The sequence below is a fragment of the Bos taurus genome, chromosome 20, assembly GCF_002263795.3.
Source record: "Bos taurus isolate L1 Dominette 01449 registration number 42190680 breed Hereford chromosome 20, ARS-UCD2.0, whole genome shotgun sequence".
Classification (NCBI taxonomy): domain Eukaryota; kingdom Metazoa; phylum Chordata; class Mammalia; order Artiodactyla; family Bovidae; genus Bos; species Bos taurus.
In genome coordinates, this window is record NC_037347.1 from 48,798,868 (window position 1) to 49,087,225 (window position 288,358).

Here is a 288,358-nt window from a genome sequence, read left to right on the forward strand (position 1 = left end):
CTATGAGCATAGAAGCTCACTGTCTTCTCACTGAAAAGTGTTAACACTTATTAAAATAATTACCATCTGAACTTTTCCCCTTTGGCTGTAATTATAAATCTATTTCAGATTTTATCATTTAACTCTTGATTATATTTTATTTTTTGAGAAATTGCATATAAGCAGCATTATATTTCTGAGATATTGAATGTAAACAAAAATCTACATATTTATTTCTACTGGCTTAAAAAATGGGCATTTATAATCTTACTTGTGCTGAACATTGTAAGCTAAGAAGAACACAGGATAAAAGGTAATAATATTATGGGAAAGATATTCAAAGCTCTAGTATTAATATTTGGAATGCATTTTCCTTTATGACAGCAAATAGCCATTTATATGTGACTGTACATTGTGCTAAATTTAAATACATTCATATATTATATATGGTTCACCTAGCTGTGTCAATACTACTAAAATAATAAAGATTTAAATTTTCTAATCTGTATGTGGTTACCAATTGCATAATTGTTTTAGTGGCTTCTATTCGTGTATAATTTTCTCCCTTCACAGAAAAAGAGAATTAACTAAATGACAGAGTATATTGATCACAGAGACAGAGATATTTAAGAATGTATGTAGAATGTTAAGATTAAATGCTAGGATTAAATCCTTATTTTAACTTGATCCTATGGATATTTAACGTGGTACTTGGATATTTTAACTTTTAACCTATATCTTGGTTTAATGAGGAGAAACAGCCCACTCTTGTGGTGACAACCACCTGTCCCAAGCCAGGACCTTCTGTGATGACGTCAAGTTTGGAAGCCTCTTTATCCTAGGACTTTGATTAAAGCAGTTATCTCTCATTTCTAGGCCCCTGCTTATGCTCCTCAATTCACACCTTCTCACATCACTACTGTCCTCTCTTAACCCCAGTGCAAGGAGCTGAAAATGTCTAGATTAATTAATATGACAGCAATCGGGAACTTATTCAAAAATATATCAAATACATCTGGAAGACATGAAGGGAGGTGTTTGGGAGAGAGAGAAAGGCAGGATTAAAAGACAGGAAATAATTCTTTTTGATAAATAAAAATTAAAGAGTATAAAGTTTAAACATACTTTGATGATTTAGTTCAGTTCAGTCTCTCAGTAGTGTCCAACTCTTTGCGACCCCATGAATCGCAGCACGCCAGGCCTCCCTGTCCATCACCAACTCCCTAAGTTCACTCAAACTCATGTCCATCAAGTCGGTGATGCCATCCAGCCATCTCATCCTCTGTCGTCCGCTTCTCCTCCTGCTCCCAATCCTTCCCAGCATCAGAGTCTCTTCCAATGAGTCAACTCTTAGCATGAGGTGGCCAAAGTATTGGAGTTTCAGCTTTAGCATCAGTCCTTCCAAAGAATACCCATGACTGATCTCCTTTAGAATGGACTGGTTGGATCTCCTCGCAGTCCAAGGGACTCTCAAGAGTCTTCTCCAACACCACAGTTCAAAAGCATCAATTCTTTGGTGCTCAGCTTTCTTCACAGTCCAAGTCTCACATCCATACATGACCACTGGAAAAACCATAGCCTTGAATAGATGGACCTTTGTTGGTAAGGTAATGTCTCTGCTTTTGAATATGCTATCTAGGTTGGTCATAACTTTCCTTCCAAGGAGTAAGCGTCTTTTAATTTCATGGCTGCAATCACCATCTGCAGTTATTTTGGAGCCCCCGAAAATAAAGTCTGACACTGTTTACACTGTTTCCCCATCTGTTTCCCATGAAGTGATGGAACCAGATGCCATGATCTTCATTTTCTGAATGTTGAGCTTTAAGCCAACTTTTTCACTCTCCTCTTTCACTTTCATCAAGAGGCTTTTTAGTTCCTCTTCACTTTCTGCCATAAGGGTGGTGTCATCTGCATATCTGAGGTTATTGAGATTTCTCCAGGCAGTCTTGATTCCAGCTTTTGCTTCTTCCAGCTCCGCATTTCTCTTGATGTACTCTGCATAGAAGTTAAATAAGCAAGGTGACAGTATACAGCCTTGACGTACTCCTTTTCCTATTTGGAACCAGTCTGTTGTTCCATGTCCAGTTCTAACTGTTGCTTCCTGACCTGCATATAGGTTTCTCAAGAGGCAGGTCAGGAGGTCTGGTATTCCCATCTCTTTCAGAATGTTTCACAGTTTATTGTGATCCACACAGTCAAAGGCTTTGGCATAGTCAATAAAGCAGAAATAGATGTTTTTCTGGAACTCTTGCTTTTTCCATGATCCAGCAGATGTTGGCAATTTGATCTCTGGTTCCTCTGCATTTTCTAAAACCAGCTTGAACATCTGGAAGTTCGTGGTTCACGTATTGCTGAAGCCTGGCTTGGAGAACTTTGAGCATTACTTTACTAGCGTGTGAGATGAGTGCAATTGTGCAGTAGTTATGATACTGTAATTCTCACTCATGTACAAACACTTTAAAAGCATTAGGGCTATTATGATGCCATTTGATATGAGTTCATGCTGAAAGTCATGAATAATTCGGCATTTTAAATCATTCCTATTGTTTTGGAATTCTATGTATAACACTACTTATTTTATTAAATGATGTCATTCTCTTATTTTTCTTAAATATTGATTATTTTGTTTGTACTTCACAGAGACCAGTTTACTTTATGAAAATGATGACAAATAACAAAAATAAAGTGGATATACAATACACATAAAAAATTTCCACTCCTGTAGCAGTATTTACAGAAACAATTAGGAATTTCACAAGTAATCATTCTTATGCTTTGATTTATTTTGTTTCTTAAATTTGAATTTAATACTTAAAGTAGGCAGTAATTGAGTTGCTAATAATTTTAACAAATCACCTAGAAATTGCTTTTGATTTTGTATTTTTTTGCAATGACGTAGAATCATTTGCATTAATTGAGCTAGGATAAGAAATGCACAATGTTAAGCAAATGTACTTAGCTTGAAATCTTGTATCTAGTTGGATAGTTGCTGTATCAATTAAATGAAGAGATTTATGAAATATAAATCTTTATCTAAAAATAAAACTCTTCTAATCAGGGTGCATTTATTTCATTCCTTGGTCTAACCATAGGCTGAATGAGATTGTGTTTTTAAAGATCTAAATACTTGATAAGTCTTGGTGACTTTTCAGCCAAAGGATATTTTGATTCACGGATCATGGTATCAAAAGTAAAAAAATCTTAACATAAAATCAAACAATGGTATAGTCACTGCTACTGCTGCTGCTAAGTCGCTTCAGTCATGTCTGACTCTGTGAGACCCCTGAGACGGCAACCTACCAGGCTCCCCTGTCCCTGGGATTCTCCAGGCAAGAACACTGGAGTGGGTTCCCATTTCCTTCTCCAAAGCATCAAAGTGAAAAGTGAAAGTGAAGTTGCTCAGTTGTGTCCGACTCTTAGTGACCCCATGGACTGCAGCCTACCAGGCTCCTCCGTCCATGGGATTTTCCAGGCAAGAGTACTGGAGTGGGGTGCCATTGCCTTCTAGATGAATGAATTGCCCCAGCATGGATATTTTTTTTTTCTCCATGATTTTCATAATATATGATCTGATACCCAAGAATTAACATATGGTTCAATAGATGTTTTGCTTTTGTTTTTGTGTGTTGTTTTGCTTGTGCTGAAAAGTGGCTGAAAAACTGGCAAAGATTAAAGTACTCCTTTGGCACATTGCAGGACCTGAAGTATGTTTTGTTCTATTCCAATGACCTATATTCCTGGCTTCCTTGGTGGCTCAGACGGTAAAGAATCTGCCTGCAGTGCAGAAGATCCTGGTTCGATCCCTTGGTCAGGAAGATCCCTTGGAGAAGAGAATAACTACCCACTCCAGTATTCTTGCCTGGAGAATTCCATGAACAGAGGAGCCTGCTTTGCTGCAGTGCCTGGAGTCACAGAGTCAGACACAACTTAGCCACTGAACAAACGGCAAGGGCATGAGAGCGCCCCCTTCTGGCCTCCTGACTATTCTGACCCAATGACTCCTAACATGATGTTCTTAGGTCAACAAAAGGGATACATATAGGCTTAAAACGTCTGGTAAATTGGGAATCCTTTGTCGCTGTAGTGGTTACATATATCTGCAGTAAGGAAATTATTTATAAGTGGCCAATTAGGCACTGATGCTGCTAAGTCGCTTCAGTCGTATCCGACTCTGTGCGACCCCATAGACGGCACTAGAAGGGTTGATTTTTAAGTGTCACCAGGCAGCGCATACAATGCTTTCTTCTAACAGTCAGTATAGTAAAGGACATCCCCTCATGTTTCTAATTTCACCTCAAGCCTCAACCTCATCTAGGAAATGTCTCTGACCATCTTTCTAGCCCTTGTCATTTAAGACCCTTATAAGATGCAATAGAACTGTGTCTTCTTTCATAACACTTATCACAGTGAACAGTAATATAATCATTTGTGAGATTAAACAATGATTCTTTTTTGTACTAGAGAGTGAGCTCTGTGTAGTTGAGAGCTGAATGAGCAATTGACTGTATCACCAGTGATAAGGAAAATATATGATACCGTGTAGCAGCTCCATAAGTAGCTGGAGAATGAAGAGCTGCATACAGGAGGAATGAAATTTTCCTACTGATATCTTTGAGGCTTGATGCCGGTGACTTGACACTAGAGAGCAAATGTCAAGCCCAGCTTAACAGGAGTCAAGTACACTTTATTGTCCTTGTTTACTAGTGGCAAATAGATTTATTGATGTGTTTGTCTGTTAAATGTCAACACTGATTACTGTTCAAACACTCACCTATGATGGAAACTTCTCAGTTCATGAATGATATCATAATGCATTAGAATTATAAGTAGTTCAGCTGCAAAATCATGGACCCTAGAGCAAAATGAAAATGTGGAACCTTTTGTTCAGAAATTATCAAGGAACTCAAGACTGTACTGGCAGGGCATTAAACCAAGTGTGTGCTTCTTCTAAGCATGACTACACAGGATACATACCCATAAAACCAGCCCTCTGTATAAGGAAGAAGATACTTTCAGTTTTCTTTAGTTTTGGATTCTGACTTTATGAAACTCCTCTTCCTTCCCCTGTTCCTCTCCTTGTTTCTTTCCCTCTTCTTCTTCCATATTTTCACAAGAAGGATTACTCAGGGCTGAGTGTAATCACAAAAGGGACTGGAGTAAGAACAGACATTTGTATGTGAAGCAAGCTACCATCATCACTGGAGAGGGTAAGAGAGAGTTCAGAACCCCTCCTCCTTTGTTTGTTCTCCTGGCAATTCTGGTGGGACTCTGTTTAATCAACATGCTGCCAGAATGGAACATCATCACCACGCATTTTCACCACCATCCTCCCCCTAGCATGTTGATTGCTGAAATTAAAACTCAAACTGACATTTATCAGAGTTGTAATACTATATTTTGAAACCTCGAGAGGAACTACTTCCACATTCATCACACACTTGGCAAAGTTTCCCCTTTCTTCCCCTTCATTTACTTTCCTGTATCACTTGTCTTCATTTCTGTCTCTCTCATTAGATGGTTAAATCCTTATTTAGCCAGGATCATGATTATAGCTCTTCCCCACACTCTCATAAATAGCACAATGTTTTGCAGTGCTTCTGCATATAATATATATGTGTTAAAAATAATAAGTGATTGCATAAACAATTCTCTCATTTGTAAATCATGAGTTTTAAACTGGGGTTCTTTCTTTCCTAGACTGCTTTATAGCAACTCTAAGTCAGTGACTCTCAAATTCCAGCTTTCAGAATCCCTTTAAGACATTTGAAAACATGGAGTATTGACCACCTCCATAGTTTCTGAGTCGGTAGGTCTGAGACAATGAGAATCAGCCTTTATAACAAGGTTCCAGGTGATACTGATATTGTTGGTCCATAGACTATATTTTATGAACCGTTGTTCTAGACATTTAAAGAAAAGAAAATTACTACTTTTCCTCCAGTTCTATTGATGTGTAATTGACATACAACACTGACTAAGGTGTATTATGACATAATGATGTGATCTGCGTATATCATAAAATGATTACCATATTAAGGTTAATGAAACTTCATCATCTCATACAGATGCAAAATTAAAGAGAAAAAAAGTATTTTCTCCTGTGATGAGAACTCTTAGAATTTATTATCTTGACTTTCAGATATAATCTATAGCAGTCTTCATTATATTCATCATGCTGTACATGACAACCTTACAACTTATTTATCTTATAAAGTTTTAACAGAAAAAGGTATCTAATGATAGTTAATAAAGTACAGTAAAGAAGTCTTTATTCAAGGGGGCCATCAAGATGGATGTAAGGACCACTGCAATGGGGTCTGCTGTGGAGAAGAAAGGTTGGGCTTAACTCTGAATATAACATGTCTCAGTGGGAATAATTGGAGAAGGAAATGGCAACCCACTTCAGTGTTCTTGCCTTGAGAATCCCAGGGATGGGGGAGCCTGGTGGGCTGCTGTCTATGGGGTCGCACAGAGTTGGACATGACTGAAGTGACTTAGCAGAAGCAGCACTGGGAATTATAGCAAAGGAGCAGGATGAGGCCGGGAGATGGAAGATTACTAAGAGGAAAGAAACATCAGGGAGAAGTTGGAATTTGGGCTAAACTGACCTAGTGGGATTCTTACTGAAGGTAGAAAAGACTAATCAGACATCACTTGGGGGATGATGGAGCATGAGGAATTGAATAAAAATTTGAAGGTGATCAGGAAATGAGGGTGGGGAAATTTTGATTAAGCTGACTCAGCAGGATTCTTGGTAAAATGGAATAATGCAGAGATGAAAACAGAAGTCCAAAAGGCAGGACTGGTTGTAAAAGAGTTCAAGGGAGCTGAGTAAAGTTTGATAAGTGACAGTCTTTGTTACAGGCCACATTGTTGATTCTATAGGAAGAATACCCGGTCATGTGCATAAATTTCCTAAAGACTAGGGTGACCACATGCTCATATAGGTGAGCTTCCAGCTGATATTTCTCATTGAATCAACAAATACTAATTTTGGAGACAATTTTCCATATGTCTCTTTCACATTTTGGAATAAACTCCCTTTTCTTTATCTTTAAAAGACGTTTGTACAGAAACACCCTTGAATCATGAGTTAATGTTCCCACCAGTGTAGAGGGATTTGCATGCTGTACAGTTACGTAAAGGCAGTATCTCCCTTTGGAGTTCAGGCAGTTTTGCTCGCAGTGCTTTATATGAAAAGCAGGGTTCCCTATACTTGGTGTCCCTCAGCTATAATGCCAACCCACTGCCTGTGCAACATCCACCTGCCCATCTTAGGCATTGCCCAAATGAGACGCGGGATAAAGAAAATTGACACAGATAAGTTGCCTATGCTGCTCCCTGTGCCTTTTGTTTCTGACTCAGGAGTCTTGTTCTTCTGTCAACATCCATCAAGCTCACAAGCTAATTTGATAGCTTACACATAGGGTGAAATATCACAAAACTAACATTTATTGACAAATAATAAGGAAAGGAAGAGGAGGAATGAAATATTTTGAAAGAAGAAATAAAAAAGTAGTTGTGATTTTTCTAGGCCTTTATAACAGATATTTATTTTAAAATAATGCATTTTCTTAAAAAGATTCTAAGAATTCTTAGAATGGCTTTTCAGAGTGAAAATATTAATTATTAAAATGTAGTTTTAAACCGCTCAGACCTAGTCTCTGTATTAACTATACAACATAAAATCTAAACATAATGAGGTATTTTTGTTCATTAAATACAATTGCAAATATATAAGAATTGCTTATTGTTTTCCACTTTTTTATTTGAAAGTTTTTTCCTTTATTCACTTTCTCAGGCATGAATATAAATCACAACCAAATAATGGATAATTCAGTCCTGATACTTCCACTTTACCAATGATTCAAAATGTAAAATAAGCCACTATCCTTATTCAGGTAGAGTTGGAAGCAGTCAGATTAGGTAAGAATTTACTTTTAAATCAACATGAAAATTATTCAATCTATTTTTTTCCGCCTTGCAAAGATGATAAGAGTCAATTTATTTGTAAATCTCTTCATATGTAACCAAAATTTTTTTCACTAAAAATAGTTGAAAGAAAGTCAAGTAATGCAGTTCAGATTTTATCTAAGAAAGAAAACCAGCCCTGACCTTTATACCTAAAGCACAGAACACAGAGGCTTATAAACAGAAGGGGTTAGGACGGTCAAAATAAATTTAAGATTAGATGTTCTTTCCTTAACTCTTGTTTTTCAAAATAATTACATTTTTGGAAACATAATTGGCTATGTAATACCTTATTTGTCCCACTCCCAAATTAAACGATTTAAGAAATGTTGACACATGGTTAAAGAGTAGTAACAGGTTATCATTACCAATGGGTGTTAGTAACAGTTCAGTTGCAAATAACAGAATCCATTCAAGTGAAGTGCCTACTTCAGGCAAACTAACTAAATAAAATAGTAATAACAATTCTTCTTCTTATTTCATTTTGAATGATAGATGGTAGTTTACAACATGGATAGAAAGAGAGGACTAGGTGAATATGAAGAGCACTTCTAGCTCCCAAATCACACATCTATTGCTATGGTTCAAACCACTGCCTACACTGCCTCAGGAAGGGTAACTGAAAAACCATGCTTCTTCAGTTATTATCTGCGGTGGCTGAATCAAAGCCTCTCACCTTGCTTTTCTCTTTATTCACTTCAATTTCCAACTCAAAGATAATTAAGGACATTTGAGTAAACAGAAAGTGCATCACCCTAGACCACTCATCACAGGACACTGTACTTTAAAATTTTGCAGCCTCTAAAGTCTAATAAGCCAGATTGGTAAGAGATAAGAAAAAATGTGTCAAACATACTACGCCAAATTATTTTTCTGTCAATGTATTTGTGGAGAGTGAAGCAGTGTAGACAATCTCCATTCTCATTTTATAGCTGTAGAGAGAGAACCAGATTTGATTAACCTCCTGTTATACTGGAAAGTGATATAATCTCTAACACCATTAAAATAAACCTGGAAAAGGTGAGTGAGAAGCTATTGTTTTAAAGCAAGTATGTAGCTGTTTAGCAAGTGGCACTTTAAGGATTGATGCTTATTGTTTAGTAACACTGAGACAACTTTTAGGCATATAATTCCACACGGAATGGAAGGTTGTTTTATTTAATTGGTTTTAACCAGATTGTGTCTTTTACATTTGCACTGAAAGGGATCAGCCTTCAGAGGGTCCCTTATTGTAACGGTGGTGGCATGCCCTTCCCTTTCTTAAGATTTTACGAGTATAGTAAGGAAGTAAGGAATTTTCTGTGTAATTTAACATTTAGCTTTAAAAGTATGGAAAAATATATTTTTTTAGGTTTTCATCAGCTTATTTGCTTATAATGGTCATGTGGCCTTTCCCCACATTGAGGGATACTTTTGTGAGGCATTGACTGATTTGTCCCATTTATACAGAGTTTACTATTCCTTTTTCTGACTTTCTATGGGGTAACATTCCTAAGGTTGGTGACCATAGGGAAGCATTACCCAATTCACAGGACTATGTTGCATAACATTTCCAGAGAAAACAAAAGAAAGATAAATTTGCAATATCCCAAGTGAAACCACTTATAAAAAAACACAAAGAAAGGGAACTGAAAATGATATTGCTTAATAAAACTAAAACTATCAGAAGTTTTAATTTTTAGCCAGTTTTGTTTATGCTTTATTTTAATTTTTATTACTAAAGCTTTTATTCAATAGGAGCTTAAGAGTCTCTCCTGCACAAAGAGGGCATTAAAAAAAAAAAAAAAAAAAGGATAAGTTTTAAAATACTCACTGTTCAAATTCTCTCTCTTTCTCTCTCATATCTGCTTCTGTACATCCTGAATTTTAGGATACATGGGTATTTTGTTTATTATTTATTTAATACAGTGAAACGTGAAAGTGAAGTCATTCAGTCATGTCTGACTCTTTGGGATCCTATGGACTGTATACTCCTCTGCCCATGGGATTCTCTAGGTAAGAATATTGGAGTGGGTTGCCATTTCCTTCTCCATTTAATACAGTACCTGACCATAAAGTGGAAAATGCAATAACTGGCAATATCATTGTTTCAAATGGCAACCCACTCCAGTATTACTGTTCACAGAGTTGCAAAGAGTCAGACTCATATGATTGAAGTGACTTCACACACTCACCATTGTTTCATACTTCAAAGTTCTTAAATGATAATAAAATGCATATTGCAATGGATACCATTCTATAACATCATGACAAAATTTTAATTTTAAACCAAACAAAATTTTGCTTTATCTCTCTAAATACTTTAAAAATATGCTGCCATATGACACATAGATATGGTGGCATTGCTGCTATTTTATCCAATTCTGTCATCTTCTCTAATAGTATGAGTGACTTTTAGCTGATCAAATAGCTTTCCAGAGTAAATACTGTATTTCCAAGCCTCCCTTGAAACAATTTGTGGACAACTCTGTCATTTCCAGCAAATGAAACCATAGAAAATTCCAATGAAGAGGGCATCTTTTCCTTCTTTATTTTAGTCCTCTTTCCAGAAAGCAGATGTGGGTGTGATTGCTATTGTATCAAATATATGAGTTCAAAAGAGTAGTTGAGCATTAAGAGAAAAGTAACCCAAATTTCTGATGACTTCACAGAGCACAGAAATCATAACGACCCAGAAATTTATGTAAGAGAAGAATAAACTTCTATCTTGTTTAAACAAAACAAAACAAAACAAAAAACTATTATTTGGGGAATACATCATTTCAATATGTATTTTCATTAATAAATGAAATGGTTATTTTCTCAACTGGACCAATTAAAATGTAATGTAAGCAACTCCTCATACTATGCAGTCATTTATTATGAAACTAAAAACAAATATACAAAAATAGTTAATCTAGTAAGAGACCATCATCACGTATGCACCTGACCTGTTGCATTTAATTAAACACTATAAAAATTCACATATAGACTAAGACATTCTATAGTTTCTCTTGACAACCAATTTTAATATGTCAAAGGCAGTATTATGTTGAACAAAAACATACATCATATTAACACAAATATATTACAGAAAAAAATGGAATTTTTATCTGACTCTAAGTTTAGCTGGTGGTGGTGGTTCAGTCACTAAGCTATGTCTAAATCTTTTGTGAATCCATGGACTGTAGCCACCCCCCACCCCTCCCTGGCTCCTCTGTCCATGGGATTTCCCAGGAAAGAATACTGGAGTGGGTTGCCATTTCCTTCTCCAAAGGATCTTCCTAACCTAGGGATCAAACATGAGTCTCTCATCACAGGCAGATTCTTTACCACTGAACCACCAGGGTAACCTCAAAAAACTAGCTGGCAACATTAAGTGAAGTTGCTCAGTCGTGTCCAACTCTTTGCGACCCCATGGACTGTAGCCTACCAGGCTCCTATGTTCATGGGATTTTCTAGGCAATAGTACTGGAGTGGATTGCCATTTCCTTCTCCAGCCGATCTTCTGACCCAGGGATCGAACCCGGGTCTCCTGCATTGTAGACCAACACTTTACCGTCTGAGCCACCGGGGAAGTCCTAGCTGGCAACATTGGTCCTATCATAACCTTGTAATATACTAAACCTTCTTTGAAATCTTATTTATTAATAGTATTCCCATACCCTCTTTCTCCCCCAGATTGAGTTGCTTTCCTTTCTCATTATGCTAACTTTCTAAGGGGCCTGCGGCTTCCAAGATGACTCAATGGTAAAGAATCCTCCTACCAAAACAGGAGATACAAGAGACACAGGTTCAATCCCTGGGTCAGGAAGATCCCCTGGATTAGAAAATGGCAACCTGCTTCAGAATTCCCCCCTGGAGAATTCCATGGACAGAGCTGCCTGGCGAACTGCACAGTCCAAGGAGTTCCAAAGAATCTGATGTGGCTGAGCACCCCCCCACACACATGTAAGAGGCCTACAGATTCTAGAATAATAAAATATGTACCCAGGCAGTAGTATGACATCTCAGAAACAGTACTAAACTGAAATTCTAAATACACATAAGTATATATGTTCTACGTTTAATATGTCCATATAAATATAAAATATGTACTGTCATTCTAGTTTTTACTCTGTCACGAGTTAGCTCTGTGTCCTTAAGTATATCATTTACTATTTCTGAGCAGTAGTATGTATTCTAAAAAGTTATCTTCATAATCCTCCCTCAGCTTTACAGTTATTTTTATATTATATTATTATTTTATAGTATGTTAATGTAATTTATTTATTTAAAAAGGAATCTACATGAAGCCAGAAAAATATAAAAACGCTCATTATTTTGTGGAGCTATACTGACATCCTTTGGTAAGGTTTTGGTTGATTCCAATTTAATGTCGAGATAAATAAATAGAGCGATGAACATTTAGATGGTTAAGTAAACAGAACCACCCAAATGTATTATCTACCCTCCTCCCCCCACGTTCGGGCACGACACTCAAGTTTCTGAGAAAAAAAGTTAAAAAGAAGAAGAAGAAAGGAGACGATGTCCAGCCCCAAATCTAAATATTTTAATAGCATTAATTACATATTTACATCATGAATAAAATATTCTATCTGTAAAATCAAAAGGCAAAGCAGGTAAGATTAAGCAGAAAAGACTAGCTCACGAACATCCCCAAACGACGAGTAAGGTATGTTCTCCTATGACCATAAGCGATTAAAAAATAAGGTATTTGAAGAACCAAGGAAAAGAAAGTTCACTGAAAGCAAAAATAAATAATAATTTAAACCGCAACCAAAATCACTCCGGTAACGATTCAGATCTGGTTGCAATTTGACTTGGCACTCGCTTCATGGATTTCGGCGATCTGGAGTTAAGGATGGTGCAGGGATATATATGTCAGATGAAGAAGAAGTATCTATTAAAAAAGAATTGCGAGAAGTAGTCCCGTTCTTGAGATTGTATTACGGACACAGCCAGATTAGATCGGGCTGATTACTTTAGCCTTGAAACAGAGAGTCTTTCTGCCCTGCGGGGGAGGGGACGCCTTTCATCCGAAGCCCTCCTCTCGGATGCGCCCTCCCCTCGCATTCACTTGCAAATCGCTGTGTGCGAGCAAAAGCCAGCACTTCCCAGTCTCTAACCTTCCCATGGCGAGTGCTGCAGCTCTATCAGCAGAACCTTTCTCTCCGAGTGAGGAAGGGTTTTTCCCCCCTCCTTCCTTTTCTTTTCTTTTTTTTCCCCCCTTAATCAGAAGCACTGAATGAAAGCCAATCAGAGAGAACTCGCCCTCCGGTTTCTTCGGTTCCCTGCCGTCCAGAGTTAAAAGTGATGCTGAGAGAAAGCTTGAGTTAGATTGAAGTAGAATCAGTGATAGGAAATAACAGCCGAAAACAAACAAAAAGGGGATATAGTGACAATTTCTCCAGGGTTATTTTGGCTGGAACCAACTTCCGTTATCCAGAAGCTGATTAAAAAAAAGGTAGGAAGATTTCATCTCTCTCTCTCTCTTTTTTTTCTAACTCCCTTAAGGTCTCTTATTTTCTCTCCCTGGGGGAAAATGTTTGTTTTTAAGTTGTATTCAGCAGTTATTTTCAAATAATTATCTTTAATATGTAAAAAAATTACTAAGCATAAAACTATATATTGTATTCTAGAAACCACTGCTTTGAATAGCTGAAGAGGTAATGTGAAACTGGATAAATTATATATTTATGCTCAACAGTGGGTCATGTTGTTAGAGTTTGTGAATTCATTCACTCTGATCAAATGCTAAAAATATATTATGGGCGGTAATTTGTTATTCTCATGCTTGTTCATCTTAATGTTAAAAATCCCTTGAAGAGAAGATTGTTGCTTTGAACTCTATCATTGAACATTACTTTGCATTCCATATGAATGGATCCCCTCTGCACTTATTTATAGTCATAGTTCATTGTAGGTTCAATATAAAGAGAAATGACAGGCAGAAGACAGATTCCTTGAACCTGTCAATGGTCACTAAGCATCTACATAAATAAGAAAGATTGGCATTTATCAGAAATAGAATAGGCATAATTCCTAGATTCGCATTTTGTGTCTGAGTCAGAAGTATGAGAGAGGAAAGATGAAGAGGGGAGATGAAATGCATGTAGTCAGCAGTTGCAGCATTTATTGTCTCTGCTGCAATAAAATCCATATTTTATGTGGTGTTAAATTAATGCAGCACATTGCAAGACTAAATGCATGTCCCCAACAAGTAACTATTGATAGCACTGTAAGTATGGGCAAAAGCAGTAGTCTGAAAGTGTTTTCCTGTCAATGCAATAAAAACCTACCATCTCCTTATCATTAAAAAGAGGAGTCTACAGGTGCAAAGACAAACATCAATTTTAAATTGACCTCTCGTCTTTTGCTTCCAAAAAACAGATCTATTTCCTGTAATTGTGGTTCTTTATTCCAGTAAAATCTTTTATTATTTGAAACTGCACATGTCTTACTCTCAGCTGTTCGGAGATGCATGTTTTCTTTTCTTTTTTTTTCTTGTTGTTGTTGTTTTCTTGAAGGATTTCTATTAAAAATAGTCTGTCCCTCAGCTGCTGACAACTGGTAAACCTCAATGTATATGTTAGTAGACTTTCTCCCTCCGCAGCATCTTCCTCTGGGTCCTCCTTTAAAATGTAACTACAAGAGCTTCTCTGTGGTGAATAACACTTGGCAAGAGTGTGCTCATTTTTTAGGTCTGGTATGGTGAGGATTTTTAATTAGTAGAACTTTCATGAAAACATTATGTCACTGACAAGAGCTCTAGATTCATTTTTAAAGTGATGAAGAAAATAGGAAGAGGGCTGTATCATAGAGAAAGAGGTAAATGACAAGTTGTATAGCTAATCTTCTTGCCCTTCTCCCTACAGCATAATAAAGGTGGCACGTTTGTATTCAATGTGTAATGCATAAGGAAATAGTGATTTATTGGAAGTGGGGGTGGGCTGTGGAGCAAAGGCATTGGAGTATGTTCCGATCTAAGCAGAGTGTGTTTGTGGCTTAGGAACATAACAAATACAGATTCATTCTGATCATGAAAACATAAAGAAATGCTTCTTTCATTTGCTTTCACTTAAAAAAATTTTTATGTGTTTTTAAAGTATGAGTCAATGTCTGCTTTCATTAAATCAGATACTTTGGTTTCAAATACTTGCTGCTAACAAATTGACTTCCCTAGTGAATGCGTTTGTCTTTTCTGACTCCAATCAAAGAATAGAATTCCATACACTTAGATGCCTGAAAGGAGGTGGGGGGGGGAGAGAGAGAAATCCCAGGGACTTATGAAAGGAGCACATAATCTGTATGACATCCACATATGCATGTATATGTGTGAGGTCAGTGGTCAGATTGCTTGATTCCTGATTAATACTTCAGGTGATAGACCTAAATGTTTATAAAACCTAGCTGTTTATCGATAAGAATGGTACTATACAGGCATCAAATTTAGTATTATGCTGTTATATTTTCACCTACACTAAGATTTTCTAAAAGGAAAAAAAAAGATAGAAAATTGACTTTGTATCTAGAGAGATATACATACTGGCAAAATATTAAGAAACTTAGTGTATTGGAAAGAGGCTTTTTTTGCTTGAAAGAGAGTGTTTGAGACTGAAAAGGTTAATTCCAGCTGTGTGAACTCTGTTCAGAGTCTATAATGCATTTTTTGATCTTCATTTAATAATACATGTAAACAAATGACGGAGGCAAAGTGTGTGTTATCTGGGGGATTCTGGACATATGACTTATTTCATATGTTTCTTAACCTACTTTGCAGCAAGTGATAAGCCAGTGCTCCTGGAATATGTCATTTTTATACCAAATCATTCCGCTAGGCTGCAGCACAGGAACAGCCTTCGCCCTAATGATGCTGAATCAGCAGCAAAGTGAACCATATTTTAAGTGTTATTATAGGTAATAGCGTTGCATAGTAAGCAATTAATACAAAGCAGGGCTGTAAAACCAACTACCTCTAGTCTAGCCCTTGGGTTTCGAAAGCATTGTCCATAATTATTCTTTTTTCTGCTTTGCAAATTACATTCTAATACTGTTGCCACATTAAGAAGTACTCATAAAATACTGAAACAACAAAGTATTAAGTAGAGAAATATACAACTGATTTATGCCAATCATAAGTTATTGTACGCAGCTATTTGGTCTCCAGGTTCCAGGTTCTGTTTTTGAAAACTCCACTTTTGATTAACCCAAAATCGTATCTGGAATAGGGCTTCAAAAAAGTGACTTCACTCACCATATTATGTTTAACAGTCGTGTCTGAAACAGGCTGAAGTTAAAACCCAAGTAGAAAAAAGGTGCCCTTATTCTAGTTAGGCTTATACTGAGCAATGGTGGTCTCAATTAGGCCTTGTATTAAGTGTGTGGTCCCTATTATGAATATTTTGGAAAAAAATCTGAGTCCAAAGAATAGCTTATGAATTTACAATTGAGAAATGCAAGTTAGCATAAAAATGATTTTCCTTTTCTTCACAAAGTGAGTTCATGAAGAAAATTTTATTTTTTCATAATTACAGTAACTATAATAGGCAGATAGAAAAGCCCTGAATTTAAACATATTAAAGTCTGCCTTCCCCCCCCCCTCTAATTAAAGCATTTGAATTATGTCTACAGAATAGTGGTATAACAGCCCATACTTTTACATCTAATAATATTCAACACTCAAAATTACAGATATTTTTATCACACATCTGATTGAAAAAATTTCAATCAACAAGGAGCGTCTGTTTTCTAAGATAACGGTATCAGCTCGGGGTCACCTCTTTCCTCTTCTATTCTTATCCTACAGCAGCTTCACCTCACTTGATGTTTCAGTATGAGACCTCGAGCCTTTTTATAATCCGATTGTGCTGTCTTTCGTAAGGGTATCTAAAACCAATGAGGCCATTTTTGCCTTTGCCATACCTTCTTTGTCCAAGTAACTCAAGAGGCAAACATTGTAAGAAAATCACATCTATCACATTAAAAGATATATATTTCTGGGAATGCATTATTTTAATGTCATATTAGCATTGATTGGTTAAAATTATGTTTCAGCATAACTTTTGCTTAACTCTTTATCATCAGTGCAACTTCTCACAAAAAAAAAGTAACTTGATTTTTTTTTTTTTTTAGAGAATAAAGGTGCTTTGTTTTCACCAAAGTCTTTTTACTTTTATCCTATGTCTCTCTTGCCATACATGTGATTTTCCCTATATCAGTAAGAGATATTTGTTAAATATCACCATACTGGTGATGGATTTAAAGAAAGGGAAAGCTGAAAATTGAATAAGAATGAGTAAAATAGCATTACATTTTATGATATAAAGTGCAACATTCCTTGAGAATAATGACTGTGGGAGGCTGAAGTGCCTTCATATAGCAGTCCCTTATAATAGAGGGAATATATCCTTAGAGAGTTTGTCAGTAGCAGTATAAGCACTTCATCAAACCATGTGATCTCAGTGTTAAGCACCCCCTGCTTTTGTTGTTTTAGGAAGCAGCCTTGATACTACATACCCTAAATGATGCAGAAATATAGTTTAACAACACTTTCAGTTTCAGGACAGGATTAAGCAATAGGCTATCTGGGATAATATAACAACATTGCTTCACAACAGGAAATTCAGTATTAAAGGATGTGTCAAAGCATTTCAGAGCCCTACTGATTTCTCTTTTCCATTCTCGCCCCCATCACCTCCTTCTCCCTCTCCCATTTCTTCTCCCTTCCTGCCTTCTCCTCTTTTTCAATTTAGGACAATTACAAACATCTTTGAATGAGTTTTCTCTTGAGCTTTTTTTTTTTTTTATATTATCCTATTGGAAATACAATTTCTGTAAATCTTGTGATTTTTATGGTCAGTATTCTATCATCTGCCACATTATACATTGGATTTATTATATTATCCTTTGCATTATACCATAAACTATATGACAGTTCAGTTGACTAGAGCGTGTCCTTTCAAATGAAAGCAATTTTTATAAACATTATAACACCTAGGCGTTTAAGGAATTGAAATTGGCACCAATGTAGTTTACTGCAATAGCAAGCAAAGTATGGGAATTCAACATTTATTAATGAAATGACTTCTCTAATGTATCAGAATGTGGAATGCATAGGCATGAGTTATTATACTTAGTGCATCAGTTATTGATTGGGAATCTTTGTTGATTTACTGGAACAGAGGATATTGAAACAGTTTGAAAGAGACTTGATTTTAGACATAAATTAAACATCAGTTGCATTCATTAGATATGTTGGTTCTTCTTTGTTGCAAAATAAAGATATTACCAGGGTGTAATGTAAAAATGTAAGCTGATTTAAAAATAAGCAAATGTCTATTCTAGATATTGTAAAGAATTGTCATTGTTCCTACTTCTTTCCAGTTGAAAGTCTGGGAAACAAAAACCATAAAAATAATCGTTTTTCCTGGTAGCTCGGCTGGTAAAGAATCAGCCTGCAGTTCAGGAGACCCTGGTTCGGTTTCTGGGTCGGGAAGATCTGCTGGAGAAGGGATAGGCGACCCATTCCAGTATTCTTGGGCTTCCCTGGGCTCAGCTGGTAAAGAATCTGCCTGTAATGCGGGAGACCTGGATTTGATCCCTGGCTTGGGAAGATACCCTGGAGAAGAGAATGGCTACCCACTTCAGTATTGTAGCCTGGAGAATTCCATGGACCAGCCCATGGGATTGCAAAGAGTTGGACACAACTGAGTGACTGATCAAATTAAGCAGATCATGTAGGTGATTTAAATAATCAGTAAACCGAATAAAGTAAGTGTTTTGACTTGGGTTATTCTAGTAATTCTCTGCTATGTTCACATGGTATTTATAAACACAAGAATTGAAGTCGAATTTTGGCATAGTTATTTGAGTAGATCAAAGGCTATCAATGTATTTGCCTAGGCTATTGAGTGCATTTTTGCATAATGCTAGTATAAGTTTAAAAAATGTGACTGATTCTCCTCTTTTTTGTGACTCATCTCCTAATAAAATCAGGTTAAGTCAACTCCATTTGATACCCATTTTAACTTCTGGGATTTTTAAAAGGAAATGTAAAGAATGTTTCCATAACTCTTGCATCAGACTTCAAATTTAGATGAAGTACCATAGTGTTTCTTGATAATTTGACGTCTTAGCACCAAGTTGAAATTAATAGCCTCATATATAGATTGACTTGAAAGCATTTGAACTATCTAAGGGCCTTTAATGATTTTGTGTATACCATGTAAATCTAACTGTGCTGCTCGGTGGCATTTGACTCTTTACGGCCCCATGGACTGTAGCCCACCAGGCTCCTTTGTCCATGGATTTTCCAGGCAAGAATACTGGAGTGGGTTGCCATTTCCTTCTCCAAATCTGAGTGTATAGTATATTAATTAATTATTTCTTAAAATTATTTAAATATAATTTAATATAAATATTTAAATATAAAAATATTTTTAAAAATAGACCAGAGATTAAGATTTATGACCTCAAACTTGCTGGTTTCAATCTAATACTAATAAAATAAAGACTATGAATTGCATATTCTTTTCATACTAACAGTGAAATTTATTTGCTTTAGCAGTGACACAAAGAAAAGGTCCCATTGGGATAAAATCAGGTGTATATCAACTTATTTCATCAAATTGAGTACACAGTGACTATCAGCCTAGTCAAATATAATATTTTGTTTTACTTCTTTCTGAAGCATTCTAAATTGGAGGTGATTCCTGTTCTGTAGCCTAGGTACCAGAGTGACTTTTTAAGGTGTAGTCTCAGAGAGTGAAAACCAGAAAGGTACACATTTATTCTGTCTGCATCTAGCTTCCTAAATTTGAATAAAATCCTTTCCCAGTGAATAAGTACCTATGGAAAGTCTTTATTGCTTTATCCACTCCCTTCAACAAGGCTTCAGTTAGTCTTTTGGAGATTTGTTGAAAATTGAATGCCAGCTCCAGGCAAATAATACTTATAAGTACCCTTTTCTATTTCCTTTTTTTTTTTTTTCCTTTTATTTATTTTTTCCTGATTGAGTGAAGAATGGAGATTTTCTATAGAATTTCTATATTTTAACCTACCTACCAAGTTTTTGGATAGATGCATTTTAAAGAGAGCTATGTTTTTCTAAGATTCTCTTCTGCCTTTTAAAATATGCTCTAATTTTTCAGTATTTACTAACTAGATAGTTCTACATCAGATACAAGTATTCACTTTTAATACTAAAAAAATTACTGGGGCAACGAAATGTCCCTAATATCTAAGTTAAGAAACATGATTTCTTGGCTAGACTTAGAGTTGGATTGTCCTTCATAATTGAGTATCTGAACAAAGTAGGTAAAAAAACATGTTTTCTTTTTTAAGACAAAGCTATGCCAGAGAAGGCAATGGCACCCCACTCCAGTACTCTTGCCTGGAAAATCCCATGGATGGAGGAGCCTGGTAGGCTGCAGTTCATGGGGTCACTAAGAGTTGGGCACAACTGAGTGACTTCACTTTCACTTTTCACTTTCATGCATTGGAGAAGGAAATGGCAACCCACTCCAGTGTTCTTGCCTGGAGAATCCCAGGGACGGGGGAGCCTGGTGAGCTGCTGTCTATGGGGTCACACAGAGTTGGACACGAATGAAGTGACTTAGCAGCAGCAGCAGGTCAGTGTTAGGTATATGACCTCTCCTGGACATCCAGTCTAGTGGAGATGTGAAGTTAGAGAAATGGCAACCACAACCTTGACCTCAGAGCAAAGACATTTATTCACCATTTTATAGGTAAAGTGTGAATCCAACCAGTTTCTAGGCAGATTCAAGATGAAAAAAGTGTTAATGATAAAAGCCTTATTTCCTCTAGAAGCAAACTGAAGCACACATATAAACCACTGCCCCCCAAAAAAATTCTTAAGAGAAATGTTCTATTGTTAATAGTGTTAACAAACTAAATTATTATGATGAAAAATTCATGATCATTAATTTAACTGTGTTTTGATTTTAAACTATCATATATACTTAAAATATGACTGTCTTGTACATGTATACCATTTTTATTTTGCCTTTTACTCAGTAAATTTAAATGATCTCCTGGGTATCTAAACAATCTTTTTCTTAGCTTCTAAGTAACTGTATTCATTTTGGGGAAAGTTCTATCAGCCAATCCCTTAGTGCCACACCCAGAGGCTCAATCTAATATAAATTTTGTGCCTGAGGAAAAGAGGTTTTAATGTGAGATGTTCACAATAAATATCATATAATTTATAATAGAAATCAGTAGTTATGTTCTCAATGTGTCAATTACCGTGGAAAAGTGGTAAATTAGCAGAATGTCATTGGGCAGTTACCTATTCCTCCACCTAACACAGATTCTTTAATTTTTATTTTCTTTAATGCAAACTACCTAATAAACTTCTCAGTATCTTATTTAATTATTTCATTTTTCTGTTCACTATTCTTTAAGTGCCTACCATTAGCCAGACTGTGCCAGCAGCCAGAGATATAAGATTGAAGAGAGAGAAAGACAAAACAAAACCTTTTTTGCATTGAGGTGGGTTGTGCTGATGGTTCAGATGGTAAAGACTCCATCTGTAATGCTAGGATACCTGAGTTTGATCCCTGGGTAGGGAAGATCCCCTGGAGGAGGGCATCTCAATCCACTCCAGTATTCTTACCTGGAGAATCCCAGGGACAGAGGAGCCTCTCAGGGTACAATCCATGGGGTCGCAAAGAGTCAGACATGACCAAGTGACTGACACTTTCACTTTCATTGAATAATTACTCACATTATTTGGTATTATATTCTAGATTTGATTAATACAAGAATGATGAGTATCAGTTACTTTTCAGATGATAATATGAGGCTCTAATCTCATTTACTTTTTTAAGCCATATTGTTGTATTCAAGACCACATGACATCATTCAGGAAACTATCAAAATGAGTAAGTAGATTAGTCCAAGATACATTTTTGAGGTTTGACAGAAAACAGCAAAATTCTGTAAAGCAATTATCCTTCAATAAAAAATAAATTAATTAAAAAAAAAAGATTCATTTTTGTGTAACCTCAGGTTCAGTCTGTGGAGGCCTGAGGGTGGGTTCTGAGTTGGAGCTTCAGTTAGGGGCAGTCATGGTAGTTGGTGATCCATGTTTGAGCTTTATGTGTACAATAGCCAATTGTCGTCTTGCAGCAAGGCCTCAAATTTGAGACTAACATTCCAATCCTAAACAAGAAGCCCAAATGAAAAGCCAGCATATCTGAAAACTGGATAAATCCTCAAATTATATTGCTAAAAATTCTTAGGAACAAAAGTTTCCACACCCCCACAAGTAATTAAAATATTCACTACATAGAAGCCACTGAGTTTCAAAGTTGGTCACTCTGTCAAAAAGTTTGTTCCATATTATATCATTTAATAGAGAGATAACACAATCATAATGCTATATGCCAGAAGCACTGAGATTGCTTTTCTTAATAAATATAGTAACTCTTACCTAAATATACTCACAAAAACTTTTGATGGATAAAAACATGAAAGGTGGCACCCAACTGGGTTCAAACCCTGTGTCACTTACCCTGTATTTAATATTCCTGGTAGTTTTTCAGCTGTAAAGTGGAGTTAATAATTGAACTTCTGTGATAGTACAGTTGCCATGATGGTAAGAAACAATAACTCTAAAGTACTAACAATTCCTGTCACATAATAGGTGTTCTAGTGCTATGTATTATTATTACCTATTATTCTATTGGCATTGTTATGACTTATCTGTAAATTTATGTGACCTATGCTTTTTCATTGAGTATGTTGTATTTTAACCATAGCATGTGATGCAACTTGTATTTAACATGTATCATGTAATGATAATTTTGTGTTTATGTTCAGGTGAAAGCTACATAACATTTTAAGTCTGATTTCATCACTAATTCTACCGCCAATATCATAGATTTCTTCTTCCAGATTTTTTGTTTGTTTATGAAATGGGAGTTTGAACCATATGATTTCCAAGGACACAGTTTATCTATTGTTCCAACTGGAAAGGGCTAATACAATCTATTGTGAAACTGGAAAGGACTCAATATATTACTGTTAAAATGCTGTCATTCCCTAATGATTGTGAAAGTGTCAAGAGAATGTAACCTGAAAACTTCAGCTCCTACATTCTCAGAATCACATTCAGTTAACTGTGTGAACTAGGGAATTAATGGATACAAGTTTTGAAAATGATGTGAAGGACCTAAAAAGGGGACAGAGGAGGGAGAAAACATTAGAAAGATGGACACTAAGTGTTGTGAGTTCCATAAGCCACATAAACTCACTCAGGTGAAACATGAACCGTTTCTGAATATACTGCAGTAATGATTCCTTTCACAGATTCTCCTTCTTGAGGTCAGAGTAATGAAAATTAGAACGAGAATGATGAACAGAGTCAGTGCATTGCAGAAATAATCCCATTAAAGTTTTGATACCTATAAATCTCAAGAATAGTTCTGCAGTCTGTATTACAAGCTGAAAGGTCAGTGGGTCAGAAAGACTATATTACAAGCTGAAAGACTAGGTTCAAGAAACCTTGTGATAGAGACAGCATCTGCTGCAAAATGTGAAAATTTTAACAGATTTTACTTATATAATTCATTTTTTTAAATTCTTCACATTTAAGGATATATGAGAATCAATTAAAAATAACTTTTTTAGGCCTTTTTGTGATTCTATTTAATATGGCTATTAAAAAGTCTCTGGAATTACATAAAGAAATCAGGATATTAAGATTAAAAAATATACACCTCTGTGAGTCCATAAGCTCCTCTCTCTTTAAAAGTTCATTTTAAAAATCAAGGATTACGTCACATTTTTTATTTTTCAGTTTTATTTATAATTCAAGATCAATTATGTTTAATTTAGAAATTAACATATTTAAAGAATAAACTTAGCACTTTAATCCACCCACATGTAGAGGTTAGGTGAGTCATAATAGAGACTACTAAACCTAGCCAACAAATACAGTTTTGTGAACAAAGATAATTCTCATTTTTTATCTTAGCTATATATTTAAATTTATTACATATTTGTTTACTACTTAATCAAAGACACAGTTTCCATATCATCTTCTTTAATGCTGTGGTCACTTAATTGTTTTGTCATGGCTTCACTGTAATATTTGACTAAATGATTTAACTTTATGGCTGGTTAATTAGAATGGCTATATTTTAATTTAGCGATTCTAATTAATCAGCCATAAAGTTAAATCATTTAGTCAAAATAAGTCAAAATATATAATAAGATATATTTTATTTTACTTGATTTTCTAAAGACATGCACATTAGACCCAAGGGCTAAACATTAGGCATTGTTTTCCTTTAGTTGTAAAATTCTTTATGCAAGAGAAAAAGTTTATTAATTTGCATATGTATTTCTTTTTACTTATTTGGGAATCAAGTGAGAATAAAGAAGTGCAAAACTGTAGCAGAAATTAATTTTAAAACCTAAGAAATAAAATGTCGTACATGTATATAGACTAAATCGTTTCCTTTCAAAATCCATCAAATTCTTCAAGGTTTTCAGCCATTTAATGTGTTTTGAAAGACTGCATTTGAAAATAATGTAAATTCTACCTAAAAACTTAGTCAAAATGTTGAAATGAGTTTATATTTCTGAAGTATTGACCCATTTTTAGGGTAAATTGCTGCTTATTATTTCTGGTAAAATTCTGTTTGCCTTACAAGAGGTAAAACATACTTAGGTGTTTGGAGCCACCTTGTGGCTGTCTCATAGTATATTAGAGAACGTTCCCTCTCCAGATTCTCTCCAACTGAAGGTTGCACTTGGGAGCATTGAAATCAACATTGTGAACTTATATTACGGGCTTTACAATAGCATTACAAATGGTTCTTGTTTAGGCTGATGCAACTTCATATTTACATGTCTACATGAATTACAAAAATATTGTTTTTCAGAAGTCTAACAAAAATATTTTAACCAACCCTTTTGAGGCAATATATAATTTTTAAACTAAAATATATTTTTACTGTGCAGCTGCAAGTCGACTCTAATGACTCCTTACACATTTCACATTCTCAAAGCAAAATTCCATCCAGCATCCTTTGGTTTCCAACACAAAGAAACCAGGGGCTATGTTACTGTGATTTTTGCATTTTGTAAAACTTAAATATAAATATTCAGCCTGCATGAGAAGCATGGGACTGCTGCCAATAACCCCTGGTCGTTGAATGTGTTTTTCAGGAGGCTCACTGGAAATTCAGAGGGGCAAATTGTTTGCTCTCCTTTTACATAAATATTAGGATAATTTATAATTTGTATAGTGCAATGTAGATATTCACCAAATATATCTTTTCTAGGTATTTTGTAACCTAACACAGGAGAGCAAGGCCCATGGTTACTGCTTGTCTTATAATTTTACAAGGAAGTGCCTGAATTTAGAAATAAAACAATACTATTATTTGCTTGAAATTCAGAATAGTCACTTTTAGAGTTTTAAATCCAGAGCTTTCATTGATTTATTACATGGTCTTACTCTTCACTATGTAATTTATTATCTGAGGACAAAAATTAAAAAAAAAATTGATCACCCATAGCAGTAGATGAGCATAAGTTCTCTAATTTATTGCTAAGTCTATAGCTTAGACTTAGCTTATAGTTTCTCCCTCTCTCCCTCCCTCTCTCTTTCCATGTATCTCTCTTTCTAGACATACTTGGTTACCATCATAAACTATTACCGTTCATCATCATCATCATCATCAAAACCTCGGTGAGACTTCAGTTCCAAGACTGGACAGCAAAGAGTCTAGTCACATTTACAGGCTCCAGTGTGAACAGCTCCTAAATTGCCTCTCTTTGGGGGCACTGGGATGATTAACTGATTAACTTTAAATGGATGGAGATTAATGGAAACTGAAGACAAATTGATAAAACAGCAAAAATCTTGTGAATATTATCTGTATGTTCTGCATTAAAGCCATGAGTTGTCCATCTTTATGAAGGAAATCATTTTCTCTATTTTTAACATGCTAGACTGCCTCTTAATGTAAAACAAGTGGTCAGAGCATATCATTTCTCATGCACAGCCCAACAGTCTGACTGAAAGCAAAGATTACTTTGCTTCCCATTAACCCACATTCCCTCTGTCAACAAATGTGCTTCTACTCTAAGAGAAGAGATATTGCTGTTGATTTGCTTTATTCTCAAAAGACTGATAGGGTTTTCATTCAATGCAATGGTTCACACTGTGTAATTTAAAAATATTAACATATAAAGTATATATTTCAATTCAAAAGGGAAACAGAAATTGAAATTGATGTATTTAAGAGATTAAAAATGTTTGAAGTTTAGAAGAATTCTTGTGATGATGTCATATTCATTCACATTTGATTTCTAGATTGGGAAGATCCCCTGGAGGAAGAAATGGCAACTCCTTCCAGTATTCTTGCCTGTAAAATCTCATGGACAGAGGAGCCTGGTTGACTACAGTCCATGGGGTCTCAAAGAGTCAGACATGACTTAGCAACTGAGCACAGTTATTGCTATGGCAAAGTCTTTTTTCCAAAATGAATAGTAAATGAACAATCATAGATATCAAAAGAAACATATAGAACTCTTTCCTCTATTGAGTAAGAACCAAGAATTAATCCAAGACACTTTAGCCACATTTCTAAATTCCTTCTCAATTTTAGTCTAAAACATAGCATATCTATTTACCCAAGATAATTTAGCCTCAAGTGATAAGGGAGATTTCTGTAATTAACCATCATCCTGAGATGATTTTTAAACCTCTTAAAATTTTCTTCACTGTCCTAGAGCTAAAAATTCATTGTCAATGATCTTGTCTCCTCCACGCCCAGTATACTTACTTGACAAATCTATTTAATTCTAACCGTATAACAAATATAAAATTGGTATTTTTAAAATTTCAATTCAATACTACAGGAGAGGTTTAAATTACATCTTTCCTTCACAATTCAACCATATTTTAGATTTCTTAATACATATTCCAGGGTTTGCTAAGAACTTTGAGAAACAGTTGTAAATCATACGATCCCTTCCTCAATGAGATGAAAATACTGTAGGAAAGAGCAACATTTAAAGGTTAATATGTTGTAAATTACTTCCTTGGTGGCTCAATTGTAAAAATTCACCTGCAATGCAGGAGACACAGGAGAGACAGATTCAATACTTCGGTCAGGAAGATCTTCTGGAAGAGAAAATGGCAACCCACTCCAGTATTCTTGCCTGGAGAATTCCATGGACGGAGGAGCCTGGTAGACTGTAAATTAGTGTTTTGCTTGTAGGATGGGTGAAATTTTTATGGGGATGTAGACAGGGGAACATGGAAATTTAATCCTAGGGGAGGCTTGAAAGGTGAAATTATGTAATTGCTTATTAAGAGATGAAATTAATGAAACAAGAAACATAACTTTCTGCATATCCAAAGACCTCTTAACCATTCTTCTCTTTTTTCCCTCTGAAAGTCAAAGTATCAGTTGTTCAGTTGTGTCCAACTCTTTCCAAACCCATGGACTGTAGCCCACAAGGCTCCTCTGTCCATGGAATTTTCCAGGCAAGAATACTGGAGTGGGTAGCCATTCCCAGTTCCAGGGATCTTCCTAAAATATATTTTTCTTAATTTATTTTTCATATAATTGTTAATTCAATAATACTTATCAGTTTTCCATTGTGGAGAAGGAAGCATGTTTACAACCAAGATGTGATGGAAAATAAGTCATATTCAGACTTTTTGTCTTCTTTCTTCTTCTCTACAGGAGAGACAATCAAAACGGAAGCTACAGTATAGCCTGGTACTGGCAAGGAACAGTGTCAGCACAGGGCACTATGACATTAAAGACGTGGGCATATGCCATTGTCTGAGTGCAAGAAAGGGCTCTTTCAGGGAGGAGATTAAAGCTAAGCCCTTAGAACTGTGACATTCTGTGTATGTGATCACTAGCTCAAAAATTCTTCTGCACAAGTTCATTTTGAAAGATATTGTTACCTAGTGGTAAATTCTCACTCCAGAGTTGGGCAGATGTACGTATTCTGTCCTACTTGAGAATCTTGGCCAAGATATTTAATCTAGCTAAGCCTCAGTTTCCTTGCCTGAAGGATGGGATCAACTGGCTACTTCTTAAACCTGCTGAAAGTATTAAATGTAACTATACTCATGAAGCACTTAGTAGAATTAACAAAGAAAACAAAAGACAACCTATGGAATGAGAGAAACTGTTTGCAAATGATGTGACTGTCAAGGGATTAATCTCTAAAATATACAAAAGCTCATACAACTCAGTATCAAAACAACAATAACCAAAAAAGGAATTAAAAAAAAGGAAAATAAAAAAGGACAGAAGGTCTAAATAGACATTTCTTCAAAGAAGACATATAGATTGCCAAAAGGCACAAGAAAAGATGCTCAACATACTACTTATTAGAAGAATGGCCATATATATATTTAAATTTTTGCTGAATGATTTGAATGTGCACACCAGAAAATTAATTGCAACTAGAAATTGTTATACTGTTTTTTATGTCTGAATCCATACACTAATTCTAAAATCAATTTTTAAAAAGAAGTTTTCATAAATACATTTATAGTATATTCTGGTGCATTAAAGGGGACATTACTCATTTTGAAATATGCAGATTCTTATTTCATTCCTTTTGACTCGTTTTATAGTCACTTATTGGAGAAGGAAATGGCAACCCATTCCAGTATTCTTGCCTAGAGAATCCTGTGGCCAGAGGAGCCTGGTGGGCTGCTGTCCATAGGGTCATGTGGAGTCGGACACGACTGAAGTGACTTAGCATGCATGCATGCATTGGAGAAGGAAATGACAACCCACTCCAGTGTTCTTGCCTGGAGAATCCCAGGGACGGAGGAGCCTGGTGGGCTGCCGTCTCTGGGGTCGCACAGAGTTGGACGCGAGTGAGGCGACTTAGCAGCAGTAGCAGCATAGTCACATATTGGTTTAAGCACATATATACAGCGTTTTATGTTGTACACTGAAATGAATATAATAGACTAAGTAAAAAGCATTGTTATTGATAAACAAAATAGCACACTCTGTGAAATCTAAGCATTAAAATGACTCTAAACCAGTCAGTGTTAGGATTCATTAGTATAAGTCAGAAAGCCGAAGTAATGGGGGAGAGGAAATTGTTACTTGACCTTGGCTTGGAAGATGTATAGAGTGTGTGTAAAGGGCAGGCATTATAGAACTTATGCCTCTATGAGCAACGGCAGGAACAAACACGGGGGTATGGTTGGTCACTGAAGAACCAAAGTGGGTCTATGCTAAAGAACTATATTTGTGAAGAAACTTATAATTGGGTTAAGGAGTTTACATATGATTTAAAAGTTCATTAAAACACCCTTTTTAAAGCTCATTTAAAAAGATATTCTTTTACCGTTAGCTCAACCAAAAAACTGTTGTCTCCCCAAGGAAAGCCAACCTGAGAATGCCAGTATAATTGTGCTAATAATACCATATCTGATTCTGCCCATTCTCCATCCCTTACAATAGTGCTCAGTTGCTCAATCTTGTCTGACTCTTTGCAACACCATAGACTGTAGCCTGCCAGGCCCCTCTGTCCATGGAATTTTCTAGGCAAGAATACTGGAGTGGGTTACCATTTCCTCCTCCAGGGGATCTTCCCAACCCAAGAATCATACTCACATCTCCTGAATTGGCAGACAGATTCTTTACCACTGAATTAATATTCTCATATGTGCTCTCAAATACATATACGCTGTGAGTTATCATTTGATGTCTGCTATTGTCCTCCACTTCGTATATAGTTCCTCAAGGTTGATTACTCTCTAACATTTTCTCCTACTGATAAAAATGTGATTTTCTCTGATCTATGCTTGCTCATAATATTCTGATGTCTAAAGCTGATGGTCACGCTAATGAATTAGCGTCTTTGATGTATCAGATAGTTTTGTTTAATTCTCCTTTAATATAAGCTTATTTGTGTGATGGGATTATTTATATCAAACTCCATATTGTTTTGCTTTATTTCCTGAGGAAACTTGTTCTTAGTCTCATAACTAGTTATTGGCAAAATACGAAATAGAACTTTGTTATCATTACAAGGTTATGAGAATAATCAAATATTTCCTTACTTCAGAATGAAAGCTCAGACAATATTAATGTCATAACCTTACCTTCCTTTTTTTTATAATTAACTGAGATAACATATGCAATACAGTGTTATATGGTATACAGTATGTACTCTTAATATAATAATTAAAGCTATCATTGTGATTTCACTATAATAATTATTTGTAAGAGATGTTATGTTATTACAGAGTTTTAAAGCAAATGATTAAATATTGATAATACCCATAATATAGATAACTGTCATTTATTGAGAACTTAATAAATGCTCTACACTGTACAGAATGGTTTACATCTATTATTTCTTTAAATTGCATGATAAAGGAAACAGGTAATCTTATAATCTCCATTTTATAAATGAGAGAACTGAGGTACAGAAAGTTTATATAACTTTCACAAATTACAAAGCTAGTGAGAGACCCAGAGTGCAGACTCTGAAAATATGGTTCCTGCTCTTCTATTCTTCACCTCTACCCCATATTTATGTAAGTCATGTGTGCATTCCTTTAAGGAGATGTATCATCTTTATTTCTACTCCTATTTTACTTTTTATAAAATTTCTATTTATTAATAACTTAATTTTATTACTTCAAAAATATGTTTTTCAATAAGATAAGGTGGCCCTCAGTTGTGTCCAAATATTTACCCCAGTTCAATTCCTGGGTTGGAAAGATCTGCTGGAGAAGGGATAGGCTACCCACTCCAGTATTCTTGGGCTTCCCTGGTGGCTCAGCAGGTAAAGAATCTGCCTGCAATGCGGGAGACCTGGGTTTGATCCCTGAGTTGAGAAGATCCTCTGGAGAAGGGAAAGGCTACCTACTCCAGTATTTTGGCCTGGAGAATTCCACCAACTATATAGTCCATAGCGTTGCAAACAGTCGGACACAATTAAGAAACTTTCACTTCACTTCACTTCACTTCAAGGTGGCACTAGTGGTAAAGAAGTTGCCTGCCAATACAGAAGACATAAGAGGTGCAGTAGATGTGGGTATGATCCCTGGGTTGGGAAGATCCCCTGCAGAAGGGAATGGCATCCCACTCCACTACTCTTGCCTGGAGAATCCCATTAACAGTTAGAGCCTGGCAGGTAGCAAAGAGTGGGACACAATTGAAGTGATTTAGCATGCACACGGCCTAAAAATAAGTAGGGTTTAGGATGTAAAATATTGATACAGCAAATGTGCTGTATTTTAAGCACTGTTCTAATAACGTGTGCAATTCAGTTGTCAAAATATGTGGATGATAAAAACTTGCCTTTTAGGTAGGAAAAAGTTCACTAAAACAACTTAATTACTTAAAATAGCCATACCTTGCAATGTAGCCATAGATTTCTTAGTGGATTTTTACAACATTCTCTTAGCATTATTTAGTAGTTTTTTTTAAATGCTCCCTCTTGGAGAAATAAGGCATATAATGATGTTTTTTAATTACAAAAGGTACTTTTTCAAGTAAAACTAGGAAATAGTCACAGCAGTTGCTTCTGTGAAGAGAGGTAAAGGATTCATATGTTGATAGAGAACCATTTTCATTGTATACACATAATTTCATTAGAAAATACTATCGTAAAAGTGGAGTAATTTTGGACAAAAATTAATTTTAAAAAAGCTTGTCACTTATCATGAATTGTATTGAGTATATGAAAAATGAAAGATTTTTTACAAAAAAAAACAAACTCTAAAAATTGTTTTTATAGCATAAATTAATCTATTAATTGTCTCTATATAAAGCAAAATAAAACAATGAAAAATTAACAAGCGCTTGTATATGCAGATACTAGTCACTGAGTTTTAGTAACTGAATAGAATAGTTATGATAAAAGCATTCAGTAATATTTATTATTCACATGGCTTAATCATAAGATTTTATGTATTTATTTTAAATAACTTTGATAAAATCATGTTAAAGTTGTGACATGAACCAGTTTTTCTCAAACCTGATTCAGGCTATATGAATTTGAAAGCTGTGAGATTTCGTATGATAATTGAATATAGTTCATATAATAATATATTTAAGGTGAATTTCTTATAAGCTATCTTATAAGAAATACTTATGTTATTTCAGTATCCAGTTTTCTGTTTGATCATTGTTGCTTTCATATCATTTTTAAGCTTCTAAAAAAAAGCAGGTAGAAATATTTTGTATCTTATAGACTTTTGCCAAATGGACTTCAAACAATACTGCAATGAATTATATGAAATTTATTTGAAAATTTTGCCACCTAAAGAAAACTGAACCAAGAGGTTACTTCCCTATATGTGTATTAATCTCTAAAGAATTTTTGTTTTAATTTTGGTGCCATATCCACTTATCAAGCACTTAGTTTTGGTGAACCAAAAGTATTTTTTACCTAAAAATAATATTAATGTGAATGCTATTAGTTTTGAGAGTTTTGATTACAGTTATTTATTTTTTATGTTGTATTATAGACACAAATATTTATAATTTTATGAAAAATGTGTATAAGCTCTTATGCTTAGTTTATACATGTTCCAGTATTATTATTCTACAAATCATCACATCAGTGAAGCAGCAAGTATCCTGATACAAGAACAAGATTCAACATAAATGCCCTTGATAAATTTGAGGTGATCTTTCAAACTTGGAAAATGTTTCCATTAAAAAATTACTGAGATAAAGTAATACATAATGAAGGGATTTTATTCTGCATATGAAATTTAACATTTAAGAATGTGATGGAATGCATGGTATAAAAGAACCTGATAGATTCCTAACCGCAAGAGACTAAGATGCTTCAAAACAAACCTCTCTGTGTACCAAAATCTAGAATGTCTCTTTGGTTGAGATAGCCTTTAGTACATTTTCATGTCTGTGAAATTTGTGAATATATATATATATATATATATATATATATGAAAGTGAAACTAAAAGTGAAGACACTCAGTCGTGTCCAACTCTTTGCGACCCCATAGACTGTAGCCTACCAGGCTCCTCCGCCCATGGGATTTTCCAGGCAAGAGTACTGGAGTGGGTTGCCATGTCCTTCTCCAGAGGATCTTCCCGACCCAGGGATTGAACCTGGGCCTCCCGCATTGTAGGCAGACGCTTTATCGTCTGAGCCACCAGGGAAGCATATGTGTGTGTGTATATATATATATATATATATATATATATATATATATATATATGTGTGTGTGTGTGTGTGTGTGTGTACACATACACACATCACATGTTCATAATGCTCATTTGGAAATTTTACCTTGGCTGCAGAAAATTAATTTCTTCAACAGCCATTGAGTCCTTGTTATGTGTAGAACACGTTGCCCATCAACTCTTGCTATTTAGCCCATGTTACTGAGACACTGGTTCTTTAATTTCAGGGTGAAAATGTTCAAGCTCAATCACTTCAAATATAACTATGGAACAAGGATAGCCCTGTACTGTGGCAAAGATAAAAGCCATATTAATGGCATATTGGGCCACTTCCCTTGAATAGTCTAGAATTGATTTATTGTATGTTTTTTATCTAAAGCTTTTATGAGCCTATTATATTCTCAGCCTGTGTTACTTCCATGAGCACTCCACCTAATAAATAAAGTAGTATGGCACTTTCCATTATTTGTCCTAAATTTATCTCTTTTAAACTTCAAAGAGTGCCTTCAGACTTAGTATAACTGAAGTATGTAGAGAGCTTGGCATTCACACTATCCACCTTCTTCATGATTTAATAGATGTCAGAGTTTTCAGATTGAAGATTCTAATTGTTGCAGTCTTCCTATACAGAGTGGTTCCATTTTTTAAATGATAGTTCAATTGTCTTTCTATGAGCATTTTCTAGTTTCTTTGTATTTCTTTAAAGTAATGCAGTCAGCATTATGTGAGAATATTCAAGCAAGTGGTTCACAGAAGCTCATAATAGAAGGAGTAAACCTTTCAGATTATGTGTCCTAATTCTGCCCTTTTCATCAATCAAGGACTCTTTAACACTTATCTTAATAACTCTTGAGTTTATTTTGCTTTCAACAAAAAATAAGCATTTAGAAGAGATGACTTCTAAGTCCCTTTCCAAATCTGAAATCTCAGAAATGAAATTACAAAATTATTATTTATTAAAAAGAAGAAATAACTTTTGGATGTAGATAATACAACAAAGAATACAATGAACTGATTTAGACTTTGCCTTCCTGTAGTGGATAATGTGGAAATACTAACACAATTCCGTATACTGACATAAGAACTTCATACCTCAGTTATCACCATGGTGGTGGTGTTATTTAGTCGCCAAGTTGTGTCCGACTCTTAAGTGAAAGAGGAGAATGGAAAAGTTGACTTAAAGCTCAACATTCAGCAAACTAAGATCATGGCATCCAGTCCCATCACTTCATGGCAAATTGATGGGTAAACAGTGGAGACAGTGGCAGACTTTATTTTTTTGGGTTCCAAAATCACTACAGATGGTGACTGCAGCTGTGAAATTAAAAGACATTTACTCCTTGGGAGAAAAGTTATGACCAACCTAGACAGCATGTTAAAAAGCAGAGACACTACTTTGCCAACAAAGGTCTGGCTAGTCAAGGCTATGGTTTTTCCAGTAGTCATGTATGGATGTGAGAGTTGGACTATAAAGAAAGCTGAGTGCTGAGGAATTGATGCTTTTGAACTGTGGTGTTGGAGAAGACTCTTGAGAGTCCCTTGGACTGCAAGGAGATCCAACCAGTCCATCATAAAGGAGATCCAACCAGTCCATCATAAAGGAGATCAGTCCTGGGTGTTCATTGGAAGGACTGATGTTGAAGCTCAAACTCCAATATTTTGGCCACCTGATGTAAAGAGCTGACTCATTTGAAAAGACCCTGATGCTGGGAAAGATTGAAGGCAGAAGGAGAAGGGGACGACAGAGGAAGAGATGGTTGGATGGCATCACTGACTCAATGGACATGAATTAGGGTGGACTCCTGGAGTTGGTGATGAACAGGAAGGCCTGGCATGCTGTAGTCCATGGGGTTGCAAAGAGTCAGACGTGACTGAGAGACTGAACTGAACTGAACTGTGTCCGACTCGTTTGTGACCCCATAGACTGTAGCCCGCCAGGCTCTTCTGTCTATGGGATTTCCTAGACAAGAATACTGGAGTGGGTTGCTATCTCCTTCTCCAGGGAATATTCTCAACCCTGGGATCGAACCCATATCTCCTGCATTGGCAGGCAGATTCTTTACCACTGAGCCACCAGGGAAGCCCAGTTACTATCATAACTCGTCCTTAATGTGTCACCTCATCATAGCTGTCTTTAAATGCCTCTGACAATTTATGTTTTTCTTCCCCATTGCTTATGTTGTTTTCTCACTATTTGATTAATAATCTTAGCAATATTTGATATTTTTATTGATCCATTTAAATATTGATTGAAACACTGGGAAAAAATCCATATATAAAATAAAATCTATAATTTTATGGACTTCACATTCCAAAATGGGATTCAGACTATCAAAACCTGAATAACAAAAATATTTAATATAGCTGATTATAATAAATTCTGTGGAAGAAACAATGCAGAGAAGCTGGTATTATTTGATCAAAACTGATTTATTTCTTACAATAGGATGCTGCTTCTTTATGACTGGGTTTCTGTCTCTTACTATACCTTGGAGCACCTAGTGAGTTCTTTAAAAAAAAAATGGTTGCTGTATGATTATCTCTCTACATCCTGTTTTTTTCCTTCTAGTTGCTCCTGTACTTTGATAGTGAAGAAATCTTACAGAAATGTATTTCTGAGAAAAAAAAAAAAAACGAAAGAGGACTTTCATTCTCACTAGATAAGGTACAATTCAGAAAATGCAAACAAAAAAATAGTTTTGAGTGATATATTTTTCATTTTCATCACTGATATAGTTGACAGTTGGGTGAAGGGGAAAAAAAAAAGACATGAGCCGTGAGACAAATCTCTAAAAACACATATGCGGCTATTTAAAAGTACAGCTCGCCCTGCAATTGCATTTGGAATTCAGCATTGCCTTCTGCTTGCTTTGTTGTTGATAGCTTTCCTTTTCTGCAAGGTAAGAGATACTCTGACCAGAGGGTTGTTTGCTCTTATAAATATTTTTGTTCACATGATGCTTAAACGTTGTTGAAAAGCTCCTGTCAGACCTGTAAATCTCTCTGTTTGGGATTTTCTGATTCTCTGTTGCTAACTTTGCATCATTTTCCATTCATGTAGCTCTGAGGAGATTGAAAAGAGAGCATTTCTCTGATTGTTTAAATTATTTCTGATTTGAAAGAAATATCTTACTAGAAGCATGCTCAACGATGGTTCTCTTTCACAATTTGTTATGCAATTTACATGTTTTGAACTGTCACTGCACATTTGTTCTGTTGTATATTGTTATTACCTTTGCTCCTCATTGCATGGCATATTTTATATGCAATCATCAGACACTTTCATGCTCAAGTGGTCGTTAGCTCTGTGCTCTCCAGCTGTTCAAAACTGTTAAATAAAACTAGTCCCCCTGTCAGGAGTGTGTGTGACTGCCTTCGCTGCGTCTTTAGGAACCACTGGCTAGGAGCTGGCTGGGAGTGAACACATGCTGCCCGGAGCCAGTCGCTCCATTTCTCAGTCCTGTACCTGCTTCCTGTGTGACACAAAAGAAAGGTGAAATAATACTCACTTCTGGCAGAGGCATATCATTTTCTTTCTTTCTTCTTTTCCACACACTTGACATTATAAGCACTGCACACTTTGAAGCTATTTCTCATTTTTTTATGTCCTCAAACGCACCAGAGCTAAGATCAAATAGGCAAGTCACTTAACTTTATTTGGCTCAGAATGCTCTTTTTGAACTCAAAGAATTGAACTGGATGATTTCTGTTTTGTTTTGTTTTTTTTTTTTCTGAGTTCTACAAGATGAAATGATTGGAAGCAAATATTTTATTTGAAAAATATGAAAGTAAAATATAAACCTGACACTAGAGGGATTTGTTTTCCCCAACTACCTGTTTGTTTGTTTTGTCATTAAAATACAGGAAGCAGTGTTTGATGTCTCATGAATATTGAGAGACGCCATACTCTCAGTTCCAATAAATGCCTCTTCCATCCTAAAATTTAAAGACCTGGGAACCTGAAGAAGAGTTATACAGAGTCTGTGTCCAAAAGTTGATGTTGCCAAATTTAAAGTTCATCATGATTATCACTGTCAAACTGGCAAAGATTGGGAATGGTAATCCATTCTCTAATCAGAAACTAGAGTTATTTGCCTAAAGCACATTTCTGATTCTGCACATTCTCATCCATCCTAATGTATTCCAAATTTTGCACCTGTCTAGAACACATCCTTTGGTATCAACAGAGATAATGAATCTGATGTAGCTTATCTAGGAGAATGTTCCTTCTTTCTTCATACTCCTATCCACTCCCTCCTGGCAAATTCTCACAGCCCTCTTATGATGAGGATCTTTTTTAACCCACTATTGTGCACTCTTTCCAACAACTTTCAGAAGCAGAATAAATTTGGTCATCAGTCATTCACCAAACCCCTGGAGGAGGGTATGGCAACCCTCAGGCTCAAGAATGTATGTAAGGCTAATCTTTACCTTTGAAACAGAATTAGGAGTCTTTGTGACTAATTTATTGGATCCCTCTATGCTGTAGTTGGGGCTTCCCTGGTGACTCAGACTGTAAAATATCTGCCTGCAGTGCAGGAGATCGGGGTTCAGTCCCTGAGTCAGGAAGATCCCCTGGAGAAGGGAATGGCCCTCCAGTATTCTTGCTTGGAGAAGAATGAACAGAGGAGTGGTGGGCTTCAGTCCATAGCATCACGAAGTGTTGAGCATGACTGAAGCAACTGAGCATGCATACACACATTCACCAAATCAAGTGAAATGTTTTGTCAAAGGTCAGCTGTTGACTCCTGATTTTGATGTTGTGCTGACATTTTCTGGAGTCTTCATCCTGACTCAGTCAATCAGTTCAGTCGCTCAGTTGTGTTCGACTCTATGTGAACCCATGGACTGCAGCACACCAGGCCTCCCTGTCCACCACCAACTCCCAGAGTTGACTCAAACTCATGTCCACTGAGTCAGTGATGCCATCCACCATCTCATCCTCTGTCGCCCCATTCTCCTCCCACCTTCAATCTTTCCCAGCATTAGGATCTTTTCAAATGAGTCAGTTCTTCACGTCAGGTAGCCAAAGTATTGGAGTTTCAGCTTCAACATCAATACTTCCAATGAATATTCAGGACTGATTTCCTTTAGGATGGACTGGTTGGATCTCCTTGCAGTCCAAGGTACTTTTAAGAGTCTTCTCCAACACCACAGTTCAAAAGCGTCAATTCCTCAGCACTCAGTTTTCTTTATAGTCCAACTCTCATATCCATACATGACTACTGGAAAAACCATATCCTTGACTAGCCAGACCTTTGTTGGCAAAGTAATGGCTCTACTGTTTTATATGCTGTCTAGGTTGGTCATAGCTTTTTTCCAAGGAGTAAGCATCTTTTAATTTCATGGCTGAAGTCACCATCTACAATGAGTTGGAGCCCCCAAAAATAAAGTCTGCCACTGTCTCCACTGCCATGATCTTCGTTTTCTGAATGTTGAGCTTTACGCCAACTTTTTCACTCTCCTCTTCCACTTTCATCAAGAGGCTTTTTAGTTCCTCTTCACTTTCTGCCATAAGGGTGGTGTCATCTGCATATCTGAGGTTATTGATAGTTCTCCCAGTGATCTTGATTTCAGCTTGTGCTTCATCCAGCCCAGCGTTTCTCATGATGTACTCTTCATGTAAGTTAAATATGCAGGGTGACAATATACAGCCTTTTATATTGAACAATATATATAAAGGACAATATACTCCTTTCCCTATTTGGAGCCAGTCCGTTGTTCCATGTCCAGTTCTAACTGTTGCTTCCTGAGCTACATACAGATTTCTCAAGTGAAACACAGGTGGTGTGGTATTCCTGTCTCTTTAAAAAATTTCCACAGTTTGTTGTGATCCCCAGAGTTAAAGGCTTTGACATAGTCAATAAAGCAGAAATTGATGTTTTTCTGGAACTCTCTTGCTTTTTCAGTGATCCAGTGGATGTTGGCAATTTGATCTCTGGTTCCTCTGCCTTTTCTAAAACCAGCTTGAACAACTGCAGGTTCATGGTTCATGTACTGTTGAAGCCTGGCATGGAGAATTTTGAGCATTACTTTACTAGCGTACGAGATGAGTGTAATTGTGCTGTAGTTTGAGCATTCTCTAGCATTGCCTTTCTTTAGGATTGAAATGAAAACTGATCTTTTCCAGTCCTGTGGCCACTGCTGAGTTTTTCAGATTTGCTGGCATATTGAGTGCAGCACTTTCACAGCATCATCTCTCAGGATTTGAAATAGCTCAACTGGAATTCCATCACCTCCACTAGCTTTGTTCATAGTGTTGCTTCCTAAGGCCCACTTGACTTCACATTCCAGGATGTCTGGCTCTAGGTGAGTGATCATACCATCGTAATTATCTGGGTCGTGAAGATCTTTTTTGTATAGTTCTTCTGTGTATTCTTGCCACCTCTTCTTAATATCTTCTGCTACTGTTAGGTCCATATCATTTCTGTCATTTATTGAGCCCATCTTTGCATGAAATGTTCCCTTGATATCTCTAATTTTCTTGATGAGATCTTAGTCTTTCCCATTCTATTGTTTCCCTCTGTTTCTTTGCACTGAGGAAGGCTTTCTTATCTCTCCTTGCTATCATCATTACTGAATAACCTCAAATAGATCTAACCAACCATCAAATAGTTTCTGTTTGGACTTCTAGATGGTGACCAATCCTGGAGAGTTCAAGGAGATCATATCACTTCTGTGGTTTTCTTTCTCCTCACTACTGCTCTAACACTTTTCAGTTTTCTGGGTGAGGGGTCAGTGGCGGGGGCACTTATGGACCCCCTAAGGAGTTGCTCTCCTGACCTGGCATTCTTACTTTCCTTGAGTAGACAGCTGATGTTGGAGGCTCATTCCTGAACTGCATTCATCAGAGCTACCAATATTTGCTGCATGCTGGCAGATATATCCTAGTTTCAACCTCAGACTATTAAGTCAAATGCTGATAGGTCCAAATGTCTTGTATATTATGCTGGCAGCTAGTCCTTGACGATAGGATGAAACTAAAAAAGAGTTTTCCATAAGCCTTCAAAAGTTAGAGCAAACTGTCTAGAGCTAGTCAGACAGTGGAATTGATTGCTGCTTTATGGTATTTGTATATTTTTCTGTGCCTCTTCTGTCAACATTCTTTATGTCTAATATGAATACTGACTGCTACAGGGACCATTTACAAAACTGTGGCAATGAGAGAGAAAAAAATTTTTTTTCTTTGTTTCTTACCTCTGATAATATGTAACTGGCATATTCATAGTTGATTACTGAGAGTAATTCTAAATAATATATAAAGGTCAGAAAAGTCCAACTTTGACAACTTTTTGTCCTGTCCTTTCTACTCGCCTTAAAAAATAGTTGGATTTATATAATTTTTAATAAAATGCAGTGTTAATGTGCTTCTGTATTTTTAGAGACTTTCCCTCATCCAAAGGTCAGATTTTGAGAAGAATACATTTTATATCTTATGCAAGGTGTTTTCTTATCATGACTGGTCCATAAATAAAGCTGCTTCATTTTAGACAAAATGAAGTTTGCTTTTTAATACTATTATTTCTCTGTGTATTTGGAAGCTTGATTATTTAAAAAAAAAAAGATTATTCATACCTTATAGGAGTGTGGAATCTTCTTATAATGTACATAAATTTGTTGAAATGTAATAGATGTAAATAACTAAATACCACATTTTGAACTGTCTGACAGAAAGACAATAGGAAAAAAATCTAAATTCAGGAATATTCGAAAACCTATTGCTATGTATACAGTAGGGAAAATTTAGTGCTAGCATCTGTGAGAAATAAGGGCTTATGTTTGTGACAGTAAGGTAAGAGTGAAAAGAAAAGAAATTACAGTGTATTTTTGAAGAAATGTCTATATCGATACATGTTAGTATACTTTATTTATTTTACTGCTATGCTGCCAAGCCACTTCAGTCGTGTCCGACTCTGTGCGACCCCACAGATGGCAGCCCACCAGGCTCCCCCGTCCCCGGCATTCTCCAGGCAAGAACACTGGAGTGGGTTGCCATTTCCTTCTCCAATGCATAGTGAAAGTCAAAAGTGAAAGGGAAGTCGCTCAGTCCTGTGCAACTCTTAGCGACCCCATGTACTGCAGCCTACCAGGCTCCTCTGTCCATGGGATTTTCCAGGCAAGAGTACTGGAGTGGGGTGCCATTGCCTTCTCCGATTTTACTGCTATAAGTATACTGCTAATGAACAAACATCAATGTCCGTTCCTCAACAAAGATTTAACCTCAACAAAGATTAAAAAAATAATAATAGTAATCCCAGTATGGATTATTTAAGTGGAATGAATACAATATTAAATTACATGTTGTTTTTGGATATACACATTTTGGTAAAAATAGAAAAAGTTGCATATAAACACATACGATTTAATGATGCTGGTTATTTGTAGGAGAAGAAGAATAAGCCTTGGAATAAGGCTTATTTTGATTTATTAGAAAGAGACTTCTGAAGCAAATATGCTGCTTTACTAGCATGTCTAGTAAAACATTATTTTTGGTTATTTGAAGTTTTGTTGCAGCATTTGCTATATTTAAAATATAGTCATTAATATAACCATACTTGAATGAATGGACAATATCATATACATTTTTAGAAGTTGTTACAAAATTTTAACTATTAAGCATTCCAGATATGTATAATTTCCTCTCCATGCATATTATTGAGAAGAAATTTCAGATTTTCCTTTTTCCAAAGTATTTATGATCACACATAAAAGTATATTATAAAATTGTATTTCTACTTGAAGTATAATTTGCTTTCTAGATACCAATGCACATCCCATATTTTAACATAAAATATTACCAACATTATAACCGCTTATACTCTGATATAAATTCTAATATTAAGATATATACTTTTTCTTTTTAAAGGCATAAAAGGAGAAATATTTATAGTTTTTAAAGTTGTCTTCAATTTTCATCTGAGAAGAATTCCAGATGCTTAAAAATATTAAAACTTGTAGTGATTTGTGTGTGTGTGTGTGAGTAGGGGTTAAAGTCATTGACAGTAAAAGATTATATCCTTTGTACCTTTATTTCACTTTATACTATTATTATTTTTCCAGATTTTTTATTCATAAATTTTTACCACTTGTCTTAAAATCCTTTTAATTAACATGATATTTAATTAATAATTTAAATATCACTATTAAAACTCTTATGACTATACTGTTTTTATGTGCATGTATTAAGTGGATAAGCAGGAAATTTTTAGTGTTTTTTTTAACTTTATATTTTCATTAAAATTCTAAAAGTTTATTAACTGTATCTTTTAAACCCTGGCCTAATTTTATTCTGACATAGTAATTTCAAGGGGATAGTGGTCCACCTAACTGATAATCATCTAACTTATTAAACAAGTGGTCAGTTAACTAGTTCTGGCCACTGCATAGAATCACAAAGGAGAACAATTATATTGTGTAGTTATCTAAATAATATTTGAGTATTACAGCAGTTAAATCAAATGTTTGTCCATGGTCTTGGAACTTAGTGTCTACAGGAACACACCCTTTTCTTCAATTGGATTTCTTGTTCCTTTATATAGGTTATTTTATACTGAAATTAAATGATATATTTATAAGTATTTAGAGTTTGAGTGAACTCCAGGAGTTGGTGATGGACAGGGAGGCCTGGCATGCTGCGATTCATGGGGTTGCAAAGAGTCGGACACGACTGAGCGACTGAACTGAACTGAACTGAGAGGCATTTTGTCATGCCAGTGATAAATTTCCTATCATCTTAATCATCCTCAATATGTATTTGATAAAATAGTTACTTGATTATTTAATTTTGAGTTATTTGCAAACCTCAAAGGCCTCTGTCAAAAGTGTGTTGTTGTTGTTGTTCAGTCACTAAGTTGTGTCTTACTCTTTAATTATAAAAATTAAAAATTTTAATTTTTGTAGTTGTTATTCTTTGTTTTAGTATACTTAAAAATAACTCAAAGCATGAGTTTATTTTTGAATTTATGAGATCAGTTATATAAAATAATAACGCTAATTTTCCAATCCTTAAATATTTGTTAACCTACATCTTTAAATTGGAAGGGCAGGAACACAGAAAAATATCTAAGCACCCATTTGCACATTTTAGCAAGATGTGCATTACACTCTCTTCTATGAAATTGAATATAAATTATGTGTGAGCATGTAAGTTTTAGGAAGAAAACATAAGCATAAGTTATTTAACTTAAAATAGTTGTCATTGTGTATTAAAAATATGAATTTTATTAATGAACTAGTAGGATTTAAACTGCTGGCTGGATAAAAATTGTGGTTTAAACTTAATATTCAAATATCCAAAGTTTCAAGTCCTTACTTATGCCTTTTTAAAATTATTTTTTAAATCTTCAAATAACAGGTTAAAACTAGGACAAAATGTTAATAAGTCCACCAATAAATTTGAAAACTTTCACAGAATGTCCTGGGAATAAATCTTAATACTACTGGTTCTAATGAGGTAGATATTACCTGTATTGAAACACATCCTCAGGGATTCAAATGGCAAATTCTTAGAAAGTATTAATCCCACTGAAGTGAACATTAAATGTCATTGTGGCTGGAAATTTATTTAAAAAAGTCTCACACTTGCCAAGTAATAAATGATATTAAGATTTTTTTTTCAAAGTATTATGTTAAGATGGCCAGCATTCTCTTTGCTTAATGAGAAAATTGCTTTCTTGTGAACAGAACTTTTGGAATTTTTTGAGAACAAAGGAAAACATTCAGAAATTAAAAAAAAATATTTTATATGGAGCTAAACTAACAAAGATTGTTTCCTTTCCAGTTATACATCTAGAGCTTGTCACGGGAAGTTAAAATGATTTGTTTTCAAGTTTTAGTCAATCTCCAGGTAGTTAATATAGTTAGATTCTTTAAAAAACCTATTGGATGTGTAAAGTAGAAGGCCAGAGATAGGTCAACTGTACAGTTGCCGAAAGTAGGGATTCTGTGCTAGTCAAGGAAAAGCGTTCTTCTGGCTCTGTTCTCTTCCACTCACAGTTATGAATTCCTCCAGTGATAAGACCCTGGGATCTATCAACCAGAGATATCACTAAGAACTGCTAAGATCCTTTCAGAATCCTATGCATGAATCAGTGAGGAGCTAAGGACATGGAATTATAGGAATTTATAGATTTCAATGTGGTGAAGTCTCTGCCTGTGAGATAAGAGCTGATGTGGTGTAATATACAAAAATCTAAATATGAGATTAAGAAAATGGTAAAAGAATGAATGCTATCTAGCTGTTGGAAATTTTCTTCTAGTTTTTGAGCATGTTTATTCCAACTACCATTCCTAGAAACTGTCACCATTGTTTTTGGATTGGGTTTGAGGCCTCACTGAGTTGATCATGAAGTGAAATTTAGATAAAAAGACCACTTTAACATATTGATCCATGTTGGGAAGATCCCCTGGAAAAGGAAATAGCAACCCATTCCAGTATTTTTGCCTGGGAAATCTCATGGAGTTAGGAGCCTGGTGGGCTACAGTCCATGGGGTTGCAAAGATTCAGACATGACTGAGCAACTAACACTTTCAGCTAATGGATCCAAAAATCTTTTAGGTACCAAGATATTATCACTAACTTGAAACTTTTATTAACATTCTCAAAATGTCCAGTTTTTTCTGTCTCCCTAGTTCATAGTTAGCCTGGAAAATGTCCACAGTCTGATTTAGAAATCTAGGGAGCAGATATTTGTGCTGTTACCATGTTTATTACTCAGGTGTACTTAAATAGTTAATCATTCCCTGGAGTCTGAAACTTTGAAATGACTCAGGTCCACAATTTTGCTGAAGAGCTATACATCTTTGTTTTAGTTTGAGCATCATTTTTTTTCTGCCTGACCAACCACAAGGTTTTCCTGTTATATAAATCATGTGAACTTTAGAATTCTGCACATATATTTCAGTTCTAGAGATTCTATGATCAACCAGCCATTGAAAAATGCACTCTTGTGGCACCACTATTAATTACAGAGATTACATTTTGCATCTGATGGTTTATTGATATTATTTGGTCTCAACACCCAAGAATTTCATTCTGCCATGGAATAAGTGAGCCTATTTACTGCAGAATCTCTTAGCAGCAATTGTAGCTAGGAGAACAAGCTCTATAATACTTTTAAAAGATATTGATGTGCCATCATCCATGTATTTCTAAATACACAGGATAGAAAGCATTTGCCATCTTCTCTTAAGAGATTTAAAGAATCGGTTGAGTGAATTACACACAAGAAAACCACTCTACCATTCTTACTTCTGTAATTAAATGACATTTTTAATATACAAAATGTCAAAGAGTTTGGGGTTATCTCAGAGTATTCATTAAGTCCATATTTTAATTAGCTAACTAAGCAACAAAGCAAACCTATTTATGTGCTGAGGTTAGCACACCAATTCTAAATTTCTAGGAGAGACAACCATATTAATAAATGTTGCATTCTAAAATGATGTACTGCAGTCTTTGCTTTAGTGCATTCAAAATGTATTCCTGTATATATTTTCTAGATTTCTGTTGATACAAATCCAAAATTATTACAATGTTTTCATGCTTCATCATCTCTTCTAGAATTTGAGTTTGTAATTGGTTCCCTGCGGCATGTTGAGTTCTGATTCTAATTTAGATCAGGAGATAATTAGAAGTGGTGGAGGATGGGAATAATAAAAATAGTTTTCCCTGTTAAGGTAACACTTTCAGATTAGGTTGTTATTGGATTTTAAGCAAAAGAGGCCTTCTTGGACTTGGAAAGAAAGGCTGTTTCTGCTAACAGGAAAGACTCAGAGACCTTTGGGATTTTGGGGGGCACTGAGTCATCTAGATCCTACCACATTTTTCTGCTCCAGTATTCAGAATCTCTCTTAGTCTATATCAGTCCATTAGTTATAATTTCCAGCCCTGGGTCAGGAAGATCCCTGGAGGAAGGCATGGCAGCCCACTCCAGTATTCTTGCCTGGGAAATCCCATGGATAGAGGAGTCTGGTGGGCTACAGTCCATAGACTTGCAGAGTCGGACACAACTGAAGTGACTTAGCACTTAGCATGCACGAATACTGCAGTAGTATTGAGACTGTGTAGTAGTAATGAGACTGTGTATGCAGCAATCTTTTAAATTTTATAATTGGTAGGGTTAAACTTTTGAGTTTGGAGTTCTGAGTTAAGTCTACAGTTATAGGTGATACAAGATTATTTTATCAATCATAAAATTCCCATGGTTTCTCTCTGTGCCTTCAGCTAAGACTTAGGGCTTCATACTTGTTATTTGTTTCCTTCAAGCTGTCAGTATAGCTTGAAACAACAAATTCACCTTCACAGTTTACACATTCCTTCTGCCCTTTAATATTGTTCTCTGAGAACAGCCACCTGATCCCTCAAAGTTTTGTGGCTCAATGGGCATTTTACTCTAGGTCATAATTTAATTAACTATTTTGCTACTGCAAACCATAGGGTGATTAAAATTTTATTTTTAATTTCAGCCAATTTTTTGTTTTGTTTTGAGCCATCAGCTGTGTCTTGCCTTGTAATAAAGTGGACATTTCTTCTTTTGCCCTGAGGTTCTTTTGCCTGCAGCCACTCCTACCAATGTGTGTATCACTGAGAATTTTGATGCGTCAAGTTTGTAGAGACGAATTCACATATGGATTTCTGAACTGTAAAAGAAGCTAAGGAATCTGTTGTTTGGAATTCTTCCTTGGGAGTCAGGAACTGTAAAGCAGGATATTCAGTCTACATTGGAAGGCTATTTGAAATAAACTTGTCAGCAAAAATAATGACAGACATATAATACTCTGATTCTTATCTTTCCATTGGGCATTGTCTATTTATTTTTTCCTTATTTTTTCATTGTGATCCTTAGTTATTTTCTTATTAATTTGTCAAAGTTCATTGAATGATTTACAAAGTCCCTTAGAGATATGAACTCCTTTATCATTTTTTGCTGTATTTTTTCCCAGTATGCACATTGTTTTTAAAATGCATAGGCTTGTTATTATTAAAACTTTTACATCTACATTTATTTATTACATTTACATTTATTACTTATTACATTTACAGTTATTTACTATCTCCTCAGTTAATGCATTAAATTTTTTTTAAAGACCTTTTAAAAATCCCTTAACTTTATTTGAGGTATGCTATTTTCATAATTACCTTTTGATTTATTTTGATTTAGATTCCACTAGGATCCTAAGTTGTGTTATGTTCTTTTCTCCAAATGTCTCTTAAAAAGTACCAGTCATCTTTTTTCTACTGATATGAAATTAATGTATATTTGGAAATATAGCCAAAGCTTATATTTAAGTTATTTCTTTGTTGTTTTTGTGTAAACAAGACAAAATCCTAGTAGTTTTCTTGCTCCTGGTTCTTAAAGGCAACTGACCCAAACAAGTTATGTGGCCAAGATGAAAGTGAGTGGCGTGAGAATGTGGGTGTTATTAACCTAACAACTTCCCTTTGGAGGTACATGGCAAAAGGTATAGATATATAATCCTAATAGAAGAAGCAATTGAAGACTTAGCAATGCTTGCTTCTTTATTCCTTTGTACCATCTTCCTTTAATTTATAGCTAGAGGTTTCTCTATTCTTTTGTTCCATTTTCATTCTGCCATCTGAAAAATATTAAACAATATTTTCCTTTTACTCTTTTTTTCTTCCAGTTTTATTAAAATGTAATTGACACAGTACTTTGTAAATTTTAGATGTACAGCATAATGATTCAGATGTAAATCATGAAATGATTATCACAGTAAGTTAGGGAATGTCCATTATCTCATATGTATACAAAATAAAAGAAAAAATATTTTGCAATAAAAACTCTTAGGATTTACTCTCAAAATCTTTCATGTATATTTACTCTTTAAGTCGTTTGGATTTTGTTGACATTCCTAGGTGATGAAGATCTAATTTTATTTCAAATAATCAACTAATTTTATCAGCCAACTTAAATGCATGTATGTATTTTTCATGCTTTAAATTAGTATCAACTGTTTCTTTTTGAATTTGGGAAGGTATTTGTGAGTATTGAAAAATATCAAATAAACCAAGATCACTTTAAGTCATCAAAATACCACAAAAGATATTTTAATGTCATTATTCCCCAACACCAAAAATCAATACTTTTTCACTTGTTGAATAAATACATTTCAGTGAAAACCAAGATGAAAATAAAGATAGAGACTGAGTCAGGATAAAACCTCTAATAAATGTATTCTACATGCTGTTGCTTACTGAAAGTCCCTGAAAGTGACCTTTTGGACCCCTCCTAACCTAAATTATTCTTGACTCTGCCTTCTCCCACATAAAACTTCCTGTCAATTTTTGCAGCTTGTGTCTCTGCCAATTAAAACAGAATAAAGCCTTACTAAGCCTTAACAACTACACACTTTAGTGTAAAGAAACTTTTCAGTATTTTTCTGAGTTTTGGTTCATTGTATTTCTGGAGAGATCCTATGTGTAAGCTTGAGGGTATACAGAATGTTTCAAGGATTTTAGTGTGAGACTAGTGTCTTGATTTTTGAGTGATTGGATCAGCTATACTAGTATGAGCCTTTGGGGACTGATGACTCATATTTTGCATTTGTACAATTACTGATATGGATTAGATTAACCCTGAGGTCCTTTTGAAGTACAAGCTTTTATGAAAATAGCTTAGAAATGGAAAAATAGAAAAATATGCTATAAAAATATTGGCTTCCTTTGTAAGATTGCATACAAATTAATTAGCAAACATATGCTTAAGGCCTACTTCTTTTTAGGACTTTAGCCAGGTGCTGATTTCAGTCTTCTTTTTCCTTTAAATGTGCACATTTTGCTTAGAGTTTGCTTTCAGAGCTTAATTAAATTATCCATCTAAATATAAATATTCTAGGCAACTTTGCAATTTGTGGTTCTTAATTGGGGGCAGTTTTCCTCCTCCTCCCCCAGAGAATGTTTGCACTATACAGAGATATTTTTGTCTGTCACAGCTAAGCAGGGGGCATTGCCACTGGCCTTAGGGTTTGGAGGCCAGGGATGCATTCCATAGAATGGCCTCCCACAAACAAGAATTATTCAGTTCAAAATATTACCAGTGCTGTTGTTGAAAAACTGCCATAAGTTCTCTAGGCATACACAACTTGCATTTGCAAGGGGCAGGATTTGCCATTCTTTTCAGGAATGGCCTTGCACAAAAGGGATATGGGTTTTAAAAGGATGAGATGCCTTGGAGAGATGGGATGGAGAGGGGAGGGGGACTATCGAGAGAGCAGATGTACATATAATTATGGCTGATTTGCATTGTTGTTTGGGCTTTCCTGATGGCTCAGACAGTAAAGAAACTGCCTGCAATGCAGGAGACCCCAGTTCAATCCCTGGGTTGGGAACATCCCCTGGAGAAGGGAATGGCAACCCACTCCAGTATTCTTGTCTGGAGAATTCCATGGACAGAGGAGCCTGATGGGCTACAGTCCATGGAGGTGCAAAAAATCAGACACAACTGAGCAACTAAGCATGGAAAGGCATGGCAGAAACCAACACAACATTGTAAACATTTGAAAATACTGCATGGCATTTAAAAAGAAAAAGACATTGCAATTAAACTAGTTTTTTTTTTTTTTTTTAAAGAAACTCAGGAGAAAAATAAAAGGGGATGTTAAATTAAATGGAATCATACTATGAGAGATTTGGGTTTTTCTAAAATCACGATCTTGCTTAGACATTCTTGAAAAAGAAAGAAAGCATGCTCATAAGAGAGATACTAGAGGAAAGAATGATGCATGTACTCTGAGCATCAGTGTAATCTGTGGTCATAGCATAGAGTAAATTTAGCTGACATACAAATGGGTAAGCACAAGATTTTGGCCTTAGTCCAGTGGTCTATTTGATATATAAATTTGATACTTCTGTTTGTCTGGAATCAATTAAAGCATCTGAAGGCCTACCAAAACATTCTGGAGAACAAATTTCATTTTGTTTCACACCAAATTCTCACAGAATAATAATTGATCATATAATACTTTTTTATTAACATGGAAAGTATTAGTTATGTTCAGATTTTCCAAAGCAATTCAAACCTAGTAATAACTCTTACACTCTAGTGACTTCATTGATATTTATCAGTGCTAGACTTGTTTTTATATTGATTTATTGTGTACTTTCTTCTCCTTTGTTTTATCATCTTTCATCTTTAAGACATTCTCAAGTGTAGAACACGTATTCAGTGTTCTTCCCTTAAAATGGAAAAAAAAAAAAAAAAAAAAAAAACCTCTTAATACTAACCATAATATTAACCACAATACAAATGTATTGCTGAGGAAACAAATTTCTGATGCTCATTATCCTCAGAAAACACATAAAATCATTCTCCTTTCAGTAACTTAGTGAACATTTAAATATTGTTTGCAGAAGAAAAATGAAATAACTAAAGTCTACCTTTTTACTCAACCTGGATAACTATTAAAATTGCTAAAACTAGACCCTCCCTCTTTTTTTAACTCACCAAAGAAAGCCTAAGTCCATGCATTGTAATGGAATATATACTTTTTTTTGAAAAAGTATAACAGATGATTATAAGCAACATTTGTGTTAAAAAGTATAGTTGTCATGGATATAATCTGGAGTAATTAAAACAGAAGCATGCTTGTACCTTGGCAATGTGAAAAGATAAATTAAAAATTCTATGCTGCTAAGTCACTTCAGTAGTGTCCGACTCTGTGCAACCCCATAGATGGCAGCCCACCAGGCTCCCCCATCCCTGGGATTCTCCAGGCAAGAACACTGGAGTGGGTTGCCATTTCCTTCTCCAATGCATGAAAGTGAAAAGTGAAAGTGAAGTCTCTCAGTCGTGTCTGACTCTTAGCAACTCCGTCGACTGCAGCCTACCAGGCTCCTCCATCCATGGGATTTTCCAGGCAAGAGTACTGGAGTGGGTTGCCATTGCCTTCTCTGAAAAGAAAAACAAAACTCTATTGTCAAATCATAATCTGTTTTGCCAAACATTTGAGTAGTGAATATCTGCTATGCCTGATCACAGTAAGAACCACTTACTGCTTCAAGCCATAATTTCCAAAAGATATGGCATACTCAACCTTGACCACTAAGTTGAATTACATAATGAATCAATTTATCACATAAACCATATAAAAAGAATCAGTCTAATGGGTAGACTTGAAAGTGAATCCACACTTAATCAGAAATCAAATAAAGATTGAGGTCTCAGAAAGCACCATCCATGATAAATATAAAAAGTTTCAGGGAAGCTCCCAGGCCTTAGAAAAGAATTAAATTTATTCTTCCTTTCTTTGTTTTATTTGATTTGTTGCTAACAGACATTGTTCTGCAAACATGCCAAGACTGCTTTGTGCATTGTGGCTGAAACAAAACATAATAAATATTAGTTTCTTGTATTTGTGTAGAATGTATCTTAGGGACAGATAATACATAAACAGTAGACCAAATTAACAATAATATTACCCTGTGAAAATATAAAGGTAATGAATGATATGAAGTGAAGGAAAATTAAAAATATAAAAGTAATGAAGGATATGAAATGAAGGAAAATGTCTCAGGGCTAGTTTTAAGTAGAATCGTCAGACATTTTTGAGAAGGTGATATTTAAGTTGAGATGAGAAATGTGAAATGTGAGGTATGTGAAATGTGAGTAGAAGAGCTCTCAGTGCAGAGGGAACAAGAAGCGTAAAGATCCTGATACAAAAATGGACTTAAAGTATTGGGTGAAATGAATGGAGTCCACTGTACTAGAAGAAGACCAGTCAGTACGAATAGATGAGAAATTAATATAGAGAAATAGGCAGGAACTGTATTATAACGCATTGTGAGTACTTGTCTAGTCTGAGAAGATGCGGCAGGGGAAGAAATGAGCTGTTTAATGGGTATAAAGTTACATTTATACAAGATGAATAACTTCTAAAGATGTGCTATACAACATAGAGCCTACAGTTAACCATGCTGTGTTGTGCATTTAAAAACTTGCTAAGGAGGCAGATGGCATCCTCTAACCACATACACACAAGAAAAGCAAGGAGACTCTAGAAATCTTTTGGAGGTAAAGGATAGGTTTATTATCTTGTTTACAGTGAGGATTTCATGGATGTATGCATATGTCCAAACTCATCAAAATGCATGCATTAGATATATGAAATTTTCTGTCTAATGTGTCCTCAATAAAGTTAATTTAAAAAGAAAGCAAGCAGAGTTAAGAATGAATGTTAATGAGTTGTGGAGGTGGTCACATGTACCAGTGACATCAGAAGGTGCAAATACCTGCAGACACTTTGATCCTACAGTTGAAGCCAAAGACCACATCTTCTTTCGCTATTATTCTAGGCAGTAGGAAAATGACGGAGAAGGCAATGGCACCCCACTCCAGTACTCTTGCCTGGAAAATCCCATGGATGGAGGAGCCTAGTAGGATGCAGTCCATGGGGTCGCTAAGAGTCAGACATGACTGAGCGACTTAAATTTCACTTTTCACTTTCATGCATTGGAAAAGGAAATGGCAACCCACTCCAGTGTTCTTGCCTGGAGAATCCCAGGGATGGGGAAGCCTGGTGGGCTGCCGTCTATGGGGTCGCACAGAGTCGGACATGACTGAAGTGACTTAGCGGCAGCAGCAGCAGGAAAATGAGGGAGAACACTACAGAAAATGAGCCCTACTCTCTTGGATTTTCACAGAAACAGCCAGTGGCAAAATGAAAAAATGAAAATGAAGGTAAACATAAGTTTTGTGCTACACCTCAGTATAAACAGATTCCCAGGATCCATCCACATATACAACCTTTTAGTCTAGTAGGCAGAGAGAATTATTATAGACATCATTAGCCTTTTCAGGTGGCTCAATGGTAAAGAATCTGCCTGCCAATACAGGAGACACAGGAGATGTGGATATGATCCCTGAATGGGGAAGATCCCTGGAGAAGGAAATGGCAATCTGCTCCAGTATTCTTGCCTGGAAATCCCATGGACAGTGGAGCTTGGCTACAGTCCATAGGATCGCAAAGGGTAGGACGTGACTCAGCTACTGAGCACACATGTGCCTGGTTCTCTATTTACATTGTCTGAAAAACAAAACTGAATTATTGCTTCATCAGATGGTGACCCCAACAATGAGAAGGTTGTGAAAGGCAACAGCAGAGAAAATATGGTGAGATTGATCCCTGACCCATTTCACAGACTTCTGCAAATGTAAAAACAAACAAAAAAAATGGTGAAAAAAAGTTCATCTGTGCTGTGTATTGTATCTTCATAAAAGACTGATTCATGAATACCATTAAATAATATGCTCTCAAATTAGTTTATTTAAAGCTTGAGATAATCACCAGGATGCCCTAGGTAACAATATTGCCCAATTCCTAAATACCAAGAATGTCTTCACCACCTACCCCCTATATTTCCAAGGATTTTTCTTTCATTTTTGTGGTAGATTAAAGCTATCAATTCCATTTTTTCAGTGAAGAGGATGCTTGCAAACCAAACAATAGAAGAATACAGTGAAAACAATGAGCAAAATTTTGAAAATTGAAGAAAAGAAAGCACATAGAAAATAAAGATGATTTAGTCTCTCTCTTTGCAAGAAAGGCTATAAAAGTGAATCATACTACAATGAAAATGAATCTTATCTAACCACCCATTTATGTAAACTTGCTCATAGATGTATTAACAGCAGCAAGTACAAATGTATCATTTCTCCTGAGTTATTTCAAGGTACTTTCACTAACTGCATAGTCAAAAAAAACAAGTAGTAAAGATTTGATGTTGATACCTAAGCGACTCTCCACACATTTTCTACTGCTGATTTGCACTTCAATTATCCATTTTAGATTTGAGAAACAGACACCTCCAGTAAGAGTAGAGTGAAAATCACTGTATTGCACTCTTTAGCATTTTTTCTCTATGGAAAAGCTGTATGATTATCCTAGATGATGACAACGAGTTCCACCATCACTTACTTGTAGTTTGTCTCAGAGCAGTAGATGTGAGTTATATCTCTCAGGGGTGTGTCTTCAGGCTTTGCAAATAGGTACTGCACAGTCGTGATAAAGAAATCCAATCATCCTTTTAAAAAGACTCAAACATATAAGAGTAGTATTTCATCAGAAGATGTTATTACCGCATGTGTTTTTGATGGACTACAAAACTATCTTATTATTCCCAAAGTTCAATTTGTGTCACATCAGTTTCACTATATTGATTAAATGGGATCACACCAATATACCTGAACAAAGGCAAAAAATGTATACCTGTGGTGGATTCATTTTGATATTTGGCAAAACTAATACAATTATGTAAAGTTTAAAAATAAAATTAAATAAAAAAAATAAATAAAAATAAAGGTCAAAAAAAATTACTATTTCAACTGCTATAAGAAATATGTGTATAAAGTTGAGGGCTATATATTTTCAGGAATTGATTTCTTAATTTCTAAATACCATTGTTTTCATGAACCTTTTTTTTACACCAATATTATAGAACTACAAAGAATATTGAAAATGTATATTAACACATTTGTAAGTTATTATAATTCATCAGATGTGTGAGCGCTGTTATTTTGTGTTAATTGAAAGAGATTTTCTGTGTTCAAAGATGGTGAAATGTGAAAAGAAATGCATCTTTGAATTGACTGGATGAATCCATAAGAAATGAAATTTATACCCAAAGAATATTTGTTTTTAAAAAATGGCACACATTTGGAACCACAATAATTACAGCATTTATTGGGGTTTAGAAAACCATTGTTACTTCCAGTGGGCCACTAGGACATTTTGTCTCTGTCCTGTTTTTGTATAATCATAAGCAACTGAATAGATAGTTGTTGGCAGGATTCAGTTCCTTACTGGTTATTGGACTGAGGGTCCCAGGTTTTTGATGGTTACTGGCCATAGGCTGGTGTCAGCTCCTTGCAAATGATTCTTCCCTTCATGGCAACTTAATCATGCAAACATGCAAGCAGAGGAGAGAGTAGAGAGAACCTCTTAGTAAGACGTAAGAGGCAATTTTTGAAATTAATATCCCGTCATTTTTCCTGTATTGTATTGATGAGAAGCAAGTCACTAGGCCAGCTCACATTCAAGAGGAAGGAGCTACACATGGGTGTGAAGACCAAGAGGAAGAGATCTTTGGAAACCATTTAGATGTGTACCTACCACTACTATTAAAAAATCTACTCTGAAAAATAGACAGGAATTTAACAATTTGTCTAATGATCCTGTTTATTCTCTCTTTTATGTTTTTGCTGTTGTATAAGTAATAAACAGTCTACTGTTAGAAGATAGTATAATTAACAGGAGAGAATGACTTTTAAACTCTGAGTTTTGCTATTTACTAGCTGTATTACATTAGATATGTTACTTAATCCCTCAAACTTCTTTATCACGTCAATGTGATTAATATCTAATATAACTTAGTTGTAAGTATTCTATTAGGGAAATATATAAAGTGTTTTGTAAGAATTTGTTGAGTGACAATGTGTTCAAAGATCCATGCTAGATCTTAGGGATAAATATTAGAACAGTAAATAATCTAAGATGAAAAACAGCATTTAAATTATGTAGAAATGATATGATAGCACTCAGTCAGTGTTGGCTCTGAAGAAGCTTTTTTGTACTTTTTCTGTTTTCTTTTACTAAACACTAATTGTTGATCCTTCAGTGACAGCAGAGAAACAGTTAGCATACCTTGAGATCAATTAAAGGCCCAGCACCCTCCCTCAATCTCACCTCTTAATTTACATTTCTTTACCTCTTTATCATTTCCCATCTTTCTTCCCTACCTTCTAAGTGCAAGTAAGTACAAGGCACTTAAAATCTTGGGGTTTTAGACTGGGAAAAATAAAACCTTGAAAATGAGAATATTGCCAGGAAATATTATTGATGTTAGTATGAAGATTTCACCAGAAATAAATTAAATCAATATATAATCTCTATATTCAGGGATCCTAATTTCATTTGGTGGATCTATTTAACTTTGCCATTCAGAGGAAATGTAATGTTTTATTCATAAGTGTTTTTGAAATAGAGGCCAAGCATTCATATTTATAATATGAAAAAAACATTAATATTTAAATATCTATCTCTAAATTTAATCAAATGCAATTAGCATAATGGAAGCAAAAATACAGATGACCCTGGTTAATATTTTCAGATGGACTATAAAACTACTGTTTATTGAAATTAAGATTATATAATTCAATTTATATTTAAGAAGTTATTTAATATGATGCTATTTTCTGTAGCCCAACTCATGTATCTTGAAGATTCTTTGCCTTATTTCTCTGATTTGTATAATTAGAAATTAATTTACAGTAGTTTAAGAATGAATTGAGACTTCCCTGGTGGCTCAGATGGTAAAAGCATTCTGCCTACAATGCGGGAGACCCGGGTTCCATCCCTGGGTTGGGAAGATCCCCTGGAGAAGGAAATGGCAACCCAGTCCAGTACTCTTGCCTGGGAAAATCCCATGGATGGAGGAGCCTGATAGGCTACAGTCCATGGGATGGCAAAGAGTCAGATAGGACTGACTGAGTGATTTCACTTTCACTTTCTAGCACTTGTGAAAATACCTTGCTCAATAGTTAGCATATGATAATTGCCCATATAAAAGTTGGTTTTCTAGAACTCTCTAAAGACAAAACTAGTTCTGGAGTTTCTTCCTCACAATATGCTCAGTTATATAGAGCTCTGTGAGGCTAGATAGATTCTTCAGTCTTTTTTTTTTTTCTACTACCCAGTCTGTGCCTCTAACATTTCCTCCTTCAAGCGTCAAGGATGTTGACTTGGTCATGGAAAAGGAAGAAGGCGCCAGGGGCCAGGAGACTGACACCATTTGACCACTGGCCATTATACATTCTATTTCTTATCACGGGAGCCATTTTTCAGAATCTATGGTGATCTCTCCCTTTCCAGTGATGTGGGAATTATCCTACATTTTATCGTTAGTTCTCTCCACACTGAGGTAATTAGGAAAGCTTTGCAAATACAATAATTACTGACTTTCAAGGCACTTATTTTGCAAATACTGATGTGTTTGCTGAGGAAAATACAATTTAAAATTCCATGCTAAGTATTCACAATCTTATTCTTTCCACACCCTCAGAGCCTGATACTTGAAATCTCTAGCCCAAAGAATAATGTTAAATCAGTTGGGGTGTGGTAACGAGGACATATAATGGGAACTTTTTAAATGCTCAAAGTTTAATAACTTTAAAAATGCTGCTTATTCATTTTCCTCTATTTTCCCTAATGAATTTTAAACATAGGTAAAAGAGTATCATTATACCTTTTGAATCCTGATTATTTATCACAGTATCCGGTTTTTACAACATACAGTATTAAAGAGTTGTTCATTAAAATGTTTAACAGAATGATAGAACTGTTAATGGTTTCTTTTCACTGAAAGATCAGAATAGTAAAATTTGCACTATTTTGAACTTGTTTGCTAAAAAAATAAATAAATAAAATAAAATAAGTAAATTAAAACATTAGAGAGCAACATCTATTGACAATAAGAAAAGTCAAGAGAGATGGCTCAGTTTCCTAACAAATCAATTATTATTCCGTACCTTTTCTCATTAGCCCTGGTTTAAAATGGGATCATGCTGGGGATTTCCATGGCAGTCTGGTGGTTAAGACTCCACATTTCCAATGCAGGGGACACAGGTTCAATGTCTGATCAGGGAACAATATTTACCATGTGGTACAGCCAAAAATTAAAAAAAAAAAAAGGAATGCCTTTTTAAAAACAGGATAATTCTGTCTACAATTTACTTTCTGTTGTAAGAATACGTCCACGTTAGTATTACAAAAATACAAAACATTACCTCATACACAATGTTTAGTAGTTTCCATTCTTCTAATAATAACATTTCCTGTCAAAGTGTTTCATAGCAAACTGAGGGTTCAAACTTTACCAGGCAACTAAAGTTTCCATTTGATGTTATCAAATACAAAACAAATGAATAAAAATTGACGGCTTGCTTTAAAAATATAAAATCATCTTTACAATAATACTGAGTAAATAATTTTTATCACCAGATAATCTTTAATATTTAGGTCAGGTTATGAGATAAAATATTTAAAGTATTACAACCCTTTAATGAAAATTATCACAGAGATTTGCTTTTGCTTTAGTATGAGCAAAGCTTTCATTTGTATGATCTTAGGTGAAAAGCCTCTCCTAACTCTGTGACTAATATATAATTCAACTTCTTTTGAGATATCATTCATTTGACTTTTTTGAACATAATCATAAAAGGTAAAACTAACAGATGTCCTGAGATAACGAAGTGTAAAGTCCAACATATGGATTTCAACTCAGAGGTCTTGAATTTTTCTAGGATTTACAAGGAGTTGTTAAAAGCTTACCACGTAAGCCATAAAAATATTAGTCCTTCTTCATAATCTATGTTAGAAATTTATGTGGGAATAAAGTAGGCACAATAGAAGCCTGGTGGTGACTTTTATAACTTTCGTTCTTGTAAATAATGCAGCTGTGTCGAGTTCATTTCCCCAGTTGGCCGCCCCTGCAGTGTGCCTGTTCCTATTTTGGTTCTGTCCCATCAAATACTTGTAAATTGAAAATACCTTTGAGAATAACTCTCTCGCCTTTGTGTCTATCTCCAAGGGAAATATAATCTTGCTTCAGTCATCTAATTAGCAGTAGGAATCTCTGTGCTGCAGGCTTCGACATCAACACAAGTGTGATGAGTCAGTGTGCTGACATCAATGAACACTTTATTAAATTACACACTCCCCTAAGCAGGCAGGGGCTTTCAGAGCCCTCATATTTTATGCACTATTGCACTGACTCCCTCATTTTGGAAACTGTGAGTGTCCAGGTCAAGCTGAGGAAATAAAGTCCTGAACAGATTATGGAGGTTTCTTTCCAAAAGAGATTTGGCACACTGTTAGGTGCTAGGTTTAACCAGTTGTTTTGACAACTGATAACTAGCTAGAGTAAAATAATTACAGGAAATGAGATGGGGCATAGAATATAGGACTTTTTTTTTTTCATAATGCCAGCCTCTCAAGTAAAATAAAGGATCCACTGATAAGAATAAAATTTCAGAAATTATAAACCTTTTCTAGAAATTGAATATTTAGATGTATAAATATTATGCAGTACTTTTTTGCCTCCTGAATAATTTATACAAGTGCACATTCTTAAATGGTTAATTTAAAATATTTAATAGTCCATAAAGGAAAGTGCAATAAAGGTGAATATACTTTTTAAAAACTGGCATTTATAATAGTATTTATCCTTTTACATAATAGGCCTCTTGACAGGTGTGAGGTGAGATTTCAATAGTGGTCTTGATTTGCATTTCCCTGATATTTAGTAGTGTTGAGCACATTTTCATTTGTCGGTCATTTGTACAAAGATATAATTTGCAAGCCGTAAAAATCATCCTTTTTAATATAAAATTCTATAAATTTTGACAAATATGTAGAGACTTACAACAACCATAACAGGATAGAGAATGTTGCCATCATCATCAAAAGTTTCCTGATGTCAATTTGAGATGACTATGCCCTAGAAACCATTATTAATCTGTGGTGTATGTATCTCTAGACTTTTACTTCTTCAATAATGTTATGTAAATGAGATCATGTACTATATATGTATTTGAGGCTGGTTTATTCTACATCTGTCATTTCAGTTACTTAGTCATGTCCGATTCTTTGTGATCCTATGGATTGCACACTAGGCTTCACTTTCCATCACCAACTTCCAGAGCTTGCTCAAAACCACGTCCATCAAGTGGGTGATGCCATCCAATCATCTCATCATCTGTTGTCCCACCTTCTCTTGCCTTCCATCTTTCCTATCATCAGAGTTTTTTCTAATGAGTCAGCTCTTCACATCAGATAGTCAAAAGTATTGGAGCCTCAACTTTAGCATCAGTCCTTCCAATTAATTTTCAGGATTGATTTCCTTTAAGATTGAATTATTTAATCTCCTGGCAGTCCAAGGCACTCTCAAGAATCACCACAGCTCAAAAGCAGATTCTTCACTGCTCAGCTTTCTTTATGGTCCAACTCTCATATCCATACATGACTATTGAAAAGAACATAGCTTTGACTAGACAGACTTTGTTGGCAAAGTAATGTCTCTGCTTTTTAATATGTTGTGTGGGTCTGTCATAGCTTTTCTTCCAAGGAGCAAGCATCTTTTAATTTCATCACTGTAGTCACCATCTGCAGTGATTTTGGAGCCGAAGAAAATAAAGTCTGTCACTGTTTCCATTGTTTCCCATACTATTTTCCATGAAGTGATGGGACTGGATGCCATGATCTTTATTTTTTGAATGTTGAGTTTTAAGCCAGCTTTTTCACTCTCCTCTTTCACTTTCATCAAGAGACTCTTTGGTTCCTCTTTGCTTTCCACCATAAGGGTGGTGTCATCTGAAGATCTGAGATTATTGATATTTCTCCTCACAATCTTAATTCCAGTTTGTGCTTCATCCAGCCTGGCGTTTTGAATGATGTATATAAGTTAAATAAGCAGGGTGACAATATGCTCTTGATATACTCCTTTCCCATTTTGGAACCAGTCCATTGTTCCATATCCAGTTCTACTTATTTGAACTACATATAGATTTCTGAGGAGGCAGGTAGGGTGGTCTGGTATTCCCATCTCTTTAAAAATTGTCCCACAGTTTGCTGTTATCCACATAGCCAAAGACTTTAGTGTAGTCAGTGAAGCATGAATATATGTTTTTCGAAATTTCCTTGCTTTTTCTATGATCCATCAGATGTTGGCAGTTTGATTTCTGGTTCCTCTTCCTTTTTTTAAATCCAGCTTGAGCATCTGGAAGTTTTCAGTTCATGTACTGTTGAAGCCTGGCTTGGAGAATTTTGAGCATTTCTTTGCTAGCGTGTGAGATGAGTGCAATTGTGTGGTAGTTTGAATATTCTTTGGCATTGCCTTTCTTCATGATTGGCATGAAAACTGACCTTTTCCAATCCTGTGGCCACTGCTGAGTTTTCCAAATGTGCTGGCATATTGAGTGCAGCACTTTAATAGCATCATTGTTTAAGATTTGAAATAGCTTAGCAGGAATAGCTCACCTCCACTAGCTTTGTTCTTAGTGATGCTTCCTAAGGCCCCGTTGACTTTCCACTCCAAGATGTCAGGCTCTAGGTGTGTGATCACATCATCATGGTTCCCTGGGTCATTAAGATCTTTTTGTATAGTTCTGTGTATTCTTGCCACCTCTTCTTAATCTCTCTGCTTCTGTTAGATCCATACCATTTTTGTCCTTTATTGTGCCAATCTTTGCATGAAATATCCCCTTTGTATCTCTAATTTTCTTGAAGAGATCTCTGGTCTTTCCCATTCTATTGTTTTCCTTTATTTATGTGAATAGACCACTTAGAAAAGCATTGATTACCACTGGCCATGCAATGTTAGGAACCCCTGTCCATAGTTCTTCAGGTACTCTGTCTATTGGATCTAATTCCTTGAATCTCTTTTTCACTTCCACTGTATAATCATAAGTGATTTGATTTAGGTCATACTTCAGTGTGGAGAAGGCAATGGCACCCCATTCCAGTACTCTTGCCTGGAAAATCCCATGGATTGAGGAGCCTGGTAGGCTGCAGTCCATGGGGATGCTAAGAGTCGGACACGACTGAGCGACTTCACTTTCACTTTTCACTTTCATGCATTGGAGAAGGAAATGGCAACCCACTCCAGTATTCTTGCCTGGAGAATCCCAGGGATGGTGGAGCCTGGTGGGCTGCTGTCTATAGGGTTGCGCAGAGTCGGACATGACTGAAGTTACTTAGCAGGAGCAGCAGCAGCATACCTCAATGGTCTAGGGGATTTCACTACTTTCTTCAATTTAAATCTGAATTTTGCAATAAGGAGTTCATGATCTGAGTCACAGTCAGCCCCCAGTCTTGTTTTTGCTGACTGTATAGCTCTTCTCCATTTTTGGCTGCAAAGAATATAATCAATCTGATTTTGGTATTGACTGCCTGGTGATGTCCATGAGTAGAGTTATCCCTTGTGTTGTTGCAAGAGGGTGTTTCTCTGAGCAGTGCATTCTCTTGTCTAAACTCTTGTAGCCTTTGCCATGCTTCATTTTGTACTCCAAAGCCAAACTTGCCTGTTACTCCAGGTATCTCTTGACTTCCTACCTTTGCATTCCAGTCACCTGTGATGAAAAGGGCATATTTTTTGGTGTTATTTCTAGGAGGTCTTCATAGAACCATTCAGCTTCTGCTTCTTCAGCATTAGTGGTTGGGGCATAGACTTGGATTACTGTGATACTGAATGGTTTGCTTTGCAAACAAGCAAAAATCATTATGTCATTTTTGAGATTCCACTCAAGAACTGAATTTCAGATTAATTTGTTGACTATGAGGCCTACTCCATTTCTTCAAGGGGTTCTTGCTCACAGTAGTGGACATAATGGTGATAGCTTATGGTGAATGTTGTCAGATTTGTGATCTCCAAAGTAAAGAATTTTGCTTCAAGATCAGAGACTCAGCTTCAGTCACTCAGAGCTTTGTATGGCAAAAGTTTTATTCCAGTGTAAAAATGATACTTTGGCCACCACATGTGAAGAGTTGACTCATTGGAAAAGACTCTGATGCTGGGAGGAATTGGGGGCAGGAGGAGAAAGGGACGACAGAGGATAAGACGGCTGGATGGCATCACCGACTCAATGGACATGAGTTTGAGTGAACTCCGGGAGTTGGTAATGGACAGGGAGGCCTGGCGTGCTGCATTTCATGGGGTCGCAAAGAGTCAGACATGACTGAGTGACTGAACTGAACTGAAAAATGATACAGAAAACTTCTGACAAAGACATCAGAAGGGGGGTGGAGACTGACCCACTTACTAGTTTGTGTGGGGCTTTATATACTTTTTCAATGGGTTACTAACAATAGAAAGGTCTTACCAGACCCACTCTCACATACATATACATCTTAAGATAACAGGATTATTCTGAAGTTTCTTGTTAAGAATAAGAAACATGTCCTCCAGTGAGACACATTGTTGTTATATAATCATTGTGAGTGAAAATCACTCAGTCATTTCCAACTCTTTGTCAGCCCCATGGACTGTAGCCCACCAGGCTCCTCTGTCCATGGAATTTTCCAGGCAAGAATACTAGAGTTGCTGTTGCCTCCTCAGGGAATCTTCCTAACCCAGGAATTGAACCTGTGTTTCTTGCATCTCCTGCACTGGCAGGCAGATTCTTTACCACTTTCACTAACTAGGAATCCATGTGGTGGTAGAAGTCAGGAAAATAAAATGGCTCCAAAAGGAAATGTGTGGTATATAGTATTGATACTTGCTTTGATTAACTTAGTCCATTGGGGGCCATTTACGGCACACAGACACACACACACACACACACAGACACACACACACACAAAAAAAACAGCAGGAAAATGCGTTTCCTCAAGATGCAGAATACCTATTTAGAGGAATGATTTAAATGTCAGGGTATGTGAAATAGAAAGCCAGTGGGAATCTGCTATATGACATAGGGAGCTGAAACCTGGTACTCTATGACAACCTAGAGGGGTGAGATTGGGTGGGAAGGAGGTTCAGGTGGGAGGGGACATATGTATACCTATGACTGATTCATGTTGGTGTATGGCAGAGACTAACACAATATTGTAAAGCAATTATCATCTAATTAATAATTTTTTTTAATCAGGGTATAATGCCATATAATAAGTAACTTCATGCAAAAATTCAAATTTTTCATGTCCATATAGATGAAGTATACATAGAAGTTATACCAATTATCCCAGGGACCTAGGAAAGGTTGAGTAGCACTCTGCCTTAAAATGATATTTTGCAATTAACTGAATAAATGGCATTTTATAGATTGAGCCCTAATGGTCCAGTTCTGATGTACTGCCTTTTTTCTGACACTAGTCTTAACCTGTTGAGTTCTTATTGAAATGATGAATCCTTCTGGTTCCCACAGTGATTGTGACTGAACATATGTCAAGTATATAATTGTTTCAGGGGCCAGTGCATAACCTCTTTTAATGTCTAAAAGCTTCCGGCTTTAGTACCTTCAATAAATATAGGGATTTTTGTTATAGTGATTTTTTTCCTTTGGATTTGGATATCAAATGATTCAGTGAAGCTACTGTAAAGGTTAAAAATAATTGCATGTAATAATTTCCCCATTGATGTTTCCACTACCAAAAAAGTCATATACACATATGCAGACACCAAGATTTTCTAAACTGGGTAATCATAAAACTTATTATTTGAAAGATTGCAAGTTGTATTTCATTTGGAGTTCCAAGAGACCTAGGAGGGGACTGGTGGTAAGGCCAGGACCTGGATATGAGTTAGTGAGCACAGGGGATATCAATCTCTGAGTGTAATCATGCTCTTAAAGGAAAACTTCAAAATTCTGCCCTTTTATGTTAATTTTTATTGGGATACAGTTGCTTTACAATGTTGTGTTAGTTTCTGTCATGCAGCAAAGTGAATCAGTTATATGTAAAAATTCCCCTTTTTAATAACTACTTTACAGTCTTAACCAATTCCAACTTGCTTTCCAGAGACATATTCCTTAGAAAAGAAAAATTATCTGTTGAATCTTTGTTCTCAAGGGGACTTGAATAATAAATTTATACATAAAATTCAACATGTCAATGATGTATTTCAAGTTAAAAGCAATCAATAGAATTTATAAGTCTTCACACAATATTTTAGTAACATTTTAACTAAATATTCTTTAGGCATGGCAACCCACTCCATTATTCTTTCCTAGAGAATCCCATGGACAGAGGAGCCTGGCAGGCTACACATCCATAGGGTCGCAAACAGTTGAACACAACTGAAGCCACTAAGCATGCATGCACGCACCCAGAAGCTTACTGCATGTGTCCCAAGACATCCATGGTCTGTAGTTCCCACACCTCCTGCGGTGACAGAAATCTCCTATTCCCAATGGATCTGTCTTACTTGTGCTCAGCACACTGGAAACTAGCCAGGATGTCTTCTAGATAAGAGCATTAAAAGTGTAAGTTTTAATCATAATAACATCTATTCATTACTAAATGATGCAGGACATTTCAGAACTGTGCAAGGGAAATCTGGTGACCTGAGTTATATCTCTGGTTATGACACTAACTCTTGGAGACTGAGCACATCACATAACATTACTCTTGAAATTGTTTCCCTATCCGTCAGCTTAAGTTCTAAGAGAATAAAATTATCTCTGAAGTTCAGTTTAAAAGTACTTGATAATATATTTGCTGCTAAGGTCAGGGTTGATTTCTCTATTAGATAGAATAGGAGGGCTACAGTCCATGGGCTGGTAAAAAGTTGGACATGACTGAGCAACTAACCACACTAAGCACAGAGTAGGCACAGAGCTTAGGATCCTCATTATTTTGGGGGAAGGGGACCTTGAAAAATGTTTGTATTTTTTAAGTGAGAGGAAAAATTGAATTTTAAGTCAAAGATAATATTTCAATAAATAATATTAACATGTGTGTCTTTATTTGAATACTGTTGAAAAATAAATTTTCTAATATTATTTTATCAACAAAAAAGCCCATGAAGGCAAACTGTCCATAGAAGTCATAACACAGCCCTAGCTATGGTGGAGAAAATTGTGGCTGAAAGGTTAGAAGGTTTGGAATTCACATTGTAATAGACCTGGACCTAAATTTAGATTTGAATTTAGTCGTCTTAGAATTGTGTCAAAGAAAGTGAAATCATTTCCTTTCATCAGTGCATAGTCTTCTTTTTTTCTCTGAGCTTTGCACATTTTCCCCCTTTTCATGACCCATCATGTACTTATGACCCGTTTTTCTAATTCCTGGAACACAATTCCATCCCATTGTCTTCCCACAACTCAGTTTAATTCCTGCACTTATCTGTGAACTTGTGCATATGTGTGCTCACACAACATGCACACACACACACAGACAGTGACACCCTGCTTCCTTTTCCCTGTGTCAGCTGAATCATGATTTCCTCCAAAAAGATGTCTCAGACCACCTGTGTTTAGACTAGATGTTCCTTTCACCCATCCACACTGTTCATTCTTGGATGCTGAGAACCATCTAGCTTATCACTGAAATGTAACAACTTTCATATTGCAAAATATAAGGCACAGAGATAATACTCCATAAACACTGCCAAGAGAATAATTCTGAACCTCAGTAGCCTCATTTATAGAATGAAAATTCTAAACCTACTCCACTGAGATGGGTAAAAAACACATGCACACCAAATTCTGTGACTTGTTCATTGAGGAGTTCATCATACTATCACATACTATTCCAGGATAAAAAAAAAAAAAAAAAAAACAATAGTATGCTTTAGTCTAGAGTCTATACTTAGGCACTGATAGCTTTTTAAAAAGTTTAATAAGTATGAGAAGATAAATCTTATATTATCTTTTTGGTTCAGTTGAAAACTATGATGAAATTACTACTTAGGATTGAGCCAAGCATTATGAAAAATGGACATAAATGATGACTAGTCTCTTTATGTCCTCAGAAGTTGAAATATAACTGATGCAATGCTATGCCAATTGTATATTTCAGCTACAGATATATAATTTTGGAGTTAATCCTTTTTATTTAATGGGCCTCTATATAGAGGTAATGTAGGCTGTCTACAATGGCCTTTCTAGTAATGTGCAAATATTGAAGCATGTTTAGGGTTAAAAAGTATTTGATAAAGTTTACTGCTTCTTTGATTTAAGCCTGACCATCTGGCTCATCAGTGCCACCAAGATCTATCGTTTATCACTGTGCTTATACTCATGTAATAACTATACTTTTATGTTAATTACATTTTATTGATCCATAGTATATCTCCATGTGTGCACTAATTTTGACTAATTTTCACAAATGAGTATCAGGTATAGTTTTTGCACTTTCAAGTCTAACAATAAGAACTCATTTTGCAATGCTCAGTGAAGTACCTATGTCACACATTCACATAGTAAAGTAAGCTGAAGTAAGCAGTGATTGTTTATACAGTATTAGTGCATGCACAGAAGATCTTTATAGAAACAAATTTGAATGGGAATGATGTTTAATTGGTTCTTTTTTCAGCTATGGATATTTTTTCTTACATTCTATTAATAATGTGAAAATGAGAAATGACACCCATTGTGGGTAGAAATTCCTAATCAAACTCCCAAACTCTCTCTCCCTATCTCTTCACTCACTGCTTTGTAGAAACAGTTCAAGTCCTGGATCAGAGGAAATTGGGTACCAGATGGCTTTTATCCTAACATCTTCAAGTTACTCCGAGAGCATTCTTGCTACCAATTGCCACGTAATGAAATAAATCCTACTAGAGCAGAATAAGACTTCCAGGAAGCAGCAGGTGTAATGTCACAGCTGTATTAGCAGTGCTAACTTGTTCGTGGATCAAGTTACATCTGGGACTGTCACGCTGGCTGCTGAAGTTAAAAAGACTGCTGAGAAGGTAGCAAAAACTCTTGGGTGCTATTCTTTACCTTATTAGCAAGAGTCTTAGAGAAAAGTGGCCTCACTAAGTTACATGTTTCACTCGGCAGTGCTTCTCTTTACCCCAGCATGAGCTTTATCCAGCCATTGCCTAGGATTTATATGGGTTATATCTATTTTTGCAAATTATCTTGTTAAGATGTTAGCATGTATAGCTGGAGAAGTGTATTGCTGGTTTATGTGCAAGCCATGTGCCTGGAGAATAAAATTAATTTGGAAAGATCTTGCTTGAGTGGGGAATCTGTGAAGATTTTGAATCGGGGAAGAATAGCAAGGATCAAGCTTCTTGGAATTCTGTCTGTATTGACAATAATCCTCACAATGTTTGGTAATTTATCTGAGACTAGCAAATCTTAGAGTTTATTTTTCATTCATTAATGATATGTTGATTGTCTGTTTGACTAATATCTTGTGTGAGGGCTGTGATGTTATATATAAAGAGAATATAAGCATAAAATGGTACAAATGGTCCTCGACATGTTGTTGTGATTTTTTTTTTTTTTAGGTGGAGGAAGCACGTTTCCCTCTCATTGAAATATTTTAGAAAAACAATAATATTCAACCCAGTTCAAAAAAATTTACTGAACACTTGAATCTCTGGGCTTTTCTGGGTGGCTCAGTGGTAAAGAATCTACCTGCTAATGCAAGAGACACAGGTTCCATCCCTAGGTCAGGAAGGTCCCCTGGAGAAGGATATGTCAACCCACATCAGTATTCTTGCCTGGGAAATCCCATGGACAGAGGAGCCTGATGGGCTGCAGTCCATGGGGTCACAAGAGAGAGGGACACAACTAAACAGCAATTGTACAATCCCCATATTAGCAACTATGGATGCAAGGCATAGATTCTGCTTTAAACTTACAATCTAAACAGAGATACATATGCAAATACATACTTAAAATAGAATGATAAATATTCAATGTAGAATTATGTATTTTCTATGACATTAGAGCACAGTAGGTAACATGTAATGAACTCTTGGAAAATATGATCAAGCATATGGACTCATATTATTTGAGTCCTTAGTGTAATGCTTTGATTCAATTATCTCGCAAAATGCTTCATACTAGATGCACAAAATGGTATCAGCTGCATAAAAAGGAAGTATTTAGTATGCACTGGCTCATTTTAATTGTATAAACACACCTGAAAAATGTTCCTTTATTTCTCAGTGCTGAAATTTCATTAGATTGTATTGGTGCTATGAAACTCTAAAAGGATTAAAATTGTTCATCCATGGAGGCTTGGGTTTGGTCTCAATAATATTTAGCACTTTCTATTATGATTATAAATGGTAAAATTAAAGGGAATAAAAACTGGAACATTAAGATTCTAATCAACATAATCAACTGACTTGAAGAATGACTAATTCCCTTTATTAAGGATGGATTGTAGTTTAATTGATCACCTGTTATGTATGGAGACCTAATTAATAATTGAGATAAGTCAAAATGCCTATTTTATTTTGTGATCTGCTGTTCTTGGCTTCCTATGTAATAAAATTAACATTCTATAGAGAAAATAATGGTAATAAATATTTCAGAAGAATAATAAAGGCTGTGATTACAGAAATGGAATAATATTCAATGGGACAAAGGCATCAAAATGTACATATAGAGGAAAGCATAGTTTATAATATGACCATGAGAATAATTGCTGTAATGTGTGTTGGTTTGAATCAAACAGATTTTTCTAGTTAAACATATCCAAAAAATGATTGATTATTTAGAAAACATGTTCTGATCTTCCTACAATTGGAATACAACATCTTATGTGTTATTTTTATTTTTCCATCAGTGTAATAAGCAGCACACCAGGTCTGTAAAGCATTAAATAGGAAAAAGTCAAATGTTTTGATGATGAACTTCCAAGCAGGTGGTTCAGCTGTATTGACATTACAGGGTGGTTGTTAGAATTGTAAAATCTATGCCTCACCCAAGACATGCGAATGAGATCATGGATATTTAACAAAAGCCCCAGGAGATATGATTATGCATTAAAGTTTAGAATTGTGAGAAGGCAGAATGCTAAGGGATGCTAATGTATTGATCTTAAACTTCATGTGGTATTTGTATTAAATTATTTTTGAGAGTAAATAAATGTAGTTTTACAAGAAGTTCTTCAAAATAAAATATGTTAACTAAATATGAAGTTATAGAACTTCATTAATTTTTAGCATTTTTTAACACCAAGCAATATTTCAACTGCAGTCACAACCCAATTGATTCCTTCTAATTATAACTGTTTAAAATTTCAAACAAGTATAGCTTCTTTATATAATATTTTTATACTCTAAATTTAGCTTTAGTTTTTTACTGTGAGTAGCCCAACTTATTCAGAAATGCTATTTTATAAACATATGAATTACTTAATTCAAGAAATGTTTAATCACACATACACACACATACATATATATACATACATATATATATATATATCATCACCAACTCACAGAACTTGCTCAAACTCATGACCATGCAATTATCTAATTCTCTGTCATCCCCTTCTCCTCCTACCTTCAGACTTTCCCAGAATTGGGGTCTTTTCCAATAAGTCAGTTCTTCACATCAGGTGGCCAAAGTATTTCAGCTTCAGGTTTAGCATCAGTCCTTCCAATAAATATTCAGAATTGATTTCCTTTAGGATTGACTGGTTTGATCTCCTTGCTGTCCAATGGACCCTTAAGAGTCTTCTCCAACACCACAGTTCAAAAGCATCAGTTCTTTGGTGCTCAGCCTTCTTTATGGTCCAACTCTCACATCCATACATGACTATTAGAAAAACCATAGCTTTGACCATATGGAAATTTGTTGGCCAAGGACTTTGTTGAAAAGTACTGTCTCTGCTTTTTTATATGCTGTATAGGTTTGTCATAGCTTTTCTTCCAAGGAGCAAGCATCTTTTAACTTAATTTCTATAGTCACCATCTGCAGTGAGGAGCCCAAGAAATTAAAGTCCATCCCTGTTTCCACTGTTTCCTCATCTATTTGCCATGAAGTGATGGGACCGGATGCTATGATCTTCCTTTTTTGAATGTTGAGTTTTAAGCCAACTTTTTCGCTTTCCTCTTTTACCTTCATCACAAGGCTGTTTAGTTCCTCTTTGCTTTCTGCTGTAAGGTTGGTGTCATCTGCATATCTGAGGTTATTGATATTCCTCCCAGCAATTTTGATTCCAGCTTGTGCTTCATCCAGTCCAGCATTTCACATGAGGTAATTTGCCTATAAGTTAAATACGCAAAGTGACAATATATGACCTAGACCTACTCCTTTCCCAATTTGAAACCAGTCTGTTGTTCCATGTCCAGTTCTAACTGTTGCTTCTTGATCTGCATACATATTTCTCAGGAGGCAGGTAAGATGGTCTGGTATTCTCATCTCTTTTAAGCATTTTCCACAGTTTGTTGTGATCCACATAGTCAATGGCTTTTGCATAGTCAATGAAGGAGAAGTAGATTTTTTTTCTGAAATTCTCTTGCTTTTTCAATGATCCACAGATCTTGACAATTTGACCTCTGGTTCCTCTGCCTTTTCTAAATCCAGCTTGAACATCTGGAAGTTCTCAGTTCACATACTATTGAGCCTAGCTTGGAGAATCTTGAGCATTACTTTGCTAGTGTGTGAGATGAGTGTAATTGTGCGGTAGTATGAACATTCTTTGGCATTGCCTTTCTTTGGAATTGCAATGAAAATTTTCCAGTCCTGTGGCCACTGCTGAGTTTCCCAAATTTCCTGACATATTGAGTGCAGCACTTTCAGAGCATCATCTTTTAGGATTTGAGATAGCTCAGCTGGAATTCCATCATCTCCACTAGCTTTGTTTGTAGTGATGCTTCCTAAGGTCTACTTGACTTCACACTCCAAAATGTCTGGCTGTAAGTGAGCTTCACATCATTGTGGTTATCTGGGTCATGAAGAACTCTTTTGTATAGTTCCTCTGTGTATTCTTGCCACCTCTTCTTAATATCTTCTGCTTCTTTTAGGTCCATATCATTTCTATCCTTATTGTGTCCATCTTTGCATGAAATGTTCCCTTGGTATCTCTAATTTTCTTAAAGAGATCTCTAATCTTTCCCATTCTATTGTTTTCCTCTATTTCTTTGCATTGATCACTTAGGAAGCCTTTCTTATATCTCCTTGCTATTCTACATTCATATGGATATATCTTTCTTTTTCTCCTTTACCTTTCACTTCTCTTCTTTTCTCAGATATTTGTAAGGTCTCATCAGGGAACCATTTTGCCTTTTTGCATTTCTTTTTCTTGGGGATGGTTTTGATCACTGCCTCCTGTACAATGTAACAAACTTCTGTCCATAGTTCTTCAGGCACTCTATCAGATCTAATCTCTTGAATATATTTGTCATTCCTACTTATAATTGTAAGGAATTTTATTTAGGTCACCTGAATGGCCTAGTGGTTTTCCCTACTTTCTTCAATTTAAGACTGAATTTGGCAATAAAGAGTTCATGATCTGAGCCACAGTCACTTCCTGGTCTTTTTTACATTTTTGCTTACTGTATAGAGCTTCTCCATCTTCAGCTGCAAAGAGTATAATCAATCTGATTTCAGTATTGACCATCTGGTGATGTCTATAATGTAGAGTTTTCTCTTTGTTATTGGTAGAGGGTTTTTACTATAATCAGTGCCTTCTCTTGGCTAAACTCTGTTAGACTTTGCCCTGCTTCATTTTGTACACCAAGGCCAAACTTCCCTGTTACTCCAGGTATCTCTTAACTTTCTACTTTTGCATTCTACTCCCCTGTGATGAAAAGGACATCTTTTCTTTGGTATGTGTTAGTTTTAAAAGGTCATGTAGGTGTGGTGGCACATTAATTGGGGGATTGGGGTAGGAAGAACTTAGAGCCATGGAGGAAAAAAAAAAAAAAAAAGCAAGGGACTATATTGACTGACCATGTAATAGGTGTACTTGGTTAAATGGAAGCATTAGTGTGTGTGTGTGTGTGTGTGATTCCATCAGTTGTGTCTGACTCCTTGAGACCCCATGGAGTATAGACCACCAGGCTTCTGTGTCCATTGGATTCTCCAGGCAAGGATACTGGAGTGGGTAGTCATTTCCTTCTCCAGAGGATCTTTCCAACCCAGGGATAGAAACTCGGTCTTCTGTACTGCAGGCAGATTGTTTACTATCTGAGCCACCTATTAAAAATCTATATTTTGAGTCTGGTTACTGGAGGAATGTTTAGTCCCTAAACTGTGTTCGACTTTTTGCAACCCCATGGACTGTAGCCTACCAGGCTCTTTTGTCCTTAGGATTTGCCAGTCAAGAATACTGGAGTGTGTGTCCATTTCCTTCTCCAGGGAATCTTCCCAACCCTGGTATTGAACCTGCATCTCTTGCGTTGAGAAATCAACTCTAAATATTCATTGCAAGGACTGTTCCTTTGGCCAACAGATGTGAAGAGCTGACCTATTAGGAAAGACTTGGATGTTGGGAAAGATTGAAGGTAAAAGGAGAAGGGGACAGAAGAGGATGAGTTTGATAGATAGCATCACTGACTCAGTGCGCATGAATTTGAGCAAACTCTGGGAGACAGTGGAGGACAGAGGAGTCTGGCATGGGGTTGCAAAGAGTTGGATGCCACTTAACTGAACAACAGCAAACTGCAATAATGATTATTTGTAGCATTTATAATGAAGGAATAATGTTTTGAAAAAGTTAATAAGTAGGTTTCTAGCAACATAGAACATACCTGGGAAGAATTAACATTAAGCAAACTAACCTGGTTTGTTTTGCATAATTTCCTATTTCTATTTCATTTTGTGTGTGTTATGAACTGCTGATATTTTTTGGAGTAGTTTTGTGTTTCCAAGAAAATTGAGAAGATGCAGAGTCTTCCCATATACCCACTGCCTCCACAACTGCATGTCCTCTCTCATTATCAATATCCCTCTCCAAAATGCAACATTTTTTTTTACTGAGGAGGGACCTACTCTAAACTATCCTCAAGGTCCTTAGTGTTCACTCTTAGGTGCTGTGCATTCTGTGGATCCGAACGAATGTTTAAGGACAAATGTATAAGCTTTTTGAAGATCCTGTGGATACATCCTTTTGTTCAGAGATTCTTTCCTCAGCCAAACTGAATCTACCAATAAGCCCATCAGATGTGCTCTTTACTTACAGTGTTTTTTGTCTCTCACGTTTATTTTTAGTTCTTTGTTACGATGTCCATGATTCTGCTTATATTGATCATCTGTTCTTACATGTTCTTTATTTTGTTCTTTAGAGTCCTTAGAATATTAATCAAAGTTGCTTTAGATTTCTAGTTTGATAATCCCAACACTCCTGCTATGTCTCATTCAGATGCTTGCTCTTATCTCTCCAATTTGCACTTTTTTGCCTTTTGGCATGCTTTGTAATTTTTTTTTTTTTTGATAACAGGATATGATGCACTAGGAGATGGAGCTGCTGTAAATAATCCTTTAGTAATGCTAGTGGAGGTGATAGAATTCCAGCTGAGCTATTTCAAATCCTAAAATATGATGCTATTAAAATGTTGCTGTCAATATGTCAGCAAATTTGAAAACCACAACAATGGCCACAGGACTGGAAAAGTCAGTTTTCATTCCAATCCCAAATAAAGGTGATGGTAAGGGAAGTTCCAACCACTGTACATTTGCACTCATTTCACACACTAGCAAAGTATTGCTCAAAGTCTTTCAAGCTGGGCTTCAACAGTACATGAACCAAGAAATTACAGATGTTCAAGTTGGATTGAGAAAGGCAGAGAAACAAGAGATCAAATTGCCAGCATCTGTTGGACCATTAAAAAGGCAAGGGAATTCCAGAAAAGCATCTACTTCTGCTTCATTGACTATGCTAAAGCCTTTGTGTGGATCACAACAAACTGTGGAAAATTATTAAAAGAGATGGAAATACCAGACCACCTTACTGCATCCTGTGAAACTTGTATGCACGTCAAGAAGCAACAGTTAGAACTGGGTGTGAAACAAATGACTGGATCAAAGTTGGGAAAGGAGTAGGTCAAAGCCGTGTATTGTCACCCTGCTTATTTAACTTATATGCAGAGTATATCATGAAATGTTGGGCTGGAAGAATCATTAGCTGGAGTCGAGATTGTGGGGAGAAACATCAAAACCTCAGATATGCAGATAACACCACCCTTATGGCAGAAAGTGAAGAGGAACTAAACAGCCTCTTGATGAAGGCGAAAGAGGAGAGTGAAACAGCTGGCTTAGAACTCAACATTCAAAAAAAAAAAAAAAAAAACAACTGACTATGGCATCTAGTCCCATCACTTCATTGCAAATAGATGGGGAAAGAATGGAAACAGTAACACACTTTAGTTTCTTGGGCTCCAAAATCACTGCAGATAGTGACTGCAGCCATGAAATTAAAAGATGCTTGCTCCTTGGAAGAAAAGATATGACAATCCGAGACAGCATATTAAAAGGAAGAGACATCAGTTTGAAGACAAAGGTTCATAGAGTCTAAGCTGTGGTTTTTCTACTAGTCATGTATGGATATGAGAGTTGGACCATAAAGAAGGCAGAGAACCAAAGAACTGATGCTTTTGAACTGTGGTGTTGGAGAAGACTCTTAAGACTCCCTTGGACTGGAAGCAGATCAAACCAATCAATCTTTGAGGGAATCAACCCTGAATATTCTTTGGAAGAACTGATGTTGAAGCTGAAACTCCAATACTTTGGCCACATGATGCAAAGAACCAATTCATTGGAAAAGACTCTGATGCCGGGAAAGATGGAGGGCAGGAGGAGCAGGGGGCAACAGATGAGAGGGTTGGATGGCATCACTGACTGAGTGGACATGAGTTTGAGCAAACTCTGGGGGATAGTAGAGAACAGGGAAGCCTGATATGCTGCAGTCCATGGGGTCATGAATAGTCAGAGACAACTGAGCAACAATGTGATAGATCTTCCCGACCCAGGGATTGAACCGGCATCTCCTGCTTTGCAGTCAGATTCTTTACCAGTTGAACTGTCAGGGAAGCCTAGGGATGGGGCAGGAGAAGCATTCTATAGTCTGTGACTAGTTCTTAGTCTTTCCGTGATTCTGTGCCTCTGGACTGAACTTCACAAATGTTTCTCAAGGTTTTCTCGCTCCTTAGGTGGGCCAGAATGTATTTCCTCCTTCCCTATGTAAGGTGGTACTAGTGGTACAGAACTTGCCTGCTAGTTCAGGAGACATAAGAGACATGGGTTCGATCCTTAGGTTGAGAAGATCCCCTGGAGGAGGGCCTTCCAACCCACTCCAGTATTCTCACTTGGAGAATCCCATGGACAGAGGAGCATGGTGGATTACAGTCCATAGGGTCGAAAAGTCATTACTGAAGTGACTTTGCACACGGGCAGTACTCCAACAGGTTAGGCTCTTGTTGACTAGTTTCCCCTGAGGGCTGGCCTTATTAAGAGTTGAATGATCTGACATATGTAAAAATATTTCCTTTACCCTCTCCCTGGGGAAACACAAGGGGATTTTCCTGATATTTACTGTGGAAACTTGGAGGTGTTCTTGATGGTAAGTCTCACCATGTTGAGGACTTTCCCCTTGGAGGTTTTAAATCTCCGAGTTATCCTCACTGAACCTCCAGCAGTTTATCATTTACAGTTCAGGTTTGCCACTCCATTACTGGTTCTGGCTGATTTCTGCTCATGAGTCTCTGGTCAGTTAAGCCGCTCTTCCTTCTGTTCATTTATCTATCTTCAATCATGGAGGCAGTAGTCCCTGAGTCCCCCTCCATTGTTATGAATCCAAGAAGAGTTGTTAATTTTTTAAGTCTGTTCAGGTTATCTTTGTTTTTAGGATGGAGTGGTATTTTTCTAAGCTCCTTCCTTGCTTATGAACTTAAAATATCATTCTTTTTTAATTGCTTAGTAACATTCCATTGTATATAACACAATTAGTTTATCCATTCACCTGTGACATTGACTTTTCTCTAGCCTTTCCCTGTGCACATTTTAGATGAATATCCTTTATTCCACTTGCATAAATGTCTAAATCTGCTTATCTTATTGGTACTGTAACAACTCACAAATGGAATGACTTAAAATATTACAGATGTATCTATTAGATTTCTAGAGGTCAAAAGGGCTTACCTGGTAGCTCAGTAGTAAAGAATCTGCCTGCCAGTGCAGAAGACATGCACTTGATCCCTGGATCGGGGAGATCCCCTGGAGAAGGAAATGGCAACCCACTCCATTATTCGTGCCTGGAGAATTCCATGGATAGAGGGGATTGGCGGGCCACAGTCCACAGGGTCACAAAAGAGCTGGACAAAACTTAGCAGCTGAACAACAGCAAGAGGTCAAAAGTCTAAAATCAAGATTTCTGCCTGGGTGGAGGGGAGGGCGATGCTCCAGGATAGTATCCATTCTTTGGCTTCTTTAGCTTCCGGGGTGGCCTGTAATCCTTAGCTAATGCACTCTTACTTGAGACACTCTATCCTCCAGCATCTGTGATCATCTCTTTTACTGACTGATCCTCCTGCCTCCCTCTTATAAGGCCCCCTCTGATTACCTTGTATGTGTGTGTTCAGTTGCTCAGTCATGTCCACAGTCGTGTTCAACTCTCACAACCGCATGAACTGTAGCCTGTTAGGCTCCTCTATCCATGGAATGTTTCCAGGCAAGAATAATGGAGCGGGTTGTCATTTCCTACTGCAGTTGATCTTCCTGACCTAGGGATTGAAACTGTGTCTCTTAAATCTCCTGAATTGGCAGGCAGATTCTTTAGCACTGCACCACCTGGGAAACACCTGTGATCATATTGAAAGAAAATGAAAGTGCTAGTCACTCAGTTGTGTCACAAAGTGACTCTTTGTGACCCCATGGACTGTAGCCCCCACAAGCTCCTCTGTCCATGGGATTTCCCAGGCAAGAATACTGGAGTGGGCTGCCATTCCCTCCTCCAGGGGATCTTCCCAACCCAGGGACTGAACCCAGGTCTCCTGTATTGCAGGCAGTTTCTTTACTGTCTGAGCCACCCTTGATTTTGTCTAAATGATCCAGGATAATCTCCTAAATCCCCAAGATTTTCAGTGAATCATATCTCTAAAGTTTCCTTACCCTGTAAAGAAGCATATATATAGATCCATATTTCAGAATTCAGGATATAAACATCTTTGAGGGGCCATTTTTCAACTTACTACACTGTGTTTCAAAGAGTTTATCTTATTTGACAATCCCATCAAAGGTGTAAAAGAGTTCCCATTCCTCCGCATCCTCACGGACATATGCGAGTCATCAGTCATTTTAGTTTAAATTTCTCAAATGATGAATGATGTTGAATATCTTTCAATATATTTTTTGCCCTCTGTCTTATTGTCAATTCAAATCTTCTTCCAATTTTTATTGGGTTTTGTGTTTTTGGATGGTTGATTTTGAGAATTCTTTATATATCTGGATACAAGTCTATAATTATCATATATTCATGCCAGACTCGAATGTGTCTGTATTTCCTCTTAACAATGTCCAAACTCATCAAGTTGTATACAATGAATATTTCAGGTGTTTATATTTCAATCTCACCTCAAAAAAGTGGTTAAAAACAAAAATGTGATAAAGGGATAGCATTAAAAAAATGAAAACACTCGGGTTATATTTGACAAAAGTTGGAAAAGGCTTATATACTGAAATCTACAAAACATGACTGAAAGATACATATAGTGTTCATAACTCAGGAGAATCAATGTCATTATGATGTTCACTTTTCTCAAATTTATCTATAGATTCAATGCAATCCCCATTAATATCCCCACAGATTTTATATATAAAATGCAAGGTAACTATAAAATTTAATGGAAAATGCAAGAAGTTCTATTATAACCAAAAAAAAAAAAAGAAAATTAAAAGACTAAAGTTGGAGGACTAAGATTATTTGATTTCCAGACTTACAAATTATAGTGATCAAGAGAATGTTCTATGGGTATAAAGATGAACAAACAAGCAAATATATATGAGTCCAAAAATATATAAACACACATAGATATACAAGTGATTTTTGACAAAGTTACAAAAGCAATTCAGTGGAGAAAGGATGCACTTTTCAGCAAATGGTTCTAGAAAAATTGGATATTCATAAGCAAAACATCAAACTGCAATTCATATATTGAGCTATATACAAAGCTTGATTCAAATTGGACCATACATGCTAAGAACTTAAACTATAAAACTTCTAAAAGAAAATACAAGAGAAAATGTTTTTGACCTTAAAGTTATGCAGAGATTTTTAAATATGAGACCAAAAGCCCAATCTATTAATGAAATAAATTCATATCTAATTAGTCATGGTTAAATGTATTTTTATTTAATCTTGTCATTGCTTGAGATGGTTTTATCAAATACATTTATGGAAAATATATTTAAATATATTTTAATTATCTTCAGTTCAGTTCAGTCACTCAGTCGTGTCCGACTCTTTGTGACCTCATGAACTGCAGCACGCCAGGCTTCCCTGTCCATCACCAACTCCTGGAGTTCACTCAAACTCACGTCCATCAAGTCGGTGATGCCATCCAGCCATCTCAAATCCCTCCCAGTATCAGAGTCTTTTCCAATGAGTCAACTCTTCGCATGAGGTGGCCAAAGAACTGGAGTTTCAGCTTTAGCATCATTCCTTCCAAAGAACACCCAGGACTGATCTTCTTTAGAATGGACTGGTTGGATCTCCTTGCAGTCCAAGGGACTCTCAAGAGTCTTCTCCAATACCACAGTTCAAAAGAATGAACTCTTTGGCGCTCAGCTTTCTTCACAGTCCAACTCTCAAACATCTTAAATCAGTATTAAAATGTATTTAACTATATATTCCTCAGAAAATATTTTATGAAATAATAGAAACTAAAATAATAAAGAAAAATGGTATATATGTGTATATATATATAGCTCCAGTTGTTTACTAACAATTTTTAAAAATGCAATGTCCTCATCCTCCTTCCTAAAAATATTGATAATTAAGCTTCTAAACTTATAGGTAAAAGATACATTGTATTGAAAATAATCAATATAGCAAGTGCTAGCAAATAGTTTTAAATTGAAAAAAAAAAGAGTTGAAATGAGAATCTTGCTTCAATAAGTTTTAAAGCTTTCATAGAAGATAAAAGAAACCCTCAATTATGCAAACTCTCCTCTAACTCTTAGGAATGAGTATAAATTTCTGGAGAATACTGTCTAGCATGTTCTGATGCATTTAAAAAGTCAAATATCATTTTGGTAAATGTTCCTATTACTTAGAATCCAATCAATCTGAGTTTCTGTAAAGTCAGTACTTTGTGATGTAAAACCATTTTATGCATCAGATAATTTCCTTTCTCCCAAGTATAGCATTACATGACAGATTTTAATACAGGTTATATCTGTCATGTTGAATGCTTCATGGGCTGTAGGGAGTTCCACAGTCATTTAATACACTCTGGGGAAATACTGCTTCATCATTAATCTTACTTCTGAAGCATATTTGCATTAACCTTTAAATCATCTGAATAATAAAACAAACATACAAATAAGTAAACATATTTCTTAGAAATCTTTGTGAATGAAATCATACATGTAAATGCTGGAGCACTTAAGAATACATTGTCATTTTAAAGAAATGAAACTCAATCCTCTTGGTCCTCCAACCACTTTTTATAACATTTTTGGTCTCCCAACCACTTTTTGTTGTATTTTATCATATCCTGAAATAAAATGTATACCTAACTGAAAATGAAAATAGGAAATTTTAAATAAAAATAGCTTAAGAATAATATAAACAAAGAATAAAAGTAATTATGATTTGAAAATATTATTTTCATACCTAAATATTTGGGCTTAACTTTATAGAGGAGTTAATGATGCTCAGATGTTTGAATCAATATATAATTCATGCATTCATTCAATCAGATTGTTTAATGAACATATACCATGTGCAAGAGTCCTTTCTAAGTACTGTGAAAACAATAGCAAGGAAAAGAGCAAAATTCCTTTTTTTTTCATGATGACAGACAGAATATGCGCACAATAAATAATACAATAAATAAATAAATACATGTATATTGAGATCTAGAAAATATTAGGGGAGGTTTCAAGAAAAATCCAAAGGAAACAGGGGCTCTACCTATGTGGATAACTACATGGAAAAACATTCCAGTTGGAGAGAAAATGTAGAGGTCCTGGTTGAAGAGAGGGGTATATGAGGTATGTTGCAGGCTGAAGCAAGAGGGACACTTTGGCTGGAAAAGAGTCAATTTTGAGTAGTGACCTGATGATTGAAGTATAGCATGAGGTCAGAGAGGAGATGGCACCCCACTCCAGTACTCTTGCCTGGAGAATCCCATGAACGGAGGAGCCTGGTAGGCTGCAGTGCATGGGGTCGATAGAGTCAGACACGGCTGAGCGACTTCACTTTCACTTTTCACTTTCATGCATTGGAGAAGGAAATGGCAACCCACTCCAGTGTTCTTGCCTGGAGAACCCCAGGGACGGGGGAGCCTGGTGGGCCGCCGTCTATGGGGTCGCACAGAGTCGGACACGACTGAAGCGACTTAGCAGCAGCAGCATGAGATGCTGGGTTTTTATCAAAATGAGGTGTGAAACCATCAGAGTGTTTTGTGTGGAAAAGTGACATGATCTGATTTACATTTCAGTGGGATTACCGGAAGTAATTCCTGGGTAGCTCAAATGGTAAAACAAACAGTAAAGAATCTGCCTGAAATGCAGGAGACTTGGATTCATCCGTAGGTTGAGAAGATCCCTTGGTTAAAGGAATGGCAGTCCACTCCAGTATTCTTGCCTGGAGAATAACACGGACAGAGGAGCCTGGTGGGCTACAGTCCATTGGTTCGCAGTCAGACATGACTGAATAAGTAACACACACACACAGGATTTACCGGAGATACACTGCTGAGAAAAAATAATTGCAGGTGGGGAGCAGTGAGAAGGCTGGGGCAACCTGGAATTCCAGATTAGCATAGGGGCAAGTCTGTGGTGATACATTGTGTAAATGTATCAAAGCTGGAACTTTCAGCATGATTAAATCCTTATAGACAATACTGTAAATTATGTCACATGTTGATTTACTGTAGTTGTGATTTGTATTTTCTGCTCTAGGAAGCTCTATTTGTTTCACAGATCTACCTAAGAAAGAAAAGAAAAGTCTTCAGCTGAAGACACTCAGATTTTTTTTTATTTTGGCTTTACTTTTATCTTTGAAGTGGATGAAAATTGAAGAAACTGTGCTGTTGTTTAAAAAAATTATTTAAATATCACTGCATTGCATGATAAGTGCCTATTTCCTGTAGTTATTAAAATAACTATTTTGTTTTCAAAATTTTAATTTATGTTAAATTACTCTGGGAAAGTTGATATGTAAAATTAACTACATCTCCACTCTATACAGGGGTTATAATTCCTAAAAACTAGTAAAGTTCCAAAAGGAAAAAAAAAATAAGGCTTAATATGTCCTTTCTTTGAAATTTGCTTGAAATTATTTGCAATCATCTTTTCTTATATTATAGACATCTTACTAGACAAGTCATGTCTCCAAAACTAGCAATTACTTTATGTAAGAGAGGGAAGGTAAATATTTTGGTTGCTATCATTAATTAATCTTTGTCACATTAAATTTAAAGTGACAGGTAACATTCATAATGTTGTCAACTGACTTTTTTTTGTTTGTTTGTTTTTTTGAAGCTTTTGGAAACATGTCCAAAACATTGATGAAATGTTGGAAACCAGTTGAAATACAGTAAAATTCAACAGAATAAAATAAGACTGCTTTTTCTTCATCCACGTTGGAAATTGTCAAGAAGTGAACTATGACAATATATCAATTTTTGCTACTATTTCTACTCTGGGTATGCCTGCCACGTTTCTGTTCTCCAGAGATAATGTTCAGAAGGACTCCTGTGCCTCAGAAAAGAATTTTAGGTGCACGTGTACCGAGGAGTGATGGCAAAATACTTCATCGTCAAAAGCGTGGTTGGATGTGGAATCAATTTTTCTTACTGGAGGAATATACAGGATCTGATTATCAATATGTAGGCAAGGTAAGTCTGTATTGAAATTGCAAATATTTACATTCTTTTATATGTGTATGTATATATGTCTCATAAGGAATACTTGAAGTTTATAAAAATTACCATTCTTACAAATTTTATTCTTTAGATATTCCTAAAGCAATATTTGATTATGGAATACAAATTATAAATTAAAAACTGTGTAACGAATATGGAATGATAAATGTAGGAGTTCACTTACTAGAATTAATTCTGCATAAAACCTCGTGGATTAGAGGTAACAAAATTGCAATTTCAGAATTTGTATTTAAAAATCAATGATTGGAAGAAAACTATATGTCAATCTAGTCACTTAAATTGACAATGCATGAATATTACACATATAGTCTCATTGCTGTTGACTTTAGTGAGGAAGAAAAGATGTATTTAGAAGTTCTTTGATATTTTGCAGAATGAGAAAGCAAATGTCATTAGAAACACGACCTAAGGCCAAAAAAATACTTACTTCTAAGAAAATTCCAGATATAATATGCCAGATATAATGTAATATAATATAATTCCAGATATAATATTCCAGATATTAATGTTACTTATTTTTCTAAAGTCCTACCATGGGGACATTTATGTAAGGAAGAAACAAATGGAAAGACAAGCAGTTAAAAGTAGTTTTCTAATCAGGAGCTTTCTAATCTCAAATGAGATTTCATGCTGTTCAGTTATAAAAGTTTGGGAAGAAAATGATCTGTGGTTAGGAATGGAAGGATAAGTGTGACAAAAGTAACAATGCTTTTATACACTGAGTTGTATTAATTTCAGTTTTCTTTCTTGACACTATCTGAATCTAATCAAAATTAGGTAATTTCTTAAAGAAATAATTCTTTTAATGGTGTTATTATTTTTATGGACAGTTTATGAAACTATGTTAAAGGGAAAAAAAAAGTTAAACACACTCACAAAAGGCAAACAGATATAATCAAATGTTCTTATAGCTCAAGCAAAGACTATAAAATTAGGATAGCTCCATGATTGTGTTAGCATTTATTGCATCAACCTAATGCTTTTGCACTGTGGTGTTGGAGAAGACTCTTGAGAGTCCCTTGGACTGCAAGGAGATCCAACCAATCCATTATAAAGGAGATCGGTCCTGGGTGTTCTTTGGAAGGAATGATGCTAAAGCTGAAACTCAGTACTTTGGCCACCTCATGCGAAGAGGTGACTCATTGGAAAAAACTGATGCTGGGAGGGATTGGGGGCAGGAGGTGAAGGGGCCAACAGAGGATGAGATGGCTGGATGGCATCACCGACTAGATGGACATGAGTTTGAGTGAACTCCAGGAGTTGGTGATGGACAGGGAGGCCTGGTGTGCTACAATTCATAGGGTCACAAAGAGCGACTGAACTGAACTGAACTGAAACTTCAGTAGAGTCATTCACATAATTAAAATCATGCTTGAAGTTTTTGTCTTCTAAGAAAAAGAATTTGAGAAAATATATGTTCATTGATTTTTTAAATACTTTGGTATGTTTTTTCATGTTCCAGTTATTTCAATCCTTTTAAAATCTCTGGCAATATAAGAATGATGGCATTAAAGGTTAAATGTCATATTGACTGGAAGGAGAAAAAAAGAAATGGCAACCTAAGCAATTTTACCAGAAAGCAAGCAGTAGTGGACTTATCACAGGTGTCATCTGATCAAATGCCTGATATCAGGAGGTGAAGGCAAATTTTATGGTTGCTGCAATAGGCAACTTTCAGTTTATGAAACCAACCACATGAAAATATAATAACTGAAATTTATCCATAGATACTATAAATGGTTTCATTTGGTTCTTCCTAGACATAGCAGTTATTTGCATAGATTTTCCTTCCTCTAGTCCTTAATGAGTAATAAATGTTGCTAAATTGAATTGCATTATGTGCTATTGTGATAGTCAAGCTACTTTATGTGCTTTCATTTGTTCTCTCTCCAAAGAATATCAATAGCTTGAAATCAAGAACTTCATATCTCCTTTTCTTTTTTTTTTTTTTTCCATATCTCCTTTTCTATCTCTTAGATTTTAATATTTAGTTGATTGGATTAACCTGAGTTGTATTGAACTGAATTTTTAGAGTGGTCTGATACCACTTAGCTCTTTGGTGGGGAACACTAATGTAGAATTTACATTACTACGGGGTATTAAAGCCGGTAAATACTTAAAAGACATATGCATTTTGATAAACAACTCAAATGCTGCTTCCATAGTCTGCTCTATAAAAGCAAGTCAGAAAACTCTTTAATAAGTAGAATCATAAGGAACTTAAAGAATGTGCTCACCAGTTTCTTCTATGTGTCCTGAGCTACCAGATCAACAGAAATAAATATATTCAATGTTGTAACTCTGACTTGACTTCTGATATTCAGAGCATCTGTTATTTAGCTTATATTTCAAGTCCATTTTGTATTTCTATCATTTATTCATGTAGTGATCTGTGAGTGTGTATGCTTAGTCTCAGTCATGTCTGATTCCTTCTACCCCATAGACTGTAGCCTGCCAGGGTCCTCCATCCATGGGCTTTTCCAGGGAAGAGGACTGGAATGGGTGGCCATTTCCTTCTCCAGGGGATCTTCCCGACCCAGAAATTGAACCCAGGTCTCCTGCATTTTAGGTGGATTCTCTAATGACTGAGCTACAAGGAAGCCCAACCTGTGAGATACCTATCTTTAAATGTCCCTTGCCTATAGTATATATGTGTATTATATATACTTGTCTATATATATATGATATATATATTATATTGCATTGTACAATATAATATATATAGTATATATGTGTATTATCACTGAATGTTTATATTGCATTAATTACTTATATAAAGATTTTATTTTAGAGATAAACATATCAATGTGTGTATGCAAAAAAGATAATATGCAACATAGAATATTTTTAAATGTGCATTTTAATGAATATAATAAGAAGCTAAGATATATTCTCTTCATGAGATATAATTTTTTTTGAAATTTCCTAGATATTCTTTCCAACATTACTTATAATAAATGTATTACATATTCATCCTTTCAGAAATTCTGGTTCTAGTTTTTAGTTTGTTTAAAGTACATATGTGATATTGATGCTAAGTGATTCAATGAATAGTTTAGTTTAGAGGTAGAAGTTATAATTGTCCCAATTACTAGACACATGGGAAGACGTTGACAGACACTCCATTGTTGTGGGAAATATAGTGGGAGCTCTGAGTAAAGCCAGTGAAGAGACTTACAATGGGGAATTGAGGACAAAACTGAAAAGCACATGCATAAAGAGGGGGAACATTTAAATACCAAGCAGCCAATGTGAGCAAATCAGAAAGTGAAAATCACTCAGTAGTGTCTGACTCTTTGCAACCCCATGGACTATACTGTCCCTGGAATTCTCCAGTCAAAACACTGGAGTGGGTAGCCTTTCCCTTCTCCAGAGGATCAAACCCAGGTCTCCTGCATTGCAGGCAAATTCTTTACCAGCTGAGTCACAAGGGAAGCCTGTAAAACAGTCAATCGATCCTGTAAAAAAATGGATGGCATATAATTTTTTAGATAAAAACCCATTACTGCTTACAGAATTAAAGCAAGGGAAAGAACCCCTTAGTACTCATTGGGTTAAAGCAGAAGAAAGCTTAGGAAAAACATGTTACTGCCAATCTAAACACTCATATATATCCTTGTTACTGCCACTATTTTTCTCTCTCAGTGGTTAAATCAGTTAACTTCTTCTAGCCTTCATTTTCTCATCTATTGTATGATCATATCAGTGGTTTTGCATTATATATAAATATATAGTTATATATTTACCACTGAGCCACCAGGGTAGCCTATAATGTACATTATATATATATTCAGTTCAGTTCAGTCGCTGAGTCATGTCCGACTCTTTGCAACCCCATGAATCGCAGCACACCAGGCCTCCCTATCCATCACCAACTCCCTGAGTTCACTCAGACTCATGTCCATCGAGTCAGTGATGCCATCCAGCCATCTCATCCTCTGTCAGCCCCTTCTCCTCCTGCCCCCAATCCCTCCCAGCATCAGAGTCTTTTCCAATGAGTCAACTCTTTGTGTGAGGTGGCCAAAGTACTGGAGTTTCAGCTTTAGCATCATTCCTTCCAAAAAAATCCCAGGGCTGATCTCCTTCAGAATGGACTGGTTGGATCTCCTTGCAGTCCAAGGGATTCTCAAGAGTCTTCTCCAACACCAAAGTTCAAAAGCATCAATCCTTCGGCGCTCAGCCATCCTCACAGTCCAACTCTCACATCCATACATGACCACAGGAAAAACCATAGCCTTGACTAGCCGGAACTTTGTTGGCAAAGTAATGTCTCTGCTTTTGAATATGCTATCTAGGTTGGTCATAACTTTCCTTCCAAGGAGTAAGCATCTTTTAATTTCATGGCTGCAGTCACCATCTGCAGTGATTTTGGAGCCCCCCCAAAATAAAAAAAAATATATATATATATATACTGTATATATATATATATATATAATGTATATATTATATTAATGTACAATATTATAGGCTACCCTGGTGCCTCACTGGTAAAGAATCTGCCTGCTAATGCAGGAGATGCAGGTTCAATCCCTGGGTCTGGAATATCCACTGGAGAAAGAAATGGCAACCTACTCTAGTGTTCTTGCCTGGGAAATACCATGTACAGAGGAGCCTGGTGGGCTACAGTCCGTGGGATCACAAAAGAGTTGGAGGGAACTTAGCAACTAAACAATAACAAATGTACATTATATTTTTAATTTTATATGATTACATTATAAATGTGAAGTGTATAAGCATTTAAAAGCCCATTTATTAAGAAAAATTAAAAAGAATAAGAAGAAATAAAGGAAGACTGAGAAAAAAAAGAAGAAAGCCGGTGGTGGAATTGCTACTGCCATGGCTTTTATTAAGAAACTAGCTAAACCCATGATGAACTCAAAGCATTTCTTTGTTCACCTCTCAGTGATAAAAAAAAAAATCTTTTCCTCTAAATAATTTAATCAAATATATTCTAAACCAAAATACATTTTGCATAAGTTTTTTTTTTCAGTGAAATAATCACAGTATTGACCTTTAAGATGGGATAGTGTCTGCTAACCTTTCTCTACCTTCCAAAAAAAGGGGTTTAAAACTTGAACTTCAAGTATCTAGTTTGCTCTATGCTGCATTTATATCTCAGCTTCCTATGAACATTTTTAAATTCCCCAATTTAAGATTTGAGAAACATTGTGTTTATCAACTATTTTCATTAGTTTAATTTTTTTTTACATATAGCTTATCACAGATTTTCATTGCCTGTTTCAGTTGCTCTAAATTCAAATCTCTAGGCTTCCAAAAATTCAAATAATGACATTAAGCTAGATATGCTTGAATTTACTTTGAGCTGTAATAAACACACAGTTCTAAGTGAATTACTAATTCTATTTACTGTCCAAATTTTTCAGTTTATATAATAATTATTCTGAAGTTGAGAAAAACATGTTAAAAATATATTTTTAATCAAAGGCAGAGAATGAGAAAGATCCCCAAACACCAAAAACTTAATAACATAATTGAGCAACAATAAATCTGATTTTGAGTCAGCATAGTATCAATAAAATAATTCACTCTAGGAAGTAAAAACATAATAATTTTAATGAACAATTAGGACAACTGTCTAACTTCTTGATTTAATGTAAAAATACACCATATGGACACATGAAAGAGATTCTTGGGGCCTCCAAGTGATTCAGACCTGATAGTCTCATTGATGTCATCATTCTCTAAATGTAGAATACATTTGACACATAGAATCTTTTTTTCCTGGTGATAGATTTTTTAAAATTATTATTATTGAAGTATAGTTGATTTATAATGTTGTGTTAGATTCAGGTATATAGCAAAGGGCATATATATATACACACACACACACATATATATTCTTTTTCAGATTCTTTTCCCTTATAGGTTATTATAAAATATTGGTGTATCTGCTACATCTCCTGCATTGGCAGGATAACAGAAAGTTATGGGACCCTTTCTGTCTTAGATACCGCACAGATGGCAAAAGCCTGAAATAGGTGACTGCAGCCATGAAATTAAAAGATGCTTACTCCCTGGAAGGAAAGTTATGACCAACCTAGATAGCATATTCAAAAGCAGAGACATTACTTTGCCAACAAAGGTTAGTCTAGTCAAGGCTATGGTTTTTCCAGTGGTCATGTATGGATGTGAGATTTGGACTGTGAAGAAGGCTGAGAGCTGAAGAATTGATGCTTTTGAACTGTGGTGTTGGAGAGGACTCTTGAGAGTCCCTTGGACTACAAGGAGATCCAACCAGTCCATTCTGAAGGAGATCAGCCCTGGGATTTTTTTGGAAGGAATGATGCTAAAGCTGAAACTCCAGTACTTTGGCCACCTCACACAAAGAGTTGACTCATTGGAAAAGACTCTGATGCTGGAGGGATTGGGGGCAGGAGGAGAAGGGGACAAAAGAGGATGAGATGGCTGTATGGCAACACTGACTCGATGGACGTGAGTCTCAGTGAACTCAGGGAGTTGGTGATGGACAGGGAGGCCTGGCGTGCTACAATTCATGGGGTTGCAGAGAGTCGGACATGACTGAGCTACTGATCTCTGATCTCTTGGCACTTACTATTTTGTCTGAGGCTTTTGGGATTTGTTCTCTGTCTGAGATAAAAAGAGTGTCATAACTTTTTGTTATCCTGACTTAATTTGAGATTTGCATTACATGAATCTATGCTACTAAATGTCCAGCCTGGAGAGGCAAGTTGTTTTTATTTATTTCTTTGGAAGGGGCTTTTAATGTGCAACAGTTTATAATTAAGTTATCATTGGAAATTTCTAGAAGAAAGGTGTTCCAAAAACTGGAAAACAAAAAAAGTGTTATTCATGAGAGAATCACCTGACTTTAAACATTCACAAAGTCAGAAAGTACCAGCTGCGCTCACCAAATTAGACTGTATGTGTTTTATCCTTAATACTATGGGTACAATCAAATCAAACCTAGTTGCAACCAGGAAAGGATGAGTTGGAACTAAGGTAGAAGAAACTGTCCTGACCTCCCCACTGCAATCTGCCTATGGAGGAAGAAGTTCTCAGATGAACTTGTGGAAGAACTTTATATCAGAGTTTATAGAGTTAGAAGCACTCACTTTGACATTTTAAAAACTGTGTCGAGGCCAAAAGTTCCCAGGTGATTTTTTTCTTTTTTTTTTAAATACAAACATGATGAAGAGAACCTACATAAAACACACACACACACACACACACACACACACACACACACACACACACACACATTTAGCTGTTCCATACATATAGGCTTGCTTTGGTGCTGAGATGGGAGAAGGAACGGTCTTGTGATAGAGTTATTTTCTATCTGAACCCCAGTAATGAAAACCATAAAAGGAGTGAATTTAGTTGGAAAATATCCTGGAAGAAAATAAATCAGGATGACTTGATAGACATCAACAGAAAATCCTTTAGATTAAATGATTAATTGAAACCTTCCTGATGAGACATTTGGACTTTTGAGCTACTTCACTTTCACTTTCACATAGACGTTATTTCCCTAATAGAGGTAAAGGGAATTTGCTCAGTCTTGTTTGACTCTTTGCGATCCTCATGGGCTGTAATCTACCAGGCTTCTCTGTCCATGGAATTTTCGAGCCAAGAGTACTGGAGTGGGTTGCCATTTCCTTCTCCAGGGGATCTTCCCAACCCAGGGGTCAAACACGGGTCTCCTGCATTGCAGGCAGACACTTTATCATCTGAGCCACCAGGGAGGTTAATATAGGTAAAGACCACAATTAAAAAAGATGAACCTGAATTAGAATTTATAAAGACTCTACTAATCCTCAAGCATTTTTAAATAGAGACATGTCCTGCAAAACCCTGATACTATTTTCCAGGCAGACCACCTTTGGTTTTTCATTTTCAGAATGCATCCAATGTCTATATCTCTCAATATTTCAGCTAGAAGTTACATTGGAAAATTATGCTCACATCCTCAAAGCTCACTATAACATTTTAACAAAGTAGTTAAATTGAGGAAGATCTTAAGCTATGTTCCAGATATACGTGGTAGAAGTACAAACCACCCATAGGTGGTTTAAAGATAAGAGAGCCTACAAAATAGAACGTGCACCTAAAATTTTGTAAGCTTTTTTGGGAAGCCATACTAATTCATGTTAACTCATAAGTGATCAGGTAACACTGATTTAAGCATTTTATGTATTAATGTTATAGCATGCTATTCTTATATAGAGATTTTACTATTGTTTTATTTACTTTTTAAAGAAATTGGTTTTGAATTTGGGTTTAATGTGTAAGCATTCTATTTTTTCCCATTTAAACTAAGGGGAAATAGACTTCTTGTTAGCATTTTCCAATAAAATATCCAATGCCAAATATCGAATTAAAAAAAAGATAAATGGAATTAAGTATGGGATACGCATATATAAAAAAACAACTTCAATCATTCTTTTACTTAAAAGTTCTTACTGGTAGTAGTGACAGTATATAATTACTAAACTCTTCCATGAACTTATTTACATAACATGCTATATCACTGTATAACCCTCACAGAACAACAGTACATCCACATCACCTAAATAATTTACCACGCTCACTGCCCCTACTGTACTCTAGTGATTTGCGGGAAGTCTTTCCACTCATCTTTATACCCTTGATTTAGTAACCTGGAGAAGCTGTTTCCATCTTTTCTTTCCCACCAGCCTTATTTTTATATGCCCTTCTCTTGGACTTACCATTTTATAATCCCCTCCATACAGAAGCTCTCTTGTCTCTTTTTTCTGCTTCTTCAGTTTGTCTCCCAGCATCTTTTAAAATCTACATCTCTATGCTGTGTCCCCTGAATTTATTTTTATTGGGTTACGTTTTATATAATAGAGAATTATGGATTTATTTTCTAAAAATATTATTTCTATGATTTTAGACCAATTAATTCACAAAGATTAGTAACAGTTGGAAGTAGATAGAAGCACTTTGATAATAATAATAGATGGGTAATAATTTTTAAAAAATGACTCAATTTCTCTGTGCCAAATAAACTTTTAAAAACATTAGCTATTATTTTAAAATATTAAACTTGAGAAAAATTTAGATATACAATTTAACCCATCATTTTTCAAATACAGAACTTTAAGAAATATAATAATCTTCTAATGAAGATTATGTGAAAATTGAGTCAGACTTTTGGCTAAAGTTCGAGAGAAATTTCTGTAAATGAAAAATGTATTGAAATCTCACTTAAATTTGTTCTCTAGAAAATCTCTTAGTATAATTAATCAGTAAGAGGTGAGTGTATAATGGCCATGAAGCATAGGAAATTATTATTATGGCATTATGAATTTCTACCAAAGCCCTCTCATTTTCTTTCTTGGAGACAATATACAATTATATAGTCAATTAAATTTTTGTCCCCTTTGTACTAAACAATAATGTTCTTTTCAGTAAAGAAAATGAAAAAAGGGGATGCATGTTATTATGCTTGCTCATCAATGTCTCATACTTGGAATATGTTCAAATGTTCAAATTCCTAGTTGCTTCTTGTGAAAACCTGAATAGAAAAGGACAGTACATTTCAATAAATTTTCTGAAGTGAATTCTTAAATATTTACAGAATATAGTTATGTCTGACTTTTTGCAACCCCATGGAATATACAGTCCATGGAATTCTCCAAGCTAGAATACTGGAGTGGGTAGCCTTTCCCTTTTCCAGGGGATTTTCCCAACCTGGGGATCAGACCCAAGTCTCCCGCATTGCCAGCGAATTCTTTACCAGCTGAGTCACAAGGGAAATCCAATATAGTTAAACTTCTACTTTCATTTTATCAAAGAATATGATTTAATCTTAATTTTATTATCATTATTAATATTGTTGGTGGTGGTATTACTATTTTGTTAATTGAGTAACTGCGTTTCATGGGCTCCTGGTAATTATAAAAAGAAGTTAAAGAAAAGCATATTAGTTTGCAGGTAAATGAACTAAGTTTATAAAAGGGAACAATGATTTTGCTGGGATATAATATACAAACCTTTGGTTTTTTCCCTAGAACTCTAATCCACAGGAAGCAAAAACACTTTATGCAAATTTCATTCTCTCTGGTAAAATTCTTTCACTAACCTTGCTTTTAAAGCTATACTTTATGCATTTATAGATTACATAAAGTTATTAAATTTAGAATTTTAAATGAAGATATTAAATCTCAGTGCAGGATTAAAATTATTTTATCAAATAGGAAATTAAGCTATAAGAATGTGTACTACTATAGCATTTATCTCAAGGAACATTTCCTATTTTAACTGCTGTTTAGCTTAAATTCCCTCAGTGAACTCCTCAGTTCCGTGTTGTATCTTCCAAATATCCCCAAAAAACTCTAACAAAATTGAATTCTTCAATTTTCCCTGATACTAGTTCTGCCACTGGAGAAGGCAGTGGCACCCCACTCCAGTACTCTTGCCTGGCAAATCCCATGGACAGAGGAGCCTGGTTGGCTGCAGTCCATGGGGTCGCTAAGAGTCAGACACGACTGAGCGACTTCCCTTTCACTTTTCACTTTCATGCATTGGAGAAGGAAATGGCAACCCACTCCAGTGTTCTTGCCTGGAGAATCCCAGGGACGGGGGAGCCTGGTGGGCTGCCGTCTATGGGGTCGCACAGAGTCGACACGACTGAAGTGACTTTGCAGCAGCAGCAGTTCTGCCACTATGTAGAAAACAACATCATAAGCTTAGCACCAAATCTAGTTTGTAAATGTTGGGTTATCCTGAGAGCAGAGGAGCAGAGGGATAATGTGAATCATGCACTGAGTGTATGCATTCCTGAGAGCTGAGTGTCCAGGAATGTGGTGAAGAATAGGTTACCTGACTTTCTTTTCTGAATAATAGCACAAAACTAAAATTGCATTGGTAACAGGAATATTTCTACTACTTCACAGAAAAGTCAATTTATTTTTGTAGTTGTTATATGTTTGTTATTTAATTTATATGTTGAATTGATAATGCATGCACTTTGCATAAAATTTAAAGGGCAAAATAGGGCATATATTACAGTTAAAACTACCACTACGACTCCCACCAGGATCCATAGTTCTCTTCCTCAGAAACTGCATTGATCAGTTCTGGGTTTTGTTTTGTTTTGTTTTACATATATACTCCAAAAGATATTATAGAACTACTTAACAAGTATTTACTGTTTTGTTTTTATATAAATGGTGGTGTACTTAATACAATGTTATAAAACATGATTTGTTTTTTACTTAAAAATGTAACTTGACATATTCCATCAGGGCAAAAAGATACACTTCATTTTTAAAAGCATTTAGTAGCTTTATAGTATTATTTCCAGTAAATATATTGTAATTTATTTTACCATTTTCTTTGAAGGACTTTTATTCTTTTAAAAAAATTAAGTGATATAATCATATGTTATTTCACACAGTGCTGGTATAGCTTTAGGAATATGGTTAGACTTGAAATGTTGAAGCAAAGTTTGGAAACTTTAAACTTTCAGAGTTATTGCTAAATTGCTCTTCATTATGTTGTTTGAATTTATCATGCCAACAGCAAGGTACTTCAGCAACTTTTGTTGTTCAGTGCTAAGTCATGTCCAGCTCTTTGCGACCCCATGGACTGCAACACACCAGGCTTCCCTGTCCTTCACTATCTCCCGAGTTTGCTCAAATTCATATCTATGTAACTATTTAATTGTTTAAATCTCTGTACTATCAACATTTGTAATAGTTTTTCAATCTTGTAAATTAAAACACTTCTCTTATTTTAAGTGAGAATGAACATTTCTTCATGTGTTTAAAGCATTTTTTATTTAAATTGGTGTTTATATCCTTCACCAAATTTTCTATTGTTAAACTAGTTTTTTTTTTGACCTGTAAGTTCTCTTTATTAATTGACCCTTAATTCTTTTTTTACTTTCAATGTGATACATGCTGAAAGTTGAATAAAACACACTTATAAACTTTAACAAATAAGTGTATGACCTCAAGTCCAGTCAAGAAATGGAAAATTAGTAGTCCCTAAGAACCTCTGTGTGTCAGCAACAACATCATTTCTCCTTTATAAAAGTGGCAATTACATTCATTTGGGGTTAGTAATGCCTTGTATTTCTTTATAGTTTGAACCAGTCATAAACAACATGCTGAGTTTTAAATGTTTCTGAAATTTAAAGTAATCATTGCTCACATATTCTTTTGTGTCTTTTGCCCAAATGGGGTTATAAAATTAAACCAAATTTTGTGCAGAGGGTCTCTGTGTTTGGATTTAGTCCTACATTACTATCAGTAATGGAGATACGGTGTTGTCCCTTCACCTTACTTTGGTTCTTGCTCACAGTACTTCTGTGAATGTTTCTGTACATGCGTTCTCTTGCTTATGTACATTGAAAGAGTATATGATTAGGAGTAATTTGCTGATCTTTACTGGAGAAGGAAATGGCACTCCACTCCAGTACTATTGCCTGGAAAATCCCATAGACAGAGGAGCCTGGTAGGCTACAGTCCATGGGGTCGCAAAGAGTCGGACACGACTGAGCGGCTTCACTTACTTACTTACTGTGTGCCTAGCTTCAATTTTTCCAAGTATTGCCATTTTAGTTTCCTTGACTTTAACCAGTGCATACCCCCACTGTCAGTATACAATGGTTTCTTTTATTCTAAGTAGAGATTCAATTTTGTTATTTTTAGACTTTTCTCTTTTTAAATCTGATGTTTTAATTGGCATTTTCCTAAATAACAATGAACTTTGTGTGTGTGTCAACAAGTTTTTCAAGTGTTCTATCAACCATTTCTTCAGGTCATCTATTCCTTGCTTATTGGTTGTTTCATTCTGAAATCCATAATAGGTGTGTAGCACTTATTATTTTTAGATACGCTCTAGGTTACCAGGTTACATCTCTGAATAAAAGACAACACATCCTGCGTCATGAAGCTCACTTTTTTTTGGGGGGGGGGTGTGGGAAATGCAGGAAATTAAAAATAAATATAATAAATATAGAAGCCTTAGGTATGTTAGATGATAAAAGTTGCTGTCAGAAAAGAAGAGAGAGGTACTTCTCTGGTGGTCCAGTGACTAAGACTCCATGCTCCCAATGCAGGGGGCCTGGGTTCAATCCCTGGTCAGGAAACTAGATTCTATATTCCACAGCTAAGAGTTCACAAGCTGCAACTATGAGATCCCACATGCTGCAGCAAAGACCCAGTGTAGCCAAGTAAAGAAAATATTTTTTAAAAAAAGAAAAGAAGAGAGAAAGCAAGGTAATAAATATTGAGGGGTGGAATAGAGCCGGTGATGGTAGTCAATACTTCATCACTAAAAAGGTGATATTTAAGCAAAGGATTTGGAGGAAGTGAAAGGGGTAACTAACAGCTATTAATGGAATACATTTTTCTTTCTTTTTTTTGCATCAAGATGAAATAGTTACTACAAACATTGTAAATCAAGAGATTCTCCGTGAATATTCAAGGAAAGTCAAGGAGGTATGTGTGCCTGGGGCAAAAGAGGCAACAACAACAGTAACAACAGAAGGGGAAGACAGAAAGGTTAACAGTATGCACAGATGCTACAGAATGTGGCAGACAGAATAATTCCCTCAAAGACTCTTGTTATTGTTCAGTCACCCAGTTGTGTCCAATTCTTTATGACCCCATGGACTGCAGCACGCCATGCCTCCCTGTCCCTCACCATCTCCCAGAGTTTGCCCAAGTTCATGCCAATTATTGGTGATGCCATCCAGCCAACTCATCCTGTGACACCCAAAGATATCCACATCCTGATTCTCAAAATTTGTGTATGTTATTTTAAATTGCAAGCAGAGACTCGTAGCTGTAGTAAATTTGAAGCTCTTGAGATAGGAGAGATTATATCCTGGATTTCCTGTGTGATCCCCATGTAGTTCCATGGTTCCCTGTAGGAGTAAGACAAGAGGTTTAAAATCAAAGGAAAGGGATGTCACAATGGAACCAGAGGTTAGAGTAACAAGCTTTGAGTGTGGAAGAAGGAACAGGGGCCAAGGAATACATAAACCCTCCAAAAGCTGGAGATGGCAAAGAAACAGAGTCTCATCTGGAGCCTCCAGAATGAGCAGAGCCCTGCTAACACCTTGCTTTAGACTTCTGACCTCCAGAACTGTAAGAGGATAAATTTGTGGTTTAAGTAACTAAAGTTTGTGATTTTACAGCAGCTATAGGAAGCGAAGACATAAAATACTGTATTTTGTCTTTGACTCTGAGTTGAAATGGGATGATATTGTAGAATTTTTAGCAGAAGATTGACATTGTATGAAATAAGTTGTTAAAATATCAGTCTGACTTCTGACATTAAAGTTGGCACAGTAGAAATTGGTGTAGTTTCATGCATAGATGTTAGGGAGCATTGTTACAGATGACTCAAAACATTTTGGGCTGAGCAACTGAAAACTGACTTGCTTTTATTTGCAGTGGTAGGGCATTAAGAGTAAAACCTCGAGTTCATCTTTGGATATGTTAAAATAAATGGAATTTTGTGATTATATGAGTTCAGGAAAGATTTCTAAACTGGTCTCTTAAAAGTCATCAGCATATAGATGAGAGATGGGACTGTAAAATATCAAGAAATTGAATGTAGTCATAAGTGGAAATAAAGCTGCTTTCAAGGACAAACCCACATTAAGATGTATGCGTGAGAAGGAGGAGGATGTGGGACAAAAGAACAGAACATAACAAATACAACCAAGAAAGAATATTCTTTGAACTGTGAGGAAAACTAAGACCTTGGAGTGTCTTAGAAGACTGGCAAAGAACATATTTGGAGAGGAGAATGTGTTAACTGAGTCAAAAGCTGCTAAGTCAAGTACGTGGAGAGTCCTATTGACTTTAGTTTCATGGAGATTCTAGGTGAACTTACTTTTATGGTTCCAATGATGTGGGTCCAGAATTCTTACCATAGTGGATCTCAAAGGGAATGGAGAGAGAGAAATTGGAAAAGTCACACACAGGGAACATTAGAGTCTTGCTGTAGCACTATCTGATAGGGACAGTGTGAGTTGGATCAAAAAAAAAAAAGGAACAACTCTTTTTTGACTTGTCTTTCTGCATTGAAAAAAACTCCAATAGAATATTGAATAGATGATATGAGAGGGACTATATTTTGTTCTTAATTTGAAACAGTGCTCAACAGTTCAGTTCAGTCACTCAGTCATGTCCAACTCTTTGTGACCCATGGACGATGGCACACCAGGCCTCCCTGTCTATCACCAACTCCCAGAGTTTACCCAAACTCATGTCCATTGAGTTGGTGATGCCATCCAACCATCTCATCCTCTGTCATCCCCTTCTCCTCCTGACCTCAATATTTCCCAGCCCCAGGGTCTTTTCACATGAGTCAGCTCTTCACAGCAGATGGCTAAAGTATTGCAGTTTCAGCTTCAGCATCGGTCCTTCCATTGAATATTCAGGACCGATTTCCTTTAGGATGGACTGCTTGGATCTCCTTGAAGTCCAAGGGACTCTCAAGAGTCTTCCCCAACACCACAGTTCAAAAGCACAGTGCTCAGCATGTTATCATTAATTGTGAAGTTTCTTAAGGTTGTTTTAAAATATATTTTTATAGGACTAAAGGATTTTCTTTTAATCCTAGTTTGCTTTGCTTTTAAATCATAAATGAGTATGAAATATTGTCAAATATATGTTTCCATCTGTTGAACTGTTTATTTTCCCTTCAGTATGTTACCAAAGGATTACCTTATTTTTCTTATTTGAACTAAACTTGAAGATTTGGAAATAGGCCACACTGGTAATGATATAAAGCTTTATATTGTCAAATTCCATTTGCTCTTTCTTTGTTTAAAATTTCTACTTGTATAAAATCATTCATTTTCATACAAGATATCTCTCAGTAAAATTACTATTTCTATTATATCTAGACATCAAAGTTACGACAGTCATATAAAATGAGACCACTTTTTATTACCACTTTTTCTGTTACCTTATGTATTAATAATTTGTGTTTTGGTGTAAACACCAATACAGTATACTAACGCATATATATGAAATTTAGAAAGATGGTAACGACAACCCTGTATGCGAGACAGCAAAAGAGACATAGATGTATAGAACAGTCTTTTGGACTCTGTAGGGGCGGGGATGATGTGGGAGAATGGCATTAAAACATGTATAATATCATATAAGAAACGAATTGCCAGTCCAGGTTCGATGCAGGATACAGGAAGCTTGGAGCTGGTGCACTGGGGTGACCCAGAGGGATGGTATGGGGAGGGAGGTGGGAGGGGGGTTCAGGATGGGGAAAATGGTTACACTCGTGGTGGATTCCTGTTGATGTATGGCAAAACCAATACAATATTGTAAAGTAAAAAAATTAATTAATTAATTAATTTAATAAATAAAAATAAAAAATAATTTGTGTATGCAATTGTATTAATGCTTTCATGAATGTTATCTAGAATTCATTTAGAAATTTCTTCTGTACAATTGTTTTATTATAGGGAAGTGTGGGCTATTGACTTATTTTCTTTAATGGTTATAGGACTTCTCAGGTTCTCTTTCCTTCTTGACTTAGTTTTTTCTAAATTTCATTTTTGGCATCTGTTAAATATTTTGACATATAGGCTGATGGGGTAAATCTAGAAGGCTTCTTAGCTCATGATCTAAAAAGAATTTGTATATGTTTTTAAGGCTAGATATTTTTTTAAGAGGAAAAAGAGGAAGGATATGGTGTAGAAATTGTGTGTAGCCCTCAAAGTTAAAATATTTATTTTCTGCTTCTTTACACAAACACAAAAGTATGTGGAGGCTATGTTAGAGGCTTTTTTAAGAGGAACAGCACAGAAAGTCCTCTTTTTCTGTGGTCATATGGGACTATAAAAAGGTTTGTGCAAGCTGAAAACGTGCAATATCATTTTAATAATCAATGAGGAAAATTAAAACTGTTCTGTTATGTTAGAATTTTTTTTTCAAATCTTCAAAACCCATTTAATATTTGCTATTAATTTAGTTAGTGAAAGTGAAGTCACTCAGTCGTGTCCAACTCTTTGCGACCCCATGGACTGTAGCCTACCAGGCTCCTCTGTCCATGAGATTTTCCAGGCAATAGTACTGGAGTGGATTGCCATTTCCTTCTCCAGGGGATCTTCCCAACCCAGGGATTGAACCCTGGTCTCCCGCATTGTAGACAGATGCTTTACCGCCTGAGCCAATAAAAAATATATAAAACTCATATTGTTTCAGTTCAGTTCAGTTCAACTCAGTCGCTCAGTCATGTCTGACTCTTTGCGACCCCATGAATTGCAGCATGCCAGGCCTCCCTGTCCATCACCAACTCCTGAAGTTCACTCAAACTCACGTCCATCGAGTCAGTGATGCCATCCAGCCATCTCATCCTCTGTCGTCCCCTTCTCCTCCTGCCCCCAATCCCTCACAGCATCAAAGTCTTTTCCAATAAGTCAACTCTTCGCATGAGGTGGCCAAAGTACTGGAGTTTCAGCTTTAGCATCATTCCTTCCAAGAAATCCCAGGGCTGATCTCCTTTAGAATGGACTGGTTGGATCTCCTTGCAGTCCAAGGGACTCTCAAGAGTCTTCTCCAACACCACAGTTCAAAAGCATCAATGCTTCAGCGCTCAACTTTCTTCACAGTCCAACTCCTGCATCCATACATGACCACTGGAAAAACCATAGCCTTGACTAGACGAACCTTTGTTGGCAAAGTAATGTCTCTGCTTTTGAATATGCTATCTAGTTTGGTCATAACTTTCCTTCCAAGGAGTAAGTGTCTTTTAATTTCATGGCTGCAGTTACCATCTGCAGTTATTTTGGAGCCCCCCAAAATAAAGTCTGACACTGTTTCCACTGTTTCCCCATCTACTTGCCATGAAGTGATGGGCCCAGATGCCATGATATTTGTTTTCTGAATGTTGAGCTTTTAGCTAACTTGTTCACTCTCCTCTTTCACTTTTATCAAGAGCCTTTTTAGTTCCTCTTCACTTTCTGCCATAAGGGTGGTGTCATCTAGTATGCTATAATTTAAAAGAAATTATGCTATAATTTGGAGAAGGCCATGGCACCCCACTCCAGTACTCTTGCCTGGAAAATCCCATGGACAGAGGAGCCTGGTAGGTTGCAGTCCATGGGGTCACTAAGAGTTGGATAGGACTGAGTGACTTCACTTTCACTTTTCACTTTAATGCATTGGAGAAGGAAATGGCAACCCACTCCAGTGTTCTTGCCTGGAGAATCCCAGGGATGGGGGAGCCTGGTGGGCTGCCGTCTATGGGGTCGCACAGAGTTGTACACGACTGAAGTGACTTAGCAGCTGCAGCAGCATGCTATAACTTAGAAACATTGATAATTAAATAACTTTATTTTCTAAAGAAAGAGTAGCTTGAATAGTGCATACATTCTTTTCTTCATATGTATGAACTTTTTTTTATGCCTTGGCCAGATTCTCATATTCCTTCCTAAGTATTTTTCTAGAGAAATATCTTTAAGAGTTCCTTTAACATATAATGTTACCTGGAGGCTGAATTGTAAAAGTACCACAGACTATTTTATCACTGTTCATCCCCTGTCCACCTGACTTATACTGTCATTGACTTTTATGTTCCTTATTTGTTTGGATTTATTCACACATTTTACATTTTCTTCACTATTTCTCCTTACATATTAGACTTTCAGTGAGAGATCATTTGCTTTTGCTATGAAATAATTATATTCATTAGTGTATGTGCTAGTGATGGTATCTTCAACTTTATTTTATCTGAGGGTATTTTTGGCTTTGTGTTAAAAAGTTAACTTTTGTGGCTACAGAATTTGAAAGTGATAGCCATATCAGGTAACATTTCTCTGCTCCCTGGATTATGAATGGATTGCTGGTTCTGAGAAATCAGCTGACCTCCTTCTTCTTTGAAGATAATTCACATGTTTCTATCTGACTTCTTTCAAGTTTTATCTTTAGGGTTCTCTGGTTTACTTAAAAACATTTAATCTGGCTCAAAATATTGTTGAGGGTCATCTTGTCATGGTCAGTTTTTTTTTTTTTTTTCTTTACCTTAAATTACTTAACCCTTTTCCCCTCTATTCCTCCAGGTTTGCTTACAGTAAGGTAATTTTCTTTCTAATTCCATAGCATGAGCAACTGGTTTTAACTGTTAAATGTTTGAATGTTGAGTCTACATCTTTGGCCTTGAATTGTGTACCTGTTACACAAGAAGTGCAAGAAACCTGAAAAACAAGTTTTCTCTTATAAACATATTCACATAGTAAAAGCAGCTTTAGGATTTGCTATTCTACTTACAGACATATGTGACCTAAGGTGTTTATTTCCCATTATACATGGTTCTGTCATCTCACCTTGTCTTTATTACTTTAAAAGAACTGCTGTTTATATTCTCCCCAGCATTTCAAATTGTTTTTAAGATAATTTTTTCCAAATAACTTCTCTACCATTTCTGAAAATGAAGATTTCTTCCTATGAGTTTTATTAGGAATTGCAAATATATATTCCCTAGTATAAACTGTGTTTTACCATTTGAGTGTGTATCTGTAAATAAATTATTCAGTTACTTTTATGGAGTTAAATCATTTATTTCTTTTGTTTTCTAAGTTGTTTCCTTCGTTGTTCTGATCTCTTCTTGGAAGCAGCTTCTTTCAGTCTTTTCATTTCTCTCTAAATCATGTTATTCCAAACTCAAGTAATTTAGTGTTTATTTCCTATATAACCACAACAAACCATCAAATCAGGAAATTAACACTGGTGCATTATAGACATTACTTCAGACCCCATTCAAATTTTGCCACTTTTTCCAGTATCATTCTTTATGGAAAATCGAGGCAGTTAATCATACATGGTTTTTAGTTGTCATGCCTCTTTTGTTTATTTCTGCTTTCTGACATAATACTCAATGATTCTTTGATTTCATGATCATGACACTTTTGAAGATTACAAGCCACTTACTTATCTTCTGAATTCTGAAATGTTCATCAATTTGTGTGTGTCTGATGGTTTCTCATGATTAGATTTGGGTTATGCATCTTTAGCGGGAAATCACACAAGTGATTCTGTTCTTCTCATTGCCTCTTATCAGGGGGTGCAAGGTTTCAAATTGTGCCATTCTTGGTGATCTCTATGATTATTGGATTAAAATGGCATCTTCACTATAAAATTATTGCCATAAATTATTTTCTTTTTATTTAAATTTGCTTTTTTAAGCCTTTTCTAAGAGCAGTTATATGTTCACAAAAAGATGGAGAGGAAGGTGCACATATTTTACATATATCCCTTGCCTTGACATGTGCATGCCCTCCCAGCTATCAAGATCCCCCACCAGAGTGGTGCATTTTTATGACTGATGAACCTACAGTGACACATCATAATCACTCCAAGTCCATAGTTTACTTCATAGTTGACTTTCCATGCTGTACATGCTACGAGTTTGGGCAACATATGATGACACATCTCATTGTGATGAAATCATAGGGACTCTACTCTCTTTATTCATCCCTCCTCATCCCCTAAATATGACAACCAGTAACCTTTTACTCTCTCCAGTTTTGTCTTTTCCAGAATGTTATATAGTTGGAATCACACAGTATGTAACCTTTTCAGATTGGATACTTACTTCATTTAGTAATATAAATTTAAGAGTCTTCCTTGTGTTTTCAAGGTTTCATAGCTCTTTTTGTGTGTGTGTGCTGAATGATATTTCTTTGTCTGGATGTGTCACAGTTTTATCCATTCACCTACTGAGGGGTATATTGGTTGCTTCTGAGATTTGACATTTGTAGGGAGAACTGCCTCTAGGTGTTTTGTGAACATCCGTGTGTATACGTTCTGTGAACATAAGTTTTCAACTCCTTCCTTGAAATACTGAGTTGGATCAAATGGTTAAAGTTTGCTTAATTTTGTAAGAAATCAACAAAGTATCTTCCAAATTGGCTGTACTATTTTGCTTTCCCACTAGCAAAATATGAGGCTTCCTGTTGTTCCACATCCTCACCAAAATTGGGTATTGTCAGTGTTCTAGATTTTGGCCAGTCTAATAGATAGTGGTATCTCATTGTCATTTAGATTTGCATTTTCCAGATAACATATGATATGGGAAATCATTTCATATATTTATTTCCTATCCATGTATCTTCTTCAGTGAGGTGTCTCTTAAGATTTTTGACCTATTTTATGCTTGAGTTCTTTGCTTTTACTGTTGATGTTTAAGTGTTCTTCATGTGTTCTGGTCCTTTATCAAAAACATCATTTTCTGGTCTGTGGCCAGGCTTCTCATTCAATTGCCATTCTCTTTCACAGAACAGACATTTTTAATTTGATGGAGTCCAGCTTGTCATTTATTTATTTCATGGATGTGCCTTTGGTATTATATCCAAAATACATCACCATATCCAAGGTCATTGAGGTTTTCTCCCATGTTATTTTCTAGGAGATGTATGGTTTTGCTATTAGGTCTGTGGTCCACTTTGAGTTTGGTTTTGTGTTGAATATATGTCTGTGTAGAGATTAATATTTGCATGTAGATGTCCAGTTATTCTAACACCAGTTTATTGTAAAGACTATTGTATTGCTTTTGCTCCATATCACTGACCAGTTAAATATATATGTAAGTCTATTTGTGGGCTCTTTATTCTGCTCCACTGATCTATTTGTCTCTTCTTGCACAAATACTTCCCTATCTTGATTACTGTAGTTTTATAATAAGTCTTAAAGTTGGATAGTGTCTGTCCTTCAATCTCATTCTTTCCCTTAAGTTTTGTTTTGGCCCCAAGGCTTTTGCCCTTCTGTATAAACATTGGAATCAATTTGTCATTATCCACAAAATAACTTACTGAGATTTTAATTGAGATTGCATTGAATCTCTAGATCAAGTTTGGAAGAACTGATATCTTGATTTTATTGACTCTATCCAGGAACATACAATTTCTCTTCATTTATTTAGTTCTTATTTGATTTTAGTATTCAGAATATTTTTAGTTTTTATTCTGTGGATTTTGTACGTCCTTTTGAGATTTATATACAGGTTTTTAATTTTGGTAATGATACTGGGGCTTCCCTGGGGTCTCAGTCAGAGGTAAAGAATCTGCCTGCCAATGCAGGAGATGTGAGCTTGATCCCTGCATCAAGAAGATCCCCTGAAGAAGGAAATGGCAATCCACTCCAGTATTTTTGCCTGAAAAATCTCTTGGACAGAGGAACCTGGCAGGCTACAGTCTCTGGAGTCCCAAAAAGTCAGACACGACTTAACAACTCAGCAGCAACAACAATGCAATAGTATCTGTGTCCTTACTTTCAGATTTTACTTACACATTGCTGGTGTATAGGAAAATTATTGACGTTTGTATGTTAACTTAGTATAGCAACCTTGCTATAATCACTTATAAGTTTCAACATTATGTTAATTATTTCAGATTTTCTATATAGTTGGTTTTGTCATCTATGAATAATGCTATTTTTTTTCCTGAATATGTATACCTCGTATTGCTTTCTCTTGTCTTATTGCACTAGCTACAACTTCTAGTATCATGTCGAAAGGCATGGTGAGAGGAGTCGTCATCTCACTGTACCTGATCCTAGTAGGAAAGCTTCAAGTTTTCCACCTTTAAGTATGATGTAAACTGTAGGCTTTTGTAGATAGTCTATATTAGGTTGAAGTTCCCCTCTGCTCTTTATGTACTTAAAGTTTTTGACATGAATGGGTGTTGTATTTTGTCAAAGGATTTTGTGCATATATTGACATGATCATATGATTTTTGTTTTTCAGCCTATTCATGCTGAATCTTTTTTACTTTTTCTAACTCAGTTTGCTTTCTTTCCAGATATAGTCTTCTCTTTTATCTACTATTTTTATAGCAAGTTCTACTGTCTATTTTATTGTTTCCTTTATTGTTGTCCCATTTTGCTCTCTTCATTCTTTTTGCATGAATTCTGTTTATAGTTTAATCCCTTTCTCTGTTGTTACATTATCTAATATCAACTTTTATGTCAATATTTGGACTCTTGTTTCATGAAACTCATTTTCTGTTACTTTTTCAAAAATAATTAATTCCTGCTATCCTGAATGTTGTGCTCATCATTCTTATGTGGTTTAAAATAATTTATTATGTAAATCATTATCTGTATGGTATTTTGGAATTTCACATAAATTGCTTTATACTTTGAATTGTTTTCTTTTTTTTAAATTTTATTTATTTTTGAACTTTACAATATTGTATTGGTTTTGCCATATATCAACATGAATCCACCACAGGTATACATGTGTTCCCCATCCTGAACCCTCCTTCTTCCTCCCTCCCCGAACCATCCCTCTGGGTCGTCCCAGTGCACCAGCCCCAAGCATCCAGTATCATGCATCGAACCTGGACTGGTGACTCGTTTCATATATGATATTATACATGTTTCAATGCCATTCTCCCAAATCATGCCACCCTCTCCCTCTCCCACAGAGTCCAAAAGACTGTTCTATACATCAGTGTCTCTTTTGCTGTCTCGTACACAGGGTTATTGTTACCATCTTTCTAAATTCCATATATATGCGTTAGTATGCTGTATTGGTATTTTTCTGTCTGGCTTACTTCACTCTGTATAATAGGCTCCAGTTTCATCCACCTCATTAGAACTGATTCAAATGTATTCTTCTTAATGGCTGAGTAATACTCCATTGTGTATATGTTTTCATAAAACAAAACATGCTTGTTACATCATAATATCCTAATAACCACTTTTTGTATTTGTCTATTGATCCTATTTTTTGCTCTTTTTTTCTTATTCTAGTACAATTATGCAGATTTAAAGCTGGTCTATTTCTACTAATCAATTATAATGTTTGTCCTAGTCTAGTTATTTACAGGCAATGTGTGAAGCAGAGACAAGAGTGCGAGTCAGTAATTCTGTGTACATGTGAGTATGATGTGAACAAAATGTGAGTGTGGTGTGAATAAGAGACAAGGCTTTCATTTGTTTAATTTTACTTCATTGCAGCCAGCTAAAATTAGTGGCTCTCAGACTTTTCAAAATATAATTTCTTTCATCAGTCTCATGCTAGTGTAGTTTCCCACAAATTATGACTTTCTTGTTTGATTCATTTTATGGCCATTTGTGTGTCAAAACTGATCCTCTTTACTGCTGTCATCAGTCCATATAGCCATTCTCTTTTTGCTAAATAAGAGGGTCTTGATTTTTTTTTTGGTCATGTAATATCAAATATTTTGTCAACTTGAATTCTGCCAAAATTTTCTTAGATCCTCAGCTCCAAGTATTCTTTCTTAGCGTCTTTTTCTCCTGTCAGTTAAAAATTCACCACATATGGGTAACTTTAGGGCATTCTTTGGTTTCTTTAAAACGTGAGGCTGGCATTTTTCCTTCTTGATCTCCTAAATTTCTTTATGTGTTTTGAAGAAGAGAAAGAGGGAAATCCTCTCTACATATTGTTCTTTTTAAACTAGAAGTTGTAAGGCAAGTTTCAAAGGCTTCATTCTGGATGTCCAGAGGATGGTGGACTTTATTCTTCTAACTCCATTTATTGGGTTTCTGAGGTGATTTTAAGCCTTTAATTAATTTTAACTTCTAGCCCAGCCAGAGTACTAGGAATATGATTTCTCCACCGCATTCTAGACAATTTTTTGTTTTTTATTTTGCTTTTCCTAAAGACTGGAAAAGGCGATGGCACCCCACTCCAGTACTCTTGCCTGGAAAATCCCATGGACAGAGGAGCCTGGTAGGCTGCAGTCCAGGGGGTCACTAAGAGTCGGACACGACTGAGCGACTTCACTTTCACTTTCACTTTCATGCATTGGAGAAGGAAATGGCAACCCACTCCAGTGTTCTTGCCTGGAGAATCCCAGGGACAGGGGAGCCTGGTGGGCTGCCGTCTATGGGGTCGCACAGAGTCGGACACGACTGAAGTGACTTAGCAGCAAAGACTGGTTAAGTAAAAATATCATGTAGTTTTGAATCAGAAAAGCTTTACATAAAGTCCACCCTTGTCTGCCTGGATTTATAACTTGTATTTATGTTTTTCACCTTTAAATAGACATAGAAGTGGTAGTATGCTGGAGCTAATTCATGCTTACTAGATCCCATGCCTGTTAATGTCTTGGTGGTATTTTAAAGTGAGCATGGTGTGGTATTTACAGCATGGAAATTGGCAGACTGTAACAATCAGGCCTCCTTCCTCCAGAGTTGCTAAAGATTACCACTCAGCAGCAACATTCTTTTCATGAACATATTGCTAGTATTGAATATATTAATTTATGGAATATATTGTTTTCTGGCATGCTGTAAATACTCAGTAAACATTAGTCATTTCTTTTTTTTTTTTTTTTTTCATTAGTCATTTCTTGCTTGCTTGCTTTCCTATTTCTGTTCTCTAACCAGTGTCTTAACTTCAGTTCCTATGGATCTCATGGAATTTCCTCTTAAGTTTTTCATTGTTCTTATACTGACTTTGACTCAAAGCTGAATAATATGCTTGCCTGGCCTCTGACTTAATTTATTCTCCTTTCATATCATTGTTCACTCTTTCCTTTCTCTGAAGTACTTTCTTAATGCTGACCTCTGTGGCTTTTAGCATTAATCAATTTTTTTTTAGTTTAATTAAAGCTGTTTCTGTTATTTCTCACATCTTTTTGTCCAACTTCTTAAAATCTTTCCCTTCATCTCTACATCAAGGTTCATCATGAATCTCACTGTAAAATGTGGTGAAGCATATAAATTATTAATATATTTTCCCTATATATGCAACCCACAACTGACCACTGAAATGCTAATTATGATGAATGCCACAATAAAGTGAAAGAAGATTGAAAAGTGATTCTCCTCCCACACTCTTAAGCTGGGTCTTTTCTGTTGCAAAATTCCTTTTCCAGTAATTTGCAACCTCTAAGAGATGAAATGAGCTAATGGACACTGCTTCTTTTCTTTTTCTCAGAACACATTTTGAAAAAGGTTAGATCAGGAACAAATCTTTATTAAAATAGGTAATAAGCTAATAGGATTTCAAAATCAGCAGCTATGAATAAATTCTTCATCTCACACTACCATGAGTCTGGCCCAGATCATAACTTCCTTTGGCAAAGTCAATATTATTTCAAACCTTTCAAAAGAGTAGTATTTTTCCTTGTTGGAAAAACTTAAATGGTTCCAAAGCAAATTAGATGAAAAACATATCACAAGCAGACATTTTCTAGATATTCTCTAGAGATAGTCTTTAAATTTTGGATATGATTAGATAAAAGTGCAGAGAACATTTTTCTGTGTCAATTTTAGCAGTAATCAGGTAACAATCAACAATAGTATATATTTTACATGTTGCATGAGATAACCTTTCAAAACATGTGTGAGGAGTTTCTTAGGCATAAACACTTGTGGAAGAGAGATGTGAGAATGAGGAGAATGAGGAGAATGAAGAGAATTAGTAAGTGATGCAGGCCCTATCGCCTCAATCCACCTCTTGGGATCTCTGGAGTTTAAATATCCCATCAGATGTAAGATTGAAATGGCTCGGCCCTTACACCTCTGTCTCCATCAGATTAGCGGTGTGAGCTTCCCTCACAAATGTAACTTTGGGTGAGATGGCTCTCTGAAGTTGAGACAATTCTTGAAGGTGATTTCATACAGTTGGAGCAACATTCCCTTCTTCCAGGCAGAACTGGGGCTGATGACTCTACACAAACCCCATGTAAATATTTTTAGCCTTATTGTTTTCAGTGAAAATGAATTGAATACAAAGACCTCTATCACTGTTAAAAACATAGGCAAAATGAATCCGCCACAGGTATACATGTGTTCCCCATCCTGAACCCTCCTCCCACCTCCCTCCAAATAATGGATTCACAGTGCAACGAAATTTGGATCTTTTTTAGGCAAAAATATATCAAATAAAGCAGACATCTGCCCACATAAACACACACAGATGACAATATCCCCACAATAAAGAATAACAATTTGGGGAAAAAAAAAGGTAGGCATTTGAAATATATTTAGTAAGTCTACTAAAATTTTGTAACAATAAGTAATTGAAATTAGGAAAAGGATGGAGTCATTTGAAATAATATAAATGTGCACAAATTATTTTAGAAATTTCTCTTAATGGTTCTGAGGCAAAGCTGTGTTTCTGACAATAAAAGTTATTTTCAAAATACCTCAATAAAACTTTAGAAGCATATGTTTATTACATTTCTTTTCACATAAGTATAAGCAGCATTACACATCAGCTATATTAAAATTAGTATACTAATAAAAAGTTTCTAAAATAATTTATTTTATTATTGTGGTAAAACATACATAACATAAAATTTACCATCTTAATTATTTTTAAGTATACAAAACAGTGGCCCTAGAAACATTCATAGTTTTGAACAACCATCATCAGTATCCATCCAAAGAACTTCCATCAACCCGGACTGAAGCTTTGTATCTATGAAACAATAATTTTCCTTTACCCCCTACCTGAACACCTAGTAACCACTATTCTCTTTTCTCCCCCTGAATTTGCCTATTCCAGGCAACTCATATGAGTCACACAATATTTGTCCTTTGGTGTTTGGCTTATTTCACTTAACATAATGTTTTAAGGTTCATCATATTGTAACATGTTTTGGTAATCCATTCCTTTGTAAGTTGAATAATATCCTGTTGTATGTACATACCATATTTTATTTATCCATTCATCTGTCAGTGAACATTTGGGTTGTTACCACTTTTGACTATTGTGAATAATTATTTTATAGAAATAAATATTTGACACTCAGCTGTCAGTACTCCTGTATATATACCCAGATGTGGACTTTGTAGATCATATGATAAATCTGTATTTAATTTTTTGAGGAAGCAACATATTGTTTCCACAGGGACTGCATCATTTATATTCCCAGCAACAATGTAAAGTGGTTCAAGTTTCTCCACATTGTGCCAACAGTTGTTGTTTTCTTTCTTGTTTTGTTGATAATAAGCATCCTAATGAGATCTCAGATGCTTTGATTTGAATTCCCCTAAGGACTCCCAGATGTTTGTTGTTGCTTAGTTGGTAAGTCCTGTCTGACTCTGCAATCCCATGGACCTTAGCCCAGTAAGTAGGCTCTTCTGTTCATAGGATTTCCCAGGTAAGAATACCCGAGTGGGTTACCATTTCCTTCTCCAGGGAATCTTCCTGACCCAGAGATCGAACCCACATCTCCTACACTGCAGGCAGATTCTTTACCACTGAGTTCCCAGGTGGTACACTGGTAAAGAATCCACCTGCCAGTGCAGGAGACACAAGAGACGTGACTTGATCCCTGGGTCAGGAAGATTCCCTGAAGTAGGAAATGGCTACCCACTCCAGTATTCTTGCCTGGAAAACTTCATGGACAGAGGGCCCTGGCAGTCTACAGTCCATTGGGTTGCATGGAGTCAAACATGACTGAGCACAACACAACACAGCACAAGGATATAGTGATGTTAAACATTATCTCATGAACTTATTGGCTCTTTGTATATATTCTTTGGAGAAATGTCTATTCAATTTATTTGCCAATTTTTAATTGGAATGATTAATATTGTTTTATTTTGAATTATTTTTATTGTCAATTAAGAATATATTCTGTATGCTCAAATATTAATATTTACCTTTGATTTATATTCCATATTATTTTTATAATACACCTACTTTTAAAAAAGGATTTTGAAATTGCTTATGCTAAACACAAGGGACTTCCCTTGTAGCTCAGTTGGTAAAGAGTCTGCTGCAGTTCAGAACACCTGGGATTAATCCCTGGGTCAGGAAGATCTCCTGGAGAAGGAAATGGCAACCCACTCAAGTATTCTGGCCTGAAGAATCCCATGGACAGAGGAACCTGGCAGGCTACAGTCCATGAGATCACAAGAGTCAGACAAGATTTAGCAACTAAACCACCACCACGCTAAACACAAAATTAAAAAATACACAGTTAAGACAAACAACCTTGTAGGTATTTTTAGGGAGAGTGGATCACAAGAACTATGTTGAAATCCATCTTCTACAACTAATTCCCTATATGATTATGGGAAAATAACTTAATTCCCTGTTTTATTATCACTAAAAATGCAGTATTTGGCTTAGAACAAATTTCAGATACCATTACATTCTATAATTGTATATTAACATAACAGATAAAAAGCAAAGGAAGAAACAAATATGCATAGTTACATTGTTATAGGAATGGGGAGATAATATTTGTTGGCATATTTAAACTTCATCAATAAATCTTAAGAAAAGCATTTTTTAATTTTAAAGTATAATATACTTACCTGTAGCAAAACACGCTGACCTTAAATATGATTTGATGAATTTTGACAAATGCACCTACCGGTACTCTTGCCTGGAAAATCCCATGGACGGAGGAGCCTGGTGGGCTACAGTCCATGGGGTCTCAAAGAGTTGGACACGACTGAGCGACTTCTCTTTCACTTTTCACTTTCATGCATTGGAGAAGGAAATGGCAACCCACTCCAGTGTTCTTGCCTGGAGAATCCCAGGGATGGAGGAGCCTGGTGGGCTGCTGTCTATGAGGTCACACAGAGTCAGACATGACTGACGTGACTTAGCAGCAGAAGCAGCAGCTGCAATCACATGAGGATGTAAAATATACATCATCCTGGAAAATTCCTGTGTTACTTCTTAGACAACCTCCTACCCACAACAGGCAACCACTGTTCTAACTTCTTTCAACAGAACATTGATATTTCCTCATTTAGACTTTTATGTAAGTGAATTTATAAAGCAAATATTCTTTTGGATGTGATTTTTCTCAGCATAATATTTTTTGAGTTTCTGCACGCTAATCAGTGGTCTGTTCTTTGTTATTGCTGAGTGGTATTCCTTGTACTAGTATGCCACATCTTGTTTATACAGTCACCTTCTGATCAGTGTTTGGGTCATTTTGTGTATACATGTCTGAGTGTGTGTGTGCGTGTGTGTGTGTGCGTGTGTGTGTGCTTGTGTATGTGTGTGTCTGTTTATGTGTTTGGCAAATGCATAGAAGTGAAGTTTCCGGCCATGAATTAGGTATATGGTTAACTTAGTGAAAAAAATTCCAAGTTTCTGAACTGATTGTATATACTATTTTAAACCCTTAGCACTAAGAGAGGTTCTATTGTTCAATGTTCTGGATGACATTCGTGTTGGCAATGTCATTGCCAATTGAGCCATTCTGTGGAGTGTGCAGTGAAATTGCAGTATGGGCCTTTATTTCCATTTATCTCATTTCCCTTAGGACTAAGAATGTTGACCATCTTTACTGGGGCTGCACAAAATGGTTAATGATTATATAACATATATATAATCCCTTTGTGCAGTTCTTTTCTACTTTTACCCACTATTTTATTAGGTTGTTGAGATTTTATAATTGAGCCTTGAGTTGTTTATATTTGCATGTAAGTTTTTTTGTCAGATATATAGTTATTGCAAATAATTTTCTGCCAGGTTCTGGTTGTCTCATTCATTTTCTTTATGTTAAGAAGTTTTTAATTTTAATGAAATCCATTTTATCTTTTTGGTTTTCTCTTTATGGTTAGTGCTTTCTGAGTCTAACAAAATACTGATTACCTTAAGGTCATAAGGTTATTCTTCCCCCATATTTTCTTCTGGTTAATGTATAGTTTTATATTTTCCATCTCAATCATTTATACATTTTTGTGTATATCATAACACATGAAATATAGTTTTTTTATTATTTTTCTTTTCCATATGGAGATCTATGTAATGAACCAGTTGTTCTAGCATAATTTATGAAAATACTTTTCTGTTTGAAATATCATATGCCTTAGTTAAAACTCAATTGACCCTATTTATTAGCCTGTTTATGAATGATTGACTCTGTTCCATTGATCTATTTGTATATTATTTATGTTATCTAGCTTATTGTACCTTTAAGGTAAGTTTGAAGTCAAGTGCACCAACTTTGATATGTGTAAGAGAATTCACTTGTTGATAAGTTAACAACTTAACACGCAAATAGCTAAGAGAAAAATAATATTTTTATACTGTAGTTCCAACTTTCTATATTTCTGTGTTTAAAATGTTTTAACAAGTTTATTTCTTTTGCAGTTAGTGCACCTGTGACTATTTTTATTTATGATTTGTGATGGTTAAGATCTTCAGTATGATATTAAATGGAGATGATGAGAATGGAAAATTTCCTGTTTTGATCTTATGGTTAAATTATTATGCATTTTTATATCTTATATGATATTAACCACAGGAATTTTGTAGAATAAGTAGAAAATAAGATTTTGAAGCTGCTTATGATGAAAGAATAAAGTAAAAACACACAGTTAAGGATAAGAGTTTTATAGCTATTTTTCTGGAGAGTGTATTATGAGACATGTTGTACCCATGCTCTTCTATAATTATTATGATTATGGGAAAATCATTTAATCCATCGAGTTTCTGGTTGCATCTCAACTAAAAGCAAAATAAGTAGGTGAGGTTAAATTTGAGACACACTTGCATTTTGTAATTCTATATTAACATGCTAATAAAATAAGAAAACCTACATTCATAAGTATAAGAAGAAAAGATAATAGCTCCACTTATTTTGCCTTTCTCTATAGATCTTTCCAGTAAAATTATTTCCAAATTATTGAGGAGTAATTTGCATATTCCATGTTTCCTAATAAAAATTAATATGTATTTTAAAATATATAGTATTTTTATTTTTTTATATAAATTTATTTATTTTAATTGGAGGTTAATTACTTTACAATATTGTATTGGTTTTGCTATACATCAACATGAATCCGCCATGGGTGTACATGTGTTCCCCATCCTGAACCCTCCTCCCTCCTCCCTCCCCGTACCATCCCTCTGGGTCGTCTCAGTTCACCAGCCCCAAGCGTCCAGTATCATGCATGGAACTTGGACTGGCGATTCGTTTCGTATATGATATTATACATGTTTCAATGCCATTCTCCCAAATCATCCCACCCTCTTCCTCTCCCATAAAGTCCAAAAGACTGTTCTATACATCTGTGTCTCTTTTGCTATATTGTATACAAGGTTATCATTACCATCTTTCTAAATTCCATATATATGCGTTAGTATACTGCATTGGTGTTTTTCTTTCTGGCTTACTTTACTCTGTATAATAGGCTTCAGTTTCATCCACCTCATTAGAACTGATTCAAATGTATTCTTTTTAATGGCTGAGTAATACTCCATTGTGTATATGTATCACAGCTTTCTTATCCATTCATCTGCTGATGGGCATCTAGGTTGCTTCCATGTCCTGGCTATTATAAACAGTGCTGCAGTAAACATTGGGGTACACGTGTCTCTTTCAATTCTGGTTTCCTCAGTGTGTGTGCTCAGCAGTGGGATTGCTGGGTCATAAGGCAATTCTATTTCCAGTTTTTTAAGGAATCTCCACACTGTTCTCCATAGTGGCTGTACTAGTTTGCATTTCCACCAACAGTGTAAGAGGGTTCCCTTTTCTCTACATCCTCTCCAGCATTTATTGCTGGTAGACTTTTGGATCGCAGCCATTCTGACTGGCGTGAAATGGTACCTCATAGTGGTTTTGACTTGCATTTCTCTGATAATGAGTGATGTTGAGCATCTTTTCATGTGTTTGTTAGCCATCGGTATGTCTTCTTTGCAGAAATGTCTATTTAGTTCTTTGGCCCATTTTTTGATTGGGTCATTTATTTTTCTGGAATTGAGCTGCAGGAGTTGCTTGTATATTTTTGAGATTAGTTGTTGGTCAGTTGCTTCATTTTTTATTATTTTCTCCCATTCTGAAGGCTGTCTTTTCACCTTGCTTATAGTTTCCTTTGTTGTGCAGAAGCTTTTAATTTTAATTAGGTCCCATTTATTTTTGTTTTTATTTCCAATATTCTGGGAGGTGGGTCATAGAAGATCTTGCTGTGATTTATGTCGGAGAGTGTTTTGCCTATGTTCTCCTCTAGAAGTTTTATAGTTTCTGGTCTTACATTTAGATCTTTAATCCATTTTGAGTTTATTTTTGTGTATGGTGTTAGAAAGTGTTCTAGTTTCATTCTTTTACAACTGTTTGACCAGTTTTCCCAGCACCACTTGTTAAAGAGATTGTCTTTTCTCCATTGTATATTCTTGCCTCCTTTGTCAAAGATAAGGTGTCCATATGTGCGTGGATTTATCTCTGGGCTTTCTATTTTGTTCCATTGATCTATATTTCTGTCTTTGTGCCAGTACCATACTGTCTTGATGACTGTGGCTTTGGAGTAGAGCCTGAAGTCAGGCACTGTATTAAAAATATGAATTAAAAACATATGAATGATATTTTGCTAAACTAATTACATTTATTTTTTCTTTTTATATGTTTTTCTTTTTAATACACAATGTATTTTAACAATTTATAATATTATAAGTTTAATATATAATACATATAGTATTGAATTTAACTGTTTAACAGTTGCACACTATTTCATTGTATGCATCTACAAAAATGTAAACAAAAATGACAACCAGCCCTTCTCAGAAAGATTTCTATTCAGTTGGTCAACATTAAGAGTCAGATGTGCTCTATGTTTGCATTTTTTTTTGGTTTTGTTTTTTTAATTCGTATGCAAGATTCTGTGCATGGATATAGAAACATGAGCCTGGCCTTCCCTAAAGTTCTGAATCTCTGTTTTTAATTAATTATTGTTGTCATTGTTTCGTGCCTTTAAAATGTTATGATTTGTTGCTTCAAGCTTAAGCTTCTTCAAGATTTGTCAGGGATTAATTGATCTTAATGTCATTTTATGCTGTGGTATTAATTTGCTTTAACTTCCCATCATACATGGCCACCTAATGTAAACAGCTGACTCATTGGAAAAGATCCTAATGCTGGGAAAGACTGAGGGCAAGAGAAGGGGGTGGCAGAGGATGAGATGATTAGGTAATGATTACTGACTCAGTGGACATGAGTTTGAGCAAACTCTGGGACATGATGAAGGACATTGAAGCCTGGCGTACTTCAGTCCGTGGGCTCGCAGAGTCAGACATATTTTAGTGATTGAACAACAACCCAGCAAGGATATCTTGGTTGCTTCCAAGTTTTTACAATTACAGATGAAGGTTCCATGAACATCCACATGCAGGTATTGTGTGCACATAATTTTGCAGCTCCTTTGGGTAAGTACCAAGGAGCATGATTACTGGATCACATGGCAAAAGTATGTGCAGTAGTGTCAGAAACCTTCAACTGTCTTTCAAGTGGCTGCACTATTTTGCAATCCCACCAGCAAAGAGGAGGAGTTGTTATCGCTCTACATCTTTACCAGCAAGTTTGTTGTTAGTGTTCCAGATTTGGGGCATTCAAATAGATGTGTAGTGGTATCTCAAAGTTATTTTAATTTGCATTCCCTGATAACATATGAAGTAGAGGATCTTTTCATGTGCTTGTTTGTTGTTTGTTTCTTTACTGTTGATTTTAAGATATCTTATTATATTTTATCAGATGTGTCTTTGCAAATTTTTTCTTCCAGTCTGCATTCTGACATCTCATTCCCTTGACATTGTCTTTTGCAGAGCAGAAATGTTCGATTTTAATGAAGTCCAGCTTATTAATGTATTCTTTCATGGATCATGCTTTAGATATTGTACCTTAATGTTATTAACTAACATAACCAAGCTTCTTTACAATTTCTCCAATACTATATCCTAAATGTTTCACGTTTACACTTAGGTCTATGATCCATCAAATCAAATGCAGATTTATATCAACTTCAGAAATTTATCTTAATCCTCCTGAGATTTTATTTTTTACTTTAAAATGACATGAATTTTCTGTTCTATTCATATTTTGACTATATGTATAAATACAATGTGTGCTGTGTGTGTGTGTGTGTTGAGTCCCTTCAGCCATATCTGACTCTTTGCAAACCTGTGGACTGTAGCCTGCCAGGCTCCTCTATCCATGGGGTTCTCCAGGCAAGAATACTGGAGTGGGTTGCCATACCTTCCTCCAGGGGATCTTCCCAACCCAGGGATTGAACCCAAGTCTCTTGAGTCTCCTGCATTGGTAGGTGGGTTCTTTACCTCTTGCACCACCTGGGAAGCCCATAAACATAGTATTAGCACTGTAGTTACAAAAACGAAATATATGTAATGTGTTTAAGCATTAAATAATAAAAATAGTAGTAATTTCTGTTTATTATAGCTTCTTGACCTTTTAGCTAAGATTATGTATAATATCTGTTCTTATGAGTTTAATACCACTTATTGAGGACATAATGTATGCCAGTTATTGCTAGCCAACTTACATACTGTAATTTATAAACAATTGCAATACAAAAGATTGTTGTTCCTACTTTACCAAGAGGAAACTGAAGCTTTGAGAGGTGAGTTATTATATCTAGTTACTAATAAATTTTCCAGCTAGGATTCAAATCTGGTACTATCTTATTCTTTACCATCTGAGCCACCTGGGAAGCCCATCTTATCAAGAAACATGGATTAATTCACTCTAGTGCAATAACAAATCAGTAAATAGATGTAAAACATCAGAGAGAAAACACATTGTATTTTATTTTTTCATTGTATTTTATTTTTGTGGGTAGACTTCTTATTGAATACATAAATCTGTCAGCAATAAATTTCAACCTGAAATTGCTTTACTCTTAAAATAGTGACAACCGTTTATAGAGGAAAGAACCCTGGAGTGTCTACTTCAGGGCACATTAGCAGCCAAGATTCCTTGAAAATATGACCTAATCTCCCAGAGTCTAAGTTACTCTATTTTTAAAAGAAATAATAACATCTATTTATGTGAGTTGTAATTTTGGAAATCAAAATTGGGAGATGGATATGCAAATTATTTAAAATCTGTCAAGCTCCTTTCAAATGCTTAGTGTTATTGCAATTTAGGACACACATTAATGAAAAAGCACATCAACTTCTAATGAAAGCATATTTAATTCAGTGCAGTTTTAATTACAAAATGACAAGAAGAATCGAAAGGAAATACCCCAAAATGGAAGTGACAGCATAAGTAGTAATTACATGTTGACCATATGCTGTGTTGCTTGTTGGGTATTCTTCCCAACATACTTTCCTACTGACCTGTTTAATATGCTGGAAACATGGAAACCAAAAGAAATGTGAAGAGTATTGAAACACACACAGATACAGAATTGGAAATATTTCCAAATGAAGCATCATCATGTTTTTAATTTAATCAACAGAAAGTAAAGAAAATCTTGTCTTTAGTTAAGCAGGAATCATAGATTACTAAAGTAAAATCATACACAAATGTTACATAAAGGCAAGACAGAAATAGTTAGACGGTCATAAATTTGGAGATAAAGCAATGAAAACTGGTGAGCCCTTTAACAGCAACCAAATGAAATTAACAGAATAGTAAAAAGTCATACTTTACAACGTGAGTTTAAACATATGTTAAAATACTTTAAAAGCATGAAATAAATGTATGACTGTAAATTTAATTTGTTCTCTGGCCAAAAGCAATATAGCAAGTGAAACCTGGCCTATAAAATGAACTGTGGGTTTTTTTTTTTTTTTTCATTTTTAAACAGTTCCAAATGGAAATTTTGATTCTCCAGTTTTTGAACAGCAGTTTAAAACAAGACTGTAATAGTTCTTTCTTAGGAAATTCAGACCTTGTTCTCAAAGCCTCACTTTGCAACCAGTTTTTTGTTTGTTAAATTTACTGTTTTGTTTTCAGATGCATCCATATTTTGTAATATTGTACCCAAAATTTTAAGAACACACTCTCTTTCCTGCCCCTGATATGTTTTTAGTCAACCAGAAACCTTTAGAGTTTTCTTTTCCAATAAACACATTTCTTAATGTAAAGTACTCATGTGTGAATCAACTCAGTACTGAAATATTTGAAGGAAGTGTTGTTTGTTGATTGAATATTGATCTGAGGGCAATCTATACATGTTGTAGCTCTACATTTTTTTAAGGGTAATTCATTAAGATAGTTTAAGTGCCCAGATATATATTTGTGTACACAGATTAATAGCTAAGAAATGTCACAATCAAATAATTAATTCCAAGAGCTATTACTAAAATTGGATGTGGTATACACCTTGGTTAAGTAGGTTTATAGGATGAATTGCCTGAAGAGTCAAATGATCTCAGCTTTCTTTCTTTGCCTGTTTATTTCTACTAAACAAGAGAAAAATAATTCCATTAATACCTAACAGCATGTTTATTTGTGTGCACTAGTAAAACAAAATTAAGAATCAAATGTATGTTTTTATGAGAATCATCTTGCTAAAAAAGACGAGTTAGAACAAATGTTTCATACTAGGTAAACCCTCCCAACTACACACCTTAAGCAAAATGTTTGCTTTTAAAGGATAAGATTAAAAAAAAAAAAAAAAAACACTAATAAATAAATAAATAAAAGAAAAGTGCTAAGATGCTGAATGAGGTAGAACTAAGCTCATGAGAAAATACACTGTATCTTAAAACACATAAATGCAAAATACTTTGATAACTAATATATGTTATCTTTCATATTGACAGATCCCCATGGGGTAAAAATGAAGTCTTCTCTATCATTGAACACCTGGATTCTAACATCATGCACATGAGTTTACTGAACCAAACTGCTATAAATGTTAATAATTGGGATATCACTTCTTATAATATTTCTTTGATTTCTTTTCTTCTCTGCTCCTTTTTCTATTCTAAATTTTATGCTGACATCTTTATTTCTTGACTCCGATTTGTTTTCATTATTCAATCTCAGAAGCATACCCTGTGAAGGGTCATGGATTTTAATATCTCTTAAAACATACACTATTCCTTTGGAGGATTAAATAGTGTTGTCCATATAAAGTGTGGTCATCTAAACTAAAAATATATTTTTCTAAATTAGTCTTCCAACTAACTATGATTTTAAAATTTTTCATCCCAATAGATTTTACTACTTTACTTAAATTCTTGTAATTATTTTGTAATAGTACTTGCTAAATATAAGTAATAATTTGGAAGAATGTTTGAAACTGTGAACATTCTGAAAAATTCAGAATTCCAACCATAGCTTAAAACAGTGAAGTTTCAAACAAAATTAGTGATGTAAATTGTACATTATTTTTCTATAAACAATATCCTGCAATGATAAAATATATTCAGTTCAGTTCAATTCAGTCACTCAGTCGTGTCCGACTCTTTGCAACCTCATGAATCTCAGCACACCAGGCCTCCCTGTCCATCACCAACTCCTGGAGTTCAATCAAACTCACATCCATCGAGTCAGTGATGCCATCCAGCCATCTCATCCTCTGTCGTCCCCTTCTCCTCCTGCCCCCAATCCCTCCCAGCATCAGAGTCTTTTCCAGTGAGTCAACGCTTCGCATGAGGTGGCCAAAGTACTGGAGTTTCAGCTTTAGCATCATTCCTTCCAAAGAACACCCAGGACTGATCTCCTTCAGAATGGATTGGTTGGATCTCCTTGCAGTCCAAAGGACTCTCAAGAGTCTTCTCCAACACCACAGTTCAAAAGCAGCAATTCTTGGGCGCTCAGCTTTCTTTATAGTCCAACTCTCACATCCATACATGACCACAGGAAAAACCATAGCCTTGACTAGACGGACCTTTATTGGCAAAGTAATGTCTCTGCTTTTGAATATGCTATCTAGGTTGGTCATAATTTTCCTTCCAAGGAGTAAGCATCTTTTAATTTCATGGCTGCAGTTACCATCTGTAGTGATTTTGGAGCCCACAAAAATAAAGTCTGACACTGTTTCCACTGTTTCCCCATCTATTTCCCATGAAGTGATGGGACCAGATGCCATGATCTTCGTTTTCTGAATGTTGAGCTTTACTTTTTCACTCTCCACTTTCAATTTCATCAAGAGGCTTTTGAGTTCCTCTTCACTTTCTGCCATAAGGGTGATGTCATCTGCATATCTGAGGTTATTGATATTTCTCCCAGCAATCTTGATTCCAGCTTGTGCTTCTTCCAGCCCAGTGTTTCTCATGATATACTCTGCATATAAGTTAAATAAGCAGGGTGACAATATACAGCCTTGACGTACTCCTTTTCCTATTTGGAACCAGTCTGTTGTTCCTTGTCCAGTTCTAACTGTTGCTTTCTGACCTGCATATAGGTTTCTCAAGAGGCAGGTCAGATGGTCTGGTATTCCCATCTCTTTCAGAATTGTCCACAGTTTATTGTGATCCACAGAGTCAAAGGCTTTGGCATAGTCAATAAAGCAGAAATAGATGTTTTTCTGGAAGTCTCTTGCTTTTTATGATCCAGATAAAATATATTAGCATTGTATTAAACAGTTTCATTTACAAAAAAATTTGTCCAGGAATGTAAGTAATTCTCAACCTTATTTACTGAAAGTCTTACAGATTTTAACATTTAAATAATCTGGTAGCTCAGTGCTTAAGCAGTGCTTCTGCCAAGTAGAAGACCCAGGTTCAATCCGTGGGCCAGGAAGATCCCCTGGAGAAGGAAATGGCAGCCCACTCCAGCATTCTTGCTTGGAAATTCCATGGACAGAGGCACTTGGTGGTCTGTAACCAATATGGTCTCAAAGAGTCATAGACTTTCCTTTTTTTTTTTTTTCTTTTTAATCTTTGGTTACACTGTACATTTTTTGCTTTCAGTTTAAAACTTATAATTTGTCTTGTTTTTCCTTTTACTAGCTTATTTTGCTTGGCTTCCCTTGTGCCTCAGCTGATAAAGAATCCGCCAGCAGTGCGGGAGACCTGGGTTCAATTCCTGGTTTGGGAAGATGCCCTGGAGAAGGGAAAGGCTGCCCACTCTAGTATTCTGGCCTGGAAAATTCCATGGACTGTATAGTCCATGAGGTTGCAAAGTGTCTGGCAGGATTGAGTGACTTTCACTTTCCTTTTCCATGCTTAGTTTGCTTAACATCACATACAAGTCCAATAGACACAAAAGTATTTTATTGGTATACTTTCCCTCTTGTTTTTAAAAAAAGAATCTTGAATTCTAGGGTTGGTTAAGTTTTAGCAAAATATAAAATTTATGTAATGATTTCTAATAGGAGTTAAAAACAAGTTAAATTCCTGCCTGAGAAAATCGCTAATCATCATTAGATGTATCTTCAATCCATTCCATTCATCATATTTTGTTTAGTGACTGTAATAGTTTTTAAGTAATTGTCCAATTCATCAGGGAGGGTTTAGTTGGGACGTCATCTAGTTTCTGCAGAAGCTGAAGTAGTTTTTTTTTTTTTTTACAGACAACCTCAGGTCTTTTTTTTTAACTGACTAGAAATAAGCTCTGTAAATTTATCTCATTACATTTTCCCTTGACTAATGACTAAAGGATGCAAGCAAATAAGTTAGCTGAATAATGAAATTAAACTATGGAATTTTAATGATGTGTTGCTTTTATTTTAAGGTGAAAAAGATCACAAATGAAATTAAACACAAAATTACATAGATATATATTGAACCCTTTATTCAAGCAGCATTCAGTTCTATTTTACTAACAACAGAATGTCTATAAATTGAAAACAGCACAGTGGAAATAAGAATGATAATTTAATATATAAATATAAGAGAACAAATAGCCTTTTGTAAGTGGCAATAAAATCAAACTACAAGTAATGCCAAAAAAGCAGAAAATTTCAACTTAAATTTTTTTTTAAGATATTAGTGGTAAATAGAAAGCATATCTAAATTGAAATATAGAAAATAAAATATTAAATGCAAAATAAAAAAGGAATGCTCCTGCTGTGTGCATGCTCAGTCATGGCTGACTCTTTACAACCCCATGGGACTTTAGCCCTCTAGGCTCCTTTTTCCATGAGGAATAGATTTTAATAACTCCATTCTCATCTGTGTTCAAAGCTGTACTATAGAGCACTAACACCCAAAGGCCATCCACTCTGTCACCACATCACCACCACAACTACACATTAACATTTTCACAGGATTCAGGCAAAGGAAATGATTTAGGCAAACTTGAAAAGAAGAATACCTTCAAATATAGCTTATAGTTATGATTTTAAAAATAAAAACATGAAAAATATTGAGATTAAAAATTTATCAACTTGGTTTTAAATCATTTCAGATATGTGAGAGCATATATAAAAATATGTTTGTGATCAACTCTGGAAAACAAGTGAATGTGCAATAATTATGAATGTGTAGTAATAAAAATAATATTCAATTAATAACAGATTGTCACATGTACTTTCATATGTTGATCTCTGTTATAGACCAATGAGCTGCTCTCTATAAAGATGTATTAAATATTCTATTAAATTGTATTAATATTTTAAATCTATTCCTTATAATTTTTATTCATTAAATTTTTAGAAATCTTTCAAGTAATTACTATTTAATAGATAATTAATCAAAAATTTTGTTAACCATTAGTGTTAAAGAGAACTTTAAGAGATTTTTCAGTAAAGATGGAACATAATAGTTTCAATTAAACCTTATGATAAAGACCTCTTGAACTAATCATATAAAACAACTATGTTTTGTATTTTAAATATCCTTCAAATTTGGAGATTCTACGGCAAAAAATAAAAAATTAACACAACCTTCACAGTTATACTTTACTCAATAATATAAAGTAAACCACAATTATTTGTGGAGCAATTAGAGCCTACAGTTTTCATTTGACTGAGTATAATGCACTATTTTCTTAGGGTAAGTTTCCTTCAACATGATAGCCTCATCACTCTTGGTTATTTCCTTTCCCACATAAAGAAGAAGAAAATGAAATGATATGTGTATGTAAGAAACACAAGGAACAAACTGATGAGACTATAGATGAAAAAAATTACTAAAAGTGTAGTGCATCACCATGATAGGCCCACCTTATCACCAGAACAGAACGTCCAGAATGGACACCATTAATGTCCACACATTAATGAGAGCACTAGAGAGAAAGCTGAGATGGAAGTATTATTTGAAAGTATTATTCTTTCAACTTTAATTTGGACTCATTGATTAATTAGTTTACTTCTTTCTCAATAATCCACTGCCTTGATGTCTTCTCCTTCCTACCCTTCCACCTCCCACCTCTACTAAACAGAAGCAAGGCATCTAATAAGATATCTTCCTAGAAGTGATTATGGCTTTCAAATTGGGCATTACTAATGCCTAATATTTATGTACAGTAGTGGAGATGGGAGCTCCTCACCTACATGCTTCCCATTTGCACAGTTTTAAATTTCTTATTCCAGATAGATTTCATCCTTGTTGGAAGACCTTTTTTTTTTTTTTTTCATAAATCCCTCATGTTTCTTAACTTCCCCATATTAACAGCCAATTTGCTTAAGTTAATTTGTACAAACAGAATAGTACATTCTAGAACAGAATAGAAAATAGCTCACTCCCCAGTGATATTCCAGGAGAGTAGATAAAAACCTCTGCCTTTCATTCCTGATGACATCCCAAGGAAATAAAAGTAATGCTAGAAATCTTGGGGACTTTCTGTGACACAGACCCAGTATATGCACAGTGGGTCTGTGATGCGCCATCGGCCCTTGGGACCTGGTAAGCCAGGGGAACTGTACAAGCATGAAGCTTAAGCTGTCTGCTCTACTTACAATAATAAACTGTCTAAGTCGAATTGGGCTCATCGTGTCCTTAGTGGCCAAATTTATGGAAGTGTGGCAAGCCAACCTAGCAGCTGCCACCATGCACAGCTTGCAAACAGCTTGGCTGTCTGACAGTCCCATTTGGACAGCGTGTAGTCCTCATGGTCAAGCTTGTAAGGAAGAAGAAAAGTCATTTAAGCCTCTAATGAATCTTTTACACAGAGGGAAAAGAATAACAAAATGTCACCAAAACTTTAGAAAATCCCACAACACAAAGAAAAGAGAAGAACCTCATTTAATACATAGAGCATCACTCTCTGGGGGAACAAGAAATAAGTCAGAGAAAAGTAAAGAACTTTAGAATAATGAAATTGTCTTCTAAGAAAGTGGGAAAATGTAAGACATTTTTATAAAATGACTTATTTGGAACAAAAAATGTATTTCAAATTGTAAATAGTCAAAGCAAATTTAAAATTTATTATTTGAATAAAACTCTCAAGGATTAGTCCAGAATGTCAATAAGGTTCTAACAGAAAACCTAGAAAAAGAAGAGAGAAAAGGACAGAGAGAGAGAAGGAGAGGTCAGAAAATGTAGAGATAATGAAATATTAGGCAATGTAGTATTTTTTCACAAAGCTGAGGAAAAAATATCAATGATCAGACTGAAAAGACCCCATAAAACATTAAAGTGAAGGACCTTAATTTCTAGAATTATTATCATGAGATTTTAAAACTATATGGACAAGATCTTCACTGTAAATACCATATAATCAGATCATTTTTTTTCCTATAACTAAATGAAAATCAGGTCTTGAGTAAACTTTTCATTAACAGTATTGAGTGTTAAAGGAAAATGTCACAATTTCTAAAATTTTCTGAGAGAAAAATTATTTGGAACATGACATTATATATTTAGTTAAATTATCCATCAAGACATTTGAAGAAAGCTGTTACTATCAATCATAGAAAAAAAAAAGAGCGAGAAAAAGCAACTTGAAAAAGTTAGAGAATATGTAAAGAAAAAGCTCATAAATAAGCACCAGTTTCCAGGTATGCAGACTTATTATATATTAATACGTTATATATTAATATATAATTCATATTAATTAACATCTTTCACTCATAAAATAGATTACCTTTCTGGCTAGCCATTGCTGCCTAATACTAGAAAATTGAATTACCATGGCAACAGCAGTTTTATGATTTTGCATATCAATTCAATTGTTGGGTTTGTGGCCAATTACCTATGTCTAGTTCTGGGTTTGGAGAAGGCAATGGCACCCCACTCCAGTACTCGCCTGGAAAATCCCATGGATGGAAGAGCCTGGTAGGCTGCAGTCCACGGGGTCGCTAAGAATTGGACTCGACTAAACAACTTCACTTTCACTTTCTTCTGTAGTTCAGGATGTTAGGAAGGACTTGACTGGGTGTGTCTGGCTTTGAGAGTCTTGTGAAGTTTCAGGCAAATGATAGGTGAAGAGTAGGGTACCTGGGGTGGTCTGGGGCTGTCTGGCTCCCAGACTTCGTGTTTTTCCATGTCGTCTCCATGCCCAGTTGGGGTTCCTCAGTGTCTGGTAGCTTCAGGACAACAGAACTGCATACACAGTGACTCACTGGCTCAAGTGTTATAGCTCACAAAGCAGAAGTCTCTTCACTTTTTCTGACTCAGCCTTAAAAGTCATGCATCATCACCCTGACTACATTTTGTCTATTACAAGATTCAAAAGGCGAGGAACTTGATTCGACCTCTTGTTAGGGATTCAAGAGGAGGGCTTTGGGCATTTCCTCTTGACAGGGGAGAAGTAAGTTCTTGGAAGAGAATATAGAATGGAAATATTGTTGCAACCACCTGTGGGAAATACTGCCTACTACATATACATGATTTTTTTTTAATAAATGAATTTACAGAGAAGAAAAATACATACTTGGAATTCAAAGATATGATAACAAATATAAAAATCTCATTAGATGATATGGAGAGTAACATTCAGAACACAAATTGAAAGTAAAGCAAGAAGACAAAAAGATGGAAGATCAGAGCTAAAGAACAATTAAAGGGAAAAATGATGAGGGCGAGAACAAAAAAAAAAAAAATGGAAGAGAGGGCATATCAATAAAAAATTCACTAGAATAAACAGAATGGTATAGGACTAAAGAATGAAAGAGCCTGGTGTGTATCCTGCAATTCTAATATAAATGTACAAACATGAAAGAACAATACCATGCATTTTCAGAAATCTGGACAGACAAAAGATTCTACAAGCCCCCAGAGAAACACAGAATCATGGGTCTTATACAAAGATCAGGCATCAGAAATACTGCAGATTTCTTAACAGCGATACTAGTATGAAGATGATAGAGTGTTGTATTCTATATTGTCAAGAAAAAAAAGAACTCAGCCTTGATCTCCTTGTCCAACAAGAAAGTGCATGTGTATTCAGTATTGGATTTCACATCAAAATCAGAGTGAAAAACAATGAAAAATAGAAAAGATTAAAGATTAAATTAAAGATAATACTAAAGATTGTGATGAGAAAAAAAATCAGAGGCTAACAGCTATTTAATATAAGTAAACTTTGAATCTCAAACAGTCCCTTTCAAAACATGTAAGAAGGGTCTGGGAAATTGTCTTCAGGAAGATGAAACCTATTTAGCCTTTGCAGCTTGAGAGGAAATTAAGGCAGTGGTGGAAGATTTTATGGTTGAATATAAGGGGAAAAAAAGTACAGAAAGTAAAGAATTTAGACAATTTATATTTGTGAAGAAAGGAGAAATTAGAATGGTGTCAAAGACATTGTGTTGGAAAGGAAAATTAACCACTGTGGGACTGGAGGATTAGAACCAAAATCAACTCTGTGTTTTTAAGAATCTAATGGCAATCCACTCCAGGACTATTGCCTGGAAAATCCCATGGACAGAGGAACCTGTAGGCTACAGCCCATGGGGTAGCAAAGAGTCGGACACGACTGAGCAACTTCACTTTCGCTTTAATCATATTTACAAAGAAAGGTTGAAAATAAGATTCAAGGTAAGAAAATATTTTTCTCCTAGGTTATTTGGCCTAATTACTAAGTTGATATTTAACAGGTTAACAAGAGAAAAACAATTTAATTTTGAATGTACCGGGGAATCCTAAAGATACGAGGTTCAAAGAAGTGACTGAAGCAAGCTGCTTTTATACCTCTTAGACAAACAAACAATACTTTTTCAAGAACTGGCAAAAACAAAGGGGCCTGGGATCTGGGTAACACATTAATGAAGAAGTAGCAAGATTTGTGTATAAAGACTTCTTAGTCCTGAATATATAAGGCTGAGCTGATGACTGTGGAAAACAAAATTGTTTTAGTAGCTGAGTGGTAAGAGATCAGCAAAGGGAGAAAAGAACTTAGATTAGAAGGAGAATGGAAAAAACAAAAAGGATCAAATTGAAGCATATTTCCCCACACCCCATTAACCCAGCCTCCCAATCCTAGGAATAGATCAGTCCAATAAAATTGGCTCTGCTTCATTTATCTGATGGGAAGTGTTAATCTTCTCTTTGAATAGATATAAGTTAGACAGTATTTGTTTCATTTGCTTTAATAGAAGCAGCATTTTCCCAATGATTGTATACTCTCCTCCTTGCTGGGAAGTCAGTGTATCTATTAAGTAAGTGCTCAGTTGCTCAGTCGTGTCTGACTCTTTGTGACCCCATGGATGGTAGCCTGCCAGGCTCCTCTGTCCATGGGATTTCCCAGGCAAGAATACTGGAGCAGGTTGCCATTTCCTACTTCAGAGGATCCTCCCGATTCGGGTCCAATCTGCGTCTCCTGAGTTTCCTGTATTAGCAGACAGATTCTTCACCACTGTGCTGCCTGCAAAGCCCATATCTATTAAGGGCATACCATAATATTTGGAGTTCAACAGAAGCTAACCTGTTTGTTACTCACTGCAGTAGTGCTTAGGTACAAATAGTGAGCACTGGTTCTGTTACCATAGAAAGGTTTAAGATTGCCTTTTTGAATTCATGAGTTCCAAAGTTTGGGACTCAAGTCCTCAACACTGAAAACAACTTGGGGTGTTGATAAAGAAGCTGATTTTTTAAAAAATAATTTCTCATCCAATTCTACCACTTTTGTGATAGACCTTTATGGACAAAGAAGCTCAAGTTTGTAATCTGGTTAGTATTTAAGGTAGAGTTTTCTGGTGGCAGAAGAAGCTAAGTATCTGAATTCAGAACATCCTGATCACTTAGGTGGGAAAGTTTTATATATCTTGTCACTGCATAATAAAGACATTGTGTGTGTGTGTTCAGTCACTCAGTCATGTCCAATCTGTGACGCAATGGACTGTAACCTGTCAGTCTTCTCTGTCCATGGGAATTCCCAGGCAAGAATAGTGGAGCGGGTTGGCATTTCCTCCCACAGGGGATTTTCCCAACCCAGAGATCCAACCTGTGTTTCTTGTGTCTTCTGCATTGGCAGACAGATTGAAAGACAGTGTGATTCAAAAGCAAGGTCGGAAAAGAAACTATAATTTCGTAGACCTGAGAATTCAATGTTACTAGTAATGTTTGTATCCAACTAATTATCTCTACTTTTCATGTACTCCTTTCACTTAGTAAAAGCAGAACAGATTGTGGAATATCTTATACAGGTCTGAAGTCTGGCTTTGGCAACAATAAAGCTTAGTTTTATCATCTGGCCAAGTTTGTGCATATGTTGAGGTCATCCGTGTAGAGTTTGGGGTATTGGACAGTCTAATCAAGGGAGCAGCTGAGAAACCCCAAGTTGTACAAGGGTGACTTGGCATTTGATGATTTGGCAAACATCTGTGCCATACAAGGTGGTACTGGAGTCACTTTTTATCTCCTTGAGAGGCTGGAAGATGCCATCTGTATAACTAAGCCGCAGAGTTTGGCTGTTGTGCTGCCCTGATATGTCACCCAGGAAAGGTCCAGTGGCAGGTCTGTTTTCAACACCAAGGAAAAAGTTTTCACCTATTGTCTTTATCAGGGCAAGGAACAGCCTTGAGTATCTGTAGAGGTTTTTCTGAGTCCAGGTAACTCACTAGAAAGAGGCAGACTGCTGTTCTTCTAGCCATGGAGAGCACACCCTGTTTTTCCCCATCTTCCATACTTCATCCACTATGTATTCACATTGGCAGGAATTAAAACTAGTTCAGGTTCTTTTGTACTACAGATGTTGATATCAGATTTATTATTTAACATGACCAGGAGTCAGTAAACTGACATAAAGGGGCATTTGGTTTGCCCCTGACCTGTTGGAAAAGAATTAATAAGAGCAAGATACAGGTTGAAAGAGAGCCCATAATAGAAGTGTAGAGGGGGAATAGATGTAAACAAGCAACCTCTGGCCAGCCTTCTAATAAATGATTCATTAATGTGGGTGGGTGGGGGGGAAGTGTTCATTAATAAGAAAAGGTACTTTTGCTTTGTTATGTTGTATTTATTTTTTGATTTGTGTATGGGGAGACTTTAAAGGCAGGGAATAGCTGAAAGTGAAGTTTCTTTATCCCTGGATCTAGGGGAAAGTTGTCTGCTTCACAACACCATCTGCTTCTGGAGACTGGGAACTGGATCTGGAAAAACTAACTTTATGGTCACTTGTAGAGATTTTCTCCATGCTGTCCTGGTGATGATGACCTGGCTGTATTTTGGTGTGGCTTGTATGAATCCAGGGGGATTTTTCTTGTTTTAATGGCAGAGTAGGTGATTAGCAGTGCCCCATAAGATCCTTCCCTGCTGGCTGACAGTGTGTGCTTTCCTCTAAAGACCTTGATGTACACCTGGTCTAGCTGAAAGGGATGGCAAAGCTTGTCTATAGGTGGAAATCATGCCCCTATCACCTGTTGGCAACATGCTCCAAGTTACTAGTTAGTTCTTGTATTGAGCTAGTCCTAGTATCAGAATGTTCATGTAAATTCCCACAGTGTTCCCTTAACCTAATAATAGAAGGTTTAGTGATGCCAGTAGGCATAAAAAGGACTTTAGGAAAAATCTGTTAAGAAACTGGACAAAAGACCAGAAGCATTACCCCTGACCCTTATAAAGTTCCAAAATGTTCCAAATAGGTGACATGGATTAACCCCTTTGGAAATAATGTTTGGACACCAGATGCCACAGGGTCTAATTGGCATGAGAAATATGTTATAGTGTGTATCTGAGAGGCAGAAGGTTGTCCGAAAACACCCGCCGCAATTCCATTATTTTCATGGCAGTAAAGATGAAAAGGTTTGTCAAAATTAGGTAAGCCGAGAGTGAGGGGTATGGATAATTTTAATTTTAAGGCTTCAAAGGGGTTTAATACCTCTGATACTCAGGAAATTGGCTCCATGTGGGATGAGGGTATTGGAGGTTTAGCAAGGGTTTAACAATGAAGAAGCCATTGGCTGTGGGGAACTCTGCTCAATATTATGTGGCAGCTTGGATAGGAGGGGAGTTTGGGGGAGAATGGATACACATATATGTATGACTGAGTCCCTTTGCTGTCCACCAGAAACTCACAGCACTGTTAATTGGCTATAGTTCAATATAAAATAAAAACTTTAAAAAAATTTGCTGCAGTAACCAATTACTCCTAAAAATTTATGTAACTTATTTCATTCGGGGTAGAGGGACAGACAAAATTGATCAAGGAGTCTTGGGGTGAGCCTCTAAATGCTCCATATCTCAATCTCATGTCTGTCCTTCATGGATAACAGTATTACACCCATCGAAGTTTAGTTCAGAAGGCTTTATGAATTAGTTCAACTAGTGCCCTTAGATCACTAGAGATCAAACAGAGTTCTACAAATTCAGATGGAAAAAGTGAGCTAGATATCACAACAAAATATAAAATTATGCTGAACAGCAGCTATATGTCCTTAATAAATGCGGATATATATCTGTATATATATATTTTTTTTCTTTAAGGGAGTAATGAAATTGTGTGTTAGTTTTTGTTATTTTGATGGAACAGAAGGGAAGCAAGAATGTAATTTTGGATCTGTTAAATGTGAAATGTCAATGAGACATCCTATTGAAGACAGATGCATATTTAGAGCTGAAGTTGAGAGGACAGGATTGAGTTAAATATATACATTTGAAGGTTAGTGTCACATACATTTCATTTAAAGGAAATGAAAGTTGAGTTTTAGAAGGGAACTGAATAGGAACAAAATACACCACCCCAAAATATGCCTCCTTGGCATATTATTTTAAGCTGATTGTTTTTAATAAACAGCAGACGTAAGTGAAGCTCCAAAAGCTGAGTACAGTTCACCTCCACTCAGCATATTTAAGAAGCTGGGAAAATTCTGAGGGGCTGCATGTGTGCATGCTCAGTCATTCAGTCATGTCCGACTCTTTGCGACCCCATGGACTGTAGCTCACCAGGTTCCTCTGTCCATGGAATTTTCCAGGCAAGAATACTGGGATGGGTTGCCATTTCCTATTGCAGGGGATTTTCCCCATCCAGGGATCGAACCCATATCCTTTGCATCTCCTTCACTGTCAGGTAGATTCTTTACCACTGAGGCTAACGTGGGTCCATTTTTCCTGGTTTGTTATGGTGGGGGCAAGGAGTTCTCTTATATACCAGCTGAAGAATGATTTATTCACATATTTGATAGAATTTATGCTTCAGAGTTTCTGCATAGAATATGTCATTATAAAATACCTAAATCTTTCCAAAGTATGCAATATGTCAACAGGAAACATGAAACCACTGTGGATATGCACTTATAGTTTCCATAAGGTCTTAAAACACTTAAAACATAAGCAATCAGAAATTAGGGTGCTAATTATAGGCCCCCAAGTATCTAAAGAAGTTGAAGTATGCTATATTAACTTCAGGACCCATAGGAAGGTCCCAGAAAATTTTATTTAATTGACTTAGGTTATGGTATAGGCATTTGGGCTTTTTAAAATCTCATCAGGTATTTCTAAGATTAAGCTAAGGCTTTGGAGATGCATACAATTTTTGAGACTAGGAAGAGTTTATGTTTAAAGTGATACTTTCTTCAATTTAATCTGTAAATTCACTGGAATACCAATAAATTTTTTAGCAAGATTTTGGTTCTGTATTATTTGTTCTGCTTTTTAATAGAAAGTAACCTGCTGATGTAAAACTACATATGGTTAAGGACCAAGAACCCCCAAGACAATTTTTTAAAAGACAGATAAGGAAGGGTACTTATTTAAACTGATATTAGCAGTCATTTGCAAAGCTTCAGAAATTGAGTGAATATTCAATTAATAGTAATAATATTATATTGGTGCCAGATGGAACAAAATAGAGGGATCAAAAACATACCCCTGGTTATATAGAAAATTTTGTTTCTTGTCCTCCTGGAAATGTCCTGAGGTGCAGACCAGCTGTGACCTCTGGAGACCCATCCTTGGGCCAGCAGCATGTCTATGGGTGGCTACAACACTTCCTGGGGGCTCTCCAGTCCTGCCTCTGAGCCTCACTGCCTCACAGTCTAGGAGGAACAGCCAAGGTGCAGAGCGGGCCTGTGCTGCCCAACGTGGGTGGCCATGTGTGGCTCATCCTGGGAGGTAGTCCAGTAGGGATCTGCCTGGTTCTGGCAGTTTGAAGAGTCAGAGGAGGTGGGCCTCAGGGGCAAGGCAGCTCCTCAGGCTGGATGTCTGTGGTTCAGAATGATTCAGGGGCACCATCACTGGCTTCTGGATGCCAAAGGCCATGAAGGAAAGTTGACTAGGATGATGCTGAAGATCAGACTGGTGGCCAGGTTGCTGAGAAAGTCCAGCTTGGCATGCTTGGTGGGGTTGTTGACGTTTACTTGAGGAGGAAGATGAGCACCTAGCCCATGCAAGTCTGTAGCATCAGGTAACTGGAGGAGGTGAGCTGGGACCCTGCTCTATGATGGTCTTCAGCTGGGAGGTAGTCACCAGCAGCAGCCTGATGCAGCATGAGTGTGGCCTTGGCTGTTTACATAATGGTTAAAATTAAAAAAAAAATGATAAAGCATATCTGTGCTTATACAGAAGGGCTTCCCTGGTGGCTAAGATGGTAAAGAATATACCTGCAATGCAGGAGACCCAGGTTCAATCCCTGGGTTGGGAAGATCTTCTGGAGAAGGGAATGGCAACCCACTCCAGTATTCTTGCCTGGAGAATCCCATGAACAGAGGACCCTGGAGGGCTACAGTCCATGGGGTCACAAAGTGTCAGACACAAGTAAGTAACTAAGCACACAAAAAAATTTTTGATGAGTTGGAATTAAAATCTGTGGTTTAATAAATGTGTATTTTAAATCCTTAGGAAAAAAAATTAGATCTATTCCTAACACCACACAAACACACACACAACATAATATCCAGATGGTAAAAGTGAGCTACATGTCAAAGAAAAAGCTTTAAAAATATTAAAAGCAAAGAGATTATATGAAAACATAAGTATGAGTTTTGGTTAGGAAATATTTCTTGAATAAGATACAAAAAGGAATAACTATAAAATAAATTATTGATGAATTTAAGTATGTTGAAATTAAGTACTCTCTAAGACAAAAGGAACTACTGCCAGTGTTAAAAGAAACTTCCCAGACTAAAAGAAGAAACTTGCAATTATATAACCAAGAAGCTATTAATATTCAAGTATATAAAGAATTTGTTACAAATTGAGAAGAAAATGACAGAGCAAGAGGAACAAAAGGATAAAAAAGGTATCAAAGCACAAAAGAGATACATAAAATCACCTATGAAAATTAAGTGAGAAAGTGTGTCTCATTCAAAGGAATAGCAAGTGTTAAAACAGGAGATGGAATAAACTCAGCATGTTCAAGAAACAGGAAGGTCAATGTGATTTCAAGTAGTTAAAGGGAAAAATGGAAAGAGTTGAGGCCAGCATGACAGGCCAGGACTACGTCACGATGAATGTTGTGAATGATGGTGAGGCATTTAGACTTTGTTCTAAGTGTGATGAGAAACCATGGGTGGATTTTGAGCAGTTATGGCATGTACTGACTTGTATTTTTAAATGATGCCTCTCGTTAGTGGTTAGTGGGTGGAGAGTAACCATAGAAAGATGGAGCTAGAGCTGTGGAGGCTAGGTGCACAATTTAGTGACAGGTTATAGTGACTTGTATTGGAATGGCAGTGTGGGGGCTGTGAGAAGCAGTTGGAGATATATTTGCAGTCCAAAAAGATTTGCTTATGGAATACATGGGTAGAATTGGGGGAAATAAATCAATGGCCTCTAGGATTTTAGTTTGAAAACCTGGCTAGATAATCATGCCGTTTACTAAAATGAGAAGAGTTGATTTGTGGGAAAGATGAAGATTAAACATTCAGTTTGGGACAAGTACTATTACTCACTTTGCAAAAATATAATATATGGAAGGAAAAGATGCACATAAACTTCAAGATGATTATATGTATGAAGATGTGAGGAAAGGAATGAAAGAACAGAGAAGGCTTCAACTGATGAATTACAGTTTATTTTAATTTTATTTTCCTTCTTAAAGCAAAAAGAATCCAACATAAATTTGCAAAATATTGACATTTATGGAACCCTGGTGCTCACTTTTTGCTTTATTATTCTCTATTTTTCTTTATATTCCATTATATTGGCATCCATTTCCTTTGGGAGTTATAGCCAGACTTAAAAGCCAAGTGTTTTTGGTGGGTGAAGCTGGTGGGGTCAGAGGGAAGGTAGGAAGATATCAAGATAAATTATGCTAACTTTGAACTGAGGAATAATAATCATAGGAAAATATGTATATCAATACTGCACATTTCAATGTATTTTCACAAACCAGTTTAAACTTAGAATTCTTTGAATTTTTATTCCCTCTTCATTTCTATTACGTTACCATTATATACTTTATTCCAGTATCCAAAGATAGTATGATTGTTTTGTATATTCATTAGTTATTTATATTTACCACATAATTGCAGTTCTGATGTTGTCATGCCCTTCACAAGTTTTATTTGATGTTGTTTTCTTCTGTAGAAACTTCAGTTTAACATTCCTTTAACTGAATGCCTATTGGGGTAAATACCCTTAGTTTTTGTCCAAAAACACATTTATTTCACCTTTCTTTAAGAAGCCTATTTCTGCACAGTGTAGAATTTCAGGTAGCTCATTATTTTCGGTAAGATGTTGTTCCATCATGTTTTGACTTCCATCATATCTTTTCGGAAACAGGCAATTAGACTAATACTTGCTGCTTTGAAGTTAATGTATTTTTCTTGCTCCTGAAAACTTTTAGTTTTCTTTATGTTATCAAATTTCAAAAATGTGACTATAATGGGATTATTTGTTGTTTTACTTTTATTTGAGCTTCCCTGGTGGCTCAGTCAGTAAAGAATCTGCCTGCAATGCAGGAGACCTGGGTTCAGTCCCTGGGTTGGAAAGATCCCCTGGAGAAGGGAATGGCAACCCACTCCAGTATTCTTGCCTGGAGAATTCTACAGAAGAGGAGTCTGGCAGCTACAGTCCATGGGATCACAAAGATTCAAACATGACTTAGCGACTGACACTTTACTTTTATTTACTCTTTCAGAGTTTCTCAGATCTTACTGAATCTGCTTCTTGGTATCTCTCACCAGTTTTTAGAAATTCTTACCCAGTTTTTTCCTTCAAATATAATTTCATTTCATTCTCCTTTCTTTTTTCCTAGATATCCAATTTCATGTGTGTTGTACATTTTGAGTTTATCTCACAAGCATCAAATGATCCTAATTTTTTCTCATGATTTTTTCTTTCTTCATTTCAGGTTTGCATTATTTATATACCTAACTCTAAGCTGACAATCTCTTTTTACCTTCCAAAACATTAATCTTATGTTTTACTAACCCAATCTGCTATAAAAACTCTATAGATTTATGAATGTCAGATATTGTATTTTTGGTTTAGAAAGCTCTTTTTTTGATTCTTTTCTCAATTTCCATTTTTCATCTGTTCTTTTCCTTACATTTCAATACCTAGAATTTAAGGTTTTAATTTAGTGGTCTAGGGCCATATTCATAACTCCTGATTCTGCACATCACATCGCTTTTGTATTTTATGTACACATACACACACAGACGTGAACAAACGGATTTGTGAGGGAGGGGGGTTATGATAGCATTCATAGCCCTTTTTCGGATTTCTATTTTAGTCATTTCAGTCAGTACTTTTAAAAATGCAACGACTGTAAAGATCCAAACCCCTTTTCATTTTCCCCTCCTTGCCCATAGCCCATAGAGACAGCAGGTAGTTGCCTGGTCCTTCTCCTTTGGGCATCCAATTATGTACTTATCACTCTATAATTTTCAAGATAAAAGCAGCTTTACAAGCCTTACAAATCCAACAGCTTCAAATACTGCCTCTGTTGCAAAGTCTCCAAAACTTGTAAGTCATAAAATGGCACACAGAGAATTCTCATTAGTCTCCTTAATTTAGTTTAGTTCAATCCACTTCAAGAAATAATTATTTAAATAAACTCCTTCTGTGAATACGTATCTCTAGCCCTCTCCTTCCCTTCATATCATTGTATCTTTCTTGATTAAGAGGAGGAAGGAAAGATTATCAGCTGCCTGTGTCACTCATTAAGAAGAGATGATCACTCTTCATTATTTCTTCTCTGATTTCTGTAGACCTTATTAATCAAAAATGGATCTCTTGGTTTTAAGTATTTTGCACATACGACAGAGGATGAGATGGCTGGATGGCATCACTGACTCGATGGACATGAGTCTGGGTGAACTCTGGGAGTTGGTGATGGACAGGGAGGCCTGGCGTGCTGTGATTCATGGGGTCACAAAGAGTCGGACACGACTGAGCGACTGAACTGAACTGAATCTTTTTAGACATGTATTTGTGCTCACTGTGTGTGCTCAGTCGCTCAGTTGTGTCTGACTCTTTGTGGCTCCATGGACTGTAACCCTCCAGGCTCCTGTGCGCATGAAATTTTCAAGTTAAGAATTCTGGAGTGAGTTGCCATTTCCTACTGCAGTGGGTCTTCTTGACCCAGGGATCCAACCCGCATCTCTTGTGTCTCCTGCACTGGTAGGCAGATTCTTTACCACTTGCGCCACCTGGTTAGACATTATTTACATATATTCCCTTATTACAAGTCTAAGATGCTTAAGAAGACTTCAAGTTGTGGAGAAAAATATGGTGTGAAATGTTCAATGTCATTTTCACACCACAAGGGAATACTTTGCATAATTTAGTGATTTTCAAAACAGTAAGACAGACGATGCCAGGCTTCTGAAAGAATATAAACTTTCTCTGAAATATTTCCCCAATAACTCTCTTTGGAGAGGAAAACTAATACATAATTAGGAAAGAACATGTCTACTGTGGGTTATGCATACCATTTAAGATTGTGAAGCAGATAATGCCCTAGAAAACTATGTTTACAGAAAACTTAAATAAATGCCTTCAATGAAAGCTTGGTATCTTCACAGTACTGGGAAAGAAATGTATAAGTTGAGACACTGTGTGACCATGAATTGGCAGCATTCCTTGCAGGAGATGTCTTCTAGAATTTATGCTAAGAAGTCCGACCTGCTGCAGGGTCTTGAGTAATTCCCAACAACTTCTAAGAAAGACCTCCAAAATGTAAGATAATCCTAAACTGAATTTACCAGTTAAGGTGGCGCAAAAGCACAAAGCCAATTTTCAGTAGGCTGAACTCTCAAAAGACCAAATGGGAAGAGGAATCTCTGGTTTTTGAATGTGGGCAACCCCTGGAGTTTGTACATTTGAAGGAGCTCTCTAGAGACTCTGTCAAATTTGGATGACAACCACTTAAGTTTTTTTCGGATCCTAAATTATTTAGACAACATTGTCTATCAATCACTTAATCCTCTGTACTTGCTTCTGGTCCCAGAGAGAAATTGTTCAGATAAGTGTTTATTAATCTGAGTCATCTGTGTGGGCTATTTTTAAACTATCGTTTTTAGTTTTGCAATCCATTCCATTGATAAGCTTTACTTCTCATCCCCATTTCTATTTTTTGGAGGAAAAATTGTTTCATTGGGATTCATAAAAAAATTATGTATATTTTTCTGTATCATTAATAGGAAAATAATGTTCAATTTTACTCTGTAAACTTTGCACACTCAAGATTTGCAACCTCTCTCACCCTTTTTCCCCCTACTTTCAACAAAATGAGTAACTACCTATTTATTTCTGGCCAGATTCCATTTGCTGTAGTATGCTTTCAGCTGCATTCTGGTATGAGACCATCTTCATTATCTTTTTTAATTGGATGCAAATTTAAAGTTACTTGATTCAGTGCCTTAACTTCCATTGATATTATAATATCAAATGTTTTATTATGTTAGTCACTAGAGCAATTAGAGCAAAATGCTAATGATGATGGTACCAGAATAGCATAGCATATTTGCCACATGCTGAATTTTTAAAAAAACAAATATAGAATATATTGGCTGTTTGAAAGAACAGCAGGCATAAAATTATCACTGTATATTAGAAAATCTATTCAACAGTTTCTGATATTTTGAAGTTAATGAATACACACAAATGAGAAATTGTTAACTTCAGATAGTGCTTCTTATAATCCTTTTGATTCATTTATCAAAATGTGTCCTTCAATAACTAGTCCATCTGTGTATGCTCAGTCATGTCCAACTCTTTGCAATCCCATGATTGTAGCCTTCTAGGTTCCTCTGTCCATGGGATTTCCCATGCAAGAGTACTGGAGTGGGCTGCCATTTCCTTCCCCAGGGACCCAACCCAGGTATCTAACCTTCATCTCTTGCATCTCCTGGCAGGCAGATTCTTTACCACTGTGCCACCTGAGAAGCCACTTCAATAACTATTAATAGTCTAACCACTATAAATACAATCATAATATAATTCTTCAAGTATAATTCTAATTTTCTCAAACCAAATACCAACGATAACCAATATCCAAAAATGTATCAATATTCTGAATGAGGAAGAATCCCACCTAACAATATAAATTCCTCAGACTTTTACTGGCAGATTGATAGATACAATTTTTTACATTTTAAAACTTGGTCATTTTTCTTCTAGCCAAGGAGAAAAATACAAGAGAAAAATTTTTTATTAGTTATCCTTTTGGTGACAAATTAAATTCCCTGTACTTAATAGACCAATACTTTGACTGCTTTTATATTTCCAAATTTATGTGAAAAACTGAAAAATAAAAATGACTGATATTAAGAAGTAAAATTTCCACCAACAAAGTACTCATCCTGAAGTGTAATCTTAAATTAACTATGTGACAAAAATTGATTGGATCTCAGTTTCTTCCTCTTAATGGTAAAGGTGGTCTTAATCTATATAAGCCACAAGACCCCTTTTAGCATACAAACTTTGTTTTAGACAAGTATCTTAAAATGAACATGAAGCTTTACATGAAATGTTTTAAAATTATCAGAAATCTGCCACATTTAAAATTACTAGCCTTTAATTAAATAATTTGTTGCTAAAATATTTATTCAAATTCAATGGATTATTTAGTTTTAATTATTAAACTAATCAATATAAGCAAATGAGTTATAATAACCACATCCAAATTTAGAAAGTTAAATAATAGGAAAATGACTTATAAATGTGCAGCACACTATCAGTTGTTCTATTTTCATTAATTGTCATGTATCTTGCCATGTCCTTTATCTACTTGTGAATTTACAAGTAACACAGCAGGTTGTGAATTTTTAATAGGCTTTCCTCAAGGAAAGAAAAGGTCAGTATTAACATAAAATTCTTCTTAAAGATTTGTGGCACAAATGTTTCACACTGGAGAACAGGTGTTACCGAGGAACTAAAGCTTCAATAATCTGACATTTTTTTTTTTATATTTAAAGAAACTTTAATATCTCACAGAATAAAATAGCACAAGGTCAAATCAATATAAAATTTATTTCCGGGTAGATGCTATAAGTTCTTTGGCACTTTTTCCATAATCTTTCTTCTCAATAACACAAACAACTGATTTTGTTCAATTAAATGTTTAATAAATCCAAGTACTGATAACTAATATCTAAACCAAAAAATGTAAGAGTAATGAGAAAACTACAATTGTAAAAGATTAAATCTTTCCTGATCTTTGCTTATTATAATAAGTGAATTGGAATGTAAAATAAAATTTCTATCACAAACACAAGAAATGAGGGAGACAAACAATAGCAGGGTAAGAAGAGAAGAGAAGGGAATGCAAAAAAGAAATAATTACGGTAATAAATAGAAGCTTAAAAAATAGAAGCCTAAAAAATAGTTTAGGGAGAGGACTATAATTAAAGAACTTTGTCCGTTGGTCCTTTTCTATAACTTTTAGAAAATCAGCATCATCGTCATACCCTTTACTAGTTAACTCTCATCTCCCGTTAGGTTTATCTAGAGTAAAAAGCAACTTGCCAAGTCTCAGGACATGTAGAAATGCATCTTTCTGCCTTATATCATGTATCTGTTTTATCTCTTTACTTGTCCAATTCTCACATATGTCTATTTAAATAATATTTCAATAAACATAGACTAACGCAAAGCCCCCAAATATGGTCATTTTGTCCCTTTAGTCTAGTGTTAGTGTTCCATTGTTTCCTTCTGTGAGAAAAGAACGTTTTTTTCTTTACTTTTATGCAAGTTCTTAGAGTTCAAGAGAAATATATTATGTCTAGTTTCTTAAAACCAACACATAAATCCACAGATCTAATTTGTTTCTCTTACATTTGAGAGTGAAGAAGTCTTTTCATTTCTGAATTATGAAACCAGCAGTCCAGCTTCCAACTGACATCTCTTTGATTCCCAGCTATCATGTTCAATTTTCTAATCCAACGGAAACTCCCCCAGTATGTGGTCCAATTACAAGATTTAATTTTCACTCTCTGTAGTATAAGTGAAGGTAAGAATCCTGCTGTGATTCATATTCCAAAACTGAGCTTTCTAAAAATTAAAATCTCACCATACCAGCAACTTCTTTTTTGTATGTCTAACTGATTAGAAGAGCAGAACTGGTCTTAATGATTCCCATCTTGCCTTATTTCCATCTCCACTCTGAATCTGTGTTCTATATTCATCCAATGTTCTTTATGAGATATAAAATTTGTAAAGTGCAGAAAAAAAAAATCCCCAGGTTTAAACCTCTACTCCTTCTTTACCATGAGACTTGTGTGATATATATTTAAGGAACTCCACTCTTTTCCATAAGCTAGTTTAGGGATTCTCTGTGAATTTCTATTACTGTGTTTGAATCCCCCATAGTACTAGGATGAAACTGTTGATTTCCTTTTAGAAAGACTTGATTCTTATGAGAGTAGCTAAATATTTCTCAATTAAAATTGTTGAATGAATAGACAGTAAACACTGTAAATGTCTAAAAGACATCATAAAGTTATCTGATGAAATGATTGATAATATCAATAATCTCGTCTTGAACTATTTGTTTCCCAGACAGAACAAGAAATATGCAATTCTTATATCTGTCATTTGGAAAATTGAAGCTGTATTGCACATTCATATGATTGGAAAGTTTCCCAGCAACTATGTGCATTTTCAATTACTAAAATGTTTCAATCTCATGACTTTTTTTCCCTGGACAACACAGTTATATGTTACTTCTGAGAGATGTTTTGTTAAACACAGATATTTCTTATTTCTCAAGCTTACTTTGTTGTTTATGAATAGATAAAAATGCAGTAAAAAAGTATTTGTTACCTGACTTCTAGAACTTCTTCTCCAAAGTACCTATCCATTTGAAATTTTCTTTTTTTATGTTATATCTGTAATAATGAGGTTTTTACCCAGAAATCAGGAAAATTAAGTTTGATCCAAATTTAACGGCTAAGTGATGATTACTACAAATAATTGAAAAATAAACTGCTTTTATAAACGAAAGAGTAACCAGTAATGCAATATAGTGGGGGGGAGGAATTAAATATTTGTTTAATTTAAACAATTTTGATGTCCACTTCAAAATACTTTCACAGGCAAGTTCTTTGACATAAGCGCCTATAAAGCAAATGAACTTTCAAATAAGGGAAAATATTCTACTTTAGAGAGAATATAATCTGTATAATATTTCTACAGGTAATTAGATAAAAATTTTTGCTGGTTTAAGTAAAGAGGAAAAAAAATCAAACCTATTTAGGTAAATATCTAATTCTATAATATTTTGCATAATTGAAGGATATTGTCTCTAATTTTTATTTCTCTAAGTTACAGGTAAGTATGCCTATTCTTTTTAATGACTACATTTTATATAAGTATTAAAAAAAAAAAACGTGTAACCAATAAACTTATTTACAAAGCAGAAACAGACTCACAGACATAGGAAAAAAAAAACTTATTGTAACCAAAGAGGAAGGAGGGAGAGGAATAAATTACATATATGGGATTAATAGATACATACTACTATATATAAAATAAACAAAAATGACTTACTGTCTAATACAGGAAACTATATTCAATATCGTAATAACCTGTAGTAGAAAACAATAAAAAATAATGTATAACCAAATTAATTTGCTGTATATCTGAAACTAACCATATTGTAAATCAACTATGAAAGTGAAAACTATATTGTAAATCAACTATGAAAGTGAAGGGGAAAGTCACTCAGTGTGTCTGACTCTTTGCCACCCCTTGGACTATACAGTCCATGGAATTCTCCAGGCCAGAATACTGGAGTGGGTAGCCTGTCTCTTCTCAAGGCGATTTTTTCAACTCAGGGATCGAACCTGCGTCTCCCACATTGCAGACGGATTCTTTACCAGCTGGGCCACAAGGGAAGCCCAGGAATACTGGAGTGGGTAGCCTATCCCTCCTTCAACAGATCTTCCCAAGCCAGGAATTGAACTGGGGTTTCCTGCATTGCAGGCAGATTCTTTACCAACTAGGCTATCAGGGAAGTCCAAAACTACACTTCAATTTTAAAAAAGACAACATGGACATGATGATGTCTAAGTAATACTACATGCTTCACCAAAACTTTAAAAATCTGCACATTTTTTTCTATTTCTTACCAGACAAAAAGCAAAATAAAAAATTTAAATGATAATCTCTTACTGTAAATAATCAAACCATGATCATAGCATTAAAAACATGTTTATTGGTTGGGTGATACAGTTAGACAAAAACTTATAATCCTTGTGTTTTACAGAGCCATGCTCTATTTATCTTATGGCTAAGTCTCTACCTTCAGGGGAAGAATTCTGTGACAAGAAAGGGAGTTTTCGTATCTGAAACTGGCACATCCATTTCCAGACCATGCTCAAAGTACTTGGGACTCATTATTCCCTCCCCAGACATCCTTAAATTGCTTCTAGATCCTGAAGAGTCCCTTCTCCAGGTCAGGCTACCAAAGGCCAGATTTACCCATTATTATATGAAGCTTTAATCCTGAGGCCGGTCTAGTGTGAATTTGTTAAAAACTATACAGTCACCCCTCCACAACTGTGAGCTCAGTGTCTGTGAAAAGTGAAAGTGTCAATCGTTTCTGACTTTTTATGACCTCATGGACTGTATCCTACCAGATTTCTCTGTCCACAGAATTCTCCAGGCAAGACTGCTGGAGTGGGTAGCCATTCCCTTCTCCCGGGGACCTTCCCAATCCAGGGGTGAAACCCAGGTCTCTTGCATTCCAGGCAGATTATTTACCATCTGAACCACCAGGGAGATTCAACCAATAGCAGGTGGTAAAAATGGTGCACAATCCGTGGGTGGTAGAATCCACAGATGCTCAACCTATAGATACTGATGGCTGAGGGCTTCCCTGGTGGCTCAGTTGGTAAAGAATCTGCCTTCAGTGAATGTGACCCAGGTTTAATCCCTGGGTCAGGAAGATCCCCTGGAGGAGGGCATGGCAACCCACTGCAGTATTCTTGCCTGGAGAACTCCATAGACAGGGAAGCATGATGGGCTACAGTCCATGGGGTCGCAAAGAAATGGACATGACTGAGTGACTAATACACACAGGACTTCACTGTGCCATTTTATGTCAGGATTCAAGAATCTTCAGAGTTTGGCATCCACTGGGATCCTGGAATCAATACTCCATGGATACTGCAGGGCAATTGCTGCTGCTGCTGCTGTCACTTCAGTTGTGTCAGACTCTGTGTGACCCCATAGATGGCAGCCCACCAGGCTCCACAGTCTCTGGGGTTCTCCAGGCAAAAACACTGGAGTGGGTTGCCATTTCCTTCTCCAATGCATGAAAGTGAAAAGTGAAAGTGAAGTCGCTCAGTCATGTCCGACTCTTCGCGACCCCATGGACTGCAGCCTATCAGGCTCCTCCGCCATGGGATTTTCCAGGCAAGAGTACTGGAGTGGGGTGCCATTGCCTTCTCCAAGGCGAATGCCAAATGATACATGGGCTCCTGGACAATATTAGGACTGGAATGGGATGTGCACCGGGCTGAATCCGTATGTATGCATGTAAAGCTATTTGATGTGATGACTAGATTCTGGAAGATCAGTGTTGTTGCTCTGTATTGCATTGTTTCTGCATAAAACTTGTTTACATTTGTTAAGAAGATAGATTTGACAGGGTAGGAAGCTAGATAGAGCATATGTTATTTAATTGTTTATTAGCTTGATTTATATCTTTCAAATTTATAGACTGGTGTTATATAGACATCTATTCATACTCTTGCTCTGAACTCTACAAATATTTCTTGGGGCAGCTGCTGTTTTTTGTATGAATCAAAGAATGACGGGTAAGTTTCCTAATGTAGGAGCTGTGTCATGCAACTTTGCCTGTCCTACAGTCCTTAAGATATTGTGAATTCCCCAACAGAAATACAGTAATTAATAATAAGTTTACAGGAGATAAATGCTGTGTATAATATGAGAGTAAAAGGATTTTCCATTCACAGCAAGAGATGAGAGCAGCAGTGTTTACATCAGCATATCAAGACTGATGACTTATGTCTTTGTCAGGAGTTATTTGCTTACAGAAATGGTTATATACCAAGCTAAGCAAAGAAAGGAGCTGTGTTTGGTTTATTTTATTACTTTCTTCCATTTGGAATAAAAATCACACTGATATGGAAATGGCTAGTCCTATTGTTTAAAGTATATAGATGAGTGTGATCATACTTATTCAGCTCTCATTTCAAAAACTAAGATAACTGACCCCATTATTCAAAGATGGGGCTTGAGAGACCTTCTTTGAATTCTTTCTGCATTATGTACCTTTAGACATTATCATGGACATGCTCATTTTTATTTCCCCTAGCTTCATTCAGACCAAGATAAAGGAGATGGATCCCTCAAATATATTTTATCTGGAGATGGAGCTGGTACTCTTTTTATTATTGATGAAAAAACAGGTGACATTCATGCCACAAGAAGAATTGATAGGGAAGAAAAGGCCTTTTATACTCTACGTGCACAAGCTATTAACAGAAGAACTTTGAGGCCGGTAGAACCAGAGTCTGAGTTTGTGATCAAAATCCATGATATCAATGACAATGAGCCAACGTTCCCAGAGGAAATTTATACAGCGAGTGTTCCTGAAATGTCGGTTGTAGGTGAGTTCATTTACAATGTTTATGGCGGTATTCAAAATATATGAAAAATATTTATCAAGAAATTCTTAGACTATTGTGGTCAATTAACTGAAGTCATGTTTGATTTCCTAAGAGTACATACTTAATTTTATGAATAAAAAATGAGTCAGAAAAAAGATTAATGCATTTTTCACCTCCTATGGGTTTGTAAATTTCTACAATATAATAAATAGACACTTCCCTCAAAAATCCAAGAAAATGCCATTGAACTTCAGTAGAAAACTATGAAGACACAAATGTTTGTCACATGTATTTGGAGAATAATTGTGTAAAATTCTGACTCCAAATATGTTATAAGTACACTTAGAACACCATAAATGTAATCTGGAGTCTTTATAGGTGTACTCTCATTGTAATTTGTCTAAAGAGTTTGCATTACCTAAATGACATGAACAATGAAATTAATTAGATTTTCTACTATACTTCATATTAAATTTTTAAAAATATTTCACTATAGCCATTATATATAAAACTTTCTTGATATAAATATCTTATTCAAATAAACCAGTTAAAAATTAACAGCTAATGACAAATGGATACAGAATTACAAAATTCAGTTGCAAAAGCTGTGAAACAGAATGTGTGAAAAAACTGGAAGTATAACATTCAAGAAAATAGAATTTGCTTTTCAATAAATAAATAGAAGTTGTTGGTAGGCAAAGAAAATTAAGACTGATTTCATGTTTTTGTTAAATAAAGAACCACAGAAAAGTAAATATCAGGAAACAATGATAACATTTATAGAGATATGTATTCAGATTTAGTAAAATGTATTCATTTCTCAAATGTAAGAGAAGTTAACTGATGAAGTAATTCTGATATATTTTCCTTGTAACAAGTATAATAGAAAATGTCATACTGCTTTTCTCAAAAGCATTGTTCAGGGATTATTATTCAATATTTACTTCACTAAATCCCAAGGACTTTTGGCAATCACCTTAATATAAAGCCCTTTTATATATTTTGAACTTTATTAAATAGCTTTTAATAGTTCATGGGACTTGGGATCATCTTGGACTGTTTCTAAATTTAGAATTTAATCTATTCATAAAACTGTATTCTGGAGCAGATGTTAATTATTTTTATAGTTAATTAGTGGAGAGAGGGAAAGAAAAGCATACTTATTCCTTTGTGATTAGATATGCCCTTTACACGAAACAAATCTATTATGTGAAAGTGAATTTAAATATCAAACCGGAGCATTTCTAAAGTGTCTGCCTTTACTATAATCTGATACACTGTCAGCATTATCTATTACATGAATGAAATGCACCTGTTGGCTAAATAAAATACCTTGTTGAATTCAAAGTTTACCTCTAATAACTCTCTCCATATTTTTTCATGTAAATTATATACAAATGTTTCTTTAAGAGGTCATTATTAAAGCCAAAAATCATTCAAGTCGTCCATGAAAACCAGTGCTTTTGCTCCTCCTTCTGGTACTGTGCAGAACTAAGCTGAATTTGGATACTTCAGGTACTTCTGTGGTGCAAGTCACAGCTACAGATGCCGATGACCCTTCCTATGGAAACAGCGCCAGAGTCATTTACAGCATACTTCAAGGGCAGCCATATTTCTCTGTGGAGCCTGAAACAGGTCAGGAATCATGAATCAGTGTTTATTTATTTAATAATCTCTATGATCGTTATAAGTTTAAAAAAAAAGGAACAACACCTGAACATTATACTCACAGAAGAGTGATGATGCCACAATTAAAGGTATAAGAACTCGAAGTTGAATGATTGCACAAACTAATGGGAATATACCTGCTTTTATATTTTTCCATCTGGGTTTAGGGCACTAGGTAGCATATATGAGATTCTTTAGAAAATAAAAGAATGTCACAAATTGGAAAATTTTTACTAAGAATCATTTTTATAATCTGTAGACAATAAAAAGCAATGGAGAAAACATTTTTGTCTTTCAAAAATCACTACTTTGGATTTGCAATTTGTAAGCTTAATCAAATAACAATTGAGATTTTAATGACCGTAAAAGAAGTTTTCTTTTTTTTTTGTTTCAAGGTATCATAAGGACTGCTTTACCAAACATGAACAGAGAAAATAGGGAGCAATATCAGGTGGTAATCCAGGCCAAAGACATGGGCGGCCAGATGGGAGGCTTATCAGGGACCACCACGGTCAACATCACGCTGACGGACGTCAATGACAATCCCCCGCGCTTCCCCCAGAGTAAGCTTTCTTTAACGGCCTTTCTGCAGGGCAAAAGCTTTAGAGTGAAAAAAGAAAAAAAAAAAAAAAAGCAACTGTCATTCATTTCCTTTAAAACAGATTGAAATGTGCTACAAGGATGAAGAAAAAAGATGTATATTCTGATGAATTCATTGTTTTTAAAAGATAAAAATTAAACATTTCAAACATAGTTCTTTCAGACACAGAGGGCTCTATGATCACAAACTCTCTCCATATATATTTATATGTACCTATATGTTCTATGTCCATGGTTATCATCTAAGAACTATTTCTATCAGTTAGCAAAGGAAATGTTTTATTAAAAAAAAAAAAAAACTAAGTTATACTTTTACAGTGAATGTGTTTATTTCTACTTAGAAATTAATAAGGAGGATTCTAATTTAAGGATAAAATTTTTCAGTAAAATATCTAATTTTTCATATTATAAAGACTTAGCCCAAAAAAAAAAAAAAGACCTAGCCAAAAAGAACTACATAGGTAGAAACTTACAAACTAATCAGACTTCCATTTACTATCACTATGCTAGGCTTGCAGGTGTTTAGAATAGCAATCTTACTAAAACAGTTTGTATTTCTGATCTATTTATAGATTTATTTTGTGGTTTAAAATGAATCCTTCAAATTCTCGAAACAGGTCAGGAATAGGTTAAGAACCATTAGCATCTGACCATATAATTACATTTGTTTATTCTCTTTTATACAAATTTTTTAGAAAACATGCAGCTAGAGCAGATGATATTGGGTCTTAGAGGACTTTGCCAAGACTTGGTCAATTTCCTGTTAATCTAAAAGACCCTTTGTTTCAAGGTGGATTCTCACATTGCTAGGAAATGTGGTATAAAACAGAGGCTTTGGGATGATTTGTGTTTTTAATTTTTAACATTTGCTGCATATAAACTTCTAAATTGATCTCCCAATTTTAGCTTTTTTTTTTGCCTTATGTAACTTTGTGTTTAGATATTAAAACGTAAAAAAGCAATAGCTTTACGTGATATTTATATGTTTATACTAAAGACCATTACACAGAAAGAATTATAGGCTAAGAATTACTGTGTTGTTTTGACTCTTTAGAAGCATTTTACCTTTCTTCTTGTACCAGTTTTATCTAACTTTGATTATTAATAGTGCATGATTTTAATCAAATTGTTTAAAATCGTGTGTGTTGAAAGATTATAAAATTCATATAGAATAATCTAGAGTGGACTAATCATATACTCATGTATTTTTGATGATATTTTGTTAGATATTTAATTTACATGTCCTTCAGCCATTGCTATTGTGGTATTTGACCCAAAACACAGAGAGAAGAGGGTCTGCTTATCCTGTTCTCCAATTATCAGGCCTCAACTTCAGGGTAATTTTAGTATTGGCAGGGAAACGAAAATCAAGAATAAATCTTTATAGTTCTTTCAAAACAGCTGTAAAGACATGTCTGTACACTAAAACTTGACTTTCACTTTTTACATTTCTGACTACCTTTTAGCATGAGCCTCTTACCAAGAGAATAGAATACAAATCTGGAAAAACAAACTGTAACTAGCTGCACAGTCCACAATGAGCAAAAGTATTTGTGAGAAAAGTATTTTGAGTAGAAGACAACCATTAAAAGGATTATTACATTTTATTTTTTTTTACATTTTATTCTTAATGTTAATTATTTATTTGGCTGCATCGAGTCTTACCTGCAGCACGTAGGCTATTTCGTTTTGGCATGCAGGCTTCTCTCTAGTTGTGGCCCATGGGCTTGTTTCCCTGTGTCATGCAGGATTTTAGTCCCCTGACCAAGGATTGAACCCATGTCACCTGCACTGGAAGGTGGATTCTTAACCACTGGAACAGCAGGGAAGTTCCAGGATTATTAGAGTTTCAATTCCCAAGAACATATATGCACATGTGTCCAAAATACACAGCCTATTGAAAATTTATGTGTTTTATAAACAAGTTAATAGATTCTAATTAAATGGAAAAAATAGACATTTGAACAGATGAAAATACCCAGTAAAATTCACTGTATCATTTTTCTTCTACTACAATACCTTTATTTATTCATTCACTGGTTATGTTGTTTTCTTTTGTTAAGTCAGATTTTGTGGTTGGTATCTGGTAGGCATATTACACAAACCAGGATATAATAGTAATAGTAATAATAATAAAATAATAGTAATGAAAGAGCATAACATGTTTTCTGAATAGCGTTTTCATTTCACCATTTCATGCATCAAGTTACTACTTTATTTTGTCATAACCCATTGAGGTTAGTATCTCCATTCTACAAATGAGAAAATGAATGCTATAGACATTAAGGATGAACTGCAAGTAATGGCAGAGGTGGTTTGAAATCCATGCCCAACTCCAGATGTACACCATACTATGTTAGAAGAAGTTTTAGAGCATCCTGTATCCTGTCTCATTATTTTTAAATTATAAATGGAAATATAATTTATGGATTTTTATTTTCTCAATTATCTTTTCTCCTATGAATATTTGCAACCATATCTTACTATTGGGAACACTCAGTCATGGCAATTAGAATGTTACTTGATAGTCTAAGTTACCTAACATGCGGAAAACTAGTTTTTAATTTCTCATCTCATTTCATTAAATAGCCAATGTTTGGCGAGAGTTCCACAGGTTATGAAGACCCTCATATGTAGCATATCACTGACACTCACAAGTTACTTGTATACACACATTGCTATTATTATCATATCCAATATGTAGAAGAAGTAAAGGAGGTTCAGAGTGGAAATAATAAAGAGAACAAACTAGTACTGCCTAATAAAAATAGAATGTAAACCAAGAATGTGTGCCACAAATGTAATTGTAAATTTTCTATCAGCCATACTTAAAAAATTAAAATAAGCAGAACATATTAATTTTAATCATATATTTTAACCCAATATTATCCTTTAAACATATCATTAATATAAAACTTATGCAGATGTTTTACATTCTTTTGTCACATAAATCTTTGAAATATCCTCTTTCATCAAGTATTTTCCAGCTATATCAAACTCAAGCCAGACATTTGCAATCAGTAAGTGCATGAGGGTTAGTGACTTAACTGGTGTCTGCCATATGAGACAGTTTAGGACAGACTATGGAGTCATTCTCATGAGCCCAATTTTGTCTTCTTCATTTGCAAGCTTTCTCACGTTGGTCCATTTGAATGACGTCTTAATAGAAGGTGCCATTCCAGAGCCATTCAGTAAAACTGGATGGTAGTGCATAACCCGTGGAGTGGTAAGACCAAATAATTTTAAGTATATGAAGTACTTGACTCAGTGGCTGGCTAATAATGTATTTATGTGCTCAATTATGTTAATGTGTGCAAGTACTGCTCTATTTTTATTATTGTTTAATATTATAAAAGTAGGGTTAAAACTTAAACTTCCATGCAAGTTAATCCAAGTTCAACATTTTCTACTATGGTACGTCTGTAGGAGATAAACAGTCATTTGGAAGGAACAGAAACAGACAAAAGCACACATGTCCTTCATTGCTTATCTTATTTATTGTGTAGATCTGTAAAAACTGTTCTCAATCAGACAGTTTTGTCCCCTAAAATATATTTAACAATATCTTAAGACATGTTTGTTTGTCTCAACTGGTCACTACTGCTGGTATCCGTTGGATGTAAGCTAGAAACGCTGCTAACCATCCCCACAGGTCACTTGACAAAAAGTTATCTGACCCAAAATGTCATCAGTAGTGAGGGTGAGAAACTTTGATATTATCTGAGGATCTCTTCAAGTGAAACCAGAAATTCTTTCATTTAAAAATATTTATTGAGAAGCTCTTTTTCCAAACACTATTGTAAATTTATATATATATGTATATATGCTTTTTGTCCCTATGATCGTTCATTAAAATGGGAGAGGCAGATGATACATTAAAAAAAAAAAAAAAACTATACAGACAAGGTATTCGCTTAGTTCTAGATAAAAAGAGAAACATGAGTGTTCCAAGGGGGACGATAAGGGAAGATCTTGCTCATGAGGTGATATTTGATCCAAACACTGCAAAATGTAATTGTTCACAGTGGTAAAGGATTTGCCTGTCAATGCAGGAGATGCAAGAGATGGGTTCAATCTCTGAGTAAGGAGGATCCCCTGAAGTAATAAGAAATAGCAACCTGCTCCAGTATTCTGGCCTAGGAAATCCCATGGACAGAGAGGCCTGATGAGCTATAGCCTATGGGGTCACAAAGAGTCAGACATGACTGAGTGAGCACACACACACACACAGGTGGGAAAGTCCTTCAAGCAAAGGAAACAGCAGATGGGCAACTCTGAATAGGCAGTTGAATGATGTTGAATGAAAGTTGATGGTCAAGAAATGAAGACCAATGTGGTTGGATCATACCAAACAACAAGGTTGCTGGGGGAATAGATCAGCGAGCCCTGCACTCACAGAAACATTGGCAACAGTAAATTATTATTGAAATTAAAACACACACACACACACACACACACACACACACACACAGAGCTACATGTGTGACCTAAGTTACCATTATGGTCTTGTGCTTTAGAGGTATAAGCATGTGAACATTGGTAAGACATGTCACCTTAGCATGGTTCTAAAAGAGAAGCAATGGATTAGAAGGTTGAGGTGCACCTGAAAACAGTTCCAAAAGGATTTTAGGGTTTTCCTCCAGATAGTAAATTGCATTTTCACTACCAAAACAATGTATCTGTTGAAATTATTTCAGAATCCTAGGTTGTTTCAATGACTTTGATTTTAAAAACAATTAGTGAAAAAAATATATATTGCTTTCCTTCCGGTGATAGGCATGGTGCTTGTAATTAAGCATATGAGGGTTAATAAGTTTTTGTTACCAGAAAGAGGACTGTTTTCAGGGCCTGAGAGTGGACTCTTGACTAACACTTGGAAATGAATTGTCTGAGGAGACAAACATACTGACAAAGCAAAAGTCTATTGGGAAGGAACCCCAGGTGGAGAGCAGCAGGGAAAAAGGAACCCAGGAGAACCAGAACCGCTCTGCCATATGGCACAGTCTCAGGTTTTACGATAATGGGGTTAGCTTTCCAGGTTGTCTCTGGCCAGTCTTCTTGCTTGTCCCTGGTGGTGCATGCATCTCAGAAAAGATGAGTTTTAGCTTCAGGGTTTCTGGGGGGTTGACAGGACATATTAGGAGCTGGCGTCTCTCCATCCTTTTGGCCCCTCCTAAATTCTCTCAGTTTTCCACAGCAGCACTCTGATTTCTTATTAGAATCTCCCGTTGTGAGGCAGCTCATGCAAGCAGTTATTATTGTACCTGGCCAAGGCAGGTGTTTTTGGGTGTTAACTGTTCTCTAATATCTTGGATCCTGATTACAAATGGCTTACTGTCTAGCAGGGGAGAGAATATTTCAATATGAAATGATACATGTGATAAGGGAACTTGGGACAGAATTTAATGAGCGAACAGAGGAGCAGCACTTTTCCAAACAGAGGGGAGGAGAACTGAGTGCATCCTTTACAATGGAAGATATTTTTGAGAGAATTTATCTTTTGATATAAACGCTTTCTTCGAACTACTACAAGCCATAAAGGCAGGGAAAGAAGGAGAGTTTATGAAGTTGGAAATTAGCAAAATTACCAATGTAGAGTATTCAGATCAGATCAGATCAGTCGCTCAGTCGGGTCCGACTCTTTGCGACCCCATGAATCGCAGCATGCCAGGTCTCCCTGTCCATCACCAACTCCCAGAGTTCACTGAGACTCACATCCATCGAGTCAGTGATTCCATCCAGCCATCTCATCCTCTGTTGTCCCCTTCTCCTCCTGCCCTCAATCCCTCCCAGCATCAGAGTCTTTTCCAATGAGTCAACTCTTCGCATGAGGTGGCCAAAGTACTGGAGTTTCAGCTTTAGCATCATTCCTTCCAAAGAAATTCCAGGGCTGATCTCCTTCAGAATGGACAGGTTGGATCTCCTTGCAGTCCAAGGGACTCTCAAGAGTCTTCTCCAATACCACAGTTCAAAAGCATCAATTCTTCAGCTCTCAGCCTTCTTCACAGTCCAACTCTCACATCCATACATGACCACAGGAAAAACCATAGCCTTGACTAGATGGACCTTTTTTGGCAAAGTAATGTCTCTGCTTTTGAATATGCTATCTAGGTTGATCATAACTTTCCTTCCAAGGAGTAAGCGTCTTTTAATTTCATGGCTGCAGTCACCATCTGCAGTCAAATAAAGTCTGACACTGTTTGCACTGTTTCCCCATGTATTTCCCATGAAGTGGTGGGACCGGATGCCATGATCTTCATTTTCTGAATGTTGAGCTTTAAGCCAACTTTTTCACTCTCCACTTTCACTTTCATCAAGAGGCTTTTTAGTTCCTCTTCACTTTCTGCCATAAGGGTGGTGTCATCTGCATATCTGAGGTTATTGATATTTCTCCTGGCAATCTTGATTCCAGCTTGTGTTTCTTCCAGTCCAGCGTTTCTCATGATGTACTCTGCATATAAGTTAGATAAACAGGGTGACAATATACAGCCTTGACGAACTCCTTTTCCTATTTGGAACCAGTCTGTTGTTCCATGTCCAGTTCTAACTGTTGCTTCCTGACCTGCATACAAATTTCTCAAGAGGCAGATCAGGTGTTCTGGTATTCCCATATCTTTCAGAATTAGCAAAGGACATATTCTGTGCAAGTAGAAAAAGAAAATGGTAAAAGATTGCTTCAAAGTGGTGGTGAGAATTATTTTGGTGATGCTTTTAATGTTTACTTTACTGTATTATGTATTTTGTATCTACTTTTATAACTTGATACAAGAAAACCAGAATAACAAACGATAGAAAAGAACAAGAGTGACAACTGCTTCAAAGTCAGATAAAATGAGTTTTGAGTAGCAGCTATTGGAATTTACATAATGGGGGTAACTGTGGATGATCTTCCCCAACTGGTTTTAGTAAAAATCATTTAAAGAAGCTGTAGGGTTGTAAATTGAGGAATAAAAGAGAGTCAGGAAGAGGATCAAAGAAATAATGCCTGCACTTTAAAAAGCTTAGGTGAACAAGAAAATAAAATAGAAAAGGAATATACTGTAATAGTTAAAAATAAATACTAGATTAAGGATGGTTCAGTAGATAATTTTTGAGAGCATCCTTTCTCCAGACTCAAAGCAAGACTTAGGACTACAGTTAACCAAGGACGTGAGCTACTGGTGGAAGGTGTAGAAAATTAAGTAATGATCACATCAAAGTACAATATGATGTCTGGCCATGGGGTAAGTACATGAACAACAGAAAGAAGAATAAAGGACTAGTTATTTTCAGCATGAATAGGAGAGGCCTCTCTCTAAGGAGGCCTGAATATTTTTGAAAATAGAAAATGCATACAATTAGATAATTTTGCTTCTCTAATTGTCAGTTCCTGCATATATAGTATTTCAGTTCAGTTCATTTCAGTTGCTCAGTCGTGTCTGACTCTTTGCGACCCAATGAATTGCACCACGCCAGGCCTCCCTGTCCATCACCAACTCCTGGAGTTCACCCAAACTCACATCAGTTGAGTCGGTGATGCCATCCAGCTATCTCATCCTCTGTCATCCCCGTCTCCTCCTGCCCCCAATCCCTCCCAGCCTCAGTCTTTTCCAATGAGTCAACTCTTCTCATGAGGTGGCCAAAGCACTGGAGTTTCAGCTTTAGCATCAGTCCTTCCAATCAACACCCAGGACTGATCTCCTTTAGAATGGACTGGTTGGATCTCCTTGAAGTCCAAGGGACTCTCAAGAGTCTTCTCCAACACCACAGTTCAAAAGCATCAATTCTTTGGCACTCAGCTTTCTTCACAGTCCAGCTTCCACAACCATACATGACCACAGGAAAAACCATAGCCTTGAGTAGATGGACCTTTGTTGGCAAAGTAATGTCTCTGCTTTTGAATATGCTATCTAGTTTGGTCATAACTTTCCTTCTAAGGAGTAAGCATCTTTTAATTTCATGGCTGCAGTCAGCATCTGCAGTGATTTTGGAGCCCCCAAAAATAAAGTCTGACACTGTTTCCACTGTTTCCCCATCTATTTGCCATGAAGTGATGGGACCAGATGCCATGATCTTCGTTTTCTGAATGTTGAGCTTTAAGCCAACTTTTTCACTCTCCTCTTTCACTTTCATCAAGAGGCTTTTTAGTTCCTAGAATGCTGCAATTAACAAATTAGGTCACTTATATTAAATGTTTTCAGTAGTAACTGTAACATATCGTTTCTCCCCATGTGCGTGCCTGCTAAGTTGCTTTAGTTGTGTCTGACTCTTTGGGACCCCATAGACTGTAGCCCTCTAGGCTCCTCTGTCCATGCGATTCTCCAGGCAAGAATACTGGAGTGGGTTGCATGCCCTCCTCCAGGGGATCTTCCCGACCCAGGGATCAAAGGCACGTCTCAAGCCTCCTGCTTCTCCGTACATAACAATTTGCCTCCCCTTCCTTATTCCTTCTCCACAAGAATGTGCAATGTTTCTAATCTTGCTTTTCGTGCTCTGATGCTGTGCTGTTACTCACTGATGGCCAAAAAGTAAATAAAAGTGTCTTACGTCTAAAGTACCTATAACTTCAGCAAAATGAATGAACTTACCTCATATGAATAAAAGAACATCCATGGATGAGGACTTCAGAGCAAATGTTTCTGCTCTTCAGGCAGTCAAACATTCAATGGCCCTTGAATTTTACTATGCTTCATTGTGCTAGGATAGACAGACGTTATACTCCATCACCTGTATTCTATCCACTTGGTGTTTTCAGTTGAGTATTTTCGTTTCTTTTACCCCATGTACTTCCTTCTTTCCCTAAAAATCAGAAAACAAAATAGGCTTTGTGGAAAAAGACTATGAAGAGATTAAAGAACTGAAACCTGATCATTGTAGGCTTGGCAAAAACACCCAGGACAGTGGGATTTGTGCCCAAATGGTCTTTTTAAAAAGCACCTCTGGAAAAATGCTAGGATAGTGTTTCTCTTGAATCAGAATCAGTGATTAAGGAATAGATGATCTGCAGAGGTGAGGCTAGTCTCATTACCTTAATACAGAAGAAGATATTGTATGATAAGACTCTCTCAAATACATTCTAAAAAGTGAAAAATAGAAACAGAATGACAAAAAAAAAATAGACATCAGAAAGGAAGGTCCACTCCTAGAGAAAAAGAGTTTACAAAAGCAGTTATGTGGATGATCAAGGTTCCAGTCAACCAGCTGATGTCTAGAAGATTTGGCTCTAGTACTTGGATGGGACAGTATTTCACTAGAAGTCAAGAAGGCGGGGCTTCCCAGGTCGTGCTAGTGGTCAAAAAACCCCGCCTGCAATTGCAGGAGATGAAAGAGATCTGAGTGTGATCCCTGGGTTGGAAAGATCCCCTGGAGGAGAGCATGGAAACCCACTCCAGTATTCTTTCCTGGAGAATCCCATGATCAGAGGAGCATGGCAGGCTGCAGACCACAGGGTCACACAGAGTCAGACACAAATGAAGTGACTTAGCAAGCACACACTCAAGAATAAAAAAGAAACTAAACATCTGACTGAGATCCAGCAAAAAAAAAAAACTTTAGAACATAGTTTGAGAAGACCACAGCTTGTTATTCATATATGGCTGCTTTTCCACACATTGTAACACAGAGAAAAGAAAAGGGATTATTCTATCATCTACTTAGTAATGCATCTACTTAGTAATCCAGAGAAATCCAGTTGTCCTAGAACTATGCCCCTGGTCTATTTAAGACACAGACCTCTTTGCAGACAGCTTAGATGGACAAGTAGAAGTCAGGAGTCAGTATCAAGTACATTTATGTAGTAGTTGAGCTGGGAATTTATGAAGAAAGAGAATTTATAAGCTCCAAAAGTGTATGATTGAGTGATGCCATCCAGCCATCTCATCCTCTGTCATCCTCGTCTCCTCCTGCCCCCAATCCTTCCCAGCATCAGGATCTTTTCCAATGAGTCAACTCTTCATAGATAATTAATATCAAATTTGTGACAATGTGATATATTTATTATGCAAGCTTACAGATCTATCCCAAGTGCCCTCAAAAGAGTAAATTTATTGCTGCTTACTTTTTTTTTTTTTTTGCTATGACATTGAGAATTGTAACAAAAATCAGTTTTTCATCATTTGGTTGTTGGTTCTGAAAACTAGCCAAGAATTTTCACTTATAAGAAAGTTTTTTTTTTTTTAAATGATGAGACATTGGATGTACATATAAACTTGATGAAACTAGTTTTCTGAGTATTTTGATGCTAACACTTTTCCATAAAATTATATTTAAGATTATACAGAAATACAGCCAATTCATACACCATAGCATGCAATTCTAGAATCACTCAGAGCCTGGAAGAGGTTTCATAGCTATGTTTGTTTGTTTTAACTGAATGACCTTTATTGGCTATGTTTATTTAGCTCATTAAATAACATAAATATGGATTGTCTGGTTTGCCTACACTTAAATAAAATACAGCAACAGTATGAAAATAAGAGTAATAGGTACAATGTTATAATGTGGATTAAACACTGTATAAGATAATGTAAAATTAATTCACTTAATCTTCATATCTGTATAATTATAATAATATAAAATTTATTTCCCCTTTTATTAGTTCAAAAAAACATGAAACTTAAATCACTTGCTCATAGTTTTACAGCTGGAAAAGAAAGAACAGTTTCGATGGCTCAAAAATCTGTACTTCTAAGCATTATACTCAAAAAGAAATCGCCACATCAAAGATTCTCTTTGTCTTCCCTGATGAATCTTTCCTTTAGTTAATTCAGTGCTTCACTAGTTGCCTGTAAATGGGAACAACTTCAGATGGGACATAATGAATTCATAAAATGTCCATGCATTTTGATACAAACCCAGGTAAATCAAACCTTTTTCAGTTGTTGTTGTTCATTTGCTAAGTCATGTCTAAATCTTCATGACTCCATGGACTGCAGCACAGCAGGCTTCCCTGTCCTTCCCTATCTCTCAGAGTTTGCTCAAACTCATGTCCATTGAGTCAGTGATGCCATCCAACCATCTTATCCTCTGTTGCCCTCTTCTTCTCCTGTCCTCAGTCTTTCCCAGTATCAGGGTCTTTTCCAGTGAGTTGGCTCTTCCCATCAGGTGGCCAAAGTGTTGGAGCTTCAGCTTCAGCATTCAGTGAATATTCAGGACTGATTTCCTTTAGGATTGATTGGTTTGATTTCCTTACTATACAAGGGACTCTTGAGAGTCTTCTCCAGCACCATAGGTTGAAACCATCAATTTTTTTGGTGCTCAACCTTCTTTGTGATCCAACTCTCACATCTCTACATGACTACTGGAAAAATCATAGCTTTGATTATATGTATCTTTTTTGGCAAAGTGATATCTCTGCTTTTTAATACACTGTGTAGGTTGGTGATAGATTTTTTTCCAAGGAGCAAGTGTCTTTTATTTTCATGGCTGTGGTCAACATGTATAGTGATTTTGGAGCCCAAGAAAATGAAATCTCCCATTATTTCCATTTTTTCCCATCTATTTGTTATAAAGTGATGAGACTGGATGCCATGATCTTTGTATTTTGAATGTTGAGTTTTAAGCCAGCTATTTTACTTTCATCTTCATCAAGAGGCTCTTTAGTTTCTCTTTGCTTTCTGCCATGAGGTTGGTATCATCTGCATATCTGAGGTGCTTTTGCAATATCTAAGGACCAAACACAAGTGAGTGCTTTATTGGATCCTTCTACTGCTCGGTGGGTAAATAAACAAGTTTGCATGAGACAAGGTCTTTCAAGGAAATGTCTATATGATACACAGAGATTTTAATCATGTCCTTTCAGTGAGTTGTGAGACTACCGTAATCCCTGCCTGGTACCAGGGAGGTGTGATTTAATAAGTGCTGATTTTCACTTTGTAAATAGAGTCAGCTTCTCCTCTACTGGGGATTCTAAGGTAATGTAGACCCCGGGCTGATCTGCATATTTTAAAATTATCAAACACATTTCAAGTAGAGCAATAGTCAGGTGTGTCCCAAGGAAGATGCTTTAGCCTGAGAAAGGAGGGAATGAATTTTAAAATGTCTCTTTCCCCCCTTTTTAATGTAGAAAAAATGGATATTCTTATAATCAAAAGCACTGTTCTACTATTTATATAGGTTAGATAATGGCTCTGATATTTACTGTGATCAGAAAAATATCCACATATATTTGTAGGATTTCCCTATGCTCCTAGTACCTATAATTTGGAAGAATTACAAAGAAGTCATGCTATTAAAGCATTGTTTGATTTATTAAACACTTACTACTACATGGAAGGAAGTATGATAAAAAATAATAACTAATAATATTATAGAGAGTAATAAACAGAAAACATTAATAAATCATTTGCATTTTGAAAGATTATAAAGTCATAACACTTTTTCTCACACACATATACATGCAGTTTTATTTTACTGCATTGTAGATTCTCTCACACACATTGTCTCCCTCACTCTTTTGTTTGCTTTTGTCTGTAGATGTAAGTTATACATAAGTTACATAAATATAATATACATGCACATATAGGTACATATGCATGTAAGCTTATTTACAGAAATATAAGTGGAGAATGATACAAAACATTTATGCTATAAATATATTTAACACTCAAGTAATAAAATGATCAACTCTTCAGATGTAAGGAGACCAGAAAAGAGAAAAATATTTAAGTATTTTCCAGGAAAGAAGACAGGCATTGAGAGGGAGAGCATTTCTGTTAGGGAGGACAGAATGAACAAAGGTGACATTTGGAAAAAATGCGTGTGATTTGGTATGGCCACATCCCAGGATTTGTAGCGGAGGCTGTGCAAAATGAGAGTGGAAATACAGCAAAGTCAGCATCATCAAGAGGGTTGATACAAAAATAAAATGCTACCTGTAGTATCTAAGGGAGCATTTTTTAAGAAAGCACCAGCTACATACAGTTCTTCATTTTGTCTAATTATTCTGGCAGCAACGGAGCACGTTGCTTGGATCGGAAGAGCAAGGGTTGATGAGTGTCTGAACTGAATCGGAGGAGAGGAGGGATTTGAGATACAGTTAAGTGGGTGAGCCATAGGATTTAGTAATTAGGTCGACAAAAGGTTTGAGGGAGAAAGAGAGCAAAAGATACAGTCTCATTTTCTACCAGAAGAGCTTGTGTGAAGAGAGAGGCAAGGATTCAATCTGATTCGAACATTTTAAATTAAGATGCCTGCAAAAAGATGGTGGGTTTTAAATACCTAATACATGGTGAACAATATATACAGTGGGTTTTTAAGTATCTAGTAGATCGTGAACTATATACACATGTGAAATATACGTGAGAATAGACACCTATAATCTCAGCTAAGCTCAACATTTAGTGAGGAAATGGGCTTCCGAGGTGGCGCTAGTGGTAAAGAACTCACCTGCCAATGCAGGAGATGCAAGAAATGCAGGTTAGATTCCTGGGTCAGGAAGAGCCCCTGGAGGAGGGCATGCAACCCACTCCAGTGTTCTTGCCTGGAGAATCCTATGGACAGAGAAGCCTGGCTACAGTCCATAGACAAACAGGGTTTGAACATGACTGAAGTGTCTTAGCATGCACACAGCAGGTACTCACATAACCAAGGAAATATACAATTTCCAAGTATGTTGAAATATATAACTTTCTAGAAAAACATAGTGTGTGGAAATTATACAAAAATCCACCTGGAACTCTCCAGTGAATCCTGTAGAAAATTACCTTAGACTAAATGATTTAGCATTTTATTAAATGGGATTCAAAGTCCCTCTGTGTTATGGTGTCCTCTAGAACACACTTGGAAAATACCCCTGGGTAGGTATAGATAAAGATCTATAGAAATAAAGCTAGCTGTACAAATTAGTTTAGGCTCAAATGCTGTTAACAGTTTTTAGTAAGCCTATAATTTCAGGGGAGACACATTGCAAAGAGACTGAGTACCTAGTACAATGCAATATGTTTATGAATGACTCATTTAAGGTTATCTTAACCTTCCCGATTCTATATACTTTTTATGTTCCTACACATTGCAGTTCTATGTATCTATTGATGCCAATTAACTTGGAGACAATTTCAAAGAAATGAATCAAGATGGATTCCCTAGACTCTGGGGATCAATGACAGCGTCTCTAAAAGCTTTGTCCCATTGCTTTCTTCAATGACATGAACAGGAAACTAAGACACTTTGCAGCATCTTGTTTTGCTCTAATTTAACTTAAATGCCTTAAGCTAAGTTGGTGATCATGTCTCCAGTGTTCACAGATTTAGGTTTCTGCCTTTCCTCTGCTGAGTGTCTTCAGTTCCAAAGCCTCAGTCCCTTGTCAGTCTCTGGTGTGACTTTGAGCTCTCCTCTGCTTTTCCTAAATGCCCATTTAGCATTGCATAATTTCCTTAACTACTCTGCAGTTTCCTCTCAGGAGCTTTATCTTGTTTTTAATTTCTTCCTGTTAAGCTCATTAGAAAACATCTTTTAAACATTATACAACAGAATGGTTTATAAACGTGCATAATTGTGTCATTTTTCTTAGAGCAAGTATTGTTTGAGATTATTATGCGGCGTAGAGATGTTACAATAAGATTATATGCAAAGCAAATAAAAAAATTAAACTAATGTTAAATTATTTTGTTGTTTCACGTGTGTGGTGCTTTATTCTCACAACTCTGGAAAAGTAGAGAGGTTCTTAATGTAAATGTGAATAGAAATAAGGGCAGGAAACAAAGGAAAGAGTCAAATTATATCTCTTTGAAACTTTTTTTTTTTTTTTATCAACAAACGGCAGCTATTTGTTGCCACGATTCAAAACCTGTGTTTGCCCTCTTTGCTCTCCCATTCGTTTTCTGGCATCTAATTTGTTGCCCCTGAGGAGGTCACCCGGTCACAGCTGTAACTGTGCCCATCTTCTGCCTTTCCTCCCAAGTCTCTTATATGAGCTGTCAGTTATTTCTAATTCTAGTAAACAAATCTGCAGTGTTTTCCATACTCAAGTGCAGAGGTCTTACTGATTAAATTTTAGTAGGACAAGTGACCTGGAATATTTAGTCCTGAATCAAAATTTTTTAAAAAAGTACATCAAAATTGTTTAAAATCATTAATAAATGAAAATTTAGATGTTGTGTGAGGGTGTCAATAATAGCCTCAGAATACACTTATTTAAGTAGCCTTATCTTTTGGCCAGTCCTTAAGAAGTATTCTTTGCAATATTACCATTTAGGTTTTTATTTCTAAATGCAAATTTGCACAGGCAATTTGGAAATGGCAGTTGCCTTTCTCCTCCTTTCATTCGTGCCTTTGTGCTTAAGTCGATAACCAGACTAAGAACATACTCACTGGGAAGAAATATTTATCTGCCCTAAACATTAAAAGAGAAGCAAATGATTCAATCTGACACCTGGGAATGAATTGGAAACAACTATAAATTGGAATTGATAGGAAAGCATACCACATAATTAAAGCTTCATCAACTGTAAGGTAAAAAATAAGAAGCATGCAAATAGATGCCTTTAAGGAAACATGAAATGTAAGATGGATGGCAGGTGCTACTTTGCCTTTGACAGTGAGTGCAGTACAGTCTGTCTCCTTTCTGGATCCTCTCCTGCTGCTCCCCTTACATGGTAGACACCTTTGCAAGCTCTTCATTAAAGCAATTTCAGTTTGCTTGACAAACTAGCATACCTGTGTTCAACAGACGAGTTTTGGAAATAAATTTAAGAGTATGAATGAATAGCTCTCTCATACCTTTAAAATATAGAAATGCACTTTTTAAACTTTGAAGTAGACCCAATAAATCTCATCCTTGAATAGGTTTCTTAGCATAAACACAATTTCAGAGAAAGCGTTATCTATGCATCGTGAGCACTGAATAAAGATTTATTGAATAAATGAATTACTGAAGTGGCCATATAATCAAAGCAATTATGAATGTATATGTTCTGTATGTGTATACAACATATATGTATTTTATTGTATGACTATCTAAATTATTTAACAGAGGAACTAAATCTATGGTATTTTAATGAATGAGCTCAATCTTAGTCATTGCTTTTCTGGAAAGAATAGAACTTGAAAACAATTTGATTAGTGTTTCAAAAAAAATAAATATATTTTTGTGCATGTATAGAGGAGCCTGGCAGGCTACAGTTCATACGGTTGCAAAGAGTCCCTGATGCTGGGAGAGACTGAGGGCAGGAGGAGAAGAAGGCAACAGAGGACGAGATGGTTGGATGACATCATCAACTCAATGGACATGAGGTTGAGCAAACTTCAGGGGCTAGGAAATGACAGGGAAGCCTGACGTGCTGCAGTCTGTGGGGTCACAAAGAGTAGGACTCTACTAAGCAACGGAACAACAACATAATATGAATCAATGGAGAATGATCACTTCCCTACTAAACCTCAGAAAGTACTGAAAATTAACATGGATAATGCTTACTCTCATGAAAATGAAATAACCCGATGGAAACAGTCTCTGCACCTACCAAAGAATAAAACAAGGAAATAAAATGTTTTGGATCCTTGACCAGAACTATACTAATGACAAGTTCAAAGCAGACAGATTTTCAGAATCTAAGCCAGTGCCTAAAACTACAGCAATCTCAAAAAAAGCCCAAACTAAAAATAAAAAGTCGGAGAACAAATTCCCAGAAACAATACTCCCAGTGAAATCTATGAGACAGTAAAATTAATGAAACAAACAAAAACACTTTTTTTTTCTTTTTTTCTATCTCCCTGCTAAAAGATCCATGATGCAGAAACTTTCTACCATAACCTGATAATCTCCAATTTCATCAGGACAATTTTCTATTTAATTTTTTGAAAAAAAAATAATTTGCTTCAGGGAATTTTCTGGCAGTCCACTGGTTAGGTTTACATTTTCACTGCCAAGGTTGTGGGTCAGTCCCTGGGCAGGGAACTAAAATCCCACAGGCCACATGGTGTTGCCAATGATAATAATAACAATAATAATAATAATAATTTGCTCCAAAGTATTAAGTTCATAGATAAAATTTTAAAATAGAAAATAAGCCACCCATTCTGTTCTTCCTCTCCATAGCTCTAATCATCACAGAAAACAATGATAAATTGTTACTTTTTAGTTCACCTAGGTTAACCATAATTAAGTAATATTTTCTTGTTATTTTAAAAATTTTTGTAGATTTCCTTTTGACTTCTTTTCATCATTCTCAAAAATGGAGCTCAGTGGCATCTCAATCTATTCTCCCCTTAATAATAACACATTTCAAAATTTCTCTATTGGTTATCTCACCAAGTTTGTTATGAAATTTCTTTTATATCCACCATTTTCACCCTTCCTCTCTGCCTTTCTATCCCAATAGCATTTTCACTGAAGCAGTAAATATATCTAATAAATTTTAACCATGTCTTAAAAAAATTCTTTATAATTTTTAAAATGCACTTTTCAAAGTATTATGCATGTAAACATAATTATTAAATTTAATACAAAGTATTAAACATGTAAAACATGTTTTACATTCAACATGTAAAAGTTGAATATTTAGTTCAAAACTGTAAACCAAAGCATACACCAGCTCTTAAAAGTCTTAGGAGATAATAAGCCAGATATTTTATTTTCCATGGAATGATTTCCACTATTGACAAAGATCCTGTTTAGTAAAGTTGTATTTTCAGAGATGTTACAGATTTGCGCTTTAGAGGTGCTATTCAAAAGTTATTAGTGAAAAAACCTGATAGCACTTAGCTTAATTCTAGCAACATTCAGAGTTATAAACCATCAGTATTCCCCCTTCAGCATGGGCTGGCTCATCTCTGGAGTTCAGGAAAGTCTGCCATCCCAGACAGTTCTTTTTCATTTTCTTAATTCAGATACATAGCTCTCTAGATCTTCTGTATTCCTGTTTCTTGATTTAACTTCTTGTTTTCCTGGAATATATTCTACATCAGGTTATTTTAAAAGGGCCAAAGGGAAAGAAATTTGCTGAGTCTAAAACTATCTTTATTGGGCTATCATACTTGATTAATACTGTGGCTATAGTGAATATTCAAGGTTCAAAATAACTTTATCATCAAATTTTGATGACATTGCTCAGTATCTTTCTAGGATCAGGGGTTACCTTGAAAGGTCCATTGACATTTTGATCCATGTCTTTTATTTTTCCCAACCTCACAATTATATATTAATTTTTAATCATGTGGACTTCCTTCCACTGTCCTCTAGCTCACCAGATCTGTCCTTTGTGATTTTAATTTTCTGTTTAACCCATACATTATTTTTTAACTGCTTCAACCTTGACTACTACTGGATATTGTGTTTAGCTTCATATCAGTATAGGAAGCCACTTTTCATTCTCTAGTAAAAATCTTATAACTTTCATTCCTTAAAACATACTGAGTATATTTTAAAAATATGCTCCACCTGATGACTCTACGTTATTTGTTTTGTTGATATGATCCAGCTAAAGTGTTTTACTTGTCTTGATTTTGCTTTTGAATTTTATGTTATTGTTGCTTTTCACTGTTTTTTTTTTTTTTTTCCTGCTGACTCTACTTGTGATTCTTCCTGTGTTATTATGTATGTGGGATCGAACCCACATCTTCTATATTCCAGGTGGATTCTAAAACCACTGAGCCACCAGGGAAGCCCTGAATTTTAAATGAAAGATATTTATTTCCATCAAGTGCCAGTAAAGACTAATAACACTTTTAAACAAAGCTGTATTTGACAATTATTTATGGTGTATACGGGTTTGCTTGTTTGTTTTATGTTTTCATATAGCATGCAGTAACTATAAGAGAACATAAGTATCACTACTTTAAAGCATTACAAGGATTTTAAAAATAGCTTGCATTCACATGCAAGATACTCAAATTGTGCGTGTGTGTGTGTGTGTTTGAGAGAGATAATTCACACACACACAAACACATATGTAGTATTTATGGTTTTCCAAACAGAATAGTGTTGAGGTCTTGTTAACGTTTTATAAAAATAATGTCCCACTGTGTATAATTTTCTGAAATTTGCCTTTTCCCACTTCATATAATGCAACTAAGATTCATCCATATTTTTGATGTAACTATAGCTCATATTTTTCAATTTTATATTATGTTAGGATGTGTGATAATGTAACAGTTTATTTACCTATTTTCAGGCTGTTTTACATTCGGGTTCTCTTCTTATTTTTTTTTAAACTTTACAAACAATAATTCCATATGGAATTTCTGCAGCTATTCTTCTCAGAACATCGGTGGATTTTATTAATGATAATATTTAACTTCACATCAGAGTATCCTATTATGGGTTGAAATATGTTCCATAAAAATATAGCTTTAAGTCCTTATGTGAAAATAGGGTCTTTATAGAGGTGATCAAGTTAAAAGGAGGTATGTAAGTTTGGGGCCCTTTTCCAATATGACTGGTATCCTTAAAAAGGGGGCAATTAGAATACACAGAGGGACATACACAGAGGGAAGACAATGTGAAATTACAGGGAAAAGATGGCCACGTAGTTGGAATGATGCATTGACAAATCAAGGAATGCCAATGATTGATGGCAAGCACTAGAAGCTAGAAAAGCCAAAGAGGGATCTTCTATAGACCTGTGGAGAAGAGAATGGCCCTGCCGGATACGTTGGTTTCAGAATTCTAGCTTTCAAAACTGTAAGACAATAAATTTTTATTGTTTGAAGCCACCTAGATTTTTTTAAGCTTTTTTATTTTATATTGAAGTCAGCCGATTAACAATGTTGTGCTAGCTTCAGGTGGACATCAAAGGGACTCAGCCCTACACATACGTGTATCCAAAGGAAGAGACAGAGGTTGCCAGGCAAAGAGTTGTGTAGAAAATCTTTCATAAGGAAGAAAACTGCATTAAATTGAAAAGGAAAAACGTATTTGAAAAACCTAAAGAAGACCAGTGTATGGAGACTATTAATTAAGGGTGAAAATGACAGGAAATAAGAATCTATGGAGGGCCAGCCTATCTATGTTTTAAGTACAAAGTGAGTTGTCAAATAATTTCAAGGCTCTGAATAACTATTAATTAAATTATTGTTTTCAAAGCATTGATATGGCTGCAGTGTGCACTCAGAGTATAAAAGATTTAATTGGATTTGGCCAATTATAGGACCTGACAGATGAGTTAGGTAGTTTCTCAGATATCCAATATAAGAAAAAGTACATAGTGGCTATTACATTCAAAGAAGTACATTGGGAATATGGTGGTGAAAAAATGCAAAGCCGCCCCTGTCTTGTGTAGCATCCTCATGGTACATACAAATAAACGAGTAAATCATATAATACCTAGCAGTGGTAAGTGATAGGAAGAGTGATGCCTTCTCAAAAAGGTTCTTTTCAGTGAAATATTAAGCTTCTGAGGGGTCATGGTTGAGTAGTCACCTGAAGAAGAAAGAGGATGAACCATCTGATTATCCAAGAATAGGTGTTTCTAGGAGAAAAAAAAGCAAAGGCAAAGAGAGCCAACAAGACAATAACCAAGGAATGAATTGAGAGTTGCTGTCAATGTTGTGTAACCAGAAATTAATGGAGAGAAAAAAATGTAGAAAAAGAATTGACAAGTATACATTAAGTGACCAACCAGGGTGTGGTAGAAACTGAGTCCTAATGGTGTCTCCTAGGAAAGGACTTTTCAAACTGAGAAGTTGTTGGCCTCTGTATTAGTTTGTTAGGGCTGCCCTGCAAGGTACCACAGACTGTATGGCATCTCTCTTCTCACAGTTCTTGAAGCTGGGAGTCCAAGACCAAGGTGGTTTCTCCTAAGGTTTCTCACTGACTTGTAGATGGCCATCTTCTTCCAGGCTTCACATGGGCTTTCCTCTTGTGCCTGATTGTGTCTAAACACTTGTCATGTTAGATTAGGGCTCAACCTAACCTTCTCATTTAACCTTAATTACCTCTGTAAAGATGTTATATTCTAGTACAGTCATATTCTGAGATCCTGAATAGGGTTTAGGAGTTCAACATATGAATTTTAAGGGCCTTAGCCCCTCAAACACTCAACACATAAGACAGCCATTTTCTCAGATTTGGTAAATTGTGTTATAATTATTTGAGGACAATGGGGGAAGAAGTTTATGTGAGGGAAATAGTATGTGAAAATATAGAGAGCAGGAAATTAATTTTTGACAAGAAAGACTTTGAAAAGCCCAGTTTGGTATAAAGCTTTCCTGGAAGTGACAGAAGGAAAGACACATTAGGAAAGATATAGTCAGGCCAGAGTATGACTAGCTAAGAGGTCTGGACTGTATTATGTATATTAAGGAGAATTACTTAAGGTTTATGAGCGAGAATCTGCTCTAATCAGAAGTGTGCTTTGGGTCAATTAATCTGTCAGAAGCATGTAGTTTATGATCAGGTGCTAAAACATAAATCTCATTTAGCAGGAGAGCTGGTTCATGCTGGAAGCACGACTAGAGTCAGGGGCTTAGATAAATTCTTGTTTTGCTCTGAATGTAAGGGAGTTTGTCAGAATGTAGTGTTTTCACACTGACACTGTGAAGGACATCTTTGTATTCCCCACAGACTATCCTTTGTGTCTCCCATCACAAACAGAAGTGGGGTTCCTCCCCACTATGGCTGATCGCATGGAATTTTGTAATGTTCTGCTCTGCAGCTGCAATAAACTGAGTAGTAAATAACTGAAAACAAGAAAGGAAAAACAATTTAAAAATATGTTCACTCACTGCAATATAGAAATATTTGTGGTATATTCTGTGATTTGCTGTGATTGTATAAACACATACAGGTACATATTTGTACTCAAAGCTAATCTCTAGTTACTTATGCAAATGCAAAAGAAGACAACATGCTCTTTTTAAAACCAGAATTCTTGGTATAGGTTGTTTCACTAGTAAGCACAGATCAAGCACCCTATATTTCTACTTTTTCTGTCCCCAAACTATATATTATACATATTGAGTGTATTCAACTTATTAGTAAACATCTAATGTAAAGTTTAAGATTTATAATATTTTCTCATACACATTTTACCTTTAAATATTCTATTGAGGAAGTCTCTCTCTCTCTTCTTTTCTGTAATCTGTACAGACACCATCCATCTTCGAGTTCTTGAATCCTCCCCAGTTGGCACAGCCATTGGAAGCGTAAAAGCAACTGATGCTGACACTGGGAAAAATGCTGAAGTAGAATACCGAATTATTGATGGTGATGGGACTGATATGTTTGACATTATAACTGAGAAGGACACACAGGAGGGCATCATCACTGTGAAAAAGGTGCAGAACAGCCATGGAAATAATCATCTGTTTAGAAAGTAGATATTTTGCTATGTGTTATCCACTCAAGCATTGTCCATTAAGAAATATCCCTATCATGTTCCAGTGTAAATGTATAAGTATGAGGGACATAAAGCCAAAGATCACCTTGGACGTTCTGACCCAGTGCTTTTGTTAATTAAAACATGAAACCTGAGATTTTACAAAATTTAAAAGGCAAGGTAATATATGTGTGATTGTATTTCTGAGTCACATTAATTAAAGCCCCTTATTAACATTGTTTCCTTAAAAATAGCTAATAGCTAATAATAGCAATATATCATCACATTTGGAGGCATAAAAAGTAACATGCCATCTATCCAGATGTATGAAGCAATAATTAGAGTTGCTAATGAAAAGAGACAGCATGGATTGGAAGATAATTTCATTGTTCACATTTTCCCTTCTGCTACATAAATTAAGCTTTTCTGCTCACATATGCTCAGTGATACAATTTAAAGGTAACTAGTTTTTTATTGCAGCATCAGTACCATCATTATAAGAAAAAGTAAGGCCCAGTAGAATTTAGGTCCTAATAAAATGTCCTGCATACTATTTGCATAAAGTAACCACTAGTTAATCACAAAACTCTCCTCAGGTTCTATTACCAAGTTCAAAGTAGGCAAAGACAATGACTAGCAAAGGAGGGGCCAACTCAATATTTAAGTTTCTTTTTGTTTCATAATGTAACCTAATTACCAATTACTGTCAGAATTTTTCTCTTTACCTAAGGTTGTTCCTATTTTCAGTGTTTCACATAACTGCTGAAAGGTTTTGTATTAGTCTTCAAACTTTCATCAAATTTATGTACTACCATGGGCCATTAAATGGAATGGAAACATCACAGCAAATATTTTAAAAGATTACTGAATTTTTTGCTTTGAAAAATTTAGCTGTAGCCAGCAACTCAGCACACACATATATACACACAAACACACACACAATCCACCAACCCATTTTTATAATGCCATCATATAAGATAGATATTAATCTCCATTTCAATTTTTCTAAGATTTAGATTCTCATTTTCCTATATTCTGATGTACTACATTTCAAGTACATGAAAATAAAACTGAATTCCACCCGATATGTAAAAGTAGTTTTATTTTATATTTTTATTACTTTAATTATTTACAGTTAATGAACAACTTGACAGAACTCAATTAGGCTTTAACAGTCATACTGTAACTTGGAAAGGACATATGATTCAATTGTCTTCTATCTAATTTGATGATTTATTTACTTATTTATTCTTAATACAGCCACTTGACTATGAGAGCCGAAGGCTTTACACTCTGAAGGTTGAAGCAGAAAATACCCATGTGGATCCACGTTTTTATTACCTAGGACCTTTTAAAGATACAACAATTGTGAAAATCTCTATTGAGGATGTGGATGAACCCCCTGTTTTCAGCAGATCCTCCTATCTGTTTGAGGTTCATGAAGATATTGAAGTGGGTACAATCATTGGTACCGTAATGGCAAGAGACCCAGATTCTACTTCTAGCCCCGTTAGGTAAGTATGCTTATGCTTACAATGAAAAGAAAGGGAATTGAAGTAAATGGAGAGATGATGAAATTGTATTTAAAGCACTAAATGCCTTGAAAGAGCTGTGCATACATTTGCTGAGCACACGTATTTAAAATAAATTGTTTATGTTCTGGGGCAGGGTAGGCATAAGGTTCACAGTTTGCTTCAGTTTTAATTATGCCAGTTACTGAAAACTGGCTTGCATCATCTTCCTATCTCTTTAAGGTATTTATCGTTCTGACTGATGCCTGATACAGGTAAAGGAGATGTTTTTCAGCTGTGCATTTGCAGTGTAACCAAATTGATTTATTTGTATTTTCGGGTTCTTAAATAAAATGTGAGGTTGAGAAAAGTTTTAATAATTAAAATGAATATAATCATAACAATGTTATAGGGCACTATGATTTTAGAAACTGTTCTTTATTCCTACCAGGAAAGGGGAAAGTTTTAGGTTGTTATTTTGGTTATATCAGACAATTTAGAACAATCTAGAAAGATCAGAGTCATTTCAAATTTTCCTTTTGCTTTGTTTTCTTATGGCCCCTAAAAACATATAAGATGTGATAAATACATACAAATGAGAAGGACAAAGTTTTCGTTGACATTTGTTCTCTCATTTTTAAAAATGTACCAAGTACCTATATATACAATATTCAGCATCAAAATGACTACTCACTTTAAGCTGTTAGTCCATCAGTTGTTTTGGATTTCATTTGCTTCCTTAATCCTGAGAAGACTGGTTTTGCTTACTCTTTTTATAATGTGGGCCAGTCAAGAAGAAGTTCAAATGGTTGTACAGTTTCCAAGTACACACCTCTCTGACTCCTAACTATGCAGTAACAGAATTCTGGGAATATCTAATTTTATGTGCCATGTGACTCTAGCTCAAAGTTTAAATTCTCTAAGTCCTGTCATATCTTAAGTGCAGTCATTCATATATATATTATATATATATAATTTATATAATTTTACCTAAACATTTTCTTATAGTCACATACAGCATGACAGGTTACATATTGACAGCCAAAACTTGCATATGGTACTCAAGTATAGCTCCCACCTGCCAGGATGACTTTCTCATAAATGTCTTTTCTCCCATCCATTTGTCTTCACTAAAATTGCTGCATTCCTTAGATTTTTTTTCAAGATTTTTTTGTCATTTATTTGGTAAACATTTATTGAATATACACTTTTATTTTTTCCCTATTAAATACATAACAAGCTTTCCCTTGACATAGCTCCTAACTGACTTTAACAGCCTGTGTTCTGTGTTTCTAGTTTGCAAAGAGCCTTTTTAAAATAAAAAATAGTATTTTTTAAAAGTTCAGTTTGCTGCTGCTGCCACTAAGTCGCTTCAGTCGTGTCCGACTCTGTTCGACCCCATAGATGGAAGCCCACCAGCCTCCCCTGCCCCTGGGATTCTCCAGGCAAGAACACTGGAGTGGGTTGCCATTTCCTTCTCCAATGCATGAAAGTGAAAAGTGAAAAGGAAGTCGCTCAGTCGTGTCCGACTCTTAGCGACCCCATGGACTACAGCCTACCAGGCTCCTCCGTCCATGGGATTTTCCAGGCAAGAGTACTGGAGTGGGGTGCCATTGCCTAAAAAAAAAAAAAAATAAAAAGTAAAAGTTCAGTTTACATCTAGTGACATTATAAAGTGATGATATAAAGATCTATTTCCACTTAATAAAATATATTCTGACTGCATGGACTGTAGCCTGCCAGGTTCCTCTGTCCAAGGGATTCTCCAAGCAAGAATACTGGAATGGGTTGCTATTTCCTTTTCCCAGGCATCTTCCGAACCCAGGGATCAAACCCACATCTGTTACATCTCCTGAATTGGGAGGTGAGATTTTTGCCACTAGCACCATATGGGAAGCCCATCTTATAGACTAATGGTTATTATATGTTAAAATATGTCTGTGGATTCTTTTTTAATTAAATTTTTCATCAGGACGCAAATCTATGGACCAGGAGAAAAAACTCCATTTATATCTACTAAGCAACAGAACTAATGACTTCATTGCTTGTTAATGACAGAGTCTAGCCATGTTCTTTGTTATGTATTTGAATTTATACTAACAAGGCAGAAAATGAACATGAATTTTTTGAATGTTAATATTGATATACCATGGAGATTTATATATACATATATATGTATATATAATCAAAGAAATAAAGTAATCTTACTAAACCAATGCATTTAGAGATGGATAACCCTCTCTAGTACTCTTGCCTGGAAAATCCCATGGATGGAGGAGCCTGGTAGGCTGCAGTCCAGGGGGTCCCTAAGAGTCGGATGTGACTGAGTGACTTCACTTTCACTTTTCACTTTTCACTTTCATGCCTTGGAGAAGGAAACGGCAACCCACTCCAGTGTTCTTGTCTGGAGAATCCCAGGGTCGGCAGAGCCTGGTGGGCTGCTATCTATGGGGTCGCACAGAGTTGGACACGACTGAAGCGACTTAGCAGCAGCAGCAGCAGCAGCAGCAGCATGGGGCTTCCAAGGCGGCACTAGTAGTAAAGAACCTGCCTGCCGATACAGGAGGCAGAAGAGACCCAGGTTTGATCCCTGGGTTGGGAAGATCCCCTGGAGTAGGAAACGGAAACCCACTCCAGTATTCTTGCCTGGAAAATTTCATGGACAGATGAGCCAAAGCGCTACAGTTAATGGGGTCACAAAGAGTCAGACACTACTGAATGTGCACACATACACACACACACACATACACACAATAGGATAATACTGGTCATATTATACACTGTCCATGTCATATATCATGGATGCTAATGCAATAATCAAAAGTATTTACCTAAAATATGTCTTCTGGAACTGATTTCTAAAATGAAAATGTTAGATAATACATAGAATTTATCAATAGAAAATTGAAAAATATACAGTTGACCCTTGATCAACTTGGGAATTAGGGGTGTAGATATCCCCTGCCCCCGTGAAGTAAAAAATCTGAGTATAACTTCATAGCTGGCCCTCTGCATCTATGGCTCTGCATCTGAAGAGTCAACCTCAGATTTATTTATTTTAATAAATGCATACTCTAATTTATATTTGTAGTAAAAATGGACCCATAGAATTCAAACCTATGTTGTGCAAGAGTCAGCAATAATTACGTCAACTGTGGAAAAGAACTAGGATTTCTCTGTATCTTCCAGATAATTTCACATAATCATTTAAACTTATCATTGTTTTCTAAACTGAACTACCAAAAAAAAAAGACAAAACACATATAAAATGGCTTTGGCAAAGAATATGATTTGATTTACAACCTTCAATTTCCTGCCATAATTCTATAGAAATAAGGATATTTATTACTTGCCAAAATGCCAAAGGAGTCATTATTTCTTTTATTCAACAAATATTTGTGTGTGACCATATCAGTTACTAATATGTTTCTCAAGAAATTCTCAGTTTGTTAAGAAAGTAGATTCAGTGTGAGAAGTAATATTCATTGAGTATGTACTAGACACTAAGTATGATGCTTGCTGTTTTCATATTTGACTTCCTATTTGAGATGTGAGATGAACTCCTAATACAATATGGTAAATGGCAAGGTGCTTTAGGATGGAAGGGGACAGATAGCTTCTACTTCAGGTAATAACGGAATACTCCAAGGAGGAGGTAAAATTTATGTTGGATTTTTCAGTAGTGTAAAAATTTTGTCAACTTGAAATGTAATTTATGAATTATTTCAGATACAATATTTTTCTTTATTTGTGAATGGCTAAAACATGTAGTTTGAATAGAAAACTAAATTCATGTTACGTTGTTAGAAATGGCTGGGGTTTATTAAGGAAATTTGTAAATTACTAGTCTATTCCACTTAGAACAGACTTAAAATAAAAATCTAAAATAAGCCATCTTCAAACATAAAATCACATTAACTGTATTGATATGTTAAATTATTTTTCTAATGTAATTTATTCAAAATCCAGCATAAAGATAATGTATTTCAACTGCTTTTTGGAAACATTATACACGTTTGGAACAGGAAAATAATAAAAAGAGTTTATGGCACTTTCAAAATTATTTTGTATTATTTCTTGTAAAATGTAATTTAAAATACTATTTCATACATTTGCCTTAAATAAATGACCATCGTGGCTTAGGAAAATATGTGCCATAACTTATTACTCCTAGTTTTGTCATGTCTATCTTGCTTTATTTTTAAAATGTTTTAATAGGGAACATTAAAGATAACTTGGGGGATTATGCTTGCTACCTCCAGAATTTCAAGATATTCATAAACCATGAGGGGTGTGAAGTGGCAAGAACCACCAATGAGAGTTACTCTTTTAAACCTTGATTGACAATCTCCAAAATAATGGGATTTATACCAACTACATCATCCTGATGGATAAACCTGTTGTTAGGCTTTGGAATAACACTCAACACTATGCCTTTAATCAATTTGCAGAATAGTTGTGTTTTAAATACATACACTAAGATTTTATTTGATAAAATATCTAGAATCTCCTATCCCAAATATTTTTACTCAAAATATTTCTGGTTAAAATGTATACATTTTATAGTGACACATGTAGGTAAGAAACTGAGGCAAACCAGGTGTTATATTGAAACTTTGAAACTTTGGAACACTGTCATAAATTGATGACCTACTACTCTGAGGAAACTAACATCTCCAATATTCTTACTCCGAAACTTTGCTTCTGGGAATGATTTTTTGTATTTGACCCATGTAATAATTCTCTAATAGGATTAACAATCATTAGGTAAATTCAATTGGTAGGGTAAAACTTGTAATTCTAAGCTTTGTGGATAAAATACATCAGGGCCAGTTAAATATGCAATACATAATGACTTAATAACATAAAACATTGAGAACACCAGCATTTAAATGCACTGTAAAAGTAAATTTAGCCTTAGGAAGAGGTTTTGGGGAGATGGTAGAGGGTCAATGTGTGTAAGTGTATGTATGTGTGTATGATAAATCCATGACACAGTCTGCATTCTAGATCAGTACTTTGCACTTTCCTAAAATTATTAAATATCACTATATGTGTGTCTCTACATTTCACCATTTTCTCTTGCAAGCCATCAATAATACTGCCATGTATTTTTCTCTGCCTTCTATGTTCAGATTTTCCTTGGATCGCCACACTGACCTTGACAGGATCTTTAACATACATTCTGGAAATGGATCCCTTTATACATCAAAGCCACTTGACCGTGAACTATCTCAGTGGCACAATCTTACTGTTATAGCTGCTGAAATCAGTAAGATGAATTTTATGTATATCATATTTAGCATAATTTTAGGTTTTATTTTATATTAAGAATAATTCCATCTCATTGCACAAATGAATTGTAATTTTAATCTAAGGTTTGAAAAGGCTCCTAAACACCTATAATTTTTTTAATAGTTTCTATATATACTGAGAAATAGCTGTGGGCATCCACAGATCTACATTTAGTATTAACTAATAAAAATGATCTAGAATTAGAAACTAAAGATATTCTCTTTGGGAGAAAGGGAAATGCATTAAATTCATCACATGGACACAATGAATTAGAATTTATGCTGAAATGCTGGAAGTCCATTTTTTAACATTAAACACAGAGATAGATATGATTACTTCTTTTTAACAGGTGAAGAAACAAAGGTATCCATAATAATAGCTAACATTAAGCACTCTAAACAGGTATTCTAAGAAATTTAAATCAATTTTTTCTTCCTAATATTTGTATTGACCTTATTTAACAAAGTATGAAGTAAGACTCCAGGGATTTTAGTAACTTATCCAAAGTCACAATGCCAGAAGTAATAAAACTGGGATTTGAAACTAGTCATTCTGTTTTTAGATCTAATACTTAATTCTATACTTAATTTATAAAAGTTCACCCAACTAGTATCAGACAGAGCCAGCATTCAATGTCATGCATGCATGCTAAGTCACTTCAGCTGTGTCCAGCTCTCTGTGACCTTATGGACTGTTGCCCACCAGTCTCCTCTGTCCATGGGAAGCTCCAGGCAAAAATACTGGAGTGGGTTGCTATGCTCTCCTCCAGGGGATCCTGACAGCACAGGAACAGAGCCCGGGCATCTCTTGTGTTCCTTGCACTGGCAGACAGGTTCTTTACTCTAGCACCACCTAGGAGGCCCATTCAAAGTCTTATTTGTCTCCAATTGCAAATGTTCTTACCCATATACAGGACTGGGATACTTAATCTTTAGAGCTCATTGTAAAATGAAAATCTCAGGCCTCATGTTAAAATATGATGAAGAAATTTAAGATGGCAACAGCAGAGCATTAAATAAAGGTGGGGCCTTCTGAATGTGAGGCCCTGCTCCATTGCACATGCCCCTGAAGCAAGCCCTGTCCACACATGCAAACCTGTTTATGGTTTCTGATTCCTGTATTATGATATGTGCATGGAATACAGCAACTCTGTCTTACATAGAAGCATTAATGAGGGACTAAATCATGGGGTTTAAAAAAAAGACCATACATTTCAGATCTGAAAAAGTAAGCTGAATCCACAAATACATATCAAGGTCAAGTTATTTGAAGTAATCATCCCAAGATTTGGAAGGCAGGGCACTGGATTTGAAATATCAAGCTCCAGAAGGATGGAGCTGGGCTAGGTTGATCATCAGCAATGAACTTAATGCCTCAAGAGAAAGTACTAGACTTAATTTTTTTCTTACATCTGGCTCTGAAATATAGATGAATTCTACCATCCAAACGATCCAGTTTTTCCATAATGAAATATAAATGGCTGTACCTCTCAGAGTGAACTGAAGAATTTTTGAGGTTTTCTTAAGGAAAGATTTTATTTCTGTATCTGTATCCATATCACAATGTTAAATATGCCTGACAGGATCCAGTCTGATTATTCCAAAATCACGATTGTTTGTGCTCTCTGCTCTAGTCAAGCCCCTTATTCAAGCCTAATGAGCTAGGAATTGCATTTTCCGTTTCAGATACTTTGAGAAATTTAACTTCTAAAGCTAGTTGAAATAATTACAATTCTGTAAAAAAGCTAAGTCAATTATGTTCTTCGTTTTAAGAACTAAACCTACTTTCTGCCCTTAAGTAAAACCAGTCTATGGAGTAACTGCTGGAAATGCCTACCTGCCAAACCACACACAGTGAGGGGCCCATCACGCTGTTCCGATTATTAAATGGAATGAGGGTGAGAGGGAAAACAGCATATAGGGCATGGTTTTTGCTAGATTTTGAACACTAAGTGTGCCATTCATCCAGAACAGTGCAGAATGACCTAAAAATGTACATCTTATCAATGTTTTTCCAGATCCTGCCTCTAACAGTTTAATTCTACATTCCTTAGCAGTGTATCATATCATATGGCAAGTTCTATTCTAGGCAGTCATTTAGTGCATTATACCATGGAGTAATTTATTCTTCTTGGGGAAAAAAATTAAATGCTATGTGGAGAATATAAAATCTAAAACTAAGGTCACCATCAGGGATTGTAAAACACAGGGTTGTAGAAATCAATGAGTTCCTATAACCATATCAGAATTAAACTATAAGCATTGCAATACATTCTGAGAATAGCAGAGCAAAGTTTCTGACTAAGGGCTCCATTTTCTATACCTGCTTCCTTATTAGTGGAAACTCTTGCCCTAAGGAGGTACAAAAGATACTTCTTTCTAAAGCCTGGGATTTCTACATGGCGATTTATATTTTCTTCTTCCTGGAGGTATAGAAAAGCCTGTGACTATGTGGCATGGTTTTACCTTAGGACATAGATTTTAAGATCCTAGATTGCTCACAAATTCTCGCTACACTAGAGTTTGCCGGACGGCCGAGAGGCTCAGGTGGTAAAAATAAGCAGGCTCCTATTCAGTATGATGCTTCCTGGGAAGGCTTTATATTTTTATTTATACATAAGCTGCCACATCTGCCAGTAAAAAGATTAGTGTAAGCACTGTTTTTTTTGAATAGATGACTCCAGGCCTGATGCTTTACAAAGCATGTTTATCCCTGTGGATTTAGCTTTTGATTTGAAGAGCCTTGAGTTATGTGTAAAGAGGCTGGAGAATCTCTGTATTGTGTTAGGGAAGGGACTGACAGTGCAATTTTTTTAGATGTGAAACTTTTCCGTCTTTCTTGGCTTCTGTGGCACAGTTAGAAAGTGAATTGCTACCAACAAAAGAGTTATTTTTATGTCAAGACTTTGTATTGAAAGAAAACATTTTGCTTATGTCCCCTAACTATAAAAGTAGGTTAAAGAGCACATTCTAGAAAATATGAATCATACCTCCCCACTCTTCCCCATAGCAACAAGTAACTCTGGGTAGTTGAGGATTCATTTATAGGTGAATCACTATGCCTCTGGGTATTAGCAAATGGTTTAGGAATAAGAGAAGTAGAAAAATAGTGGAAAAAATAGCATTTTTCTCTTCTCTCCACTTTTCCCCAAAAGTACTCCTCCTGAGACCCACAGGAACTGTAAGAAAACTAGTTGATGTATTTTTATTGTGTAGATGCTTTGTATGGAGATAGATTAAGCTTTTAAACAATGTAAGGAAATGAAGAGCATATGACAGTGATAATAAAGACAATCTTAACAACATTAGTCAATGTGTATTGAGAGTGAAAGTCACTCAGTCGTGTCCAGCTCTTTGCAACCCCATGGACAATACAATCCATGGAATTCTCCAGGCCAGAATACTGGAATCTGTAGCTGTTCCCTTCTCTAGGGGATCTTCCCCACCCAGGAATCAGCCCGGGGTCTCCTGCATAGCAGGCGGATTCTTTACCAACTGAGCTATCAGGAAGCCCCCGATAACAACGTGTATTAGTGTTGAGTGTTTACCAACGAACTGATACTTTGATAAGAAATTTTCTTGTATTCACTCACCTAGTTATTCAAATAACTTCATAAGATCAGAAGTTCTATTTTGATTCATGTTGAGTAAACTGAGGCATTAGAGAAAGAGTGTAAACTGGACAAAGTTAAACACTGAATGAATGGTGAACCTGGGAATCAAGTCTGACTCCAGAGTCTAAACTCTAATAACCACCTGACATACTAAGAAGTGAAAGCATGTAGCAGTAGATGGGCAAATATGAAATTAGAACCTGAGAGCTGAATATTTTGGGGTTAAGAAGGTTGAAGGAGGACTGAACAATAGTGTTAAAGAAGGGAAGTGTTTTAAATCTTCTCTTGAAAAGAGGAAAGAAAGGTAAATCCATTTCAAATGGATTTAGAATTCTGTCTGCCTCCCTGCCAAACAATTAGTTTTAGATGTTACTTTTTGAAACTGCTGATTTCATTATTTTAGTTACATTATAATTATATGAAGAAAAGGAAGGAGAAATAAATTATTTTGTGTTGTGAGGTACTCCGTGTTTGTACCTGAGAAGATTTTTTTAACCCTTGTATCTGAAAACTATTTAGACAAAATTAGAAATTCAAATAAATTTCACAAAGGGAAAATCATTATTCATAACCCATGTAGATAGAGGCCATTTAATAAGATGGTTACTATCCCCCAGCTCACCTACTTTTTTTTTTTTTGCTTTGCTTTATTTTTAGCTAATTACTCCTTTCTTCTTTTATATTGATCTTGAGTTTGATTTTGCCAGAGTTCACAAAGAACTTGAACTATATCCAGAGACTGAGATTTTGAGATCATGAAGGCTGATGACTATAATCTTAATTTAAGATGCCCAAACACTCTCAGGATATCAGTGCAAGTTCCTGGAAAAATCCTTAGAGGGGAAAATACAGTTATGATTAATATGAGTTTGTTATCCAAGGATAAGCTAAACAGACATGTTTTAAAATTACATTTTAAAATTTACAAAAAATGCATGTTTTTATGTGAAAACTTTGATGATCTTGATTTTGGCAAAAAAATAATGATTATTATACTACATGTAACTATTGAACTAATATTGTTATACAAATTTGAGCTTATATTGATGAAATGGTACAATTAACAATTTTATTAATGAAACATTTAAAATCTTGTGTTTTGTTGTAAATTTCCATTCAATTTGATAGTAGGTATATAGTAAAATTTCCAAAAGGATAGTTGACAGTAGCTGTTGAAATATATTTTAGTGATAAAAGTAGTCAGAAGGGTAGGTTGTAATTAACAACTACCACATAGAAGATGACCTCAGGCGAATTACTGATTTATCTAATACTACTCTTTATCCAAAAAAAAAGGTATAAATTAAGAAATCTAATGATCTATAATAAAGATTTAATAAATATTTGTTCTTATGTTGTACATTTGGAGAGTGAAGACACAAATATTACATGAAATCAATTACACTACATCGTGCTTTTAAAAAGATTTTTCAAAATACTAATAGTACTCTTGAGCCCAATAATAGCTGAATTCATGACTACTTAATTAGGCTCTGTAGTAATTTTCTTTATTGCATTTGTTCATTACAGTAATAGGATTAAGTTGATGCTTATTTGAACATGAGCCTTTAATATCTACAAGATGCTTATATAAAATAAATCTGGTGTAAAAATGTGTCTTCCTAAACAAACTTTTCCTCTCCTTTTTCAGACAATCCCAAAGAGATGACTCGAGTGGCTGTTTTCGTGAGAATTTTGGATGTTAATGACAATGCCCCACAATTTGCTGTGTTCTATGATACTTTTGTCTGTGAAAATGCCAGACCAGGACAGGTAAGCACCCATAGGATTTAAAAGCATAGGAAGATTTTTAACGGGCACTTCAAATATTTTTCTTTTCCTAATCTTTAGAGGAATGAGCAAAGAGATAAAATCATTCATTGAAAGTCCCAGAAATATAATTAGAACAAACAAATAGCAAAGCCAAGTTAGTTAGTGAGTGTTAGTTGCTCAGTCGTGTCCTACTCTTTGAGATACCATGGACTGCAGCCCTCCAGGCTTATCTATCCATTGAATTCTCCAGGCAAGAATACTGGAGTGAATAGCCATTCCTGTCTCCAGGGGATCTTCCTGACCCAGGAATCGAACCTGAGTCTCCTGCATTGCAGGCAGATATGAAATACTAGCTGCAAAACTTAAGGTGTAAGAGGAAATAACTTTTTAACTTTCAAAAACAAAGACAAATGTATAAACAAAAGGGAAAAGAAATGCTGATGTGTCATTAGATAAATATTTGTAACTGCTTGCAAGACAGGAAATGAAAGTTGGGGAAAACACAAATACTTGAGATCATCAAAACATTCCATCACTCTTCCAACATATGCAAATACAATTTTGGAGCAGGGGCAAAAGAACTCGCTCCTAAGGCTTAGACTTGTGTTTCATCATTACAGCAACACATAAAGTCCTTAATGACTTGGTTTTCATCCTTTAGAACATTCTTCCTATACCAGCTTTGTTTATAACTCTTCAAATCTTTTCCTCAGTGGGCTCATTCTGTTGTTTGAAAAGCGCCAGCCTGTATGGTTGAAAGAAATGGTCTTAATTGGTTTGAGTGCCGTTTTCACAGAAGGGAGCTGCATGTTATAAATAATAATTGGAAATCAAACGTGTTTTATTAAAGAAAGAGAAGCCATTACGAAACTGTATTGTGTTTAGACTTCGTTTGATGCTCTTTATAAACATCAATGTCATTGTTACATTTTTATGCAAATTATATTGTGTAATAAATTCTTCCTTCGGAAGATTCTAACAGGAATTCAATAGCCTGTCTATTGTCTGAAATGGTAAAATTGCTGCAATTGGATTCGTTTTTTTTAGTTGAAAATGTTATGGAAATGTTTAATTTGGAATATTTAAAGGACTTAGCTACTTCCGACCTACTTCTTCATGAAACAGTGTGCCCTAAAAATACCATTCCAAATAGTTCTGTGCTTGGCAGGCTCAGCATGATATAAGTTGAAGCCTTTTCTGTAGGAGATGAATTACCCACTTTGAAACTGCTGCATACATTGCTCCCTCTATGGTTATTCTATTTGATTTTCAAGAGCTATCTTTTCAGAGCATTTGAGTAATTATAAATATTCATTCCCAAATGTATTCAAAATACACAAAATAAGGGATTGTGTTTGTTTATTTTCCTTATGCCTTTTTTCTTTTTTTGAACCTATATCTAGCTCAGTAATTTCATATTCTTTGAACTTTTAAAAACAAGTTGGTATATTGAGGGAAAATCAAAGATGATGTTAATTTTAAAAAGTCGTCTATTTTGACAGACTTGACAGGAAGAACATGATTATTAATTTTTGTCTAATTGGCTGCATGTGCAAACCCCTCCCATATTAGTTACTTTTAATAAGACCAGCTTGTTAGATGTCATTTTGGTCTCATAGGCAGAAACATGTTTGCTTGAACTAAACTCACTGATGGAATTCTAGGTTACGTCATCCTAGCAGGCAAAATCAAAATAGTTATTTGATAAAGTCTTTCCTTACTGAGCCTTTCTTGAAATTAATTTGTTAAGTCTGTCTTCCCTCCTTCCAGGGAAGTAGGAGCTTTGGGGAACTTCTGGATTTGCTTTAGTTATTTAGATAGTAGTTCAGTCTACCCAGAACTTCTCTAAATTATGTGCTCTTTAAGAGCAGCATTTAATCAGTATGGAACATAATTCCATTCATTTGGGGTGTGGACACAGTGAGAGTATGTTTTGTGTGCTAAGTTGCTCAGTCATGTCTGACTCTTTGTGGTCTCATGGACTGTAGCCGCCAGGCTCCTCTGTTTATGGAATTTTCCAGGTAAGAATACTGGAGTGGGTTACCACTTCCTACTCCAGGGGGTCTTCCCTACACAGGGTTCAAATCCACATCTCTTGCATTGGCAAGTGGATTCTTTATCACCCGCGTCACCTGGGACGCCCCAGTGAGACAGAAATAAAGCTAAGTGCCACCCCTCCTCCTTTCTTGGGGCTTCCCAGATAGTGCTAGTGCTAAAGAACCAACCTGCCAATGAAGGAAACATAAGAGACACGGGTTCAGTCCCTGATCTCTGGGTAGGGAAGATTCCCTGGGAGAAAGAAATGGCAACCCACTTCATTATTCTTGCCTGAAGAATCCCATGGGCAGAGGAACCTGGCAGGCTACAGTCCAAAGGGCTGCACAGAGTCAGACACAACAGAAGCAATTTAGCATGCACCACACTCTTTTCTTGTCTGTTCTCCATCTGAAGGGTAGAAGACTTTCCCCCTGGGAAAAGGATGTAATTTACATGTATGAATAGTCCCTTCTTATGCTTGAACAATTGAAGGCAAAAGGAGAAGAAGAGGGCAGCAGAGGATGAGATGGTTGGATAGCATCACAGATTCAATGGCCATGAACTTGGGCAAACTCCAGGAGATAGTGAGGGACAGAGAGGTCTGGTGTGCTGCAGTGCATGAGTTCCCAGTCAGACACGACTTAGCGACTGGACAACAACAATTATTGAATGAGGCAACCAGACTCCTAATTTTTCCATTTCATAGTCAGAGGACCTTGGGAAAGGGCAGAAGAGAGGACTGGCTATTTCTCTTTCTTCCATTTTCTCTCAGGCATGACTTACTCCTTTAGTAAATAAAATATATTTTAATAATATTTAATATCATTGACTCAATAACATTAGTTTGAGCAAACTCTGAAAGATTGTATTAACTGCTTTATATATGTACCATCTTTTGTTTTTTATTAAATGGATAAGTCATTAGCCATAAATTCTTGCTTTATTTAATCTTAAATTACCACTAAAAATCATAAAATGATGTTATATTTTTAAAGAAATATTTTGAATTATTTCACGTTTTAAATTATTTTTCTGCTCCTGCTGCTAAGAAGTTGCTTCAGTCGTGTCCGACTCTCTACGACCCCATAGACGGCAGCCCACCAGGCTCCCCGTCCCTGGGATTCTCCAGGCGAGAACACTGGAGTGGGTTGCCATTTCCCTCTCCAATGCATGAAAGTGAAAAGTGAAAGTGAAGTCGCTCAGTTGTGTCCAACTCCCAGCTACCCCATGGACTGCAGCCCACCAGGCCCCTCAGTCCATGGGATTTTCCAGGCAAGAGTACTGGAGTGGGTTGCCATTTTCTGCTACTTATTTCTAAATGATAAATATTTCTCTTTGTTTGGTCCAGTTATATTTCTTGCATCACTTTGAAGTAAATGATTAGGGAGTACTTCCATTTTTATTTTTATAGAACAGTATAAGAGAAAAAATAATTTAATATGGAATAGTTAAAATAATTTATTTTTCTAATTATTTTACAGTTTTAAACTTCATTTCAGTTCACTCAGTCGTGTCTGACTCTTTGAGATTCCATGGACTGCAGCACACCAGGCTTTCCTGTCCATCCACCAACTCCCAGAGATTGAGTCCCTTTTTAATCAACAAAACACCAGTAACAAACATTTCCATCAAATATCCATGTAATATTAAATTAATGCAGTAAAAAGTATATTCCTTTAAGAATCAATTTGACCATTTATATAAGCATTGACATATTTAACAACTTTGAAGCCTTCTTGAAAACATGCGAAAACACATAAAATGTTATTATACATATAAGTTGAAGAAAAATCGATATATATGCAACAATATATAGCTGTTATATATGTATAATATTAATTATTATACAATATGTTCAAAATGTGATATGATCATTGTATGAGGTGTTATATTTTGTTACTAGTCTCTTATATTCTCTTATCCTAAAATAAATCAGAGCTAACCCTTATAAAATAACCATTCTCCATAGTATGTATATGTTGAATTAAAAAATATATAATTCTATTGAGAGTGCAAATGATGATTACTCTAAAATATATAATGTTTTTCTTTCCTTTATAAAGTTATGCATAATGATTCTATAAAATTTTCACATTCTTTGAATAGTTTTCACTTTATTTTTGATGAAGAAGGAAGCTATAATTATAACTTTCTAAATTTTCCTACATTAAATAACTCCTCTAGATAAATGTTTAAACATATATGAAATACCTACTTATCTCAAATGTTATATCTAAATTCTTAAAACTATAAAGAATACTATGTTATTGCTCATTATTTTAATTAAAAAATGGATAGTATTTAGGAGAAATTGACAGTGAGAAAAAAGAGACAGAAACAAAATCGAGAGAGTGAGAGTGTTGTTGTTGTGTAATAAAAGTATAGAATAACTGAAATAAAGGTGCATGCTTATAAGGAAGAAAATAATTGTCTTTAAAAAATGTTGGACAAATTGGATACTAAAAATTAAATATTATAAAGAAGATTCTACCCATGGAAGCTTGATAAATGTACATTTTTTTCTCTTCTGCAGCTAATACAGACTATAAGTGCAGTAGACAAAGATGATCCTTTAGGTGGACAGAAATTTTTCTTCAGTTTAGCTGCTGTCAATCCAAACTTCACAGTACAAGACAACGAAGGTAAATTTTATAATGGTTCATTATGATTTAAGGTGACTTAACAAGAAATTTTCTCCAAGTTAACAGCTACATATACATGATATATTAATTTACAGATCTGTTTGCAAAGGTTTGTTTTCATTAGATTTTTAATAAGATATTTTGGTAATTTCTTACATAACAGAGTTTACTTTGTTGAATTTTAAATAATAAAATACATGAAAGAAGACAGTATATGGTTATTAATGAAAACATTGGATCTTGCAAACTTCAGAAAGGCCAGAAATAATCAGTTCCTATAACAAAATAGTAAGCCACACAGGGAAATGAATGTCTTGGTGAGACTCTTGTGGAAACTTCAATGAGATTTAGCAACAACAGATTCACCATAGTCAAAAGGCCTAGAAGAGACAAAGAAAATAAAAGAAAAAAGCAGCCACATTAGCCTGTGAGGGAACTGAGAGCAAAAACAGTTGGCAAAGACGAGATACACTATTTTCCTATGTAACATATGAATTTTATACGTGATCAAAAATACTAAACATATTTATTGAATTCTTTTTTTTAAAAAAAGCAGAAACAAAACAGGTATGCTTGTTTTAGACCTGCTATAGATATAATTATATATTCTTGCAAGAAATCTAATAATTACGTTGGCATATGTACAATACTTTCCATGTATGTATACTGGCAGAGCGAGGTTGCTATAGTACATCTGGTGGGCTTTCAGAAAGCAGTTTAGGATAATGGATAGTTTTACACTGAGCAACTACTCATTTTTAATATCATAGGATTTTTGCACAAATCAGTTGAAGGGATTGCATCAGTTGGTAACATCTGTTTACTAAATCTGAGCTTTTGAAATGTCTATGTTTTCTATCCCTCTGTGTGTGTTAGTCACTCAGTCGTGTTTGACTCTTTGAGACCCCATGGACTACTTTGTCTGCCAGGCTTCTCTGTCCATGGGATTCCCCAGGCAAGAATACTGAAGCGGGTTCCTACTCCCTTCTCCAGGGGATCTTCCTGACCCAGGAATGGAACCTGGGTCTCCTGCATTGCAGCCAGATTCTTTACTGCCTGAGTCATCAGGGAAGCCATTCTACTCCTTTGGACCCCTAAAATAATTGTGATTGGAAAAATTAACATAGAATTGGTAGATAAAATGCAAAATGCCCAATTACATCTGAATATCAGAAAAACAACACCCATAATTTTAATTTGCTGAATCTGGTAACTTATACATAGTATTGAGACGTGGCATTCTTTGTACTGAGTTGACAATATTGAACCTCTTTCTAATTGTATTTTAACTTGTATTATATTCTTGTTAAACTGAGCCCTGGATCTCAACAAGCCACTTCTCAATTTTAAAAAGGAATAGAGACTTGAAATAGTACTGTCTTATCACGGCATTTCACAGTTACTGGGGAAACAATTTAAGGCCAATCTTAATTAATTTTTGATAAATAGTACCATTTTCCTATATTAGGTATAGTTCCTGATCCTAAGGCTGAAGCCATATGAATACAAACCTGAACATAACTAGAATACCAGTAAAGTCTGATGAAATATTTGATCTAATCTTGCATAAATTCACTACTTTCTATTAATGGGTGAATTTTGAAAGAAATTCCAATGACAGACATGACCTTAAAGTTGATCTTCTTGAAAAAATACCCTTGCATTTATCTATAGCCTCATCTTAAAAATCTTTTAATTTTTCATTGTTTTAAAAATACATTTCCTGCCTCTGTGATACTACACTTGGTATCCCATGCTTAAGAATCCCTCACTTTTGACTTATTTACAGATCAAAAGCTTTATGATGATTTTTCTGAATACTTAATAAAATGATTTGTATAGAATGGTTAAACTGGAAGTCACTCAGTCGTGTTTGACTCTTTGTGACCCCCATGGACTGTACAGTCCATGGAATTCTCCAGGCCAGGATACTGGAGTGGGTAGCCTTTCCCTTCTCCAGGGGACCTTCCTAATCCAGGGATCGAAGCCAGGTCTCCCTCATCGCAGGTGGATTGTAAAACTTCTGTTGACTCTTTAACGTATCAAAGCTATTGTAGGTAAAATTAAGATTTTGAAATTTTTGAAAAGTTAAAAACGTCTAAGCAAGAAGATTATAAAAATACTCACATGCATATAAATGATTTATTTTAGTGTAGGTTTGTGAAAGGAAGAGCTGTATCCTAACACTTATTGGAAGAGAAGTCAAAATTGCAAAATTATTAGGGTTACAGTTGATTTATTAAATTTGCTTGTGCCCATCTGTTTTGCTAGTCTACTTTCCTAGCTTATGTAGTAATCTACTGATGTAGTAAGATTTAACTTCTTGCTAAAATTTTGGAAATGATTACTTTATGTTCAACCAGTATATTGCAAAAATGTTTTCACCCCTCTTCTTTTACAATTTTTCTAACCTGCTTCTTTGATTTAGCAATTGCCGAACACTCCCTTACCTACACTGGCATCTTAAACAGCCCTGTGGGGTGGCTAAACAAGACCCAGCACATTGGACAAAATGTGAAATTATCATCCATGTATATTTATTTTTCAGTATTTGTTATATAAAGCTAAAGAAATATTATTAACTCACAACCCAGATTTGAGGATACTGGATAAGTTATCAGATAAAGGACATATCAGTAGCAATGTACTAGGTAGTAGAGGCTAGATTAAGTCCCTACTTCTTTCAGTATGTCTGTCAGGTACTCTTACATTAGTGTCTTCCACCAGCTATTTAAATTATGCACTAAATTAATTTTAATGGGTGGAAATCTAAGTTTAAAAAAAATAAGTAATTAGCTCACTGTTCTTCATATATTGGGACTTTTGAAAGTTTTTGACTGTTTTATTGATTCTAAAAGTGCTACTACCTAATATTTTTCTTCATGAATATTAAGATTAATGTGTTTTTTGTGTGTGGACACATACATTTGTAAACAAAAACCATTTATTATGATTTTTTCTTAGGTATGCATAATATTTTATGTTTTTTGAAAACTGAAAAATCATATGCTACCATCTTTATAGTCTTGATAAATAATCCGCTTATAAAAATCCACCATTTTGAACATGTGTGAGAATTAGTTAAAAGTTTAGTAAGTAATCATGCTATTAGATTCCTCAAACTATTTTATTTATTTTATGTATATTGCCTTGACTCCTCAAGCTAGCTTATTTATCTTATCTATATCCAAATGCCGTGTATACATTTGATAACAATTTTGTGTTTTAAAAAGACACCTTTTTATCATATTTATGTGTTAAACCATGGTGATCAGGATGAGACAAATCCATTGTCCCCAGCTAATTTTAATTCGTTAAAATTTATTTTAGATAATACCGCCAGAATTTTAACCAGAAAAAATGGATTCAATAGACATGAAATAAGCACTTATCTCTTGCCCGTGGTGATTTCGGACAACGATTACCCAATTCAGAGCAGCACCGGCACACTCACCATCCGAGTGTGTGCTTGCGACAACCAAGGCAACATGCAGTCCTGCAGCGCCGAGGCCCTGCTCCTGCCTGCCGGGCTCAGCACAGGGGCTCTGATCGCCATTCTCCTCTGCATCATCATTCTGTTGGGTAAGAAAGGGTAGGGAAAGTGTGCTTATTTCCTAGATGGCTTACTTCACTGTGTTTGTAAGAAATGTTTCTATTAAAATTGCTGTTGTTGTTTAGTTGCTAAGTCCGGTGATGGACAGGGAGGCCTGGCGTGCTGCAACTCATGGGGTCGCGAAGAGTCGGACACGACTGAGCGACTGAACTGAAGTTCCCCTTGGTTGGGGGAAATAACCAAGATGGAACACCTCTAAAGCTTTTGTAGTGAAGAAAGTAAAAGTGGTATGGTCTCAGTTGTGTCTGACTCTTTGTGACCCTATGGAATGTAGCCCGCCAGGCTCCTCTGTCCATGAAATTTCCCAGGCAAGAATACTGGAGTGGGCTGCCATTTCCTTCTCCAGGGGATCTTCCCAATCCAGGGGTCGAACCCTGGTCTTTCGCGCTGCAGGCAGATTCTTTGCTGCTGAGCCACCAGGGAAGCCCATCTATTAAAATATTTCCCCCCAAATAAACCCCCCCACCCCCCGCCCCGAACGTAAGTTAGATATCCATTAACCAGGATTATTGTTTATATTAAAATACATCTAATCAGATAGAGTCATGACCTGTCTTTCTTAAATAATGAAACTGAAAGTTGGAGATATTTAAAACATTTTGCAAGATTTATGAGTGGCTAAGCCAAGGCCAGACAACTCACTGTTGTCATTGTGTACATAGTTTTTCAGTAAAGTATATTTCTACTTTTTTTCTCATTATAGCTGGATGAAGGCCTCACTATGACACCTCTTTACTGTTTAATGTTAACAAAACCCTTTATCTGGTTCACTTGTCCCTAAAACAATAGTTGATTCTATAACCCAGAGCAAATTGCTTTATAACTGCTTTTGAATTAAAAATCAGATTGCTTACTCTCTAGTTGCATTATCTTAAAACTATTGTGAGTATTCCTGTGACCCTAATCAAAAAACATTGTACCTGACATTTTAAGAACCAGTGAAATGAACTGGGATTTTGAAGCCAGTCTTAGTAAGTTTAATTATCCTCATTATTAGAAACTTTTGTATTGCATAAGATCATTTAGTTGATAACAAGCTGTCTGAGGTTTTAAATCATTAGATCACAAGTATATATGTGGGCACAAATTATGAATTTAGCCAAAATAAAAGGTCATATTTCCTCAAAAACTTGTAGAATAAACAGTTTCTTTTTCTTGGTGGTGGCCTATTTATTTTTTAATCACTTTGAAGGTCAAGAACAGTTGTCAGTGGATTAAAACTTTCATTTTTGTTGCATTTAAAAAAGCCCCTTGTTTGCTCTCTTAGACCAGCTTGAGGGCTAGAAGTCTTACAGTTCTAAGTTAATAAAAGAGAAAAACATAACTTAATGCTACTTTACATAATAATATAATTGCCTTCGTTCAGGCTGCTACACCAGAATGCCTTAGACTGGTAGCTTGAACCACAGAAATTTCGCAGTCTGGAGACAGGGAAGTTCAAGATCGAGTCCAAGATTTTATGTTTGGTGAGGGCATGCTTCCTCTTTCATGAATGGCTGTCTCATCTTATATCCTCACGGGGAAGACAGAATCATCTCTATCATGCCTCATTTGTTCTTTTAAGTTTTAAAATTTCATTTATTTATTTTTAAAATTACTTCATTTATTTATCTTATTTTTGATTGTGCTGGGTCTTCCCTCATTGCTGCATGGAGACTTTCTCTAGTTGCAGAAGTGGAGGCTGCTCTCTAGCTGTGGTGTTTGGGCTTTGCATTGCAGTGGCTTTCATTGCAGAGCATAGGCTCTAGGGAGAGCAGGTTCATTAGCTGTGGTACACACACCTAATTGCTCCATGGTATGTGGAATCCTCCCAGATCAGGAACCGAATTCATTTCCCTTGCATTGGCAGGCAGATTCCCATTCACTAAACCACCGGGGAAGTCCTTGTGTCTCTTTTTATAAGAACACTAATCACACTCACTCATGAGTATTCTACCTCCATGACCTACCTCCCTCCCAAAGACTGCACCTCTATGTACCATCACATTGGGAATATATTTAGGCTTTAAGATATGAATTTGTAGGTGACATATTAAGTCCCTGATAGCTCAGTTGGTAAAGAATCCACCTGCAATGCAGGAGATCCTGCTTCAGTCCCTGGGTTGGGAAGATCCCCTGGAGAAAGGAAAGTCTACCCACTCTAGTATTCTGGCCTAGAGAATCCTATGGACTGTATATTTGCAAAGAGTCGGACATAACTGAACGACTTTTACTTCATTTCACTTCATTAAGTCTCAGTTCAGTCACTCAATTATGTCTGACTCTTTGCGACATATGTATTGCAGCACGCCAGGCCTCCCTGTCCATCACCAACTCCCGGAGTTCAAGCCAACTCATGTTCATCGAGTCGGTGATGCCATCTAGCCATCTCATCCTCTGTCGTCCCATTCTCCTCCTGCCCCCAATTCCTCCCAGCATCAGTCTTTTCCAATGACTCAACTCTTCCCATGAGGTGGCCAAAGTACTGGAGTTTCAGCTTAATCATTCCTTCCAAAGAACACCCAGGACTGATCTCCTTTAGAATGGACTGGTTGTATCTCCCTGCAGTCCAAGGGACTCTCAAGAGTCTTCTCCAACACCACAGTTCAAAAGCATCAATTCTTCGGCACTCAGCCTTCTTCACAGTCCAACTCTCACATCCATACATGACCACTGGAAGAACCATAGCCTTGACTAGACGGACCTTTGTTGGCAAAGTAATGTCTCTGCTTTTGAACATGCTATCTAGGTTGGTCATAACTTTCCTTCCAAGGAGTAAGCGTCTTTTAATGTCATGGCTGCAATCACCATCTGCCGTGATTTTGGAGCCCAAAAAAATAAAGTCTGACACTGTTTCCACTGTTTCCCCATCTATTTCCCATGAAGTGATGGGACCAGATGCCATGATCTTCATTTCCTGAATGTTGAGCTTTAAGCCAACTTTTTCACTCTCCTCTTTCACTTTCATCAAGAAGTTTTTTAGTTCCTCTTCACTTTCTGCCATAAGGGTGGTGTCATCTGCATATCTGAGGTTATTGATATTTCTCCCAGCAATCTTGATTCCAGCTTGTGCTTCTTCCAGCCCACAGTTTCTCATGATGTACTCTGCATATAACTTAAATAAGCAGAGTGACAATATACAGCCTTGACGTGCTCTTTTTCCTATTTGGAACCAGTCTGTTGTTCCATGTCCACTTCTAACTGTTGCTTCCTGACCTGCATATAGGTTTCTCAAGAGACAGGTCAGGTGGTCTGGTATTCCCATCTCTTTCAGAATTTTCCACAGTTTATTGTGATCCACACAGTCAAAGGCTTTGGCATAGTCATTAAAGCAGAAATAGATGTTTTTCTGGAACTCTCTTGCTTTTTCCATGATCCAGTGGATGTTGGCAATTTGATCTCTGGTTCCTCTGCATTTTCTAAAACCAGCTTGAACATCTGGAAGTTCACGGTTCACGTATTGTTGAAGCCTGACTTGGAGAATTTTGAACATTTCTTTCCTAGTGTATGAGATGAGATGTGCGGTAGTTTGAGCATTCTTTCTAGACCTGTAATAAATCCAATATCCTTTAAATGTTGTTCTAATGAGGTTAAGAATATATATATATATATATATATATATATATATATATATATTCATATATGTACCTGGTAAGATCTTTTCCTTTCCTTTCTTCATTTAATTGAATTCACATCTGTTTCTCCAAATCATAATTTTTAAAGGATTATGATCAAAATGTTTGGGAATACTGATGAGGTTGGGAAACTAACACAACCAGCAGGAAATTGATTTTAACTTTCTCCTTTTATGCTCTTACCATTATTATGATTACTAAAGTAATAAATATATTATTATTGATACCTTCCCACAGGAGTAGGGAAATATCCTGTGTGAGTGATACACATTTCTACCTGTGGATCTATACTTATTATTAAGATACAGCTAGTTGAGATTCATTTTCTATTGATGGGTGGAGCTGTGTTCCCTCCCTGTTATTTACCACCAACCTACACCTCTGCCAGAGACTCCTGGACACTCAAAGGCAAGTCTGGGTCAGTCTCTTGTGGGGTCACTGCTGCTTTGTCCTGTGTCCTGGTGTGCACAAGGTTCTGTTTGTGCCCTCCAAGACTCTGTCTCCCGAGTCCTGTGTAAGTTCTGGTGGCTCTATGGTGGGGTTAATGGTGACCTCCTTCAAGAGGGCTTATGCCATAGCCAGTTATGCTGCAACTAAAGCCCCTGCCCCTGCAGCAGTCCACTGCTGACCCATACCTCCTCGGGAGACACTCAAACACAGGTCTGTCTCAGTCTTTGTGAGGTCTCTGGGTCATGGTACGCACGAGGTTTGTCTGAGACCTCCAAGCAAAAGGCAAGGGAGAAAAGGAAAGATATACCCTTTTGAATGCAGAGGTCTAAAGAATAGCAAAGAGAAATAAGAAAGCCTTTCTAGGTGATCAATGCAAAGAAATAGAGGAAACAATAGAATGGGAAAGACTAGAGATCTCTTCAAGAAAACTAGAGATACCAAGGGAACATTTCATGTGAAGATGGGCACAATAAAGGACAGCAATGGTATGGACCTAACAGAAGCAGAAGATATTAAGAAAAGGTGGCAAGAATACACAGAAAAACTATGCAAAAAAGATCTTCACAATCCAGATAATCACAGTGGTGTGGTCACTCACCTAGAGCCAGACATCCTGGAATGTGAAATCAAGTAGGCCTTAGGAAACATCACTACAAACAAAGCTAGTGGAGGTGATGGAATTCCAGTTGAGCTATTCCAAATCCTGAAAGATGATGCTGTGAAAGTGCTGCACTCAATATGCCAGCAAATTTGGACAACTCAGCAGTGGCCACAGGACTGGAAAAGGTCAGTTTTCATTCCAATCTGAAAGAAAGGCAATGCTAGAGAATGCTCAAACTACCACACAATTGCATTCATCTCACACTCTAGCAAACTATTGCTCAAAATTCTCCAAGCCAGGCTTCAATAGAACATGAACCATGAATTTCCAGATTTTGAAGCTGGATTTAGAAAAGTCAGAGGAACCAGAGATCAAATTGCCAACATACGCTGGATCATCAAAAAAGCAAGAGAGTTCCAAGAAAACATCTACTTCTACTTTATTGGCTATGCCAAAGCCTTTGACTGTGTGGATCACAACAAACTGGAAAATTCTGAAAGAGATGGGAATACCAGACCACCTGACCTGCCTCCTGAGAAATGTGTATGCAAGTCAGGAAGCAACAGTTAAAACTGGACATGGAACAATGGACTGTTTCCAAATTGGGAAAGGAGTATGTCAAAGCTGTATATTGTCACCCTGATTATCTTATATGCAGAGTACATCATGAGAAACTCTGGGCTGGATGAAGTACAAGCTCGAATTAAGATTGCCAGGAGAAATACTGATAACCTCAGATATGCAGATGACACCACCCTATGGCAGAAAGTGAAAAAGAACTAAAGAGCCTCTTGATGAAAGTGAAAGAGGAGAGTGGAAACAGATTGAAGCTCAACATTCAGAAAACTAAGATCATGGCATCTGGTCCCATCACTTCATGGCAAATAGATGGGGATGCAATGGAAACAGTGAGAGATTTTATTTTGGGGGGCTCCAAAATCACTGCAGATGGTGACTGCAAGCCATGAAATTAAAAGACGCTTGCTCCTTGGAAGAAAAGTTGTGACCAACCTAGACAGCATATTAAAAGCAGAGATATTACTTTGCCAACAAAGGTCCGTCTAGTCAAGGCTATGGTTTTTTCCAGTAGTCTTGTATAGATGTGAGAGCTGGTCTATAAAGAAACCTGAGCATCGAAGAATTGATGCTTTTGAACTGTGGTGCTGGAGAAGATTCTTGACAGTCCCTTGCACTGCAAGGAATTCCAACCAGTCCATCCTAAAGGAAATCAGTCCTGACTATTCATTGGAAGGACTGATGCTGAAGTTGAAACTCCAATACTTTGGCCACCTGATGCAAAGAGCTGACTCATTTGAAAAGACCCTGATGCTGGGAAAGATTGAAGGCGGGAGGAAAAGGGGATGACAGAGGATGAAATGGTAGGATGGCATCACCGACTCAATGGACATGAATTTGAGTTAACTCTGGGAGTTGGTGATGGAAAGGGAGGCCTGGGGTGCTGTAGTCCTTGGGGCCGAAAAGTTTGGACAGGAGTGAGAGACTGAGCAAGCAGGTGAGTTGAGATTCATATGTTTTGTAATTAATTCAGTGTAGTAATTTGAATTCACTCTTTGCCATCATGTGACCCAGCATTTCCTTTAATCTCATGAGTCATATATATTTCCATGGAAAATCTGGTAAATTTCTAAGCCAATAATGTCTAAATAATGTGGTCTTTCCCCCTCCAGTATTTAAGGTGCTCCAGGAACAGCAAAAGAAAAAAAAGTATGTAAATCCATCATCAAAGCTATTTAACAGATATGAATACTTTATATCTTGTGAAGAAAGCTGCCTTTTTAATATTGCATACAAATCTAAAACTATGGGCGTATGTTTGCCCTTCTCAGTTGTTTTATTTGAAACTGAATTTGATTTGGGTCTTTTTTATACAATATCTTATGTCACTATTTAATGCAAAATATAAATGATATCTACCATCAGGAACTATCTTTAGTTTCTTAGAAAAATAGGCAAGTCACAATATTTCAAAAACTCTTACACATTGCTTTAAAAATAATTCAGAATCACGGTTCTTAAACTTTAACCATCCTAGTAAATCCTTCAACATTCCCCTCTCCTCTCCCCATCGCCCCCTCCAACCCTGCAACAAAAATTAAGGAAGTGCAAAATTAATCCTAAATTCTAACCTGTTCCAGAAAAACCTAAATAACTTAAACTGGTTTATAGTACCTCCCCTTGTTATTTATAGAGTGTTTCAGACTGATGTCTAATGCATCTTTTTTTTTTTTTTTCTTTTTTCTTTTCTGAAGTTATAGTAGTACTGTTCGCAGCTCTGAAGAGACAGCGGAAAAAAGAGCCTCTGATCTTGTCTAAAGAAGACATCAGAGACAACATCGTGAGCTATAATGATGAAGGTGGCGGAGAGGAGGACACTCAGGCCTTTGATATCGGCACCTTGAGGAATCCGGCCGCTATTGAGGAAAAAAAGCTGCGGCGAGATATTATTCCAGAAACCTTATTTATCCCCCGGAGGACTCCGACGGCCCCGGATAACGCGGACGTCCGGGATTTCATCAATGAAAGGCTCAAGGAACACGACCTGGATCCCACGGCGCCTCCCTACGACTCGCTCGCTACCTACGCCTACGAAGGGAACGACTCCATCGCTGAGTCTCTGAGTTCCTTGGAATCAGGTACCACTGATGGAGACCAAAACTACGATTACCTCCGAGAATGGGGCCCTCGGTTTAACAAGCTGGCGGAGATGTACGGCGGCGGGGAAAGCGACAAAGACGCTTAACCAAGGATGTCTGTTCTGCTCCGGCAAGAGGAAGTTAACTTGACCCACACCGTCTCCACTTCACAATGTTTGATATTCCAGGAGAATTTTCCTGCCACTCAGCACAATTTTCTTTCCCCATTTCCTTTTTAATTTGTTCAGTAATTACATTAATTCTTCCCTGTAGGATGTCTCATGGAATATATACGACATTTTATTTAATCACTTCCAAGAGCCAAAGCTATGGAAATTTAGTGTCGTTCATCTTAGGAAATAAAAGATAATTTCAGAATCATGAACAGGATAGTCGTCCCTTAAACAACCTCACAGACAAGCCACTTCTGTTAGGTACATGCCCTGCCCTTGCAAATGAAACTTTTAAAAAGGTGAAGAAAAATTTTAAAGTATATCCTGTTCTGTATATTAAATTAAAAAACAAAAACAAAAACATGTACATGTGGTGTTAGTAGATGTGATATGCAACCTGGTATACAAACGTTTGTGCAATTTCATTTCATCAAATTCTATCTGCTAATGTTTTATATTTATATTTTTGTATTTATTTTTAAAAAATAAACCAGTTTTTACAACTACCTTGTCTCTAGCTTCTTTTTTCCCCCCTAGGAAGAAAGCATTCTCCAGGGACTAAATATTTTGGTACAGAATTACACTGAATGCAGGTAAGAACACAAAGTCGTTATAATTACTATTGAGTAACCAAATCCATATGATTTACATAAGAATTATTTTTCCAATCAGTCGTGCTATTTTGTGATATGTGAAAAACCCTTCACATTAAAAATGATCGTCATTTACAGATCACCTAAAAATTTACCATGTAAGAAAATTTAAAACATGACCATCTTGCTGCTAAATATCCCCAAACACCAGCAATGCAGTCATTTCATTTTGTTTTTAACTCACTAAAATAATATCTGAAAGAATGAAACGTTTTCTTATTTTTGTATGACATTTGTGCTATTCAGGTTTATGGGCAATAATAGTTCAGACAGATTTCATACTGAAATAATCTTTTAATGGAAAATATGCTTACCTCCCACAGTGACTTTGAAATGCTAGTAATGACAGTAATAATGCTGAGTATTCCATTAAGATACAGCAATGTAATTATGTAAAGTTTCCAGAAATCCATTACATATTACATATTTGTAACAAAGTCTGTTTTTCTGTCAATGAATGATTGAATAGAAAGGAAAAGAAGTACTGACTGTTAATTATCCAGAGTTCCTGAGATTCAGGGAAGCCAACTACCATTAACTGATGCCTCTTTTCTCAAGATCCAAGCATGATTTATTCATAAATGGAGCACTTTGTTGGGTCTACACTAGGAAGTCACATTCCCTGCCGAGTTTATTGTAAACAATACCAAAGATCTCTGTGCTTTCCAATTAGTGAAAATGGTATGCTTTTGGAGTGAGTCAGAGGGCAATATTGACATATCTTTAATGCAGAATTAATTTTTTCAATCTTCTTGAATGATATTTTTCCCACAGCTTCCAGGCTAAAATACATACATCCCTCTGACCACAGAGGTTTCAGTTTTCATAGTAATATAATCATGAAAGAAAAACAACCCATGTGTTTTAATTAAAATTACAGTCACATTAGAAAGCTAAGTGACACATCAGACTATAGTAAAGCCTAAGTTGGTCAGCTTCCTATATTCCAAGAACCCATTCTCACACTCAGAAAGTTGACTGTCAGAAAGACAAAATTTAAGGGAAATAGAACATTTGATCATATATGCTGAACTAAAGAGAAAATGCTATATTCAAATAAAATCAGCAAAAAATAGAAAAGATAAAAGAAAGTATCTCATGAGCATTTTGCATTAGTTTATGTTCAAACTATACTGTTCATCTGATTGAAAATTAGTTTAAAGAGTTCCAGCATTAGTTATTTTTATTACTATTAGATGTCAGTAATTAGAATTTGAATATTTATAATTATCCTCATTCAGATAATTTCAGACATTAACTTGCTCTGCCATTTACTTTGTCATCCAATTTTTATATATTTTAAGAATCAGTGAGCTATCATTCAAACCAGGCTTACAAAAATTCTTTTTTAAAAAGATTGATTAACAGGCTTCTTTGGCAATATAAAATCTATGTTTCACAGAAATCATTTTCAAAAGTATTGAGACAGTCCTTGGTATCAGATACTCTAATATTTTTTGATAATGAAGGTGATGTGTTATATAATTAATTTCTTGGAGACTCTGAAACTAAAATGTATACCTATAATGATGGGCTCAGACTGTAAGTTTCTCTTACACTATGCTCTCCCAAAGGCATGCCCAATACATAGATTATTCTATATCCACAATTTCTTTTATATGGGCAGTGGGGAAAAATGTCTCTCAGTGACTTGCTGATTTTATGAGACAACTATGCACCTATTCCTTCATTCATCTATTATTTTGATCACTTATAAAAATCAGAATGTTCTAGATACTAGAGATGTAATATTAACAATCATATGTAATTTTTATATATGCATGTAATTCCTCTACTAATGCAAATGGGGGGGGGGGGCGGGTAAAATAGTTACCCAAACAGAATTTGTAACAAAATACCTATTACTAACTTTTTAAAGCACGATGAAAAGTAATTATTTTGTTGTCCTTTTTCATGTTTTAAATATTCAGATAACAGAAATAAAATGGTTTACAAACCTTTGGTCATTAGAAATGGTGATTAAGTTAATCAGTTCCCCTTTTTCTATTTTCAACAAAATATCCAAGAAAATTTATGTAACGATAAAGTCATGCTCTTAGTCTGAGTTTTTCTCTGCATAAGTAGATATTGTCACACAACTGCAAGAGTTCCAGACACTTTTCGGTAGACTCAAATGTATAAACCATAAGTAATTAGATGTTTGGGCTTCCCTGGTGGCTCAGATGGTGAAGAATCTACTTGCAATGTGGGAGACATGGGCTTGATTCCTGGGTTGGGAAGATCCCCTGGAGGAGGGCATGGCAGCCCACTCTAGTATTCCTGCCTGGAGAATCCCAATGGACTGTAGCCCACCAGGCTCCTCTGTCCATGGGCTTGCAGAGTCGGACATGACTGAGTGACTAAGCACAGCACAATTAGATGTTTGAATGTGAAGTCACTCAGTCGTGTCCGACTTTTGCGACCCCATGGACTGTAGCCTACCAGGCTCCTCTGTCCATGGGATTTTCCAGGCAATAGTACTAGAGTGGATTGCCATTTCCTTCTCCAAGGGATCTTCCCAACCCAGGGATTGAACCCAGGTCTCCCGCATCCTAGACAGACGCTTTACCGTCTGAGTCCTAAATACCAAGGCTCAAGGTCTAGTGAAAGTCAGCTCTGCCATCTTGGACCTAATTGGCTCTAACCAGTTTTTTTATGGCTGTGTCATTCCTAACAAAATCAATTTATCTAACTAATTGTAATCCAATTATAGAAAATTCTGATCATGCATGACTTTTTAGTATTTTGCATACCTTTTTTTTTTTTTTTTACTGAAAACACACTTCCTACTTTCCTTTAGCAACCAAGAACTAACTTTTATATTAGCATTTTATAGATTGGTGAGCATAAATACCAGTGATAATTTCTAAAACCCTTGCTTTCTTAGAACATTTTAGGATGGCACCAAACATTATTCATTTATAGTCCCAAATCTCTTTAGTTTCTCTGTAAAAGGAAATTAGTGTTTAGTAGTAAATTAGATGTTTAGGATGATCTAAAATAAATAAGATTAAGAATTGAGAATTAGGGATGTCTACATATTCAGGTTCATTTATCAATACATCTACTAGGAATCTATAAATAATGACTTCACCAGCTACAGCCCTCCCTGTGGGCACTGGCTTACCCTGTACTGTACCTCCCTACCCAGTGGCCTTGCTCCTGGATGGGCACCACTGGGTGGCTCTGAAGAACTAGGCAAGCTGCAGTTGCTGGTGGCAGTGAAGGGAACCTCCCTGACTCACATGTTGCCCCTCCAGACCTACTACAAATGCTCTCTGTTCCTGAGCTTGAGGTAAAATAGACCCTTGGTATCCTTTTTCACCTGGCTGTCAGCCCTTCCTATTGCTCTGTAAGAGTTCAGTACTGGCCTAGAGAGAGGGCACTCCAGCTTGGACATCCTGTAGGTTGAAAATAATGTTAAGATAGTAGCATCTGGTTAATTTTGCTTAGCTGCTGGAGACAGCTGAGTCTTTCCTTCTTCACTCCAATGCTTCATTCAACACCAAGACTTTTTAGTTGTTGTGGACTATACCTTTTTGGGCAAATTCCCCATCCAAGAAGTTGGATACTTTCATCTTCAAACCATACACAGAATCCCACCATTTTTCACCATTTCCATTGCTAACCTGAACCATGTACATCTGCTTTCTTGATTATTAGCAGCACTTAACTTCCCTAACTGTTCTCTCTCCTGTCACCTTGTCCCACTCACACTCCGCCATCAGCACTGAGATCAAAGAAATATTTTTAAAAAAATGAATTTCCCATTTGATTGTTCCCTGGTTCTAAACTCTCTCCTTCTTCATTTTATTCAAGAGTAGAAGGCAAGCTCCTTATGATGGCCTAAAGTCCTCTCCAGAACCATTGACCTCATCTCCCATTTATTTACTCCAGCTCCCAGTTACTCACTCACTCTTTGCTGTTCCCCTCTGACTTCATGTGTGTGACCATTCCTTCTATCCCCCACTGTGTCCTTACTTTCCTCAGGTTCTTTATGAAATGCTATCTTAATTCAGGTCTGCCCTGTCCACCTTACTTAACGGAAAGTCCCTCAGTCATGTGGGACTCTTTGCGATCCTATGGACTATACAGTCCATGGAATTCTTCAGGCCAGAATACTGGAGTGGGTAGCCTTTCCCTTCTCCAGGGGATCTTCCCAATTTAGGGATTGAACCCAGGTCTCCCACAATGCATGTGGATTCTTTACTAACTGAGCTATCAGGGAAGCCCTGAGCTATAAGTGAAGCCCAAAGTCGCTCAGTCGTGTCCGACTCTTTGTGACCCTTACTTAGAGTTATAGAATTTCCCTAGGCTGACCCATTGCTCTTACACTGCAATGGTTGTCTCCCTAACACTACCACCATTTTAATGTGTTATATGACTAATTTGTTACTTTGATTATTTTCTGTCTCTCTCAAATAGAATGTGAAATTCACGACAGCATGGATTTTGTGTTTTGTTCATCGTGCTGTCCAATAAACAGAATATATCTGTCTGTTTAGGTATTCAATAAACACTTGGAAGAATTCATAAATATTGTGCTATTTATCACACATTATTATATTAAAATTTTAAATGTATATGTGTACATATTATACTTATTGTATTTCTGTCTCCTTCTTTTTAGATAGCAAATTACTCAAGGTTATAGGAGGTGTCTCTTTGTTCATTTACCAAGAACCATTTTACTTCAAGACTGATACTGTACTTAGTACTTGAGTATTGTTTTAGGATAATTGTTGATTAGCCATGATGATCTTGGCTAATTGTTCTAGGAAACTAGAGGTGCATCTTTTTTTTACAATTTTAATATGAAAATTTTATGTCATATATTTACTTTTGATATGGTTTCAGATTCAACATTGTAGCTAACCTTCAAGAAATTACCACTTACTGATTTTTTGTATAGTATTATAGCAAAGAAGAATTTTCACAATTATCTGAAAAGACTTTTAAGATACTTCTGTCTTTTCCAATTACTTATCTGAGTGAGGCCAGATAAGTAATTATATCATTCATTATATCAACCAAAATAACATATCACATCAAATTAAAGACAGAAGCAGAGAAGGACACACAAATCTGAGAAAGTCAAAACAATGTTTTAAATGAAGTTATATGGTAAATGTGTTTGGAATATTTACAAAGTGCTGAAAACTATAATAGTGGGAACTGACATAAAATAAATTAAGTGCTAGAGGAGGAAACCGACTAACTTTTCAGGTTCTGTTCTGATGTGGATGGAGTCTGGGACATGACTTTCAGGAAATTAAGACTGCAAAAAACTCAAGTAAAGGGAAAGTTGATCAGGGAAAGTTTTGAGAAAAATTATAATGAAAGGGAACAGAAGACCAGAGCCCTGAGGAAGACTATTCTGCTTCTTTGCCAAAAGGCACTGGCGTTCAATGTTTGAATTGATCTGCTTCTTGTATTCTTTTCTTGTTTGTTTCCTACTGGCTGTGATTACTAACATAGAGTTCCATTTGTATTTTCTTGATTTCTTTTAAATGTCTCACTTGTTGAAACTGCCAAAATATACCAAGCTACTGATATGCAAAGAGAATAGCCTGTAAATTGACCTAGGCACGGATGCTTCCTCCATGGCTCAGAGGTAAAGAATCTGCCTGCAATGCAGGATATGCTGATTCAATCCCTGGGTCAGGAAGATCCCCTGGAGAAGGGCATGGTAACCCACTCCAGTATTCTTGCCTGGAGAATCCCATGGACTGATGGGCTACAATAGGGCCCCAAAGAGTGGGACATGACTGAAGATGCTGAGCATGCAAGCACAAACTCAGGAGACAACCTTGAATAAAGAACTCACACACAAAAAAGAAAATGATCCGAGGGAATTAATGTGAATGAACAAAGATACTTGGAGTTAAAGGTACACTGATGGTTAAAGACAAAAATAAAAATATAAACAAATATGAATTCAAAACAAATAAATAAAACAAGCCGGCAAAACTCTATAATTTTTCATCCACTCAAACATTTTTTTATACATATTATACTCTCTTCATCCACTTTCCACAATAATTTTTATTTCTTTAAGATTACAAATATTGTATTTACTTCCATACTGAACTAGCTAAGTCATTTTCAGATGTGGACACCAGCCAAGCAAAAAAAGAGGAGAAAAGGCTCATTTCACAACTCAAATTAGTAAGAGCAAAAACAAACAAAAAAAGGCAAATAAAATTACTTGGTTTAACCTTACTTTCTACTACTATTATACATGGGATTCTTTTAGAATATGCATAAATTAGTAGTGCAGTAGACTTTTTTTATTAAATTATTTTCATAGGAAAGAATTAAGAAGAACATAAAAGAGTTTTGGTAGACAACCTGTCAAAGTTCTTTTCCAGCTGTGGAACTATCCTGAGTTTGGAACATGACATTTACAACTCCACAGGAAGAATAGCACAGCAACTTCGTTCCCAAATTTATCTGAACAAACCTCCTACACAATGTGAAATATTTAGAAGCTTTCCTAAGACTCTTGCCATGATCTTTGCCTCTCTCCTTTTACAATCAAGAGGATTTTAAATGAGTTTTTAATCAATATGTAAAATCTATGCCACTGTGTTACAGTTTACATTTATTTCCATTATCCCCACTATTAATATAGCTTATAATAAATCTTTACTAAATGATTTTGTCAATGTCAATGAAACGTTGTGAAAAACAGTGAAACAGTGATTGATTGTACTTCTGGCACATTCTACTTTTCTTTTAGAAGAGCAGCACTTTAGCACTACAAAGTTATTTATTTGAAATTATTATTTACGTTTTCCCATCTTTATTGAGATACAATTGATATATAACATGGTGTTAGCTTAAGTGTACAACATAATGATGATATATGTATACATCTTAACTACATAGCTTTCATATTTGTTTATTCAAAGAGTTAAACCTTTTTACAGGTAGAATTTATCTCTGCCTTCGTAATGACTCTGAGCAAAGAAAATAGTTTTTCAAAAGGGAGTAGGCACTTTAGCAGTGCCAACATATGGAACACTCTATGCTAGACCTTTCTAATTTAGATTAAAGCAACTCCTTAATTTTTAGGTTGCATTTGGTTAAACACTTTAACCTGATAAAATGCTAGTTTCAACCAATGCATTGGACACCTAAGTAGGTATTACATTAATACTTGTTGAGTGATTGATTAATCTTGGCATTCTAATCTTTTGTTTTCTAATTTTGGCACTGTGGAAAATGTCAGGTTCCATGCCTTCTCTACCCTCAACCAAAAAGGCAACATGTTTCATTCATATTTGAAAAAGCATATTCTAGAAATGTCACAGTAACCTTTTAAGATGACAGTCTCTGCCTAGGAATTCTTGACAGCAGCTATGCACAATTATGCCAGCTATATATCGAAACTTTTTTACATCATCTTCCAAAAGCGATAGTCTGAGCAGACAGCATTTAGATGATGGGAGGAAATGCAAACTTGATGCACACTTTTATAAGCTTTGAGATAAGAATAGAATAAGTAAGGTTCCATTTCTGGTTTATTCTTGTTGAAATGAGTAATTTATTTAAAGGTAATCATAATAGGTTTTCATTCCTTTGTGAAGTTTATCTCAATGGCTTATTAATATAAAACACTGAACACAATTTTTGTGCCTTGATGCTTTCATTGATGTATTTTTTTCAATTTATTGAAAAGTAAGAAAAATAAAGACAAATGCCAGAGTTGTTCTCCAAATCATTTAAAATATAGTGATGCATCTCTTAAGTAGTAAACATAAGGACCTAAAATATCAATGATTAAGAATATCTTTAATGTGTGTTCTTATACATAGAATATTAAGGTTATGTATAATTTATGATAATAGTAATGAACCTGCCTGCCCATGAGTCAGGAAGATCCCCTGGAGCAAGAAATGACAAGCCAATCCAGTTTTCTTACCTGGGGAATCCCATGGACAAAGGAGCCTGGTGGGCTACAGTGCATGGGGTCACAAAGAATCTGACATGACTGAGTCGACTTAGCACACATGCAATGATTAATATGATAGAGATGATGATGATAAGGATAATTTTAAGTAACATTTGTGTGCCTAATATTCCAGAGTTTGTTCAAAGTCTTACATATACCTTTAAGTGTCACAATGACTCTGTAAGGTAAGTACTACTATCATCTCCATTTTATGTATGAGGAAATACAAGTGAGGATTAAATAAAATTGTCCAAGTTTCTACTCTTTTTATACAGTGGAGCTGGGAAACACAATTGGCTCAGTTCTAAGGTTGGTGCTCTTTAACCCAAGCTTTTATTTTTGGTAAGGATAAAATAATAGAATCTTTATATCTCAGGGTAGTAATGATAATGAGGAGATTTCTATCAAGTGTTGTTTATAGAAAATGAACTTTTTAATTAAACAATAGGTCGTTGCATTTAAAACACACAATTGGCTTTAGCTTCATGGCTGGGACTGGGCTATCATCTAGGCCAGTAAAATTTCTGTAATTCTGAACTCAGTTTAGCTGGGGTTTTTCCCCTTGGGCTCTCTAACATAGGAGGGTCATATTCTATAATCCATTCCTCAACTGGGCCACAAGTGTGTGGAGAGACCATTGAAAAATTGAAATAGTAAAGAGAGTATTTCTCTGGTAAGTGAACATGAATGATGTCCTTTTTTTTTGGGGGGGGGGGGGAGGGCGCCAGGACCAACGATCACCAGCTGCCCTATTAGCAAAAATTATGCTTCCGAAATCTCTTGATGTCGATTCCACACGTAGAGCAAACGAGCTGCCCTATGTGTGCCACTCACGACAGAAGCCCTTTTTTTTTTTTTTTTTTTTGTCCTTTTTAATGTTAAAGGGGTGGGAGTTTCCTGTAAGCATGAGCAAAGGAGTCCTTAGAGAAGACTAGTGTGTGTGTTGAGGGGTGGAGACCCCAGGGCCAGAAATTAAGCAATACTGGAGCAGGTAAATCAACCCTGAGTACTTGTTGGAAGGACTGATGCTGAAGTTGAAATTCCAGTATTTCGGTCATCTGAAGCAAACAGCTGACTCATTGGAAAAGTCCCTGATGCTGGGAAAGATTGAGGGCAGAGGGAGAAGAGGACATCTGAGGATAAGATGGTTAGACACATCAATGATGCAATGAACTTCAACTTGGGCAAACTTCGGGAGATAATGAGGGAGAGAGAGGCCTGGCCTGCTGTAGTCCATGGGGTTGCAAAGAGTCAAACATGACTGGGCGACTGAACAACAACAGCAACAGAGCTTAGGGTAAATATATCCACTTGTGGAGGGGGGCACTTACGGTTTAAAAACTTGAAGAGCATCTATTTGAATAAGCCACTATGCTTCTAAGTTTGGTAAGCTAGATGGCAGTTCCACAAGTGTCCATGGTCTAGAGCCCAGTGACTGCACTGTGGGAGAAGAAATGAGACCTTGATTTGAATCTACGATTCCGGTGGCCCCACGGGGATGAGCACATACCTGGCTGAGGAGATCTCGTGATGAGATGGAACATTTTGAGGGAAATCTATCAGCAAAGTCTAGCGCGAGGATCCAGTGATGATGGTCACACACCTATTAGCTCCAGCAGAAGGCACCATGTCTATTCTCTCCGTGGCCTCCAGAATGACGTAGGAAGTCCCCACAAAGGGGAAGAGCACAAACTCTACAAGAATTCTCTGGATTCAGAGTTGACTGGGGCCTCCTCATCATTGGAGATGAAATCTGGTTCATCTGGGTCGCTCTCTGAAAAAGAGTGAAAGATACTCCGGACCTTATCAACCTAAGGAGAGTTGTGCTGCATCCAATCTCTTCCTTGAGCTTTGAGCCTTTGATATAATAACTGTAATAGAAGGGTGAGCTTCCTGCAAGTCACAAAAATCCTAGTAAGAAGGGGAAGGGATTTTTCTCTCTTATAGGGCTTGTGCCTTTGGTTTGGACTCTCCCTCCTCATTTGAAGACTTGGTGATGGCATTGGGATTCTTGGTGGCAGCTCCCTTGGCTTTAATTCTCATTGACCTGGTCCTGGGGTGGCCCCTTATGAGTGGGTGGAGTGAGGATAATCAGTATCACTCAAGAATCTGGCCTTCAGATTCTGGGAGTCTTTTAGAAGGTTATGTATATTGGGGTCAGCTTCCCTCGTGGCTCAGCAGTAAAGAATCTGCTTGCAGTGCAGACTCAGGAGACACTAGTTCAATCCCTGGGTCTGGAAGACCTCCTGAAAGAAGGCATAGCAATGCATTCTGGTATTCTTACCTGGAAAATCCCATGGACAGAGAAGCCTAGGGGGTTACAGTCCATAGGGTTGCAAAGAAACATGACTGAAGCGACTGAGCACAGCACAGCACAGCACATTTTGGGGTCCTTGGAAAACCAGACAATTGCCTCATTTCTGGGGAAGTGAATAACCGTTCAGAGTTAGTATTAAACACTATCCTACCAACCGTCAATCAGCCCCCTAGCTACCCACCCCCCTCCTACTGTACCAGGTCTTTTAAAATATTTTGCATCTGAAGACAGATGGTCCCTGAAAAGATCTGCAGTGGACATCCCCTGGTGGGGGAATAGGTAGTCACTTCCCTCTCCAGGATGTTTCAATAGATCTCACAGAGATGTGGTCAGCCTTCCCTAGAGTGATGGAATCAGGATCATTCAGACCTAGACCTGGAGAGTGAAGAATTAGGGTTTTGGGGTGTGGGTATGCCTGGGTGCTGAGCAGTGCCCAGGCTGCTTTTATGGGCATTTCCCATTTGGTTAGGAGTTTGATGGGCTTTCCTGGTAGCTCAGACAGTAAAGAATGTGTGTGTAATATAGGAGATCTGGGTTTGATCCTTGGGTTGAGAAGATCCCCTGGAGAAGGGAATGGTTACCCATTTCAATATTCTTACCTGGAGAATTCCATAGACAGAGAAGCCTGGCAGGATTTAGAGCTAAGTGTTCTGGTACAGCCTGAAAACACAACAGCAAGGGAAAGAGAACCTCCCCCTCCTCCTTCTAGGGTCACTGCCTGGCACATTTATACAGTATCCCACACTTGGGAGGGAGGAAGTTTCCACTTTCCTCTCTTGACCACTAACCAACATCATTGGACCTTGTGAAAACTTAGCCAATTGTCCTAAGAGTTGGTAGTTGGGTTCTTGTGTACCTTTGGGAAACACACCTAAAGTCTAACACCTGCGGAGGAACATTACTCCCTTTCCTGTAGGTGGAAAACACATCTGTAGCACCTGAAACCAGCTCCAGTCATCAGTGCTCTGAGGTTCAGGAGGATTCTGGTTGCTTTTTTCAGAGTTTGCATTTTTGCATTTTGGAATGGAAATTTGAGATAAAACTCAGTACAATCAGTACAATGCAGTGAAAAATAGCACATGTAGGCCAGTAAGAGTGGACCTTTTCTAGACAGAGTTACCCACCTGGGAGAGCCCCTCAATAAGGCATGTGTAGCTAAAGAGCATTCCTCATGGTAATAGCAAGCTTGATTGGATCCACTCTACTTATAAAACCAATTGTTCTGAGGTAACATTTGTAACATAAAGTCCTAAGGTGTTGGGTGGTGAGCCCTGGTTCAACATGGGAAGTGAAATAGAGAAATCCATTACTCATAAGTCCTGGAAAAAAGTACAGAGTCTGCCCTGAGAGGAAACATGAAGCTCAACTCAGGGAACAAGTAGAGAGAGTAGGGCAGGAAATGGGCCCATGATTTTTATTAGGGTCACAAGTGGAGTGCTTGGTTCCTAGGCTAAGGAAGTGTTGGTCAATTCAAACTACAAGGAACAGGGTTTTGATATGCTACTGTTACAAATTATCACAAATTTAGTGCATTAAAAACAGCAAATGTTTATTAACTTGCAGTTCAGAACTTCAGTACTTCAGTGATCTGATGGTTGTTGTTCAGTGGCGAAGTCAAGTCTGACTATTTGCAACTTCATGGACTGCAACAAACCAGGCTTCATTGTCTTTCATTATCTCCCAGGGTTTGCTGAAACTTATGTCCATTGAGTTAGTGATGCCATCCAAACATCTTATCCTCTGTTGCCCCTTTCTCCTCTTGCCCTCATTTCTTTCCCAGTATCAGAGTCTTCCAGTGAGTCAGCTCTTCCCATCAGGCAACCAAAGTATTGGAGCTTCAGTTTCAGCATCAATCCTTTCAATGAATATTCAGGATTGATTTTCTTTAGGATGGACTGGTTTGATCTCCTTGAATCCAAGGGACTCTCAAGAGTCTTCTCCAGCAATGTAATTCTAAAATATGAATTCTTCCTCACTCAGCCTTCTTTATAGTCCAAATCTTACATCCATACTGGTCTTAAAAAGTTAAAATCAAGGTGTCCAACAGGTTCGGTTCCTTAATGCCATCTGTAGGGGAGAATCTGGAGAAGGCAATGGCACCCCACTCCAGTACTTTTGCTAGAAAATCCCATGGATGGAGGAGCCTGGTAGGCTGCAGTCCATGGGGTCGCGAAGAGTCGGACACAACTGAGCGACTTCACTTTCACTTTTCACTTTCATGCAGTGAAGAAGGAAATGGCAACCCACTCCAGTGTTCTTGCCTGGAGAATCCCAGGGATGGGGAGCTTGGTGGGCTGCCGTCTATGGGGTCGCACAGAGTCGGACACAACTGAAGTGACTTAGCATGCACAGTATGTTTCCCCATCTATTTCAAATGAAGTGATGGGACCAGGTGTCATGATCTTAGTTTTCTGAATGTTGAGCTTTAATCCAACTTTTTAACTCTCCTCTTTCACTTTCATCAAGAGGCTCTTTAGTTCTTCTTCACTGTCTGCCATAAGGTTGGTGTCATCTGCATATCTGAGGTTATTGATGTTTCTCTCTGCAATCTTGATTCCAGCTTGTACTTCATCCAGCCCAGCATTTCTCATGATGTACTCTGCATATAAGTTAAATAAGCACAGTGACAATAAACAGCCTTGACGGACTCCTTTTCCTATTTGGAACCAGTCTGTTGTCCATGTCCAGTTCTAACTGTTACTTCCTGACCTGCATACAGATTTCTCAAGAGGCAGATCAGGTGGTCTGGTATTCCCATCTCTTTCAGAATTTTCCACAGTTGATTGTGATCCACACAGTCAAAGGCTTTGGCATAGTCAATAAAGCAGAAATAGATGTTTTTCTGGAACTTTCTTGCTTTTTCGATGATCCAGCAGATGTTGGTAATTTGATCTCTAGTTCCTCTGCCTTTTCTAAAATCAGGTTGAACATCAGGAAGTTCATGGTCCACATATTGCTGAAGCCCGGCTTGGGGAATTTTGAGCATCACTTTACTAGCGTGTGACATGAGTGCAATTGTGCAGTAGTTGACTCATTGGAAAAGACTCTGATGCTGGGAGGGATTGGGGGCAGGAGGAGAAGGGGACGACAGAGGATGAGGTGGCTGGATGGCATCACTGACTCGATGGACATGAGTCTGGGTGAACTTTGGGAGTTTGTGATGGACAGGGAGGCCTGGCGTGCTGTGATTCATGGGGTCGCAAAGAGTTGGACACGACTGAGTGACTGAACTGAACTGAACTGATTATCACATTGAGCTCAACTAGAAAATCTGGGATAACCTCTTATTTTTAGATCAGCTGATTTGTAACCATATTTCCATTTGCATCCTGAACTTCTTGTCCAGTAAAGAAACATGCAAGATTAAGATGTTTTTACCTTAAGGAAGCCATTATTCTGCCTACATTTTTTTTTTTTTTTTTTGGCTTTGGTGGTTCTTTGTTGGTTTGAGGTCTTTACTCAGGTGAGGTATGGCCGCTCTCCAGTTGAGGTGCATGATCTTCACCTTGCAGGGGCCTTTCTTATTACTGAGCAGGGGTTCTAGGGCACACAGCCTTAAGGTGGGCTTGGTAGTTGCAGCACATGAGGTGGGTTCAGTAAGTTATGGCTCCCAGGCTCTAGAACACAGGCTCAATTGTTGTGGCACCCTGGTTTACATTGCTCTGCACCATGTGGGGTCCTACCGGATCTGGTATCAAATCCAAGTCTTCTGCATTGGCAAGTGCTTTCTTTACCACTGAGCCACCAGGGAAGTCCCCTACACAGGTTTGAAGTTCAAAAACATCCACTTCTGTCACTTTGTATATGTGTATGCATGCTCAGTTGTGCAACTGTGTCCAACTCTTTGCATCCCCAACGATTGTAGCCCGCCACGCTTCTCTATCTGTGTAATTTTTCAGACAAGAATACTGGAGTGGGCTATCGTTTCCTCCTCCAGGAGATCTTCCCGATCCAGGTTTTAAACCCATGTCTCCAGTGTCTCCTGCTTTGGCAAATGGATTCCTTACCACTGAGCCATCTGGGAAGCCAGTTTAGTTTATATTAGTCAAGTGATGACCTCTTCAATGTTGGGTATAAGCAGGGGAAGGTAAACAGTTGGTGAGTTTTGTTTCTACCTAATTTCTGTAGAATCCTTAATCCTCCACCCCTCATTCCTTTTTTCCTCTTCTTGATCTATTATCCTCTAGAGAAATGTTTCCACGTTTCTCTCACTTCTGGTCCTTTTCTCTTTCAAGCAACCTTCCTATAACTGGTATTGTGAAAACTATCAAATCCAAGATACGTGTTCAGTATTTTGGCTTTTAGTACTGGAATATCTCTAACTGAAGGTAATTTAGTTTATGATTTGTTGAAATTTTCCTCTTTCCCTTGTGCTTTCTCAAGAAATCTCTTAGATTTCCTCTCTTGCATAACTACCTTTGCTCTCTTTACCTGCAGGCTGCAGCACTATGAAATGTTTGTGTTTATGTCTCTATTCACAAGTAATGAAAATTTTATCATATAGTCTGTTTCTTAGTAAATCTGAAGGTGTGGCAGATGTGTGCATGTGTGTGTTTTACCACTCATTGGTCTTCAGATTTTGGTCTTTCAGATTCCCACAGAGAATATATAGAAAAAATGTGATTCAAGCAAACATTATTATCTTTTAGAGTCCAAGTTTTCTTGTATATTTATTCTTTACAGCTAAAGAGCTGATATTCTTTCTGATGAAGATGAAATTCTTTGCTTAAAACTAAAATATACTAGTAAAGATAAAGCTTTTAACAGGGATTTTAATGTTTTTCTAAGTGGCAAATCCTTCTATGCCATCTTTTTTTCTTTCTTTTTTTTTTTTCTGTAACTTGTTGACACATAAGACTGGCTAAAATTTAAATCATTTAGTAAAACAAAAATATGGTTCTTTAGAACTAAATAAAATTCCTATTCCTAGAATATCTCAGAAATAGCAAAAAGGCAAAACAAAACATGTCATATGCAAATTCAAATGTTCATATATTAATCGAAAAATCATGCAGAAATATGAAACAATTAATTCCTATCTCAGTTTCTAGTCCCAAATTATCTTTGAATTAAAGGAATTTGAACTAGATGATTTCTATTTCAATAATTATAGCTTTATACCTAATAGCCCTGTTTGTTTTCTATTACTAAAATTGCTTTTTATTCCTACTTCATGTCTTCAATATGTTCTTTTTCCTTTTTCTTTTCCATATTAACACATATACCCACACATTAACTCTGATTCTCTTTAATGGTGATTTCCATTCCTCATGGTATTTAACTGTGGTTGTCTTTCTCATATGTCATGTTTTCATTTTGAATGCTCATGGAGTTTTGCTTTCTTCCAGGTAATTATAGCCAACTGGGGCCAATGGAAGGATTAGTTTCTAAGCTCTGTCTTGTTCTCTTTTAGTTAAAATTATAACATAATATTTCAAACTTTTGTTTTATTGCAATCATGGAAATATATTTTTCATAGTGTATTTAAGAAAGTGACATATACTTGTATTTATTAAAATATTTATTAAATGTCTACTGAATATCAGGTATTCAATAAACACTGAATAATAATAATACATTGTATTGTGCACCAATAAAATCTGACTCTAGGTGTCAGGACTGAATAAAACAGACTAATAGGTATGTCTTCAGGGAGCTAACATTAGACAAGAAAATAAATATATGGTAACTATGTACACACAGAGAGCCACATATAGATATACAGCTAGAAATAGATACAGATAAACACACAAGGAGCTCAAATCAGTCCCTAAAGAAAATCCACCCTGAATATTCATTGGAAGGACCGATACTGAAGTTGAAACTCCAGTGCTTTGGCTGCCTTTTGGTCAGAGCCGACTCACTGAGAAAGCCCCTGATGTTGGGAAAGATTGAAGGCAAAAGGAGAAGGGAACAGCAGAGGATAAAATAGATAACGTCACTGACTCAATGGACATGAATCTGAGCCAACCCCAGGAGATTGTGGAAGACAGAGGAGCCTGGCGTGCTGCAGTTCATGGGGTCACAGACAGTCGAACACAACTTAGTGACTGAACAGCAACAACACACACACACATTTGAAAAGTTTAACTTACATTAAAAACAATATATACTTAGTGTCACTCATGTGATACACCTGTGTTTCAATTCACTTTCATTCCATTTACACACGTTCATTGTGGCCCACTAAGATGGTTTTCTGCAAACAAGTATTTCTCCAACCTGCTCTAACCTTAATGTGGGCCTCTTGTCCTGTCCCTCTTCAGGGCAGTGATTTCTCCAGTGCTGGGTTCCACATAAGTCACCATATATTCCCACAGAGTTTTCAGAGTCCAGCTGTAATTGTGAACAGATCCTTCAATCCTCCTTCTCATGGGGTTCAGCACAGAGCTTAGGAGCAGATGCTTGTTTTTCATTTGGTCAAAATCATCAATGCTAGCTTAAGTATTTCATGACTCTAACTTTAATTATTTGAGAAAATTGGATTTAAGTTATAGGGAAGGGACTTCCCTGGCAGTCCAGTGGTTAAGACTTAGCTTTCCAATGTACGGGGTGTGGGCTTGATCCCATGTCTGGCAGCTAAGATCCCACATCTCAAAGCCAAAAAAAACAAAAAAAAGAACAAAACAGAAGAAATATTGTAACAAATTAAGTAAAGACTTAAAAAAAAAAAAAGATGGTATTCTAATATTTTAAAAGTATAGAAAAATAGGAAGATTAAAGGAAATATTAGTCAATCATTGATTATTTTTGCAAAAGAAGAGAAACAAGAAGCAATAGCATATTTACCCACTAAGTTTTTAAGTACATTTAAGACCATAATAGCATAATCAAAAGCAGAGACATTACTTTGCCAACAAAGGTCCGGCTAGTCAAGGCTATGGTTTTTCCTGTGGTCATGTATGGATGTGAGAGTTGGACTGTGAAGAAGGCTGAGAGCCAAAGAACTGATGCTTTTGAACTGTGGTGTTGGAGAAGACTCTTGAGAGTCTCTTGGACTGCAAGGAGATGCAACGAGTCCATTCTGAAGGAGATCAGTCCTGGGATTTCTTTGGAGGGAATGATCCTAAGCTGAAACTCCAGTACTTTGGCCACCTCATGCGAAGAGTTGACTCATTGGAAAAGACCCTGATGCTGGGAAATATCGAAGGCAGGAAAAAAGGGGACGCCAGAGGATGAGATGGCTGGATGGCATCACTGACTCAATGGACGTGAGTCTGAGTGAACTCCAGGAGTTGGTAATGGACCGGGAGGCCTGGCATGCTGCGATTCATGGGGTCGCAAAGAGTCGGACACGACTGAGCGACTGAACTGAACTGAAGACCATAATTACCAAGAATATTTTAGGATTGTCCTTTAAGTGAGGAAAAAACTATCATTCTGTTATTATGATACAAAGCAATAAATAAATAAATAAACTACTTAAAAAATATTAAATTAAAAGTAACACCTAATCTATCTTATCTGCATAAGCAAAATTACCAAGATATTAAAAATATGCTTTAAATTATATAATTACATAGGGCTGACCTAGCTGTGGAATAATAATGACTACAATATTTAAGTATGTAAACATCATGCTTTTTAAGATGTAGTTGAATATACTGATATTCAAATTAACATATGATTTTAATATTAGAGAATATCCAGACTTTACAATATATTTAAATATGTATTGAATTTTCTTATTTATTCTTAGAAATCTTTTTATAGTTTATTGGTGTATCTTAACAAATATATATGTTACACACACACCTTTATATATGTACACACATTTAGATACAGTTAGAGTTTTAAACACATATTTAATGCCATTATATGTATACTATAAAATTGTTATATACACACATGTAATTTTATATATCTATATAATTACACAGATAATTATGTATGTATTTTTACACATAATACTTCTTTGTAGCAGTTTTTGTTGTAGATCAGTATTCATAGATTAAATCCATTATTTTGCTTTGAGGTATGTTATTTTTTTAATGTATAATTTATGTATCAAGGTTTTAGGGTTTTGCCATATATGTGTACAGTATAATCCTCACCTCAATTAACCTATAGAATATTTTCATCATTGCTCTAGGTTTCTCATCCTGTTTTAGTAAATCTATACTCCCAAGTCCTCCAGGGCAAAACAGTTTTCTGATTTCTATCACCATCAATTAGTTCTGCCAGTCTAAAACTTAATGTGGATGAAATTACACAATGTGTATTATATTATAACTAGGTTCTTTAACTTGCCACAAAATTTTGAAACTCATCCATGTCATTGCACGCATCAGTTGTTTGTCCCTTGTTTTGTTGGATATGAAGTGAGTAAATGCTATAATTTCTTTATCTATTAATGGATTTAAAGCATTAATGAATATTAGTGTAATTTTCCTCTTCTGACTACTATGAAAAGTTTTTGTGACTATTCTGAGAATAATCATTGTGTCATGTATCTATAAGTTTGAATAGATGGCTTATAGTGTAGGTCTTCTTTAATAAAACAAAGAAAAAACCTGCCAAATTGTTCTGAAATGATTGTAGCATCATATACCCCAGACGAAATGCGTGTGTGATTCACTTGCTACACATACTAACTTTTAATACTATCAGCATTTAATTTTAGTAAATAAAATTAATATGAAATAATATATTGTTGTGGCTTTAATTTATATTTCCCTGAAGACTAATGTGTAAAGCATTAGTTCATCTGATTCAGAAGTAGTTTACAAATTTTATAATCGATTATTATGATGATTCAATTATTAGATATGCTTGCAAACATAAAGACACATATATAAATATTCTGAATACAAGTATTTAGACAGCTTTCAGTTCAGTTCAGTTCAGTCACTGAATCATGTCTGACTCTTTGTGACCCCATGGACTTCCGCACACCAGGCCTCCCTGTCCATCACCAACTCCCAGAGTTTACTCAAACTCATGTCCATTGAGTCGGTGATGCCATCCAACCATCTCATCCTCTGTTGTCCCCTTCTCCTCCCGTCTTCAATCTTTCCCAGCATCAGGGTCTTTTCCAATGAGTCAGTTCTTCACATCAGGTGGCCAATGTATTAGAGTTTCAGCTTCAGCATCAGTCCTTCCAATGAATATTCAGGACTGGTTTCCTTTAGGATGGACTGGTAGGATCTCCTTTCAGTCCAAGGGACTCTCAAGAATTTTCTCCAATACCACATTTCAAAAGCATCAATTCTTCAGTACTCAGCTTTCTTTATAGTCCAACTCTCACATGCACACATGTGAGACTACTGGAAAAACCATAGCTTTAACTAGACAGACCTTTGTTGGCCAAGTAATGTCTCTGCTTTTTAATATGCTGTCTATGTTGGTCATAGCTTTTCTTCCAAGGAGCAAGCGTCTTTTAATTTCATGGCTGCAATCACCATCTGCAGTGATTTTGGAGCTGAAGAAAATAAAGTCTTTCATTGTTTCATTTCCCCTTCTATTTGCCATGAAGTGATATGACTGGATGCCACGGTCTTAGTTTTCTGAATGTTGAGCTTTAAGCCAACTTTTTCACTCTCCTCTTGCACTTTCATCAAGAGGCTCTTTAGTTCTTCACTTTCTGCCATATGGGTGGTGTCATCTGCATATCTGAGGTTATTGATATTTCTCCCAGCAATCTTGATTCCAGTTTGTGCTTCATCCAGCCCAGCATTTCTCATGATGAACTCTGCATGTGAGTTAAATAAGCAGGGTGACAATATACAGCCTTGACATACTCCTTTCCCTATTTGGAACTTGTCTGTTGTTCCATGTCCAGTTCTAACTGTTGCTTCCTGACCTGCATACAGATTTCTCAAGAGGCTGGTTGGGTGATCTGGTATTCCCATCTCTTTCAGAATTTTCCACAGTTTGTTGTGATTCACACAGTCAAAGGCTTTGGCATAGTTGATAAGGCAGAAATAGATGTTTTTCTGGAACTCTCTTGGTTTTTCGATGATCCAGCGGATGTTGGCACTTTGATCTCTGGTTCCTCTGCCTTTTCTAAATCCAGCTTGAACATCTGGAAGCTCACTGTTTAGGTACTGTTGATACCTGGCTTGGAAAATTTTGAGCATTACTTTACTAGCGTGTGAGATGAGCGCAATTGTGCTGCAGTTTGAACATTCTTTGTCTTTTAGACAGCTTTACAGTTATTGAATCTTTTCTGCAAAATTGTGACTTGCCCTATCATTTTCTCAGTATTTATTTTGAGGAGTTGAAATGTATAATTTGATAAAGTCTAATTTATCCATTTCTTTCTACATTTAATGATTTTAGTGCCTTTATAAGAAATCTTGACCTCGAGGTCACAAAGATAAAATCCCAAATCTTCTTCTAAGACATTGTTGTTTGAATATTTATGCTCAGTTTGATTATCCATTTCAATTTAATGTTTGTGAATCATTTGAGGTAAGAATATTAATCCTCATTTTCCCTTGTACAAACACCAAGGTGTTTTAGAACATTTCCTGAAGGGAAAAGCCTTTCCCTGGTTAATTACCTTAATGTTTAATCAAGATTTAATTGCTCATATATGGTTATGTCTACTCCTAGACTCTTTATTCTGTCCCATTGATATTTCATGTATCCTACATTCTCCTAATTTAATAGATTTCTAGTAACCATGGGGCTTCCTTGGTAGTTCGGACAGCAAAGAATCTGCCTGCAATGCAGGAACCCGGGTTTGATCCCGGGTTGAGAAGATCCCCTGGAGAAAGGAATGGCAACCCACTCTAGTATTCTTGCCTAGAGAATCCCATGGACAGAGGTGCCTGGCAGGCTATAGTCCATGGGGTTGCAAAGAGTGGGATACAATTGAGAAACTGACACTTTATAGTAATTGTGTATTAAAATCAAGTAGTTTACACATTCTATCTGTGTCCCTTATGTATTCTTATGTTCATTTTAGAATAAACTTAACAGTTTCTATTAAGAAAACCTGTTGGATTACTCCATGGTTGACTTTGAATTTGCATATTATTTTTGGAAGGATTTACATAATATGTTTAAATTCTTTAAATTTATGACATGATCTATGTCTCCATTTATTCAAATCTTTCATTTCTCTCTGTTCTATTTTACAGCTTTCATTGTAGTAGGCTTGCCATATTTATTCCAAGTATTTTTTATTTGAAGTTGCTGTAAATAGTATTATTTTTAAAATGGCTTTAATTTTCAATAGTTTGTTTCTAGTGTAGTAAAATACAATTAATTCTTTCATGTTGATTTGGGTCTTACAATGTTGCTAAATTTATGTGTTAGTCTTATTTTTTCCTGATTAGTCTTTTATACAAAAAGCAATTGAATTTTCTGAAAACAAAATAATTTCTTCTTTCAATATTTACTAAACAAATTTATTTGTTTTCTGTTTGCATTGGCTAAGAACTCCAACAAAATGTTGAATAATACCGAGAGCAGGTGTCCTTGACTTATTCCCATCATAGGAAATGTGTGGTCCATACACTAAGTATTAGGTTAGGTACTGGTTTTCATGGACATCTTTTATTATATTAAAGATGTTCCTTTGATACCTAAGTCACTGAAACTATTTCTCACAATTGGGTATTGAATTTTGTCAGATGATTTCTGTGCATTTCTAAAGATAATATTGATCTTATTTTTTATTCTGTTAATGCTGTTAATTACATTGATTGATTTTGAATGTCAAATGCATCACTCTAAGTCATTTACAGATGTCAACTCTTTAAATCATTAGAATATTTCAGTGAGAGAGCTCTTATTAATTTACCCAAGGTTGCTCAGATAAAATTTGTCAAAATAAGATTTGACACTGAAAGTTTAATACCTGAGTCAATGTTCTTCGCCACTCCTATATTTAATGATAGTCTTTTCTCATCAGCAACATGAATAAAATCACTTAATACTCTTATAGCAAATATAAATGATACAAATCTATATTACAAATAAAGCAATATAAGCATTTTGAACACTGTCAGATGATACAAAAATGTACTAAAGGTCAAAATTCTTCATAAAATCTCCTAGGAATTTTAGTATTTATGGAATTAAGGTGTCTAATCTCTATTACCTAATTCTTAAGGAAGAAAAAACAAATGTCTCTTCTTGGCAGAAACCCTCATTCCTGTCAGCTTCACTTGGTTTAATGATGAGAAAAACAATAAATGTTTGGCAAGCATTTAAACATGTGACTACAGTTTTAAAAGCTGGTGATAAACATTTTTTCAACATGAAAAGTTAAAATTATAACAGCTCAGCCCTCTTGAGGGCTTTCATTGAATTCTTTAGTTTGCGAACAAAGTCCTTCTGCATAAAAACACCAGAATATTACAGAAAATACAAAATTGAAATTAGTACATTTGTATTTTCATACTAAATAAAATAATTTTGAGGATTTTTCTCATATCAACCTTACCCAATAAAGACTATTAACAGAATTAGAATGCAGTTATTTAAATTTTTTCACAAGAGAGCTAAAAGATACTTATTTCTATGATAAATAATATTTTGCCTTATATAACATGTTATTCCAAAGTATGATAATATGCATTTTATTTGATCTTTAATAATTCCTATGCGGCTTCCCTGGTAACTCCGTGGTAAAGGATCCACCTGCCAATGCAGGAGATGTGAGTTTGATCCCTGGGATGGGAAGATCCTATGGAGAAGGAAATGACAACCCTCTCCAGTACTCTTGCCTGGGAAATCCCATGGGTAGAGGAGCCTGGTGGGCTACAGTCCTCAGGGTTGAAAAATACTTAGTGGCTAAACAACTACAACAACAAGTGTTTCTATAACTGGTAGATCCTGTTTCATATTTACTAGTCACATTTCAATGGCATTTGCTTTCTGCTGATTTTGAGGTGTTTATTCCCCTATCGATTACCTTTCCTAAGTAATTTTTGTCAATTCTTAACCCTTAAGAATTATGTATAAATCGGCTAATTTCTGGACGTCACTAAGTTCTCAAATTTCCTGAAGAATTTTGTTCATAGGTCTTAAAAGGATAAAATTGAGATGAAGGGTCTCTTCCTCCCTCAAAATCTTGACCCCCTGCTGATTATGTCAGCTCTGTGTCCAGTCCGACAGGAAACACCATGTGTTAGAACATTCCGCTGTCCTAACCTGCCAGATCTTGCTTCAGTGTCAAAAGGAGGAAGTCTCTTTTCCCAGTGTGGTGCTCAGACAGGAGCTTCAGTCCAAAGTACATCGAGGTTCCCACAGTGGAAGCGCTAAGCAATCTGTAATTAAGCTCATTTCATGTAACCATAGACTTATGTGGCAGGGTCTAAAAAGACACCAGCCATATCACATTTTTTCTGCCCTAAAACATGTCATTTTCAATTACTCAGCTCTGGCGTTTGATGTGAGTCACCATCACATACCATAACCTTTTTAAAGGTGACCCTTGGAAGGGCATCTTCCTTTCCTAGATTTGGCCCCTTTTAGGGTATACTTACCCTGGAGAAGGGAATGGCAACCCACTCCAGTATTCTTGCCTGAAGACTCTCACGGACAGAGGAGCCTGATGGGCTACAGTCCCTGGGGTGGCAAAAAGTCGGACATGACTGAAGCAACTTAGCACAGCACAGGGTCTACTTAGGACTTCCCTGGTAGCTCAGCTAGTAAAGAATCCACCTTGAAGGCAGGAGACCTAGGTTCAATTCCTGGCTTGGGAAGTTCCCCAGGAGAAGAGATAGGCTATTCGCTTCATTATTCTTGCACTTCCCTGGTGGCTCAGATGGTAAAGATCCACCATGCAGGAGACCTGGGTTTGATCCCTGGGTTAGGAAAATCCCCTGGAGGAGGGTATGGCAACCCTTTCCAGTATTCTTGCCTGGAGATTCCCCATGGACAGAGGAGCCTGGCAAGCTACATCCATGTCGATGAGGTCGTAAAGAGTTGGACATGACTGATGGACTAAAGCACGTGGCAACAGCGAAAGGGTCCTTACTTAACATAGCTTTATTTTTTTTTTCTTCTTTTTTTTTTAATTTTTTTTATTTTTATTTTATTTTTTTTTATTCTTCCAATTTTATTTTATTTTTACTACATAATTTGTATTAGTTTTGCCAATATCAAAATGAATCCACCACAGGTATAAATGTTTCCCATCCCGGAACCCTCCTCCTCTCCCTCCCCATACATCCTCTGGCCGTCCAGTGCCACCAGCCCAAGCATCCAGCATCGTGCATCGAACCTGGACATATGCTTTAAAACATCAAGACTTATGGTGAAGTGGAGAACAAAATTTCTAATTTTAAAGGCGATGATGAGGGTTTCTTAAATAAATGAGAGCTGCCTTCTATCTGAATGGTAGGCAAGAGTCCTCTCAGCAATCAGAAGTGGTAAAGCCTGGTGGGAATGCAAAATGGCACCACCACTTTGGAAGACAGTTTGGTATTTTCGTATGAAACTAAATGTGATACTACTACCATATGATTCTACAATCATGCCCTTGATATTTATCCAAGTGAGATGAAAATTTAAGTGTATACAAAAACCTGCACATGCAACTTAAAAACAGCTTTATTTATAATTGCCAAAGCTTGAAAGCAACAAAGATGTCCTTCAGCAGGTAAATGAATAAAGAAATTGTGGTACATCTGAACAATGGAATATTAAGAAGCATTAAAAAGAAAGGAGCTACCAAGTCACGATAAAGACATAGAGAAACCTGAAATGCTTATTATAATCGAAAGAAGCTAATCTGGAAAGGCTATATACTATATGATTCTAAATATATGACAAAAGGCAAAAGCTATTGAGATAGTAAAAAAAAAATAAACAATTGCCAGGGCTTGTTGGCTTGTTGGCAATTGCCTCCCCATAAGGGAGGGAGAGGTGAATAAGTAGAGCACAGACCATCTTTAGGACAGTGAAATTATTCTGTATGTTACAATGTGAAGTGAAAATCAGTCATGTCTGACTCTTTGCAACCCCATGGATTATACAGTCCATGGAATTCTCCAGGCCAGAATACTAGGTAGCCATTGCCTTCTCCAAGGGATCTTTCCAACCCAGGGATTGAACCCAGGTATCCCACATTTCAGGCAGATTCTTTACTGTCTGAAATCACCAGGTAGCCCAAGAATACTGGAGGGGGTAGTCTATCCCTTCAGTAGATCTTCCCGACTGAGGAATAGAACCAGAATCTCCTGTATTGTAGGTGGATTCTTTACCAACATTAACTTGCTGATATTAGATTAAGCCATATAAAATAAGAAGTTTAAAACTTTTTCTTGGTCAAAATATCAGATTTGGGAGACTTTATGTAATTTATATAATCATATATGTGATTTATTATATAATACTGTACATAGTAGGTTAAATCACATACAGTTGCCCATCTCTGATTTTCTGACCAAGAAAAAAGTTTTAAATTTTTAATTTTGCATGGATCAATCTATCATCAAGTTAATGTTAATTTGTATTTATATAAGGGGATGAAACACCAAGGTTATTTTTCTAGGTTGATGCTCAATATAAAGCTTCAAAGAAGGGTGAGCCCAGTGTACTACTTACATTTTGCTGAGGGAGTCTTTTGGTTTTGTTTTCGGTTTTCCTTACTGAGAAGCATATGGAAGACTGAGGCCAGAAGCTAGATACTTGAAAAAACAAAAACAGGGGGAAATTTTAGAAAATGGAATCAAGAATCCATTGGTTTAGCATTTGGTTTCTGTATTCAATATGTATTCAAAAAATATTTAGAAATATCTTTCAGGAGAGGTATCCTTTTACACACTAGGGTTACAAGATTTCTCAGTTGAGACAGTTAGGATACAAGAAAGAGCATCGAGAACCAAAGGAGGGGAAAAAAAAAAAAGACTCCAAATTTAATGGATTCCAAAAATCAGAGAGATGAGCAGAAAATCATGAAGAATCTTTTGCTCCATCTAGGATGACAGGTCATCCTCCAGATCCATTGGGGATTTCTGGGAAAACACATCTGATTTATACTTTAGAAGTAATTTTATTTGCTGTGAAATAAGCTGATTAGTTTGGCATGTTAAAAAGGCAATGGCCATTGAGGTGAATGCAGTAGACCAGTCAAGAAATGATGGATGTGGAACCAAAAGTGAAAGTGGGAATAAAGAGGGAAAATTTGAAAATATTTCACATAAAAATATCAGGAAAAAAGGGACTTTCCTTGTGGCTCAGCAGTAAAGAATCTGCCTGCAAGTGCAGGAGACACAGGAGACACAGTTTCACTCCCTGGGTCAGGAAGATCCTCTGGAGGAGGAAATTGCAATCCACTCCAGTATTCTTGCCTGCAGAATCCCAAGGACAGAGCAGCCTGGTGGGCTACAGTCCATGGGGGCACAAAAAGTCAGATAGGACTGAAGTGACTGAGCACTCACACAGTCGTGTCCAACTCTGTGCGACTCCATAGACGGCAGCCCACCAGACTCCCCCATCCCTGGGATTCTCCAGGCAAGAACACTGGAGTGGGTTGCCATTTCCTTCTTCAGTGCATGAAAGTAAAAAGTGAAAGTGAAGTCGCTCAGTCGTGTCTGACTCCTAGTTACCCCATGGACTGTAGCCCACCAGGCTCCTCCGTCCATGAGATTTTCCAGGCAAGAGTACCGGAGTGGGGTGTCTTTGCCTGTGTCATTGCACATCAGGAAGAAAAGAACAGTTACACAGATTATGAATCTCAGGTGGGGACTTCCCTGGTGATTCAGTGGCTAAGACCCTGTGCTCCCAAGGCAGGGGACCTGGGTTTAATCTCTGGCCCTGGAACTAGATCTCTTATGCTGCAACTAAAGATCCCATGTACAGTGGAAGATCCCACGTGCTGAAACTAAGACCCAGTGCACCAAATGAATAAATAAATACTGTTTTTTTCTTTAAAAAAAGAAAATCTCAGTGGTTAGTTAACATGGAAAGAATAGGTTTAAAAGAGAAAACAAAGACTTTGCAGTTTGGTGTAAGGAATGGGGGAATGTTGCTGTCATTTCTTAAGAAAAAGAAAGAAAGAATCAAGGAAAGCAGCACATTTTCAAATAAAGTCTCTGTATTAAAGTTAAAAATCATATAAAAAGTACAATATTTAAGGTTTTGAAAAAATATAAACCTACAACACAGACAATACCAAAGTAGAGATTGTTAAAATATTGGGGCAAAATAATGAAGTGAGAAAAAATACACTCTATCTTTCATTTACCATCTCATGTATGGACCAGAAAGATTATTTCACAAAAAGAGAATAAATCTATAGAAATTCAGCACAATAATAAAATTGATATCTCTTGACAAAAATACTGACGGGAACCCTAGAGTTTAGAAAATAGACAGACTCAGATCTCAAGCCTGAAGAAACATGTACAATACTTCCACTTCCCAGAACTTGTGCAACAGACAATTGCTTCAATTGGCACCAGTGTGCCAAGCTGAGTCAATGCATGCAAGATGCAGAAATGGACTTGGAAACATTTGTTGTCAAGGTGACTAATGGGAAAAATAGATTTGGAAGAACTAGACTGTTTAAGTCCCTCCCATTTCTGCTCAAAACTAGCAGTAGTGGCACTTGATCTTGAGCTGGAGTAGTGAGTGTCAGCCCTGAGAATTAAGAGACAGAGAAACTTCCTTGGGAGCTCCTTACACCCAGGAGATAGGTAAAAGCTCATATCCAAATGAAATGACCCTGGCATATCCTCTCAGTAGTAGCAGTACATAATGTCCATTTTATATGGCACCTGGGAACAATCACAGCAAATCAAAACAGAAGTAGGATTTCCAAATAGTCAATACTGATAATAATAATAAAATATATTAAATGAGTCAGTGAATATGGGGAACAACTTTCACAATGAGACTAAAGAAACAAGGTAAACTAATAGAATTAAACAGAATGGACATAGGAAATTGGAGATTTTAGGACGAATATAATAACAAAAATCTTCGGAGAGATGTCTTTGGATATGAAGTTGGAGATTAAATTTTTCTTTTCAAAATAATGTAAATTCCCATATATGTAGGATTTTGTATCAGTTAAAAATATTCACCTTGTTTTAATGGACAACATTTATAAATTGGGTTTTCCAGTTGGCTCAGCTGGTAAAGAATCCCCCTGCAATGCAGGAGACCTGGATTCAATCCTAGGGTTGGGAAGATCCCCTGGAGAAGGGAATGGCTACTCACTCCAGTATTCTGGCCTGGAGAATTTCATGGACTGTATAGAACTTATAAATTATTTTAAAAAGTAATTGCTTTTACCTTACAGTTTATTTTCAGTTAGGAGCATGCCAAAGTATTTTCAAAACAGTATTGCATAACGGAAAGAAAAATAGAACTCCTTTATAATACATTGTCAAGACACCCAACAGTATTTTTTTAATCTGAATTTTTGTTTAAAGATTGCATCAGTTCAGTTCAGTTCAGTCACTCAGTCGTGTCCGACTCTTTTTGACCTCATGAATCACAGCACGCCAGGCCTCCCTGTCCATCACCAACTCCCAGAGTTCACCCAAACTCATGTCCATCAAGTCAGTGATGCCATCCAGCCATCTCATTCTCTGTCGTCCCTTTTTCCTTCTGCCCCCAATCCCTCCCAGAATCAGGGTATTTTCCAATGAGTCAACTCTTTGCATGAGTTGGCCAAAGTATTGGAGTTTCAGCCTCAGCATCAGTCCTTCCAATGAACACCCAAGACTGATCTCCTTTAGGATGGACTGGTTTTATCTCCTTAAGATTGCATATGCTTAGTTAAATAAACATAATCTTATAGTCCATGCTATTTATCTTTTTTATGTGAAAATTGTCCAAAAGTATAAAAATGGATTATCAAACTTTATACTGTCACCTGGAGAAAGCAATGACACCCCACTCCAGTACTCTTGCCTGGAAAATCTCATGGATGGAGGAGCCTGGTGGGCTACAGTCCATGGGGTAACTAGGAGTCAGACACGACTGAGCGACTTCACTTTCACTTTTCACTTTCATGCACTGAAGAAGGAAATGGCAACCCACTCCAGTGTTCTTGCCTGGAGAATCCCAGGGATGGGGGAGTCTGGTGGGCTGCCGTCTATGGAGTCGTACAGAGTTGGACACGACTGAAGTGACTTAGCAGCAGCAGCAGCAGCAGCATACTGTCACCTAAGTTCTGGCTTTCGTGATTGAGTATGTAGAGTTCACATTTCAATTTGTATTTCTGAATGTGATTGTGATGTTAATTTACTTTCCCTCAGTATAAATTCCTTGAGGATAGGAATCATATTTTTATTTGCCTTTTTTTCACAGAAATTGTGCCCATAATCTCCCTTTATGTGGATATGCCAACAATGTTTTATGAATGAATAAAACAAGATTATTTACAAACTTCTTTATATTGTCTTTTGTGTGAACAATGTGACATCGTCTACAAATGAGTCTTTAAGCGAATCATTACCTTGTGCATTACTTTGTTACTCAAAACCACTTTTTAAAGAAATAGTGTTATAATTAAATCAATTGTGAAGTCAGTTCCAGTTGTGAAGTGTTTATGAAGTAGGCTACTTGAACATTTTCAAAGAAAAAAATAGCAGAAATCACCTCTTTCTCATACTATCTTCTTCCCTGTCTCATTCTTTTCGCAAATGTGAAGATAGTTTCTTGAAATGATTAGGAGATTGTCTGACACCTAGTGGACACTCACTAAATGCTTGTTAAATTATGCTGTGAAAATACAGGAGAATAAAAGAAATGAGGCCAGTATCAGCAGAGGATGTAAAGCACCATAAAATGCCTAAAGGTACAGATGAGAAGAGAGAAGGGGCTGGCTTCTTAGAAGCTTCCAGAAGGCACTCTTTAAGAGCATCCTCCTAGAGGTTAATACAAATGTCTTGACTCGTTAAAACTAAAAGGAGATTAAGAACAAGACCTCCTAATCCAAATATGCACATTCATTTTAAGAAGTGGATATAATAACCTAATTATAATTTGTAATTTATCCACATAATTGAATGATTTAACATAACAGAGAAAATGTGAGGTTTTGATCTGAATAGAAAATATTTTGTATTACTATTTCACAGATTGTTATTAAGTTAGCAATTCAGTTTATTTAGAGGCTTAAAATCAACCACACATGTTACACAAGGAAACAGTGAAAGAATAAAAGGATACAGACACAAATATTTCACCTACATCAGTTTAAGTCAAATGTAACTAATTCAATCACCTTAGAATACTACTGCCTACTATTTTAAATCAAAAGCATTCTTCTATCTAAAAAGGTTTTTCTTTATACTTTTAAAAATTAAGTTGTCATAAATGAACATATCTGTGCATTTTTATTTAAAATGAATTGATTCTTTAATGAAAGTTAGTGAATATTTTATTTCTCTTTCTTGGATTTTTATATGCTGACAGTAGTCAAATTTAAGATAATATAAAACATAATCCTATCTATACACCCAATGTGTCTTCATTAGTCAAAGTCTCTGCTTATCTATTTATTTTTGGCCCCAAACCATATACAGATGCAAACACGAACAAGAAGTTGGCTTTAGCTGAGAGAAGAGACCTGTGTTCGGTCATTGATGTGTGTGCCAAGTATGCAACCTGCCAGGCACGATTTTAATAAACATCTATGTGCCTTGAAAGAGTCTGACCTACTTGTGATGGGGCCCAATGCTGCACAGGCAGATGGAATTTCAAAGCCTCAGAAGTGAATGTAAAAATCAGCTTTCATATGGAGTTGCTCTTCCTTCAAAACAGATTCAGGTTCATTATAGTTTGAGCGGAGTATAGACTTCTAAAGTGAAAAGAAAGTGTTAGCGGCTCAGTCATGTCTGACTCTTTGTGATCCCATGAACTATAGCCTACCAGGCTCCTCTAACAGAGGAGGCAAGAATACTGGAGTGGATTACCATCCCCTTCTCCTGGGTTTCTTCCCAACCCAGGAATCGAACCTGGGTCTCCTGAATTTCAAGAACCTTCCTGTCTGTTTGAGCCATCAGGGGAAGAAGGATATACTTCTAAAGTTGCCGTCATTAACTAAATTGCAATGATTAGAATTGGCATCAATTATATGATAATGAAATTTTGTAACCCCTCAATGAAATAACTTGACCCCCTCCACCCCACTCAAAAATAAGAAACAAAATACAAGGAAGGAGCACATGGGCTACAAGCCAGAAAAATGAAAATATTGTACATAAGGCTAATTTGCTTGCCTGTTTCAATATGAGAGAAATTGAAACCTTTTTAAATGCTGATATAGTAAGGTGGTACATACTGTTTCTTTTAGCTCTTTAATTGTTTTTAGGTTTAGTTCAAGTTACACCATAATCAACACTGACATGTATCAGTGGTATTTTTTTCTAGCACATCTAATCACATAAATATATAGGCATAAGAATGATACATAATTTGGAGTCAATGCTGAGACTAGCCAAACAGAGAGAGAGATGACTGAGTTCAGGAACAACATTTTACAAAGTCAATTGTACTTTACAGGATAGTCCGCCTGTTAGTTCATATTTAAAGCTGGATATTTAAGAGGATCTATAAAGCTGTCATAGTATCTTGTACTCCAGAACAACCATAGGCATATTGATATAAATAAAATGAGAAGACTAATCTATATTCATTCAGCAGTGATTCATGGCCCGGTGATGGAGTTCTAGTATTTTGTTAGTTTCTGGGTATTCGAAGCTGGGTCAGACAAGGGTCCTCACCTCAAAGTCACTGTAGAGAGTGCCAGCATTAACAGAGATATGTCCTATAAAAGCACAGGGAACCATGACTATGTGTGCCCAGAAATTCACAGAAGGCTTCACAAAGAAGACTGTAGTCCATCTAAAATTTGGAGGAGTTGTGTGTTGTGCGTGGATAAATGTGGAAAGACATTTCATGCAGCATGGATGACATTTGAAAAGGAAGGAGGCAAGGAACAATGGTGATTTTTTTTTCATGGAAAATTTTTACTTAGAGAAGTACCATGTTGATCTTAAGGTCCTATAAGACTAAAACTTACCTGACTTAAAATAGACCATTTCTTCATCCTCCACAATCATTTCTTAACAGATTCTCTCTACCAACCACTTAATGATTTAAAATAAAGTATAGAAAACAATTGTTTCCCATTGTTTCCTCTTCTTCCTCATTTTCCACATATAGACATGGCTCACACATGTTTTCTCTCCTTCATATCTTCTTCTATTAGGAGATGGTACCACATATGGGTAACTCATGCTGAGTATGGAATCAGATATACTGGGGCTTGAATTCAACTTCAACTTTCCACAAACTCTTGGCTATTTCACATATTATCATTCAGTTGATTTTAGTCGTTTAATAGTGTTTGGCTCTTTGTGACCCCATGGCCTTCTGCATGCCAGGCTTCCCTGTCCATCACCAACTCCTGGAGCTTGCTCAGATTCATGTCCATCTAGCCATTAATGCCATCGAACCATCTCATCCTCTGCCGTCCGCATTCTCCTCCTGCCTTTCAGTCTTTCCCAGCATCAGGTCTCACCGGGACTGGGCATCACACATTATAAATTAAACATAATAATCTTGGTATCATCAGCCCTATTGTGATGGTTAATTTTACATGTCAACTTGAGTAGATTATGCTGCCCAGTTGTTTGGTCAAACACCAGTCTGGATGTTGCTGTGAAGTCATGTTTTTAGATGTGATCAACATTTCTAATCAGTGGATATTGAATAAAGCACAATCTTGCATAATGTGAAGGCCAATCAGTTAAAGGCCTTTGGAGCCAAAACAGGCTTTCTGAAGGAGAAGGAATTCTGCCAGAAACTGTAACAGAAATTCTTCCTGCATTTCAAGCCTGCTTGCTACCCTACAGATTGCAGACTTTCTAGCCCCCACAATCAAGACAGCCAATTCCTTAAAATAAATCTGTCTTTCCCTCCTTCTCTGTCTCTGTCCTCTGTTTGTCCCTTTCTGTTTGTCTTTCTCTTCTTTTATGTTTCTCTGGCTCTATCTCTCCGTATGTGTGTGTGTGTGTGTGTGTGTGTGTTTGTGTGCATGCTCAGCCACTCAGTCAATATTATCTGAATTTATTTAAGTCCTGCTATGAGGCACTAAATAAATTCAGATAGTTTCTCTTTTTGTTATAAATATTGTTATTTTGCTAACTTTATTCTATATAGTGGATGACTGTACTATATGAAGAGATTCCACAGCCTGCAGCATCTTCCTGTCCCAGCAAGTCCTCTACACAGCTGCTGGAAAGATGGAAAAGCCTAATATTAAAGCAAAACAAGTAACAATAGCATTGAAAACTGAGTACAATTAGGCACTGTGTTCATCACATAAATTTTATTATTTTACTTAAACCTGAAAAAGCCATAAAGGTATATGAATATATTAGTTTAAGCCCATATTTCAATATGGAAACCAAGTCTTTGAGCTGTCAAGTAATTTGTCCAAGGTGAAACAGTTATTACAGGCTAGAAGCAGGATTCAAGCCAAGTTCTTCCCTACTCCATTGCCCACAGTTCCTCTATACCTCAATGTCCCTTTCAAATTTAACATTTAAAAGTTCTTCTCTAGCTAAGCCACCTGGCCCATAACCTTTACTTTCCTTTTCTTTAAATAATGTTTGACTCACTCTGCATGAAAAATCCTTGCACTTTAAAATATCTGATTTTTTGTGCTGTTTCCCTATTTCCTGTCTGGTACATCTGGCAAACTGTTTCAAACACTATAGAATTCTGATTGAAAGCAACCTTCTCTGGGAAAACTCCCCTGACAACCAATCCATCTGAAGATGGAGTGTGTCCTCTTCATCCTCTGTGTTATGGAAGTACCACATACACCCCTCTATTATGGCATTTATTATATTCTACTGTGGCTATTTTTCCTGCTCATTTAGAATCTGTAATATAGAGAGGCAAAACAAGGATATGCCCTATTTATCTTCCTATTCAATTACATAGTAGAATAGAATGCATATTTGATAAATGAATGTAAGAATGAAGTGAGATTGGGAACAAAAGTTGTAAAACTGTTTAAAATAGATCTTGCTTTTTAAAATGCCAGCAATGCAGCAATTAAAATAAAATTTTAATTAATTTTTTACTATAGGCTAAGAATGTCGATAATAAAAACTAGGTTAGGCAGAGTGAAATAAAAGATGATTTTCTGATTGAATTATGTTGAAAGGGCTTTATATTTTCCTGAATTTACAGATTTTGAAGAAAGAGAAAAAACTATTTCATGACTTAAATTGATTAGACATTCTAGAACTTTTGAAACACACAGAATAATTATATAAATTTCTTCTTAATTTTGTATCTCTGACCCTAGAGTCAAAAAGGAAGAAAAATGAAATGTCTAACTTTAGGCAAAAATAAGCAGCCTGCTACTTACAGTGAGGCAATTATATTATATAAGCATAAAAATCAGATACTAATGAACTACTTTATATAAGCCTCAGTTCAGTTCAGTTCAGTCTCTCAGCTGTGTCTGACTCTTTGCGACCCCATGAATTACAGCACACCAGGGCTCCCTGTCCATCACCAACTCCTGGAGTTCACACAAACTCATCTCCATCGAGTCGGTGATGCCATCCAGCCATCTCATCCTCTGTTGTCCCCTACTTCTCCTGCCCCCAATCTCTCCCAGCATCAGAGTCTTTTCCAATGAGTCAACTCTTCGCATGAGGTGGCCAAAGTACTGGAGTTTCAGCTTAGGATCATTCCTTCCAAAGAAATCCCAGGGCTGATCTCCTTCAGAATGGACTGGTTGGATCTCCTTGCAGTCCAAGAGACTCTCAAGAGTCTTCTCCAACACCACAGTTCAAAAGCAGCAATTCTTTGGTGCTCAGCTTTCTTCACAGTCCAACTCTCACATCCATACATGACCACTGGAAAAACCATAGCCTTGACTAGATGGACCTTTGTTGGCAAAGTAATGTCTCTGCTTTTGAATATGCTATCTAGGTTGGTCATAACTTGCCTTCCAAGGAGTAAGTGTCTTTTAATTTCATGGCTGCAATCACCATCTGCAGTGATTTTGGAACTCAAAAAAATAAAGTCTGACACTGTTTCCACTGTTTCCCCATCTATTTTCCATGAAGTGATGGGACCAGATGCCTATATAAGCCTAGTTATTCCAAAAAGTGGAAATGGATTTGTGAAAATACAGGGACTCCATGGCTATTATAAAAGAAATGCAGACATTTTGGGGGTTTGATTGTGCATGGTGATTTCAGATTCTCCAGGAAAATATATTTCTAATTTTCTTTTAATTTCAATAAATTAGTGAAAATATAAATGCATAAAACTGCTGATAATGAAGGAAAGCCCTATGGAGTACTGTCAAGAGTATCATTTCTTTAAGCTTTTATTTAAATATATCTAATTCAATTTCTGACCTTTTCTTTTAATATTTATGGGCTTAGAGACACACTATGTCCTTAATATGCTTCTATTTTTTTAATTCATAATATGAGGATAAGAACAATTATTTTCAAATCTCACAGAGTTGATATCAATGTCAAAAAATATTATTCCCTATAAAGTGTTTTAAAATAGTAAAATACTACATTTATATTGCTAATGTTCTTAATCATGTTACTGCTATAACTTTTGTTTAAAAAAGGAAGATATTATACCACTGATATAACCACCAAAAAGTGAACTATAATGGGTAAAAAAATAATTAAAAAAATTTTTTGTGTAGCATAGGGAACTCTACCCAATTATCTGTAATGATCTATAAGATGAAAGGATCTTAAAAAAGAGTGGATATATGTAGATGTATAACAGATTTACTTTGCTGTACATGTGAAACACAGCATTGTAAATCAACTGTACTCCAATATAGATTTTTTTAAAAAAGAACAAATATTGAATTTCCCTGGAAACTGTGTATGTGTGTTTTAACTTGGGCTTAGAAGTATATGTTATGCTAGACTTTAAGAATGGTACTGTGACAAATGTGCTTGGAGGAAATACTTCTTTGAGGGAGGAGAACAAGTCATAAATTCTTCACATTAGCTGACTTAATCCAAATATTAAAAGTCTCTGTAGAAGGCTGAAGCAATGCATTTTAATTAAATTTAAAGCAAAACATTTAAATAAACTGTTATTGAAATATAGTTGATTTACAATGTTGTGTTAGTTTCAGGTATAACAGGAAAGTAATACAGTTTGAATATATATATATATATATATATATATATATGTTCCTTTTTTATATTCTTTTTCATTATAAGTTATTATAAGACGTTGAGTATAGTTGCTTGTACTCTACAATAGGTCCTTGTTGCTTATCTATGTATATATGCTGTGCTGTACTAAGTTGCTCTAATCATGTCTGACTCTTTGTGACCCTATAGACTATAAACTGCCACGCTCCCTTGTCCATGCAATTCTCCAAGCAAGAATGTTGGAGTCGGTTGTCATGACTTCATCCAGGGGATCTTTCTAACCCAGGGATTGAACCCTCATCTCTTATATCTCCTGCATTGGCAGATGGGTTCTTTACCATTAGTGATACCTGGGAAGCTTCTATTTATATATAGTAGTGAATATAGGGTGCAGGAGGGCCTAGAGGAGCTATCCCACGTTGAAGGTCAGGAAGGGCAGTGGTGAGGAGATACCCCTCGTCCAAGGTAAGGAACAGTGGCTACACTTTGCTGGAGCAGCCGTGAAGAGATATCCCATGCCCAAGGTAAGAAAAACCCAAGGAAGACTGTAGGTGTTGCAAGAGGGCATCAGAGGGCAGACACACTGAAACCATACTCACAGAAAACCCGTCAATCTATTCACACTAGGACCACAGCCTTGTCTAACTCAATGAAACTAAGCCATGCCTGTGGGGCAACCCAAGACGGGCAGGTCATGGTGGAGAGATCTGACAGAATGTGGTCCACTGGAGAAGGGAATGGCAAACCACTTCAGTATTCTTGCCTTGAGAACCCCATGAACAGTGTGAAAAGGCAAAATGATAGGATACTGAAAGAGGAACTCCCCAGGTCAGTAGGTGCCCAATATGCTACTGGAGATGAGTGGAGAAATAACTCCAGAACGAATGAAGGGATGGAGCCAAAGCAAAAACAATACCTAGCTGTGGATGTGACTGGTGACAGAAGCAAGGTCCGATGCTGTAAAGAGCAATATTGCATAGGAACCTGGAATGTCAGGTCCATGAATCAAGGCAAATTGGAAGTGGTCAAACAAGAGATGGCAAGAGTGAATGTCGACATTTTAGGCAGTGAACTGAAATGGACTGGAATGGGTGAATTTAACTCAGATGACCATTATATCTACTATTGTGGGCAGGAATCCCTCAGAAGAAATGGAGTAGACATCATGGTCAACAAAAGAGTCTGAAATGCAGTACTTGGAGGCAATCTCAAAAATGACAGAATGATCTCTGTTTGTTTCCAAGGAAAACCATTCAATATCCCAGTAATCCAAGACTATGCCCCAAACAGTAATGCTGAAGAAGCTGAAGTTGAATGGTTCTATGAAGACCTACAAGACCTTTTAGAACTAACACTCAAAAAAAGATGTCCTTTTCATTATAGGGGACTGGAATGCAAAAGTAGGAAGTCAAGAAACACCTGGAGTAACAGGCAAATTTGGCCTTGGAATATGGAATGAAGCAGGGCAAAGACTAATAGAGTTTTGCCAAGAAAATGCACTGGTCATAACAAACACCCTCTTCCAACAACACAAGACAAGACTCTATACATGGACATCACCAGATGGTCAACACCAAAATCAGATTGATTATATTTTTTGCAGCCAAAGATGGAGAAGCTCTATACAGTCAACAAAAACAAGACCAGGAGCTGACTGTGCCTGTGGCTCAGACCATGAACTCCTTATTGCGAAATTCAGACTTAAATTGAAGAAAGTAGGGAAAACCACTAGACCATTCAGGTATGACCTAAATCAAATCCTTTATGATTATACAATGGAGGTGAGAAATAGATTTAAGGGCCTAGATCTGATAATAGAGTGCCTGATGAACTATGGAATGAGGTTCGTGACATTGTACAGGAGACAGGGATCAAGACCATCCGCATGGAAAAGAAATGCGAAAAAGCAAAATGGCTGTCTGGGGAGGCCTTACAAATAGCTGTGAAAAAAAGAGAAGAGAAAAGCAAAGGAGAAAAGGAAAGATATAAGCATCTGAATGCAGAGTTCCAAAGAATAGCAAGAAGAGATAAGAAAGCCTTCTTCAGTGATCAATGCAAAGAAATAGAGGAAAACAACAGAATGGGAGAGACTAGAGATCTCTTCAAGAAAATCAGAAATACCAAGGGAACATTTCATGCAAAGATGGGCTCGATAAAGAACAGAAATGGTATGGACCTAACGGAAGCAGAAGATATTAAGAAGAGATGGCAAGAATACACAGAAGAACTGTACAAAAAAGATCTTCACGACCCAGATAATCACGATGGTGTGAACACTCATCTAGAGCCAGACATCCTGGAATGTGAAGTGGGCATTAGAAAGCATCCCTGCAAACAAAGCTAGTTTAGGTGATGGAATTCCAGTTGAACTACTGCAAATCCTGAAAGATGATGCTGTGAAAGTGCTGTACTAAATATGCCAGAAAATTTGGAAAACTCAGCAGTGGCCACAGGACTGGAAAAGGTCAGTTTTCATTCCAATCCCAAAGAAAGGCAAGGCCAAAGAATGCTCAAACTACCGCACAATTGCACTCATCTCACACGCTAGTAAAGTAATGCTCAAAATTCTCCAAGCCAGGCTTCAGCAATATTTGAACTGTGAACTTCCTGATGTTCACGCTGGTTTTAGAAAAGGCAGAGGAACCAGAGATCAAATTGCCAACATCTGCTGGATCCTGGAAAAAGCAAGAGAGTTCCAGAAAAGCATCTATTTCTGCTTTATTGACTATGCCAAAGCCTTTGACTGTGTGGATCACAATCAACTGTGGAAAATTCTGAAAGAGATGGGAATACCAGACCACCTGATCTGCCTCTTGAGAAATCTGTATGCAGGTCAGGAAGCAACAGTTAGAACTGGACATGGAACAACAGACTGGTTCCAAATAGGAAAAGGAGTACATCAAGGCTGTATATTGTCACCCTGCTTATTTAACTTATATGCAGAGTACATCATGAGAATCGCGGGACTGGAAGAAATACAAGCTGGAATCAAGATTGCCAGGAGAAATATCAATAGCCTCAGATATGCAGATGACACCACCCTTATGGCAGAAAGTGAAGAGGAACTAAAAAGCCTCTCGATGAAAGTGAAAGTGGAGAGTGAAAAAGTTGGCTTAAAGCTCAACATTCAGAAAACGAAGATCATGGCATCTCGTCCCATCTCTTCATGGGAAATAGATGGGGAAACAGTGGAAACAGTGTCAGACTTTATTTTTCTGGGCTCCAAAATCAGTGCAGATGGTGACTGCAGCCATGAAAATAAAAGATGCTTACTCCTTGGAAGGAAAGTTATGACCAACCTAGATAGCATATTCAAAAGCAGAGACATTACTTTGCCAACAAAGGTCCATCTAGTCAAGGCTATGGTTTTTCCTGTGGTCATGTATAGATGTGAGAGTTGGACTGCAAAGAAGGCTTAGCGCCGAAGAATATTTGCTTTTGAACTGTGGTGTTGGAGAAGACTCTTGAGAGTCCCTTGGACTGCAAGGAGATCCAACCAGTCCATTCTGAAGGAGATCAGCCCTGGGATTTCTTTGGAAGGAATGATGCTAAAGCTGAAACTCCAGTACTTTGGCCACCTCATGCAAAGAGTTGACTCATTGGAAAAGACCCTGATGCTGGGAGGGATTGGGGGCAAAAGGAGGAGTGGACGCCAAAGGATGAGATGGCTGGATGGCATCACTGACTCGATGGACGTGAGTCTCAGTGAACTCCGGGAGTTGGTGATGGACAGGGAGGCCTCGAGTGCTGCAATTCATGGGGTCACAAAGAGTCGGACACAACTGAGCGACTGATCTGGTCTGATCTGATCTGAGTGAATATATTTTACCCCCAAACTCATAATTTATACCTTTTTTCCCCTTCGATGGCTCAGTCCATAAAGAAACTGCCTGCATTACAGGAGACCTGAGTTTGATCCCTGGGTTGGGAAGATTCTCTGGAGAAGGGAATGGCTACCCATTCTACTATTTTTACCTGGAGAATTCCATGAACAGAGGAGCCTGGGTCCATGGGGTCACAATGAGTCAGACATGACTGAGTGACTAACACTTTCCCCTTTGGTAGCCATACATTTGTTTTCTATGTCTGTGAGTCTATTTCCATGTTGTAAATACATTCATTTGTATCATTTTATTTTTTTTTCATTTGTATCATTTTAAAAAATACATTTTAAAGGACTCTGATAAAGTAATAAGATGCAGATTTGTGCTATAGAAAGGTGATGTCTCAACTCAAGCCTTGCCAACTTCAGAGACAAATACAGGATTGAGTTTGGCATTTCCAATGATTGTTGAATAAATCTGAAGAATAAAGGCAAAGGAACACTTTTCTTGGTATGCTCATTCAGATTCTTAAAATAGAAAATGAAGAAAGGAGCAGTACCTTCAAGTAATCCTCTGCCCATTTCTCCACACTTTTTCTTTGAACATTTGATTCTTAACAGTCAAATCTTCCAACTTGGTATGCAGGTGGCTCATGATATGTGTTGGCAGTGGCTCCTCATGTACACAGGGTCACTGCCTTTGCGCTACCCACTAGAGGCATCTGGGTGGATGGGAACTTGATTTTCAGCTGGATGATCTGAAGAAGCATGATGCTATGGCCTAAATTGTGTCCTTCCTTCCCCAAATTCCTATGTTGAAGCCCTGATTCCTAAAGTGATAGCTTTTGGAGATGGGAATTTGGGAATGTAATTAGGTTTAGAGCAATCATGAGGGTGGCATAGACATGATGGGGTTTGTGTCCTAATAAGGAGAGACCAGAAAGCTGTTTTCAATCTCTCTCTCTTTCTTTTTTTCTGCCATGTGAGAACACAGGGAGAATGTGGGCATCTTCAAGCCAGGAAGAGAGCCCTCACCAGAACCCAACCATGCTGGTACCCTGATCTTGGACTTCCACACTCCATAACTGTGAGAAATAAATTTCAGTTGTGTAATCCATCCAATCTTTGGTATTTTGTAACGGCAGCCCAAACTAAGATAAAATATCCAGTGATGTAGTCCTAGACTGGATCTAGGTTTCAGAGTATTTAGACTAATATTTCTGACCAGATATCTCATAACCAGATATTATCTCATTAGATGTCTCTTCTCCTTCAGCTTATTGTATAAGAAGGGCTTCCCTGGTAGCTTAGCTGGTAAAGAATTCATCTTCAATGCAGGAGACACCAGTTTGTTTCCTGGGTCAGGAAGGTCCCCTGAAGAAGGGATAGGCTACCCACTCCAGTATTCTTGGGCTTCCATGGTGGCTCAGATGGTAAAGAATCCAACTGCAATGTGGGAGACCTGGGTTTGATCCCTGGCTTGGGAAGGTCCCCTGGAGGAGGGCATGAAACCCACTACAGTATTCTTGCCTAGAGAATCCCCATGGACAGAGGAGCCTCGCGGGCTACAGCTCATGGGGTCACAAAGGGTTGGACATGACTGAGTGACTAAGCACATTGTATAAGAAGTGGTGGTATCACTCTTAATTGATTAATTCAACTACAATTTTAACTCATCAGAAATAAAAATTCTTTCAGTTCAGTACAGTTCAGTTCAGTCGCTCAGTCGTGTCCGACTCTTTGTGATCCCATGAATCGCAGCATGCCAGGCCTCCCTGTCCATCACCATCTCCAGGAGTTCACTCAGACTCACATCCATTGAGTCAGTGATGCCATCCAGGCATCTCATCCTCTGTCCTCCCCTTCTCCTCCTGCCCCCAATCCCTCCCAGCATCAGAGCCTTTTCCAATGAGTCAACTGTTCGCATGAGGTGGCCAAAGTACTGGAGTTTCAGCTTTAGCATCAGTCCTTCCAAAGAACACCCAGGGCTGATCTCCTTCAGAATGGACTGGTTGGATGTCCTTGCAGTCCAATGGTCTCTCAAGAGTCTTCTCCAACACCACAGTTCAAAAGCATCAGTTCTTCGGCCCTCAGCTTTCTTCACAGTCCAACTCTCACATCCATACATGACCACTGGAAAAACCATAGCCTTGACTAGATGAACCTTTGTTGGCAAAGTAATGTTCTGCTTTTCAATATGCTATCTAGGTTGGTCAAACTTCTTTGCATTGGTTTAAATACTTGATTAGAGAAAGTGAAAGTTAGCAAAATAGGATTAAAAATAAAATGTTTAAAACTGAGACCTTTGGATATATCATATAGTTTAAGTTTTCTCCTTTATCTCATTAACCAATCTGAAGAATGTATCATAACAAAATGAAAGAGTCATGTAAAAACATTTAATTCAGTAACATTTATAAAGAGAATTGTTAGAAATAAAATCTTTGCAGTGTACAAAATTATTTACTAATTTTATAGAAAAATTCCTCGAGTGAAATACTATACAACTATTAAGTTTATTATGGAAAAGTTGCATAAATGTCATATGTAAATTATATGTGTGTATATATACACATATATATTCATGCATGCTAAGTTGCTTCAGTTGTGTCTGACTCTCTGTGACCCTATGGACTGTATACCAGGGTCCTCTGTCCATTGATTTCTCCATGGAGTGTGTTGCTATGCCCTGTTCCAGAGGATCTTCCCAACCTGGGGATTGAATCTGTGTCTCTTATGTCTCCTGCATTGACAGGTGGGTTCTTTACCAGTAGTGCCACCTGGGAAGGCATATATATATATATATATATATATATATATATATATATACATATACACAAACACACTCATCTATATACACAAATTTACATATATAAGCATACATATATCCATTATAAACTAACTACAACTGTAAAATATCAAACTATCAATAGTTTTTTTTTTTTTTTTTCTGGAAAGGATATTTTTTTGTAATGTATTTCAAACTCTAGCTTCAAAACTTTTATGATAAGCATCTCAGTTCAGTTCAGTCGCTAGTGCTTGCCTAATAGAAAAGTTATTCTTATAAATAAGGTTATACAGAGAGAGGTATTACATGACTATGAAGTATGTTATCAAATGGAAAGCCAGTTTCCCTTGATATTTATGGCAAAGATTTCCTTTAATATCCAAAAGTTGAAACATTTTAAATTGCTTGTATGTATTTGTATCCCATTAGTATACATGAATTAAATATTTGCAGTATCCACCCTGAAAAATGCTCTAAAAGAAAAATTTAAGTAATTTCTATTACTATTTTAAAACTAGTCACAGATTAAGAATTGTATACTTTGAGTTTTGCTGAAAGTCTCAGGAGTTCAGTGATTATGAAATGAGACATGAATAAATATTTTTAAATAAAACAAACAATGTTTTTTGTTTCCCAAAGAAAAACAAATGGAAGAAGGTGAAGTGGTTGTCTAAGCAGGCTTTACAAATAACTGAAGAAAGAAGAGAAATGAAAAGAGAGGGAGAAAGTTCAGTTCAGTTTAGTTCAGTCGCTCAGTCGTGTCCGACTCTTTGCGACCCCATGAATCACAGCAGGCCAGGCCTCCTTGTCCATCACAAAGTTCCGGAGTTCACTCAGACTCAAGTCCACTGAGTCAATGATGCCATCCAGCCATCTCATTCTCTGGCTTCTCCTCCTGCCCCCAATCCCTCCCAGCATCAGAGTCTTTTCCAGTGAGTCAACGCTTCGCATGAGGTGGCCAAAGTACTGGAGTTTCAGCTTCAGCATCATTCCTTCCAAAGAAATCCCAGGGCTGATCTCCTTCAGAATGGACTGGTTGGATCTCCTTGCAGTCCAAGAGACTCTCAAGAGTCTTCTCCAACACCACAGTTCAAAAGCAGCAATTCTTCGGTGCTCAGCCTTCTTCACAGTCCAATTCTCACATCCATAAATGACCACAGGAAAAACCGTAGCCTTGACTAGACGAACCTTTGTTGTCAAAGTAATGTCTCTGCTTTTGAATATGCTGTCTAGGTTAGTCATAACTTTCCTTCCAAGGAGTAAGTGTCTTTTAATGTCATGGCTGCAATCACAGTGCTTTTGGAGCCCCCAAAAATAAAGTCTGACACTGTTTCCACTGTTTCCCCATCTATTTCCCATGAAGTGATGAGACCAGATGCCATGATCTTCGTTTTCTGAATGTTGAGCTTTAAGCCAACTTTTTCACTCTCCACTTTCACTTTCCTCAAGAGGCTTTTTAGTTCCTCTTCACTTTCTGCCATAAGGGTGGTGTCATCTGCATATCTGAGGTTATTGATATTTCTCCCAGCAATCTTGATTCCAGCTTGTGTTTCTTCCAGTCCAGCGTTTCTCATGATGTACTCTGCATATAAGTTAAACAAGCAGGGTGACAATATACAGCCTTGATGTACTCCTTTTCCTGTTTGGAACCAGTCTGTTGTTCCATGTCCAGTTCTAACTGTTGCTTCCTGACCTGCATACAGATTTCTCAAGAGGCAGATCAGGTGGTCTGGTATTCCCATCTCTTTCAGAATTTTCCACAGTTGATTGTGATCCACACAGTCAAAGGCTTTGGCATAGTCAATAAAGCAGAAATAGATGTTTTTCTGGAACTCTCTTGCTTTTTCCAGGATCCAGCGGATGTTGGCAATTTGATCTCTGGTTCCTCTGCCTTTTCTAAAACCAGGTAAGTGTTGCAAGAGGGAGAAAGGAAAAGGTACACACAACTAAATGCAGAATTCCAGAGAACAGCAAGGAGAGACAAGAAGGCCTTCTTCAATGAAAAAAGCAAACTAATAGAGGAAAGCAACAGAAAGAGTACGACTGAAGATATCATCAAGAAAAGTGTAAATATCAAAGGAACATTTCATCCAAAGATGGACACAATAATGGACAAAAATGGTAAAGCCTGTATAGAAGCAGAAGAGATCAAGAGGAGATGGAAAGGATATACAGAATTGTACAAAAAATATCTTAATGACCCAGATAACCACCATGGTGTGATCACTCACCTAGAGCCAGACATCCTAGAATGTGAAGTCTAGTGAGCCTTAGGAAACACTGCTGCCAATAAAGCTAGAGAAGGTAATAGCATTCAAGCAGAGTTATTTAAAATCCTGAAAGATGATGCTATTAAAGTGCTGCACTCAATATGTCAGCAAATTTGGAAAACCCAGCAGTGGCCACAGGACTGGAAAAGGTCAACCCTCATTCCAACTCTTAAGAAAAGCACTAATAAAGATTGTTCAAATAACCAGACAATTGCACCCATCTTCCATACTAGTAAGGTTATGCTCAAAATCCTCCAAGCTAGGCTTCAATATTCCATGAATGGAGAACTTCCAGATGTTCAAGCTGTGTTTAAAAAGGGCAGAGGAACCAGAGATCAAATTGCCAACATTTTCTTGATCATAGCAAAAGCAAGAGAATTCCAGAAAAAAAAATCTACCATAGTTTCATTGACTATGTTAAAGCCTTTGACCATGTGGATCATTACAAACTGGAAAACTCTTAAATAAATGGGGATACCAGACCATCTTACCTGCCTACTGAAAAACGTGTATGCAGGTCAAGAAGCAACAGTTACAACCCTGTATCGAACAACTGACTTGTTTAGGATTGAGAAATGAGTATGGCAAGGCTGTTTATTTTCACCCTGTTTATTTAACTTATATGCAAAGCACATCATGCAAAATGCTGGGCTGGATGAATTACAAGCTGGAATCAAGATTTCTGGGAGAAATATCAAGAACTTCAGATATGCAGATGATATCACTCTAATGGCAGAAAATGAAGAGAAACGTGAGAGCCTCTTGATGAGGGTGAAGGAAGAAAGTGAAAAAGCCAGTTTAAAACTCAATATTAAAGAAAACTAAGATCATGGTATCCAGTCCCATCACTTCATGGCAAATAGAAGAGGAAAAAGTGAAAGCAGTGACAGATTTCCTCTTCTTTGGCCTTAAAATTGCTACAGATGGTCAGCACAGCCATGAAATTAGTAGACGATTGCTTCTTGGCAGGAAAGTTATGACAAACCTACACAGTGTGTTCAAAAGCAAAGACATCACTTTGGTGACAAAAGTTCATATAGTCATGTATGGATGTGAGAGCTGAACAATAAACAAGGCAGACTTCTGAAGAATTGATGCTCTCGAACAGTAGTGCTGGAGAAGACTCTTGAGAGTCCCTCAGAAAGTAAGATCAAATCAGTTAATCTTAAAAGAAATAAACCCTGAATACTCTTTGGAAGGACTGATGCTGAAGCTGAGGCTCCAACACTTTGGCCACCTGATGCAACCAGTTGATGCATGCCAAAAGATCCTGATGCTATGGAAGATTGAAGACAGAAGGAGAAAAGGGCAACAGAGGATGAGATGGTTAGATGGCATCGCTGATTAATTGCACATGAACTTGGGCAAACTCTGAGGGATGGTGAGGGACAGGGAAGTCTATTGTGCTGCAGTCCATGGGGTTGTAAGCATTAAAATATGGCTTGGTGACTGAACAACAACAATAATAAAATAATGATCACTGTTGTTCAGTCACAGTCATATCCAATTCTTTGCAACCCCATGGACTATAGCACATCAGCCTTCCGTGTCCTTCACTATCTCCTGGAGTTTGCCCAAATTTACATCCATTGAGGCAGTGATGCTATCTAACCATCTCATATTCTGTTGCCCCCTTCTCCCTTCACCCTCAATCTTTCTCAGCGTTAGGATTTTTTCCAGTTAGTCACATCTTCACATCAGGTGATCAAGATATCAGAGCTTCAGCATCAGTCTTTACAATGAATATTTAGGGTTGATTTCCTTTAGGATTGATGGTTTGATCTCCTGCAGTCCAAGGGATTCTCAAGACTCTTCTCCAGCACTACAATTCAAAACCATCACTCAGGTTTCTTTATAGTCCAACTCCCAGACCTGTACATGACTACTGGAAAAGCCATAGCTTTGACTATATGGATCTTTGTAGGCAAAGTACAAAGTTTCTGTTTTGAATATGCTGTGTAGATTTGCCATAAGTTACCTTCCAAGAAGCAAGCTTTTTTTTTTTTTTTCATGGCTGTAGTCACTGTCCACAGTGATTTTGGAGCCCAAGAAAATAAAATCTGTCACTCATAATTGCATTGTAGAGACTCAAATATAGCCTTATGTCAATGGTAATAGTATTAAAAAGGAGGATTATGTGATGATAAAGGAGAAAGAGAGGTGAGCGGGACACTGAATTTTTCAGTCTTCAGGTCTTTGTCTAGATTTCTTTTTCCTGACCTTATGAAAACTAGTGTACACTGCTATAGAACCTCTAGAACATGCTTTCCTGCATTGCATTTGTTTATTTTGTCATTTTTTTCCCCTCCACTGTAGTGTAAGCTAGAAGAAGGAAAGGATCATGTCTTTATTGCCCAGATCATATGCTCACTATGTATCACATTGTCTAATGTACTGGAAGTAATCAACCGATATTTTGAAATCATTGAGGAAGAATGCACATATCAAACAAAATGAAGTAGGCAGAAAACAGGGAATAAGACAGAAAGGAAAAATCTATATTGTTGACATTGTTTTCAAATAGAATTACTAATAATTTGGGTTCCTTTATTTTTCTATTTTGTCTTTAAAACAGTGTAGATATAGACATTTGATACATCTGTAAGAGGTTTTCAGGGGTTATTAGTAAAGTCCCTTAAAATCAGATTGAGACAACAGAAAGCAAGATCTGCTACCCTGTGAATTCATACTATGTAGATAATATAGCTATTTTAGCAATGTAGATATCAATCCACCAAAAATTATATCAATTTTTATTTTCAGAAATTGAAACACAAAATACTTAGCTATTCAACATTCCTGATGAGTCAAGAGACCAAAGAGCAAGAAAACATAAAGATCAGTTAACTACAAAGGGGAAACAAACAAACACACTTAGAGAAACAAGAGTGGTGCGTGGAATTTACTGAATGTGATAGCTTGCTATTTAAGGTCAAATTATACTTGTGCTAAATGTTAATCTAAATGAAACATTATAAAATCTCCATCAGAACCTCTGAAGACATAAAAAGCAAATATTTTTCTTTTGTTTATTGTAAAGTCAGTTACAAATAAAACTGAGAAGAATATTGTTACAAATCACTGGCCATGGTGGGAGAAACACAAAGCCACAGGAACTTTCAATTAGTCATGAGCTGCCTAAGAGGTCATGCTCGACTGGGACAATGGATTTGTTTCACTTTAGGTCTGTACTGTTAGGTAAAAGGAATTACTGTTTGAGATATTGTACACTGTGCCAGTTTCAATACACCAAGAACAGAGTGGCTGTAAATTTTAGAAAATCTATTCTGGGGCACCATGGGAAAAAGTTGCAATAAGGCTGATGAAGGTTAAATAGACCATATATTTTAGTTGGGGCTACAAATCTATAGCAAGCTCAAGCCAAGAGAAACAGGTAATGTCTCCAGTTGAAACAAAAAAACCTTATTTTGGATTATTGTAAAAGACAAATTCTCTGAAAAAAAAAAAAAGCAATAATTTATGACTTAATGAGAACTTATTTTCTATGGCTTCTATTTTATCTGAATTCATTTTATTCTGTGTATATTCTCTAATATTTGTGTCTATCTTCCTGTAGAAGATAGACACAAATATTAGATTTTTTTTTAAGGAAAATAAATGTTAGTCATTCAGTCTTGTCTGACTCTTTTGCAACCGCATGGACTGTAGACCACCAGACTCCTCTGTCCATGGAATTCTCCAGGCAAGAATACTGAAGTGAGTTGCCATTTGGGTCCTTTGAAAAATGATTGCGACTTGAATTACTTTGGTTTACAACATCTACACGATTTAGTGTGCAAGTATTAGTCACAAAATACTTCAATGGTGATAAATGGAATCTGCTGATACTTTTAGTATGACTAATGAATTAAATAAAAGATCAACAGAGCAGAAGACTCCCTCGCATATTCTGGCAATGCAGAAATAAGAGAACTTTAAAAAGCCATAGGAAGGAAGCTGCTACTGAGAAGCTAGATAATGACTACCACTCAGTGTTGACTGGCACATGCAGTGTTGAAGAGGGATTAGCTTTCTTCTTCTGCCTGATTTCACATTTTTATCTGGGAAATCCTCTCTACTGCTTTGTTTCTTAGTTAATTTTCAAATATTTTGATTTTTGCTTATTTCAAAGGCAATTCTCAATGGTGTGTTTACATGTCCTGTGATAGCTTTGATTGTCAGCTCTACTTTCAAGGATGTTTGTACAGCAAAGAGCCTTGAAAGATAGAAATAGATAAAATATCCTTTGTGGATAGAATACAGATGTGTTTCCTGATGACTCTGATAAAGATAATGGCTCTATCTGTGGCAAAGTTTGGGCAACTTCGCTAGGAACCTTCTCATAAAAGGGGGATTTTCTTAATCTTGGAGTTCCTCAGCTTGGGTACAAATCCACTTATCCACTCTAAGTGCAGTGTACAACTGGGCCTACTTCCAGGTTGCTGTAATGGGATTTGGGAGGCAAGTAGAAGCCAGTGTAAATATAAAAGCAGGCTGCCTATTGTTCAGGGAATAATAAACTCCCTTATTCGTGGCCCAGGAATTACCTGTTCTCTGCTAGAATCTGTGAAACTGTGGCAGATTCACTTCACAGTTCTTTACATCTGTAATGACAAATTCTTTTTGTGATTATTCATTTTGAGGAATGACAAAAGTAGAACACATATAGGATGAGTGTATGATCTGCAAACCTGATGACAGAAAGCAAGAAGTAATAGCCTTTTTTGTGTGACTAGAAGAATGTTACATTAAATATTTTAAAAATATCTTCTTTGAGTAAGAAAAGTCCTTGTTTCTAAATAAGAGGTATTTTGGGTCAACAAGAAAAAAATTTTTTTTTTTCAAAAGTATCTGCTTTTGATGGGAAAGTATTTTTCAATGGCCAGAGATGATAGACCTATATTTTTCTAATTAGGTGAGGGGTATTCTTTACTATAGGAAACCTTAGCTAAAACTAAGCTGATCATTTTCAAGAATTGTTGCAGACTCCACTGTTTCAGTTAACATCTTAAATAAAAAATTCTCCCTAATTTCCCATTTCAAACAAACAACTAAGGAAGAGTCCACAGTCAAAACTACTGCTGAGTATTGGTCATTATCATCTCCTCTGTCTCTTAGCCACATTTATCACTAAGGTCAATGTCCAGACCATGAAAGCCTTCTGTCCTGTGAAAGAAGTTAATTGGATATTACCTGTAAGTCCTTCCTTAGGTGTTGTGCATGATTAAAAAAAAAAAAAAATTCCACCCCACCTATTTTTTTTTTATTGTTTAAAATTACTTTTAGAAACTAATATGGAGTAATAATTTATAATGCACAATTTTGGGTTTGGGGAAATTCCTCAAGATTCTCAATAGCCAACTAAAATGTTACATCAGTATGTCTGATTATTTCTTGTTTCATTGGTCTGCTTTTTTCTGACATACCTATTAAAGGATAGTGGTGATATTTTATATAAAAGGAGAACATTCATAATTTAAAAATACATTTTTTGCAAAGTCTAAATTTGCAGTGGTTTATGATAAGCAAAAGCTTATATTTTCTATAGATTATGTTCAGTAGGATTCAGTAGGATTTTTTCTTTTTAATAATCACAGTGTTCTATCTACTCTATGTGTTGTGTGATTTATATTGACTAGACCTAGAACACTATGCATAGTTCTTTATGATCATGGACCCCCTTCGTGATTGTCTTTCATAATTAAGCAATCAAACAACTGCCTTTTATCTTCACATGTTAATCTTCCATCAGTCCATAATCAAAGAAATCTTTTATTTAACTAACTACAAATATATGAGGCAGTCATCAACTATTTTTCTATAGTGAATCTAAGTGAAAATTCTCTCACAGAATTTTTAACTCTGTTCAACTCATCTTGAGTATTTAAATTTGTTTCTCAGCCCTAAATATATTCCTTTCCTCTCCAACCAAAATGAGGTAAATGTCAGGCCTTGGATTTGATTTAAATTTACACCCAGCTCTTTCATCTCAAATGCACACATCTCATCTGTGACTGCTTATCAGTGAGATGACTGAAAGCAATTGCTTTAAGTGCCTAACTCTATATATCTGAATCCATCTGTAGAACTTTGGTGCCACACTCACATATATCACAATGCTCCAAGCTTCTGTGAGTCTCTCCATGGAGAATATAAGTTTCATAAGACACACACTTGGCATTTGTCTTGAATCACTGTATTAACCTAACTCCTTTGCCATTCTCTTATAAAATTGGATGAAGAAATTATAGTCAAGTGTCAAAAATTGAAGACTTTGGAAACGAATAATGAAACACTGAGTATTTGTTATACATTTGAATGAAAGTTAATACATACTACTGAAGGAAAGATGTCATTTGAGCAGAATTTATTCCTTTAAGTATTAAAATGTTTTCCCTTGTCCACTAATCAAATTTGCTATTTGTCAACCAGAGCTGACCCAGTATAAATTATACATTTAATGTTTATCCATATTTTAAAAAAATATGACAGGGAGATTGAACAAAACAAAAAAAATCCCAAATTCTCTTAGACTAATAAATCAATTTCAACATGTGAAACCTAAATATGAATGTCAAAGATCATATTCACCTCAACAATATTGTGGATTAGTATCATCAACAGCAATCTGAAAGCATTTTGTGAATGGTAACTGTATGGAATTTAAACTTATTGAATTCCTTCCCATACACAAAAACATCCATCATATAACACTCTCAGTGGTCTGTGAGATAATTATAGATTCTGATTCAAACTAGAAGTAAGCAAAGTGGGTTATTTTTAAAAATTGCTAGTATGTTTTTCTCAATAAATTCCAGTACTCTGGCATTTAAAAAAAATGCTCAGTAGTCTAAAAAGACTATAGAATTTGCTTGTGCTTACAGAATACAATTATCATCTATTATTTTATTAAAAATTGGATTAGCTTAATATTCATTACAGCAAACCAAATACTAATTACTTTTAAATTTGGAGAGTTCTCTCATAAAGTTTCAACCTTTAAAAAATTGTTCTATATGATTGAATTAAGTGTGAACATATGTCACTAAATCTTTCTGTAAATCAATTCCAAGTAAGGTGGCATTTACCGTTATGTTACATGTTGATCTATTTCCAAACATGATCTATTACCAACTAATCTTTAAACCTGCTCCTGGCTCTGATGTCTTAGTTGAAGGTAGCAATATTTCTTACCCTGAAGGTAACAAGATAAGGATACACTGGTGGTGGGAGGAGGGGAGGCTGAGAATCCAGGGACTCCATGCACGTTCAAGTCTAGGAGTAGTTCTGCCTTGTGTTCTGGGAAGGATAGATAGAGAACCCGTCCTCTCTGAGAGAGGCCCCTCTCATCTCCAGTCCAGGGCCTGGCTTCTTGAGCTCTGAAGAGGCTAGTTGAAAAGTCTCTCTTCCCAATTTAGGAGTTAGGGTGGCATCATAAGCACCTGCCAGGTTTGGGTGGGGCAGCTTTAGTTCACCTGCAGAGAACTGCTCCTTTTATTCCAGCCAGCCAGTGTTTTCATCAGTAAAACGCAGAGAAGTCATTCTCAGATCACCTGTCCTGTTAATACTGCTTTTTAACATTTAGTCAGTGTACCTACAACAGCCTGAAAGGGAATAGAGATTCATTTTCTGTTACTTTGTAAACATTAAATCATTTATGAAGTATTTTATTTTTGAGTGTTTTTATGAATGGTAGATTCCTGGATGCAGAGATGCAGTGTTATTCATAATATATGGAAGAAAATATTCTTTTTTTAAAATTTAATTTAATTAATTTATTTTTTTTAATTTAATTTTATTTTTTAACTTTGCAATATTATATTGGTTTTTCCATATATCAACATGAATCGGCCACAGGTATACATGTGTTCCCCATCCTGAACCCTCCTCCCTCCCCGTACCTTGCATGAGTGAGTAATGGACACAAAAAAACACAGTACATGGCAGTGTGTGATGAGAATTATCAGTTATGGAAGGGAAAAGTTGGTGTCCTTCAGGCCTTTGATAGAGGCTGGATTTTGAGCAGGAATGGGATTCAGCTAGCATTCTAGAGAGAGGAAACAGTAAAAGCAAATGCTCCGGCAGAAGCACACATAGCACATTATAGGGTGAAAGAGCAGTCTGGATGTTCCCTTATGGTTCAGGTGGTGGAGAATCTGTCTGCAATGCAGGAGACCCAGGTTAGATCCCTGGGTCAGGAAGATCCCCTGGAGGAGGGCATGGCAACCCACACCAGTGTTTTCGATTGAAGAATTCTGTGAACAGGGGAGCCAGGTGGGCTACAGTCCATGGTGTCACAAAAAATTTTGAAGAGGCAAGTAAATTAGTGCTTAACTAGAAGCTTATTGTTATAAATGCATATATTAAAAGAGGGGGGAATGAAAAATCAATGAGCTAACATTCTATTCTAATAAAAGTAGTAGAAGAAAAATAAATCTAACTTAAGGACAGTGAAAAGAAATAAAGATTTAAAAAACTCATCAAATAAATCAAAATATAGTGGAGAAAAATCACTTCTTTTGAAGAGTTTAAAAAATACTTGATAAATCTTTATAGTTATAAATCTCATAAATCTCCATCAGCAGTATCTCATAAAGCTGAATATATCAATTCAGTAATTCTAATTACTACAGATGATGATATCAGCCATGAAATTAAAAGACGCTTACTCCTTGGAAGGAAAGTTATGACAAACCTAGACAGTATATTGAAAAGCAGAGCCATTATTTTGTCCACAAAGATCCGTCTAGTCAAGGCTATGGTTTTTCCAGTGGTCATGTATGGATGTGAGAGTTCGACTATAAAGAAAGCTGAGTGCCGAAGAAGTGATGATTTTGAACTGTGGTGTTGGAAAAGACTCTTGAGAGTCCCTTGGACTGCAAGGAGATCCACCCAGTCCATCCTAAAGGAGATCAGTCCTGGGTGTTCATTGGTAGGACTGATTTTGAAGCTGCATCTCCAATACTTTGGCCACCTGATGCAATGACCTGACTTATTTGAAAAGACCCTGATGCTGAGAGGGATTGGGGGCAGGAGGAGAAGGGGACGAGAGAGATGGTTGGATGGCATCACCGACTCAATGGACATGGGTTTGGATGGACTCTGGAAGTTGGTGATGGACAGGGAGGCCTGGCGTGCTGCAGTTCATGGGGTGGCAAAGTGTTGGACACGACTGAGTGACTGAACTGAACTGAATTCTCGGTTTATATCCCCAAATTTAAATATGTGTTCACTAAAAACTTGAACCTAAGTGTCACAGAAACTTATTTTTAATTGCTCCAACAGAAAGTTAATAGATGTCCATAACTATTGAATGGATAAATAAATTGCAGTTATTTACATAACTAAATACCTACCAGAGATGCAAATAAATAAAATATGACTACACACAATGACTTGGATAAATCTCACAGGCATAATGTTGAGTAAATAACCTCCACAAAGGACTACATCATGCACTATTTCATTTATATGAAGATGAAAAGCCATGCAAGACTAAACAATATTGTTTAAGATAGAATTTGTTGAGCTAAGGGGTGACCATGATGAGGAAGTAAGAGTCCCTGGAAGACTGGAAATGTTTTTATGTCTGAGTTCTGCTTACAATGGTGAGCTCACTTTGTGAAACCTGAAAAAAGATGATATGCTGCTGTTTTTTTTTTTTTCTGTAGACTCTGTATAATTTAATAAATGTACTGAAAAATAAATGTCACACAATTATAAAGAACATCTATATATGTACTCTAAAATATATGATAGCATTTATATTCAATTGAAACCCATAATATTCAATTTTCTAAATATGCCTTTTTATCTTTTTGAATTTGGAGATGTTGCCTTTAGAATGAAAGCAAATGCAATATTTAAAAGTGATTTAATATGAAGATCCCAGCATGATTTTATATTGTAGATCACAGTTCTTTACTAAATAAGCACTGCTGCTGCTGCTGCTAAGTCACTTCAGTCGTGTCCAACTCTGTGTGACCCCACAGACGGTAACCCACCAGGCTCCCCTGTCCCTGAGATTCTCCAGGCAAGAACACTGGAGTGGGTTGCCATTTCCTTCTCCAAACAAGCACTAACAAAGACTATTTTGTACACAAAAAAAATTTTATGGATAATTTGGTTTAGATAAAATATTGAGGGAAAAAAAAACAGGAAAGACTAACACTTTAAAAGTGGTTTATTTCCAAAAGACTGCACTTTTATTTTTGAAGTCTCTTTATCATGAAGTGCTGATATGGACACACACCTCCAATAACATTTTACTAAGTTATTTTTTAGCACTGCTGAATTTATTAGGCTAAAACTAATTGAGGAAAATGTTTATTTGAGGGTATATGTACATACCATCACTGTGAAATAAATAAAAACTCAAAAATGAAAGCAGTACCTCTTTAAAACAGGAGAGACTAACCAGCCACTTTCTGCAAGCTGACTGCTTTTGGCTCCGTCTGACCTTGACAAGCCAAAGGTTTATCCTTACAAACTTACATTTTGTGTATCTTACTTGCCGAGCCTGCAATAGTTGACCACTTAGGGGCTTAGCAATTGCCTGATCCATGCTCATATAATTCGACTCACTGTAGCATCTGAGATGAGGGACTCAGTTGAGTTCAGTTCAGTCACTCAGTCGTGTCCGACTCTTTGCGACCCCATGAATCACAGCACGCCAGACCTCCCTGTCCATCACCAACTCCCGGAGTTCACTCAGACTCACATCCATTGAGTCAGTGATGCCATCCAGCCATCTCATCCTCTGGCGTTCCCTTTTCCTCCTGCCCCCAATCCCTCCCAGCATCAGAGTCTTTTCCAATGAGTCAACTCTTCGCATGAGGTGACCAAAGTATTGGAGTTTCAGCATCAGCATCATTCCCTCCAAAGAAATCCCAGGGCTGATCTCCTTCAGGATTGACTGGTTGGATCTCCTTGCAGTCCAAGGGACTCTCAAGTCTTCTCCAACACCACAGTTCAAAAGCATCAATTCTTCGGTGCTTAGCCTTCTTCACAGTCCAACTCTCACATCCATACATGACCACTGGAAAAACCATAGCCTTGACTAGATGGACCTTTGTTGGCAAAGTAATGTCTCTGCTTTTGAATATGCTATCTAGGTTAGTCATAACTTTCCTTCCAAGGAGTAAGCATCTTTTAATTTCATGGCTGAAGTCACCATCTGCAGTGATTTTGGAGCCCAGAAAAATAAAGTCTGACACTGTTCACTGTTTCCCCATCTATTTCCCATGAAGTGGTGGGACTGGATGCCATGATCTTCGTTTTCTGAATGTTGAGCTTTAAGCCAACTTTTTCACTCTCCACTTTCACTTTCATCAAGAGGCTTTTTAGTTCCTCTTCACTTTCTGCCATAAGGGTGGTGTCATCTGCATATCTGAGGTTATTGATATTTCTCCTGGCAATCTTGATTCCAGCTTGTGTTTCTTCCAGTCCAGCATTTCTCATGATGTACTCTGCATATAAATTAAATAAGCAGGGTGATAATATACAGCCTTGACTACTTTACAGCAAAGAAGTGATGGAAATTGCCTCCACTGGTCAATACATACATAGAACTGTTCATAAGAAGCCTGCCTCATAGAGTACTAGCTGCTGCTGCTGCTAAGTTGCTTCAGTCGTGTCCGACTCTGTGCAACCCATAGACGGCAGCCCACCAGGCTCCCCTGTCCCTGGGATTCTCCAGGCAAGAACACTGGCGTGGGTTGCCATTTCCTTCTCCAATGCATGAAAGTGAAAAGTGAAAGTGAAGTCACTCGGTCATGTCTGACTCTTAGAGACCCCATGGACTGAAGCCTACCAGGCTCCTCCATCCATGGGATTTTCCAGGCAAGAGTACTGGAGTGGGGTGCCATCATAGAGTACTAGAGCAACCTTCTAAAGCTACAACTTCATACTATAGAAAGATACTGTCTTCCTAGGTGGCGCTAGTGGTAAAAACCTACCTGCCCATGCAGATGTAAGATCATCAAATCAGGTGATCCCTGGGTTGGGAAGATCCCCTGGAGAAGGGAATGGCAACCCACTCCAGCATTCTTGCTTGGAGAATCCCATGGACAGAGGAACCTGAGGGGTTACAGTCCATGGGGTCACAAAGAGTCAGACACAACTGAAGCAACTTAGCATGCATGCATGGAAGGATGTGCTACTATCCTTTAGGATGTAGTGAATGCATTGAGTTTGAGAACTTAATGTGTTATCAGCATGAAGAATGCTTGGATCTTAGAAATAAAGGAAGAAACAATAGTGGTTCCATTCATCAAAACTCTGGAGTGCTTTGTGCTCTGTGTACCTGGAATTGTCTTCTCCGTAAGGTTGGAGTCTCTGGTCCCCAAAAAAGGGCATGACGCTATGAAGGAGCAAGGGTCTCATTAGACTATAAACTTTGGCTGCTGCTTGAACATCCTGGACTCCCTGTGTCCAGGGACAGCAAGTAAAAATAGGAGTCACTGTTATTTGTTGTTCAGCCTCCCAGTCATGTTCTACTCTTTGCGACCCCTGGGACTGCAGCATGCCAGGCCTCATTCCCTCACATCTCCGGGAGTTTGTCCAAGTTCTCGGCCAGTGACTCGGTGATGCTGTCCAACCATCTCATTTTCTGTTGCCCTTTTCTCCTTCTGCCTTCAATTTTTCCCCGCATCAGGGTCTTTTCCAATCAGTCAACTGTTGGCATCAGGTGACCAAAGTGTTGGAGCTTCAGCTTCAGTCCTTCCAATGGAGGGATGACAAATTCTGACTAGCAGGAAGGAGAGGCTACATATAACAGAGTCCGACAGCAATATGCAGGAATGAGCTTGCTGAACATTTCGGTTCCCACTGGTCCTCTTACCCTGGAGCCCTTACTTAGAACAATAAGTCAGTAGCTGTAGTTATTACTGTTATCTCCATTACCATCATTCCATGCTACCTTCTTATTTGTCAACTCAATGGTCTTCTTGTATTCAAACTTTATTCTTCTTATCTTCCTACTGGAAACACATTTGCACACACACACAGGCTTAAGAATCCTCTTTTAAAAGTGTTACCAAAAAAATAAATAAATAAATAAAAGAGTTACAGCATGCATCCTCTTAAAGTTCCTGTGAAAACAAAGGTGATCCTAAAGATAAATACCACATTTACCATAAAAACAGGTGTTACAAGAAAGTGGATATATACTTTATTGATTGTATATTACCATGTGAGTAATACAGGCATGAACAATGATAACTTCTCTCAATACTTGTATCAGTTTGCAGACTTTATTTTCAGGAACTTCATTTAACCCATGAGGATATTAATGAAGACTTATAGGAACTGCTAAAACCTTTAGTCAATCATTGGTATGCTTTCAATTATTTGAATATATTGGACATGAATAATTAATTTTTTTAGTTCTCATTTTAATATTTTTCATTATCCAGCTTGAAGAAATTTTCTGCTCCCTACATGAGACACACACACACACACACACACACGAACAGAAGCAGAAGCTTTGCTATCATACTTTCTATTCCCTCTCATTATATTCTGTAATGTTAAGGGAAATTTGAAAGGAACTCATTTTATTTGGAGCTTATAATATGTTGTAACTGTCATCTCATTTAGTCCTCCCAACACACTGAGTGGTTGGCATCACCATCCACAGTGGTAAAGAGATTAATCGATAAATCTAAGGGAAAAAAAAGTTCTCAATTACAGAACTGTAGAGTCAGGAATTAAGTTCGGGCCTGACTCCAAAGGTCACGCCTTTCTCTCTATGACTTATCTCCTTTTCCATTATACTATTAGAGTCATCAACCAATGAATGTGTATGAACTTAGCAGTGTATATTACAGTGACATGTTTATACATTTTATTAGCATTAAAAAGCTAATGGTTATTGCTATATTACTGAAATATATGTTGCCTAGTCTTAATGGTTATTGCAATATTAATAAGGTATGAAAGAATATTCTTAGTGGTGATTGCCATTTTAAGAAGATATATGAAGAAGTTTATAGGCTACAAAAGAAATAAATATACTAAAGGAAAACACTGTCATAATGCATATTCCAAGAGTAACACAGCTTGAATGGTTATAGATTACAAAAGTCATTTCACTGGAAAATAATTTTAATGTCTAATAAATTTAAAATGATAGAGAAGAAAGGTATGCTTAAAAGGGCTCCCTGTCATCAGGCTAGCCCTGCTTCAACCCTTCCAACCTAGAACATAGCTTGGAAAGTATTAAATCAGTCTTCCAAGTTGCTGAAGTTCCATTTCACTCAGTAGTGAAAAGAAAATAAGGTCCATTTCTGGTAACTTGATGTAACAAGCCAATCATTACCTGACTCATCTAAATTTCTAATTTCTAAACTGATATAGTCTTCCTTTTTGGAATAAATTTTATTGACTCACTGTGCATGTAAATTCTAGTTACATATTATTTCTTCTCCTAGATTGCCAGTGTCTGCATGTACATAAAATAGTTCTTCTATCTGTGAAGATTGTTAACACCCTGTTCCTATCTTATTTTGTCAACAAGCTTGCATTAGTTCTGTTCAGTCACTCAGTCATGCCCGACTCTCTGCAACTGCATGGACTACAGCACGCCAGGACTCCCTGTCCATCACCAACTCCTGGAGCTTGTTCAAACTCCTGTCCTTTGAGTCAGAGATGCCAACCAACCATCTCATCCTCTGTCATCCCCTTCTCCTCCTGCCTTCAGTCTTTCCCAGCATCAGGGTCATTTCCACTGAGTCAGTGCTTTGCATCAGATGGCCAAAGTATTACAGCTTCAGCTTCAGCATTAGTCATTCCAATGAATATTTAGGATTGATTTCCTATTATGATTGACTGCTTTGATCTCCTTGAAATCCAAGGAACTCTCAAGAGTCATCTCTAACATCACAGTTCAATAGCATCAATTCTTTAGTGTTCAGCTTACTTTATGGTCCAACTCTCACATCCTTACATGACTAATGGAAAAATCATAGCTTTGACTAGATGGATCTTTGTCAGCAAAGTAATATCTCTGCTTTTTAATATGATGTATAGGTTGGTCATAGCTTTTCTTCCAAGGAACAAGCATCTTTTAATTTCATGGCTGCAGTCACCATCTGCAGTGATTTTGGAGCCCAAGAAAATAAAATCTCTCAGTGTTTCCATTGTTTCCCCATCTAACTTGTCATCAAGTGATGGGACCAGATGCCATGATCTTAGTTTTTTTGAATGTTGAGTTTTAAGCTTTTTCACTCTCCTCTTTTACTTTCATCAAGAGGCTCTTCAGTTCCTCTTTGATTTCTGCCATAAGGGTGGTGTCATCTGCATATCTGAGGTTATTGATATTTTTCCCAGCAATCTTGATTCTAGCTTGTGTTTCATCCAGCTCGGCATTTCACATGATGTACTCTGCATATAAGTTAAATAAGCAAGATGGCAATACGCAGCCTTGACATACTCCTTTTCCAATTTAGAGCCAGTCCATTGTTCCATGTATTGTTCTAACTGTTGCTTCTTGAACTGCATACATATTTCTCAGTTCATATTAGAAATATTTCTTAATATTGTTTGAAATGGAATTTTTCAGTACACATTTTAATTGTGTATTACTGATATGTAGGAATACAGTTAAGCAAAGATGCCATTAGGCTGAAGTGGTTTCAATCCACTGGTAGTTTATGTAAACAAAATCTAATCTAGAGTCAATACACTCGAATCCCAGGGAACAAAACTTAAGAGCAACTAGTACAGACAGCCAACTAGGCTTTCCTAAATAAGGCAACTGCTTAAGCAATAGTGACTCAAATAATTTATTAATATTTGTTTTGCCTTCTAGTCTTCTCTTTAAAACACTTTCATTTCTGTCTGTGGGATTCTCCTAACCAATTTCAGTTTGCTTTGCCTGGTTGAAATTATATTTGCTCAAATAAAATCATAGGAATTCTAATATGCTTCAGTTTATCTTTTAATAGATTTTTTATTTAAAGTTGCTTTTTCTAATGATATTATAACAATGACAAATGTTCTTTACTTAGAATTTTACTGGTATAATATTTTAAAAATGCCTCTACCTCCTATGGGGCAATTTAGACCATTTTACTGATTATACTTTTCAGTGTATTAAGGACTAATTTCTACTATCATAATTTGTGTCTTCCTATACTCTGTTATTTATGCTTTTTTCTCCCTGATATCTTTGGAATTTGGATGTTTCTTTAGTTTCCCACCCATTCACATACTGGTTTAAAATTTATACACTCTTGTTCTTTTTTTTTTTAAGTCTAATTTTGAAATTGTTTTCCCAATGGCTCAGCAGGTAAAGAATCCACCTGATGCAGGTTTGATCCCTGAATTGAGAAGATCCCTTGGAGTAGAAAATGGCAACCCACTACAGTATTCTTGTCTAGAAAATTTCATAGAGAGAGGAACCACGAACAATGGGCTACAATCCATGAGACTGCAGAGAGCTGAACACACACATACTGAACAGAACACAGCAGAGTCCTAGAGCTAACAAATTTTAAAAATGATGTGTGCAATCCTAAAATAATCTACTCCAGGGCAGCACAGATTTGGATACAGTACAATAGATAACCAATTTCTTTCCTCACCAATCCCTACAATTATGTTAATGCTTCAACAACTAGCCTACATATTGATATAACAGGATCTAACAGCTTTTAAAAACTTCTAATTGTATTTAGTTACCTGCAGTTTCACTAAGATATGCCCACATGAAGATTTATCTTATTGAATTCTTGTACCTTTTGAATCTGAGAAGTCATTTCTTTTAACAAATTATTCCTTTGCCTTCTCTCCAGATTTCTATTTCCTGCTGCTTTCAATAACACTGGCTAGGCTATCTCCTAGTTCATTATAGTCTCTGTTCTATTTTTCCTTGTATTGTATTACAGTCTCAGGTCTTTCTATTTTTTTCATCTGAATTGAATCCACTGATTTAAATGAAATAAGCTTATAAGTTTTACTCTATAACCTGCTTAGATATATCACAAATGAATTTAAAATGATCTTTTCTCTTTTGGTTTCTATGTTTGATTTTCTTGTATGTTTAGTTAATTTCTTTGTTTTAAATAGATTAAACACTCTTGTTTAAAAGGCTATCAAATACTTCTATAATCTGTATTGGGAATTTAATTCTGTTACTTATTTTATTTACTAATAAATGACTCATGATATATTTTCCTTTTTTTACCTTTGGCCTAGATAATAATCCTTTCTCAGTACTATATATGTTGCAAATGATTTATTCCAATATAGATTTTTAAACCTTTGAATATGTATGTCCTTTGTTCTATACAGTTGCTTTTTGTATTGATATAGTTAAATCTGGGTGTGTTCAACAACATATTTTTCCAGTACTTTTTGAGTTTTTCTATTTATGATTATTAGCTTTGTAATTTCAATTAACTTTTGTGTATTCAAAATCAAAATCTAAATTTCATTTCTTATATGCAGAAGCTATTACACAACATGAATTTCTGAATGACTAATATTTATCCCACAGATTAAAGCTCAACATTCAGAAAACTAAGATCATGGCATCTGGTCCCACCACTTCATGGGAAATAGATGGGGAAACAATGGAAATACTGAGAGATTTTATTTTCTTGGGCTCCAAAATTACTGCAGATGGTGACTGGAGCCATGAAATTAAAAGACACTTACTCCTTGGAAGGAAAGTTATGACTAACCTAGATAGCATATTCAAAAGCAGAGACGTTACTTTGCTAACAAAGGTCCGTCTAGTCAAGGCTATGGGTTTTCCAGTGGTCATGTATGGATGTGAGAGTTGGACTGTGAAGAAAGCTGAGCACCGAAGAATTGATGCTTTTGAACTGTGGTGTTGGAGAAGACTCTTGAGAGTCCCTTGGACTGCATGGAGATCCAACCAGTCCATCCTAAAGGAGATCAGTCCTGGGTGTTCATTGGAAGGACTGATGCTGAAGCTAAAACTCCAGTACTTTGGCCACCTCATGGGAAGAGTTGACCCATTGGAAAAGACCCTGATGCTGGGAGGGATTGGGGGCAGGAGGAGAAGGGGACGACAGAGGATGAGATGGCTAGATGGCATCACTGACTTGATAGACGTGAGTCTGAGTGAACTCCAGGAGTTGGTGATTGGACAGGGAGGTCTGGCGTGCTGTGATTCGTGGCGTCGCAAAGAGTGGGACACAACTGAACGACTGAACTGAACTGATCCCACAGATATGAAATGTCAAATTTATGATATAATAAATTTCCATGTGAGTGGGAAAAATAAAATAACCAGTATGAGTTGCTGGCTTCCCCCCAAAATGGGAATACTTCAGGCTTCAGATGACAGAGAAATATGTGGATCTGAAAACTGACACAAAAATCTGTGTGAAAGCTCTTTAGAAATAGAAGGCATTTAAGAAAAAAATGTCATCCCAGGATACAGTGTGCACGTTTGAGGGGCTGACAAAAGAAGATAATAGATAATGGAAAATCTTTCCGTGCACTTTTAAAATTTTGGACTGTCCTATTACCACTTGCAATCCGTTATATATTTTGTTACATTCATGAAATATTGAAGTGATAATAGTTCAATACATTAAGAAAATATCTCAATAAATTTCATTTCATATTCGTGACTTTAAAAATATATTCAATCAGAAGGAATGGAAAGGAACATTCTATTAATACCTTAAGATGCCTATATTACACATAGTGAAAACAATCATTAAAATTCATGGAGTTACTAAATCTATTTCTCTTAAACTTGAAAAAAAATTATAAAAGCATGTCTGCCACTACTGCTATTGTTTCTAGTTAAGCCCTATGAATATTTTAAACCAAGAAAAAATGGTGTAAGAGAATACTATAATATCTGTTAGAAAGAGAAGAGAATTAGTTTTTTTATTATTTTTAGACTTTATCAGCCACGTTATAAATCCATCAGGTGCAGCAAGTCATTTTATGGTACTGATAAACTGATTCTAAATTTTACATGGAGAAGTAAAAACCCTGAATAGCCAATACTATATCGAAGGAAAAGAATGGAATTGTAGGACAGATGCAACCATACAAGTCCTACTGTAAAGCTATAGTAATTAACATGATGTAGTACTGATGAGGGCTCACCTGGCGGCTCAGACAGTAGAGAATCCGCCTCCAATGTGGGAGACGTGGGTTCGATCCCTGGATTGGGAAGATCCCCTGGAGGAGGGCATGGCAACTCATTCCATTATTCTTGCCTGGGGAATCCCCATGGACAGAGGACCCTGGTGGGCTACAGTCCATGGGGTCGCCAAGAGTCAGACATGACTGAATGACTAAGTACAGTATTGATGAAAGAACAGGCAATATGTCACAAATGTCACAAAGTAGAGACTCCAGAAGTAGATCTACATAAATATAGTGAACTGATTTTTGTAAACTAGGAAAGTCAATGCAATGGAGCAAAGATAGTCTTTTCATCTTTGCAAAAAATGGTGCTGGAATAACTGGTCATTCACACAAGACAAAAATGAATGTAGAAAGACTTTATAACCTTCACAAACTCAAAAGGGAGCACAGACCAAAATGTAAAATGCAAAACTGTAAAACTCCTAGAAATAATAACAAAAGAAAGCCTACATGATTTTAGGTATGGGGATGCCTTTTTAATTTTATTTATTTATGTTTTAGTATTAATTTATTTGGCTGTGTCTGGTCTTAGTTGCAGCATGTGGGATCTTTTGTTGCCTTTCATTGCAGCATGCTGGCTTCTCTCTAGTTGTGGCAGGGGCTTAGTTACTCCGCAGGATGTGGGATCTTACTTCCTCAGCCAGGGTTCTAACCTGTGTTCCCTGCATTGGAAAGTGTATTTTTTTTTTTTCAAATTCACTTTTATTTTCCTTTTACTCCTCACATACAGAACTTTTCTACATACTGAATTTCTTGCATCTGTAAAATCATTTGATGTTGGTCAGGCACCATTTTATCCCCTAAAACTTTGCTGGCATCAAAATATGACAGTTAACCAGTGTTAAATCTATAAAATATTTACATAGCACAGGACATTAAGTTTTAGACACTTGGCAATTGAACCACATAAAAATTGGACAAGATCCCCAACCTACATGTTCAGAATCAGGTGTTCACAGTCCCTATCTGGTGACTGTACATGGTTCAAAAGGCAGCAGAGGCAACAGGTAGTTACCTCAAAGGACATGGACCACTGTTATCTGGGAGCACACTATGTTATCCCAGTGTCATGTACCACTCCACCTTTCTCCAAGGCGGTCTCATAATTCTGGAATGGCAGGTCTGGCTGATACAAAATGAAGACAGACAACAAAACCTTTACTCTGTGGAGACATCCTAACTCCTACTATGTATGCATGGTGATCTTGAATGCAACTCATCCTAAAAGCTTGTCATGGTCATTCTTGGTTTTTAGGTCGGGTGATCCATCAATCTTGCCCTCAACTATTACTTTTTTTACATCACCATCACTACCAAAGTTGAGCTGGACAGCAACTAGTGGCTGCACGTAGCTCCCATGCAGTTTTGTTTTGTTTTCCATAATATGCAAATATTTTAAATCTATCTTTCCATTGGGAGGATAAGTTGATAGAACTGCTGTGCTTTCACTTTTTGCAATACAGTCTATCCTTGGTTCTCCTCGAGGCTTTAATACAATTATTCTGCTCATTTTCACAAGAATACAAGGGTTTCCTGATTGGTAGCCAAATGTGGGATCATCCACACCACCGTATGGTCAAGTAAGGCAAGAGGAAACTGACATGCTGTATATTCTGGATCCTTCTGCTCAAAATAGTTTCTATTGGTACAATATGTGAGTTTCTTCTGTTCTTCTAAGCCATAAGGCTTTAGAAATTTCTTAAGGTCATCAACGTACCCTTGATAGGATTACAAATCAGACAGGCTGAATGAAAAATCCAACGTTGGCACTGGTTTTGGAAAAATCACAAGTCCTGGACTAGGAATCTGGTCACGATATTTTGGAACCGTCTTCGTTTAGAGTCTGAAGCATGGCTCACATCATGAATGAAAAGAGTGCAGCCAGGAACCCATAAAAGACTGGATAGAAGAGCAAGATCAAACCCCAGCTCTTGGCAGCTCGCCCCAGGAACTCTCCGGTGGTCTGGCTGTAGATGAAGAGCTTCTACTCGGCCAGGCTCCGGTTGAAGGACTTCTTGTCTCTCTTCTTCATCGTGTGTGTGCCTACTGCCAGGGGAGACGCAGGGTGGAAGCTGCGAGGAGGGCGGAGGAGCATCCTTTTTAGAGCAGAACAGCCCTGAGACATGGGCAGAATGCGCGTCGGCGGAGAAAACCTCCTCAGTGCAGTGAGAGTTCAAGCAGGAAAGTGTATTCTTTTATTATTATTATTATTGAAGGATAATTGCTTTATAAAACTTCATTGTTTCTGTCAAACCTCAACGTGAATCAGCCATATCCCTTCCCTTTTGAACCTCCCTCCCATCTCCCTTCCCATCCCAGCCCTCCAGGAAAGTTACTCTTAACTGCTGGTGTTTGTTGTTCAGTCGCTAAGGTGTATCCGACTTTTTGCCAGGCTTCCCTGTCCTTCGCTCTAACCCAGAGTTTGCTCAAACTCATGTCCATTGAGTCAGTGATGCCATCCAAGCATCACATCCTCTGTCGTCCCTTTCTTCTCCTGCCCTCAGTCTTTCCCAATATCAGGGTCTTTCCCAATGAATTGGCTTTAGGAATCAGGTGACCAAAGTATTGGATTTTCAGCTTCAGCATCTGTCCTCCCAATGAATATTCAGGGTTGATTTCCTTTAGGATTAACTGGTTTGATCTCCTTGCTGTCTAAAGGGCTCTCACCAGGAAAGTTCTGACGATTCCTTTTTAGATATAGATTCAAAGACACCATCCATGAAAGAAATAATAAGATTTACTTCATTAAAATTAAAAACTTCTAACCTGTAAAAGACAATATCAAAAGACAAGTCAAGACTTGAGAAAATATTTACAGAAAACACATCTGAACAAACTAAGCATACTCTTGTCATACTATTGAGCAGTCAAGCTCCTTCATATGTATTCAAAGGAGTTACAAATTATATCTATACAAAAACATGAACTTGGATATTTATAGCAGCCTTATTTTTAACTCTCAAAACTTGGAAGCAACCAAGATGTCCATCAGTAGTTGAGTGTATAAACTGTGGTATATCCAGACAATGGAATATTATTCAGCACTAAAAATAAATAAGCTATGAAGTTTTGGAACAACATGGAGAAATCTTAAGTGTATATTATTTAGTGAAAGAAGCATACCTTAAAAAGCTACATATGTTTTGATACCAAATGTGCGACACTGGAAAGGGCAAAGTTTGGAGATATTAAAAAGACCAGTGGTTAGTATGGTTGGAAGAGTGGGGAAATTAATTGGTAGAGCACAAAAGATATTTAATACAGTGAAAATATTCTGTCTCATATTATGATGGATATATGTCCTTATACATTTATCTAAGCAGTGAATGTTGTTATAGGATAGATTTTACAACACCAAGAGTGAACCCTAATGTTTTTTGGATGATAATGATATATCAGTGTAGGTTCATCCTTATTAAAAATTAGCACTGAGGTGAGTGATGTTGATAATTGAGGAGAATGTGTATGTAGGTGCAGAAATTATATGGGAAATTTCATTATCGTCCTCCCAATTTTGCTTAAAACTTATCTTTTATAAAAGTCTTAAAAATACATCAGAATTTGAAACTAAAAACTGATGAAACTTCATCACAATTGCTAAATATAATATCAACTTATAAAATTTAATGATTTGTATTTAGAATATTACTTAGTATAAAAACCAAAAGCAAGACTAATATAATTAAAAATCAAGAAAGTATTTTTTAAGAATTAATACATAAACAAGTCACAGAGACTATGAAGAGTTGTCAATAAGTAACATAAAGAAAGTCTAAATAAAAATAGAGATAAATCAGCGCATGAATAACAAATTTTAGCATTGTTAAGTTTGTAATCACTTTTTCCAGTAATAGGTACACATGTTTATGTTCAAGAGAAAAATTTAACTGTGTATATTTGAAATGCTATACATTTGTAATTTTAAAAGAGTAAAAGTTCATTGCTAATTAATTTCTTATGAGAACAGAAACAGAAATCAACTTAGCAGGTACACAAATATACTACAGAACCACATATTTTAAAACATTTTCTTTTCTTTTTCTTTTCTTTTTTTTCCCCCAAATTCAGGAAAATAAGACTGATGGAACACACTAGAAAGCTCAGAAACAGATGTACCCAGGAAGATAAGGCAATAATGGTACCTGAAATGAGTAAGGAGGGGTGGAATATTTAGGATTTGATTTAAAACAATCTGGCACACCACATGCAAGAAAAAAATGGCCCATATTTTGTTATAAAAAAAGTAAAAAGAATTAAGATTGTGGGGCTAATTATACAAAATTCCAGATGATAAATTGACAAATAACTGCAATCTTGAGTCAGGAAAACAGAGCTTTAGAAAGCTAAAAAGGATAATTCATAAGAAGAAAATATAATGATTAGAGTGTATAAAAACCAGTGACTGTGCTCAATGTAAAATTCTATAGTATGTTAATTAAAGCAAGATAGTCACACAATTTAAATGATATGTAAAGCATCTGTACAATGTCTAAAATAATTGGAATGCAGTGCAAAATGGCACAGACTATAGGTCATTGCCTGTTTTCAAATATTGGCACATATCTGATTTTTGTTGTTGTCGCTGTTTTTGTCATTGGCATATTTCTTAACGTCTTTGTGGATCAGATTTTTTTGATGTTCCAGTGTTATTTTGATCACTGTACTTTTATGGAAATTAATCAAGTTCAGGCATGGAATAAGATTAGAACAGTGCATGGAATATAAACATCTAAATAAATACAGCTATTAATATGCACTAAAATATAAGCTATTATTTTGTCTTATTACTTATATTATCATCTTTTACCAACAAAGGCATATAATTTAGATCACCAAAGGGATATTTAAATTCAATAAGGTAAATACAAGACAACAAATAGAAAAATGGCCACAGATATAATTAGGCAATTCATAGATGGTGAACCAGATAATTAATAAGTAAAGCATATCAAACTTAAAGGATACACAATTATTGTTTTCACTTTCTATCATCCCTGCAATTTGCATGTAGCTTACATTTATTGTTTCATGTGATTTAATTGACAGATTTTTAAACTGTACATAATTAATGGAGAAGTGGATCTTAAATTGTTTGCTGTCTCATCATTTATGAACAGAGTATAAAAACTCCTTAATCTCAGAAGTAATCAGAGAAATGCAAATTTGAGAAAAGAGAAAACTTTACACTCATGACATTGACCCAAATACTAAAAAAGTTAAGTTACACAAAAGTCTGATCAAGATTTGGAACACAGAAAGCATCCTGTGGGCTTCCCTTGTGCCTCAGTGCTGAAGATACTGCCTGCCTGCCAATGCAGGAGATTTGGATTTGACCCCTGGTCCAGGAGGATCCCACATGTCATGGAGTAACTACATGAACTGCAGCTACTGAGCCTGTGCTCTAGAGCCCGAGAGCCACAAATACTGAGGCCTGCACACCCAGAGTCCATGCTTCATAACAGGAGAAGCCACCACAGTGAGAAGCCTGCACACCCAACTCAAGAGCAGCCCTGCTCACTGCAACTAGAGAAAAGCCCTCAAAGTCAAAAATAAATAAATAAATACAATTATTTAAAAAAAAAAGAAAAAGAAAGCATCTTGTCTCTAAGTATAAGTTTGTCAACAACCCTGAAAAGTCATCTGGGAGTATGCAATGAAAGTGGTTATTTGTATACCACAAGATTCACCTAGATTTTCTATCTATCTGTCTAATCTCCATTGTATACATCCAAGAGAAGTTATTACAAAAGTACTTCAAAACACTTCACATTGGTAACTGTAATGTATTTGGGGGTTTTAAGATCAATTAGCAATAACCCAGGATTTCATCCTATTCAAATATCAGACATAGAGTATGGAATATAGTCAACAACAAACTAGATAAATACACAGCAGCATAGGTTGAACTAGCATACATAATGATGAATGAGAAAAATCAAGAAGTGAAAAATATATGCATGTAAGTTAAACGTTACATACAGGCTAAAACACACAACTAAATATATGTGTTCAAATGCCTATACAAATAGACATACACCATTTTTTTAGTAAAACTTCTAAATGGGAAGATCCCTTGGAGAGGGACATGGTGGGCCACTTCAATATTCTTGCCTGGAGAATCCCCATGGATGAAGGAGACTTGCAGGCTATAGTCCATAGGGTTGCAAAGACTGAAGAGACTGACTTAGTGCTCCTGGAGTTAGGGAAATAATAGTGGAGATTTAGGAATAGAGTGAAAAAAAAACAAAAGAAAGGAATTGTCCATTTTTGGCACACTGATGATAACATATTATGAACAAGAGCACAAGTTTGACATTTTAAGTTAGAAAATTAATGAATGAATATTATACTGGTTTGGGGCTCTAGATTCTGTTTCCTTTGTGTTTGGTTTATTTCCTCGCCAATTGCACATATTAGGTACTGCTAGAATCCCAGGGACAGGGGAGCCTGGTGGGCTGCCATCTGTGGGGTTGCACAGAGTTGGACACGACAGAAGTGACTTAGCAGCAGCAGCAGTGGTAAAGAACCCGCCTGCTGATGTAGGAGACACGAGACATGGATTTGATCCCTGGATCAGGAAGATCCCCTTGGAGAAGGGCATTGCGACCCACTGCACTACTCTTGTCTGGAGAATCCATCGGACAGAGGACGTTGGCGGGCTACAGTCGATAGGGTTGCAAAGAGTTGACTACAACTTAATTGACCTAGCACGCAGCAAGCACATGTTCACTTTAAATCTGATCTTCTGAAGTTCTTATTCCCTCAGTGCATTCATCATTTCCAAAACTTCTTGTTGGAGAAGGTCATGGAGAGGACTTGACTGTTGGTTGACCTGCAAGCTGGATCCAGATAATCAGAGATTCTTCCCCTATCCCCCACCCCAGAATGTATGTTCCCACCCATCATTCCAACGCTAAGAGCTATTTAAAGGACACAGCTCTGAGAGAGTGAAGTGTTGTTGAGACCATCTGGACTGAATATGTGACCAAACCCAATTAAGGTCTCTGTATAAACTTAAGATTCTGATAGGCAGATGCTGAGAACTACTTGTCTTGTGGTTGCCAAGACAAGTCTCATGTGTAAAGTTCCCTTGCTTATTAAACCTGCTACTTATTAACCAAGAATGGTCTGCCTCTTCTACCTTTTTGTTTGGTCTCTTCTTGCCCTCCTTGTACAGGGACTAGTTTCGAATTTCACCCAGGTGCCAAACCAGCAATAGTGGAGTAAGCCAGGAGACTAAAGAAATGGGTCTTAGGAAAAAGGCATCCACAGGGGAAATCCCAATGGTGGTGTTCAGTCACTCAGTCACGTCCAACTCTTTGCAGCCCTATGCACTGTAGCCCTCCAGGCTTCTCTGACCATGGAATTGTCCAGTTAAGAATACTGGAGTGGGTTGCCATTTTCTACTCCAGGGGATCTTCCCAACCCAGGGATCAAACCCGGATCTCTTGTGTCTCGAGCATTCACAGGCAGATTGTTTACCACTAAAGCCACCTGGGAAGCCCAAATAGGCCATAAACCTCTACATGGGGAGGCTCCTCTGTTCATGGTATTTTCCAGGCAAGAATACTGGAGTGGGTTGCCATTTCCTCCTCAAGGAGATCTTCCTGATGTGGGGATTGAACCCGCATCTCCTGCACTGGCAGGCAGAATCTTTACCACTGAGCCACCTAGGAAGCCCTTTACTATTCACTAAATTTCATTCATCTGCACAATTTTAAGCCAATGTCAAACATATATAATTATTACAATTTTAATCATTGTGTTGTTAATTTTTAAATAATTTTCTCATCTGTCCAGTTAAGTTTACTATTTATATAATATTTAGATTTTTTCTTATTTAATGATTGCTATATAGATGCTTTGAGCTCAGTTTATTAGATAAAAGAACATTTTCTATTTATAATGTTTACAACTTTGAGTATTTATATTCAAGAAAAAATTATGTTTCCATTCTTCATAGTTTTCTTTTTTTAATTTCTAGTTCAACTTTTCAATTATCTAACCTAAGTATTGCATACCCTAAAGTGTCACCTTCTTAACTATAGTTACTATAAATGTTTCTTTTCTATATTACATTCTTTTAAAAAGTGATTTCTGGTATTGAGTGCTAGAGTGTTTATTTTTCTTTTAAAATTAATATATTCATTCAATATAGTTGTGTAATTTATTCCAGAAATTTCTCAAACTTTGTAGGCCCAGATTACAACATAGATTCAATTTAGATAATTTGTTAAATGACTATGTTTAAAAAAAAAAATAAGGAAAAAGAGATTGATGTGAAAAGTTTTCATTATGAAAAACAGAATTATAGAGATGGAGAAAGTTAGAAGATGAAAGTGGATTTGAGTCTCAAAAAGATAGAAAGAATTTCTGTGAATGTAATTGACCTAGAAGAAAAAGAAGGAGTGACTAGAGATTTCTGAGGAGAATTTAGTGTCACATCAGGAGACACTAAGGAAGTGGGCAGAATGTAAGTAAGCAGAAGAGGGAACTGATTTTCCAGGAATTTGGTTGTCTCATCTCTGTAAACAATGAAGTTACCAAGCATGATAGAACAGTTTGAAGGATACAAGAAGGCTGTCTCATCAAGTTTCTGACTGTTACCTTGAATTATTTTCATGGGTTTTACAGATACCAAATCAAATCTTGTAACAAAATCATATTACTGCATATTTCTTGCCAGTTACCTTACATCTTTTGTATTTCTCTAGACTAATTGTACTGAAAAACCATCATTATCATCATTATATGCCCAGTGTTTTTAATAGAAATACGTCTACTTTAATATTTCATGAATATTACAAACACATTTCATTATTTATTATTATTTTTAATAAGGAGGAAATTTATTCAAACATTTATTTTATAATGTGTAATTGTGTCTGGGAACTGAATAGTCAGAAAAGACTTATGATGGGCTAGATTGAGGACTAATTTAAAGAATGAAAATAGTCTTTATCTTTTCTCCCTATATAAATTCTACATGTATAAGGGAACAATATGGATTTTCCTTAAAAATAGAGCTACCTTATAATGCTGCATTTCCACTCCTGGGTATATATCCAGAAAATGATCTGAAAGGATACACGCACCCAATATTCATTGCAGCACTGTTCACAATAACCAAAACATTAAAACAATCTAAATGTCCATTGACAGAGGAATAGATAAAGAAGATGTGGTACATATATACAATGGAATATAACTCAGTCATTATAGAGAATGAAATAAGACCATTCACAGCAACATGGACGGACCTACAGAGTCCATACTGAGTGCATGAGAGCAGACAGAGAAAGATAATTCATACTGAATAAAGGAAGTCTGACAGAAAAAGATAAACATCATGTGACAGTCCTTATATGGGAAGTCTAAAAAGAAATGATGCAATTGAATTTGTTACAATAGACTTACGGACTTAGAGCAGCAACGTAAAGTTGCCAGGGAGGAAATGGTTGGGGGAAGAGACAGTTTGGGATTGATATGTACACACTGCTATATTTAAAATGGATAACTAACAAGGATCTACTTACAGCACAGGTTACTCTACTCAATATTATGTAACAACTTAAATGGGAAAAGAATTTGAAAAAGAATAGATATATGTATATGTATAAGTGAATCACTTGGCTGTACACCTGAAACTATTACATCATTGTTAATAATACTTCAATATAAAATAAAAATGAAAAATAAATTATACATAATTTTATATATACATAAATACACATGTAAATATATATAAATGCATGTGTGTGTGTATGAACTATGCAGTATGACCTCCTCTGCTTCATTGTTGTCAACTCTTAAAACATGGAGAAAGTGCACAGACATACATGTTTGCATGTATACAGTTAAATAGATATACATATATATATATAATTAACACAAAACTTGTATTTCTTATTTATTTTGGCAACTGATGTCAAACTTCAAGACAAATAAAATGGCAGGTCAATTATGAAATAGCCTAACATAATGACATAATCACCAAATTGATTGCTGTTCAATTAAAGAATCCATCACTTTGTGCAATTAATTTTACTAAATTGTCAGTAAACTGTCCAATTTGCTTATTTCAGTTTATTCATTTGAACACTGTTATATGGATGTTTTTTAAAATTCATAAAATTGGAAACCAAGGTCAAATCACCATTATAACAAAATAAAAGACATCAGGTTTATAACTGGCAAAATATCTCCTGCGCTATCCTAAAACGTACCTCCCTGTCACAGATTGTGAGTTATGTCATTTAGAAATTATTGAAAAATAACACAAATATCAATAGGGAAAATGTTAGAATGCCAAATTACATTAATAAGAAAATATTACACTGCATATATAAAGTTGAAATGTTTTCAAGTGGTGTAAATATATTTAATTTCAAATATTACTGGCTCAGATATAAAATAATAAAGTAAAAATGTATACAGTATTTAAGTATAGAGCATATCTTTGATAATTTATAAGTAACATTTTTCCATAATTTTCTTTTGAAATAACTTGAACTAAAAAAGAAAGCATCATTCAGATCTGAATGAGGATAAACAACATATCCCTTCTCCCTTCAACTGCATCTGTTTATCCTGCAATGCTCTCAAATAAGAGACTTAGGAATCCAAGAACTGTCCTCTGATTTTGGCTCAGAAACATAGGTTGTCTGAATGAAAGAGGATTCAGGTTTTAGCAAAATCGGCAGTGTACTTGAAGATTAGCCATTAGCTTCAAATACATGCCAACAGCAGCAGCTGGCCTTTAAAAGACTCACATGTTCATTTCATTTCTGCTCATTGATTTATCTAAAATGAGTGAAGAAGAATAAACAATAAGAAAAGGAGGACATGAGTATCTTACAGTGTTTTTCACTGTTCTGGAGTTAAATTTAATTATTTTTGTCATTTAAGGGTCAGTAAATTTGCATGTAATAGTGAATATTTGGGACCATATCTCAGAAACTTTCTCAGACAATAGTCTTCATATAATATGCACTATGTGTATGTATGTACATATGTGTGTATGTAAGTATGTTGGTATATGCCATACAAGTATGTGAAAGGGGAGAAGGAAAAGGCAACCCACTCCAATATTCTTGCCTGGAAAATCCCATGGACAGAGGAGCCTGGTAGGCTATAGTCCATGGGAATCACAAAGAGGCAGACACGACTGAGCAACTTTCACATATATATATACATACACATGCACATAGATATATGCATACACATACATATATACACACACATATACACATGCATATATACACAAACATCATTGAAAGTTTACAATTAATATGAAAAGTAGAAGCAACATATTAAAAAATGCATAATTTGCTGTCTTTCTTGACTATGTATCAAGATTACATAGCTACCTATATGTAGAGGTGCTGATAAGTAACTATGATAGCTGGCTGTCAGCATTATTTTAATACCATATATGAGAGTCCAAGGTGGCACCATCAGTAAAGAATTTGCCTACCAATGCAGGAGACACAAGGGGTGTTGGCTCAATCCCTGGGTCAGGAAGATCCCCTAGAGGAGGAAATGGCAACCCACTCCAATATTCTTGACTGGAAATTCCCATGGACAAGGAGCCTGGCTGGCTACAGTCCATGGGATCAAAAAAAAGCCAGACACGAGTTAATGACTAAACAACAACAACAAAGATCACTCTAGCAATGAGATGAAGAAGGCAATGGCACCCCACTCCAGTGCTCTTGCTTGGAAAATCCCATGGATGGAGAAGCCTGGTGGGCTGCAGTCCATGGGGTTGCTAGGAGTCAGACACGACTGAGTGACTTCACTTTCACTTTTCACTTTCATGCATTGGAGAAGGAAATGGCAACCCACTCCAGTGTTCTTGTCTGGAGAATCCCAGGGACCGGGGGGCCTGATAGGCTGCCCTCTATGGGGTCACACAGAGTCAGATACGACTGAAGTGACTTAGCAGCAGTAGCAGCAATGATAGCTATCCAACAGTGGGTGGAAGTGTTTGGGACATAAGCCTACAGACCTAGAGATGTAGAAGGACATGACTGGGGACTGTCCTGGGGCTTCAAAGGGACACCTCTGTAGCTAAGCATGTTTAGAGAAAATCTGAAAAAATGTGTGGCATGTCATTTCTAAAGATGGGATGGGTTTATATGAGTGAGATTTTTCACTCAATTGTTTGTAATAACCTAAACACCTTTTTTCAATCTCCCTTGACATTATACTTCCAAATGATATCATTCAATTTGCATAAAAGTTCTTCCAAATGGCAATGTGTTGTCTTAAGAAACAGAAAATATGGAAATTCAAGAAGATATCTGCAGTGTGTTTTGCAAATCTGTGAGTTGAATAAATTTTGAAATCATTAAAAATAAAGTGAGAAAATTTCCTCTTCTCACAGGATCTATCATTATGGGAACATCTGGCATTTGGAAAACAGATATTAAAATAAAATTCATGAAATTTTCCAATATTGTGCACATTATATAATTGATCTTTTTAAGCAGATTTTTCAAGTTAGCTGTTCTTGTTTTCCTCTCAAAACATATTTTATATGACCAAAATTTTCTATGTTATATTAAAAATATTTTAATAAGAGAATTATAGTATGGTTTTAAAAGAAAATTAAAAGTATAATAACTTCATGGTTAGAGAAATTATTTAAGACAAATCAAAACTATACATCATATTCCCAGGAAGGAAATAAACTAAAATATCTCCACCACATAACATCTCTTATCTTCTTGGATAAGCAGCTGTGTGTTGTCATATATCTGTACTGTTTGAAAAACAAAATGCATAATTAGTGGTCATTAAGACAGTAAGGTTATTCTGTGCACATGCCAGTCTTCTTGATGTCCCCATGCAAGGGAATTCTTGCCTAATAGTAAAAACAGAAGCAACATTTTATTTTAATGGCCATGAAAGACCATGTCCAATCATAATTTAGAGTGACTTTTCTTCAAAGTCCTTAATTACAGGTCACTTCAGTGGTGCAGCAGATGGTAGAATGTAAAGTGGATAACAAGACACAAAGACAGGTAGCAGCGAGTTTGAGGGAATTTCTTCTAAGATGTCAGTCTTAGCATTTGGTGACATTGGGACTCCCAGGGTAAGATCATGGGTGGAGTCAGTGCTAATCTTAAATCACTTAAGAACTGATAATTGCTTTAAGTCTAACAATCAAGGGCTGTTAGTTATCACCTTGAGAAAAAAGTACACAGAGTTGTCTTTTGTAAACAAAATACTATTTCTCATTTTTTATAACTTTTTATTAGGAATCAATAACTTAAGATATATGTCTGGTGAACCAAAAATAAAGAAATGAAACAGAAAACATTTGGAGAACTTAATTTGTATTAGGCAGGACATTATTAAATATATCAGTGTAAACCAGTATATATATTTTTATAATTCATACAGGAAAATATCTCATGATCTCTTTAAAATCCATTTCTGTTGGTTTGACTATCCTTGGAGATGAAAGAAAGATAGAGGCTAGGTTGTCCCAACTTTGAATGGAAGGACCCAAGTGCCCCTGGGATCTAGTGATAGTTATTTTAACATTCTAGAACTCGTCTACACCAAGATCACCAAACCAGTTTAAATACAATAAAAAAAAGTCTACAAGGAAAAAAAAAAAAAAAAAAAGATACTAGAATTGGGTGAAAAGATTCCTCAAGCAAAATCAAAGCCAGTAACAACCAGAGCAGAAATAACATCAGAATGCTCTTAAATTTTTCTTATTTGCTGCAGTGGATTAAATGGAGCTCCATTAACTAACCATATCTAAAACTTTGAGAGTGAACTACTGTCTGGCATGATTGAGGAATTTTGTAATCTCCAAATTTCACTAGAGTAGCACTCAACACTTCAGCATAATAGTATGTATAAATACAAAATTAGAAAATAGGCAGTTCTTTTGTGTTTTAGAAATAAGAATCTAGACTCTGTAGCACGTCCTTTTTATTTGGAATCGACTTTTTCCCCCCCAAAGTCAATAAGTAACATTATGTTCAAACAATAATGACAATACTAACAAACAAAATGTGTTTATAAGCTCAGGATAAAAGCTACCAATAATTATTTAAATATTTTATCACTAAAGGTGGCATAATTGGGCTTAGAGAGGTAAGCAAATTAGATAGACCAAATAGATACCTTTAGGAAAAATACCTTAAACAAAAAAAAAAGACTCAATTTTCCTACTTTACTCATACATTAAATTGATTTTAAAACAATGACATTATTGTGTTTTTATCTTTGAGTAATAATCCTTTAAGAAAAGTACAGGACAAAGGACAAGGAAAACTTTTTTTTCCCCTTTAATTAGGAAGAAAAGTGAAGTTGCTCAGTCGTGTCTGACTCTTTTCGACCCCATGGACTGTAGCCTACCAGACTTCTCAGTCCACAGGATTTTCCAGGCAAGAGTACTGGAGTGGGTTGCCATTCCCTTCTCCAGGGGATCTTCCCGACCCAGGGACTGAAACCACGTCTCCTGCATTGTAGGCAGACGCTTTGCCTTCTGAGCCACCAGGGAAGCCCAATTAGGAAGAAAGCATTGCCTAAGTTTATTGCTTAGTGTGAGGATATTTAGTAGACTTAGTAAGGACCAATCAAAGGGAAAAAAAAAATCTACCTTGGCAAACTACAGTGCAACTGATCTAATACATACATACACACACATATATATAATATACATATATAATAATTCTTTTTATATTCCAATTACAGATAATGCAAATTTCATTGAATGTATTAGAATTTGGTTAACTTAAAACATTGTCCTGGTCTTATTATCTCAGAAAACTCAAGAATGCAATAGAGATAGAAAGAAATGATGACTTTTTCCTTCTTCTCTTATAGACTCTTTGGCTAGTCTGATAAATGACATAAGACAGATTAATGAAAGAAAAACATTTAATTTAATTCTGTACATATAAGAGGCTCAAGGAGAGTCAGGTTAATTTGCATTCCTCTGCTAAGGAGAAGGGGGCGGGGCCTGGGACTTCAAAGGCAGGTCCATTGGCAGCAAAATAAAAATGTTTTTCCTGCTCTCTTCAGGTTATCCCAATGTCACCTACCATGAGCAACAAAGTCTTCAGAGACACCTTCTAGGAGGTGGTGCAGGGGAACCAGTGTGGGAAGTGGAAGCTTTTAGAGACAGTGGAGCTTCAGGTCAGTCTGAAGAACTATGACCTCAGAAGGAGAAATGCTTTGGGGACATGCAAGGAAAGTTATGACAAACCTAGATAGCATATTGAAAAGCAGAGATACTACTTTGCCAACAAAGGTCCGTCTAGTCAAGGTTATGGTTTTTCCAATGGTCATGTATGGATGTGAGAGTTGGACTGTGAAGAAAGCTGAGTGTCGAAGAATTGATGCTTTTGAACTGCGGTGTTGGAGAAGACTCTTGAGAGTCCTTTGGACTGCAAGGAGATCCAACCAGTCCATCCTAAAGGAGATCTGTCCTGGGTGTTAATTGGAAGGACTGATGCTGAAGCTGAAACTCCAATACTTTGGCCACCTCATGTGAAGAGTTGACTCATTGGAAAAGACCCTGATGATGGGAGGGATTGGGGACAGGAGGAGAAGGGGATGACAGAAGATGAGATGGCTGGATGGCATCACCGACTCAATGGATGTGAGGCTGGGTGAACTCCGGGAGTTGGTGATGGACAGGGAGGCCTGGCGTGGTGCAATTCATTGGGTCGCAAAGAGTCGGACACGACTGAGCGACTGAACTGGACTGAGTTGAAGATTAAGTCTTCTACATGCCCCAGGTTCTCTGCATGTGTTCTGGAGACCAGCACCACTGTGACGAGGCCAAGGTTGTGGATTTCCCCGACATGGACATGGTTAGACACTGAAGAAACCCAACAAGAATAAGAAACTGGTCAAGAAGATGGCCAAGAAGTATGATACCTTTTTTGTTTCAGAATCTGATCAAACAGATCCCACATATCCTCAGTGGAGGCCTGAATAATTCTGGCAAGTTTCCTTCCTTGCTGACCCACAACGAGAATGTGGTGGCCAAAGCTGATTAAGTGAAGTCCACCATCAAGTTCTAGATAAAGAAGGTGCTGTGTCTGGCCATAGCTCTTGGCCACACAAAGATGACAGATGATGTAAAAAATCCACTTAGCTTTCAAATTCTTGGTGCCACTGCTCAAGAAAACTTGGCAGAAGGTCTAGGTTTTGAACATTAAGAGCACCATGGGGAAAGCCCAGTGCCTGTACTAAGGTACAAGCTTAATAAACCATATTCCCACCATTTATAAAACAACAACAATAACATGATTTTCCTGCCATGTAGACATAATGGGACACAGAGAAAGCTTTGAACAAAGATGTGTTGCTAAATTCTACCCAGACTATCAAAACCAGCTTATAATCTTTGTAGTTATCTCTGTAGATTACTCTCTTCTTGGTATGGACCCTCCCTCTAAATTCTTATAGGCAGTTAAGTAAACTTCCAGACTCTTTAGTCTCTTAAAACTAATCAGCCTAAAATAATGCTCATAAAAAGGAGACACATTTGTGGTGGCAGACTTTGCTCCCCTACAAGATTCATATGGTCCTAAATTTGCATGGGCCTTACTTACAATTCCTATTTTATTAAGATATTATAAAATTGTTATCAAATTAAAAGAATCAAATAATGCAAACACTTTGAAAAAGAATCACTAATCATGTATCAAAACTAAAATTAAAATTTTACTAGATAGATTTTTGTGTTAATAATAATCTAGCAAAAAAATCTCAGTTACAGAAAAAATGTTACATAAAGCCACAGAGATAACAATAAATAAATACTGTTGCTACTGCTGCCTGGGAGAGACATTCAGAACCTCTGCATTGGTAAAGCTCTCCCACATACTATGAGGACTTCCCTGGTTGTCCAGTGGTTAAGAATCAATGTTGCAATGCAGGGGATAAGGGTGTGATTCCCCAGTAAGCTAACTAAGATCCCACATGCCATGGACCTAAGCCCACATGTCACAACTAGAGACTGTGTGAGCCACAATGAAAGAAACTGCATGAAGCAAAGAAGATACTTCATGCAGTCAAAGATAAATAAATAAATAGCCATTACAAGGAAGACACACTATTTAAGAGCAGTATTTATTCTGATTGGCCTATGCTTTTTCTGAAAGAGTTGTTAGATATTTTGAATATCTTTGCTGATTTTGGGAAACTGTTACCTGTGTTGAATTTCAATGTGTAGGCTGCCATCTCCTGCTAGTTCAAGATGTTAGGCACTGGGTCTGTGAGTGGCTTTATACTGTGGTCAACTAGGGGGATAATCCTCTTGACCATAAAAAGGGAATTTATACTTGAGTCAAGACAGGAATGTTCATGAAGCCATTCCATGTTCCATGGGGTAGAAGCCATTGAGCTATCTCAGGTCCAAAAGAAGGCAAAAGTTAAATCATTGTGTTTTGAAGGTTAGAAAGGAAAGCAGAGTTCTTTCTTCTGCACATAAAGTTCCAGTATCTGCAGAGCTCATCCAAGTTTTCTTCAAGTAGCTTACACATCTCCCTAAATTTAGCCTATGAAATTACCTACCCCTATAAAAACTGACAATTACCACACCCTGGTGTCCCCTGCCTTCCAAGATGGCCCAACTCTTGTCTGTGGAGTGTGTGTCTCCTTGAATTAACCTTCTTTTGTTTTACTGTGGCCTGTTCTTGAATCCTTTACTGTGTGAAGCCAAGAATCTACACTCAGCGGCTGTTCCAGGGACTTGCCTAAGACCTGGCACGTGACCATGCTCTCAGAGTGCACTTTTTCCCCTGTAACACTAGCCCCAAGTACTTCTCATCTTATTTTGAAATAAGGACATTGAACATGTAGTTGGTTTAGGAATAAGGTGGGCTCTTAATCTGATATGATAAGTGTTTTATAAGGGGATGAGGATATGAAGACTGAGAAACCCTGGAAGAATGTTTAAAGGCAGAGATTGGAGTTATGCACCTGCAGTAAGGAACACCAATGATTCTGGCAAAACAACAGAAGCCAGAAAAGTCTCTACAGATTTCAAAGGGAGCATGGCACTGCTGATACCAGAATTTCAGGCTTCTAGGCTTCAAAACTGACAGAACACTTTTACATTGCTTGAGCTTCTTAGTTTGTGGAATTTAATCATGGCAGAAACTATTATAAGGAAATGTTCACCTAATTAAAATGAATGTTAAACTATTATATTTTATGCCAGTTACATTCCTAGGAAGACTGCTTTTTGTGTTGATTCTTCTTCCACAAAAATAAAAGCACAAGAGTAGAATATAGAATCCCTGTCTTCCTTTTTCTATGATGTTTGTACTTAGTTCAGTCTTTAAAATCCCCCAATTCATGTTCTTACACAAAAAGATTTCAGACAAAACCCCTACAGTACTCTTGAAAATATTTCAAGTCGTGACATGCTTTATCAAGAAGCAAAGTCTCCTACACTACTTCTTAAACAAAGACATATAGTCATATCTGAAACGGTCTACTTATAAACTATTTCTGTTAACAAAGACAAATGAAGTTTTTACTTTATTTTTCTATAAAATTGCCTGTTACCTAGTAGGCCATTATTAAATATTTCTTGACTATGTGATTATATTAATATATGAATGGATGTAAAACAAAAAGTAACTGTGATAAGTAGCAATGAAATTGTACTTAAGATTTGCTTTATAAAGTTTATTTGCTTTATAAACTACAGAAGGAAAAATTCAGACAGAGGCATTATCTGTTTTTAAGGTAATAGCATATTGCTTGGGATATAGAAAGAAGCTATTATTATTATTTTTCTTTTTGTCTCTTATTTTGCCATTGTAGTTATGTAAACAAATACGCTTGGAGAAGGAAACAGTGATCATCTTCAAATGTTCTAGTACTTTTCTGTCAAGAATGAGTACAGATTCAGAAATGCCAAGCATTAAAGCACTAATAGAATCATCCATAGTTAGGAAATAGGAAATTTCCCTCTAGGTTTGACTCACGATTATGGTCATAAAATAGTTTGACCCAGAAGCACTTAAGAAGTGCCACACAGTGAAAGGATTATGTTAATTTGGATTATATATGGATGCAACTCTGGGAAAGCTATGTATAGTGAAGGTTCTGTTGCTGAATTATAAGTTGTTGGGTGCCTAGGCTCCACAGACATTGAAAGATTTTCTATTCAAAGGTAGGCAGCTAAAATGACTTCATGCAAGTTTTGAGGAAATTATGAATGTTAGAATGTATTGCTCTCTATTATATTAGAACATATATCCCAAATTTCAAGAAATCAGCTTCTGTTGTTTTATGAACAGTACCAGAGATCAACTCTCTGGCATTCAAATCAATTGATGAGATTTATCCTTTTTAATTCAGTCAAAATATATTTAGATGTGGTAGAGGGGGAAACAACATAAAGGGTTTTAAAGAATATTTATATATCCTTACATGCCTCTCAAACTATAATTTTGTTCCTCTTTATTTTTAAACTTTGAGGCATTTCTCACAGTTTCTGATAAACCAAATTTCTTCCTTCTTGCTTTTGAGTATACGTGTATATTTTATATACCGTCAAGAGATGGGAATTCTTTATAAATCTTTTTTTAATTTATTTTAATTAGAGGCTTATTACTTTGCAATATTGTATTGGTTTTGCCATACATCAATATGAATCCGCCACGGGTATACCCATGTTCCCAATGCTGAACCCCCCTCCAACCTCCCTCCCCATACCATCCCTCTGGGTCATCCCAGTGCACCAGCCCCAAGCATCCTGTATCCTGCATCAAACCTAGACTGGCGATTCATTTCTTATATGATATTACACATGTTTCAATGCCATTCTCCCAAATCACCCCCCCTCCCTCTCCCACAGAGTCCAAAAGACTGTTCTATACATCTGTGTGTCTTTTGCTGTCTCACATACAGGGTTATCGTTACCATCTTTCTAAATTCCATATATATGCGTTAGTATACTGTATTGGTGTTTGTCCTTCTGGCTTACTTCACTCTGTATAATAGGCTCCAGTTTCATCCACCTCATTAGAACTGATTCAAATGTATTCTTTTTAATGGCTGAGTAATACTCCATTGTGTATATGTACCACAGCTTTCCCATCCATTCATCTGCTGATGGACATCTAGGTTGCCTCCATGTCCTGGCTATTATAAACAGTGCTGCGATGAACACTGGGGTACACGTGTCTCTTTCAATTCTGGTTTCTTTGGTGTGTATGCCCAGCAGTGGGATTGCTGGGTCATATGGAAGATGGGAATACTCTACCACCTGACCTGCCTCCTGAGAAATCTATATGCAGGTCAAGAATCAACACTTAGAGCTGGACATGGAACAACAGACTGGTTCCAAATAGGAAAAGGAGTACGTCAAGGCTGTATATTGTCACCCTGCTTATTTAACTTATATGCAGAGTACCTCATGAGAAATGCTGGACTGGAAGAAGCACAAGGTGGAATCAAGATTGCCGGGAGAAATATCAATAACCTCAGATATGTAGATGATACCACCCTTATGGCAGAAAGTGAAGAGGAACTAAAAAGCCTCTTGGTGAAAGTGAAAGAGGAGAGTGAAAAAGTTGGCTTAAAGCTCAACATTCAGAAAACAAAGATCATGGCATCTGGTCCCATCACTTCATGGCAAATAGATGGGGAAATAATGGAAACAGTGAGAGATTTTATTTTCTTGGGCTCCAAAATCACTGCAGATTGTGACTGCAGCCATGAAATTAAAAGATGCTTACTCCTTGGATGAAAAGCTATGACCTACCTAGACAGCATATTAAAAAGCAGAGACAAGAGTTTGTGGACAAAGGTCCATCTAGCTACTACCATAGCTTTGACTACTACTACTACCACTAATTTTCCAATAGTCATGTATGGTTTTGAGAGTTGGACCATAAAGATTGCTGAGCGCTGAAGAACTGATGTTTTTTGAACTATGGTATTGGAGAAGACTCTTGAGAGTCCCTTGGACTGCAAGGAGATCAAAGCAGTCAATCACAAAGGAAATTATTCCTGAATACTCATTGGAAGGGCTGATGTTAAGGCTGAAACTCCAAAACTTTGGCCACCTGATGCAAAGAACTGACTCATTGGAAAAGACCCTGATGCTGGGAAAGATTGAAGGTGAGAGGAGAAGGGGATGACAGAGGATGAGATGGTTGAATGGCATCACTGACTCGATGGACACGAATTTGAGTAAGCTTTGGGAGATGGTGATGAAGAGAAACCTGGCGTGCTGTAGTCCATGGGGTCACAAAGAGTTGGATACGACTGAGCGACTGAACTGAATTGAACTTAACTGATATATTTTGCATGTGTATTATTTCTTAATATCATTTCCTAGATGTATTGGATTTGATGCACAGAGAGAGAATTGACATTAAGCTGTCATTTTGAAAATAATAATGCCTAAAAGGTTCATTTCCAGGATTTGGTAAATGTCATACACTGTGACTTCTTGGACGTGGATCAGTATGTGTTAAAACCAGTTTTAATCTGATTTTATTCTGATCCTATCATTTCAGAAGCATCTTCTCACCAGTTCCATCTCTTGGTATTTTAATACACACTCAAGTTGACTCACCAGAGGTGTGTCTTAAAGTACAAAGTGTTGTTTGGATTTCATACAGCACTAACATCAATGGAGAAGTCACAATTAAAAAGAATTTATTCTTTACACAGCTAGCTGATTTCATTATTGACATCTATGCTTTTCAAGGGGTCTTAATTTTTTGTGTTCAATTTAAAGCTAATATGTTTTGTATTTTCGAGCCAACAAGACAAAAGAATTTCTGTAGCTAATGAAATAAGATCTATTGGTCTCACAGACATGTGGGACAGAAGATGTGTGACTGACCACATTTTAAGAAGGTGATTTGATTTTCATATCGGAATACATTTGGGGACCAACTTTGAACAATAACTTGTCCCTTAAGGTTCCTGGAATCTTGTACTTTTGCTAGTGAAAGGTCCTGACAAACTGAAATGCAATGAAACTTCTCCCATTTAAACACTTTACACATTTACAATTTTCTCGCTATGTCTCAGACTAGTCAAGTTGTCAGACACAAATGAAAACAGACTTCCCTTTATGTAATGCTTTCTATGGCCCTATAAATAGTAAGTCTCCCTGCTTGCCAGTACATGGGAAGCCAACCATTGTTTTCTTTTAGAATCACAGTATGAAAGTTAATATTAACTGGACCATGTTGTAGTTTCTTTTAAAGATATTTAACAAGGAGCCACCAAAATCTTTGTAGGGAAATTGACCCAGACAATTTAGATGCATTATTCATAAATCAGAAACAAAACTGCTTCAAAAGATTCCCAAATATGAATCGATAAAGCCTTGTTCCAGCACCATGATGTAGTTGGGTGGTTAGTAAGTGTTATGATCATATAATTTATTATCCAAACCTGCGTGTTTTGGAGTGAATGAGGGGAGTTATTAATTGTTCAGGAAAACAAGCATAATGGAAATGTCTTGGGCAAGCTTTAGCATATGCTTACCCAGTTTGCAACTTAATGAAATCTCTCAATATCAAGTAGTATCTGATGGGCTTGTGTTTCAACAGACAAATCCATAAGGTATATGTTAATTATGTTTAATTAGCAGATACATATACAGTAATATACAGATATTTTCTTATTCTAAAACCACTTGATTAATAAGAAAATAAAACCCCAGACTTGACACTTCTTAACTGTATGGTCCAACTCGTTTAACTAATTGACCGATATGGAAACACACATTAATATTGCTTAATAAATACTTTGCTGTGTGCTTAGTTGTTCAGTCATGCCCGACTCTTTGGGCCCCATGGACTGTAGTCTGCCAGGCTCCTTTGTCCATGGAAATTCTCCAGGCAAGAATACTGGAGTGGGTTGTCATGCCTCCAGGCGATCTTCCCAACCCAGGGATCAAACCTAGGCTTTTTTTTTTTTTTTTTACCATGTGAGCCACCAGAGAAACCCTCTGAGCCACCAAGGAAACCTGCCATAATATTTGGAATGCTTTGTCAGAAAACTAATATTGTTACAGTGTATAATAATAATATAAAACTATTGGTTTGCTAAATTTGATTTTATCATTCATATTTAAGCAAATGAAAAATAAGTACTATTTCCAGATGTTACACATTATGCACAAATGCTCATGCTTATGAATCGAAATTGTAGATGAATCTTTTACTTCTACCACCACTGCCAAAAGATTTTTCTTTTTTTTAGGAAATCCCCATCCAAGAAGTTAAACGTCTCTGGCACTTTATGTAGGTTAGTTATCCCAAATTATGCATCCAGGAGGCTCAATCTTAAGTACAATTGAGATTTAAAATTGCTTTTTGTCTAACGCAATTATAATTTATAGGCTTGCTGCCTGAAAAAGAACCCATGTGAATGTATCTTTACTTCCTTTTCTAGTGCAAAAATTATTGTTCTGTTCCGAGCACATTTTAATAAGATGATAGGTCAATCTAACAGTTTCTGGTCTTATTTGTGAATTTTATATGACAAACATACTTATGATATTTCATAACTCAATGTATTTTCCCAGTTGTTCCAGTTAACCTGTAATCGTGTAACAAACATGCTTGATTTGAAATCAATTATTGTCAATGTGATTAATCAGCATCCCAAAGTAAAATTTATTTACTTTACAAATTAAATAGGTATTTTGATGTACAAATTTATATTATAGTTACTTAATCCAATGTTAATTTTTTTTTTAATCTTCATTATTTTAACAAGAAGCTTAGCTTATATGTAATGCTTTTATAAGCTTAGGTATTTTGAAATTTAATTATACATTTTCCCTCTTTACAACCCATATTATGATCTAACCGAGTTTGTTTAGAAAAATCTATAATCATTTTATAAATGCCAATGGTTTTAGTTTATCCTTTGCATAGGTATGTTAGTTAAAGATATGCTTGTTTTTTTCGTTTTGTTTTATTTTCATCAATGTGAAAAATGAACTCTGATACAAGTACAAAATTAGAATAAGACAGATTACAAGGCTGAAATGGATTGTAAATCAACTTCTGTACTGTTAATATTTTATAGCAGGCATTTGCAAAGTAAAAAATCTGACATTTATACAGCAATGCATGCATAATTTCCCTTTTACATGTTATTTCCCTGAGATGAAAGTAATTTTAAAATGCAAGGTCAAAGAAATGATTACCCCTAACAAATAGTAATAGAAGTTGAGGACAAGTATCAGGAAGCAGTTTGGCATTTTTCTGTTCTGTAGAGCATTTAA

General features: G+C 36.2%; 1 protein-coding gene, 1 non-coding gene and 3 pseudogenes across 5 annotated transcripts; 3 read left to right on the forward strand and 2 right to left on the reverse strand.

Moving 5' to 3' along the window:
• The first annotated feature begins 12,990 nt into the window (after positions 1–12,990).
• CDH10 (cadherin 10) lies at positions 12,991–199,561 on the forward strand. Of its 4 annotated transcripts, none has more exons than XM_024981381.2 (12): positions 12,991–13,396; positions 82,259–82,614; positions 146,288–146,582; positions 148,098–148,217; positions 148,646–148,813; positions 170,851–171,038; positions 172,340–172,593; positions 177,726–177,862; positions 183,150–183,271; positions 187,842–187,950; positions 191,281–191,532; positions 198,505–199,561. In XM_024981381.2, exons 2-12 carry the CDS (start codon positions 82,384–82,386, stop codon positions 198,987–198,989), a joined length of 2,361 nt encoding a protein of 786 aa, XP_024837149.1. In that variant the 5' UTR covers positions 12,991–13,396; positions 82,259–82,383; the 3' UTR covers positions 198,990–199,561. The 4 variants fall into 4 exon arrangements, with proteins under 4 accessions (XP_024837149.1, NP_001069734.2, XP_005221692.1 ...); NM_001076266.2 differs by having other exon boundaries at positions 13,239–13,396; positions 198,499–199,560; XM_005221635.5 differs by lacking the exon at positions 12,991–13,396 and adding an exon at positions 67,269–67,554 and having other exon boundaries at positions 198,499–199,561.
• LOC112443046 (uncharacterized) lies at positions 117,772–117,878 on the forward strand (annotated as a pseudogene).
• An 8,821-nt stretch (positions 199,562–208,382) lies between the features above and the next one.
• Positions 208,383–208,515, reverse strand: LOC112443083 (U11 spliceosomal RNA). Its single transcript, XR_003031353.1, has one exon. It is a non-coding gene; the product is annotated as a U11 spliceosomal RNA (small nuclear RNA).
• A 56,767-nt stretch (positions 208,516–265,282) lies between these two features.
• LOC100138662 (sodium/potassium-transporting ATPase subunit beta-3-like) lies at positions 265,283–266,287 on the reverse strand (annotated as a pseudogene).
• A 12,796-nt stretch (positions 266,288–279,083) lies between these two features.
• LOC786112 (large ribosomal subunit protein uL1-like) lies at positions 279,084–280,326 on the forward strand (annotated as a pseudogene).
• Positions 280,327–288,358: the final 8,032 nt, after the last annotated feature.

What these genes read in the sequence shown, in the direction of transcription:
- CDH10 (NM_001076266.2), top strand. Translation starts at nt 82,384, where the DNA reads ATGACAATATATCAATTTTTGCTACTATTTCTACTCTGGGTATGCCTG. An exon ending in TCCTGAAATGTCGGTTGTAG is followed by an intron (nt 146,583 to 148,097) that starts GTGAGTTCATTT and finishes TGGATACTTCAG; the next exon opens with GTACTTCTGTGGTGCAAGTC. An exon ending in GCATCATCACTGTGAAAAAG is followed by an intron (nt 171,039 to 172,339) that starts GTGCAGAACAGC and finishes TTCTTAATACAG; the next exon opens with CCACTTGACTATGAGAGCCG.